General features: G+C 39.6%; 1 protein-coding gene, 1 long non-coding RNA gene, 1 other non-coding gene and 1 pseudogene across 5 annotated transcripts; 2 read left to right on the top strand and 2 right to left on the bottom strand.

Moving 5' to 3' along the window:
- Window positions 1-12,284: 12,284 nt before the first annotated feature.
- On the bottom strand, window positions 12,285-12,386 carry LOC122496608. Its single transcript, XR_006300876.1, has one exon. It is a non-coding gene; the product is annotated as a U6 spliceosomal RNA (small nuclear RNA).
- Window positions 12,387-16,791: 4,405 nt separating this feature from the next.
- On the top strand, window positions 16,792-41,161 carry LOC122473785. Its single transcript, XR_006294715.1, has 3 exons — window positions 16,792-16,906; window positions 18,177-18,255; window positions 40,589-41,161. It is a non-coding gene; the product is annotated as an uncharacterized LOC122473785 (long non-coding RNA).
- Window positions 41,162-89,201: 48,040 nt separating this feature from the next.
- LOC122473730 lies at window positions 89,202-91,328 on the bottom strand (annotated as a pseudogene).
- Window positions 91,329-110,062: 18,734 nt separating this feature from the next.
- Window positions 110,063-287,568, top strand: ANKRD55 (ankyrin repeat domain 55). Of its 3 annotated transcripts, none has more exons than XM_043590631.1 (12): window positions 110,063-110,168; window positions 192,298-192,388; window positions 220,074-220,196; window positions 230,405-230,535; window positions 234,672-234,781; window positions 244,311-244,371; window positions 256,129-256,257; window positions 268,143-268,327; window positions 272,465-272,632; window positions 275,942-276,603; window positions 285,042-285,134; window positions 287,079-287,568. In XM_043590631.1, the coding sequence occupies exons 2-12, from the start codon at window positions 192,331-192,333 to the stop codon at window positions 287,198-287,200; spliced, it is 1,842 nt and encodes a 613-aa protein (XP_043446566.1). In that variant the 5' UTR covers window positions 110,063-110,168; window positions 192,298-192,330; the 3' UTR covers window positions 287,201-287,568. The 3 variants fall into 3 exon arrangements, with proteins under 3 accessions (XP_043446566.1, XP_043446580.1, XP_043446573.1); XM_043590638.1 differs by lacking the exon at window positions 110,063-110,168 and adding an exon at window positions 191,549-191,988; XM_043590645.1 differs by lacking the exon at window positions 272,465-272,632.
- Window positions 287,569-288,358: the final 790 nt, after the last annotated feature.

The following is a 288,358-nucleotide window of genomic DNA, read 5'->3' as shown; positions in this document are numbered from 1 at the left end:
CAAAAGACAGGGCTGGGAGATTAGACTAGTTCTCATCAGAGTGAATGTGCCTCCCTGAAGACCAGGCACTATTTCCACGAGCTCTTTTTGCTTCTCTGCTTTGAAAATGGAGATGAGTCCAAAGGCTCAGAGGAAGGCGCAACTCTAAAAAGGAATGAGTCTGGATCCCTAAGTGACTGTGTGGAACTTCACTGCAATCTTGCATGAGACTGTGACAGAAATGAGAATAAACTTGTTGCATTAAGCCACTGGCATTTTACTCTTGTTAAGCATCTAGCCTACTCTGAGTAACACAACCATAAAAGGTAGTACAGAGACAGGATGTATAGTACTGTACCTGTAAGCTAAGGAAAGGTCAGACAGGCAAGGGAAATGGAAATTACATGTCTAATGATTCCCAGGTGTAAGCATTTCATGTTGCTCATTAATCATGTGGCAAATATGTTTAAATAAACATAGACAAGCTATTCCTGTTCAACAAATATCTCAAGGGAAAGGGATTTTGTTGAAGCTTGGATTAAAATGTTAATGCCTCCCTTTGGGCCCAGCACAGCAGTTGCAGCAGGAATCAGAAAGAAAGACTTCTCTGGAGAGGATGAAAAGGCACCTCAAGGGGAGAGTCAGGAGCAGCCAGGACAAGAGTTCCATTCAGAATTCTTGTTCCCCCAGGTTTTGGAGACGTGAGTTTTTTTCCCCCTAAAATGATGATCAATGCTAACACCAGACAAAGGAAATTAAGGCACCCTGATGCATAGGAGTTTCCCAAACAGTGTTCATCCAGTCCTGCTCCTGGTCCCATCCTACCTTTGGTTCTAAGTTGTTCTCATGGACAATGTGTTGAAGACTGGATCTTGCCTGTTGAGCCTGGCTGTGCAGCCCAAGACAAATCATCACCCCTGCAACTTGGAAGAAAGTCTTTAGTTTTGGCCCCAGTATGGAGCTTTGCTCAGTGGTACTGTCAACCAGTTTGTACTTCCCAAAGTAGAATGACTTCTCAGCTTCATACCTGTAGTTCTTGGAGATTAGTAGCATTCGTTAAATGAGTTCATATTCACTTAGAATAAAATCTATACCATGCTCTCCAGGATTCTGCATGACCTGGCCTCTGCCCTTCTTACTATAACATCTTGGGCTGCGTTGCCCCCTTATTCACCATAGGTACCCTGATTTTTTAGTTCCTGAAAGATGCAAGCTCTTTCTCAGGGCCATTTAGCATGCTGTTTCCTGTACCTAGAAATGCTCTCCTCCCAGCTCTTGCTATTCTTAGTTCCTTCCGTTCCTTAGATCTCAGCCTTGAAGACTCTTCCAGAGAGTCCTATTCCAACCCACCCACCTAAGCAGATCATCTCTTGCCTGCCTCAAACCCTCTCAAACCCTCTCAAATTCTAGCCATTGTGACAGAAATAGACCTGTTCAGCTGTCACCTGACAGCTTCAGCTGCACTTGGCTTCTTTCAGTTTCTGCTCCAGGATTTCAGAGACTCCAGGGTTTTTCTGATGCTGCACTAGGAGCTTTGCAGCTTAGCCTGGGAATGGGAGGAAGTTGAAAACCCAAAACCAATAGAAACTGATGGGCCAGTGCTTCTCTCTTCTGCCCCTTAGGTGGACAGTTTTGAGGAGCATTCTACACAATTCCTCAATGTCCGTATAGGATCATTGAACCACAGCAGTGACCAACTTGAGACTCTACCCTAGTTTCAGCTTTTCTTCTCTCCTTCTTTCCCTTTCCTTTTCCCTTTCCTTTTCCCTTTCCTTCTTTCCGCTTATGTTCCCTGGGGTCACTTCCCAAAATAAGCTACCTGCATACAATCCCTGGCCAAGTTTTCCATGGAGAAGTTAGGTGAAGAAAGCCCTCTCCTTCATTTAATATCTTAGGGTTTTAGTTTTTCTCATAGCACTTATTACAACTTACATTAATTTTATTTATTTATACAATTATTTTTTTCTTCTATGCAATCCTAATTCTATACAATTAGAATATAAACTCCGAAGGGCATGAACCTGGGCATTTTCAACTACTGTTGTTCCTCAGCAACTAGTGTGAATTGCTTGGCACAGACACACGATCACTAAATGTATATAAATGAACACATCTCTAAAATGCTACATTTTAAGAATGATGCTTGTATTCTAAGCATTGAGAGACAGTATAGCATACTGGTTGAGAGCATACAATCTGAAGTCAGACTTTCTTGGGTCACTTCCTGACTGTGCCATTTAAGTACCTCAGTGGCCTCAAGTCAGTTATCAAATCAGGCTGGACATCCCAGTTTGTAAAATTGGATTAATAATAGTACCTAAAACATGGGTTTGTTATGATGCTCAAATCAGTTACATATAAAGTACTCAGTACAGTGCCTGGCACATAATAACCACCAAATATACTTTATTCCTTTAATCTTCCCCTTTTTATAGTCATTGAATAAAATTCAGACTTGCACAGATGTAGTATCCATTCTATATCTTTCATATTTGTTAGTCCTCTGGCTTAATTTTCCAAGTATGCCTGAGTTGAATAATATCAGTCTAATGACCCCTAGCTGAGAATCAGAGGATTTAAGGGTGTGGTACTGTAAATATTACACGTCTTTGATTCCCCCCTAAGAAGTGCTTTGAGAACATACTTAGATTAATCAAAAGTAGACAAAGACCTGGGACACCTGGGTGGATCAGTCCGTGGGATATCTGACTGTTGATTTCGGCTCAGGTCATGGTCTCATGGTTCGCTGGTTCAGGCCCCATGTTGGGCTCTGTGCTGACAGTGTGGAGCCTGCTGAGGATTCTCTATCTGCCCCTCTCCTACTCACACTTTCTCTCTTCCAACATAAATAAGCAGCAGCAACAACAACAACAACAACAAAAAGACAAAGACCAGTGCTAATGTGCAATATGTTAGTTTCCTCTGTTTCTTGTCTTTTTAGGGCTTACTTCCATGTGATTATATTTTAAAGTTGTAGGCTAGAACCACAGCTGAAAAAGCTGATCATGATCATATTTCCCTAAATGTTTTGTGAAATTATAATAATTTTTAAATAATCATTTAAAGCAATGATTAAATGTTACGTTGAGAAATGCTGCTGGAATGAGGGTTGGAATAGATGACATTAGTGATATGAATATGTACTATGGGCTGTTTACTCTCCTATTCCCCTCCCTTTCTGGCCCATCAGGAGCAAGGCTCTTCTCTTCCAGGTAGAAAGAACTCATGTTCCATAATATTGGCATTGTGTGGGTCACTCTGATAAGACAGTTTGTGCCTACTTAGGGGCTGGAAAATGTCAGTGCCTTGGTTCTACAGCAAAACCTAGAAAGCATTCTGCTTGGTCACCAGCCTCCCTTCAGGTGGCTGTAAGAAAGAAGTCAGAGATGGTGGGTTTCAGTGCTGAAAACTTCAATCCAAGACAAAGAGACTGTGTGTCAGCATGTGGGAGGGTGGCATAGAGGTAGATGCCTGGATGTTGCCCTTGGGCTGTGGAAGGGAAGCAGTGCTGGACCTCTCCTGTCATGTTACTTCAGCTTCCCAACTTGCAAAGAAGAGCATGCCCCACTCCTCTGACTTCCCTTTTAACTTCCTTTTCTTACTGATCCCAGCCTGCAAGGAAGACAGGTGGCTAGGCCCTGGGTCAGGGTTGGGTAAGGCAAGTGGCCGAGCAGAATGGCTAGGAAATAAGATGATGGTAGAGAGAGAGGGATTATGACTCAGGAGTTTCCCTCTGAGGTGGTGCTACAGTGTGCTGTCATAACATAAGAGTAGTAGAATAGGGAGGCAAGAAGGTGTGGTGAAATGTTGAAGAGAGGAGATCTGGGCCCTGATTCTGCTGCTGGCTAGTTTCGTGATCTTCTCTTTGAGCCTATTTCCTGGAGAATGGACAAATGATTTTCTAACTTGGGCAGTTGGTGATTTTCCATCAGCAGATTTTTAGCCCTTCACTTTGTGTAGTCTGATTCTACCTACATCTCACATTTAGGTGGTCTTGACCTTACAAAAGTCAGCAGGAAGCTTAGGTGGTGGCTTTTGCAACAGGAATCTGATTTTAAATGCTATTATTTTTCAAGCACATTAAACTAGTTCTTGAAGTCTATTTTTTAGTTGTTGTTGTTGTTGTTTTTAATCTAGAAGACTATGCTTCAGAGTTGCATTTAGCCTATGACATGGTGTGCAGTGTGGATGGCTGAGCTCCATAAAAATGATAAGATATCCTGAAATTATATATGTGTGTACGAATGCATATGTGTGTGTATATGTGTATGTATACATATTCATGTATGTATGTGATTGGGTTTAAATAGAATATCACTTTTTCAAAAGTTCCTTTATGGCATTCCGTGTGATTTCAACACAATTTTGTTATATTCTATTTTATCTCCATTATTTTCTTGCCTCATTGCCATTCCTGTCCATCTTGCTGTGCAAAGCAGAATTTTAAGAACACCTCAAGGTGTTTTTAAATTAAGAGTAAACAGCTCTAGCCGACACCTCCAGCGTGGCACAGTGACACAAGCCAACACAAACAGGGAGTGGGAGGTGTGCTGACAGCTCTGAGCACTGAGACCTCAGGACTGGTTTGGTGAGGCAGACCCAGAATCAAGCAGTGACTTGTGGAGGAGCCAAAGAGGATGCAGTCATGTTGTCTCTTGTTCCAGCTCCCTGTACAAGGAAAGGAAATTCTAGAAGGGGCTGAGCCCTTCTTTTAGTCAAAGCAAGAGAAGATACATGCACAACTTGGGTGGGAAGGCAAGTCTACAGATGCTAACGCAGCACCTCCTATATAAGGTCTTAGTGTTGTGGCAGGACTTGTTCCACATATCTTCTTTTGTGTTTAGTGTCTGGAAGCAGTAACTAAAGCTCCAACATTATCCTGCGTATTAATTAGGATATAGGTTGGGTCATTGTAATGACAAGATTCCCAAATACAGTGTCTTCAATAAGAGAATACTGTTTCTCTCTTACACGGAAGCTCAGGTATCCTGTCCAGAGTTGGCTGGTAAATAATCATGTTGGTGACCCTTCTCATGTAAAGCACCTTGCTCCCCTAAATGTTCTTCAGTTATCCTATTTAAAAATGAAGCTACTCTATAGCCATACAATAAGTCTCAAACATCTAAGAGAGTTTGTAGAAAAACAAAGGAAGTAGAGAAGATCAAGCATGCATCTCAGTGGGTGTTCGCAGTGGCGCCTAGAGGTTACATGGAGCCTTTACCACATGGTTTATAATATTTCCTCTGCCACTTGCTAGCCTGTGGGCTTGGGCAGGTTACTTAACCTCTTTGTGCCTATTTTGTACAAAGATGATAATAGTACCTCCCTTGTCGGCTTGTTGTAGGCTTACATGTATGACTGAGTTAATACATGCAAAGTGCTTAGAATAGCATCTAGACAATAACTTAACCCAATAGCAGACACTGTTGATTCCTTACCCATATCCATTGGTACTCACCTTCACCATTTTGTAAACTCCAGATGCTTTTATACTGTAAGAATTTGTGACTCTCCTTCCAGGCTCCCTCTGGCCTCTGGGGGTATGCTCTACTGCATGCAGGACAAACTGTATGTGCTGAGAAGTTAAAAGATAGCAAGTAGCCTGCAACCAGGAGGTTGAACAGTCCTCAACATCTTTCTTATTCCTTGAGTGAGACAATGCTAAGGCATTTTCTACATCAACCTGCAGAGATCCCCAGGACAACTGAACCCTGACTGTTCACATTAGCAACCTGCTTTTTGGCATATTCGTATTGCTTCCTTGCTTTCCATGGTTCACTTCCATACCCTCCTGATCTTCCATCTTCCTGGCATCACCACCCAAATTAACTACCTGTATTCATCATTAGCCTTTGGGAAACCTCAGCTAAGGTAATTTTCACTTACTATACACTTTTGCCCAACCGCGATGATCTTAGGATGAACTGTGATCCTGGCAGCCCTAACCTTTCCCTTTTCATACACCTCTACCTTCTGGTGTCCCTCTTCTCACTTTAACAGTTACATCTGCACCAGGATGAGACAAATGCAGACACCTCTACCTCTCAACACCCCTTCTCCCCTTGTCCCACACTGACATATATAGAGTTCCATGAAAACCAGGCCACAAAGGAAATGGAATGTTGTGGCAGAGAATATTCAGTATCTTTGGAGGCTGGTTGCTCTGCCTTACTTCCTTCAGGCTTGTTCTGATTTCTCTTGGGGTCTGCACACATGGCATATTGCTTAGATCTGTGCCTGGGTTATGATTACACATTAAATCTGAGACATGGGGTGGACCCAGGTATACAACTCTACATCCTGTTGTGATGGATAAGCATTCTCTTTCCATTTCCTCCCTGGGGCAGAGAGAGGATGGAAGTGTTTTTCATGAAGACAGGAAATATCTTCACTACTGCTTTGTGAACTAGATAGAATGATCTTTAAAAAGCAGGTCCATTGGAGTGAGGAGAGACGATATGTGGGCTGGATTTTCGACTGAATGATTAAACAATAGTGATCTCTGTGGCCACACCCTGCTATTTTACACAAGGTGGTGGTGGGTGGGGGGACAACCTGGCAAGATAAAAATCAGTGTTTACCACTTTAAAATGTACTATCATTTCACTGTTACATTTATGCAAGACCAAGTTCCAAGGAGCCCAAAAATAATTCAGGTAATCCTCATTCTGCAGAATTCTAATATGTGTGAATTTCAGTCACTATGGTTTCCTTAGTTTAGTTAAAGGAAAGCAGTCCCCTCCAACAACACAGTTAAAATTTCAGTTATTATGGCGAATGAACTGTGACTACTGGCATAGAGGATGAACTTTGCTGCTGTCAGTACACAAATCATTTCTGAAATATGTGCATCATGATTAGTTATTTACCAGTCATGTTACTTCTTTCAGAACTCAGTTGACAATTGGTCACTGGGCATCTGTTATTCAGTTTACCCACAGACAGCAAAGTGTGTAGTTGTGTTGCCTCTTTGTCTTCAGTTATAACTCATGTGACAATTTACAGGATTATCAGTGGAATGAATTGTCCAACAAAAACGGAAGAGGAAAAAGAAACAAAAAATAATAACATAGAAAGTAAAATTCAAATTGAATGTAAATGGAGTTTAGGAAATACACCTGAGCCTAGGAAGGTTGACACTGGAGCCATTTTAGAGATTCAAGATAAGCAACAAAAGGAACTTAGTGACGATGAACTTATCACCGTAAACAAGGGAATTACAAAAAGATGAAGATGTCCCAGGGGAAATGATGCCAGCCCCCCTCCCTCAAAAATATGTGTATGTATATATATGTATACATATATATATACATATACACACACACACACACACACACACACACACACATATATATATATCACACTAAAGACACTTACATATCTCACTGCCTGGAAAGTGCAAAGGATAAAATGGTGAAGCTGATCCAAATTTAGTAAGGACACTAACAATTTACCAAGGCATGGAAAAGATACTTGCTCTGTATTATAAATTATATGAAAGAAGGCAGGTACTGCTCTAATTATTCTAGGTAAGTTTTTACAAAGAAATAAAACACTTCAATTCTCAATATTTCTAATCAGCTTTTCTTCATTTCCCTATACATTTATAACTGACAGTGAGAGTGTTTTTAATATTTTAACAAAAATTTCTAAAGGTCATGGACCAATTGTAATTTCCCCAGTGATTATTAAAATCATTTTGCAGTTTCAGCCTGCACATCATTTTTACAATGTTGTGCTACAGTGCAAGGACTGCCTGTACTTGAGGTTTTATCTTATTTATTAGGAACATGAAAACACATGGGCTTTGGATCCTGTGTGCCTGGGTTCACATCCTTACTCTAACACTGAACTCCTTGCTGTCCACTGCTTGTCAAGTACACCAACTTGAGATTCAGTGTTCATATGTAAAGAACAGAAATAATAATATTTACCACATGGAGTTCTTGAGGCCCTGGATGAGAAGGCCTCTGGAAACCCACTTGACATTCAGGAAGCATTAAAAAAATAAGCTCCATGAAAGTGGAGACCCTGTCTCTTTTCTTTGTTGTAGTATCCCTGGCATTTAGAGCAAAGCCTGACTTAAAGTAGTTGCTCAATAAATTATTTGTTGAATAAAAGAATGAAGAGTCACATTTAGCATTCAAAAAATGTTAGTGACTTGATTGTCTTCCTGTTTTGCTTACTTCTTGGATGCTGTACAGCTTCAGAGAGTTGAAGACATCATGGGATCCAGTTCTACTGAGAAGCCAGTTGGTTTATCATTGACCTGTAATATTGTCCATCTCTTACAGTCATGCCTTGTTGGTCCCTGCCCATTTGGTTGAGGCAGCAGGGCCACTCAGCAAGGTTAGCATTTTTCATATAAGTAGGGAACTCATAGAAATCTGGAGGAAACACATTAAAACTTCAAAAATGGGAGAAGAAAAGAATAATTGATTTGCAAATAAAAATATTTGGAAAAATTCAGCCTCACTAGTAACCAAGGAAATACAAATCAAACCAGAAAGTTGTTTTCTTTGTGATCACATTGTCACAGACTTCCGGAGTGATGGAGACAGACTAGTAAGAGTGAGGTGGCGCAGACCTTTTCTCAACTGCTTTTTGCTTGTGAGCTTTGCTATCATCCTTTTGGAAAGCAGTTAGAACACAAGCATCATCAGCCTTTGACTTAGTAATTTTACTTCTGGAAATTGATCTTGAGAATTCAATACAGATGAAGCTTTAGTGTGAAGATTTTCATCACAGTGTTATTTTTAGAAGTGGAGATGGGAAACTACATATATGTCTGAAAATAGGGATTGTTTAGGTGGAAGATGGAATAAGCACTTTCTATTAGGTAGTGCATGTCTATACAGAGTTTGTGCATAAAGAGTACATGTCTATAAATGTGGTAGAACATTGTATAAAATATATTTTTAATTACATCTAAAATCCAAGTACTGAAGCCTTAATGCCACTCTTGAAAGAAAATACTTAAAATGTGAATAATTACCATTTGTTATGGCTCCACCATATTCCAGGGGCTTTGAATATTTTATCTCTAATTGTCACAACAATCCTGCATGGTAGATATTATTATGCCAATTTTACAGAGGAGAAAATGAGGCTGAGAGACCCAGGTAGCTTTTCTGAAGCACCAGCTAATTATGTATATGCGCCTGACATTAAAACCTGCACTTTCCTGCCAAACAGGCTCTTTTCCTTGTTTGGTTGAAGTTTGTTCTTTTCTGTTTTGTTTTTTAATTATGAAAACAATTTTCTAAAATTTTCTAAGTTTTTGTGTTTATTTAGAAACATAGACCATAACCATAAACCTGGTGAAAAGAAAACAGTGCAACCATTATAAGTTGTTTACTCACTCTGAACCTCAGTTTCTATCAAGTAAATAAGCCCTATCCCCACTCACTTTGTAGGGTTCTATACTGAAATTCATGTGAGATAGCAGACAACATGTATCAAACCTTTTGAAGTTATAAAAGGAACAATGCTCAAGTCTTAGGTGTTCTTATTCTAACTTCTTAAATAAAAAATTGATTTACTTTAGTTATGTATTAACTATCGTTATTACTTTAAATAATACAAGAGCTAAAAACCTTCAATAGAATGAGTGCTTTCTCAGTCACAGATTTTAATGTCTATCTCAGTTAAGAAATGGGAGGGTCATTGTTTTTGCACAGTTGATGTGGAAAATGAAGCACATGTCCAGCATTCTTTGGGAAAGGAAGTAGAAAGCTTCCCTATCAGATGTTTTGGAAAGAAGGTAGCTATGGAATAGGCTGGGAGTGCCAGTCCGGAGCTTTCCAAAAGCATTTTCATTGATTCTTGTTGAATATTCATGGACTTGAAACTTTCTGCCTCTGATTGTCCATTCTCTGAGTCTGGCACACTGCAGCCAATGGTTTTCTGGTTGTTTTCCTGAGGGTTTCTTGGTGGTGTTTTTGCTGAACATTGCATTGTGTGAGTGAGTGAGTGAGTGAGTGAGAGGTGTGTGGGTATGTTAAAGCACAGCCAGATCCTGGGCATTTATAGAGCATTGCCTTCAGGGACTGTTTATTCTGGACTCTCTCCAGGATGCCAGACTCGTTCTAGATGATTCGTCCTGACAAAAGGACAAGGCTTGGCTCATCCTCAAAGATTATTCAGATTACGCACCTTGCCAGTTTATTTGTGTTTTGCCCCAGAGGGCATCCTGCAAGCCCCCGGAAAAACTTAAGAGATGTGAACATCTTGCTCTTTCTGCACCCAAAGAGAGCCTCCTGATCAGCTTCCAGGGAAGTAAGTAGAAATGTTTGGCTGGGGCAGCTACAGCTTGACTTTCCCACAAAGTTCAAAAGGTTATTTAGTCAGTGACTCCCTCCTGCCACCTGCTTGTGTGCAGCTACAATTTTAACTGCAGGATTGCCTGCCTCCCAGATCATTTAAGGAAGGTGACTTCAGAGTGCAGTGCCATGTGGGGAACTTGCTAAAAAGAAGTGATTTTTTTTTTCTTCTTCTTTAAGAGAGAGGGAGAGAATGTGGCATGGAGTCAAAACATCAATTAAATATACAATTGGCTCTATTTACATGATAAGCTTTGAGTCCAGCCTTAGACACTGAATAGTAGCTTTCTCCCCGCACAGGATGCGACCATAAAGTGGGGTGCTTCAGGCTGGCTGGAGACTGCTCAGGCCCTTCTCTCTCAGCTGTAATAACATTCACTGTGATGTACATCCCACCAACAGCATTCAGCCTTGGAGGAAGTTTAGTTTGGCTGATTTAAACTTAAAAAAAGGAAAAGAAAAGCTTTTTTTCCTTGTTTTTTCCTCAGGATTAGGCTGCAGTTTTGAATTTGTTGTTGTACTCCCTAGTACTTATTTATATGTGGAAAAATGCAGTCCCATGTGTTGATCACAACCTTTGGCAGACTCTGGTAAGATCACAGCTGAGGTGGGAGCTGATTGTAAATTGTTTCCATGAGTGTGTTAATTATTTTCTTATTGGACCCTTTTTTCTTTGTATAGCACTTGGGTGTATGGTCAAGTGATAGGTTTTAAAAATTTATATAGAGAAGACAATTTTCAGAGAAACTAGAAAAACAATATGTAACAATAAAGGAATGGATGTGTTGCAGAATAGCAAAAGTTTGCAAACTTTTTGTGACAGGGCCTGGTAGTGTAATTTTAGGCTTGTGGGCCATTTGAGCTCCATCACAACTACTCAACTTTATTATTGTAGTGCAAAAGACAACAGTGGTCTATGGATTAGACTGTGATTCAATAAAACTTTATTTACAAAGTCAGGCAGTTGTTTGCAGGCCCACCATAATTATGGTGTAATCTATCTGGTATGTTGCTTTCAGCTGAAAGTAAGGAAAAACCTAACTAAAGGTAGCCTGAAAATCTCATTAATCTCACGTTAGAAGATCATCTCGTGGGGCGCCTGGGTGGTTCAGTCGGTTGAGCATCTGACTACAGCTCAGGTCATGATCTCACTATTGGTGAGTTTGAGCCCCCTCATCGGACTCTCTGATGACATCTCAGAGCCTGGAGCCTGGAGCCTGCTTCCAATTCTGTGCCTCCTTCTCTCTGCCCCTCCCCCACTCATGCTCTGTCTCTCTTTCAAAAATAAATAAACATCAACAAAAAATTAAAAAAGATCCTCTTGCATAAAAAGAAATCTAATAGGAAAGTCCCAGGGCTGGTTAATTAAAGCAGTTTGATGATGTCATCAAAGGTCCAAGTTTTCTTCAGTCTTTCTGCTCTCCCACCTTTAGCTCATTGGCTTGTTCTAGGCTGACCTGCCTCATAGTTACAAGATGGCTGCCAGGGTTTTAATGTTACAGGTAGATGCAACAACATTCAGCAGAAAAATTAGACTCCTGCCCACCTCCCACCCCCCACATTTCTTTTTCTAAGAGCAATAAAATCTTTCCAAGAAGAGCCTTCTGTTTCATAGACTATGTCTTATTGACCAGAACTGGGACAGAACGTTTCAAGAAGGATTTGGACTAGGTCACTGTATTAGCTGTCTACAGCTCCTATGTGACATCAAACTTGGTGATATAAAACAATCAAAATTTCTTCTGTCACAGTTCTGGAGTCTAAAATCAGTATCACTGGGCTGAAATTAAGGTGTTGATAGGGTTGTGCTCCCTCTGGATGTTCTAAGGGAGAATCCACTCCTTGCTTCTTTCATCTTCAGGGTGCTGCTAGTGTTTCTTGTCATGTGGCCACCTCAGTCCAGTCTTCAAACCTCTCTGCTCCATTTTTGTATCACCTCCTTTGTGTGCCCATGTGAAGTCTCCTTTTGCCTCTCTCCCTCTTTTAAATGTGGAGCTCTTCATGAATTTGTGTGTCATTCTTGTGCAGGACCATGCAGTTTTCTCTATAGTATTCCATTTTTAGTATGTGTATTGTGGAAACTTCTCTCTTGTGATGACACTGATGATGGCAGTTAGGGCCACCCAGCTAATCCAGCAAGACCCTTAACTTAATCACATCTGGAAAGACCCATCTCCCAAATAAGGTGACATTTATAGGCCCAACCATTAGGATGTGATAGCTTTGGGGGCATTATTCACATTGCTCATTTCTGTTAGAGTAACAGAAAACTTTGACTGTCAAAGTAAAAAACTTTGACATTTTCTGAAAGAAAGCCATTAAATCAGTTACTGGCAAGAGAGAACTACTTTGACTGCTTTATATTAGTGAAGATTTACTTAAGCCAAATAAAGGAGGTATGGACCAAAAATCATTGGCTTCAGCCAGCAGGGAAAATCTGGAATAGGATGATTAGGTAGGCAAACAACAACTGCTGTAGCATTTGCATTTGGTGATTGTTGTGTTTAGCAAAAGCATATAGTAACTTAGGAAAATATTTTGTATAAAATAAGATAGGAAAAATTTTTTTATCTATAGTGTGGTCACAAGTGAAATATTCTTGTCTATAAAAAACATGAAGAGACAATAGAGACAATACACTAAAAAATTACTATTGGTTGAGGTGCCTGGCTGGCTTAGTTGGAAGAGGATGTGACTCTTGATCTCTGGGTGAGTTTGAAACCCACAGGTATAAAGATTACTAAAAATAGGGGCGCCTGGGTGGCACAGTCGGTTAAGCGTCCGACTTCAGCCAGGTCATGATCTCGCGGTCCGTGAGTTCGAGCCCCGCGTAGGGCTCTGGGCTGATGGCTCAGAGCCTGGAGCCTGTTTCCGATTCTGTGTCTCCCTCTCTCTCTGCCCCTCCCCCGTTCATGCTCTGTCTCTCTCCGTCCCAAAAATAAATAAAAACGTTGAAAAAAAAATTAAAAAAAAAGATTACTAAAAATAAATAAATAAGATTAAAAAAATTACTAGTGGTTGTGTGGAGGTAATGGGAATATGAGTGATTGAGTTTTTTTCCTCTCCTTTTCTGTATTTTCTAAAATTTTAATAAAAATTATATACATATTACTTAAATTAAAAAATATATTTTAAGAATAAATCAATAGCATGGGGCGCCTGGGTGGCGCAGTCGGTTGAGCGTCCGACTTCAGCCAGGTCATGATCTCGCGGTCCGGGAGTTCGAGCCCCGCATCGGGCTCTGGGCTGATGGCTCACAGCCTGGAGCCTGTTTCCGATTCTGTGTCTCCCTCTCTCTCTGCCCCTCCCCCGTTCATGCTCTGTCTCTCTCTGTCTCAAAGATAAATAAACGTTGGAAAAAAAAAAATTAAAAAAAAAAAAGAATAAATCAATAGCATTATATTGTTAGATTGTAATATTGGAGTTTAAAAAATTATTTCTGTTTATTTTGTATCCTTTCACTTAATTTCTCTCTCAGTTAAGTGTATCATGAAATTATACAGAAAAGCCACAGATTCTGCCCAAAATTTTTGCTTTCAAAGAGACCCAAACTCCTCACATAGTTGCTAGTTATCTTTCTGAAACACAGGTTGTGACATACATGATGCTTCTCATCAAAAACATTTAATGTTTCTCTCTTACTTTAGAAAATCTTACCTTCCTCCCGCCTTTCTTTCTTTCTTTCTTTCTTTCTTTCTTTCTTTCTTTCTTTCTTTCTTTCTTTCTTCCCTTTGTTCCTTCCTTCCTTCCTTCCTTCCTTCCATTCTTTTCTGGCTTTCAGAGTTCTCCACAACCTCATCCACATCCTTTTCAAAGTGTCCAGCACTGGACACCCACTACGTTCAGTCATGTACCTCTTGCACCCATCTTTGCCCATTCCACAACCTTTAATGCTCTTCCTAAAGCTGATCTCTAACTCAGGATTCTCCATTTCTCCAGCTGGAAGGGCAGCATCAGTTTCACTTGGGAACTTACTAGAAATGCAAATTCTCAGGCCCCACCCCATATTTACTGAATCAGAAACTCTGGGGATGAGCCTATTTATTGATGCATGTTGTAACAAGCCTTCTAGGTAATTTTGATATGGGCTGGAGTTTGAAAGCCCAAGGGGTAGCTCTCTTTGTCCTACGTTCTTCATTATTGCATTCTTATATCTGTGGTGATTATCATTGACAGAATTAACCACCATATTATTCTTCCTAGAGAATTAGTTTGTAAATCAATTATACAAGCGTGTGTGGCCTTCCAAATGAATAACATACCTATAGTCTTATGATTTTCTTGCTGAATCGGTCATTTTTTCTTTTCTTTTTTTTTTTTTTTTTTTTGAGGGGTGGAGGGTCATAGAGAGAGAGAGAGAGAGAGAGAGAGAGAAAGAGAGTGAGAGAGAGAGAGAGAGAGAGAGAGAGAGAGAGAGAGAGAGAGAGAATCTTAAGCAGGCTCCATGCCCAGTGGAGAACCCAAGGCAGGGCTTGAACCCACAAACCATGAGATCATGACCTGAACAAAAACCAAGAGTTGGACACCCAACCAACAGAGCCACCCAGGCACCCCTCTAAGTCATTTTTTTTTCATTAGGTAAACTGTTTTTCTCCTGTTTGTATGTATTTTACCCATACAAGTCAATGAACCTGGGCAATAATGAACATTCCTTCTTAATGATCCTCTGGATCACTTATTCTAAAGTCATCAAATTCCTGCTTTTTTTTTTTTTTTGAGAGAGAGAGAGAGAGAGAGAGAGAGAGAGAGAGAAAGAGAGAGAGAATGAGTGATGGAGGGGCAGAGAGAGAAGTCGAGAGAGAATCCCCAAGCAGCCTCCAACGTCTCCATGCAGAGCCTGATATAGGGCTTGATCCCACGAACTCAGGTCAGATCATGAAGATCAAGAGTTGGATGCTTAACTGACTGAGCCACCCAGGAGACCCTAAAGTCATCAAATGCCTGCTCTGAGTCTGGCATTGTCTATGATTCAAAGCCATTCCTTCAGCTGTGGTCCACTGAATAGGCCTGGTAGCACATGACCTCTCTCTGTTTCTTCTTTCTTCCTGAGCTAAACCAAAAACATACACAGAAGAATCATAGTCTGTGTATCTGGAGGCCTAAGAGAGATGTCCCGACCCTCCACTGCAATTTCAATTGTAATTTTATAATCTTGGGTAGATCATCTTTCCTCAGAGTCTCAAATTAATCTTTGGTAGAAGTAGAGATGTTAAGATTTTATTCTTTTGGATACATAGACTCTGATGCACTGGAATTTATGTGATTCTATAAAGCTCTTTGGTGAGGGAGGACTCAGGTCCTTTTTTTTTTTTTGTCCACTAGCATCTGACAAAAGGGTATTTTGCCCTCTACTCAGCACCCAACCCCGTGCCTAGCACATAGTAAGGGCTTAATAAACAATTGTTGGATAAATGGAAGAAATAGTGGAAAGAACAATGGAAGGATGGAAGGATAGAAGGAAGAAAGAAAGAGAGAGCAGAAGGGAGAAAGAAAAGGAGTAGTGAAAGAAGGAAGGAGAGGGAGGAAGGTGTAAGGATGGAGCAGGGGAGATGGCAAAGTGTAGATCAGACATAGCTCCTGATATGGAGAAGTGCTTACCAGAAACAGGAGAATTGGAACTGTAATACCTAACCTGTGCTAGGGTGAGAGAGAAACAGAGAGAGAGAGAGACAGAGACAGAGAGAGAGATGCTCTAACAGTAAATTAGCTATTCAGTTTGGTTCCCTCCCTAGAGGATATTTTCATCAGTTCCTCCCAGGTGCAAAGGGCAAGGCCTCTCTGAGAGTCTGAGCAAAAGGGCTTTGTGAACTGTAAAGCTGAATGCAAATGGTGATTCACTGACACCACAAGCAAGGGCAAGTCTCCTGAGCAGTCCCAGGAGAGACTCTTTTGCCTTCTTTTTGTCATTTAAGTTCTCAAAATCATCCCCAGTTTAGACTAAATCCACCTCAAATGTCTGTGATTAAAATTTCCACTCTGAAAATCTGAGCAATTTAGGAATTGTAGGAACTGGACCATCTGGAGATAATTTATAAATAACACTTGCATTTCAAATTGCCTCTGTCTTCCCAAAGAGTCCTCTGTCCTGTCAGTGGGACTTCCGCCAAGGCCCAAACTGCTAAATTGGGCCAGTAACACTGAAGTCGCTGGCGGGAGCTTCTTATCTCTGATTTGTCTAAGAATTTGGGACACTTCATTGAAACATTTGTTTTTCCTCATGTGAAATGTAGGCTAAAAGTTATTGGCTATCTTTAGGTTGGGAAAGGTTTTCAGGATTTTAATGCATGTGATTTACTCATTTGACTTTATCTACTGTTAAATAATTAAAACTCAAATCAAATACTAAATAGAATTCAAAATATCCTGGATATATAGGAAGATTTGGGAGCATTAAAAAATGACAAAGTCCTCTGTTTCTTTTTCACTAAATCCTGTTGACATGAGAGGGAGACATTAATACTATCTTTTTTCCTTCTTTTCTTTCAGGTTAGCACAGCCTTAGCCACGCAGTGTGTTTCTGAAGAGTCAGTCCAGCTGTGTTAAACTGTACAATGGTGCTTTATGGGGCCAAGGCAGATAGGACCGTGCAGAGTTGATCAGCCTGGGTAATGATCCCTTGTACCATATGTCTGTGGAGTTGTCATATTGGTATTCTCTCACTTCTGCTAGTAGGAGCAGTTGAAGTCTCATGCATGTTCATACCCTGGGATTGTGTTGTGTCTCAGATGTCATTATTTCTCAAGGAAAGGCAAAGTTTAAAAATGATCAAGTTCAAAGAGAGCTCTGCAACCTGTGATCTCTGGGATTCCACCCACTCCCACTCCTCACACCCAAAATACACACATATATCCCTTCCTTGTCCCTAGCTAGGGGCTCTGGATTCATACATATGCCTGCAGTTGGGCTTTGTGGACAGGAGGTCTTTGCATTGCTTCTCAAGCATCTACTAATGGCAAATGACAAAGTTGACGAGCTCGTATAGGAGAGGGTCATACTGAATGCATTGCGTGAGAAACAAGAAATTTATAAAGTAGGGCCCTTCTGGAGTTGGGGTGAAAACTTTTTCATTTGAGTAGTATACTGCATAACACACAGAGATGTGCTATTTCAAACCTAAAGGTTTGGTATACATGTTGAGAAAGAACATATACCCATTTCTGAGAACACTGTTTGGCCAGGTAGTTTCATGATGGTTCTCTTCTCTTTTTCTCTCTGGGTCCCACAGAGTCATTCTTTGTGTAGCCTTCACATCTTCCTTTTGTTCCGCTAACATTTTATAGCATTGGTTTTCAAACAGATAAAGAAAGTTCTTTTGGATATGTATCAACATTTCTAGAAGGAAATGTATGTGTACTTTGAAAAAAAGGGTGTTTAATATTATAGGAGAATTTCACAACTTGGGAACCAATGTAAGTCTACTGTTCCTGTAATATAAGCAAACAAAGTAGGTTTGATGAATTCTCTTAGCTGTAGGGAATCTGCACATATGAGCCTTCTAAGGGAGCACCTGATGGGGCCAGGGTCTCATCTTGCTAGGTGGGTCATGTCAAGAGTTTGTTGGGTGGTTGAGCATAGCATTTAAAAAATTTTTTTTAATCTTTATTTTTAAGAGAGAGAGAGACAGAGCATGAGTAGGGGAGGAACAGAGAGAGACGGAGACACAGAATCCAAAGCAGGCTCCAGGCTCTGAGCTGTCAGCACAGAGCCCCATGTGGGGCTTGAACTCAAGAACCACGAGATCATGAGTCAGATGCTTAACTGACTGAGCCACCCAGGTGCATTTTTCTTTATAAAAGAGGAAAAGTATTTTTTTTTAAGGTTCAAAACACTTCTGGGCAAAAATAATAACAGGAAATGCCTGTATCTCTTTTGTAGGATGAACTGAGACAGGAGTGCCCCTGCTGTGATAGAAGCAGCATATTCAGGGCACATGTTATAAGTCCAGAAGAGAAAGGTAAGTGTTGTGTGTGAAAACAGCTATGGCTTCAATGATACAGGCATTGCTTTCATTACATGAATGCAATTGCCCTAAAAAATGGAAACAGAAAGAGGATTGAGGACAGTGAATCCACAATGGGGCCTCAAAATGGGGGTCCTAGGACCTTCAGAACTGACAGCCATGAGGCTGCAGTATTTTTCCTCAAGAAACATTTATGATACATGTGGGGAGGGATGGGGGAACAGAGGCTGCTTCCTAATCTCCAGTGATGGTGCCCTGGGCTGGGGGTGGGAACAGAGGCCCCACCTGAGCAAGCAAACAACAGAGGTCCTTCTTAGAACTCTTAGTAGGGAGAAGCTCTCTGTAGGTGACTTCATGGTGTCAATTATGCAGGCCTTCTGAACCTACCCAGGCATGCTAGTCCCATAGTGTTCATGAGCAGAGGCTCTGGGGAACAAAAAGAGTGAGTTGGATAGGAGTGGTGACACAGGAGACAGAATCATAGCAAGGCAGGTCTAACAAGTGAGTTTTGACAGTGAAAGGAGGAGAAAACCCAGTGAGCAGTGCCAAATCCAACAAAAGTCTCCATGTCCTCATAGGTGAATATGGGAGGGGTGAGGACAACTGGACACAATTTTGGTGGAGAGCTGGAAGGACCTTGTGTTGATGAGAAGATATGACCTCCCTATCAGGCTATGGAGGGATAATAAGCAGGACCAAGGAATACCAAGAGGTAGAAAAGAAGGATAGGCACCGCATGACATTAGAGGTCATGCCTGGGCCATCCTGAGGCTTTGCAAGAGAGAAGGATTTTGGAGAACTGCAGTCCAGAGAGTTCCCTTGTGGGTTTTCAGCTCCTAGATTATGGTCTTGAAAGCTGATGACAGGAGCCTAGAGATGGGGCTAAGTACATGGAGGAGAAACCACAGGGAATCCTAAGACACTGGGGACATGTTGGGCAATGAAAGATGTGACTCACTGGTAAGGAGGTCTAACAAAAAGCATGATCTCCAAAAATTTAGGGTATTGCTAAGGTGGCACAGGGCAATTAGTCCTCAATTTTAAGGAAAACTGAGCCATAAATTAGAAACGCAAATAAATATTTTAGAAACCTCTTCCCACTTCTCTTCAGTATTGATATTTAATGCAAGGATTGCTCTGACCTCAACTAGACTGTCTACAGACCAAACCAGGCTGTCCCCAGAACTCTGATTCCTTACCAGCAGCCTGGATATGTTATCTAAAAGAGCAACCAGGAAAGAAGGACCTATGAAAATCTAGGCAGGAAGCACCTTCTTCAATTTTCTAAAATACAAGATAAAAAGTGACAACAGCCCAGGGAGATGATGTGACAGTGGAAGGAGTAGGAAGAAACAATAATCTCTGGCACAATTCTGGCCACAATGCTAACCAGAATTTTGAGAGAGTCTGGGACAAATGAAGAAGAGAAGCTGGATCACAAATAGTATTTTATTGGGAATCACAATAAATAGGATCTTCCTAAACTCTTACTAACCTAGCTTGGGACATTTGGAAAGTAATTTAATATCTCGAGACTTGATTTCTTCCTGCATGTGAGAGTTGAAACAGGTGGTCCTTCAGGTCCCCTCTAATCCTGGTATTCTATAAATCTGGGTTTCTGGGTAGTTTACAGACTAGAACACTCTCCCAGATTTTCCAGAGCGAATACTGTACCTCTGATAGGGCTTCAGCCAATTCTGTGATTTTTCCTATTATCCCAGAGAATATCTCCACCTAGAAAATGCTGGGGATGGATCCTTTATACTAGTAAAGAGATTACACCAATTAGTGCTAAGTTTCCCCGTAGCCCTGAGTTTACCATGCATTTTACTCTCAGTATGGTCCAAGCCATTCCTACCTCATTCATTTACCAAGAAATACATTCAGTTGGAATGTGGTACTGTTGCAAAGCCAGATGAGCCAACCAGTCATTAAGGAGACCTAAACCCATATACCAAGCCCAGTATCTCAAAGAAAGACCGTTGAGTTTTGCTTGGCTTTTCAGTCCAGCGATCAGGTAAAATGTGCTGGGTAGACTTTGTTATATGACCCTTATAATTATAGTGCTTTTACTTTGGAGCCCACGGGAAATGTCACAGGTGCTCCAGCCTGAGCTCTGGGCCACCTGGACCTCCCCTAAGTCATGCCTGGACTCCTGTTCCAAAGCAGAACTGTTTTTACTCTATTCCCAGCAGTGGACTCTGTACCAGGACTTTTGGGGTGCATGTTATCTCCACTGGGAACCCAGCATTTGTTCATTCATGCTCTCTTGGAATACTTACTGTGATGAAGGCACTTTGTGGGTACAATGAAAATTACTCTTTTGGTGTTCCTATAACATTTGTTTATTTGATCCTCTAACTCAGGAGTCAGCAAACCACAGTTCCTGCCCCACACCCAGCCCTCTGCTTGTTTATAATAGTTTTTTACATTTCGTGAGGTTGAAAAATAAAGTATAATGTTTGTTAAATGTGAACCTTTTACTCAATCCAGACTTTATTGTCTATAAATAAAGCTATAGTGGAGCAAGGTATGGTAGGCGGAATCTAAAATGACCCCCAGTGACAATCCCTCTTGTATAATCTCCTCCCCTTGATTGTGGGCAAAACCTGTGAATATAATGAGATTTCACTGCTGTGATTATGTTACATTATACAGTAGAAGGGATTATTGCAAGTGTAATTAAGGTTACTAATCAATTGACTTTGGCTAGTCAATGGGAAAGTTACTCAGGTGGGTCTAAGGTAATCATATGAGCCCTTTAAAAGTAAAGGGTTCTCCCTGGCTGGGAGGAGAAGAGGAAGTTAGAGAGATGTCCTTCCCCTGGGTTGGAAGAGAACAAACATTCATATTATGAATGGCCTATGAGAGACCTGAGAGAGACCTCTAAGAACTGAGAATGGCTCTCACTGACATGCAGCAAGGAGGCTGGTGTATCGATCCTACAACCCCAAAGAGCTGGATTCTTCCAAACCCTGAGTAAGTTTGGAAGCAAATTCTTACCCAGAGCCTGCAGATGAGAGCTCTTCTGGCCAACACCTTCTTGTCAGGCTTGTCAGACCCTAAGTAGAGAATTCTAGGCCAATTAGACTTCTGACCTATAGAACTAGAATTAGTAAATAAGTGTTGTTTTAAGACACTAAATTTGTGGTCATTTGCTATGCAGTGATAAAATGATAATAAAAGAACTATGCTTATTCATGTGCATATCATTTCTGACTGCGTTTGCACTATATTAGCAGAGTTTAGCTGCAACAGAGACCACATGGCCCACAAAACCTGAGATATTTACTAATCTGACACTGAAAAAGTATATCAACCTGTGTTATAATAAAAAAATGTAATCTCACATGAGATGTATTTGGTCAGTTTTTTGTCTGACCCAAGGCTTTCAAGAAATAGGGCTTACATTTGGAACCACTCAGCAAACATTCCTTTCATTCAACTAAATTAGGCCAAAAAACTAGTAGACACCAGGCTGTCCTGCAGACCCCCTCTCCATTCCAGTTCTTACAAGGTTGGGGAAGGAGACAGAGTGTCCATGTATTTAGAGAGAAAAAAAAATTAGACGAAGGTGTTCTATATTGGAGGTTGTCATTTTCTACATTATGAGTTTCTGTAATGGTTGAATTTATGTAATAAATTTTTATTAAATTAGAAATAATTATAACATTATTTTTAAAGGGCTACACTGTGCTTCACTTTGTTCTTTCTTGAGGCAGTGGCCTGGAGAAGATAATATATGAAAACTCTTGCTTTGTGACTAGAATTCATTCCACTGCTTCTTGATTTTTCTTCTCTTCATGATGTCCCTTTGACCTTAACAGTGGAATAAGTCAGGATAATCCAATTTTTCATTCACTAATATTGGTGATCTAGGAGAGTAATTTTCAACGATTTTAGAATTTGTATCTTCTAACACACACACACACACACACAAATGAAAAAATTTGTCATTGTATGTATTTAGCTTTGAATTGAGTTAAAACTCATGTGATTCTGAGGATGGGGAGAAGCTGAAGAGGATGTATTCGTGTCCTAGGGTTGCTGTTACAAATTACCACAAACTAGGAGGCTTGAAAACAGAAATTTATTCTTACAGTTTTGTAGGCCAGACACCTAAAATCAAGGCAGCACTGATTCTTCTATGGGAAGTCTCTCAGGGAAGGTTCTAAGGTTCTTCTAAGCAGTTTCTAAAGGAGAATCCATTCCATGCCTTTCTCCTAGATTCTGGTGGCTGCTGGCAACTCTGAATTCCCTTGGCTTTTAGCTGAGTAACTCCAGTTTCTGCCTCTGTCTTCACATGGCCTTCCCCTCTGTTTGTCTGTGTCTCAGATCTCTCTCTGCCTTTATCTTATGAGGACACCTGTCACTGGATTTAGGCCTACCCCAAATCCGGGATGATCTCATCTTGAGATCCTTAACTTAATTACATCTGCAAAGACCCATTTATTTGCCAAAAAGGTCACAGCTGTGGCTATGAGGGTTAGGACTTGGACATTTTTTTTTTTTGAAAGCCACAATTCAACCCACTCTAGAGGTATTTAACATGTTCTCAGAGCTTATAGGGAAGACTCTCAGTCTCATAAATAGCAATTGAAATCAACAAAGATGTCCTATATTGTAGTGAAAGTTATTTTTTCCCTCATAGAACTTTATGGATACTCAGAGTTTCCCTCTGTTATCCTGTGATTATAGGTTGGACAATTCCTCAGTGACGAGGCATATGAGAGATGGCAAGCCTTCACAGTATCTTATATGGGTACCCCTTTTTGTCTTTACCTTTTTACCCATCTGGACAAAACCAAAGAATCATGCAACATTAGAAGTGTCAAAAGTCAGAGTAGTTATCCTCAAGTGTTAGATCCAGGATAGAACCCTGTGGAGCCTTTCTGTAAGTGGAAAATTGTTGGTGTTCTCTAGCAGAAGAGGATGGTTCTCTTTGGGAATGAGTCCATGCCCCTTATTGTCCATTTGGCCTTGGGAAAATCTGATGCTGTGATCTGGTTTCTCTCTCTGTAAAGAAGGTATAACAATGCCTTGCTACCTTACCACGGTGTTGTGTGAATTTGCTGACACCCATAAAGCTCCCTGAAAATGAAGAGGCTTACATAAGTCCCTGGTATTATTCGCACAGCAAATGTTTTCCCCTGAGAATAAAGTCATAAATGGTACCATTGTGCAGCCGGTGGAACGTGTTCAAAAGTTTCCGTTCACAACTAGTAGATCAAGTTGTGGGTGGCTGTATGGACTTTCTGTGCTCATGCCAAGCTGCATCCAAAACAGTCTGCACAATGGGCTATCCTGGAATGAAAAGCTGTACTGTAAGAGATGGCCAGATCATGGCATCGCATCACATGGGACAGTCCTATGTAGCCAGTGACTTCATATGCACCTTTTCTTTCTTGCACCTCTTCCAGCAGAAAGAAGTAATAGCAGAGACAGTGGTAACATGGCTGTCTAACATGGCAGCAATTGAAATTCAATTCTCTTCTACCACATTGAAAAACTTTACAAGGCTAAGGATGTACGATTGTGAAGGATTATAATTATAACTTTCTTTCTTTCTTTCTTTCTTTCTTTCTTTCTTTCTTTCTTTCTTTCTTCTCTCTCTCTCTTAATTTTGGGGCCAGTAAAGTCATGTTACAAACCAGATTAAGTGTTCAGGTTAAGAACCTATTCTCTTTAAATACAGTTCATTTTAGTGGGCATATGTGGGAACAGTCTGGACAGAATGCCACTGGCTGACATAGGAGATAGGAGAGGATCTTCTTTCTACCATTATGAGCCCTGGAAATACTCTGAGACATGATACAGGAAAATGCCTTCCCTCTTTTAACAAGGTTTGGGATTCTCTGTGCTCAGATGTCACACCTTAGAAAATGACAGATACTTTAATTAAATGAGAGGAAGATTAGCTACTGAAGATATTATAATTATTTTTTAAAGGAAGTCATGTTTAATTAGAGATATTTTGGGATTATACTAATAGACTTACTTGTATCAAGGTTACTCCCCTGAATGGAGAATATTCTTACATGAAAAAGCAAAGGAGGAATCACAGAATAATGGAATTTTTGAGCTGTGAGTAACCTACCTTGATATTAAACTATTTGATAACTTTTCAAATGCCCTGGACAAACTGACATTTTTTCCCTTTCTTTTCAAAGGCAACCATGGGCAAAAAATCTTGATGTTAATGGAATTAGGTCAATAAAAGTAAAATCTTTTTATTTTAATGCAGAGGCTATGGAGGAGTGCTGTGCATGGGTACATGGGATTCCCTTAAGCCCCTGACTCCCATACTCCAGACACATTCTGTTTTCAGGTAATCTTTGATTCATTCATTCAGTGCCCGTTTGTTGAACACCCACCATGTATTCACCAGTGCTGGAAGTACAAAAAAATAATAGGCACGTTCACTGTCTTCATGGAGCCCCTAACCCAGTAAAGAACAAAGTGACAAGTATTGTGATGGAATAACTGAAATAACTGAAAGGAATTTCATCATTATGTCTTGCTTCAGGCCTTAATATTCAAGGTCTTGGCACCTTCTATTGACTTGACTTTTCTCCCTTGAATTCCTTTTGCCATACATATCATGAGAACCATGGCCCATATAGCGCCACATGGTTCTCTTCTAGTTTAAGGGAGCTTCAGTCACCTCCTGGAGGATGTGGAGCAGCACAGGTGCAGTGGTCAGGGGAAGGCTCTTGTTTCCAGGGAAACCACACAGCCAGCCTGGAGGACGTTGCATGAATATTTCTATGTGACTAGACCCATCTTAGACACTTGAACAGTTGCCAGAGTTTTTTCATCAGTGTACAGTCTGGAGACCCAGAGGCTGGGTAGTGCTGATCATTGTGACCAAGTTAAGAGGTTCTGAAGGAGCTATATGCCTGAACAAGGCCAAGCATGCTTATGAGCCTGAGAGACATAATAATTTCAGTACTGTGATATGCTGGCTTTTTGGTAGCTTCAAGGAAGCAGACACTAATATCTCTGATAAACTCCCTGGACCTCTGACCACAGACTGCTTTCCCCTTTCATGTCAGTCCAGTGACCAGGGGCCAGGCCATCTGGGGAAAAGAAGGGATGAGATGGAGAGATGATTCAAGGAGAAGGCAGTACATTCTCCACTCTGTTTCTAAGGCTTGGGGTATTTCTTCAGCAGTTTCACAGCAGACTCTATTAGTTACTTATTCTATATCCAGTCCTCCACTTCTTTCAAGGTTTCTTAAGGGAAGCAATATGCCTAGTTATTGCTTGGCTTTCCTACCCTGTCTCACTGCTGACAGAAGCTTATGACATAACCTGAGCCATTGAGATATAAGCTGAAGTCAGGTTGGGACTTTTGAAAAAAGTTTTGTTTTCTTGCTAAAAAGGGACCCATGTATGTGGCACCATTCTTCCTGTCCCCTCTTCATTCTTCCTTGGACATGGACATGATGTCAGGAGAGCAACAGCCATTTTGTAGCCAAGAGGCAGTAAAGATGAAGACAAAGCAAAGATTCTAGGCAAAGTGGAATAGGAAGATCCATGTATGAATGTATATATTTTTTAATTTTAATTCCAGTTGGTTAACAGAGAATTATATTAGTTTCAGACGTACAATATAGTGATTCAACAATTCCACATATCACCCTGTGTAATATGAGAAGTACATTCCTTAATATCCATTATCTATTTTACCCATTCCACAACCCACCTCCCCTCTGGTAACGATCAGTTTGTTCTCTATAGTTAAGAGTCTGTTTCTTGATTTGTCTCTCTCTCTCTTTTATTCCCTTTGCTCATTTGTTTTGTTTCTTAAATTCCACATGTGAGTGAAATCATATGGTATTTGTCTTTCTCTGACTGCCTTATTTCACTTAGCATTGTTCTAACTCCATCCACGTTGTTGCAAATGGCAAGATTTCATTTTTTTGTGTGTGGCTGAATAAGAATCCATTATGTATATATATCACATCTTCTTTATCCATTCATCTATAGATGGACACTTGGGCTGCTTTTTTGTCTTAGCTATTGTAGATAATGTTGTCATAAACATCAGAGTGCATGAAATAGTGATTTTGTATTCCTTGGGTAAATACCCATTAGTGAAATTGCTGGATCATTGGGTAGTTCTGTTTTTAACTTTTTAAGGAATCTCTATACTGTTTTCCACATTAGCTGCACCAGTTTGTATTCCCACCAACAGTGCATGAGGGTTTCTTTTTCTCCACATCCTCACCAATACCAGTTATTTCTTGTGTTCTTGACTTTGGCCATTCTGACAAGTATGAGGTGATATCTCATTGTAGTTTTGATTTGAATTCCCCTGACAATGAGTGATGTTGAGTATCTTTTTATTAGGTCTGTTGGCCATCTGCATTATTTGTTTTTTAGGTGTTGAGTTGTATCAGTTCTTTGTATATTTATCTCTTTTGGATACTAACCTTTTATTGGATATGTGCTTTGCAAATATCTTCTCCCATTCCATATATTGCCTTTTAGTTTTATTGATTGTTTACTTTGCTGTGCAGAGGCTTTTTATTTTGATGTAGTCCCAATAGTTTATTTTTAATTTTGTTTTTCTTGCCTTAGGACCCTATCTAGAAAAAAGTTGCTATCACCCATGTCAGAGAAGTTACTGCCTGTGTTGCCCGTTTTCTCCTCTAGGATTTTTATGGTTTCATGTCTCACATTTAGGTCTTTTTTTTTTAATTTTTTTAATGTTTATTTATTTTTGAGAGAGAGACAGAGTGTGAGCGGGGGAGGAGCAGAGAGGGAGGGACACACAGAATTGGAAGCAGGGTCCGGGCTCTGAGCTGTCAGCACATAGCCTGACACGGGGCTCGAACTCACAGACCACGAGATCATGACCTGAGCCGAAGTCGGACGCTCAACTGACTGAGCCACCCAGGCGCCCCTCACATTTAGGTCTTTAATCCATTTTGATTTTATTTTAGCCTGCGGTCTAAGAAAGTAGTCCAGTTTCATTCATTTGCATGTAGCTGTCCAGTTTTCACAATACCATTTGTTTAAGAGACTACCTTTTCCCCATTAGGTATTCTTTCCCACTTTGTCAAAGATTAATTGACCATATAGTTGTGGGTTCCTTTCTGGATTTTCTGTTCAATTCCAATGGTCTATGTGTCTGTTTTTGTGCCAGTACCATACTTTTTTGATTATGACAGCTTTGTATTTTTTTGTTGTTGTTTTTTGTTTTGTGTTTCTTAGAGAGAGAGGGCACACAAGCAAGTGGGCAAGTGGGGAAGATGGTGAGAGAGAGAATCTTAAGCCAACTCCATGCTTAGTTTGAAGCTTGACACAGGGCTCTATCCCAAAACCCTAGGATCACAATCTGAGCTGAAGCCAAGAGTCAGATGCTCAACTTAGTGAGCCATGCAGCCTCCCCTGATTATGACAGCTTTGTTATAGAACTTGAAGTGATGCTTCCAGCTTTGTTTTTCTTTTTCAAGGTTGCTTTGGCTAGTTGGGGTCTTTTATGGAACCATACAAATTTTAGGATTTTTTGTTCTAGCTCTGTGAAAAATGCTGTTGGTATTTCACAGGGATTGCATTAAATGCATGGATGGCTTTGGGTAGTATAGACATTTCAATATATGTTTCTCCAATCCATAAACGTGGAATGTCTTTCCATTTCCTTGTGTCATCTTCAGTTTCTTTCATCAGTGTTTTATAGTTTTCAGAGTATAGATCTTTTACCTCTTTGGTTAGGTTTATTCCTAGGTATCTTACTATTTTTTTGGTGTAATTGTAAATGGGATAAATTACTTAATTTCTCTTTCTGGTACTTCATTATTGGTGTATAGAAATGCAGATTCCTGTATGTTGGTTTTGTATCCTGTGACTTTACTGAATCCCTGTTATCAATTCTAGCAATTTTTTGGTGGAGTCTCTCTGATTTTCTATATATAGTATCATATCACCTGCAAATAGTGAAAGCTTTACTTCTTTCTTGCCGATTTGGATGTCTTTTATTTCTTTTTGTTTTCTGATTGCTGTGGCTAAGACTTAAAGGACTATGTTGAATAAAAGTGGAGAGAGTGGATATCCCTATCTTTTTCCTGACTTTTGGAGAAAAGCTTTCAGTTTTTCCCCATTGAGGATGATGTTAGCTGTGGGTTTTTCATATATGGACTTTATTATATTGGGTATGTTTCCCCTAAACCTATCCAGTTGAGGGTTTTTATCATGAATGGGTGTTATACTTTGTCAAATGCTTTTTCTGTATCTATTGAAATGATCATAGGGTTCTTATCCTTTGTTTTATTGATGTGATGTATCATGTTGATTGATTTGCAAATACTGAACCACACTTGCAACCCAGGAATAAATTCCACTTGATGATGATGAATGATTTTTTAAAATGTATTGTTGGATTTGGTTTGCTAGTGTTTTGCTGAGATTTTTGCATCTATGTTCATCAGAAATATTGGCCTGTAGTTCTCTTTTTTATAGTGTCTTTATCTGGTTTTGGTAACAGGGTAATTCTGGCCTCATAGAATGAGTTTGGAAATTTTTCTTCCTTTTTTGTTTTATGGAATGGCTTGAAAAGAATAGGTACTAACTTTTAAATGTTTGGTAGAATTCACCTGTGAAGCCATCGGCTCCTGGACTTTTGTTTTTTGGGATTTCTTTGATTGCTGATTCAATTTCATTGCTGGTTATCAGTCTGTTCAAATTTTGTTTCTTCTTGTTTCAGTTTTGGGAGTTTATATGTTTCTAGGAATTTATCCATTTCTTCCAGGTTGTCCAATTTGTTCACAAATAGTTTTTCATAATATTCTCGTATAATTCTTTGTATTTCTTTGCTGTTAGTTGTTATTTCTCCTTTCTCATTTGTTGTTTTACTTGAGGATACATTCATTTAATTATTCAACTAATATTTACTGAGTGTCCACTATGTGCTAAGAACTGTTTTAGTTTGTTAGAGATATAGAAGTGAGCAAAATATACAATTTTTTTTCTCCTTGAGGTTTGCATTTTAGTGGTGACAGGAGAGAAAGATAATATATACTGTATAATAAGTGAAAGATATAGTATGTCACATAGTGAAAAGTACTATAGAGAAAAGAACAGCAGACATACATGTGGTGCGGCCCCAAATGCTAATGTAAGGACTTTGATATTCCTCTGAGCAAATCATTGGAGGGTTGTGCATAGAGATATGATGTGATCTGACTTAAATTTTAACAAGATCACACTGGCTGTTAGGTTGAGGATAGATTAAAAGAAGAAAGATAAAGCTAAATCCCCTAATGGCATCTGTGAACAGCTAAGCCAACACTAGTAATCACTTGCTTCCAGAAATCTTATCTGTGGAAAATAACTCATTATTTTTTCACACTACTCCTAGTCACATATTCCATCACTTACAGCCATGCTCATTTCTAACTGATATAGCTAGTTACCATCATTTGTTGAATATCTACTGTGTGCCGAGTGTTGTGTTAGTCCTGGGGAGACAAATACGAACATACATGTAGTTGTTATTATCAAAAAGCCTTTCCAGGGACTTACAATCCAATTCTGGGGGAACCAACAGGCAAACCATTACACAGCAATACGGCAATTGCTTTAGCAAGGTTTGTGTGGAGAATGGGGTGAGCATAAGTTAGACGGGAGAGCACCTAGCCAAGTGAAGGAGGCAGGGAAGTCTTTATGAAAGCTCAGCAGGTGATTCTCAGGTGAACAATCCAGTGGAGGGCATTCCAGCCAGAGGAACTAACTGCATGTGCAATGTAAAACATGGAGTGTTCAGGACCTACAAATAGATGAGTATTCTTAGGAGAGCAGAGTTTGGGAGGTGGGGAGAAGATGGTAAGAAGTAATGGGAGGTTAGGCTGGAGGTGGATGGGAATGGTGATGGAGGATTTTGTATGAGTCAAAGAATAATATGATTTAACCTTTAGCCTACAGGGAGGCAGTGGAGCCATCACTCTGGCAGTAGGATTAACAAGTACTTGTAAGGGAGTGAGACTGGAGAAAAGACAGGAATCCAGGAAACAGGCAGTACAACCAGAGCCAAGGAAGACCTGGGATGGGGAGGAAGGGATGCAGAGCTGGTAGTTTGTATGGGGTGAGAGACAAGGAGACGATCCAGGATGACCGACACACTGCATATACCTCTGCATGAATAGCCAGATAGTATTTTTGGCATAGAGATCACACCAGAAGACAGTGAACAGTCTTTTTTTTTTTAATGGACTATATTAAAGTATGACTGGTTTTGACATAAGCTCCTGGAGATTGTGTCTGCTTAGTTAATACCAGGCAATTCCACTCAGCTAGCTTTGTGGAAGCTAGAGGGTAGCCCTAATACCTTGTCCAGGCTGTTTGCCTTCTTCCATGTGGCTGTGTGTTCAGTCCACCATTTGAATGTATTTTATATTCTCATCATCACTGCATGATGGGTAATAATACTAACAATGGCCATAGTTTGGAATTAACATATGAAAGACATGTTACATATACTCTTTTAAATTTTGTAATAGCAATGCAAAGAAAATATAATTAACTTGAGGCCTAGAGAGGTCAAATGACTGCCCTAAAGCCACATACCTGTGAGACAGAATGTGATTTGTACTCTGGACCACCTGACAAAGACTGCTGTTTCTGCTGTGTTGCAAGGTTACCTACCTTATTATAACCCATTGTCCACTTATGATTCAGGACTCTACATTTTGTCCACAATCGCAGAGAAGAAAAAAGAGTATGACATTTACAAAATACTTTGATATACATTAAAGACAAATTCTTCCAAACATGTTTTGCCTCATTTCCATGAAGGGATTTGAGTCTCTCAGGGTTCCAAAGTTTCCAAAGGACTAAAAAGTATATAGTGACAAAACAAATTTAAGGACCAAATTACTAACTGATAAACCGTAATTTATAATACAAGACAATCCAGTTAATAAAAATCACACAGTTCCTTCACAGAGAATGGATTCAGGAAGGAATGCTTCAATTCCTTAACCACAGGGAAGAATAGAGCATTCTAGAACCTAAATGTGAGCAAGGCATAGGAATGATTATTCCAAAATCTACCCATGAGCACTTAATTCAGTGGTGGTACACCATCACTTGGTAATTAATTTTCTAAACATCTACTGTATTTGGAGTGCTGCTTTTGGCGCCGTGAAGATGAGAAGGATGGAGACACAAGAAGAAACAAAGTCATGGGTCTCATTTCTCTAGGTCTTTCAAGAAAAGTAAAAGATATACTTTTTTTTTCTGAAAGATTAAAGCAACAAAAGGTATCCCAATGACATTACTCAGGACCACAGAGTTCAATAGCTGTACCTAAGGGATCACCTGATCTAAACTTTGAAGTTCACAGATAATGAGATTAATCCCAAAAAAGTTTGTCACTTGCCTGAGGTCACAAAGATACCTGGTGTGAAAACTTGCTCTCCCATGAATCTCTTTTTTGCTGTAACTTTATTCAAAAATTGATTTTCAAGTATATAGCACATTCACCTGAAAGGGGAAAATATTTCCCTTCTATTTAATTCTGGAAAACCATAAAAACAAAGCAAAGAAATGCCAGTCTCTCATTTGGAAGGGGCCTGATCATAGTGGGTTATTACTGTGTGCCAGTAATAACTGCACTCCAGCTTTTAAAATATAATAGCAAAATATAGGAAACAACCTCAATTTCTATCATTAGAGAACTGAATACATTAGAATCTATCCACACAATGGAATATGATACAACCACTAACAAATGAAGCAGATTTATGTGTAATTGATATAGATGTAATTTAAGTGAGAAAATCAAGATGTAGATCAATGTTATATATTCCTTTAACCAGTTTTTTTACATAGTCTCAAGTCATGAATTAAGATAAATTTTTTTTTCCAGTAATGGCTATAGTAGGTATTGTCATTTGCATTGCTCCAAAACTATTAAACATTTTTTCACATTTTTAAAAGTTTATTCATTTTGAGAGAGAGAGAGAGAGAGAGAGAGAGAGCAGGGGGAGGGGCAGAGAGAGATGGAGAGAATCCCAAGCAGGCCCTATGCTATCAGCTCAGAACCTGACTTGGAGCTCAATCCCATAAACCACAAGACCATGACTTAAGTTGAAATCAACATTTGGGTGCTTGACTGACTGAGCAACCCAGATGTGCCTTTTTTCACATTTTAATACTTTCCCATAATTTAAATCCGTTTTACATGTAGAATAATAAACGATACTACACTGCCATTTCCCATATTCCAAGTGTGAGGACATAATTTAGTTTCCATAAAAAAGATACATTTACAAAAGACTTTGATTTAGAACTTTTGTTTAAAAAGGCAGGACATGGGGAGTCTGGGTGGTTCAGTTGGTTAAGCATCTGACTCCTGATTTTGGCTCAGGTCATGATCTCATGATCAGGAGATTGAGCCCCATCTTGGGCTTTACACTGGGTGTGGAGTCTGCTTAAGATTCTCTCTCTCCCTTTGCCCCTCCCTCTCTCTTTCTCTCAAGAGAAAGAAAGAAAGAAAGAAAGAAAGAAAGAAAGAAAGAAAGAAAGAAAGAAAGAAAAGGAAGGAAAGAAAGAAAGAAAGAAAGAAAGAAAGAAAGAAAGAAAGAAAGAAAGAAAGAAAGAAAGAAGGAGAAAAAAATAAAAAGGCAGGACATGGAGCATCCATTTGGCCCCTCTTAGCAGAAGCAGTGTCTTAGAGGTGTCATGGCTTTCTGATTTTTGTTTTTGTTTTTGCTTTTGTTTTAATTGTGGCAGAGTCAAAAACTCTTTTGAGGTCAATTTCTTAGAGCTCAGCCTGGAATCTCTTTCATCAATCCTATTAGTGGTTCTAAGTGCTTCCTATATCCCTAAATAAATTCCTTTCTGACAAAGCTAGCTAGAGTGGATTCTGTTGACTGCAACTAAGCAGTGTTATCAGTATAAATGCTTTCACCTGTACTGTCATAGTATCCTTTACCATTATTTAATGACACCTTGGGCAGGTCTCATAGTTAAAATTAAATTTCCTGTCTAACCTTCCATTCATTTTCTTTTTACCTCTTATATCCAACTGTCTACCACATAAGGCCCACAGGCAGAGAGTGAGGCATGAGCCTTCCTTTCTTACAAATGCTCTCAGACTCTACCCATGGTTGCTTAAGTGTCTACTTCCCTCATTTTTTAAAAAAATTATTTAAAGAAATTTTTTTAATGTTTATTTTTGACAGAGAGAGAGACAGAGCATGAGTGGGGGAGGGTTGGAGAGAGAGAGGGAGAGACACAGAATCCGAAGGAGGCTCCACGCTCCGAGCTCCGAGCTGTCAGCACAGAGCCTAATGCGGGGCTCAAACTCACAGACTGCGAGATCATGACCTGAACTGAAGTCAGACACTCAACCGACTGAGCCACCCAGGTGCCCCGTACTTCCCTCATTTGTGAGAGAGAAGGGTTGGTAGAAATCCTGCATGAGTGAGGATGAAGGGAAGAGTATGGAGTTGTTGGGTGGTGTCCAGAAACAGCCTCCCAACATGAATACTGCATTCTTGGTAACTCTGATCTCTCATTCTCTTTCCTCCTCCATTGTTATAGAGTGGGAAGAGTGGAGTTAGGATGATGGTTGGGATAGAAGATTCAGTTTCAGCCTCTTGAAAAATCCCGAGAGGTCTCTAGAAATTCTCCTGACAACATACCCTTTGTTCTCAAGTCTGGGTCTTTTTGACCAGATATATCCTATCAGGGAAAATTTAACTCATTTTCCTAATAATTTCTGGATCTAATTTTTTATGGGACAAATAGCCAGTTTTTTTGTTTTTTTTTTTAATCATAGAAACTGACCACTTAAGTCATTCATTCTCTCAGTTAAGATAGGGGCATATGGTCCAGCCAGTCCGATCCATAAGCTTTGCTGTGAAGATGGAGTTGATGATCCTAAAAAGTAGAAATAAAGAACAAGAAACATTCTCATTATTGGTGGAAGCAGCTGGGGTGATGAGAGCCAATTTCCAGAGCCAGTAGAGACTTTCAGGCAGCCTGGCATGGTCAGTGGCCTATAGTTGATGTAGTGGCATTCTCACAGGATTAGTGGGAGGTGTGACATTGGCTGAGGGCCTAGTTACTGCTTTCTCCTTTGTTTTTGCATGTTGTGACTCTGTGTCTTCAGTCTTCCATTCAGTTTTTATTTTCCCAGTAACCTTTCTAATATAATGCTATACATTTAATGCTATACATTTCCCCCTAAGCCCTGCCTTAGCTACATTTATAAATTTTGATATATTGCTTTTTCATTTTCTTTAAATTCCAGATACTTTCCATTTGTCCTTATGACTTCCTCTTTCACTCATGGATTATTTAGTACATATTGTTCAATTGTCAAATATTTGGGGATCTTAAAGATATTTTTCTGTTATTGATTTCTTCTTTAATACTATTATGGACAGAGAGCATCTTGGATGATTTAAATCTTTTAACATTTTTGAGATACTGCTCTTGTTGGGCCAAGTGTCCTATAAATGTCAATTAGGTCAAGTTGGTTGATAGTGTTGTTTAGGTCATCTACATCCTTACCAATTCTCTATTTACTCTATTGGTTACTGAGAGAAAAATGCTTAAGACTTTAACTATAATTGTGGATGTGCCTTTTTCTCCTTTCAGTTTTGTTAATTTTTGCTTCCTGTAGTTTGAAGTTGTCTTGTTAAATGCATATACATTTAGGATTGTTACATCTTTTTTATGAACCAACCTCTTTATCAAAATGGAATGTCCATTCATCACTGGTAATAATTCTTTGTTCTTAAGTCTACTTTGATATTAATATAGGTACTTTGGCTCTCTTTTTATTAGTGTTTCTCTCCCTTCACTTTTAATTTATCTATTTAAATTTAAAGTGGGTTTCATATAGGTAACATATAGTTGAACCTTCCTTTGTTCTTTTAACCCAAACAGACGATCTGTTGTTTAATTGGTGTGTTTAAATCGTTCGCATACAATGTGATTATTGATATGATTGAATTAAAATCCACATTTTTTAATGCCTGCTTTTCGATTTATGATTACTCTTTATCATGACTTCGAATTTTTTAAACTATAGGCCTTTATTACCTACTTAGATAGATAGATAGATAGATAGATAGATAGATAGATAGATAGAGATAGGTAGATGGATAATAGAATATTTGTGCCCCCCCCCACTCATATTTTGAAGCTCAACTCCACAAAGTTATGGTATTTGGAGGTGAAGCCTTTGAGAGGTAATTAGGTTAGATGAGTCATGGGAGTGGGTCCTCCCTGGTGGAATTAGTATCCTTGTAAGAAGAGGAAGAGAGTCCGGAACTCAATCTCTTTCCATTTTGTAAGGACACGGTCAGAAGACGAAAATCTGCAAGCCAGGAAGAGGGCTCTCAATAGGAATTGAATCTATCAGCACCTTAATTTTAGACTTTCCAGCCTCCAGAACTGTGAGAAATAAATATCTGTTTTTAAACCATTCAGTATAGTATTTTGTTATGGCAGTCCAAGCTAAATAGATTAGATGGATTTTATTGCTGCTTTAAAGAAGTAACTGTTACCCTTATGCCCCCAATTTTCACTTCTCAGAACCTATGCTAGACAAAACATTAGCACAGTTACCCAGAAATTCATCATAACACTGTTCAAGGGCATTCATCATAGCATTCTTTGTAATAGTGAAAAATTTTTAAATAATCCACATTTCCATCTTTTAGAAATAATCAAATAAACTACTATATATCAATTCTGCAGAAGATTATGCTTCCATTAAAAAGAATGAAATCAATAAATGGGTACTGATAAGAAAAATACATTCAACTTAAGTAATAAAAACTAATTGGAGTACACTATACAGAGTATGGCACAATTTAAACAAACAGAAACTCTTACCAAACAAAATGTATCCTTTCTTATATTTGAACATACATGTGAATGTATATGGTTGGAAAAATTCTAAAAGGATACAGAGTGGATGAGTGATAAGGATACACAATTGGGGAACAATGTGAGATTGGGTGAGTAGGCACAGAGAAGTTTTTCTTTATCTGTATTTTAATTTTATCAGTGAGAATCTATTATGTAATTAAAAACTAATTCATTGTGATGAATGGTAACTAGGATCATAGGAAAGAAAGATACACATAAATCAGGGAATTTTTTTTCCCTTTAAGACTGATGTTTTATTCATTTCAATAAAATGGGGTAAGAGATTTGGGAGTGGGGAAGCAAAAGTTGTCTGCTGCCTTTTGTGATACAACAGCAACAACAAAAAGCACAGTGAGTGTCCAGGGAGTGCATGTGCCTGGGGTGTGTCCCAGTACGTTTAGTTATGCTCATTCATGCTGAGACATTACTTTTGCCCATAAAAGGAGGAATTACAACATCAAACCTGGATTATTCTCATTTCCAAACAGTCCCAAAATGTCAACACATGGCTGTCAATCTTTTGTTCTGTTCCTCTCTCACAAACACTCCCTGGAACCCATGCCAATAGTTGAAAACAGATGCAGGCAGGAACTGTTTTGACAACACTGGAAATGCCTGTGATTAGGAGGCAGGAGAGAGTAAAAGTAATTATTAATATGCTCCTAAAAGAACAGGGAGTGCACCTTTAGAAGAGATTGTTGCATGGGTCCCTACTTGTATATATTCTCATACCTAAACAAGGGCACATGTTCTTACCCAGGTTTCTCCTAAGGAACCTCTAGCTAAGTATTCCCTGCAGCATTTTCATCATGGTAAGGCAGATGTATGGAAAGTTCTTGGAGGATGGCAGAAAGGTTGGAGGATGGCAAAAGAAGGGAAAAAGTTTACCTTCCACCATAAAGTAACTTTCACCCAGTAAAGTGGATTTGGGTATCTTTTTAAAGCCAACTGACAAGGGCTCTCTGAATTTAGCAGCAAGCCATGGGATGCAGCACTTGACAATACAATTACTAGTTCTTAATTTATAAGACAGAAAACCTTTGTTTAGTTTAGCTCATTGCACATAAAGTAAGGTTGCCCTTAAGTAACTTTAATTATGGACTCTTCTCTTTACCAAGTGGTTGTGTTTTTCCTGTAAATATCCTCAGTTGTGTGTAGTTTGAACTCTAAATGGCTCCACCTCTGTGAAAAATGAACCAGGAAAAAACAACCCCACTGACCAGCACAGGGAAGCTGTCTGTGTCTCTAAAAGTTTCCCTGATAATTTGTATTCACAAGCTTCCACTTCATGAGTTTGCTGTTAACTGTATTTATATCTGTATGGTCTTAGAAACTCTTGATGAGAAATTATGTTAAAGATTGGTCTTGGGTCTGTGGTACACCAGGGTTACCTTATAGAAGTACAGACATACTTTGGAGATATTGTGGGTTTTGTTCCAAACCACCACAATAAAGCGAATATCATAATAAAGTAAGTCAAATGAATTTTTTTGTTTCCCAGTGCATATGTATGTTATATTTACACTAGACTATTTTTAATTAAGTGTGCAATAGCATTATGTCTTTAAAAAACAACGTACATATCTGGGGGTGCCTGGGTTGCTCAGTCAGTTAAGTGTCTGACAGTGTAGAGCCTGCTCAGGGCTCTCTCGCTCTCTCTCTCTCTCTCTCTGTCTATATCTCTGCCCGTCTCTTGCTTGCATGCTCTCTTTCTCTCTAAATAAACTAAAAGAATGTACATATATTTTTTAAAAAATTTTATGTTTATTTTTGAGGGAGAGAGACAGAGGATGACCAAGGGAGGGAAGAGAGAAAAGGAGATACAGAATCCAGAGTAGGTGCTAGGCTCTGAGCTATAAGAACAGAGCCTGATGTGGGGCTTGAACCCACAATCCACAAGATCATGTCCTGAGCCAGTTGGATGCTTAACTGACTGAGCCACCCAGGAGCTCTAAAAAATGTACATATCTTAATTTAAAAATGCTTTATTGCCAGGATGCCTGGGTGACTCAGTCAGTTAAGCATCTGACTCTTGATTTCAGCTCATATTCTATGATCTCATGGTTCATGGGACCAAACCCCACGTTGAGCTCTGCACTGACGGTGTGGAGCCTACTTAGGATTCTCTCTCTCTGTCTCTCTGCCCCTCCCCTGCCAAGATAAAAAATAAACATTAAAAAATAGTTTAAAAATTGCTTTATTGCTAAAAAATGCTAATCATCACCTGAGCTTTTAGAGAGTCATATTCTTTTTGCTGGTGGAAGGTCTTTGCTGATGGGAGGACTGATCAGGGAGATGGCTGCTGAAGTTGGGGGTGGCTGTGGCAATTTCTTAAAATAAGACAACAGTGAATTTTGCTGCATCAATGGATTCTTGTTTTCACAAATGATTTCTCTGTAGCATGTGATGCTGTTTGTTAGCATTTTACCCACAGTAGAACTTATTGCAAAATTGGAGTCAGTCCTCTAAAATGCTTCCACTGCTCCATCAACTGAGTTGATGTAATATTCTAAATCCTTTGTTGTCATTTCAACAATCTTCAAGGCATCTTCACCACGAGTAGATTCCAGCTCAGGAAACCACTTTCTTGCATTTATCCATAAGAAACAACTTTTCCATTCAAGTTTTATCATGAGATTGCAGCAATTGGGTCACATCTTGAGGTTCTGCTTCCAATTCTAGTTCTCTTGGTATTTCTTAGCATGTCTGCAATTACTTCTTCCACTGAAGTTCTGAACCCCTCAGAGTCATCCATGATGGCTGGAATCAACCTCTTCCCACAAATCGAAAATGTTCCTTAATGGCATCTGGAATGGTGAATCCTTTCCAGAGGTGTTTAATTTACACTGCCCAGATCCATCAGAAGAATCACTATTTATGGCAGCTATAGCCTATGAAATGTATTTCTTTAATAAGAAGACTTGAAAGTAGAAATTATCCCTTGATCTGAGAGTTACAGAATAATTGTTATGTGAACAGGCATGGAAACAATATTCGTCTGATTGTGCATCTCCATCAGGGCTCTCAGGTAACCAGGTGCGTTGAGCAATAATATTTTGAAAGGAATCTTTTGCCTAAATGTCCATCAACTGATGAACGGATAAAGAAATTCTGGTTTATATACACAATGGAGTACTACATGGCAATGAGAAAGAATGAAATATGGCCCTTTGTAGCAACATGGATGGAACTGGAGAGTGTTATGCTAAGTGAAATAAGCCATACAGAGAAAGACAGATACCATATGTTTTCACTCTTATGTGGATCCTGAGAAACTTAGCAGAAACCCATGGGGGAGGGGAAGGAAAAAAAAAAAGGTTAGAGTGGGAGAGAGCCAAAGCATAAGAGACTCTTAAAAACTGAGAACAAACTGAGGGTTGATGGGCAGGGGGGGGGGGGGAGGAGAGGGTGGGTGATGAGTATTGAGGAGGGCACCTTTTGGGATGAGCACTGGGTGTTGTATGGAAACCAATTTGACAATAAACTTCATATATTAAAAAGAAAAGGGGGGGGATCTTTTTTTTTCTGAGCAGCAGTTCTCCACAGTGGGCTTAAAATATTCAGTCGACCATGTTGTAAAGAGATATGTTATCATCCAGGCTTTGTTGTTCCACTTATAGAGCACAGACAGAGTAGTCTTAGCATAATTCTTAAGGGCATTAAGATTTTCAGAATGATAGATGAGCATTGGTTTTAACTTAAAGTCACCAGCTGCATTATCCCTTAAGAAAAAAGAGTCAGCCTGTGCTTTCAAGCCTTGAAGCCAGGCATTGTCCTCTCTTCTGTAGGCATGAAAGCTCTAGATGGTATCTTCTTCTAATAGAAGGCTGTTTCATCTACATTGGAAATATGTTGTTCAGTGTAGCCACTTTCATGATTTATCTTAGTTAGATCTTCCAGAGAACTTGCTGCAGCTTCTACATGAGCGTTTGCTGCTTCACCTTGCATGTTTATGTTGTGGAGATGGCTTCTTTATTTAAACCTCATGAACCAACCTCTACTAGGTTCAACTTTTTCTTCTGTAGCTTACTCATCTCTCTTAACCTTCATAGAATTGTGAAGAGTTGGGGCCTTGCTCTGGGTTAGGCTTTGGTTTAAGGGAACGTTGTGGCTGGTTTGATTTTCTATCCAGACCACTACAACTTTATTCATGTCAGCAATAGGGCTGTGTTGCTTTCTTCTCATTCATAGATCTACTGGAATAGTGCATTTAATTTTCTTCGTGAACTCTTAGCATTCACACTTTGGTTAACTGGAGCAAGAGGCCTAGCTTTCAGCCTCTCTTGGCTTTCATCATGCCTTCCTCACTAAGCATAATCATTTCTAGCTTTTGACTTAAAGTGAGAGACATATAACTCTTCATCTGACTTGAAGACTTAGAGGCCATTGTAGGGTTGTTAATTGGCCTAATTTCAGTATTGTTGTGTTACAGGAAACAGGGAGTTTCTGAGAAGAGGGAGAGAGAGATGCGGGAATGGCTGGTAAGTGGAGCAGTCAGAACATACTTAACATTTATTTATTAAGTTTGCCGACTTATATGGTCATAGTTTGTGGCACTGCACAAAATATTAGAATAGTAACATCAAAGGTCAGTGATCAAAGACACCACAGAAAATGTAATACTAATGAAAAAGTTTGAAAGATGAGAATTACCCAAATGTGATACAGATACACAAAGTAAGCAAATGCTCTTGAAAAAATGGTGCCAATAGACTTTTTCAATGCAAGATAGCCATAAGCCTTACATTTATAAAAAAGAAACAAAAAAAAAAAACCCAACAACACACAATTACCTGTAAAAGGTACTAAAATGAAGCCCAATAAAACAAAGTATGCCTGCAAAGTCCTGCTGAAGATGAGCTCACACTCTAAAATTACAAATTGTCAGGCAACAGTCCTCCAAGAGATAGAATTAGGCACAAAACATGCAACAGGATTAGAACCTAGGAACTAAAATAACTTAGTAATTTAATTAACAACTTATTAACATGAATCATTTTGTGATTAAGGATATACAAAGAAAAAAAACCCAGCTATAAGAAAAGAAATAACACTTAAAATAAGAAAGAGTGAGCATGATGGAGAAGATAAAACTAGATCCCTGCCTCACTCTGTATACAAGATAAATTCCAGATATATTAGGATTTAAGTGTGAAAAGCAAACTTTAAAACTTTTGGAAGAAAACATAGAATATTATGACATTGGAATAGGAGAAGTTTTCTTGTACAGGACACATAAATCAGAAACCATAGAGGAAAGTTGGATAAATTTGAGCTTTATTAAAATGAAAAACTTCTGGGGCGCCTGGGTGGCGCAGTCGGTTAAGCGTCCGACCTCAGCCAAGTCACGATCTCGCGGTCCGCGAGTTCGAGCCCCGCATCAGGCTCTGGGCTGATGGCTCAGAGCCTGGAGCCTGTTTCCGATTCTGTGTCTCCCTCTCTCTCTGCCCCTCCCTCGTTCATGCTCTGTCTCTCTCTGTCTCAAAAATAAATAAAAAACGTTGAAAAAAAATTTTTTTAATGAAAAACTTCTTTGGGAAAAAGGGTATCATAAAGAAGAAACAAATAGTCTGAGGAAGATATTTGCACCCTATATAAAAAGGAATCCCATAACTTAATAAGAAAATGATAGTCAATCCAGTTGAAAAAGATATTAACGGTTCACATAAGAGGCAATATAAATGGTTGATAAATGTATGAAAAGATTCTCCAGTTCACAAGTAATGAGGAAGTTGCAAATAACAACAAAAGTTGGCAAGGATGTGAGGAAACAGGAACACTTATGCATGTAGGGGCATATGTTGGAACCACCATTGTGGAGAGAAATTTGGCTGGATCTAATAAAAATGAAGATGTACATACCATCTCTCTCACCTGTCTACAGAAGGCAGGTAGTTGGTGAATACCAAGTGACCAACTGACTTAATCTGAGAAATAAATTTAAAAAAAAAAAGATATTTTCATTGATACAAGTGGAGACGATTGCATTTTGAATAACTTTTAAGTACCTGCTATGCCTGCCAACAAGCAAAGAAAGGCGACTAGTTAAAATTATGTATTTCAAAATAAATGGGCACAAGAAGAACTTCTTGGGAAGTGAAGGCACTGCTAATATAGCCATATGAATTTAACAACTGAAGGCAAAAAAATTTAGAAGCACAAGGAGAGGAGCCAAATAGCTTATGAGCTTGCTATGGAAAGGCAAAATTAGCCAGCTCCAAAACTGTCTTACTCAGCAATACAATTTATTCAAAAGTGCAATATTGAAGTCAGATTCTGCAGTGCAAACTAATCATATGGTTCTTGGGCTTTTAGCTATAAGATGAAACTTTAAAATACTTAAATACACTTGCACAGATTGAATTTCCTGATTAAAAAAACTTCTGTTTCTGTTGTAGTTTTTAAAATAATTGACTCCTAAGCATCTTATTTTTCTTGAATTGGCCCTTGTGCAAAAAGTTTGTTCATTGCTGCCCTAAGTGTAGCTGTGTGTAATAGAAACAAAAGTTTAAAAGGAGGGGATTCACCTAACTGAGCAATGTCGGAGACAGTGGGAGATATTTTTAAAAGCACTGGCCTTTTTCCCATTGGAAAGCATCCACCCAGTACTATCGTGCAGGCTGCCACTGATTTGTCTCTTTATAAGACCAATCATTATAGGCACATAGAAAATAAAAACTTGAAAAAAAGCTCAACATCACTCACCATCAGGGAAATACAAATCAAAACCACCATGAGATACCACCTCACACCTGTCAGAATGACTCACATGAACAACTCAGGAAACACCAGATGTTGGCGAGTATGCGGAGAAAGAGGATCTCTTTTGCAATGTTGGTGGGAATGCAAGCTGGTGCAGCCACTCTGGAAAACAGTATGGAGGCTCCTCAAAAAGTTAAAAATAGAACTATCCCACAACCCAGCAATTGCACTACTAGGTATTTATCCAAAGGATATAGGTGTGCTGTTTTGAAGGGACACACGCACCCCAATGTTTTAGTAGCACTATCAACAATAGCCAAAGTATGGAAATACCCCAAATGTCAATCTATGGATGAATAGATAAAGAAGATGTGGTACATATATACAATGGAGTATTACTCAGCAATCAAAAAGAATGAAATCTTGCCATTTGCAACTACATGGATGGAATGGAGGGTACTATGCTAAGGGAAATTATTCAAAGACAATTATCATATGACTTCACTCATATGAGGACTTCAAGACACAAAACAGATGAACACAAGGGAAGGGAAGCAAAAAGAATATAAAAACAGGGAGGGGGATGAAACGTAAGAGACTCTTAAGTACAGAGAAGAAACAGAGGGTTACTGGAGGGGTTGTGGGAGAGGGGATGGATTAAATGGGTAAGGGCATCAAAGAATCTACCCCTGAAATCATTGTTGCACAATATGCTAACTTAGATCCAAATTAAAAAAATAATAATAATTAATTAACTAATTAAAAAAAAAAATTGCTCCTGTGATTTTGAGAAATGACCAAAGGGAAACTATTTGTTCTGCCACTCCCAAACCTGTGCATTTATATACCTTTGAATGAATGTATGTTTGGTCGTGTGACTAACTAGAGATCCTTCAGTAGGTTTCACACTCAAGGAACAAACACACAGTCCCAAGGGTAAGAGCAAATACCTTCTCTACCCCAGACATTGATGACTTATTTGATCTCTACCCCAGACATTAAGGCCTTATTTGATCAGGTAAGCAGGTTTAAAGGGTTAAATAAGGAAATAATGAGTGAGGTGGGAGAGGTTGCCAAGATTTATGACTTAATTCATCTACCTGCACTGCTCCTTTGCAATGGAGTAGGGGGAGCAGTGTCATTTTTCACTCAGCCTGGTGATTGTTGAAAATGATTGCCCTATTCTAGTCTAAACTAAGTGGGTTGAAGTCTTAAAGTGACAGCAAGATGACAACTGCCCTTTCAGACTTGGGTTTTCAGTGTTTCCTTGGTTTTCAGAGAGGACAAGGGGGATAATTAGGAAAAGGAAGTCTTATTGTAATAATGTCAGGCTTAGGGAGAGGGAGGTAGATGTTTGTGGACCTTCAAAAAGAAAGTACTTATTAAGTCAAGCTCTTCAGGCTGATAGAAAACAGAGGCACATTTTCAGGATACTGAAGGAGCCCCAGTGCTCCAGAAGGCACCATTGATGATCGCTTCATCAGGGGTGGCTACTTTGGACCCTGGATTTGCACAGGTGGGCCTTAGCATAAAAGGGCACCTGGTGGGCATTCTAAGGGAGGAGAGTACTGTGTCCTCTTAAGCCTCCACCATCTGGTAATACTTTACAAATCCTTCATACCTTATCCACTCCTGCTGCCTCAGAGTGCCTTTCCGTCAGAAATACCACTTATTCTGAGTCCTGTGAACACATTCGCAGTGGATATTGACTGCTCCTTCGCCCCAGTAGCTCTAGGATTTGCCTCCAGGTCATTGTATCAGAGCGTGTAAGAACTGCATTGTTTGGTCAGAAGAGGAATTTTGCAAATAAGGAAGTAAGACCCAGATTGGTGAAGTGACTTGCTAAACTAGTCACTGGAAGAACCAGCTCCTAGACTAGCTGTAGTCTTGTGCTGGGTGCCTTATCCTTCAATGTCTAGGGATAGAGGGTGTCCTGGATCTGGGAGAAATCTTTCAGGAAAAGGGCATTTTCCTGTCTTCCCTGTCAGGTCTTCATATCCTCCACTGTCCCCACCCCCTTGCACTGCCCCAAGCCACTTCCAACTCATTGGAGAGTACTACTCACTTTAAACCCCACACAGCAAGAGACCTGGAAAATCCCTGGGCCATGAAGAAGTCCTGGAACAAAACCAAGTATCTGCAGACCTAGCACAGCAGGTGGTGAAGTTACATCTCTATGCAATTTAATTACAAAATTCTCTTTGTGACTGAAGCGTAGGGAGAGGTTATTTTTTTTTTTAAAGACCCAGTTTCCCCCTCTTGCTTGGTAACCCCCAGGCATTTCAGCTCATGAACACAACGGACCTCTAAGTGTAGGGCAGGAAAATGCACTTGTACTTCTCAAACATTTCCACTGGCAAGTCTGGGAATTTTTAGAAAGGCAACCTAGCACTGGGTTTGAGTAGAATTGCTTAGAGTTCTGGCTCTCATCATGTTTTTCTCAGTGTTTGTTTATAAAATTTGCAGATTTTATGTGCTTTCAGGTTTTGAAAAATGCATTAATAGCCTTTAGAGTCTTTTGGTAGCTTTTTTTGTGTTCCTTTAAGAGGCATATCTCCAAAAGATAGGGTTTCACTAATTAAAGCCAGAGAGCAGACTGGAGGGAGTGGCCGCAGGGCTCCATGCAAGGGGTGAGGAATTGGTTCTTTATTCCTAGGACCCTCCATCTCCCCTCCCTCTGCTGTCCAGATGAGGAAGCGTATGTGTGAGATTATGTACCTATTTGCATGATAAAGAGGTACACATTGCATGTGGGAAGGAATGAAATCATCAATAGATACCGTTAGTCATTTTAAGTAAAAAGCTAATACCTCTGTGTCCAATAACTGAGATATTGTGGTTAGAAGAAAGATACAATTTTTACAGGTAATTTAATTAGAAACATTTTTATAGGTTGCACTTGCTCAAGCTACTTTATTTCCCACTGCTTCCTAGTATTGGCCCTGGGGTTCTTTCCAGCAGAACCCTTCACTGTCCATCACTACAATGTGCTTGTTCCTCTCTCTGCCTTCCTTCCAGAGGCCCTTTTCCTCTGGTCCAGCCAAGCCCTGCCTTGGTTCCAGCCCACTTCCCAGCTCATTTCCCCCATTGGATGCCCTCTTAGGTAAGTCTGTCCATGTGTATGGTCTGAATCCCTCATTACAGTAAACAGCTACTGGCTGCTGTTTTATTCATCTGATGTCTTTTCCCCTCTTTGCCTCATGGTGCACCTCCTTCTCCTTTGGGAGAACTGTATATCACTCACTCTGTATGGTTTCTCTGGTGTACATTCTAAGAATCCTTCTTTCTAACGCTTGTTACACTTTTTCAGGGGCTTCTCAATAGAGTGGAAGCTATTCAAGAAGGGAGACTGCCTGTAGGGCTTAATCACTGGGCCCTCCCTGCCTACCTTGCTGCCTAGCTCACAGGAGGGGCCTAAGGAATGCTTAGAGAAGGAAATGAATAATCAGGAGCCAGAGCATCTTGATCCGCAGAAGAAGGAAAATGTCTTATTCAGATAAGGGAAAACTTCACTTTTGCTTAGACAAGTCAGTGCTCTTCTCATCCATACATGTCAGAATTTTTCTTCTCTATGTATGCTTCAGTTTCACTACAATGGTTAGGTCAGAATGAGGCCTTCAGGGCTGAAGCCCATTGTAGACCGATCGGACTTTCTAGCAGGAAGTCAAAGTACAGTCACTGGACAGAGATTCTTTGGGCAACAGGGAAATGTAAGGACATAAGGGTTGCTGGCAAGGGGAGAAAGTGTAGGTAGGGGGAGGAAGTGTACCTAGGGGGGCAATCTTGTAGTGCTCTGCAAGCGTAGTCTTGAGACATTTGGAAATGTCTACTCTGAACCTTCAAGCTCAATGAAACCACTCTCTGGCCTCCTTCTCAGTTGGGGCATTTTTTGTTTACATTTTTGCATAATTATACATTTCCAGGTTAGAGGCTGGAATACCAGGGGCTTCACCCCATTGTTTCACTGGGGGGTATTTGGAAGAGCTGTGAATAGCAGAATAGACTCTCTCTCTCTCTCTCTCTCTCTCTCTCTCTCTCTCTCTCTCTCTCCTAACCCTCTTCTACTTGATTTCTACACTAGAGTGACCAACTGGATCTTTATCTGAAAACTTCTATACCTTTTGGGATGAAGTCTTAATTTAGCATAAACCGAAGAAAAGCCAAGCCAAAAAAAGGAAAAGCAGAAAAATTACAGATCACATGCCCTTTTAGGGATTACTGACCCTGAGCTAAAATGTGGATCACCTCAGTATCCTCCAGACTCCTTATGGGTCCCTATTTCTTCTCCTTCCACTTCTACCCACCTTTCTTCAGGTCCTCAGAACTTTCATGATGGCTCTAATTTTTCTCTTAAGTGATGCAAAAAAAATAATATATTGCCTTTCAGGGATACTCAGAGTTTAGCAAAGGACAAATCTATAAGCCAAAGGAATGAATCTCAAGGTATTGGATTTAGGTGTTGGGGGGTGGGGGGATGGGATTTGTCTGGGGTAAAAAAACTTTTCTAGAGCTTCTGAAGTTATGCCATTTAGGTGCCTGCCAGTCAGCCTATTCTTAAGGCAACGCTTCCTTATGGGATATTGTTATATGTGATTTTTATTATTTCTAGCTTCTCATACATCTTTCCCAACCCTAGCACACTAAACTCAGCAGTTTGGTCAGAACAATCCTATTTCAACAAGAAAATTCAATATTCCCTGGAAGTTTCAGGCCTTTCCTTTAAATTTTACTGCACAGGACTTTTTTAGATAAGAGACTATTTGTTTTTCATGTTCAAGTTCCCAGTACATAGTACGAAGCCTGGCACATAGTAGATGATTAGTAAAATGAATGTAAGTGACTCTAACCACATTGGTATAACTAGCCTTTGTTCACTTTAGAACAGATACTGTATTTGCTGGGAATCTGGATAAGGAAACAGACTGGTGTTGATTCTTTACTAGTTTGTTTTCTCTTGAAAGCTTACATAAAAGTTGCTTAAAATAGAGGGGTTTATTTTTCTCTCTACCCAACAAGAAGCCCAGAAATAGGGCCTATTCTGATGAGGATATCAAGGAGCCAGACCTTTCCATTTTTCCGAGGCTCATTCCTCATTTGGTCAGAGTTGTCTTCTTCTCTTATGGTCACAATATGGCCGCCACGGTTCCAAGCACTACCTTCTCAGCAGCTGCATTTGGTCAGGGTCCCTCCTAATCTTTTTCTGTAATTAGGGAGGAAGTCTTCCCCAGAAACCTCAGTACACTTCCTCTATACCTGAATGCCCCAAAGTAGATCACATGGTTCCTTTACATCAGTCACAATATAGGGGAATGGAGTCACCTTCAAGGACTTCCACATTCTCAGTCGTTCTGACCCAGGGGAGCAGTTGCTTTTCTCTGACCTCCTTGGCTCCACTTCCTGAGCCCAGTGGACAAAGGGGGAATGCTTGTCTGGTAAACAACCAAGAGTGTCAGCCCAGACTCCATCATATCAATATTCCTCTCAGGCTTTTTTTCTGCAGATATAAATCCAAGTTGGCTCCTTCTTAAGGCAGATATCGAAGGAGGAGACTTTAAGAGTCACAAGACTGTATTATTATTTTTAATTAATAGAAGTTTTTAGAAGTTACAGGAAGAGTTGAACCATCCTGCCACAAAGCAATTTTAAAGGAAATTATCTTAAAATGTTTTCATAAGGTTAAAGATCCTACCCAAATTTACTTGTCTTAAGAGAGAAACATCACAAACTTTACCATGAACTATATTTAATCCATTTGCATGGGAATACTTGAAATTTTGACTGATATCAGATCTTTAATATTAGAGCTTATAGTTATTTACAGTATAATTTTTTTAACCCATTCTAAATTCAATCATTCTTGAAGTCAAAGGTAGATGCTGGAATCCTGGTTTACTTTGTTTTCCTATTTTCTTGTCATTTATGTGGCACACAGAGTCACTTATCAAATCCCACATTTTCTAGGTTAATCCAGTCAAATCCACCTTTAGGACAATGCTTCACTGTACCTATGCAGTCAGGTGTGTGTGTGTGTGTGTGTACACTCTATCTACTCTTAAAAATACGGAACTGGTTTCTAGATTCTAAGACAACAGACTTAGGATGGAATGAAGATCTCAGAGAGAGAGAGAGATTTCAGACCCTGTATCAGGGAACTTGACCTAAGAAAATGGTGCTAATGCAGATCAATAGTTTAGTGATGATGTGAGGAAATCTGGGTCACTACATAAAAAACAAAACAAAACAACAGGATCAATACTTTATACCTATATAAAAGAAGACTTTAGCTGGATCAAAGATCTAAATATGAAGGTAAAACCATACAGCTAGTAGAATAAACCATAAAAGAATATTTTTGTGGCTCAAAATGAAGAAGGGGATTCTAAAAAGACAAAAGTCTTTGACCATAATGGTCAGAGAGGATGGCAAATTGGAAGAAGGATTATCATCATCAACTAAATATTTACAACGACTTAATTGACAATGGGTTTATATGGATAGTATACAAAGATTCTTGCAAATCAGTAAGAAAAAGACAAAAAAAAATCATTGCAAAAAATGGGCAAGGTAAAAAAGGAAAGTCATGTAAGAAGAAATCCAAATGGCTAGTACATATGTGAAGACATGATAAAATGAATAATAATTGGGGAAATGCATTAAAATGCACTTAAAATGCATTAAAGCAGCCATGATATACTGCTTTATTCCTATAAAATCATAAGTTAGAAATTTGATAATGTGAAGTGTAGAGGAAAATACACGATGACACAAACTTTTGTGTATTGCTGGTGGGAATATAGCCCAGTTCAGACATTCCAGAGAAAAATGTGGCAGTGCCTAGTCAACTAATGTGTATGTATCTTACTTTTTGTTTTTTTCAAATGTTTATTTATTTTTGAGAGAGAGATAGAGAGCACAGGCAGGGGAGGGTCAGAGAGAGAGGGAGAGAGAGAGAAAATCCCAAGCAGGCTCTACACGGTCAGCACAGAACCCAGTGCGGGGCTTTAACTCATGAACTGTGAGATCATGACCTGAACCAAAGGCAGATGCTTGACCAAATGAGCCACCCAGGTGCTCCATCTTATGTTTTTTAGTAACACCATTCTTGAGAAATTCTCACGCAGGTCCTTAAGAGTATAGATACACATGTGTATCATTGCAGTTGCTGGGCCAGTGGAGAATTGAGTAGCAAATTAAAAGTCCATAACCAAGGCAGTTGATTATCGAAGGGTGGTGAATTTTGGAATACAATATGTAGTTAGAAGCAAAAAATTAGATACACAAAGAAATCTTAAAAACATGATGGGTGCAAAAAATAAGGAAAAGAACCGAGTTTTTCTAAGCACAATATAATTTAAGTAGAGTGAAAACACAGACATGCAAAAAATACTGGACAATTTATAAGGAAACACACAATTCCAAAGATAGGTATCAAACCCATTCAGGGTATAGCTTAATGTGGGAATGGGGAAGGGGGCAGTTATTAAGGACTACCCAGAAAGCAACAAGAAATGAAGCAAGAGCAGGACATGGCGTGAGTAATGAGGATAATATGTCATGATTCAGCCAGCCCTCAGTATCTGAGGTCCAATACAAATAAGTAAAATAAAAAGACACAGTAAAAATAACCAGGGAAAGATCTCAAATGCTCAGTTTAATTTTAAGTACTGCAGAAAAGGTATATGTTTGATGATTTAACACTCCCTCTCCTTCCTGGTTGTTTGCTTCTTAGTAGTAATTTGAAAAAAACATTCTAATATGGGAGACGGCACTTTCTGGCTCTCTTCTAGTGTGGTTTATTCCTTGCTTCTATGGTAAAAGTGCCCTTATTATAGCTGAACATATGGTTATCTGAAACAAAGATGACTTCAAATACCCCCTTGCAGTTAGGGGGCCATGAGACTAAGTTGTGGTCGGTGAGATGTTAGGAGAACATTATCTCTCATCAACTATACACGAGGATTTTTTAAATCTCCACATCCCATTTGCTAACATCCAGCATTACCTATCTGTCTGGCTTTCAAGTCCTAGGATGTATAGGACCTGACAGACCAGTTCTTTACTTTCAATCGTAGTAAACCTTGGTCAGCCTCATACAGAACACATCCACACTTCACAACATCAAAAGTACCATAAACAGAGCAAAACCAATAGGAATGTATTCTTAGTGTGGGTTCCCTCTACAGAGACAGGGCAGGGGGAGAAAAGAGCTGCAACAGACTTGTCCTAAGTGGCCATTGTGGAGGACAAGGTCTAAAAGCACCAAAGTTGTAATTCCAGTTTGTATGCTAATTCCCACTAGTCCCTAAGCAGGTCAGTTCATTCCATCAGTAAAGTGGACAGACTAATAATGGCCTCTCCTTGGAGCAATAAGAAGTAAAGTCTGTGAAACACTTTGAAAGAATCACTGTTGTTACAGTTCACAGAGAGGGAAACACTCAGAAACAGAGGCCTTGGGCTTAGCAGGGACAGAAAAGGTCAGCATGTCCCAGCCTGTGCACTGATCTAATTAATCACTGGGCAACCCTCCCACCGGCCAAATTCAGATGTCTGTCTCTCTGTATAATGTCTAGAATGTACAGATGAATATGAAAGAGTCAAAGTTTCTACTGAGAGATTAAAATGCCACTTTGAGTCTGTGCGTCTGTGTGCATGTGTGTGTACGTGCACATGTGCATATACGAATGCTGCTGTGGATTTGTAATATAGGTCAATATGCATCTCTTTTAGAAAATCTTCTGGATTTTTGCCTACACTTGAAATGCACTCAGGGCAGCAGGTAGCATTGTGTTTGGCCACAATAATAATAAGCACTAATAAAACATAACCATTTCAACTCTATGTATAACCCCCTGCCAGAGGCATCAGTGCCTTCAAGCTTATGTAAGAGTCCAGTGCTTTGTGGAAAATGTACATTCCTGTTTTTCTTATTATACTATTCCATAGCCTTGCCTTATTATTTTGTCTGGTCCAGAAACAATGAATTATTGGATACTTTTTCACTTCCACTTTTTAAAAAAAGTTGTAACTGTTAAATTCTGGGTTTCCTACGATTCTAGTGTCTGTTCTTTGCAGGATAGACCTCGAGGGTTTTCTTCTCCAGGTGGAAAGCATATCTCCCTTTTACCTGTGCACATGGAGAGACTTGCCAAAGCTGTTCTCTAGACAGAAAGAATTTAAGTCATGTGCAATCTATTCCAAGGAGCATATTCTGTAACTTGATAGAATGACTTTTCTTTATTCCACAGAAAATCTGAACCCAATGATATTCTGACTTTATTCAAAGCATTTGCAAAAGGGAGACATTTATTATGGTTGCTGTAGTTATGCACTATCGAGCAAAGTGCTTTAGCATTCATAGGCTGGTGGGTGTAATCCTGTCAGCTTCCAGAGGAAACTAAGGATAAAAATACCAATAATATGAAAGTGAATTGTAACATTAGTCCCCCAAGTAAGGTTAAATTTGCAAAGTATGCAAATGAGGATGGTTATCTCCTGGTTATGGCAGGAGTTACTGAATCTTAGTGGAAGAGACATAATTTTGTGAAAAACTAAATGTTCTAAATATGATTTTTTATATATTTAAAAAATACTTTTCTTATTGACAGAGCATCAAAACCAACTCATTCATTCAGCAAACATTTTTTAGAGAAGTACTTTTTGCCAAATGGGGAACTTCAGCATAGAAATAAAAACTTTATGAAAAGATTAAGTAGAAATTATAGATCTGTAAACTGCTATATCAGAAATAAAGAATTCATTCAATGTGTTTAACTACAAGACTGGACACAAAAGAAGGAATCAATGAATTTGAAGACAGATCAACAGAATGATCCAAACTGAACCACAAAGAGAAAAAAGAATGAAAAAAAAAAACCCACCACTAAATAGAATGTTCTAGATATCTGAGACACTACCAAATGGTGTCAAAGAAGGATAAGAAAGAGAGATATGGGGCAGCAGAAACCCTTTAGGTATAATGGCTAAAAATTGTCCAGAAAGACATTGACCCACAAATTAGTCTCTCAAAACCCTCTGGGAGATTCCTACTACCCCTGGAATAAAACCCAAGTTCATAGAGTAAACCTCTATGTGTATGACCTGGCTCTTTCCTACTCTCCCAACCTAATTTTTCTGCAGATTTTTTTCATCTAGGTTACTTCAGCTGATTTTTTAGTTCTTATTCCAAAATGTTTTTTCCTGGCTGGGACCTCTGGATATTCAGATTTTAGTTCAAACATCAAATTCTCCAGAAAGATATTGTCTCTAAATTGTACAACCCCATCTTCCATTCCCCCCCCCCCCGCCTATTGCTCCCTATTTGATTCTTTTATGGTTATTCTATAGCATTTATAATTATTTGGATTTGTTTTAATTTTTTCTGACTTCACTATTTTATTTCTTACACTAGAAGGTAAGCATTCTGAAAGTATGAAGTATGTATTTCTCATACAACAACATAATCACATTGTTTGGGGCACATAGAAGTTCAACATATATATACACATTATAGGGGCACCTGGGTGGCTCAGTCAGTTAAGCGTCGGACTTCGGCTCAGGTCATGATCTTGTGGTTTGTGGGTTCCAGCCCCGCATCAGGCTCTGTGCTGACAGCTCAGAGCCTGGAGCCTGTTTCAGATTCTGTGTCTCCTTCTCTCTCTGCCCCTCCCCCACTTGCACTCTGTCTCCCTCTATCTCAAAAATAAACATTAAAAATTTTGGGGGCGCCTGGGTGGCTCAGTCGGTTAAGCGGCCCACTTCGGCTCAGGTCACGATCTCGTGGTCCGTGAGTTCGAGCCCTGCGTCGGGCTCTGGGCTGATGGCTCAGAGCCTGGAGCCTGCTTCCGATTCTGTGTCTCCCTCTCTCTTTGCCCCTCCCCCGTTCATGCTCTGTCTCTCTCTGTCTCAAAAATAAATAAAAAAAGTTAAAAAAAATTTTTTTATTTAAAAATATATATGTACACATTATATATAAAATTGTGTGTGTGTGTGTGTGTGTGTGTGTGTGTGTGTGTGTGTGTAAAGCAACACAGAAGATTTCAGGAATTACAGGGCTCTGCTAAGATTCTGAGTAGCTCAGCTTACATTCACTGATGCAACTCACTCTTCCAGCTCATCTTCACTTCCTCCTTCTGCTTCTCACGTTAGTAGGGTAAAAGAGCACATATTTTCACAATATTTTTACCAAAGAAGACACATAAGTTTGCTTCATCCACACAGATGCCAATGAAAATCAAACAGAAAAGGGAATAGGAAACTGACGCTATGTGGTTAATTTATTTTAGACTTGCTGCCTAACTGATGACTAACTCAGGCTTCTGTTAGATTTGGAGCTGACTTTTCCAGAATTGACTTTTTCAGTCTTTCTTTATTGGTCACTTTCTCTACTCAGAACTGAGCTTTCACAAAAAAAAAAAAGGGGGGGGGGGGAAACAAACTATTTAATTAAAATAATATACATTTGAATAGGTCTCTTAATTTTTACAAGTATTTTATCTGTATTAACTTTTCCTGAAGCAACACTGTAACAAAACATAAATGGGCCAATTTTAAAATATTTCTATCAAAGTTAGAAAACTTAGGTTAGAGAGATTAGGTGACTTCCAAGATCAACAGGAAAATATCTAAGTTGCAAGTACCTAAAATTATCTCTTAACATTTTTTTTCTGCCAGTGTTTATCCTATTGACAAGATACATTTTCAATCTCTAAGTCTTGGGTTATCTACTATTAATGTTTTATTTTCATAGATAGGGCCTTTGAAAATCAGGCTATTAAAGTCTCTGATGGGGAAAGATAGAAATAGCAAGAAATAGTCTTACCACGAGGTCAGAACTAAGACCTTAACACACTCTCACAATTTGTATCTGTTCCTTGTTTCTTTTTTTTTTTTTTTTTTTTTTTGGGACAGAGAGAGACCGAGCATGAACGGGGGAGGGGCAGAGAGAGAGGGAGACACAGAATCGGAAACAGGCTCCAGGCTCTGAGCCATCAGCCCAGAGCCTGACGCGGGGCTCGAACTCACGGACCGTGAGATCGTGACCTGGCTGAAGTCGGACGCCTAACCGACTGCACCACCCAGGCGCCCCTCTGTTCCTTGTTTCTAATGTGGTTAACTTACAATCTTGTCCTGCTTTCTTCCAGAAACCAAAATGCCAGACAGTTATCCCTATTGTATCTTACGTTATGCTCATCAGATTATTAGTGTTTTTAACCAGCAGCCATACATTTGGCATATATAAGAGAAAATAATTCCCAAGTCCTCTATGAAAAGGCAGAGTTGAAGAAGGCATGTTGATGAAGTACTTGCTTCAGATGCCATCTTAGTGTCTCTGTTTAAATATGTCTTAATATTTCTGAAACCATCATTTTCATTATGAAACTACCACCCCCAACATGAAACTTAATTCTCCAATTTGCCCCACCTAGCAACTTTGTGTCTTCACTAAGCTTTCATTTTATAAAGGATGACAGGAAACCTCCTTGGTTGTGGCTTCAAAGAGTAATGATGTGGTAAAATAACATGGCATTGTCCCAGTTCATGCTCTAAATCCTAACTTTCTCTGGGGTGAGATTCAGCCAAGTGCCTTGTCTAATGAGAGAAGTGCTGGCAACATGAAAAGGAAATAGTAGGAACAGCCTCCAATTACAAACCAGCAGGAGAAATAATGTACATACATGTAATGTAAAGATACTCATTCAAAAATTACTTACTGATTCCCAATTCCATACCTATCCCTGAGCCAGATTCTAGAGACATAAATATTAATAAATAAAACAGTCTCTATTCAAGGAGTTCATAGTGAGGAAGACCTTTTCAAACTACCCAAACTCTCTAAGTAGACCTTTAATTACAGAGTACTTATGAAAGTCCTTTGAAACCTGTAAAAATGCTAGGCAAATATTAAGGCATTTAAAATTCTATAGTAAATGGAAAATAACCATGATACATTTTTAAAATTCTCTTTATTGGGCCGCCTGGGTGGCTTAGCCAGTTAAGTGTCCAACTTCGGCTCAGGTCATGATCTCACAGTTCCTGAGTTTGAGCTCTGCATCAGGCTCTGTGCTGACAGCTCAGAGCCTAAAGGCTGCTTCAGATTCTGTGTCTCCCTCTCTCTGCACCTCCCCTGTTCACTCTCTCTCTCTTTCTCTCTCAAAAATAAAAATAAACATTAAAAAAATTTTAATATCTTTATTAATCAAAACCTTATCTTGTCATCTTTTTTTCTTAATCATTTTTTCCCTTAATCCTTCAAAAAAATTTTTAGTTTTATTTATTTATTTTTAGAGCGAGAGAGAGCACAAGTGGGGGAGGGGAAGAGAGAGAGGAAGAGAGAGAATCCCAAGCAGGCTCTACACTGTCAGTGCAGTGTCCCATGTGGGGATCAAACTCATGAATCTTTGACCTGAGCCAAACTGACTGAGCCACCCAGGTACCCCTCCCTTAATCCTTTTAAAAGGGTTTTTTTAAGGGGTTCAGATTTCTAAGATTCTAATAGGTTCTACCCAGTGGAGGAATGCCCAGTTTACATGGTTAGAGTAGTACCAGAGACTAACATATAGTTTCTGGATCATAATACACACAGTTTTTATTGAATGCCTAAAGGAAGGCATAATTTGAGTCATAAACAGAAGGGATGGGATAAAGGAAGGCAGCATATGGCAGTGGAATTTTGTTGAGTGTAAATAGCAGCAGAGCTATTCCTGCTTTCTTTGGGCCGTAATCTCATGAGAATAAATGAAGCTCCATTATGATTATTCCAAATGTTTTATGTGTCAAGCAGAGACTTTATGGTACACAGTGGAAGCTTAGTAAACCTTCAGGACTGGTAAAAGACAACTTTTTCATTTGACCTGCTTTTAAGGGAAACACCTTAATTTTTTCTTTCTTATTGTTCAGTCTTAGATGCCTAATTCAATGTGGTTTCCATTCACTGTGCAAAGAGATATTTAACTAGTTCAATAAATAATTCTAGAGAAATAGCATCTCATTTTGGCAAAAGAAGAAGGGTGAGAATGACAGTGATCCCTAGGGATGATGATACTAAGAGGAGGCCTCAAGAAAGGCTGGATTTGCCAAGTGATGGCCCTATCTGAGGAAATTTAGCTACTAAGACAGAGATCTTTCTTTGGGCACAGTTGCTGGAGTCTCTACTAGAATAGTTGTAGTCATTACTGGGCATCAGTCCCCCAAATTATAGAGATACATGGAAAGATTACATGACTTCAGAAAACACCCACTAAAGCAGTGGAATCCTAGGAGGATTTCTAGCTGTACAAGTTTAGATCATCAAGGACAAAGAAAGGACAAAAATATTTTAAAGATCGGAAAAAGTTAAATGCTCTGAAAAAAGGGTTAAGCTATATTTTAAGATTTAAAAGTCCCCTGAAGCTAGTAGATTATAAAGAGAAGAGCGAGGTGACAGTGATAATCAAGGCAAACTTCAGCCTTGAATTGCAATATCTAGGTCCCAGGAATAGGCGTCACAGAAACTCCATTGCTTTTTGGTTTCGAATGTTGCAAGCAAGGGCCTAGAAAGACATTCCTAAGAAGTAGACGATAACTGGCTGTCCGATAAGAAGTGGGACTCAAGGCCCAGGCCAGTGTTCTAGTTGTGCAATCTATTTCTCTGTAGAAGTGAATTGGGGGTGAGAAGGTTAGAGACAACAGTTGGAAGAACTCTCTGTCTACAGAGAGGCAACCTGCCCAGACTCTCCCATTGGATTGCCAAGGTCCAATTATTACTTCCTTCTTCATGACTATGGGCAAATTTCATCAATCTCAGAGCCTTGCTATTCTCTTTGGTAAATTTGGGTAACAATTACAGTCTTGTCTCAGTCTTGTTGGGTGATTACATTCTATCAGTAACCGAGGACATGGTGAGTGCTCAGTAAACAGTAATTATTTAATATTGATTTACCTGCTGCCACAATTCAATAATATACTGGTAATCAACATGTCATTACTGTAGATTTGAGGAGAGTCAGTTTTAAAAGCAGGAGAATTCTTGCAATTCGAGAGTGGCCCAGTGACTGAAAAGCATCAAAGTCTTTCTAATATCATGGCTGTCAAAGATCCGCAGTGACCAGCCATAGACAAAAAGCAATTCACCTTCATAAATGAAGAACCACTTCTGTTTAGAGAACCTAGTATAAGGATTTACACTAGAGGTGAAGTTTCTCATCTACTGAGAGACTAGAAATGATGATTCACACCCATATATTTTATAGCAGCAATTTTCTTGGAAGAGTAAGTTGTAGATCCCTTTTGAGAAGAGCATTATGAAGCCGGGAATCCGGTGAGTCAAAGGTGATTCTAAGTGAATGGAGACGCCATAGGATTCTAAGACATGGTTATTCCAAAATAAACCAATATAACCAAACATACTGAGATTTCTTACAGGGATGCTTAAAGACATTCAACATAGAATACAAACTTTTTCTCTGTTAGGAACAGCAGCCTATTACATAAAGCTGGAAAACAATCTTTGGTAGTGTTTTTTTGTCTGAAGCTCTGGGTTCAAACTCTGTATAGTATTAGGGGCTGTCAGTATTTGAAACTATTATAGATTTTCCAGTTCTTTTTCTACGAATTCTCTCAATTTCCAAAGTGAGCTTTCCCATTCATGTCCCATATTGTTTGATCTCTGAGGCTTGGCTCATGTTTGTATTCTCCCCGCAGTCTTTCCCTTTAGCATCACAAGTCAACATCCAACCCATCTCTCCATGTCCAACTCACATATCTTTTTGTCCCCAGAGTGTAGCCTGATTCCCCAACTGGAAGCAATGTTGGCTATCCCTATGCTCACCAAGCTATCTGTATATATCCCTTTCATGGAATCCACTTTCTCCTTTGTATTATAATTATTTGACCAAATAATTTGACTAAATAGAGCCTCTCTCATAGATTATAAGCTCTCTGAAGTCAAGGTTCACTTCTGATATATCTTTAACTCAATTTAGTGAATGTTTATTAAATACATGTTGTGTACTAGGCACTTAGTTGGTGTTCTGCCTCCTTTACAAGACCCATTATTTGCTGGGATATGGTTACTAAGTGAATCAACAAGTGAGATAAGTGAGGTAAGTGATCTCAATCTGTTCCTTTGGTTCTTTTTCAGTCTGTCTTCCAAATGGTCCCTATAAAAAATAAATTCAAATCTAGAACACACACACGTGCACACACACACACACACACACACACACACACACACACAGAGGCACTATTATCCTATGCCTTATCCTAGATAAGAGAAGCTTTACCATAGTGCATCTGGCTACAGCCCGAAGATGATCAAGATCTGCTAAAACAGAAACTAAATTCTACCACATCAAAAATATATCTTTATGTCCTTTACACAGGGATTTTATTTGGTTATTTCCTCTCCAATTAAATTGCAACCTCCTTTTGGGTGGAAGCTGATTTGTACCTTTTTATCTGGAGTCTTATATATAGTAGAAACTCAATAATTTTGGGGGGGATGTATGGCAAATTCAAATTTGTATTATGCAGTAATTTAAAACTATAAGAGATGTACCATGTTCTATAAAGAAAGAATAACTGGATATAGGTAAAGATTGAGAGGCTTCATTCATTGTTGTCATAGATGTTTTAAAGTAATTGGACTTCGTGCATTGGCTGACTTTAGGTTAATTTTAAGAAAAAAATTAATTCAGATGTTTCAAGATTCCCGCAAAATATTGTTGGCTAATAATATCTTGTTTACCTTAAACACTGAAGGTTAGACAAGCCTCACCAAAAGAAAATCACATTTGCTTCTATAGTTGATGCCTCTCCATAAGATCTCAACTTTCCTTTTTTTTAAAAAAAAAATGATGCCATTAAAATACAAAGTAGCTGAAATGAATTATGAGTCTTTTTGGAGCAGGGGATGGGAAAAAAATCTTTCTTCTGGGATACATTTTTTTAAGTTCCTCTTTCTATTTGAAATGCTTCCTGACTTAACAGCTTGCAAGAATTTCACAATCCCATGAGTGCAGGGAAGACTAGTTCTGCAGAATAGTAGAAAAATATTTCTTGCAAATTAGAAAATTAATTGTTTCTTTTGCTAACCCTATTCAAGACTTGTTCAGTGGTTTACAAATGCCACTTCCTTGTGGTTATCTTTTCCAAGGTTACTGTGCATGGACATAGATAAAATATCCTGTATAAAATTATTGATGCTATCAAAAGATTCAAGAGTCCTTAATATCACCAGAGATATATCACCCCCAAGCTGTTTGCTAATGAGTACATTAAACCTATTACACCAAGTCAGACTTCTAAGAGTTGTCAAGTTACAATTTTCAAAAAGTTGGAAATGCATCTTATACAAATATACAAATAGCTAGCATGTGTCAAAGAATTATTAAACTTGTTAATGATACAACTAGAAGGATGACAAAGCTGACTCAAAGGGGAATATGGGAACTGATACCAGGAAAGAAAAATTGGGGTATAGGGGTGCCTGGGTGGCGCAGTCGGTTAAGCGTCCGACTTCAGCCAGGTCACGATCTCGCGGTCCGTGAGTTCGAGCCCCACGTCGGGCTCTGGGCTGATGGCTCAGAGCCTGGAGCCTGTTTCTGATTCTGTGTCTCCCTCTCTCTCTGCCCCTCCCCCGTTCATGCTCTGTCTCTCTCTGTCCCAAAAATAAATAAACGTTGAAAAAAAATTAAAAAAAAAAAAGAAAAAAAAAAGAAAAATTGGGGTATAAATTGCAAATTTAGACATCAAACTGGTTAATGGTGTACAGGCAATAAAGCCATAACTGTTCTTTTTTTCCAAATATAAATCATTTTTTCCAGATAGAAATCACTTGCAATATAGTGATTGATTGATTGACTTTAATTTCATTTTTTAGTTTTTTTAAATTTACATGCAAATTAGCATATAGTGCAGCAATGATTTCAGGAGTAGATTCCTTAGTGCCCCTTACCCATTTAGCCCATCCCCCCTCCCACAACCCCTCCAGTAACCCTCAGTTTGTTCTCCACATTTATGAGTTTCTTCTGTTTTGTCCCCCTCCCTGTTTTTATATTATTTTTGTTTCCCTTCTCTTATGTTCATTTTTTCTGTCTCTTAAATTCCTCTTATGAGTGAAGTCATATGATTTTTGTCTTTCTCTGACTAATTTCACTTAGCATAATACCCTCCAGTTCCATCCACGTAGTTGCAAATGGCAAGATTTCATTCTTTTTGATTGCTGAGTAATACTCCATTGTGTATATATACAACATCTTCTTTATCCATTCATCCATCGATGGACATTTGGGCTCTTTCCATACTTTGGCTATTGTCAGTAGTGCTGCTATAAACATGGGGGTGCATGTGTCCCTTCGAAAAAGCACACCTGTATCCTGTGGATAAATGCCTAGTAGTGCAGTTGCTGCATCATAGGGTAGTTCTAGTTTTAATTTTTTGAGGAACCTCCATACTGTTTTCCAAAGTGGCTGCACCAGCTTGCATTGTCACCAACGATGTAAAAGAGATCCTCTTTCTCCACATCCTCACCAACATCTGTTGTGTCAGTTGGCCATCTGGATGTCTTCTTTGGAGAAGTGTCTATTCATGTCTATTGCCCATTTCTTCACTGGATCATTTGTTTTTTGGGTGTTGAGTTTGATAAGTTCTTTATAGATTTTAGATACTAACCCTTTATCTGATATGTCCTTTGCAAATATCTTCTCCCATTCTGTCGGTTGCCTTTTAGTTTTGCTGATTGTTTGCTTCGCTGTGCAGAAGATTTTATTTTGATGAGGTCCCAGTAGTTCGTTTTTGCTTTTGTTTCCCTTGCCTCCAGAGACATGTTGAGTAAGAAGTTGCTGCGGCCAAGATCAAAGAGGTTTTTGCCTGCTTTCTCCTTGAGGATTTTAATGGCTTCCTGTCTTATGTTTAGGTCTTTCATCCATTTTCAGTTTATTTTTGTGCATGGTGTAAGAAAGTGATCCAGGTTCATTTTCCTGCATGTCACTGTCCAGTTTTCCCAGCACCACTTGCTCAAGAGACTGTCTTTATTCCATTGGATATTCTTTCCTGCTTTGTCAAAGATTAGTTGGCCATACAATTGTGGGTCCATTTCTGGGTTCTCTGTTCTGTTCCATTGATCTGAGTGTCTGTTCTTGTGCCAGTACCATACTGTCTTGATGATTACAGCTTTGTAGTATAGCTTGAAGTCTGGGATTGTGATGCCTCCTGCTTTGGTTTTCTTTTTCAAGATTGCTTTGGCTATTCGGTGTCTTTTCTGGTTCCATACAAATTTTAGGATTATTTGTTCTAGCTCTGTGAAGAATGCTGGTTTTATTTTGACAAGGATTGCATTGAATATGTAGATTGCTTTGGGTAGTATCAACATTTTAACAATATTTGTTCTTCCTATCCAGGAGCATGGAATCTTTTTCCATTTTTTTGTGTCCTCTTCCCTTTCTTTCATAAGCTTTCTACAGTTTTCAGTGTATATATTTTTCACCTCTTTGGTTAGATTTATTCCTAGGTATTTTATGGTTTTTGGTGCAACTGTAAATGGGATGGATTCCTTGATTTCTCTTTCTGTCGCTTCATTGTTGGTGTATAGGAATGCAACCGATTTCTGTGTGTTGATTTTGTATCCTGCAACTTTGCTGAATTCATGAATCAATTCTAGCAGTATTTTGGTGGAATCTTTTGGGTTTTCTATATAGAGTATCATGTCATCTGCGAAGAGTGAAAGTTTGACCTCCTCCTGGCTGATTTGGAGACCTTTTTTTTCTTTTTGTTGTCTGATTGTAGAACCTAAGACTTCCAATACTAGTTGAATAACAGTGGTGAGAGTGGACATCCCTTTCTTATTCCTGACCTTAGGGGGAGAGCTCTCTTTTTTTCCCCATTGAGGATGATATTAGCATTGGGTCGTTCATATATGGCTTTTATGATTTCGAGGTATACTCCTTCTATCCCTACTTTCTTGAGGGTTTTTATCAGGAAACGATGCTGTATTTTGTCAAATGCATTCTCTGCATCTATTGAGAGGATCATATGGTTCTTGTCCTTTCTTTTATTGATGTGATAAATCACATTAATTGTTTTGTGGATATTGAACCAGCCCTGCATCCCAGGTATAAATCCCACTTGGTCATGGTGAATAATTTTTTTAATGTATTGTTGGGTCAAGTTGGCTAATATCTTGTTGAGGATTTTTCCATCCATGTTCATCAGGGAAATTGGTCTATAGTTCTTTTTAGTGGGGTCTCTGTCTGGTTTTGGAATCAAGGTAATGTTGGCTTCATAGAAAGAGTTTGGAAGTTTTCCTTCCATTTCTATTTTTTGGAACACCTTCAAAAGAATAGATGTTAACTCTTCCTTAAATGTTTGGTAGAATTCCTCTGGAAAGCCATCTGGCTCTGGACTCTTGTTTTTTGTCACATTTTTTATTACTAATTCGGTTTCCTTCCTGGTTATGGGTCTGTTCAAATTTTCTATCTTCCTGTTTCAGTTTCGGTAGTGTCTATGTTTCTAGGAATTTGTCCATTTCTTCCAGATTTCCCATTTTATTGGCTTATAATTGCTCACAATATTCTCTTATTATTGTTTTTATTTCTGGTGGGTTGGTTGTGATCTCTCCTCTTTCATTCTTGATTCTATTTATTTGGGTTCTTTCCTTTTTCTTTTTGATCAAACTGGCTAGTGGTTTATCAATTTTCTTAATTCTTTCAAAGAACCAGCTTCTGGTTTCATTGATCTGTTCTACTGTTTTTTTGGTTTCGATAGCATTAATTTCTGCTTTAATCTTTATTATTTCCTGTCTTCTTCTGGTTTGGGATTTTATTTGCTGTTTTTTTCCAGCTCCTTAAGGCATAAGGTTAGGTTGTGTATCTGAGATCTTTCTTCCTTCTTTAGGAAGGCCTGGATTGCTAATACTTTCCTCTTATAACCACCTTTGCTGTGTCCCAGAAGTTTTGGGTTGTGGTGTTATCATTTTCATTGACTTCCATATACTTTTTAATTTCCTCTTTAACTGCTTGGTTAGCCCATTCATTCTTTAGTAGGATGTTCTTCAGTCTCCAAGTATTTGTTACCTTTCCAAATTTTTTCTTGTGGTTGATTTCAAGTTTCATAGCATTGTGGTCTGAAAATATGCACGGTATGATCTTGATCTTTTTGAACTTACTTAGAGCTGATTTGTATCCCAATATATGGTCTATTCTGGAGAATGCTCAATGTGCACTGGAGAAGAATGTATATTCTGGTGCTTTAGGATGAAATGTTCTGAATATATCTGTTAAGTCCATCTGGTCTAGTGTGTCATTCAAAGCCATTGTTTCCTTGTTGCTTTTTTATTAGATGATCTGTCCATTGTTGTGAGTGGGGTGTTGAAGTCTCCTACTATTATGGTATTACTGTCAATGAGTTTCCTTATGTTTGTGATTAACTGATTTATATATTTGGGTGCTACCACATTTGGCGCATAAATGTTTACAATTGTTAGGTCTTCTTGGTGGATAGACCCCTTGATTATGATATAATGCTCTTCTGCATCTCTTGATACAGTCTTTATTTTAAAGTCTAGATTGTCTGATATAAGTATGGCTACTCTGGCTTTCTTTTGTTGGCCATTAGCATGATAGATGGTTCTCCATTCCCTTATTTTCAACTGAAGGTGTTTTTAGGTCTAAAGTGGGTCTCTTGTAAACAGCATATAGATGGATCTTGTTTTCTTATCCATTCTGTTACCCTATGTCTTTTGATTGGAGCATTGAGTCCATTGATGTTTAGAGTGAGTACTGAAAGATATGAATTTATTGCCATTATGATGCTTGTAGAGTTGGAGTTTCTGGTGGTGTTCTCTGGTCCTTTCTAATCTTTGTTGCTTGAAAATATATATATATATTTTCATCTTTTCTCCCCTCAGAGAGTCCCCCTTAAAATTTTTTGCAGGGCTGGTTTAGTGGTCACAAACTCCTTTAGTTTTTGTTTATCTGGGAAACTTTTTATCTCTCCTTCTATTTTGAATGACAGCCTTGCTGAATAAAGAATTCTTGGCTGCATATTTTTCTGATTTAGCACATTGAATGTATCCTGCCACTCCTTTCTGGCCTGCCAAGTTTCTGTGGATAGGTCTGCTGCAAACCTGATCTGTCTTCCCTTTTAGGTTAGGGACTTTTTTTCCCTTGCTGCTTTCATGATTCTCTCCTTGCCTGAGTATTTTGTGAATTTGACTATGATATGCCTTGTTGATGGTTGGTTTTTGTTGAATCTAATGGGGATCCTCTGTGCTTCCTGGATTTGATATCTGTGTCTTTCTCCAGGTTAGGAAAACTTTCCACAATGATTTGCTCACATAACACTTCTACCCCTATTTCTCTCTCTTCATCTTCTGGGACCCCTATGATTCTGATGTTCCTTTTTAATGAGTCACTGATTTCTCTAATTCTTAAATCATGCTCTTTTGCTCTTAATCTCCCTCTTTTTTTCCTGCTTCATTAATCTCTTTAAGTTTCTCCTCTATATTGCTGATTCTCTGTGCTGCTGCATCCATCCTTGCTGCCATAGCATCCATCCATGATTGCAGCTCAGTTATAGCATTTTTAATTTCATTCTGACTATTTTTTACTTCTTTTATCTCTTCAGAAAGGGATTCTAATCTATTTTCAACTCCAGCTAATATTCTTATTATCGTGATTCTAAATTCTGGTTCAGACGTCTTGCTTGTATCTGTGTTGGTTAAATCCCTGGCTGTCATTTCTTCACGCTCTTTCTTTTGGGATGAATTCCTGCTGAATTCTGTGGTTCAGGTTGTGCAGATTGTTGTGTTAATCCTGCAATCAGTTTTCTAGGTGTGCAGGATGGTTTAGTGTTGGTCTGGCTATATTTCATGGACACAACAAGACACACAAAAAACTTCCATGCTGTGCCATCATCTTGGCTCCTCCTCCTCGATTTTTAATAAGATAACATCTAGCTTTACAGCATCTAGGCCCTAACTATTAAGACAGGCAATGTTACTTTCCCTTTGAGTGTCAGATGACCCTTTCTGCAAGTATTTAAAAAAGATACACATTAGTCTTCTTTCCATTATTTTTAAAGTTTGTATCATTTTTCTTAATGAATCTGAGAGAAAGATGCGGGAAAGCCCAGAATTTTCTAGCAAGAGTACCGTGTTCCTATTTTTATTAGTCTGGCTTTGTTAGCATTTTCATTTTTATGATAGAGACTCAAGATAAAGATAACAGAAACAGGAAAACTTTGTTGAGAATTCCCTTGCTTCACAGTAGGTGCTTTACATGTAGATATCAATACTTAAAGTCACCCTATGCAAGATTAAGCAAGAACTTGAACCCAGCCACCCTCACAGCCAGGTGCTCTCTGGGGATCTCCTGCCAGACACAGTGGACAGTGCTTATGTTACCAGAGTCTGGAAGTCTTGCCTCCTGCAGGTCCCTTCCTTCCCCAGGGCTTCTCCCATCCACTCACTCCTCCTTCCAGCACCCAGTCAGCCTGCTTCCTCTGACTTACCTGACTTGTCCTCACTGCATACTCTGGCCTTATTTTGCTGTTTCCCTCTGATGTTATGGTTGCATTATACTGCAGTGTAACCAGTATAAATCAATACTTATTGACTTGGTCATGTTTTGGAAACTTTCTTTGTACAAGCCCATTCATCTTTTTTTTTTTTCATCTCAATTCACACAGGGCCCTGACTTGATTGTCACAGATAATATTCATGAGACTTAATTTCTTGTAAATTGCTAGCCCTTTTCAGTCTATGTGAGGCAGAGCATGCTGGTCCCTTCCAACTAAAGATCAGATATGAACCTCTTTTCAAGGGGCTTAAAATAAATAGAATGAAGAGAAATGGAAAAGCCAGAGAGACACACTGACCCATCTTTGTTTTTTTTAAGCCTGTGCTAAAGAACATGCATTCAAGTCGCTGACAGGGAGAATGTTAAGCCCAGGATGTGCTGGAGAATGTTTAAGCCCAGGATGTGCTCATAGAACTGCAAGTAATCGACAGCCACTGGGGTGGGTAGCTTTTCGCATTCACCAGGAATGTCTCTGCTGTCTTTTACAACTGCCCAAGTCTTAGTCTCACGACTTAAATCTCAGTTCCTTAAAAAAAGCTCCTGTGGTTTTTCATCCCACAAACTCTTATAGTGCCCATCGCATGGATCAGCCCGCTGGTACTGTGCAAGTGTGATGTGTTGTCCAGATTCCCTATGTTGTAAGCATGAATCGTAGCTCCTGGTTGCACCTTAGACTTCTTTTTATACAGAAGCCATCGTAGCTGTATGTGAGCTCAATACAAACCACTTGAGGCTAGGGCTAGGAAAAGAAGGATGAGGTTTGGAAAAATGAATTGAAAATAATAAAGGGAAGGCAGAGAGGTAGCATGTGTGGAGGAGGTTAGGAGCAATGTGGAGCTTTGAGGAGATCATCTTTGAAGGAGAGAGCCAGCTGCAGTGGAGAGGATGGAAGTGTAGCTTGAAAGGGATCACATGAGCTTTGGGAGAAATGTTAGGCTTAACTTGATCATACACTGTCTGGGTCTGTGTTAATGAGCCCTTACTGGCGTTTAATGAAGAAGCAAAGAAATGAGTGAGTGAATAAATGAATAAGTAAAATGTTTTTTTTTAATCTAGCCTTCCCCCAAGCTCACTAGATTTCCACCCTGAGATATAACATTGTGTCTATCATCTCTTTTCTCCTCTCTCCCAACCCCTTCTCTGTCGGCTTTAATTCATTTCAGTCTTGCTTTAGACGTTATACTGTCTTTCCAAAATATCACGAAAGTCTTCATGACTTGCTTGTAAATGTCATAATAAACAAATTTCACCATATAAAATTGCATAAGTGTATGGTTTTAACTAACAGATTGATTGCTTATCTTTTGGTCTAATATATAATGTGTGTACAGAGTCCTTAGAAAATATGCTCTGAGTCTCTCAAGCTGTAACACTGGCTGCCCAGAGTTCAGGTGACCTAAAATGGCTATCTGATTAATTACATTGCCTTGAAGAAAAGACGGGGCAAAACATTGGTTCATTCCCTTTATTCCAAAGATTAGTTTAAAATTTAAAAATTAGATGAAATTAACTAAGTAAGAAAATATTCTTAATATTATGAGGAAAAGACTTTTAAAAAAAATCTGTAGTTTTTTTAAATACAAGAATGTGATCATCAATTTTTTATTTTTTTCCAGTTTTACTTTAGAACTCACATGTCTAACTTCTAGGACGAGACCTATACTTTCAGGAAAGATCCCCAAATCTTTTTAAACGGGAGTTAAACCACATAAAAATGTGCAAGTGTGAAAATGCCCATGTGATTGTCTGAAAGTACAGTTCAAAATTTGTGATTCATGGCGTGGTGATTTTTTAAAATGGCACAGATGAAGCACATTATTCAGTCAATTAAGGATGTAAAGAGGCCTGCTCCAGATCCTTTGAGCTCCTGTCTATAAAGTTTATGTTTTAATTGGTCAAAGTCAGCCTTGTGCACACTTCCAGGCAGCCTAGCTGGTGAATGGTCTTTGGGGAAACGTATCCCTAGACACCTGGAACAATGCAGACAATGTAGGACGCCCTCAATAAAAATCATTGGAAAACTGTGTAAATGTGATTCAAATACGGAAAAGTAGTAGAAATAAGATTTCCAGACACTGTATGCGAAGTTGGGCAGCCAATCCCACGCCCTTGCTATGCTGGTGCCCTCTGTGTGTATGCATGCGTACTCTGCCATGAATAGTTAGCAAACATTTCACATGTGCAAACCATTTCCTACTTCTCCAACTTTCACCCCCAGCCTGTTTCAGATCCTGTTTTCAGGGCTCCTCCCATTTCCAGCCATGCCCAGCATGCCAGGACAAGAATTGGCACCCCCTGCATACCAATTTCAGATCTGCCCCCTGCCAAGCCATTAGCACCCATCCCCTGACTCTCTCCATGGTCCTGTGATGGAAGCTGAAAGGAGCAAACAGTCCAGGAAAATTTTTAGAAAGGAGGGTTGTGGTAAAGTGAGGGTGTGGTGTAAATTGAGAGGAAGCAAACAGGGCAGGATAAAGTGGTCTCTGGAGGACAAAGTCACCTGGGCCGTTAAAATATAGCAAAATGTAAGTCTTTCTTTTTTTCAGCAATTCACAAAACATGTTTTGGGAGCAACTGTTCTTCCAGAGGTGAGAGGGGCAATTCACACTAGAAGAATCTTTGGTAGTAGGATGAGGTTGCATGTCTTTTTAAACAAATCAGGCTAACATGTGTTAGGAATGTAATCTTGCAGCTAGAAAACAATAGTCACAACAACACCCTCCCACCCCCCCCAACCCTCCCCCAAAAAACCCCAGCAGCATTGATAGATTTCCATCCAGCCATCCTTTTAGCCCCCTTGCGTGATAGAGTACGGGCTGCTTGGGAGAGAAAACTAGGGGAGTGGGTAAGGTTCTTCCCTTATTGCTGAGGACAGCATTGCATGGGAGGAGGCAGGACGTGAAGGCGCTTGCTTTATTTTCAAGCTCTGCACTGCTCATCTGGTCCAGCTTTTTGGCAGAGAGAAGGACACCAGCCGGGACCTTGCAGTCCCTCCACTCAGCACAAAGCTTCCTTAGATTAGTGCCCAAACTAATTTTTATGACATGTCATTCCAGTAAGGGCACTGCTGCATTTCACAGATGGGCTTCCCCTAGATAGCGACTGTTGATTGGCCGAGTTGGGATCTGGCTGGATTAGGGAAATTTAAACTGACAGCTGGTCTTTTTTGCATGGAGCATAAAGCCCTTGTTGTTGGAGGAAGCAATGGGGGCCAGTCAGACCCCCGGCCAAATAGGAGGGCTGCTCTTGGCCGTGACCAACACTTCCCAAGATAAGATGACTTTTTAAAAACAAGAATTGTGCAAATACAGTTACACTGTACAGCCCAAGTGATCTCAGGCCCTACCTAAAAGATCAGAGCAGACAAGGAAACAGCCCAGTGGAACATGATGTGGGAATGCAGAAACAATTTAAAGAAGCCCGCTTCTGTGTGGAAATCCCAGAAGTCCTAATAACAGGGAACCTGAATTCCCTGGAGCAAGCAATAGTATCTAAGTCTCTGCTGGAAGTTTAGTTTACATTATCAGTAGGTACAGAGCAGGGATTTAAAAGGTTTATTTGCCTGAGGAAAGAGCTGCAAGTATTTAGAAATAAAACTACTAATGAAAGCATGTATGTAAACATGTGCCAGGGATTGTGCTAAGTGCTTAATGTACATTAACTCATCCGATCCTCACAGCTACCCATGAGACGGATACCATTATTATCCTTGATTTACAGAGGAGGAAACTGAAGCTTGCAGAAATTAGGAGGCCTCTGGGCTAGTCTGAGAGCCTCGCCCACATTAATAACAGTGTTTTCTAAACTATAGGTCAAAATCCATTAAAGATTATAAAATCCATCTAGTGAGTAGCTACTAGGCTTTAAAAAACAGAATAGAGGGGCGCCTGGGTGGCGCAGTCGGTTAAGCGTCCGACTTCAGCCAGGTCACGATCTCACGGTCCATGAGTTTGAGCCCCGCGTCAGGCTCTGGGCTGATGGCTCGGAGCCTGGAGCCTGTTTCCGATTCTGTGTCTCCCTCTCTCTCTGCCCCTCCCCCGTTCATGCTCTGTCTCTCTCTGTCCCAAAAATAAAATAAAAAACGTTAAAAAAACAAAAACAAAAACAAAAAAAAACAGAATAGAAAAATATCAAAGTACACTACATATATTAGGAATAAGAATTGTTTCTTTATCCTTTCAATTCATTTCTGTATACTATATGTGTTGTTGATTGCAACATAAAATGTAGGCTCTTTTCGAACTTTGTATAAATGAAATGATGTCATATATGTTCTTTTGTGTCTTTGGTGTCTGGCTTCTTTTACTCAGACTATTTTTGAGAACTAATATAATGTATAATATAATACAACACAATATAATAAATACAATATGGCTATAATTTGCTCATCCTCAGTATCAAATTATGTACAGCATACATACTGTGTATTGCATGACCACACATAGTTTAAACCAGTTTCTTGTGGATGATATTTGGGTCATGTCTATGTTTTTTTGTTTGTTTGTTTGTTTGTTTTTAACTAATACAGAGAGTGCTGCTATGGACTTTCTACTGTGTGTCTTTTGGTAAACATATATACACACATCCCTGTTGGCTAGGGGATATAGCTAGGAATGTAATTACTGGATCACTGGGTATGTGGAAGTTCACCATTAGTAGACACCACCGAATAGCTTCTTCAAAATATTAGTACCAATTTAAATAACGTTTCTTACAGTCAATTATGGTCAAATAAGTTTGAAAAATACTGAGTTGTGACTTCTGTGGGGAATGCTTTTTGAGATACCAATACAGAAATGATTGTGTATTCATCTACCCCTGACTCTCTTTTCCTTCCTGCTTGCACCCTCCATCTATAACTCTGAGCAGGGCTGAGAAGGTAGAGGGCCGGGGGAGAGACTGCAGAGTCTAAAACAGCTTTAGGGCAGAACAGAAGGAATGTGCACCTGTTGGGTGAAATATCTGGCTTCCCAGTAGCAGGTTCTGTTCTCTACGTCTGGAAGGAACCTTCCTGACACTTCTGTGACCCTCCACCGCTATTCAACTCTTGGCCTCCCTAGGATACTAGGGAGATAAGCCTGGTCCCCTGGCCACTACCTAGCTTCCTGTCCTTGGAAACCTACCTGGTCTATCAGAGCATTCACTTTTCTGCAGCCCTGTCCTTCCAGAGGTAAGATGTGCGGTCATAGAGACAGCCACCTGAAGGCAGACCAATGAGTGAGTTTTTCATGATCAAAAAGGTAATGAAATAAAAGAGAGACTAAGCCCGCAGCTCCAGAGAGGACTGTCTTTAGAGAGAGGGGAGAAACAGGAAAAATAGAACGCAAACCATCCAGGGAGCAAAGGACTGGAGACTGCCTCTCTGCCTTTTTTATGCTGCCAATGATAAGCACGTGGAACATCATTCTCTGTCCAGAACAGTCTCCTGCTGGCAGAGGGCCACCCAAGACACATGTTCTGAAAGTCTTGCTCTCACTTCCATCCTGACAGAAACACCCAGGGTGGGCCCCCCTAACCTCGCTGAGTGCACACAATCAAGAACTGCCTGTAGGTGCTCTCCTTTTTGCCCTGTCCTCCCAGCCCGGTCTCCACAGGGAACCCACAGAGAGCTTGAGAAGGAAATGCAGGGCCATGGCGTGTGGGTGTGGAGCTTGTGGCCTGAGAGATGAGGGGGGATGCCTCTGTCAACCAGAGGGGCTCTGTCATCCCAGAGCCAGACCTTATTCTAATATCCACAGATCCCCCAAATGAAGTGGAAGGGGTGTGATTCTTGCAGTTCTCCCAGAAACCACAGCAATCCCCTTCTCCCCTACATTTCTGCATTTAGGAGCTGCCTCCACCCCAAGAGAAGAGTGATAGATACTGCAGGGTAAGACACATCACTTCTAGTAACATGAGGATATTTAGAAAGTTGACTCAAGATCAGTAGACCCTAGCCATGTGTGGCATTAAGCACTTGAAGCATGGCTAGTCCAAACTGAGATGTAAAATAACGCAGAGGATTTCAAGGAATTAGTTAAAAAATATAAAACATCTCATTAATAATTTTTATTCTGTTACATGTTGAAATGATACTATTTGGGATACATTGAACTAAAGAAAATATATTATTAAAATTAATTTCATCTATGTTTGTTTACTTTTTTAAAAAAATGTGCCTTTGGATCATTTAAAATTATATATGTGCCTCATATATACCTTTTGAATAACACTGCTCTAAAATCAGACCACTTGGTCTGTTGCTAATTGCTTGTCTTTGGGAAACATTCTCACTTCTTTGTGTCTCAGTTCCCTTTTCCAGAAAATAGGAATATTCATGCACCTCCCTGATATTGTTGTTAGGAATAAATGTGTTCATATACATAAAGTGTTGAAAGCAGTGCCTAGCATGAAATAAGTATTCCCTAAATGTTAGATATATTAGTCTTAACATCATCCCAGGTTCTCTGTGAGAGCAAAACTTGACAGCTTCATTAGGTCTTCTACCCTTGTCTCTAGGGGAAGCCCAGTGTAGCCACTTCAGTCAACACAGATGGAATCAATCATTTGCACTCCTGAGATGCCTACAAGATTAATGATTATATGTCTGGGAATGCCTGTCTTTTCATATAGATGCCATATATAGATAGGATTCATGCTGCACTTTATGGTAAACTACTTCCTGATCCTTTGATGAAACCAGATTGTGTCCTGCTCTCCCCAACCCAGAGGATGCTGGGAAGAATTTTCCGTACAGTGCCAATTGGGCCACAGATGAATAGCTGTTGTGGAAATATGCCCTTATTTCTGGTTTAAATGATTACTCCCAATGTTTTTAATTTATCAGAATACTAAGGTCTTAAAAAAAAGTCATGAATAATTTTGGAAATAGATATACACATTAAGAAAGAAATTGGAATCCATCTGGAATTTAGGAATATTTAATCTAAATCTTGAGCTTACATATCATAGTTCGTTATGGATTTTTTTTCCCCCTGAACTGAATATAAGACCCTTGCTTTGGGCTACAATGGTGCCTGTTGTTCTCAACTCATTGAAAAACAAGTTCTGATCTTTTCCTTTTAAAGTATTCTGTTTCCAAATGCTTGTCTTGCTTAAAAAAAAGAAAGAAAGAAAGAAAGAAAGAAAGAAAGAAAGAAAGAAAGAAAGAAAGAAAGAAAGAAAAAAAAGCATATCCTGGTGCCACGAATTAGAGGCTACATTTTTTTCCCCAGTTAATGGCACATTATTTACTTTCTAGATGTGTAAACGAGGAATGAGTCCCTTGAGGGAAAGATAGTATTGAAGAGCAAATAAATTCCATGGATGAGATCCACAGAATTTCAAAAAATGATTATAAACTCATGCTTTCAGCTAATAATAGTCAGGGTTTTGTTGAAGGGTAAGAACACTGAATTGAATTACACAACTGAAGAAAGAGAAATACATTTCCATAATTCACTTTGAATTATAGAGGTTTGATTTCTATGCTCTGTTGTTCTGGTTTAAAAAAAAATCTAAATTATAAGGAGAATGATTTTGTAGAGAAGGCAAAGTTCTTTTTTAAGAGATTCATAAAGCCAGGGTTTTGTTTTTCCCTCCCACTCTGGGCATCACAAATTGCTTCTGTGATCCCGTAAAATATCTCCAGAGACTTATTAGCAACAGGCATGGCTAATTAACACAGCCCGGGAATGTGGCGCCTTCCCTGGATTCCTAAACCCTTTAATCCGGAGCAGGACCCACACTTCTTTGCATGTCCCCAAGGCCATTAAATACTTATCAGAGATCCAATTACTTTAGATCCAGGTCAAAAGGCAAAGCCAGACAAGGAATACTGAATTGGACACTATTCTTAAAACTTTAAATTTTAGACTGTCTATGACCACTCAGAAAAGGGTGTCATTTACACAGAATTCTGAAGGAGACATAAAAAGAAAGACCTGAGGGAAATGAAGACAGACTTGGGGACTGACTTAATTGAGGCACAGGGATGATGAAACGACCTGTTGAAGTCCTATCCAATTCTATACCATGAGTGGTGTAGTGCTATTATCTTTACTGATCCTTTGGTGTCACATAAATTTAACCTCATTGTGCTAGACTCAGACGTTTTGTCTCTATAAATAAATGTAATAATGAGTTAGTACTTATGAGTTCTGGGTCATATAATGTTAAAATGATATGTGACATACAATATTAAACTGAAAATAGAAACTACAGAAGCAGTATTCTTGCTTGGATGGTTTTGAAAATCAGAATGTTGTTATTTCAGTAAAGCGTTTAAAGAAATAATTTGTGATATCTCCATTGCCAAAATAGAGAATTGCTGAATTTTGTAGCTGATGGAACAAGCAACTCCCAGGGACCAACATTATTTTTAGGTGATCCCTAGGGTGAAGTCCCTTATTCTGTACTTGATCATTTCTGTCTTATCCAATATAGAGGGCAAATTTATCAAACTTAAGCGGGCACAAAGCTGAGAGGGAGAATAACTATGCCAGTTAACAAAATCAAGGTTTGTTTTTTTTGACGGGAAGGGAATTACAAAACTACATTTAGAAAACGTTTAGAAAGCCACCTTCACAAATACCTATGAGGATAATCTGCTTGGCACTACTGATATGAAAAGGACCTGGGGGCTGTTGTGTTTTGGTTGAGGACAAGTATCCATGCAAAACACAATGCAGCTGAATTAATGTAACAATAAAACTCTAGTGAGGTGGCAAGACTCCCACATACTTTGTACTTATTTTCACCATATCTAGAGTGTGGTTTTCCCTTTTTGGCACCAAATTATATGAGACACAAGCTGAGGTATGATCAAGAAGAAGTGACCAGAATGATATTATATAAGGAACAGAAAGAAGCAGAAAAGAAAGTCCTTTTGCATTGGCATGAGAAGTGTCTTCAAATATCCCAAAAAGCATCAAGCTATTGAGACAATACTAGGACCTCAAGTGGAGCGCATCCTTTGCATTTCCTTTACTAGCCATGCTTGTCCACCCGGGGATTGTAAACTTCTGAATGGCAGAGGCCTCTTTTTTGACACCCATGAACCTCTCATCTGTTCTCACTGGGCTGCTTTAAAGCCTTCAGAGGCTTTTTATCATAGTAAACGTCTTGATACTTATACATCTCACAGTGACTATAATTTTTTTTTAATTTGAAAGTTTTTAAAATAAAATAAAGGTGCTTATGAAATTATGTGGCTCTGAAAAACTAGTTTTGCTTACAAATAGAATATTTGGGGCACCTGGGTGGCTTAGTCAGTTGAAACTCTGACTTCAGCTCAGGTCAGTCTGTGAGTTTGAGCCTTCTGTCTCCCTCTCTTTGTGCCCCTCCTCCACTTGCTCGCACTCTCTCTCTTTCTCTCTCTCCTCTCTCTTTAAAAAATAAACACACAAAAAAGACAAGGAGAATATTTGGGAATCTTTGAAAAGTGAGAAAAATCTACCCGTAAACTGCTTTTGAATGGAATGGTATTTTTAAATGTCTGCAGTTTTAGGTTGATATCATGTTGCTGGTTGACATTTAATTAATTGTGTATTCATTTTGTAATATATATGTATATAAATAATTGCTATATATATTATAATATAAATATACTAAGCCTAGTATTTTCGTAATCCTTTTCAAAAGTCAGAGGTCCCAGGGCACAGTAAGCCGGTGACAAGTGGATGAAAGATCACTGCCTGCCACAGTGTCTGTTACATTGTAAGCACTCAGTAAGTATTTGCCAAATCACTTAAAATACACTGATTTATCAAATAGAAAACAAAAATTTCTGGTTCATTTCTCTGCTAAGAGATTGAGAGAGGGCATTAAAAGGAGAGTGGGAATGGGAGGCAGGGCAGCAGCTGTCCTCAAATTTCTGGTGGATCTGCTCCCCAAGAAAAGATACATCCTAATTTGGTTGTTAATTGCAGGTGGGATTGTCCCCAGTACGGCACCAGGGCCATTTCATGTTAATAGCAGGAAGTGTAGTGTGATCAAACTCTTATTTAGTTCAGGAGTTGAGTCACTGCTCTTCTAAAAAGGGAGGATTCTAAATATACTGAAAGGGGGAGCTGGTCACTGGATATTGGGAAGGGTGTCTTTTTGCAGGTCTTTTTGAAAAAAAGGCAACAGATTAAGCAGGGGATCAAAATATAAGTGAAAGACTTGCCTACCAAGTTAAAAAGCAAAAAAGAACTGAACTAAAATAAAAATAGCTCCAACCCAGAGATCAAGAGGACTATTTTGTCCAAGGAAAGAATAGAAGTAGTCCGCTTACACTCTGCCAAGCCACTAGCTTCAAGTGCATCTTTGTGCGGAGAGTCGAGGGTCTGAAAGGCTTTATTATTAAGAAGTTAATGCTTGACAGCGGCCGACTCCACCACAGCAAAATTACCCGCCTTCGAAAGACGGCCTCCTATGAGTCTTGGGTTAATTACTCAAACCTCCAAATTATCCTTCAGGGAACAAAATGAAGCATGAAAAATCAAAAGCAGATCTGTAGCTGAGATTATGAAAAGGGAGTGGGTTCCTTTCCATTTTAAAAAATGTTTATTTCTATTGTAGGAACCACAAGAGGGGAAAGGGAAAAAAAAAAAAAAAAAAAAAAACCTGCCCGTGGACCAAGCAGGCAATAAATGGCTGGCAGCTGTACAGCCCAAAGGGAAAACAAAATCTGCTCATATAAATATTCACAAGGCAGTTTTCTTTAAATTTCCAAAACAAGTCACCCCAAATCAAATTGCTTGACAACAGAGGTGCTGAGATGGAGACACCCCAAGTCTTGTTGCTAAAGAATATTTTCACTAGGCACCATTTTGTAAAATAGCTGATATGCTAAATCAAGCCACCTACAATCTACTGAAGATAAAATAACTACTTAAAATTATTTCCCCTCATATCTGTTAACTCACCCTACTTCCCATATCAGGAAGTAAATTCATTTTTGAAATAATTTGTTTTTGTTGAGACTCACCACCACTAAAACCTTTCATTTGTTTCTCTGCTTTTTTTCCCCATCAGAAATGGCTGTCATATACTCCCAAAACCATCTAAGAGAATCGTTTCTCAAACAGAGGTATATCCCTACAGATGTTCTTGAAAGGGGGTGGCTGAGAGAATCTGGGTGATGTACTAAGGAAGTATATAAGGTTTGCCAGATGCTAAAACCAATATTGACCTATAATTTTCTCTAAACAAATTAGGGCCAACAGCTAATTAACTCACTGTATTTTTTTCTTTCTTTCTTAAGATTGTGGTAAAATATACATAACATAAAATTTATCTTCTTAACCATTTTGAAATGTACAGTTCAGTGGCATTAAGTACATTTGCATTGTTGCCCACCTGTCACCCCCAACCATGTCCAGAACTTTTTTCATCTTCCCACACTAAATCTCCATCCCCACTAAATAATAACTCCCCATTTTCTTTGCCCTTGAGTCCTTGGCAACCATCATTCTACTTCCTGTCTCTATGAATTTGGCTGCTCTATCATAGTCCTTTTTGAATGATGCTCTAATTCTTTTTTTTTTAATATGAAATTTATTGTCAAATTGGTTTCCATACAACAACCAGTGCTCATCCCAAAAGGTGCCCTCCTCAATATCCATCACCCACCCTCCCTTCCACTCCCCATCAGCCCTCAGTTTCTTCTCAGTTTTTAAGAGTCTCTTATGCTTTGGTTCTCTCCCACTCTAACCTCTTTTTTTTTTCCTTCCCCTCCCCCATGGGTTCCTGTTAAGTTTCTCTAATTCTTAAATCAAGGTGAACCTAGAACTCTCTTTAGTCTTTTCCCATTATCTTGTATGGGCATATCCATTGTCTCAGCTCCAGTTTTTAGGTGCAGTTCATTGACACATTTGAAATATTCCTTGCACCTCCCCCCCCCCCCCCACCCTGCCATTGCCTTCTAAATTCTTATATTGGCCCAACGAGAAGGACTTATCTGTCTGCAAGGCTGCACTGCCTCTAAATCACCTACATAGGAAGTGTGCTGTATGCCAATACAGAAATGGAGCTGTTTTCTCTCAAGTTTGTGGAGCAGCTACTAAACAGTTGTTCTGTCCTGGAAGCCCTGGTTATGTCAAGGTGCAATTTGATATGGGTGGATTAGAAATCCCAGTAGCCTTTTCTTACAGCCTAGGTTTCAGAAGATTCCTCTTGGACCGTGCAAAGCTGAGAACTAATAAGAGTGGCTCTACCATGTTCTTTATCTTGGAAATGGGCTATTGGATGGAGTGCTCTTTGCTAATGGACAGGCAGAGAGCATTTGGAATAGCAGCAGGGATGGAATAAATTTCACTTTTACTCACATTTTGCCATTGATTACTGAAGGTCATCCTGTTCTATGCTAAACTCTGACTTGATGAGACAGGATGCCATAGTCCCTATCATAGTCAAGATACAGTAGATGCAAACCAAGAGGTGAAAAGTGAAACATGGACACAATTTTCCTATTCTTTATGGGCTTTCATTACTTTTCACAGAATCTGTTTGAATACCCCTCTAAAGACCCTGTGCTTAATCTCTCCTATCCCTACATTTCTTTTCTTCATTTGTTCTTGATTGACATGAGAAGCGATAACCAGACTTAGTGTGGGGAGGTAAATTGCTTGGAGAGAAACTAAACAGAGAAGGGAGATGGAAAGGAAACAGAACGGTGCATGTTTCTTTTTCTTTTATAAATTTTATAAATAATATTCCAGCCATAGGGGAAGAAGAGGAATCTTAGATAAGTAAAATGAGCCATTATGGAGACAAACCTTGTAGACTAAGAAATAAGATTCATTTAGTTATGTAGAGCCTTGGATTAACCATCATGCATCCATGCTTAATCCCAATTTTGCTTTGAAAGCAATAGCCTAGAGTCTGCAAACCTGGTTTCTAGACTAGGGTTGGCCACTAACTCTCTTTATTACCTTGGTCAAGTCAAACATCCTCTTTGAGCCTCAGCTTTCTTATATATGAAATAGAAAAAAATAACATCTGCCTCTCTCTCTGCCTTGAATTAGTATTATGCTACTTTGCATATAAAAATTTACAACAGTGTACTTCCACTTATTCCTTCCCATTTTTTGTTATTCTTGTCATATATTTAACTTCTACATATTTTATAAACCCCACAATGCATTTTTAAAAAGTTTTTCTAAGACAGTTGTTTTTCAAGTAAATTAAGAAAAGAGAAAAAACATCATTTATATTTACTCATGTAATCATCATTTCTGGCATTTCCCATTCCTTCCTGTAAATCTGAATTTTCATCTGGTATCATTTCCCTTTGACCTAAAGACCTTCCTTTAGTATTTTTTATAGTGCAGATATGCTATGGCAAATTATCTCAAATTTCATTTATCCAAAAATACCTTCAATTTCACTGTTATGTTTAAATCATATATTCATGGATGTAAAAGGCATCAACCTGGGTTGACAGGTTTTGTTTTATTTTTTCTTTTTAGCACTCTAAAGATATTATTTTATTGTATTCTGAGTTGCATTGTTTGTAATGAGAAGTTAACTGTCATTTACATTTACATCCACGGGGCTAGAGGGAGGAAATGCTTTCTACATATTCTCTCTCCATGGTTTTCAGAAATTTGACTATAATATGCCTAGGTGTGTTTTTTTATGCATCATCCCATTAGAGATTTGTTGAGTTTCTCAGACTCCATTCTTCAATCTGTGGGTTGATAATTTTTAAAAATTTAAAAATTTTCAGCCATTATTTCTTCCAAAATTTTTTCTGCTCAATTCTTGCAGGGACTCTAATTGCTTGTAGGTCTCTTGGTATTATCCCAAAGATAATTGGCATTCTTTTTCTTTTCCTTAATTTTTTTCCTCTTTCATTTTTATTTTGAATAATTTCTTTTTTTTAAGTTTTTAAGTTTACTGATCCTTTTTTGAGCAGTTTTCCGTGTAGCGTTAATTTCACCTGGTGATTTTTAACACTCAGATTGCAGAATTTTTGGCTCTAGAATTCCACTTGGTTCTTTTTTAGAGTGTGTATTTTTATTCATTTTTTTCTACTCAATATAATCACATTTTCAGTTAATTATTTAATATATTTATAATAGTTGTTTTAAAGTCTTTGTCTGCTTATTCCAGTAACTGTCATCTGCAAATCTGTTTCTAATGACTGTTTTTCTTACATTTAGTTTTTGTTGTTGTTTTGTTTTGTTTTTGCTCTCTTGTATGTAATACAATTTTAATTTTTGGACATTGTATATAAATCTACTTATGTTTGCTCACTGCTTTAACTGTATCAAATTTACCTGTGTTTAACCCCACCACCCTCATCCCAAATCGCTATTTGATCATGTCAGTAGTTGAACTGGGTGAGGATTGGCTGAAGTTTAAGATATATTTAGCTTGCTTACCTTCGGATTAAACTCTGTCAGGACTCAAGAATGTGCAGAGTTGTACAGTTTCTCTCTGCTTATCAGTCACTCCCCCAATGCTATTTTTCTCAGCAAACTTTAATGGTGGATTATTATGATATAAGAAGAAGAATTGTTGGTCCATGTGTTCTGTCCCTGTGTGGGGTTCTTCTAGACTACAGTCCTAGCCAGAACACATTGTTTTACAAAGCTGGCCAATTTCCCTCCATCCTGAAAAGTCTCTCCATCCCAGTTTCTGTCTGTACTTAAACCATGTGCCCCTACACGTGGAAGCTGTCACAGCTCTCTACTCACCTATAAAAAGCTTATTTCTCTTGGAGTTAAGTTCATCAAGTCTTCATTATATTCACCCCTCTTCCTCTGCCTTGTAGAAAAATATAATTTTTATTTTGTCTGGGACTTTTTCATTGTTAGCTAAAGGAGGGAGAGTCTTTGGCATCCTTCTATATTATAACCAGTAGCAGAAGTCTCAAAGAAGTAGATTGTTATTAAAACAGATTTCTCTGGACTGATGTATCACTATGTAACCCAAGTGTCTGAGAGGCACTCATTTGGGAAGACCATCTTCTTTCAACAGGAAGCTATTATGTCTGTGTACAGATCAGAGTATTACTGCCAGTTTTCTACTGTCTTGTTTGCATCTCTGGCCAGAGTTACTCCTTATATCTTTCCATATTTTTCCATCATCTAGCCATTTTCTGATTTTAAAAGCAATATGATTTATGGTTAAATACATAGGTTTTTCTTAACTATAAAAAACCATTGGGAAATATATGGAGCTGTGTTCTCCTATCAGAAACATGTTTATTGCTATAGTGGAAAAACACATTCCATGCCTGATTCTTAGAGATACTGTACTTTGATCCAGGAGCCATGTTTAGGATATCTTAAAAAACCTTTCTAGGGGCGCCTGGGTGGCTCAGTCTGTTAAGCGTCCGACTTCAGCCAGGTCACGATCTCGCGGTCCCTGAGTTCGAGCCCCGCGTCAGGCTCTGGGCTGATGGCTCGGAGCCTGGAGCCTGTTTCCGATTCTGTGTCTCCCTCTCTCTCTGCCCCTCCCCCGTTCATGCTTTGTCTCTCTCTGTCCCAAAAATAAATAAACGTTGAAAAAAAAATTAAAAAAAAAAACCTTTCTAGGCCTCAGTCTCCTAGTTTCTTATATGAGGGTTTGTACTAAATGATCTTTAAATATCTTCCAGTCCTAAATTTCAGATATAGGTAGCTCTAGATCCTCTTAAAGGAAGATGATACCCACCTTAACTAGGTATGCATGCCATTGCTCTTTAAGTTGCCAGTTCTGATTCAGCTGGAGTTATGGCTAGAATTGGCCTGATCTGCTTAGACTGGTGAATTGTCCCATCCTTCTGTTACCTTTTTCCTCCCTCTAGCCCCGAGGATGTAAAATATAGCCTCTAGGTCCTGCCTGTAAAAAGCCTTGCCAGACCAGGGTCTAATCAGGAGGCATCCATTATTCTCTTCTAATTTTAACCTCTTTATACCAGAAAACATCAACCTTAATATTTTAGCATCCCTTAAAGACTTAATAGCATCATTTTTGTACAAATAAGCAGAATATTTTTTTTTTAACATTTGGTAGTAACAGTATACTATCCCTGAGAAGTGGTGCAAAAACTTAGGTGAATTCCTGGCTGCTAGATTCATAAGCGGTTCTTTAGGGAAGTCAGGAAATAAGAGTTCCACTCTTAATATTTCAAGGAACTTGTCACCGTGGCAACTGCTATGCTTTCCCACAGACTTCTCTTTCTCCCATGAATCCTCAGTTTTTCTGGGGCTTGAAACTCTTAATAATCAAATAACAAGAACTCTTCTGAGGTGGTTTTATAACCTTTAGAGTTTAACAAGCTCATATGTGCACCTTATCTCCTACACTGATGACAGCCTTGTGTGATAGGATACTAGAACTGACTATGGATCTGGTCCAAAGTGACATCAGTCATGGAATTCAACCAACTCAACAAAATCAAGGCTCTGATTTATGCTAAAGTGAGTATGAATAACTGAAACAGGCTTTCGATTAAAATTTGACTGTGACTTGATTCCTTGGAGAATGTGAGATTTTTAGAGATATTCTGAATTTAAAAAATCTTCCAAGGTCAAATATCCTTGGAAGATGATCATCTACTCTTGAAGAAACACAGTGGACACTAGCATATTTATCAATGACTCTTCAATAAAGATAATTATTTGCCATTTTGTTCAGCCTAATTGTTCCCCAAATTATTTGATTATAAACATGTTTTTTTCCTACTTTGGAAGCCCTGGAATCCTCTGAGGTTAAGTTAACCTGACGAACTCTGAGCAGGAAATCTGTGTGAAAGTGAAGACAAGTGTGTTCTTAAAAGGCTCCATCCCACACGTGAAGGTATTTTTCCTTCAAGCACAGGAGTAGACTTGGAATAGCAGAATAGCTCTGTTAGATGGATATATGGCCAAGAGAGGCTGTGGTCCCTAAGCTTGCTCCCATCTCTCTCTTCTACAGTTAATCTTGGTAACATAAGCTGGGGGCTGCTTTCTTCTCAGATGTATGAATTGATAGAGCCAAAATAAACCAAATTCCAAATGCAAATGAAAAAGCTCAGGAGTCTACTGTTGCTCTGTGCTTAAAGCTAGTTTTACACTTAATCGCTTCTCTAAGTAGCTATGCCTACCTGGGCTTCCCCAGGGAATAGGAAGCCATTTTGTTAACTGTTTTATGCTATAATTCAGGAGATATAATTTATGAGCTGTTCCAGAGGCCAAGAACAGAATCATCCCCAGCAGAAGATGCAGTGCTTTAAGAACAATGAAATCCCTTCCCTGTGGCAAAAGGATAAAACAGACATTAAGAGTCTTAGAATCTATTAACAAAATATACTAAGTGCAAATGTACTGAGGTGATAGCTAATGTTAACATTGATATAAGTTGCCTATTGAAGTTTTAATGTTTGACTGGTTGGATTCTTTCCCATGTCACTCTCTTCACTCTCTCACAGTTAACCTTGACTCTGTTGTTGACCTAACCTGAGCCTTGCATATTTTCTGCTACATCAGGAAAAGGTTAGGAATTTATAAAGCAAACCAAACAAAACTCTGAGATTCGTTACTGTAATGGTTACTTTCCTGTTGGGAATTTTGAATCTAAAACAAAATGAGGAGATCAAGCCTGTATATTGCAGGCAGCTTGTCAGTCTACAACACAGTTTATGCATAAGACACTGAAAGGAAAGATTTGCAGAAACGAGGCCAATTTGCGGTATTCAAGGCCCAATATGCTTCTAACACACACATTTCTGGACACATATTTTGAAATGCATTAAGCGTATATTGACAGTGTATTAAGTCACTTAGTACAAGCAATTTAAAGAGACGGGAAATGTATCCATGAACATGGAAATATGGAACATGGAGAATATATCCATAATATTATTAACACTATTCTAAAAAGTACCAGTGGAATTGTTGAATCATTATCTTATACACCTGAAACTAATATAACACTGTATGTTAATTATACCTGAGTTTTAAAAAGTACTAATGATCTTTTTGATCTTCAAAGGAAATTATTTAATGGAAATATCAATGAGAACACATCCCAAGGATTATTGTCAAAGTATAGAACTTATTATATTGACTATCAGAAAGAATCTGCTTAATCCCATGAATGCGGAATGGTTATTTTTATTTCAACAGACAGAAGTAGGTAAACTTTGCATCTTTGTAAACCTAGATTGATATTTGAATACCTAGTTTAGCTTAAGTCCTGAGCAAGCTGCTGCAAGATTTTCAGGGTGAAATTCATTGTTACATTAGAGATTTCCATCCCCTTGTTTGTGCTAGCCATTCTTAATATGTAACATGGCCAAAATACTACTGAATGATCAAATACTGGGTCTTAAATAAAAATAGTTGAGGTAAACAGTATATTTCTGCTAGAAAGTATTTTTTTCTTTTAGAAAATCACTTGCTTCTATCTAACTGATGTTTTTAATTCTACACTTAGACATACATTACCTTGGGTTGAGACATTAAACCCTATTGGACTGGCTGGCTCAATGGGTAGGGCTCTCAACTCTTGATCTCGGGATTTTGAGGTCAAGCCGCAAAGTGAGTGTAGAAATTACTTAAGTAAATAAATAAACTTTAAAAAGGGGGGGCACCTGGGTGGTTCAGTCAGTTAAGTGTCTGACTCTTGATTTTGGCTCAAGTCATGATCTCACAACGTATGAGTTTGAGGCCCATATGGGGCTCTGCACAGACAGTGTGGAGCCTGCTTGGGACTGACTCTCTCTCTCTCTCTCTCTCTCTCTCTCTCTCTCTCTCTCCCCTGCTTGTGTTCTCTCTCTCAAAATAAATAAACTTTAAAAAAAGGAGATTAAACCTTTTTAAAAAGTAAACAGAAGAGCTATTACAGTATAATAAAACAGACTAATGTATCATAGTCAACTCAGTTACTGGGAGAATGAATTTGCCAAATCTTTTTCTGAAATTAGACTTTGACAGGGAAGGTAGGTGTACTTCAGAACAGTAAATGCTGAGGAGCTCCCAGCAACAGGAGATGAGACCTCCTAACTCATAGTCTTTTTCCAACAGAGATTACTATAAATACTCGTTTCCTTCCCTTTAAAAAGTTGACTCTAAAAAATCTCTGGGGTTGTGTTTACATTTTTAGAACCCTTATATTCTCAAATCTTCACATATAGCAGTATTCTCACCTAAGAAACTCTTTAGTTTTCGTTAGCATCACTCAGTGCCTAAGGTGTTCTGTACTGCTAGACACTTTCATTCATTGAACAAACACCTAAGAATGATAAGATACTTCTGTAGTCTTCCTGCTTGGTGTGGGAAGACTGGGAAAGACAAACTCATTAGCAGTGTGTCGCTGTCTTTATGGATTCCATATCTAGTCCTCTCTGAAATCATTATACATGACCCTTTAAATATTTTATTTGTTTTGCTTTGAAAATTCATCCTTTTAAATTAATTACATTTTCCTAGGATCCATTGAGCTTTCTTGTTGACCATTAAATCAACAAAAAGCAAATAAATGTGATTCTAAGGAATGTATTTTGAGATTTTTTTAATTAACTTATTTATTTTTTAATTTACATCCAAGTTAGTTAGCATATAGTGCAACAGTAATTTCAGGAGTAGATTTCTTAATGCCCCTTACCCATTTAGCCCATCCCCCCTCCCAGGAACCCTCTGTTTGTTCTCTCTATATAAAAGTCTTTTATGTTTTGTGCCCCTCCCTGTTTTTATATTGTTTTTGCTTCTCTTCCCTTATGTTCTTCTGTTTTGTATCTTAAATTCCTCATATGAGTTAAGTGATATCATATTTGTCTTTCTCTGACTAATTTCACTTAGCATAATCCCAACAGATCCATCCACGTAGTTGCAAATGGCAAGATGTCATTCTTCTTGATTGCTGAGTGATACTCCATTGTACATATATACCACTTCTTTTTTATCCATTCATGCATCTATGGACATTTGGGCTCTTTCTATGCTTTGATGTTGTTGATAGCTCTGCTATAAACATTTGGGTGCATGTGCCCCTTCGAAACAGCACACCTGTATCCCTTGGATAAATGCTTAGTAGTGCAATTTGTGGGTCATAGGGTAGTTCTATTTTTAATTTTTTGAGGAACCTCCATACTATTTTCCAGAGTGGCTGCACCAGTTTGCATTCCCACCAGCAGTGCAAAAGAGATTCTCTTTCTCTGCATCCTCACCAACATCTGTTGTTGCTTGAGTTGTTAATGTTAGCCATTCTGACTGGTGTGAGGTGGTATCTCATTGTAGTTTTGATTTGTGTTTCCCTGATGATGAGTGATGTGGAGCATTTTTTCATGTGTCTGTTAGCATCTGAATGTCTTCTTTGGAGAAGTGTCTATTCATGTCTTTTGCCCATTTCTTCACTGGATTATTTCTTTTTTGGGTATTGAGTTTGATAAGTTCTTCATAGATTTTGGATACTAACCCTTTATCTGATATGTCCTTTGCAAATATCTTCTCCCATTCTGTCAGTTGCCTTTTGTTTGTTTCCTTTGCTGTGCAGAAGCTTTTTATTTTTATGAGGTCCTAATAGTTCATTTTTGCTTTTGTTTCCCTTGCCTCCGGAGACATGTTGAGTTAGGAAGTTGTTGTGGCTGAGGTCAAAGAGGTTTTTGCCTGCTTTCTCCTTGAGGATTTTGATGGCTTCCTGTCTTACGTTTAGGTCTTTCATCCATTTTCAGTTTATTTTTGTGCATGGTGTAAGAAAGTGATCCAGGTTCATTTTCCTGCATGTCGCTGTCCAGTTTTCCCAGTACCACTTGCTGAAGATACTGTCTTTATTCCTTTGGATATTCTTTCCTGCTTTGTCAAAGATTAGTTGGCCATACATTTGTGGGTCCGTTTCTGGGTTTTCTATTCTGTTCCATTGATCTGAGTGTCTGTTTTTGTGCCAGTACCATACTGTCGTAATGATTTCAGCTTTGTAATACATCTTGAAGTCCAGGATTACGATGCCTCCAACTTCGGTTTTCTTTTTCAAGATTGCTTTGACTATTTGGGGTCTTTTCTGGTTCCATACAAATTTTAGGATTTTTTTTCTAGCTCTGTGAAGATGTATTTGGAGATTTAATTGATATTTGAGATTAACTTATACAAACTGAATTTCACAATGAGTTGTCCTATGTGTATTGTCTGGGGAAAAGTTTTGGAAAGACCTTGCGCATTGACTGGACTTAGCCTCCTCTGGGAGGAAGCCACAGCCTTGGATTCTTCATGTGTGATGCCAGCTAGCCTGGATACAGGGAACACCCAGGAGTCCTCTTGCTAAGTTTCCTGGTTTAGAACTCATTTGACAAAGGTAATTCCTGTTTTTGTAAATAATTCACAACCATGCTGTATTTTTTATTTTTGCAAATATCAAAAATAACAAAATTGAGAAGGAAGAATAAATTTGAAGCCTGTTTGATTGATGAGAAAAGTAGAGTTTAGGTAATTTCAGAACCAGATCTACTGGGCCCAGAGCTAAAACAACTTGCCACAGATATAATGGAAACCAACATCAGCCGAACTCAGAACCACACAGCTTCCCTCCCAGGTTTCTGGTTCATGTCCAAGAAAGAGGCCTTTGTCCCTGTAAGTTATAGGCTGATGAATTCCAGTAAGAGCAAGACATCTTAAGGCTAAGTAAATCTAATTGGTGAAAAATGAAGTGCCTTAATCATTTTTGAAAAATAGATCTTGTGCTATTGTAATACCCCAAATAACCTGGGATCACCTGGTTAAGGGTGATTCTTAGAGATAGGTCTTAAGGTATTTTAAAAATTGTGTCATGAGTTGGAATTCCTTTGTCTTTATTTGTGAAATTAGGTTATATACCTAAATATTACACCCACACATATATTATACATATCTTATTCTTCCTTTCTTTGTGGAGACAAGGTACTTTTTTTTCAGTGTGAAAAAATCTTTATTTTAAGAAAAAAAACTAGTTAACAAAAAACTTTAACAAGTTTCACTTAGCAAAATATACCCAGAAAGAAATCACTGTACAAAGAGAGTTTTAAGTCAAGGCCTCACTAACTCCTAGGGTATTAGTAATATGACTCAATTTTCAAAACTAACTTATTTTAAAAGCTTAAACTTAACCTAAAAGATTTTAAATGAAAATAAACTAGAATGAAAAAAAATGAGAAATGTTCCTCTTTGAATTAGGGATCTGGCACCTTGAGTTTTCAAAAAAAAAAAAAGCACATCTCCCCAGTGTGTTCATGGTGATGTGGTGTAAAAAATCCATTTAATGTACTCAAAACTACTTTAACTCAGATAACATTATGCTGAAGTGCAGTACCAAAATGTTAATGGAAAAACACTGAAAACAGTTTTAGTTTACTCCGTATCACATGCTAGAAGAAAAGTTTGCCTGAGAAAACACTAAAGAGGTCATTTTTTTTCTTTAATTTACATCCAACTTAGCATATAGTGCAACAATTATTTCAGGAGTAGATTTCCTTAATGGGTAAGATGTCTGTTACTCATTTAGCCCATCACCCCTCCCACAACCCCTCCAGTAACCCTCTGTTTGTACTTCATATTTAAGAGTCTCTTACATTTTGTCCCCCTCCCTGTTTTTATATGATTTTTGCTTCCTGAAGAGGTCATTTTTTAATGTAAATTTCACAAACTCATTGGGGCGCCTGGGTGGCGCAGTCGGTTGAGCGTCCGACTTCAGCCAGGTCACGATCTCGCGGTCCGTGAGTTCGAGCCCCGCGTCAGGCTCTGTGCTGATGGCTCAGAGCCTGGAGCCTGCTTCCGATTCTGTGTCTCCCTCTCTCTCTGCCCCTCCCCCGTTCATGCTCTGTCTCTCTCTGTCCCAAAAATAAATAAACGTTGAAAAAAAAATTTAAAAAAAAAAAAAAATTTCACAAACTCATGGTGCAAAATGTGTCCCAGCTTTTCACTGTTTGTTGGCTGCCTGTGAAAATTTAATTGCAATAACTCAAACGCTCCTACAAAACTAGTCCTATCCACCCATGGTGTTCTGGCCTCAATAGCCAGCCGTATAATAGCCACTCACAGACAGGCTCTCAAGGCTAATATAAGTGGACTGGGCCGACACCCTATTTCTTGCATCATCTGGCTGCTCTATGCCCCATTGCTGGCCCCAGTAGTGGAATTCAGGAAAAGTTCTATGTGTCTGTGTTGCATGTTGGCACAGTCCTTGAACATAGCTGGTGTTCGGGAGTGGCAAACTCAACATTGACTTCTCCAATCAGTCTTCCATCAGGACCAATCTGAATATGGACTCTCTTAGGGTTGAGTGGAGAAAAAAAGTTATAAATGTCATTCTCTACGGCTCTGTATGGCATCCCTCTCATGTGGATTCAGTGCCCAGTAGTACTCTGGACAGTGAACTAGCAGCCTCCATATCTGTGGTTATACATGCCTGAGAGAGTAAGTAACTGAGGTTTTTCCCAAGAGAGAGATTGGTGAAGGAATAGCCATCGCTGAGGCTGCCGTACTCCTCATATCCCCCATAACCTGCACTGTAAGCACCCTACCCTTTCTTTCTAGGCCCACTTGCTTGACAGTCCAATATACCTCCTGGCTGTCCCAGGGTAGTCATAAAACCCTGACTTCTGTACAGACATGAACTTCAGAGGGAGATCTGAGTATGCCTAACTTCTTCCTGACTGCTCTTGAACACTTCATTTTATCTGTGCCCCATTCTCTCCTGCTTCCCTAGGGGCTTCTCAGCCAACTCCTGTGAGGCAAACTTCCCAAAAGCTTCCCCTGTAATCTTGCCCTCTGAGTCCACGAGCAATGTGATCCTATTTGGCACAATTTCCAACCCTGAGAAGAACTGAAGAATTTCTTTCTTGGTGCATCCAAATGGGAGTCCCTGAAGCCTCACAAAGCTATCACTGGTGGTGTTGACACTGTTTGGATTGCTGTGTTTCAGCACACAATCTATCTTGGTTCTGTGGGACTTGAAGACCTCAATGTACTGGTGTCCCATGCTTTCCCATGTCTTTTTTAGGGCCATTTTTACATCATCTTCTGATTCAAGTTCAACAAAAGCCTCACCACTCTTCCTGCCTTTTCTAGTGTAGATAAAATGAATGCCTGCATCCCCATCATGAATTGTGCAGTCAGAAAGGAAGTTCTGCACATCCTCAACCAAGCAGCAGCAGGAAGACCATGGAGCGTGACCATGAAGCCTTCACCTCTCTCAAGGCCCACCATCATGACACTTGAGAGAAACAGATATCAAGCAAGCTTGGGTGTAGTTTTGCAGCTTAAAGAACAAACCAGGGTGGAAAGTGGAGGGGCATGCCCACAGCTGGAGAGACTCCAGGTAGGTAACAGATTGTCTGCTGAGAGGAACAGGATTGATTTATATTTTCATCACAGAAGTATGGTTTACAGACAAAAGACCCCTAATTCTACCTGACACTTAAAAATGCAGAGGGCTCCGGGGAAAGAGCAGGTGCATCTACTTTTGTTATTATCCTTGGGCTCCTAGTCTCCATGCTCTTGCTCTTCCTCACATCCAGCACCTCTGTCCCTCTGAGTACCTTCTTCTCCAGGAAGACACAGTGTAGTCCAAGATATTTTTAATTGTCCTTTGGACTAGCCCCATTTGTGGGGGAAGTTTTCTCAGCATAAATAAACTTTTAAACCAGTGTTTTCATGCCATTTTTTTTCAACTTCCATCAGATTCTAGTGGAGAACTTGCAACATCCCCTTCCAACATCCTTCATCCTGTCTTCACAGCCTGAATTGTTCATCTCACAACTACGTTGAGTACCTAACATTTGCTTCCTAGAAATTTACGCTTTTCTTAATATATAAGGATGACAGACAGTTAGTCTGTCATCAAGATCTAAAATGTATTTTCTTCCAGACCCAATAGTAAACTTACCTGGTGTTTTTTTCAAGATGGCAGTTGAGGCCATGAAAGAGAGAAAAGACTGATCCGTACAACCACTGGACCTGACCCTTTGACTCATCATGGTCCAACGAATGAGTTTTCATGTAAAAAGCGCAACCCTTTTATGCAATGCCTTTAACTGTGGTTTGTCGGTAGAGATTAAAGTGTGGAACCACTAGCTGCATCACCAAATTTAGTCAAATCACTTGCAAGGGACATTCTTTCTGATTCAGCAGTACTGAATTTTATTTTGTTTTTCCCAATTAATCAAAATGTCTCAACCATGACTAGAAAAGGAGAGAGGGGGGGAAATCAACCACTGAACCTTTCCAATATCTAGACAAACCTCATCTTTTCATATTATAAACTATATATACATAGTTTGTAACATATAATAATAAATATATTGTTTGCAAATCTGTAACATACCATTCTCTGTGGCCTGTTTCTCCTGGAAGAAAAAAATCAGTTTTGGCAGGTCATTTTTTTTGTACTTAAAAGTAGCCTTAAGGGGCGCCTGGGTGGCTCTGTCGGTTAAGCCTCCGACTTCAGCTCAGGTCATGATCTCACTGTCAGTGAGTTCGAGCCCCGCGTCGGGCTCTGTGCTGACCGCTCAGAGCCTGGAGCCTGTTTCAGATTCTGTGTCTCCCTTTCTCTCTGCCCCTCCCCTGTTCATGCTCTGTCTCTCTCTGTCTCAAAAATAAATAAACGTTAAAATTAAAAAAAAGTAGCCCTAAGAACAGTAATAAAGTGTTAAATCATGTGTGTGTGTGTGTGGTGTGTGTGTGTGTGTGTGTGTGTGTGTGTGTGTAAGTAGTTGTGTGTATGCATTAACACCTGAGGACTTGGAGGAGGAGATAACGGAAAAGAAAGCATTTGTTTCAGAGGTGGTCAAAAAGGCCTTCTCTGCTTATCCTGTATTGAGGTTTGGTTCCTGGCACTTCCCTCAACTATGACAAATTCTGATGGCTCAGGTTTTGATTCCACTTCAGCACTTTTACATTTCTTGTGTTGCACATCTGTTTTCCCTGCCCATCTTCCTTCTATCTGGTTCTAATTCCTGTGTTGCAGCTTGACAGTCAGTATATCAGGAAGGATAAAAAGAGTTACACTTTTGAAGCTCTGCTAACGAGGCTTCTCAGAAGCCTGGCTGGTGGTGTGTTCTCTAGATATCATTCATAATACAGGATTGTCTTGCTGTGAATGGACACTTGAGAAGATGAGGCTTGCGTAGAATTAGCCAAAAGTTCATGGAGTTTCTATATAGCTTTTTTTTTAGGTAAAATTCATATACATAAAATTCACCATCTGAATTTTAACCATCTGTAAGTGTGTGATGCAGTGGCTTTTAGTACATTCATAATATTGTACAACCATCCCCACTATCTAGTTCCAGAATATTTTCATCACTCCATAAGGAAACTCCAAGGCTCTTAAGCTGTAACTCTCCGTTTCACCTTCCCCCAGCCCCCGGCAGTCTGCTTTCTGTCTCTACAGACTTGCCTATTCTATATATTTCATATAAATGGAGTATAAAATGTGTGGCCTTTTGTCTGGATTCTTTCACTTCCCATAATGTTTTCAAGGTGAATTTATGTTGTAACATTTAGTGGCTCTTCATTCCTTTTCATAGCTGAATAATACTACATTGTATGGATATCCCACATTTTATTTATCCATTCCTTAATTGATGGACATTTGAGCTGTTTAGACCTTTTGAGTACTGTGACTGGTGCTGCTGTGAACATTCATGTACAAGTTTCTCTTTGTACATCTGTTTTCATTTCTTTTGTATATATACCTAGAAGTAGAATTGTTGTGTCATATGGTAATTCTGTTTAACTCTCTGAGGAACCTCCAAACTGTTTTCAACAGCAGCTGCACTGGTTTACATTCCTATAAGCATTGTATGAGGGATCCATTTTCTCTACATCCTTGCCAGCACTTTGTTAATGTCCAATTTTCTCACTATAGCCATCCTAGTGGATGTAAAGTGGTATTTTTTCTGCTTTTGACTTGCATTTCTTTAGTGATTAACAATGTTAATTTTTTTTATGTGCTTATTTACCATGTGTTTATCTTCTTTAGAGAAATGTCTATTCAAGTCCTTTTTCCATTTTTAAATGGAGTTTTTGTTCTTCTGTTGTTGAGTTGTAAGAGCTCTTTATATATTCCAGATGCTAGACCCTTATCAGATATATGATTTGCAGACCTTTTATCCTTTTCTTTGCATTGTCTTTTCACTTTCTGGACAGTATCCTTTGATACTTCTGTGTGAGTTTTACCAAGCTGGCCCCATTTGAAATTTGAAAGAGTATCAATCAGTCAGTCAGTCTCTCTCATGCCTTTGCCCCCTTTCACTTTTCTTCACTCACTTCCAGGTTTTTTTTTTATTTCTTTTGTACTATACTCTCCAAGGACGAGAAAAAAAATGTTTTCTGATAAATGTATTCACACTGGGGTGTAAATGACTGATAAAGCCTAATGACTTACTCTCCCACCAAAGTTGTCATCATCTCAGTAGTTGAAAAGAAAGCAAAGGAATTCATGAAATGTCAGACATTGATGAGCATAGTGTGCTAGGATCATGAGACACATTTCTGTTGCTTCTGAAATCACAGTGAGTTAATACCTCCAGTTCTACTTAAAATAAGGATTCTAGTCCTAGGTCTGAGGTTTTTACAAGGCCAATAAAGCTCTCTGTGAAACTTTACTAAGCCTGTGGGGCTTCTGTGGGCAGTTCTGTGCCAAGCACATTAGTGATTAAGTCTCAGTGTGTTCTGTTCTTAAATAGTCTGTGGTTCAGATGCTTTTATAAAGTAGATCCTTTCCTTGAGACTTACATATAGGACTCCTAAGATCACCTCTGAGTTCTCATTCTTATATATCTTCAGAGCACCATGAACTGTACTGAACATGGTTGCATTTTCTTATTCCCAAATCATATTGTCTTGGGGTTGAAATGAATCTATTGCCTCTTAGCCTTCTATGCCTGTTTGAGCACCCATTGGGTCTTCTCCATCATTCTCTGGATGTGATTCTTCATTTTAGCATCACAGAGGCTGTTGACAGCTCTAATAATTATGCTTGAAGACAAAACCTAAATTACCCTAATCAGCCTGCTCTGGAGCTGGCAGGTATGTGGTGCTGTCACAGCGAGTTGGTGATATACAATCTGCCATGAACAGAGCTTTTTTTCAGCTGCTCTGGCAGGGCCACCTGCCGTCTGTGCCCTACTTCCTGCCAGGAAGCTCTGTGACCTTCAGTGACCAATGCCAAGTGATTAGAAAACTGGTAGCATTTGTGCCAGGACCTTGGTCTCTGTGGGTTTTGTTTGCTGCAACAGAAAATCAGGAAGCTCCAGAAAAGAACTGCAGAGAAGTGTTCTTATCCAAAGATGCAGGGTAAGGATTCTGCCTATACGAAGGTAATGAGAAGTATCTTACGGGGAATGTTTCCTTTCCCAGACCTGTGTGAGTAAGATTTGGCCAACAAATCTCTCAAAATAAGCAAGTACCTTTAAGCTGCCTACCCATTCAGCAATGAGAACAGAGACAGGAGAATCTAATAAGATAAATGTAAAAGCTAAAAACCAGACAAGCTAAACAATGAATAATTGGAAATTGAAATTTTAAAAAATACCGTTCCAAAAATATAAAAAAATAGGGAGAAGTCTGACAAAATATGTGCAAGAGCTGAGCAATAAAAACTAAATAAAAATAAAAACTGAGAGAAATTAAAGAAGACTGAAATATATGGAGAAATATATCATGTTCATGAATCGGATGATTCAGTATTGTAAAGATGTGAATTCTCTGTAAAATGATCTGTGGATTCAAAGCAATCCTAATCAAAATCCCAGTGGACTTCTTTGTCAAAATTAATGACTTAATTCTAAAATTCTTACGAGAGTGCAAAAGACCTGGGATAACGAAAGCAACTTGAAAAAGAAGAACAAAGCTGGAGCATTAATGCTACCCAATTTCAAAATTTAGAACTCTATGATATGAAGATATTTTGGTAATGGTTTAAAGATAGAGCAATAGAATAGATTCTAGAAATAGGCCCACTTATGTATGGATACCCAACTTTCAACAAAGATACAAAGACAGTTCACTGACGAAAGTGTAGGTTTTTTTCAACAAAAAAAGTGCTGGAATAATTGGATATCCAGATGCAAAAATAAGAATCTTGATCCACATTTTGCACATGATACAAAAGTTAACTCAAACGGATCATGGACTTAAAGGTTAAACCTACAAGAGTACAAAACTTCTAGAAGAAAACACAGGAAAAAAGGTTTATGATCTTGGGTTATGCAAAGATTTCTTGGATATGATACCAAAGATCTGATCAATAAAAGCAAACACTGCTAACTTAAACTTCATAAAAATGAAAACTTGTACCTTTTATGGTTATCATTAACAGAATGATCAGATTAGACACAAACTGGGAGAAAATATTTAAAATATGTTTCTTATAAAGGATTTGGATCAAAAACATGTAAAGAACTCTCACACTCAATAATAAGAAAATAAACAAAATGCACAAAAGATATGAATAGATGATGAAGCCCAGAACACTAAAAGAGAAGACCATTATCACAATCAGTGTCAAGAAGGAATACGCCCACACGCAGCCCTTTAGTACCATTGTCTAGAACAGCTGCAGCAGGAATAGCAACAAATAGCTCTGGTTTGGGGAGAGTTTCCACCCAATCCATTGTTTTATCTTAAGGTTCTCAACCTTTCCAAAGAAGATACAAAGATAGAAATAAGCACATGGGAAAATGTTCAGCACCATCAGTCATTAGGAAAGTGCAAATTAAAACCACAGTGAGATACCACTGCATACCTATAAGAATAGCTAAAATTAATAAGACTGACCATACCAAATGTTGATGAGAAGGTGGGAGAACTGAAATTTTCATACACTGTTGGTTAGAATGTAATTTGGTACAACCATTCTAGGAAACACTTTGGCAGTTTCTTAAAAAGCTAAAACATATTGAAAGATATTTTCACACCCACGTTCATAGCAGCACTAATCACAGTAGCCAAAAGCAGAAGCAACCCAAATGTTCATGGGCAGATGAACAGATTACCAAAGTGTGGTCTACACATCCAATGGAATATGACTCAAACTTAAAAGGGAAGAGAGTCCTGTCACATGCTACAACATGAAAGAAACTTGAGGACATCATGCTTAGTGAGATAAGCCAGTCAGAAAAAGACAAATACTCCCTGATTTCGTTTATATGAGGTATCTAAAATAGTCAAATTCATAGAAACAGAAAGTGGAATGGTGGTTACCAGGGGTTGGAGAGGGGGGAAGGGGAGTTATCTAAAGGATATAGAGTTTGAGATTTACAAGATGAGGTTCTGGAGATACGTTTCACAACATGTGAATATACTTAACACTGCTAATCTTTGCACTTAAAAATGGTTAATATCGTAAATTTTATGTTGTGTCTATAATAAGAAAAATGAAGAAAAAATTGTGTTTGTGCACCAGCACCAGTGTGTGCACTCTCTCTCTCTCTCACTCATTCTTACTCTCTCTCAGAAATAAATGAAAACATAAAAAAATAAAATAAAATTGGGAAATGTGAGTCCTCCAAACTTGTTCTTCTTTTCCAAGATTGTTACCTCTTCTGAGATTGCATTAAATCAACATATATCAGTATATCACCAAAGATGGAAATCCAGCAGTCTTTCACAGGAACTTCTATAAATATTGAACATGCCCTTTCACATTTGATCATTTTACTAATACAAGCCATTTTCTTTTTACTTTGTTCCTAAACTCTGGGTAATCCCGTTCATGAACTTAAAGAACATTCCTAAATAGACTTTTGTCATTTGTTAATGATGTTTGACATTATTTATCTTAGTTACTTTTGTTTTTCATTAAAAACCTAGCCCTTCACTTTTAGTCACTTTGGGTTTCCCTTGAAATCTGCCACAATAGGTCCAAAAAGAAGATGGTAATATATGGCTCTGAAGCCCACTATCAGCATTTATTCTTTGTTGCTGTGATGTCTTCATTTGAGACCCTTGAAGACACAGATACTGTGGAAAGACCTATAGCAAATCCAGCTCAAATACTGTTATGTTACTAAAGAACATCCTGAGAATGCCAAATTTATGTGGGCCAATTCTGGCATTGCACTGCCTTGCTTTGGCTTCCTAGAGAAGCCTCTTGATGGCTTTGGACCTTGAAAGTCTTTGGGCTGCAAAATGGAATGGTGAGAAAAAGAGACCTGGACACATGGAGACACTCTCTTAACAAAGCCTTGACTGTCCCTCCTCCATGAGGCCTCATTGTCCTTACTATCTGTTCTGTGGCAGCAGAGAACCCAGGACAAAGCAGTATGCCTGATCAGGAAGATGGAGGGGCAGAGAGGTAAGACCACAGGAAAGGACTGAAGGGAGCTTCAAGGACAGAAAGTAAGCCCCATGAAGCAAATCTTCTTCCCTGACTCTGCTATGTTGGATTCCAACCAAAACCAAGAAGCAACTGTGCAGAAGTGGGAGGGCTTATTGTTGGCTGGAGGTCACCCAAAATAGAAGATTCAAGAATGCTAATGTGCAAGGAGTGATGATGAAGTCCATAACATTTAAAAGGAGGGCCATTATCAGAGTCAGTGTCAAGAAAGAACACGCCCACACTCAGCCCATTAGTACCATTGTCTAGAACATCTGCACAAGAACAGTAACAACAAGCAGCTCTGACTTTGGGAGGGATTCCACCCAATCCATTGTTTCACCTAAAAGGTCTCCAGCCTTCCCACTCCAGAATCTTACCATCATGTACTCATTCTTACTCTCTGCCTTGAGGAGGGGAACTACAGCACAGGACGTGGCTGACAGCTTCACTTGGGGAAGACTTACTCAGGGCCCTCCAAAATATGTGGTCTTTTCTTTCCCTAAAGTGGTTTGCCTGAAAGCCTTCTGTAGTCCTACCACAGTACCATCTGCTATTCCTATATTGACCTAAGGGGGCAGGTTGTCTCTATTCTGGACCAGTTGGTTCTGAGCAAAACTCATAAGACAGTTTATTTTAGTGCCTGTCCTGCCTCCCACATACCTCCCCCTTTTTACGGCCTCAGTTTCCTCAGTGAAGAGGTTGGCCTAAGTTGGATGTTAAGTTCTTTGTACATCCTGTGTTCCTTTACATTCAGAAAGTGCTTGGCTTGGGATCAAGTGCCAACTATTGCGTCCTCCTACCAGAGCTTTCCTCACCTCAGCTGCTCAGAAAAGAGACCTTGAGGCCATCCTTTATTCTTCTCTCTCTCCGTCACACACCCCTTGTCTAATCCAGCTGCTGATGCTCTCAGCTCTATCTCAAGTCACTATCATCTCTTACCTGCGGTATTGCACCAGCCTCACCATTTGTCTTTCTATTCCTGCTCCCTTCCTTCGGTCAACTCTCAACTTTGCAGCCAGAGTGATCCCAAAAGGTGTGAGATCGTATCCCTCCTCCACTTAAAACCCACTGAAGCTCCCTATTTCACTCAGAGTAGAGGCCAAACACCTTCCAGAGCTTTTAAGATTCCTGCCTCAGGGCTTTGCACTTGCTGTTTTCTCTGCCTCTACACTTCATGACAAATGTCCACACAACTCACTCCATCAACTCTCTTGGGAATTTACTCAGCTGTCACCTTCTCCACTTGGGCCTATGCTTGGCAACCCTACTGAAAATGGCAATGCCCCCTATATTTCCTATCCCTTTTCCCTACTGTACCTCCTCCATAGTACTTTCATCACACCGTGTGTTGTGTTTGTTTTCTACCTACCTCGGTTAGAATGTTTCATCAATGAGAAGAGGGATTTTTGGTTGGTTGGTTGGTTGTTTTTTTGTTTTTTTTTTTTAATGCTTATTTGAGAGAGACAGAGAGGGAGAGAGAGAGAGAGAGCGAGAGAGCATGAGCAGTGGAAGGGCAGAGAGAGAGAGGGAGACATAGAATCGGAAGCAGGCTCTAGGCTCTGAGCTGTCAGCACAGAGCCAGATGTGGGGCTTGAACTCATGAACCACGAGATCAGGACCTGAGCCAAACTCCGGAGGCTTAACTGACTGAGCCACCCAGGCGCCCTGGTTGGTGTTTTTTTCTTGTTGTTGTTGCTGTATCTCTAATGCTTAGAACATAGTTTGACATTTGGAAGTCTCTGAGAACTATCTAACTAGATTAATGAAATGAAGAATGGCAAGTTCTTTCTTGCCTGGAAATACAGAGGTATTGAACAGTATATGCTTTCCTTCCCTCATTACTCAGTTCCCTTCCCTTCTTAGCTTACATTTGCTACTTATTTCTTAAACCTGATGTTTCTTGGAAGTGGCATGAGGAGGGACCACATTCCAGTGGCAGTCTGCAGGGCTAGTTCTTAGACTGGAAGTGTACCTCATATTACATAACACTGCATTTCTCTAGTGGCAAATCCACTCCAGTCTCTTTTCTGTGTCTTGAGCATATCATTGGCATTCTTAGCTCATGTTAGAACTTGCCTGTTTGGGAAGACAAAATTGAGATTTTGGATTCGGTATTTTGAAAGTCCATGACAAATACCCAAATAAATCCTTCCAAAACTGAGTTTCCAATCCTCCTTAGTTTTGGACATCAAATCTAAAACATCTTTTAAACTTCCAAGGGGGATTTATGTGCTAATGCCTGTGAGGAATGAAAAAAAAAAAAGTGGTCTGTTAAAAGAGTCTTCATAATGAAAGTCTATAAGTGGAAATTTGATGTTGAATAAGATGTAAAAAGTATTTCTCAGTTACTCCCTCAGTCACTTACCCATTCATTTATTCACTCAATATCCATGTGACATGGTCTCTTCATGGAGTAACTGTCAAACAAACACAGTTAGCAACCAAAACTAAACTTAAAAATGATCTTTACTGTTGATTAGAGAAGTGGACCCAGAAGATCCATGAATCACCCCCATCCACCACTTTCCCTCTCTTGCTCCTGGGGAAGGGACCACACACCTGGAAAATGAATTCTTCTTTCTCTCACATTGAGATTTCTTGGTAAACAAAATTCCCCACTTCATTATATGATATAATGACAAAGAGAGACAGTGAACCAATATTTGCAAGTAGCTCAGAACTCCTATGGAGATATGAAGAAAGTTATGCTCATTACCACCTAGGGCTATTTTTTTTAAAGTACTGCTATCTATACCCATCCTAGATAGTAAGATTTAATTGATCCATGGTAGGCCTGGTAATAAATAGTTTTTAGAAGCACCCCCAGGTAGTTCTAATGCATAGCTAAGGTTAAGGATGGATGGTCTAAATAAAAACTATAGCCTAGTTTATTTGTTAGGCCACCAAAGAGCAGTGATTTTTTTTTAATATTTATTTTTATTTTGGAGGGAGGAGGGCACCACAAGTGGGGGAGGGGTTGAGGGATGGAAACAGAGGATCTGAAGCAGGCGCTGCTCTGACAGCCCCAATGTAGGGCTCGAACTCCCAAACCATGAGATCATGACCTGAGCCGAAGTCAGACTCTCAACCGACTAAGCCACGCAGGCGCCCCCGAAGTGCACTGATTTTAAGGTGAGATTGAAGCAATAATAAACTAGATGAAGTGGGAAGTAGAAAGGTGTGAGGGAGCATTCTAGGCAAGGGGAATAGCCATGAAAAAACATGCTAGTATGAAAGTCCTAGTTTTAGAAAGCCAAGAGCAGCCTCAGCAGCCATTTTAAACTGTTCTTTAGGGTGGAGGAATTATGCCCAAAAGAAGAACACTTACTTCCTGATTTCCCACAAAGTCATATAGGAAATCACCTAAAGAAAACCCACCATCATATGGAGCTGACACTGCCATGGGACTGTTTGGGTATGTGAATAACAAAAGGAATAGGTCTTTTCACTTTCCTGAGTAAATACAGATTAAGTTTGCAATTTTTGCACACGTAACTGCTATACACGGGATTAACGCCTCGGGATCATACCTCAGGACCCCTCAAAAGGAGTGCTAATGAATATAATTCTACATTGACTTTATGGGTTTTCAGAGACAAAGCTAAGACCCTCTGGGGACAGGATACTGGAACTATCCCATTAAAAATGTGTTCATGCTGAATAGTTATCCTATTTGGTGAGGAAAAAAAGATAGAAAATGTCATTTTAACAAAGAAAATGCAGGATTTGATTTTCATATTACCAGAAGCTAAAGGAAAGAATGACCTTTTATTATACTTTTCCCCATCTGAGGAACAGGGGTCATATCTCAGTAATCATTTTAACTCTCACAGCCTCTGAACATTTTTTTGTTTATCTTCATTTTTTTGTCCTTGTCTTCCAATTGCTAATGGTTTGGGAGAATTAATGGACCAGGGGATAATCAGGTTTGTTTCTGAGCATAAAGACTTTATGGTCTTGCCAAAGGATTTTTTTTCTACACTATATATTTATTTCCCTCTTTTGCTGATGACAAAGAAGATGCTTGCAGGAAATACTTGTCTTCTCATTTGCCTTATGCTAGTCATGAGAGAAATAGAAATTAGAATGACCTTAAATCCTTGCACCATATTGCGTCTTTACTTCAACGACTCATGGTGTCAGGGGACAGGGGAGAGGGAGAGGAAAGTTGTTAAAATAATGTGAACGTGGGGTAGACTTTCCAATGTAAACATCTTTTGAATTTCTTCTTTACTCTGAGATGAATTATTTGAAACAAATCACTCTTAAAGCAATTTTTTTTTAGTTCTAGTAGGCCAAAGATAAGAGACTTATTTTCAACTTGAAGCAGAAATTTTGGATCATAAACAAACCTTAAAAGTGTTTAGTGCTCTTCAGAACATTTGACACCACCTCTTTGAATTTAATATATAGTCAGTACTATATATTGAATTATATATATATATTCAGTACTATATATTGAATATATATGATTTGAATATATATTCAATACTATAGTATATTCAATGTATATTGAATATATATAATATTATTGGATCTATATATTCAACTCATATAATCAATATATTTTAAAGAAGCTCACCTTTGTATATACTTATATACAAGCATTAACTTCTAATTAGTTGCCTTGAGGAAGAAATGGGATATTGATGGAGCCGTTTTCACTGGAAAATATTTGCAAGGTAACTTCACATTGGAAGTAGTAGAAAGAGAAAGTAATTTTCTTTTATTCTGTAAAAATTTGGGTACCTGTTATGAAACAGATACAGGGCTAGAGACTGAAAATATGGATAAGATATGATACCTGGCCTTGAAGAGCTTTTATCTGAACTGGCCCTTGGATCATGGCTAGGAGCTAGCCAGAATGAGGGAAGAAAGGGTGTTCCAGATGAGGGAAGCATCATTTTCAATGACACAAAAATGTGAAAAGCTCTAGAAAGATCCAAGAGTCAGGAGATGTTCAGAGTAATTGGAACATTTGATTCATGTAGGAAAGGATAGAAGTCAAGTCTAAGATAATGAATTGGGAAGTAGCAGAGTGTAGTGGTTGACAGCACAGAGTCTGGCCTGAGGTCAACCCCTGCCTCTTCATTGAGTAGCCACTTACTCTCTGCACCATGTTTTCCTCATCTGTAAAATAAAGAGGATAATAATAACTCATGGGTTCTGAGGATACTGCCTACATGATTTGCCAAATTAAGGCAACAATTTATCCTGAGATGACGAGGACTAATACTAAAATGAGTCAGTGTGAAGGAAAGGAAAGGCCAGTTGCAAGAGATGTTTCTCAGATGTATTTGAAAGACCTGTCAAATGATTGGATTGGGGTGAGTGAGGAATAGAAGAGGAAGGAAGAGGTCAAGAATGGCAATCATGCTTTTAACTTGAGAAACCCTAGATGGTAGGGTTTGTGATCAAGAACAGAATTGGGGTGCCTGGTGGCTCAGTCGGTTAAGCATCTGACTCAGATATGGCTCAGGCCATGATTTCACAGTTCATGGGTTTAGTCCCTGCATTGCGCTCTGCGTTGATAGTGTGGAGTCTGCTTGGGATCCTCTCCCCCTCTCTCTGCCCCTCCCCTATTAGCTCTCTCTCTCTCTCTTAAAAGTAAATAAAAACATTAAAAAAAACCTTTTTTTTAAAAATATCAGAATATAGGAGGTGAAGAAGATCTATTTTTGTCATATTGTGTTTAAGCTTCCCACATAACAACCAGGCAGAGGCCTCTGTTAGGAAATTAGTAAAAAGAGTACGGAATTTGGGAAATAATAAAAATAATAGATTTGACAGTTGTCAGTATAGAATGGTCACTGAAGTCAAAAAGGAATTTTAAAATGAGACTATGGAGAGCAGGTTTTCTCAACTTTGGTGTTATTAACATTTGGGATGGATAATTCTTCGTAATATTGGGGGTTGGGGGCTATCTTGTACGTTCTAGGGTATTGAGCAACACCCCTGGCCTCCACCCGCTAGATGCCAATGGCTCTTTCCCTCTTTGTCAACAAACAAGGATGTCTCCAGATATCACCAAAAGCTATTCCCCATTCCCAGGGTAGGGAAGGTGGTAGAGATTGGTCCCTTGTTGAGAACCTCAGGAGTAGAGTAATGATGATGGAGGAGGAAACTTTGGCAAATTATATACATGCTGAGCCCAAGTTTCTGAATACATTAATTGCAAAAAATTATAACACTGGCACAGATATCGTTGTAAGAAGCATTCTAAAGCAGTCAAGTGCTGAGCAAATGATACTTATTCTGATTAACCAAAGTTTAAAAATCCATGTGTGTTATAGGTGAGATTGTGGGATTTTTGATAGCCCTTCTTGTTAGAAGAGTGATTTTGATCACTACAAAGGATATTTATCCATCTTCACTAGAGTCAGCAATTATTCTTCACACACAAATGATTGATTTCAGATGGCAAAGCCAAGGTCCCAAATCCTAGACTGCTTTTACTCAAGGCTGCACTGACTGTTCAACTGGATGAAGTATTTCAATTCCCTCTTGTTTTCTCAGTTTCTCAATTTCTCTGCTCTTCCTCTATCCCCAAAAGGAGAAACTGATGCTAATGTCAGACAACATGTTTGTGGCTGTTCATGAATCTTGGTTGTCACAGTTGCTGAACATGGGATTTGTGATAATATATCTTGGTGTTACTAGGAAACATTTTTAAAGAGGCAAACAAAAACAAAGTGAGACCCTGGGTCCTGGTTTTCAACAGCAATAAATAATTCTCTGTATACTCTTTCACACTAGGCCCTTTTCCACATATAGTGGAGCTATATCTCAAAGGAAGTGCCTGAACACCAAATGACTCCTGTAAATCAAGGAACTAGCTGTAGAAAATGGCATAATCTCTGTCTAGAAACTATTCCTAATAGCCTCTTGTCTTGGGGAGTAATCATTCATGAAACTTCTCATTGTAAATGTTTCCCATCTTGGATGTACCTGAGAGTAGTTGGTCTTTCTGAAGTGTGTTTTTTTGTTTGTCTCTATTATTCTCTCCCCACTCCCCAACGAAATAATCTCAAGAAGCAAAGATTTACTGCCTGGAACTGAGAGTCACTGTTCACTCAGCCAACAAAATTTGGTCTCTAGCTAAAGTCAAAGACAACTGTCTGTGAGTGCCTCAACCTGCTGAACCTGCAAAGGCCCCACCTCCCACACCACTGGCCATCGCATGGAAAATTCCTGGGCACAGAAGGGTCAGCCCACGGACAAGAAATCAGCCAGCCATGCTCCTCTGGGCACAAGGACTTTGGCATCTGGCCAACCACTGTCATTAAAAGTGGGGGCTTTTGTGTTCGTTTTTCTTAAGTTCATGTTTCGGGCAGCTTTTTATTATGATGTGATTTTTTTTTCCCCAAGGCCAGGCCTCCACCCTCACATCTTTGGTGGAATGTGTTAATAATTTGCTCTAGGAAGATGAAAGCCTCTTTGATACAAGTAGAATAAACACACGGAACACTGCTCAAAGGTCTAATTTCCACAATAGGAGCCCAGTTTGGGGACTGAGAGTTGGATGGAGAGAATGGTCTCATTTCTGAGTCACTCCTGGTTTCTCCTGCAGTGTCCGTCCTTTGCCTCTGCAGCTCTTTCCTGACTTGTCCAGCTTAGGACAATGCCCACATGTACTCTGGGGCTCTCCAGACAGTTGGCAACCGACAAAGGCAATCACTAACTGTTGTGCGAAGTCCCTATACAAGACCTGAAACAGATTGTAAAGGCAGTTTCCTTCTGGATGGAGTAACTTTGTGTGAGCCAAGGATCTTTCTAAGTGCTAAATTAAGACTTGCTTCATGAAATCATAATATAATAGAGTAGAAAAAACCTCACTGAGTCTAACCTCTTCATTTTATAGATAAGGATGACTTGTCTAAAATCACACAGATATTCCACATCCCAGTGTAGATTGTCCTCAAGACCTGTGCTGTTATATTTCCATGATTCCCAAAGGCTGGAAAAGGTCAAAACAAACAGACAAAAATACTTTTCAGGATTTCTCCAACTGCCTCTTTCTGTGCCCATCCTCATTTTGAGGTGCTTCTCTCCACCGAACTCTAGGCACCACCTCAGGAGCCCGTGAGCTCTCTAGAGTCTCACTCAGTTGCTTGGTCTCAGTGGTCTGTCATGCTGGGATATCTTACCCACAGTTTTCCAAAGCCTTCAACCTACATTATCAAGGACCTGCTTTCTGAAGCCAAAGGAATTATCAACCAGGCATTCTAGCAGACAGTGGGTAAATGTATTACCTTTTTATGTCTCAGACATAAAAAAAATTCCTCTCCATTCATAGAAATTCATATGAATGTCCTGAAGCTGGCCTGGAGCATGGCTGTGATTAGTATTTCTTGGTGACCTTGGTATTTGAGGTCCTTTCAAGTTTTGTTTTGGTATTTATTCATTGGTAGGTTTGAGTACTTCAGAGGAGTTGGTTACAGGGCAGCTCATGGTCTGGTGGAGAGTCCCATTTAAGGTATCCAAAGGCCAAATTCAGGGAAATGCTCGCAACTATGTTTGACCTTATGAAGCTACGTAACCTCCCTGTGCTCTGCCTTCCCAACTATAAAATCTGCTAAAACCTGCTCTAAGTAGTTTCTCAGGATTGATGTGAATGTAATTAAACAATATATAGGAAAGTAGTTCTTTAAGTAAGTGGATGGAAAAGAATTTTATTATTTATGGTAGTATATTTTTCACCAATTAATCTTATGGATTTATAAACAATGGATAAATAATCCTACTTACACGTGGCTATTTCACTAATGACAGACTCCTACTGTAGCCTTCACTCCATGCAGCATGCATTCATGTGTTTTTCTACATTATTATGATGAATTTTCTATGTAAATGTTTGCAAGATTTTTTTTTGAGGCACCCAAATATCCACTTTTTAGCCACTTTGATCCAAAGATTATTCCATTGTTTTTTTCTAAAGCTTCAAACATGACAGTAATCCTCTTTTCATCCAAAATTTCTGGCTTTGATCTTCATTATCTTAATACTCAAAATACATAGTTTTTCGTTTTTTTGTTTTTGTTTTTGTTTTTGTTTTATCATCAAAGTCATAAGATGTGTTTTGGCCCAGACACCTCAAGAGATTGAGTTCACTTCTTCAGTTCTCTGTCAGAGAACTCTGACAGAACTTCTCTGTCAGATTTTTCCTTTGTAGAAATTTCCCTGAGTATCCTAAGGTCACATTCCTCAGACATGTCCTCCTCCTCAGCTGCTATCCTCCTTATCCCTCTCTCACTATGCTGTACACATAGTGCTTTCTAGAACACACAGTTCAAGGATTATTTGAGAAAAATCCCACTTAGTGGCCAATTGTTTAATTCCTTATGGCTTCATTTCATCTCAAAGATAGCATTTAATTTGCGTTTTTAAATTGATACCCTTTTCAAAGTTGAAATGTCCCTGAGAAAAATTAGCAGTACTTTTAATCCCCTGGGAATTAGTGGCATCTTGCCCCTTAATACTTGACAGCCATTACAGTTTGAAATTTCTGCCTGAAGCTTCTTACCGAAATCAGCTCCTTGGCCATTTATGTTCAACAAAATATTAATACTTCTTATTCTGTCCCCAAATCATACCCTTGCTTCATGTGTTTTGAGAGTAAACTTCCTTCCTTCCTCAGTTTACACCCATGGAGAAATGACCCAAAACATGCTGCTCTTCAAAGCCTCAGAAACTTAGTGTGCCAAGATGCCAAATAGGGCAGGAAGAACAAAAGTAAGTCATCAAAAGGGCACCAGAAAGAGTGTTAGGTAGCTTCTCTTAACCCAACTGTGGAGTTTCCTTTCAATTAGTAGGAGAAGCAATCATTTTTATGTGTGTTCCACCTCTACCTACAGCTGTCTCCTCCAAGCTGCTAAGCAAAATGTGCCTGATTTCTAAATCCAACTTGGTGAACCTCAAGGTACAAATTAGTTTGTGATTAGTGATCTCCCACAGAAACAGAGAAATCCCACTGATCTCCAAAGAGGTTGTGTGAATTCTTTCTTGCTTTGTAGCTTGCTTAAAAGAGACAAAGAATTCTGTAAAATGTTAACAAGGTCTAGCCTTGAGGATTTACAACTGTTTACCCAGCACTGTTGCTCCCACTGCTACTATGTCTTGTCACTTGCCCAAGTCCTGCCCTTGTCTCATCCTCCCCTGACCTGATTCAATATGAGAATGCCAATATGATGACCCTAATAATAGTTCCTTTGTGTTTATATCATTGATTTTCACCCAGATATCCTTCAGCACATAAACTCACAAAGCCAGGAGCACAGTGACATCTGCATCGTCCTGCTGTGCTTCTGGAACATGGAACATAGTCTTGTTAATTCATACAAGGCTGATGACAGAACACATTTTCCATGTGTGGCATTTCAGGAGTTAAGTGATTAGTCTGAGACCAGAGAAGGAATACACTGTGGCAGAATTCACCCTGTTTCACAATAGGCTCTGTCTGTGGAGTTATCTTCAGAAGTCACCCTCTGTTAAGCACCAGATAAATTGTGTTGATACTCATTATTAATTGGTAACTGGCTGGGACTTTCCACTACGAGAAAATGGCAAAACAATAAGCATTCTTTTGACCTGTACTTTTTTTCTGGATCAAATTAACTCTGGGGCCAACCCTTCAAGGCAGTCAGGTGCCTTCATTTGTTCAATACGAATTTATTTTTTTTAAGTTTATTTATTTATTTTTCCTTTTTTATGAATATAATTTATTATCAAATTGGCTTACTTACAACACCCGGTGCTCATTCCAACAAGTGCCCTCCTCAATGACCATCACCCATTTTCCCCTCTCCACCTCCCCATCCACCCTCAGTTTGTTCTCTGTATTTAAGTCTCTTGTGGTTTGCCTCCCTCCCTCTCTATTTATTTATTTTGAGAGAGAGAGAGAGAGAGAGAGAGACAGAGACAGAGAGAGACAGAGAGAAGACACAAGTGACAAAGGGGCAGAGAAAAAGGAAGAGAGAGAATCCCAAGAGAGAATCTCTGACAGCACAGAACCTGATGTGGGGCTCTATCGCACAACACCACAGAAGGCCCCAGGAGACTCACAGGCTTTTCACACAGAAATAGAGGCACAAAACCTTAGGGCCTCCACTGCCTGAACACTCTATCCTGCAGACTGGCTTAGTCTGCAGCTGGAAATTTAGTTTCTTCCTGGGATCGTATGAAAGTGGGAGCCAGCCTTCTTTGCCATCAGTGTTCCCTCTACCTATTCAAATAACTCCTAGGCCATGAAGGTCTTTTTAACCAGCTCTTCTTTGGCCACCATACCCTATGAGAAGCAAGATTCTAACATGTGGTCACTGCATCCTATAAACTTTCCACCATAAAACAGCAAATCTTGGCCTTATTGTCCTGAAAGAGTGATTCTTTGCTACCCTGTGGGAAGAACCAATAGGGCCTCCAAATCTTGATTTCTGAAAGAAAGATTAAAATTTTTTTTCTTGAAAATCTGTTCTCAAGACAATAGCCTTAAAAATAGGTCCTATTTTGAACACCAGGATCTGACTGTTTTCTGGGTTTTTACAATTGAAAAAGCCTACTTTTTAAAATCCAACCCTTCCCATTTCCCCATTCCTCCATTTTGACCCACATACAAAGATATCCCCAGTGTTTGAGCATGCCTATGGTCAAAGAGAGAAAGTAAAGAAGTCCACAAGCAAGAAAAGCCCAAAAGCACATTCATATTTTCCAAAGTTTTAAATGACATAAGGAAGGAAAGTTAACAATACTTCTTAAACTAATCCCGCCCCAGTGAATTTTTAGAGACATGGAAACTTTGTCCACATAGTCATCCAAAACGCCTAAGTGTTTGTTTTCTGTAACATGAAAGCTACATAGGAAATTATGCAAACCATTTGGAAAAAACATGTTCCTTCTGCAGAATGGGCTCTTTCCTTTCCAGATCTAACTTTTGCTTTTGGGCAACTTGTTTATGTTCCCAAATATCTTCAGTTATCAGGAGCACAATAGCCATAAAGACTTATTTTTAGAAAGAACACCACCACCCTATATTCTGAGACCCTTTTCACTCTGCTTTACCAAGAGATCTTATCTATTTTACATCTCATCTGTTCATGGACTACACAAGCACCTGATTCACAGCCCTTCAGCAATTACTGGCCTAGTGATGATCACAATCTATAGAAAATTTTAATAAATCATGAATGAGTTTCAGAAATATGTAGGCCTCTGTGTAAAATTCAATTTAGACTAACCAACTGCCATGGACTGAATTGTGTCCCCCACAAAATTCATATTTTGAAGCCCTAATTCCTAATGTGACTGTAATTGGAGCTAGAATGTTTAGGAGGTGATTAAGGTTAAATGAGGTCATGAAGGTCGGGTCCTAACCTGTTAGGATTGGTAGCTTTATAAGGTTCTCTTCCTCTCTTTCACATGCACCAAGGAAAGGCCTGGGAAAACATGGTGAGAAGGTGGCCATCTACAAGCCAGGAAGAAAACCCGCACCAGAAGCCAAACCCTGCTGGAACCTTGATTTTGAACCTTCCAGTCTCTGTGAGTAAATAAATTTCTGTTGCTTACGCCATCCAGCCTGTGGTATTTTGTGGCAGCCAAACGGACTAATACACCAGTCAGCATGCAGGGTAAGAAAGATTTACTCAGTATCATCTTCAAAATAGTCTTGAACACCAATTAGAGTTGCATGTGTATGTGTAGAGAAGATATTTTATTTTGTTCTGGAGTATGATCCAGGATTTGTGAGCATGTTTACTGAGAGCAAATTTTCAGTGATTTCTGCATGTTTAATTTGACTGATTGGCAGAACACAGTGGTTTCTTGAACAGAGCTGGGGAATACATACTAGCCTAGTATGAAGTGTTGCACACAGCTTTTGTGCAAATGATGTCTATGAAATTTAGATAGTTTGGATTAAAACATAAGAAATACTGTGGGTTACTCTTACATAGGATCTTGACAGTAGAGAGACTCATTTATTTTAAAAAGAAAGAGATAACAATTGGGACAATTAGAAAGGGAGTTTCCCCTTCCTTGTTTTTAGTTTTAAAAAAGCATGTATATGTTGTACATTTAGTGTAAATTAATACCTTTACTTTAACTGCTTTACTTCTAGTAAACCTCATAACAACCTGAGGAGGCAGATATTCTGCTGCCTGTGCCACTATCTAATCGCATGATCAGGCAAGTCCTTTCAGGTTCCACACCTGGAAAATGGGGACAATATTAATACCGTTATCTAGGGCTGTGAAGATTACACGAGATAGTATGTGTAAAGTCCATAGAACAATATCTGGTATGGAGTAAGAAGCTCAATCAATGATAGACTTGTTAGCATTACCATTACTATTATTTTTCTTATAATAGTGATTTTATAGATCTGAAAGCTAAGTTTCAGAGCTGTCAAGGATCCTGCCTGAGACATAGCTAGTAATAAGTGACAAAGCCAGATCCATCTGATGTCAAAGTCCCTGCTCTACATTGCCCACCCACCACATTACCCTATCTCCAGCCATCTAGACATGGGCACCATGCTCTTACAAACACAGAGCTGAATACTCAGTTGACTAGAATGCCTGTCTTATTCAGGAGAGGAGTCCTTGCTTATTGGAAAAGAGCTTGACCTTTCTTTTAAGGGGTCAGGAGCTTGGGTCACTGCCTCAGACCAGAAGTGCAGAGCTGCCTTAATCTTACTCTGTCTTGATTACATCCTCCTTTCTCCTTACCCCACCTCCTGGATGCTGATAAAGCAAAGAAATAGCAACAAATGGAAAGCCTAAATAAACATTTCTTTACAGATCATACAAGAGGGGATTTTTCTTTTCCATTAAATATTTGATAACAACATCTTAGACAAGCTTTTTGATGTTACTTTCCCATATTTTGGACTGGATGAAAGTGTATGACTCATAGAAATGACCATGGGAGGAAAACCAAATGAGTCACCTTGCCCAGCCCATCTGGATCTTCCCTCCGCTGTGCCCCTGGGAGCAACATCCCTGAGGACCAACCCAGCCTGCATTCCTTGTGCAGCAGTGGGGGCTGCATAGGACAGGGGTTCCTTCAGGAGACACTGGAATCTCAGAAAAAAAAGTGAGTCAGGGAAAGTGAAACATCAGAGCCTGAAGGAGTTATCCTGAAGCTTTTCCAAAAAACATTTACTGCTATCAGCTCAGAGGTTTCTTGTCCACATTTCATCACTTCTAACTCCCAGGTACACCCCCATGGCAGAACACTGTCTCCTCAGTGCTGTGCACACTTCAAAGAGTTGCCGTCCATGGTACCCTCCTCCTCTTTCAAGCAAGCTTGAGGCACTTAGATTTGTGTATCTTTCCAACAGATAAATCTCTGTTCCCTTCACTGTTTTTATTGCTCTGTTGGAATCTATCCAGTATGTATCCTTCTGGTACCAAAGTGCCCTGGTTAAGCCCACGCTCTGGCCTTGGTTTCTGGGAGTTGGAGGGAGAATTACTACATCCTTCAGCCCACTTTGCCTCAGGTCTTTTGAAACTTCCTCCTTTTAGTCATCTAGTCAGTGAACCACATTTAAAACCTAAGCTGCTGTCCATTTATGTGCAGCCTGAGTCTCTCTTGGTATGCTGTTTCTCTATATTCACTCTTCGGTGTTCTCATTTCAGACTTTGGTTCCTGGGGGCCTTGAACTTGAATGCCTACAGCCTTAATTATTTAGCTTATGGACTTTGGGCAAGTTGATCAATCTGTCTGAGCCTCAGTTTCCTCATCTGGGGCAAGAGGATGATAATTACTATTTCCTAGCATTGGGTGAAGATTTATAGCTGAGTGAGTTGGAATCATGCTGGTTGCCTTCACTGGGCCTCTTGCAGCCCACATCATCCAATAACCTCTTTTTGTCCAGTGACAATTCCCCTTGATGGTCATTCAAGGTGACTTTTTAAAAATTTTCCATTTATATTTTCTCTCAAAGGAGATTTTTTTTTTCTGTCTTCGCCAGAATTTGTAATTCTGCTATTTCTTTATTCTCTGATACCAGGGGCTGACTTAAGTCTAAAATTGCAGTAGTATCTTATTACCCTTATCCAAATCATTAATAAAAATTGAAAACAATGTCAGTTTTTCCACTGGTGCTTTTATAAATTCATTGAAAATTTTTCTTGGGGCAGCTGGGTGGCTCAGTCGGTTGAGCGCCTGACTTCGGCTCAAGTCATGATCTCGTGGTTTGTGGGTTCAAGCCCTGCATCAGGCTCTGTGCTGACAGCTCAGAGCCTGGAGCCTGCTTCGGATTCTGTGTCTCCTTCTCTCTCTGTCCCTCCCCTGCTCGTGCTCTCTCTCTCTCTCTCTCTCTCTCTCTTTCAAAAATAAATACACATTAAACAAAAAAAAAATTTTAATTACTTCTCCAAGGGTCACCTGAGTGTCTCAGTCGGTTAAGCATCTGACTTCTGCTCAGGTCATGATCTCACGGTTTGTGGGTTCGAGCCCTGCATTGGGCTCTTTGCTGACAGCTCAGAGCCTAGACCTTCCTTTGGATTCTGTGCCCCTCCCCCACTTGTGCTCTATCTCTCTCAAAAATAAATTAACACTTAAAAAAATTAAAAACCGAAACAAAACTTCTCTCACACAGAATTCATATAACTTCTAAATAAATCCAGACATGTGAACTGAAAAGCAATAGAAAGGCTGCCTTTACATGCATAAGCAAATTCACCAGGAACATTAAAATACCCTCAGGTGACTTTTAAAAATAACACTTTAATCTCTGCTCAGTTAAGAAAAAGGCAAACAAAAGAGATAAAGCTCTCAATATAATGTAGTGCTTTCATTTTGTGTTAATTGGCCTTACGTATGTTTATATATATTTTTTCACCTGTCCAGGTTGTTAAGAGGTAATTTCTTTGCAGATAATTTGTTTGATTTTAAGTTTGATAATCTATGTCCTTCTTTTTAGAATGACATACGGACTTCTAACACTCAACTCTTAGATATCTGTGCAGAGTTCTTCAAAGAAACAAAGCAGTTATAACTGTCATTTAAAATGCACCCCCCAAAAAAATAAATAAATAAAAATAAAAAATAAAAAAAAAATAAAATGCACCCAAAAGCCTCCCCTTCAATGTAGGTTAATATTCCAAATGTCAATTGTGGAACAATTTCAAGTTAAACTAAAAGAGATACAAAGGAGCTGTATTGGGATCTATCTTTTATTTAAGGTGTATTTTTTTTTATAGCTACATCAAATCTACCCTACCTCACTCCTCTCCCCCAAATAGCCAATAATCAACAGCCATGAATTAGGTTATATTTCTGTAAACTGTTCTGCTACCAAACTAAGGACCATTCTGTTGCTTGAGGCCTGCTTTTCTGTAAAGAGCTCTTAGTCCATAAAAAGGATTTTAAGATTATAAGCCCAGCAAGCATTAATCCTAGGCAGAAATAGGAAAGCAAAGTTTTCACATTCAACAGTGTTCCTGATAGATTATCATTCCTATTCAGAATGTGAATTATGACTAAACTAGTGATTAAGCTAAAAATAAAATATGTATCTCAATTCTTTCATAATTAGAGCATTACTTCTATGGAGAAAGGGAGTTTCAGAAAGAGTTGGCTAGTAGTTTTCACCATGATTAAAGCATAATCTAACAACTGCAGACCCAAATCAATCTATTCAAGTCACTTGTTGTTACTAGCATATTAGTGACAAGATATAAAATATAGAAAAGATTAAGTTATTATGGAGACCCGAGAATGCAAGTGTAAGCTCCTTCAGAGGCCAGGCAGGTCACAGTGAGTGAAGCAGGCTCAAGGGTTAACTGGAGAGCTGGCCTCTGGATAAGGGGATAGCTGCTACTTCATTCCAGCCATTTAATATCAAGTGGAAAAGCAGGTCCAAAAGATCTGTTAGATCTTCTGAGTTTTGGAGAGAACCCAAAAATAATAGTTTTTTTTTTAATGTGAACTCTGCTCATATTCAAATTTTTAAAGTAATTTGAATCTTATTTATTTTTAAGAGACAGAGAGTGAGGGAGAGGGGGAGCAGAGAGAGAGGGAGACACAGAATATGAAGCAGGCTCCAGGCTCTGAGCTGTCAGCACAGAGTCTGACGCTAGGCTCAAACTCACAGACTGTGAGATCATGACCTGAGCTGAAGTCACACATCTAACAAACTGAGCCACTCAGGTGCCCCTAAAGTAATTTGAATTTTTAAAGCATTCACTGCAAGCCCAAAGGAACCCCAACTGGGGGCAACATTAAGCTTCCTGATGCTAATGTGTGATCTTTAATTTAAATTATATGGCAGCCACTAGCTGGATGATTACCAAACTTATTTCCTCTTCTTTCTGAGCACACAGCTAAATTATATTTCTCAGTCTCCCTTACAGTTAGCCCAAAAGAATGTGGGTGGAAGCAATGGCCATCACTACCAGGCTCTACCCTCCACTCCCTCCCTCTCCTCTCTTCTCTGCCAGCCCAATGCAGAGAATCCAGAAGGGCCTCATGGTCCTGGAAGATGGCATAACCTCCACATGTGAGAAGCCCAAATGCCCTCTTGGAGGAGACCCTCCCTCACTGCTCCTCCACCTCCAAGAGACTTGCATTATACTGTGAAAGCAAGAAATAAACCTTTTTAAAAGCCCTTGAGATATTGGGGTTTTTACAACATTTAGCTGATCTTGATCATATAGTTTAAGAATTTCTCCATTGCACGTCAATAAGGGAGGTTCGTTAACCCAATTTGATCTTTAAGCCCTGAAACCTCAAAAATAATGAAACTATTTTTCATACTACATACTGAAGTAGTACATGAAGAAATAATGCTAATATTTTAAGTCCACTTTGTTTTTGTGAGATCACAAATGGGAGTATGTTTCCATAACTAAACTGTGTTCATGAAGAAGCTTTACTGCTAGAGATAATAAGCCTTCTTTCTGTATAAAATGATCTAAAGGGAAAGACAGGGGTGAGTTAGAGAGGACTACATTCCATAACCATATCCTCAAGTCCTTTTCTCCTTCAGGTTATCTTTCACAAATTTGGCTGACCTAAAATCCCATCACTTCTTGAATAGCCTGAATAGTTGTGTGTTGAGTAGAAATTAGAGTGCTTCCTCCCTCTTCCTCCTACTTTTAGTTTTTCTGTATCCACCTACATAACTCCTATTTTTAACATTCACCCCAGAGGGAAGTACTAATGCATTAGAATGTTTTAACTATTCCTATTTAAAATCATTTCTTCTTTTGAAAACTTGAATAATCTCTAAATCAGTAAGGAATGCACACATAGAAAATAGGGAAAATATGCAGAATGTAGTTTTATGACCCCTCTGCTTCATTCTCAGAATGAAGAATTCCATTCCCAGCAGTGAACAAGTTCATTGGAACATAGGAAAAAAAAAAATAACAAAGTGGCCTTTGTAATAATGATAGACATTTTCAAGTGAATTAGTAAACTGGGTAAGCACATACATATTTAAATAAAATATTTGCAGAATCAGAAAGTAAAGTAGTGATATAGTCTTGTGACTAGATTGGGCACCAAATGCGATATTAAGAGAACATTAATAGAACAGTAATAATCTTCTTATAATCACCGTAAGTCAGACCTTTGGTAGACTATCACTTGCAGCTGTAGTTCATAGTGCAGAAGAAAATGCAGTACTTGGTGAAAATTTAGAGAAGAACCACAAATCTGGTTAAGAGAATGATAACAAGATCTACCTGGAGAAAGTAAACTTAAGCCACAGTTTCTAAGTATATGAAGGGCTTTGCTTCCTTTCTTTGGAGAGAGGGAAAAACAAGAAAAGATGGACACAGAAGATACACAGATGGACAGCAGACACATGAAAAGATGCTTGCCATAACTAATCATCAGGGAAATGCAAATCAAAACCACAGTGAGGTATCACCTCACACCTGTCAGAAGTGACCCAAGGATGACAAAGATCCAGAGACAAAGCATGGGACCAAACAGAAATTGAATATCTTATACATAATTTTGGTACTATTAGATCGATAAGCCAAACTCTATAAGTTAGACACTTGTGGATTTCATTATTTCCTTGATTATTCTGCTTTTGGTTTTCATAGTCTTTAGAAGTCTTTTGCCAATTAGGGGTGCCTGGGTGGCTCAGTCAGTTAAGCATCCGACTTTGGCTCAGGTCATGATTTCACAGTTCATGAGTTCAAGCCCTGCATCGGGCTCTGTGCTGGCAGCCCAGAGCCTGAAGCCTGGAGCCTGTTTTAGATTCTGTGTCTCCCTCTCTCTGTCCCTCCCCCACTTTCACTCTCTCTCTCTGTTGCTCAAAAATAAATAAACATTAAAAAAAATATGTTAGAAGTCTTTTGCCAATTAAAAATAAGGTTCATCAGTTAACTGGCTTGTTTTGAGGTTAAGAGGTAGAGGATACTAGATGATGCAAGAGGTAAAAAGAACAAGAAAAAGAAGAGGATTTCGATTTTCCCCACACTTGAACTCAAGAAGGATAAGAGAAACAGTGGAATCATAAGTGGTTATAGCACAAGTGGCCAAGGTGGAAGAATCCCAGGGAGTGGGAGACACTCAAGTCAGGGACTGCTTGATGCAGAAATCCTTCCATGAAAGTCTTTCCCCTTGGAGTGGCACTCATATGTACCAACCTTGGAAGGAAGGCATCGAGTTCGTTTATTCATCAGAACTGAATAAAAGCTATGGAATGAAAATCTGTCTCCTTTCCCTATACAAACCCATCAAAGAAATGGTTTCTCCCAAGCAGTGACTTCCTTAAAAGTCAGGATCAAGAAGGAAGAGGTTCAAGAAGGAAGGAAGAGGTTGGCATTTAGGAAAAATGCGAACTGGGTGGCAGAGCCCTAAGCAGTACAAATTAACTTTAAAATCAGGTGCTATCAGCCCTCCAACATTGTCACTTTTCAAGATTTTTAACTTAGGTCTTTTGAATATCCATGCAAATTTTAGAGTTAGCTTGTCAGTTTTTACATGCCAAAAATGTCTGTTGGATTTTAGCTGAGATTATGCTACATCTGTAGCTCAGGAGTGGGCAAACTTTTTCTCTAAGGGGTCAGATAGTAAAACCTTGGTTTGCGAGCATAATTCATTCTGGAAACATGCTTGTAATCCAAAGCACTTGTATACCAAAGTGAATTTCAAGAACCAGTGGCTCAGTTGTGATCATTGACATTCGGCCTCATGTACAACTCATATTGCAAGACATCATTCATTTATCAAGTTAAAATTTATTAGAAATGTATGCTTGTCATGTGGAACACTTGCATAACGAGTTATTTGCAATCCAAGGTTTTACTGTATTTTAGATTGGTGGGGGTGGCACAAAGACCCATGCAATAGATAAATGAAAATAGGTATGGCCATGTTCCAATAAAATTTTACTTACAAAAGCAGGCAGCTTTGGCCCATGAACCATAGTTTGGCCCATGAGCCATAGTTTTTTGACCCTATAGTGGAGGAAAAACTTTTCCTTCTACTCTCCTGGATTCTGTATCTGTGGCACTGAAAAGTAAACTGACAAAAGATAGATTAATAACAGAAAAACAGCCAAGTTTATTAACATGAGTGGTGCATATACATATAGGAGAAACTCAGTGTTGAATAAATGGAAGGAGTGGTTAGAACGTGGAGTTTAGATAGCATTTTAACAAAGGAAGATAAATTTGTAGAGAAGTGACAATAAAGGAAAAGGGGTTTAGGCTTTTAGGGGTCACAAACTGTGGGATGGTAAATATATAGAGAAGCTAATGGATGATGAGGTCTAGTTAGTGCGTTTTGTTTGTTATAGACTGGCAGTGCCATCTCACCTCAAAGGATAAGGTAGGCCCCCCTTCCTGGTAAGGAAATAGGAGGAGGACAACTCAACAGTAGGAGTTTGTGTTTTGGTTTCATACAGATAGGGGGAGGGCAGAGAGCTTGTCCTGTGGCTTTTTCTTTTCTTTTCTTTTTTTATTTCTTTATTTTTGTATTACATAAAGATTTTGGAGTTTTTTTAATGTTTATTTATTTTTGAGAGAGAGAAAGGGAAGCCCAAGTGGGGCAGGGGCAGAGAGAAGAGGGGGACAGATGATCCCAAGCAGGCTCTGCCCTGACAACAAAGAGCCTGATGTAGGGCTCCAACCCATGAACCATGAGATCATGACCCATGTGGATGCTTTTTCTTAACTGCCTTCAGCTCAAAATAATCCTTATTCCAAAGTGGCATATTTTGGAGTGGCATGCTCTGAACCTCTTTATTCTCTGTTATAGATCAATTGACATTGAACAATGTTACGTTTTCCAGTCCATAAGCATAGTATATCTCTCCCAGTGAATTCTGCTATTTTAATTCAGCAATGTTTTGTTGCTTTCAGTGTACAAGTATTGTACATTCTTGTTAAATATATGCATACTTGATGAATTTTTTGTAAATGGATTCAAATTAACTTCATATCAGTGAAGTTTATTTCTGTAAAGTCTATTTTAGGGAATATGGGAATTTATAATTTATTCCTTATAGTCAAGAAGATTGCTACTGTTTTGCTTACTAAGTGATATTCAAATACAGAACTGGAATAAAACTAAAAATCAATATAAACTAATCTGCTCTTAAATTCACATTAAGTTTCCCTCTTTGATTTAATGCTTCCAAATAAAGGCTTTTTAGAAAAGCAACTCAGGAACAGAAAATATAGAATTAAGATTACAAAGAATCAGCTCTCCACAAATCACACTTAGTGAGGGTAAGAACTGCTACATGTTTTATTTTGAATGGCCACTTTAAAAAGAAAAAAAAAAAAAAGATTTACCATTGTAATTATATTCTGCTCAGAACAGCCTTAAGATGAGTTGGTAGGATATGTATATGCCTCTAGGTGGCCATGAAATTAGGCCTGGGATTAAGGTGTTGCCACAAAAAATTCCTAAAGTAAAAAGCCATAAACAATGAAGAGTACTTGTCTTATGTGCATATGTATGGTACAGTGGTAAAGATCATGGGGTTTGCAATCAGAGAGCCCTGGTTTCAGTCCTGGCTCTGCTACTTTCACCCTCTGAGACGTTGGTCAAGTCATTTAAACTTCCAAGTTCCAACTTCCTCATACATGAAATGAAAACAATATTACTACGTACTGCATGAAGTTGTGGTGAGTATTGAATGAGATAATAATGTATGAAAAATTCTTGCACAGTTCCAGGAATGTAGTAAATGATCAATATGAAATAGACACTATAATAATGTTCTTATTTATGAAGATGTTGAAATCAGTGTTGGTGATGATGATTGTATAAAGCTTATGTATATGACAAGTTTGTTCTGACTTCATCCACCAAAACCCTTAATACAAGCAAGAGAAATATCTGATAAACATCTTTAGATTTCAGTAGTCAGCTGGGGAGAGTTGGGGGTGTGGAGAGATGGAGAGATTGATGGTATAAAAACAAACAGTAATTCTTTCTTACTGGGAAGAATTACTGAGAAAGGAAGGCCTAGAAAAGAGCAATGAAGGCCAGTCCTGACACCCTTTTTGTTCCATAACAATAGGAAGAAACAGAATCTCTCTTAAGGGTCTTCACTTCTGGTCTTTTGGATCCCAAATCCTCTATTCTCTGTTTTATGTCAAGGCCAAAAATGAATACTAATGGTTTTTTATTAAAAAAAAAAAAAAAGAGCTCTGTGGGCTTCTCATGAATTAGCATTCCCCCAGAGAGAAGCGGTTCACCTTCAGATAAAACCAACAATAAGCCATTTGTTGCTAACCAGTGTCCAATATACAAAGACTAGAGGTTAAACCTGGAAGAGTTTAGAGAAGACAATGCATTTTCAGTTAAGTCTTTACAGGAAAAAGCACTGAACATGATCATGATTTATGCAGAGAAATTTAGCCACTTTTAGTATGAAAAATGGTCTGCCATGCAACATAAACAATCTTTTGCACAGCTACTTTTTAAATACATCCATTTATCTTTCATCATTTTTATTACTGCTGCGCCTTATTATAAACATTATGAGCAGGATCATTTACAAGGGATAAAAGAGTCAAGAAAGTAGCACTTACTCATGAGAGTGATGAAATGCTGATACAGTCGTGTGTGTGTGTGTGCGCGCGCAGATTTCCACATCTTTTTTGTCTGCCTTTGCATGTTCTAGGCTAAGGGATTTCCTTGTGTAGAATTTCTATCAGAAATGGCTTGCTACTTTATTCAGCACTCTCAGAGTCCTCTCCTGAATCCAGTAGTATGCCAAGCACAGCGCCCAGCCTTGTACACATTTATTTATATTTTCTTTCATTTAATCACACTTTTCTTGCTATCCTCATGGTCACTGTCTTAGGTCAAATCTTCAAACATCTTACCTGTTTTTAGGACCCTCCAACTGGTCTCCTTACCTTATTTCCTGGCTGTTCTAATTTATACTCCATACATTCAATTATGTTCTGTTGAGCATCTTTCTAGGACTCTGGGGAAAACATCCTTTTAAAATCATTTAATCTCACATCATACTCAGGTTCAAGTCAACAAAAATCTTGAGAATGGCCATGAAAGTCTAGCTCTTTCCACACCTCCATCCCCAACTCAAAACCTAAAAAAAAAAAAAATAGGTAACATTTTTGAAGTTTTGACCCAAGAGAGTAACCATGAGGATAGCGAGAAAAGGTTGATTATGAACAACATCTAAAGGGTAGCATCTGTAGGACCTGTGACTGAGTTGATTGGTCAGCGTTCAAGGGTGATGCCAAGTCACTCATTTGAGGAACTAGTTCAGTGGTAGTTGTGCAGCCACAGGCAACTGCTGATCTGCTTTCTTTCACAAAAGATGGGTTTTCACTTTGTAGATTTAATGTTTTCTTGATTGCCAATCATCCTAGAGCGTCCCTTCCTTGCTGATTTGCTCCCTGGTGTGTGCCCACACAAAATTTATTCTCCCCTCACCTACCCACTTCCCTACCGTATCAAAATCTGCAGCTTCCCCAAGTCCTCTTGTCACTATTTGATGGGCAATGATACTAGTGAATTCCCTGATAGATTGCAAAATGTTGCATTAACAAAATATTAAATGAGCAATATTCTCAAGGGGGTTGGATGAGGTAATCCTCAAAGCCCCATTCTCAAAAATTCTCTGATTTGCTGCATTTCTGCTTAGTTCATGGACTCACAAATGAACTGTCATTTCTAATGTGGATTTGCTAAAGACACAAAGATAGCCAGGACTAGTGAACACCCCAGTTACCATGATGGAGTTGTCCCCAAATCCATCTTTTGTTTCGCCTATGTGGAAAATAAACAACAAACAAATTAATAAGCAAATGCTAGCAGAGTAAGTTCCACATAGTTATCATTTCCTGATTCCCAGAGCTACCACATGGATTAAATTCAGTTGGTATCCCGAGGACTCCAGTGCTGCCTTACAAAAACAATTAGTCTGGTAAAGCAACATCCAGGCAGTCTGCTGAAGCCTGATTCCAGGAAATAGACACTTTGACAAAGTAACAAGCATGGATGCCCAAGGGAAAGAGAAACCCTGAAAGAGAGTTGTTTTAAGTAGCTGTTTAATGATTGAGCACCTTGAAATGCTTTCACTTGGTGGGGAGAAATTATACTACCTAGGGATGTGTGGGTGGCATTTAAAGTTGACAGACAGTAACGAGTTCTGGTTTAAAAAAAGAGGTATTTTATTGCTCTAGCAATTTTTACACCTCCTGAGACATCTCCATTGTATATTTACACCTGTATTAAGAAAAAAGAACAAAGCACAAAGCAAAGAAGGAAGAAAGAAAGGAAGGCAGGAAGGCAGGAAGGCAAGAAGGAAGAGTGTTTCTACCTCGTTTCCAAAGACTCTTGTAACATTTTAAAAGCTAATAGTAATTGATCTCTTAGAACTCCTCAGGCTTTGTGCTCGGGGCTTTACAAATATTAGCTTATTTAACCTTCACAATTATGTAATAAGCATTATTTCCCCCTTCTTTTTTAATGTTTGTTTGTTTGTTTGTTTGTTTTTGAGAAAGCGCAGGGAAGGGGCAGAAAGAGAGAGGGAGACAGAGGATCCGAAGCAGGCTGTGGGCTGACAGCACAGAGCCCAATTATTCGGGGCTTGAACCCACAAACCATGAAATCAGGACCTGAGCCAAAGTCAGACACTCAACTGATGGAGCCATGCAGGTGCCTCCATTTCCCCCTTCTTATAGCACTAAAACCAGAGAGATCCTATGCAAACAGGTACGAGTTAATTATTTTGCAAGAATGCAAAAAAATTGAAAGGAATCTTTCTCTATCCTTTTCACAAAGCTTCTCCAAGTTAAGTGAAGGAACATTATAGTGTATAAAAAGGCAAGGCTCCACTGAGTCCTCATTTCCACTGCTAATAGCTGCTTGAAGACTTTGAATAAGTCAATGACCTCTCTGGGCCTTCGTTCCTTCCTTATTGAAAGGATGGATAAACAGTCCCCAACCCAGCTGCACACTAGAATCACCTGAAGAACTTTGAAAAACTGCCAATGCCCCAACCCTGCCCCCACCCTAATTCCTGACTAACTGAATATCAGAATATCTGGAGTTGGGGTAAAGTATGTGGCTTTATTGCAGGAAACAGAGCATATATGTCCCTACCTCTTTGAGCAAACAACTTAGTAGGAGAGCCAAAAGGCAAACAACACTTATATGTATGTTAATATATTAATATACACTTATATTTCATGTATATATAACAGTTGTGGTAAGTGCTATCAAGGAAAAAGAGAAAGAGCAGTGTTAGAGTGAGTAATAAAGAGAACATGATCAAAAGTGAGGAGCAGGGGCTTGGGAAGACCTTACTGTGTGTCAGAGGGATAGGAAGTAGGAATTGGTCAGGCACAGGGCAGAGGCAAGAGCTTCCCAGGCTAAGGCAATATATATCTTTCTTGGTTAGATACGTATCAAACTTGATTGTCTGTTTCCATAATACATGCATACATATACACACACATACAGATATATTCCCATATGTACATATAAAGTAACTTTTTTGAAGGCCTCCAAGCCAGCAAAGAAAGGTGCAAAGGACAGGACAAAGTGATAAGGGGAGCTGCATGAGGTTGGCCTTGGGGAGGTCAGCAGCAGCCAGAAAGTGTTATTTGTTGTATTGAGGATCTTAGATTTTGTCTTAAGTAAAATAGCAATAGTAAGCCAGTGACGGTTTTGGGCATGAGAGTTACACATTCAGATTTGTCTTTTAAAATATCGCTTGTAATTAAGTGTGGACAAAGGTTTGGGCTAAAGAAAAAGGGCTAAAGAAAAAGAGGAGAATGTTAGAAGGTACTGTAATAACTGGAGTGAAGCTTTTGTTCCTTAATGAAGCCAAGTTTTAGTAGAATTCTAGGTACCTGTGGAGACTGAATAAAGAGTGGAAGAACAGGAGGCAAGAAGTTTGACAGAATGCAAGTGACATAATTCATTAAAAATCAGTAAATTGCTTTGTACTGAATTTAGAGTAGTGCCTTTGACTTTAATACATGCTAGTCTCTTCCGCCTGGGTTTATTCTGTTCCCGTGTAAGCACACTGACTTACCCTGCCCCCATTCCTATTCTCTCTCCCATTGTGTTTCTTCTTCCTTGTCATTGTTTATATTTCTATTCCAAGGCTTATGGTGCCATTCAACCCTGTAGCTCCCATTTTCCATCCTTGCAAGGGTTTCCACTGTGCACTAGAGCATGGTTGGAGGAAGACACTAATTGTGCAAGGTTTGGCCAAGCATTGATTATTTAGCTTTTTGTGCCCTGCTTGAGTGGCTGGTCCACTGGCTTCAGTCCATTTCCTAATGGAGAGGTGTCAGCTTCACAAAAACATCACCTCTATTGGCACTAATTACCACCTTTCAGAGCCATCATCACCCAAAGGCTTAGGAATGAAAGGTCAGCAGGAAAATGAACTTCCACTCACACCTTCTGGGGTGGTCCCTGGCTTCTGATCATGCAGAGAGCAAGGGCTTTTGGGCAACAAGCCTCTCTGCTTTTCTGCTCTTACACCAGATGTTTCTTGAGAAGCCAGCCTTATGACACCAATCTTCAGCTCATGCAATCACTGGACCCACAGCAGAGCTTTGCCTTGTTAAATTTCTGTCCCTGTCCTAGTTTCCCAATGATTCCCAGTGGAGAGACTGGGTTCAAACAACAAATGGTCCTGGAGAAGGTGGCAGTAGCATGCCCATGCCCCAGCAGGTGTATGTTCACAGTGCCCACATCCTTATCCAGGCAGTGAATTAGTTGTCACCGGAGACTTCCTGCATAAAAATAGCTCCGGGTCAAAGACAACTTTTCACATGAATTCTTTACCTTTGATCCTCCAGACATCTTTCTGAAGGGTACAGGGCAGGCATTGTTATTAGACCCATTTTACGAATAAAGGGATAGAGACCAGAGAGACTTATGACTCGCACAAGGTCCAGTAGTCATTTTATGGTGGAGCTGGATCCCCAAAGTGAACTATTATGAGGTGCAGGGGTATGTGGATCAAATGAGATCACATATACTAAAACATCTTGAAACCTGGAAAGCACTAGGTATTAGTTTCCTGAGGCTAAAGTAATAAATTACCACAAAATATATTCTTTCACAACTCTGGAGTCCAGAAGTCTGAAATCTAGCGGGACCTCTCCTCCCCTGGGAGGCTTTAGGGGAAATCTATTGTTTGCCTCTTCCAGATGCCAATGGTTGTCACCATTTCTTCACCTGAGGCCACTTTACTCCAATCTCTAACTGCATGGTTATGTTCTCTCTTTCGCCTCTCTGTGTTCTCTTCTGTCTCAAATCTTCCTCTGCCTTTCTCTTAGAAGAATACTTACTTGTTATTGAATTTAGAGTCTACCCTCTAATCCATGGTGATTTACTCATCTCAAGATCCATAATTTCATTCCATCTGCAAATACCCTTTTTCCAAACAAGGTTACATTCACAGTTCAGGGATTAGGCCATGAGTATATATACAGTATTTACGGTTGTTGCTGGTGATGACGGTGGTGGTGATGCTGCTGGGGATGCTGACAGAGGCCAAGAACTGTCCAGTAGTCCACATGACACCCCTTTTTCTATGTCTGACAATCAAGTTGAAGCCGCATAACCCGGTAGTTAAGAACATGGACTCTGGAGCCAACCTGCCCAAGGTTCAAATCCTAATTCTACACTCGATGATTATGTGACATTGAACCACTTCCTTAATCTCTCTGGGTCTTTGTTTCTTCCCTTGTAACACGAAGGTAACAAAGTCTTTCCTCACAAGGTTGTTACAAGAATCAAATGATTTAATTATGTGTAAAATGCTTAGACCAGTGTCTACATTACAGAAACGTTGACTGTAATTATTCCTTAAGTGGCACCACATCACCTGTTTATTATTGAAGTAATGATTTGGGTAAATAATGAACTTGTTCCCCTAGAGAAGCATTTTTTTAATCAGTCACTAATTCTAAGACTTTCTGGGTGTATTTTCTAAAAAGGAATATTCCAAATTATGTGTAGAAAAAAAACTAAATGCAATGAGAAGGATTTTTTTTTTAATCTTCCATTAGCGTCTCATTTGATTGTGAAGTTTCTGGTGTCTTTTGAGTTCATTTTTCAGTCTAAAAGTTCAGTTTGTCTTACAAGGATTTGGAAGAGTTCTGCAGGCTGACAAGTCCGTAAAATATTAGATAGAGACATTTAATAGAATGCAGGGGTTTTTAGGAAGGATTAAGTGTTTGAGCAAAATGTTACAAATTAGGATGATGTCAGATAGACTGACTTGTGGAGCTTCAGCCCAAACAAGTAATGTTAAGCTTCCTGGTCTAGAGCTGAGTACTCCTGTACTCTTTTTTTGGGTTTTATTTACAATAAACTCTATTGTTTTTCCTAGAATCTGTCCAATTTACCCTGCTTTAAACTCAGCCAGAGGCACACTGTCAGAAGAGAAGTTAAGAATGAGGTTTTTGCTCCTGAAATGAGGCTTACTAAGATAAACATTAATTTTGGCATCTCATTAGTATATCCAAAAGAAAATGATGGGGGAACCTAAGGGCTGTCGTAAAAATAAATGTTGACAGAAAATAGACCAACTAGAAGGAACCTTGGGTATCAATTTATACAATTCCTGTAACTTTATTTTTTTTAACTTTTTTATTGTGGAAGTAAAGTATACTCATCAAATATTTTGGAAGTTATAGAGAAGTGCCCCCCAAAACTAAATAAAACTGTTTATAGTAGTCTTAATATCCAGAGATAACTACTACTAATATTTTTATTTATTTTCTTCTAATATAAGATGCAGTTTTCTTTCCATGGCTGGAGTCATGCTGCTGAAATTAGAAATGAGTTTCCTCTTGGGGCACCTGGGTGGCTTCATCAGTTAAGGGTCTGACTCTTGGTTTTTCGCTCAGGTCATGATCTTGTGGTTTCATTGTTCGAGCCCCACATTGGGCTCTGCACTGTCAGTGCAGAGCCTGCTTGGGATTTTCTCTATCTCCCTCTTTATACCTACCCCCAACTCATGCTGTCTCTGTCTCTCTCAAAAAATGAATAAATAAAAACAAAAGAAATGCTTCTCCTCTCTAGAAAGACTGCGTTTTGATCCTTTTTTATTATAACAAGATGATAACTTATACTATAAAAGACAGAGCTGGACCAAAAGAGTCTCCCTCTCCTTTGAGTGCAATCTCATATTACACTACCAAGGAGTACCCAGTTGTCCACACTAATTCTGTCCTTTGCCCAAATGTGGGACTGTGCCACTGTTCTCCCAGGTCCACGTAGCCCCTCAAGTTGATGAAGCAGTGTTGTCTTCTACTGCCAGCTGAATAGCAGTACTAGAAAGTAGTCAAGGATACATCTCTTTTTTTAGGACAGCTGAAAACATTATTGATAATAATAGTTAAAATTAACTGAGATCTTTCTGTCTACATACTTTGAATCTAGTAACTCAATTTATCCTTGCAATAATCCAATTAGATGATTCACTTTCAATAAGTGCAAAGACAGGCTTTGACTTTTATAGTTGTCTTGCTTCTAATCACTTTAGAAGAACCCTTATAGAGATGCTGGCAGTGTGATGGTGATACCAAAGCTGCAGAACTTTCTAGTGATTAAGGGAAACTGGAGACGTTTCAAAACTGAAAATCTGAGAGTGAGTTAGAAATTCAGGATTTATTCAAGTGTGAGATGTTACCATACTTCAATAAATAGAATGAATTAATTACATTGGGAAGTGTTTAGTTTTGCCTTAAAATTAGTCATCCATTGGAGTGACATTGTAATAGTACGTAATACTTAGATTTATCTTCTTTCATATTTTGTGATTGAAAAAGGATAATCAAATAGAGAAGCATGCTGTCTTTGCCTCGGCTAACTCCCCCAAGGGAAGGCTGTAGCTCAGGTGAGAAGCCACCACCTACTAGGAAGAGTCAAGCAGTGGGAAGACAGTGGGACTTCAGATTCAAATTCCTGCTCCACCATTTGCTAGCTAAGCTACTTACTAGGTGCTCCTTAATCATCCTTTTTTAAAATTTCTTTTTTTAATTAAAAATAATTTTTTAAATTGCAATATAGTTAACATACAGTGTTATATTAGTTTCAGGTGTACAATATAGTGGTTCAACAATTCCATACATCACCCAGTGCTCATCACAGAAAGTGCACTCCTTAATCCCCATCACCTATTTCACCCATCGCCCCACCCACCTGCCCTCAGTTTGTTCTCTATAGTTAGGAGTCTATTTCTTGGTTTGTCTCTTTCTCTCTCTTTTTTTCCCCTTGTTCATTTGTTTCTTAAATTATACACATGAGTGAAATAATATTGTATTTGTCTTTCTCTGACTGACTTACTTTGCTTAGTATTATACTCTGTAGCTCCATCCACACATTGTTGCAAATAGCAAGATTACATTCTTTTTTATGGGTGAATAGTATTTCATTGTGTGTGTGTGTGTGTGTATATATGTGTATATATATATATACATATACATATATATATAATCATATAACATAATCTATATATATAATATATACTAATTATATATTATATAAACATATATACTATAATATATATACATACATATATACTAATAATATATGTATATATACATATATACAATGGAATATTATTTACACACATATACATATATACAATGGAATATTATTCACTCATAAATATACCCATATATATAAACATCTTTTTTATACATTCATCTATTGATGGACACTAGGGCTATATCTATAATCTGGCTATTGCAAATAATGCTGCTATAAACATAGGGGTGTATGTATCCCTTTGAACTAGTGTTTTTGCATTTGGGGAGTAAATACCCAATAGTGTAATTACTGGAACATTGAGTAGTTCTATTTTAACTTTTTGAGGGACCTCCATACCGTTCCACCATGGTTGTACCAGTTCGTATTCCCACCAGCAGTGGAAGAGGGTTCTTTTTCTCCACATCCTCATCAACAATTGTTTTTTCTTGCGTTTTTGATTTTAGCCATTCTGACAGGTGTGAGGTGATATCTCATTATGGTTTTTATTTACATTTCCCTGATGATAAGTGATGTTGAGCATCTTTTCATGTATCTGTTGGCCATCTGTGTATCTTCTTTGGAGAAATGTCTGTTCATGTTTCCTGCCCACTTTTTAAATTGGATTATTTGTTTTGGGGGTGTTGAGTTGTATCAGTTCTTTATATATCAGTTGAGTTGTATCAGTTCTTTATCCTTTTATTGGATAACCCTTTCTGATTTTGTAGGTTGCCTTTTAGTTTTGTAGATTATTTCCTTCACTGTGCAGAAACTTTTTATTTTGACGTGATCTCAATAGTTTATTTTTGCTTTTATTTCCCTTGCCTCAAGAGACATATCTAGAAAAAATGTTACTATGGCCCATGATCCTTGTTCATCTTTAATTTCCTAAAGAAATGGAATAAAATCCCCTTTGCAGTGTTTTTGTGAAGATTAAATAAGACACTGTATGTAAAATGCCTGGCAATAGAAGTTAATTAAGAAATAAATAACTTTTATTGTCTGTGCCTCCTCCTGACAGTGTATTATGTTCAAAACATAGAATACCCAAAGGGGAAGGAACATCCTCATACATTCTGGCCTTGGCAATGCAAAACCTATCATGGTGTATATGGTAATCAAGCAGGATGAATACAGAGGTTAAAGAGAAATAGTACATACCCCTCCCCCACACAATGCCCCTACTTATCCAGCCAAGGGCAGCAGCTGGGCCAGGAGGCTGGGAGCTGGCTGGCACCAACTGAGATCAGATGAAAGAAGAGCAGAAAAAGGAAGAAAATCTCTCCCAAATGTATGCTCATCAGCTTGTTTAAAGCCCCTGAACCTTCCCAGGCTCATCCTGAATCTTTAGTCTATGCTCCCTATGTCCCTTGGGGATGCAGTTGAAGATAAAATACTTAGAAATATGACTCAGCTACATTATAATATTACATATAAGAGGTCTGGTACAGAAAGGCTGCAAGATGGTTGAGAATAAAATAATTACAACCCCCACAGGATCCTGCCTTTGACATTTCTCCTTTGAAGAGTCCAAACAGCCTTGCCAATAATAGACTCATCCTTGCTCCAAACATTGCTAAGAAAAGGAAAAGGGAAAAAAGGAAGACATAGACTGTTCCAGGGCCCTAGTCAGTGAACACCAATTATTGGGCTCTGAGGAGTCCTAACAGCCTTGGATGGGTTCACAAACTTTAGGTTGCTTGTGGGACCAAAATTAATCTAAGAGCTAAGTGGTAGAAGCAAAGGAGCAGTGAAGTAGTTAGGCTTCCCCTGAGAACTGAGTTATGATTGTAGCAGGGTGAGGTGAAACTTGATTTTTTTTTACTTTTTTTTTAAGTTTATTTATTTTGAGAGAGAGAAAGAGAGAATGCATGCGAGTGGGGGGAGGGACAGAGAGAGAAGGAAAGAGAGAGAGAATCCCAACCAGGCTCCCTGCTGTTAGTGCAGATCCCACGGCGAGGCTTGAACCCACTAACCATGAGACCACATTCTGAGCTGAAACCAAGTCATTCGCTCAACCGACTGAGCCACGCAGATGCCCCAGTGAAGTCTGATTTTTTTAAAAGATATTGAAAAGCACTTGAACTTGTCTGAGAGTGGTGGGAGTAAATTAGCATGAGAACTTTAGGGATCTTCTGTGAGGGAAGGAACTAAAGCCCCAACCCCTCTTCCCTGTGATTCAAAGTTACTGAAATCTCTTGAGGTGAACTAAGGGGCAGTGGGTGACCACAACCACCACCCAAAACCAAAAAAGGCAAAGAAGCCTCTGAAACAAAACTACTTTGAGGGAAGAATGAGACAAGAGGGAGGGGCTGATCCTGCTATGTATGAGCCAGCTGGTTGAAAGGAGAACAGCAGAGGAACCTGTTCCCCACAGGGTAGACTGGAGCCTCAGGATGTGACCGAGTGAATCTAAGCCGGTTTCACTGCAGAGTCAGGCCAGGGTTGGTGTGGAAATCTCTTGACTAAGAGGAGCACCAAAGGGTGGAGGGTAAGGGATTATCCTCATTTCCTCTCGAAGAACTGTTGCAGCAGATCCCTGGAGAGGGCTCTGCATTGAATCTTGGGGAATGGGAAACAGAGCCACCAGCCTTCAAGCCAAGGCCAGGATGCACTCCTGGCCATGCAAAGAGAGACTGTCTGCAGATCCCCTGGGTTTCAGCTGCCTCCCTCTTCCAGTGTCTGGCAGCTGGAAAGGGTTAGTGTCTGCTAAAAAGAGAGAGAGAGAGAGAGAGAGAGAGAGAGAGAGAGATTGGTTTTCCTGCTGATCTGAACAGCAGTGGGCTTGGGAGTTGTATTTTCCAAGGCCAACAGAGTGATGGTCATTTCTGTCCCAAATTTCAAAGTAATTTAAACTTTAAACTCATTAAACATTAAACTCATTGAGCAAAGGAGGAGCCAGTGAGGGAGAGTGCTGTGGTTCAGAGCTTGAGCTCTCAGATCAGACCTACCTTAGATCAGAATGCTGTTCTTGTCACTCAGTCCTTGAGCCAATGGCTTCAACTTCCTCAGCTCGTTTCCTCATGTGTCCTTATTTTCCAATGGGGACAGTAAGATGCCTATCTCACAGGGTTGTTATGAAAATTAAATGAGATAACGCATGTAACATGCTTGGCACCTAGTAAGCCTCAATAAGTGTTCAATTAGACAAACAAAAACTAAATTGGTGCCAGGCCTGTTCCATGGGAAGAAAACTATGCTTGGCAAGTGTTTCGGGTGGATACAGCAAGTTGTGTTTGAGCAACAGCAGCGAGCAGTATACTTTGCTGACGCAGAGAGATCGTGCTGAGAAATAACGAGCAATTTGGGAAGAAAAAGGCAAGTGCGTTTGGGACAGGCCCAGAGTGTTCAGAAGAAGGGCTTAGATGACGAGTGGATTCAGACAAGGGTCAAGGCCTCCTGAATCTTAAACAACTACACCTTTTTGGGTGTAGTTTTTGATTCTCCCTAAAGATTTTCAGTTTTGTACAAGGACATTCTCTATTTTAGTCTCACTTCCTCTTGTTTCTCCCTTTCCCCTAAATTTCTCTTGAGGATTCTGTTCCCATCGTTTTGTCACATCATTTGATTTTAATTCTCATTTGAAAATAATTATGTGTGCTATTATTCATTTGGAATTTCAGTCAAATACGCTCTATGTAAGACACAAGAATGCACTCCTCTGAAACACACAGAGGTGAAGAACAAGGGGTGCCTCTCAGGATGGTGGTGGAAGAGTCATAAAACTTCGTACGTCAGGAATCTTCTTGACAGGCCTTCCTAGGCCTGAGTCCAAGATGAAGCTGAGAAAAATGAAAAGGGTTTTGGCTGACAAAGCAGATGACAGGCAGGGAGAGCCAGTGAAAGGGAATTGGCCAATGGCAAAAGGGGCATTGGCAAGGTTTTGTGAAACCCCTTGCTGGAAAACCATAAACCTCAGATTGTCCGTCTGGCGAATCAGTCCTCAGAGGCAAATCATTTTTGCCTGTGGAAGGTGCCTGCCAGGAAGCTGCACCTCAGGGGGCGCCTTTGGAGAAGGGATCGTGTCTGGATTGGTGCCCGACATTAAGTGGATGGGGATGAGAAGAAAGGGCTCACAATGAGATCTCTGAGGGCTGCGAAATGGAGAGCTGCTCCAGTGGCTGACACTCGTGAGTCACAACGATGGGAAAAGAAGTTGAGAAATGAGGGAAGAGGACAGGATGCTGGGGAGGGAGGAGGTGGGAAGCAGCTTTGTTTTTTCAGTCGGAGGCTGTCAGGGCCTGTCTTCTTCTGTGACGGGTCTCCACTGGGAATTACTCATTGACCCTTTCAAAACTCAAGTCTGCCTTCCTCCAGGTGAACGAACCACTTACATGGGTCTCCCAAATGAGCACTTCCACTGTGAAAATCTCTCAGAAATAAAATATGTGTTTGAGTGCATGATCTCAACATAGGCTGAGCTGACACTGGGGAGCAGGGCTTATCCTCACCAGGTAGCAAAGTAAGGCCTTCACGGCAGACCCTCTCCATTCCTCAGAGTGTCCTTTTCCCTTGTCTTAGTGTCATACCTTTGGCTTCCAGGTCATCCAGAAGCCTGCTTCCAGCATTCTTCTATGGCCTCCTACTCAATTCTTTCTTTCCTAAGAGTGCTGGTTTTCCTTCATCTCCCTAATTTCCTTGATATATATTCCCTCTACATTGAGAATTTGAGGGAGGGAGGGAAGGTCCATGCTAAAGTGTTAATAACCAGCACTAATATAGTTTTATAACCTCTCTTGGAGCACACTGTCTTTGCCTAGATCTCCTTAACCTGTTTTCATGTCCAGTGCACATACAATATTTTTTCCACACACTGGGATAAATGAAAGTGAGAGACAGTGGGCCACGGAGGGCTCAAAGGGATCAATAATGTTCAACTTCTATAACTCTTCTGTGCACATCAGTTGGGAAACTCTGTCTTAACCCATTGGTTTTTCAAATGTGCTTCAGTGAGTTGTAGCAGTGTGCAGATGTGTCTCAGGAGTGTGGGCCTGATCCGATGGGTCTTCTCCTTCAACTACAGCATCTGTGCCTTTATGTTTTGTTTATGAGACCTCTGAATAAAATCAATGGACAAGAAGAGTTTTGGCAGCTTAAAGGAGTTAGAAAATCACTATATTAAATACAACAAATAAAATGTTTAATGGTAGAAGCTTGGGCACCCATTACAGGGTAATAAGGGAGATATTTTGAAGACAGGGATTTTGTGGGGCCCTTTTGCCATATCATTCGGGCAATAGTTTACTCCACACAGACCTCCCTATAGGCAGGCCATGCACATCAAATGTGGATATCTTGACCATCTGGCTCTTGGGGTTTTGTTTCTTTAAAAACCCTGATGCTTGAAAAAGCTATCCTGGCACCAGCGGGTAGATTAATGCCAAAACCTACTAATGTCTTAGCTCAGTGAAACCAAAAATACGATCACTGTTCTTGCCCTTGGTACCTTTTGAATTGCGTTTTGATTTATTTCTGCGATTTTTCAGAGGCCATACAACATCTAGGAGATCAAAGCTGCTGAAGGAAAGCTGAGCAAAATGAAGTCTTGTAGGTTGGCTGAGCTATTTCATAAGACTGAGGCATTGATTTGTTTGCTATTATAATTATGTGATTTTGTTGTTTTTATTGTATGTATTTCCACCCTATCTTCTTCCAAAAAGGAGTCAAAATGGGAAAAACTCATTGAATTGTATTCTATAAAAGAGATTTAATCTCAAAAGTTTAGGTCACTTGGTGTTTGGTGAATACATAATTTCAAAACTAACAAGGTTTAATTTGAAATTATTTTAAGACTTTCATTGCCTGATTTTCGTTTTAAACCTTGTATTAAAATAAAGTATCAGTGATGTTGACTGTATAAGAGATATTTAGAAGAGTGTGTGTGTGCACACATGTGCCTATGTATGTTTTTTATTTATACTCCACGTTCTATAAGGGATTTGAGGCACTGTACAAAGGATTTGAGGCAGCAAAAACAATTGTTTACAACTTGGGTGAATGTCTTAAAATACTGATAAAGTTTTACCCTTCAGCCCGGACCAACCAATAACATTTTCCTGTTAATCAGTGGAATTTTGATAACACACTTGAAATATGCTTCTTCACCTTTAGATGTTTCTCTACTAGAATTTTTTAGATTGCTTTTCAGAAGCACCAGAGGAGAGTGGAGATACAGAATTGGTTGAAACAGACTCATTCTGTGACCCTTGCCTCGAATTCTCTTTCTTTCTTTTTTTTCTTTTAATATTTATTTTTAAGATAGCATCAGCGAGGGAGGAGCAGAGACGGAGCGGGGAGAGGGGGCAGTACCAAGGATCCAAATGGGGCTCTGTGCTGACAGCAGCAAGCCTGATGTGGGGCTGAAACTCACAGACCCTGAGATCATGACCTGAGCTGAAGTCAGAATGCTCAACTGGTGCCACCCAGGCATCCCTCAAATTCTCTTTCTAAATCTCTGAGTACAGTTGTCTGATTTATTCTGGATACTTCTGGGCCAGTGAAATTCTAATCTTTAAAATAAAAAAGTTCTAGGAAGAGGCCAATTAAGATATATTTCATATAAAATAAACCAATCTCCAGCAAAGAGAGCCTGTCCTTCCATGGAACTCAGCACCCTATTGAAGTAGGATTCATGCTCTCATAAACAAAGGAGAAAGTCAGTTAGTCAAGACTGCTTCCCTTGCTTCCAACTCTCATTTACCTTCCCTTGCCTTTTTACTGTTCTCATGTGTTATGTTGTCTGTGTGGCATTTTACTTTAAAATATTTCAATATGGGGGTGCCTCGGTGGCTCAGTTAAACGTCTGACTTTGGCTCTGGTCATGATCTTACAGTTGGGGGTTTGAGCCCCACGTCAAGCTCTGTGTTGACAGTGTGGAGCCTGGAGCCAGCTTCAGACTCTGTGTCTCCCTCTCTCTCCCTCCCCTGCTCTCTCTCTCTCAAAAATAAAAAATAAACATTAAAAAGATGTTTAGTATTTCAATATGAGCATTGTGTCATATTGTATTTACCAGTTAACTCTAACTTAACTGCAGTTAGCTAGCCTTTAAAATACCATATCTTGGGGACCTACCCTGTAGAAGTGGTTAACCAGCATATGAAGTACCCTAGCCAGAATCAACATCTTCCAAGATGGTTACTTGGCATTGTAAATACAATTAACCAAACCTGCCCGAGAAGGCTTACCAATTAGCATTAGGGATGTTTAAAATCGGTTTTTTATTTTTTTTATTTTTTTTATTTTTATTTTTTTTTTGAATTGGTTCTACTTTATTTTTTTTTTTCTGAAATTTATTGACAAATTGGTTTCCATACAACACCCAGTGCTCATCCCAAAAGGTGCCCTCCTCAATACCCATCACCCACCCTCTCCTCCCTCCCACCCCCCATCAACCCTCAGTTTGTTCTCAGTTTTTAACAGTCTCTTATGCTTTGGCTCTCTCCCATTCTAACCTCTTTTTTTTTTTTTTTCCTTCCCCTCCCCCATGGGTTCCTGTTAAGTTTCTCAGGATCCACATAAGAGTGAGACCATATGGTATCTGTCTTTCTCTGTATGGCTTATTTCACTTAGCATCACACTCTCCAGTTCCATCCACGTTGCTACAAAAGGCCATATTTCATTTTTTCTCATTGCCATGTAATATTCCATTGTGTATATAAACCACAATTTCTTTATCCATTCATCAGTTGATGGACATTTAGGCTCTTTCCATAATTTGGCTATTGTTGAGAGTGCTGCTATGAACATTGGTGTACAAGTGGCCCTATGCATCAGTGCTCCTGTATCCCTTGGATAAATTCCTAGCAGTGCTATTGCTGGGTCATAGGGTAGGTCTATTTTTAATTTTCTGAGGAACCTCCACACTGCTTTCCAGAGCGGCTGCACCAATTTGCATTCCCACCAACAGTGCAAGAGGGTTCCCGTTTCTCCACATCCTCTCCAGCATCTATAGTCTCCTGATTTGTTCATTTTGGCCACTCTGACTGGCGTGAGGTGATACCTGAGTGTGGTTTTGATTTGTATTTCCCTGATAAGGAGCGACGCTGAACATCTTTTCATGTGCCTGTTGGCCATCCGGATGTCTTCTTTAGAGAAGTGTCTATTCATGTTTTCTGCCCATTTCTTCACTGGGTTATTTGTTTTTCGGGTGTGGAGTTTGGTGAGCTCTTTATAGATTTTGGATACTAGCCCTTTGTCCGATATGTCATTTGCGAATATCTTTTCCCATTCCGTTGGTTGCCTTTTAGTTTTGTTGGTTGTTTCCTTTGCTGTGCAGAAGCTTTTTATCTTCATAAGGTCCCAGGAATTCACTTTTGCTTTTAATTCCCTTGCCTTTGGGGATGTGTCGAGTAAGAGATTGCTACGGCTGAGGTCAGAGAGGTCTTTTCCTGCTTTCTCCTCTAAGGTTTTGATGGTTTCCTGTCTCACATTTAGGTCCTTTATCCATTTTGAGTTTATTTTTGTGAATGGTGTGAGAAAGTGGTCTAGTTTCAACCTTCTGCATGTTGCTGTCCAGTTCTCCCAGCACCATTTGTTAAAGAGGCTGTCTTTTTTCCATTGGATGTTCTTTCCTGCTTTGTCAAAGATGAGTTGGCCATACGTTTGTGGGTCTAGTTCTGGGGTTTCTATTCTATTCCATTGGTCTATGTGTCTGTTTTGGTGCCAATACCATGCTGTCTTGATGATGACAGCTTTGTAGTAGAGGCTAAAGTCTGGGATTGTGATGCCTCCTGCTTTGGTCTTCTTCTTCAAAATTCCTTTGGCTATTCGGGGCCTTTTGTGGTTCCATATGAATTTTAGGATTGCTTGTTCTAGTTTCGAGAAGAATGCTGGTGCAATTTTGATTGGGATTGCATTGAATGTGTAGATAGCTTTGGGTAGTATTGACATTTTGACAATATTTATTTTTCCAATCCATGAGCAGGGAATGTCTTTCCATTTCTTTAAATCTTCTTCAATTTCCTTCAGAAGCTTTCTATAGTTTTCAGCATACAGATCCTTTACATCTTTGGTTAGATTTTTTCCTAGGTATTTTATGCTTCTTGGTGCAATTGTGAATGGGATCAGTTTCTTTATTTGTCTTTCTGTTGCTTCATTGTTAGTGTATAAGAATGCAACTGATTTCTGTACATTGATTTTGTATCCTGCAACTTTGCTGAATTCCTGTATCAGTTCTAGCAGACTTTTGGTGGAGTCTATCGGATTTTCCATGTATAATATCATGTCATCTGCAAAAAGCGAAAGCTTGACTTCATCTTTGCCAATTTGGATGCCTTTGATTTCCTTTTGTTGTCTGATTGCTGATGCTAGAACTTCCAGCACTATGTTAAACAGCAGCGGTGAGAGTGGGCATCCTTGTCGTGTTCCTGATCTCAGGGAAAAAGCTCTCAGTTTTTCCCCGTTGAGGATGATGTTAGCTGTGGGCTTTTCATAAATGGCTTTTATGATCTTTAAGTATGTTCCTTCTATCCCGACTTTCTCAAGGGTTTTTATTAAGAAAGGGTGCTGGATTTTGTCGAAGGCCTTTTCTGCATCGATTGACAGGATCATATGGTTCTTCTCTCTTTTTTTGTTAATGTGATGTATCACGTTGATTGATTTGCGAATGTTGAACCAGCCCTGCATCCCAGGAATGAATCCCACTTGATCATGGTGAATAATTCTTTTTATATGCCGTTGAATTCGATTTGCTAGTATCTTATTGAGAATTTTTGCATCCATATTCATCAGGGATATTGGCCTGTAGTTCTCTTTTTTTACTGGGTCTCTGTCTGGTTTAGGAATCAAAGTAATACTGGCTTCATAGAATGAGTCTGGAAGTTTTCCTTCCCTTTCTATTTCTTGGAATAGCTTGAGAAGGATAGGTATTATCTCTGCTTTAAACGTCTGGTAGAACTCCCCTGGGAAGCCATCTGGTCCTGGACTCTTATTTGTTGGGAGATTTTTGATAACCGATTCAATTTCTTCACTGGTTATGGGTCTGTTCAAGCTTTCTATTTCCTCCTGATTGAGTTTTGGAAGCGTGTGGGTGTTCAGGAATTCGTCCATTTCTTCCAGGTTGTCCAATTTGTTGGCATATAAGTTTTCATAGTATTCCCTGATAATTGTTTGTATCTCTGAGGGATTGGTTGTAATAATTCCATTTTCATTCATGATTTTATCTATTTGGGTCATCTCCCTTTTCTTTTTGAGAAGCCTGCCTAGAGGTTTGTCAATTTTGTTTATTTTTTCAAAAAACCAACTCTTGGTTTCGTTGATCTGCTCTACAGTTTTTTTAGTTTCTATATTGTTTATTTCTGCTCTGATCTTTATTATTTCTCTTCTTCTGCTGGGCTTAGGCTGCCTTTGCTGTTCTGCTTCTAGTTCCTTTAGGTGTGCTGTTAGATTTTGTATAAAATCGGTTTTTTAATTGGTGAAATGAGTAGTATTCAAAATAGGTGGTTGGCTAGTAGTGTCAGGAAGGAACCACCACCCTTCTGTGGATGAAGTAGCAGCATGTAGCAAGCCCAGCTTGCTGACTACAAATGGTTCAGACTTGAGATCTAGACCTCTTAATTGGCCCTCAATTCTTCTGCTCTGCCACAGAGTGCCCTGTGCCTGACACAGCACCAAGCTGGCCACACCTGCCATCAGAATATGTTTGCCTCAAATTCAGTTAAGCCTTTTTATTGGAAATACTGAACAGCAGATCCAGGTAAGAGAGGGCCCAAGGGTAAAGGGTGGGACTTCTCAGCTACAGAGAAGGTTTAAGACTATTTTTAAACCTAATGTCTAGGTGTTGTCAGAATATTGTCTAAAAGTTGTTTTCATTATAATACAACTCCTGGTAGTAAGGCTGTGGGGAAAGGAACACATAAGCGCCCCCATTCTCACTTCTAATGGTTGGAGGCTATTAACATTTACCAGAAAAACTTCATATTTGCCAAAAGGCCAGTTTGGCTTGGGTGGATTGCTGTGCCATGCATATTTCAAATCCATGCTTCAGAGTCCAGAAAGGACTCACTTATGGACATCGAGGGTTTATTTAGATAAAGATGTTAGGTTAAGGTTGTATTTTTTTTCTTGGTATTTTGGGACTCTGATAGCATTCTGTAAATACCCTGTTCTCAATTGTTATAACTGTGTGGGGGCCTTGTCTCTAAACACTTGTCTCTAAACACCATGTTACTGTGATTTCTGGGATATTTTCTGAACCCCTTTAAATTCTGGGAACCTGAGAATTTCCTTTTTGAGCAATAATTGTGCTCCTTTTCTGTGTATTTCCTTATAAGCCACTGGATCCTGAACAGGTTGCAAATCCAGAGCCACCGAGGAAAGGGTGGAAGCTGGGTAGAGTGTTCCCTCATTCTGTGCTGGCTGTGATAGGCAAGCACTGCCCAGGAATCAGGGAGAGACCCACTGAGGACCCTAGGCTTCATGCCTGAAGGATTTCTTTTGAGATTTCATGCCTATCAAGTTCATCTTCAAAGAACACAATGCACATCTGATTTTTTTTATTATTATTTGAATGAGAGTCAAACACTGACTAATTGTGTCTGGAATATGTCAGGCCAAAGCTTGCCTTGGTGGAAGAGGTTAGACAAGATGATTGGGACCACAAGGGTTTGAGAGGATTTGAGAGACCCCCTCTGGAAACCTCAGGGTAGAAAAAGGTAACGAAATTTGGCACTAGTAATGGATTTTCTTTTATTCCACTCTCTGAACTTTTTGGACCACTGGGGGCCTTGAGGTGGTGCCTATTGGCCTGGAGTGGATGAGCACGCTCCCAATGGCTGCAGAGCTATACAGCAGAGATCCCCTGGGGGGCAGCACTCAGGTGCAAAGCTCACTGAGACTCCTGGCTGCAGCACTGGGCAGGCAACCAGGGGCCACCCTCTCCTGCTTCTCACATAAAGATTACTGAACATGCAAAGATAAAGAACCTTTTCTAAGCAGTAATAAGGTCTTGAATACAAGAAAGCAGCGAGCCAGAGCAGATCAGCATGCAACAAGAACAGACTGGTATGTCCAAAGGAATACAAGCCAGGTTTCACCACATTTTTATTGAGAACAAACTGGATGTTTATACGAGAATCCTAAGGTATAATAATCCTAACTGGATAATTATGCTTAACTTTGGTCCTCATTCCATATATGGATTTAGTCACTTTCTGTGGTTTTATTATTTTAGTGAAATCTGGAGTTATATAACCACCTTGTCTTTATTACAGATAACAACCTGAAATGGTTGGCTTCTCCCTGCTTCTAGAAGTGACAGTTCTGGGGCCACTAGCTGAATATGGCTTGAAGCCATTTATTTCTGAGTCTCCATCACATCCCAAACTCACCATTTTTAATTCTATTCAGAGAATTGCTGTTATGATCCTATTATGATCAGTTACTTCAAATATTATGCGGATCTTAAATAAGGGGACAAATCTTTAGATTACCTTTGAGAGAGCTTCAAGCTGGGTTATCTCTGACACAAATTGATTCTCCTCCCTGCAATACCTGAAAACTATTCTAGAACCCAGCAATGTTTCTGCCCTCACTCGAGGTACCTATGCTTCAGATGTCAACTGGTGCCCCCATGGTGTCAGTTGCCCGGGTAAATGCTCTAGTTCCACATCTGTGAAAAGCCCAAACCTTGCCCTTGAGTTCTGCTGATTCAGAGAGGAGCTTACACTCTCATGGACTTTTCTACCTCTGACTTCTGGGACCATGTATGCTGTCTCTGAATCAGTCTCTGTCAACCCAGGTGTAATTGACATTATATATATATATATATATATAATCACTCTGTAAGCATTTTGTGAATAATACATTGTACTCAAGGCTTGGGACTTGTGGGTCCGAGTACATGAATGTGTCATGTCACATAACTCAAGCCTCGCAAGTTCCCAATGCCTCTCTCTCCTGTTCCCCAACCTTCTTTATTGTCCCTGAGAGATCCATGATCCTTTCCCTCTGTTAAGCAAACGAACCCATTTCCCTTAATTCCTACCTATACCCTTCTCTCAGTGACCTCATGGAACCAAGTGTCCTCTATGTAACAAGATCCATGCTCCTGAGAAGACAGTTAGAAATATGAATAACAACAACAGCAATTCAGTAGCATGCATTTAATATAATAGTTGATTGAAATCAAGTCTGAGTCTCTACCTTCATTAAAAGGCAGCACGATATTTTAGAAAAGGACCTGAATTTAGAGTCAGTCCACTGGGGTTTAGAGCCAGCAGCACCCCTCACTAGCCACGTGAAAAACCAGCAATCCATTTGGAGTCTCAGTTCATCATCTGAAAAGTGAAGATGTTACTAATATTTTGAATGTTTATATGGACCCAAGGAAATTATTTTTGCAATGCACCTGAAATTTGCAGCAGTGGTTCTCAGGACATTTTTAGCTTGAACCACAACTGAGGTGTGCTGCTGACATTTAGGAACACTGGCTTTCCTCCAGCCTAGGGAGATTCTGCATAACACAAAACAATGGAATCCCTAGGGGGAAACACTGTTTCTGAGCACAGTATAAGCGAAAGGTATGTTACTTCTGACCTTCTGCCTTTCATACAAAATGCTGATGGATTTATATATACATGATGTAGTTAGTTCTTTAAAAAGATTTTCCTCATTCTGGGTTATTTTACCCCAATATTTGTTGCAAGGTGATAGTTTCTCTGGCATGTGGTATTCTGCCAACATTTTAATTACAATCTTAAGTCCCCTATGAGTGTTTCCATTTAGGATGTCTTTGTTTAATCTTTCAGTGGAAACTATATTTTATCCTCCAGAAGACAAACAGGAGAACAAATGTTGAGATAACAGCGGGGGAATTTTGCAAATAGTGAAGGTACACAAAAGCAGGTGATAAGGGCCTTGGGCATCTGCCCAGGCCACAGAAGTTGTCCTCCCAAGGCCAGTGTTAACTGGTATAAATAACTGTTGAGCTAAAGGCAGTGAAGGTTTCAAATGTTTGCTGTCCTTCCCCCTCAGCTTGCAGTATGCATGGCATCCCTTGATAGGACCTAGGCCCCCAGCCGCCAGCCCTCCAAGAAGAACATGGTTCTGAGTATCTGGCTCTCCATCTGCTCATGAAGCTGTTGAGAGGCCCAGTATCTGTAGAGAAGACTCCAGATGTGCTGTTCTGGCCATGGGGAAGCACTGTGGTGACCCCTCCACACTCTCCCTGTATGCTCATTTGTAGACTTGGGGCTGCTGCCTGTACCATGGGGCAGACTGGAAGAGCGGGGTGGAGGTGGGGGATTGGTGTGTATTGTCCTTGGGTCAGGAGCTAGATGAATATTTGCATTCCTCCCACTGACTCTGCATCCTGGGGTTTAATGAGCTGCTTTGGAAGATGCTTGATGAAGTGATAGCTCCTCATGGATGTTTTATCATTTGTGTAAGCAGAAAACAAAACCCTGCTTTTATGAGCTTAAAAGGAATGTGCTTCAGATGAGGGTGAGAGGACCTAGCTGGCTGGGAAGATTCAGAACCTGGCAGCCAGTTGTAATTCCACTTTCAGTCAATAGGTTGAACCATAAGTTTTTGTTCTTAGGTCATGTCTGATTACTTTGACCACGTCACTTCTCCCTCTGAAGCTTTCAATGGCTTTGTATGCTGATAGGAATCTTTTAATTTCCTTAGACTTTCATCCAATCTATCCATAATCTTGAGTTCAACCTACTTTTCTAGTCTTTTCTCTTGTAACTCCCTTAACAAATCTTACACCTCAGGTCCCTTAAAAAAAAAAAAAAAAAAAAAAAAACCCAAAACTTGTTCTTCCCTGAAAACAGGTTCTCCAGCTGGTCCAACTGCTGTGTGACCCTGGTTAATCATGAACACCTCCAAGTCCTGGGAGCCTAGCTTGTAAAATCCAAGGGTGAGGCTTAGGCTATTGAATTTTTCACAGGCTGCCCAGGTGGATTTAACATACATCAAAGTTTGTGAACATCTGGGCCTAAAATCCCCTCCAAATCTGATTTTCCCACATATTACCCATGCACTGCAATTCTGTATCTCCACATGTTTTAAAATATCTTTTCCTGGAGGGGAGCCTGGGTGGCTCAGTCAGTTAGCTCAGTCTGATTTTGGCTCAGGTCATGATCTTGCGGTCTGTGGGTTTAAGCCCCGCATCAGGCTCTGCACTGACAGCTCAGAGCCTGGAGCCTGCTTCAGATTCTGTGTCTACCTCTCTCTCTGCCCCTCCCCTGCTCATGCTCTGTCTCTCTCAAAAATAAATAAATGTGAAAAAAATTTAAAAAGAATCTTTTCCTGGAATGTTTCACTTTCCTCCTAGTTAACCCTGTACACCTGTGCACAACACACACGCGCGCGCGCGCGCGCACACACACACACACACACACACCCCAAGGCCCTTCAAAATCAGCTCCAGTACTATCTCCTCCAGAAAGTCTTGCCTGAGGTCCAAGCTTGCCTTTCGAAGCTCCCTTTCTTCAAACACCTCTACCACAACAGTTACCACAACCAGTCTTAGTTCTAGGTGGTTTTTGTTTAATTCACCATATAGACTACAAAATTCCTGAGCATAACTATTCCTTCTTGTTCATCTTTTATATTCCACATTATTCATGGGAGTAGCCTCTGAGAGTTGGGAGAGTTGGGAGAGTTGAGTTAAATTGATGTGACATGAATTAACTGAGAGACATCTTGGTGAAGGTGACAAGTTAGAGGGTCTTGGGAAGATTACTGATAGGATAGAAGGCTCGTATCACTCTTACTATCATGGAACATTTCCTATCTGTCTCTATCCACAAGTGATTGTAGACTCAAAATAATACAAAAAGCTTCAGCTGTTTTTTGTCAAAATCAGATGATTTTATATCTGTAATCTTGCAGCCAGAGCAGTTGAACTGATATATTTAATGACTCACTCCAGACAGACAAAAGTCTGTTCTTGAGATATGAGGAGGGGGAACTATTAATCTTTTCTAAAATAAACAGAGTTGTAATGACTTTAATCTGAAGAATAGAGATCCTGAGCTGGAACACAACACCCAAGCACCCGCCAAATTCCCTGACTAGTACAGAGTGCCGCAATGATAATTGACTGTGGGACCATTTTCCCTGTGGTCTCTGAGGGACATTCACAGTATCACCAGCATTTAAAGGGGCCTTATCAACATAGCTCCTCTAGCTTCATGACAAAGAACAGTTTGTCATCATCTGTGGCCTTTAGAGCACTTGCTTTTCTAAGCTTGCTGCAAAGCTTTGGGGTGCCCAGTCAGTCAGTATTTTGCTTTTGATTGCCTACCCCTGTGTCCTATCCATGCCCCTCCCTTCCAATCAACTCCATCCACAGGAGTTCCTGCTTCTCCCTGAGGCATGGGGGAGAGAGATTCTCTTCTCTACTCTCCCAGGACTTACTTACTCCCTAATCTCTGATATTGGGCCATTGTGCCTCTCAACGTCAGGAAGCACTGCCTTTCTTTGATGCCAACCAGGCTCAGCAATCTTTCCCCTGGGTACCCTGCTTGACTTCCCAACAGCATGCCAGACTGCTGGATTCGCTTTGCTGCCTTGGTTTCCAAACTGATCCATCTCCGCTTCTCTTCTCTAGCTTTTTCACATGCTTCTTCCTTGCCTGTCACTTAACTATTGGCATCTTCAGACTTCTTTCTCAAGTCAGCCTCTCTTCTTCCTTTGCATTCCCTTCCCTGATGTCATTTATTGCCACAGGACCTTGATGCCAGGAGCTCTCAAGCCCACAGACTTCTCTCAAGCTATAATCACTTTTCTTAAATGTCCTGATAGACATCATTTGGATTTGTTATTGGTCTTTCACTCACCATTTCCAAATCTAATGGATTCTGTCTTGTGCCCAGCTCCTGTTCAAATAAACTTCAGGGCCCATTTTCCATTTTCTCTATTTTCTATAGTAGCCCCACAATCATCCCAGCCACCTTGTTTCTAATTCATGGAATGTGTATGACTTCTAACCTCTTTTCCATTCCTTTCTCTGTGGCATGTCACTATTTACAAAATTTTTAGAGTTCATCCTTATAGATTCTTCATCTGAATTGTTTCTGCTAGATCTCTTCTTTCTACATCCACAACCACAGTTTAGGCTTTCAATTTTGTCTCACAATAGCCTTGTTACTGGTGACCCTACTTCAAACACCATTCATACCTAGACACCAAGGCTCAGGGACCTTCCCTGGCTGTAGTACTTGGCATATGTTCTCACATGTCAGTGCTGGAAAGTGAAGCTCTTCTCCATTGCCGCCCCCTGAGATCAGACATCTGGCAGCTTGTACCTGGTTTCTCCCGGACTTTCACCCATGTACCCTTCCCTTTGCTGATTTTAATCTTTGTCCTCTCACTTTAATAAACCCTAGCTGTGAGCATAACACTTTCTGAGTTTTGTGTGTTCTAGCAGATCACAAAGCCTTAGGGTGATCTTGGGGACCCCTGGCACAATACATCATTCACAAACTTTGAAAGTTTAATTCTGAAGTTATCAATTGCTAGTGATGACTACACAACTGATTACAACCCACCAGTAAATCATAACACAAGGATTGTATTTTGCGAGAGGAGGGAATGTGTCTTTCTCATCATTTCACCTCCTGCTATGCTTTATACAGACTAGCTCACAGTAGGTGCTCAGGTAACACTGAATTGTAAATGTTAGGAGCAATATGTTCAGCAAATATTGGAAAGTATCTCCCTAGTTTGTGTGTCATTCACAAGTCCAAGAAGCACAATATAAAGCTAAACTGCATAACAAAGGGACTCAAAAATACAGTGGCTTAAATAAATCAAACCATTTGCTTTCCTCAAAAACAAGGCTTGAGATAAAAGTCCAGGTTGTGGTTTTTCCCCATATGATCATTCAGAAACTCAAGTTCCTTTTCTGTGTCACTTAGCTATCTCTTAAGGCAGAGATCAGCAACCTATAGCCCAAAGGTCAAATCTGTCCTACCAACTACTTTAGTAAACAAAGTCTTATTGGAATACAGCCACGCTTATTTCTTTACGTGTTATCTACAGCTGCTTTCGTGCCCCAAGCGCAGAGCTTAGTAGTTGCAACAGAGACTCTATGGCCTGCAGTCTAAAATATTTACTATCTGGCCCTTCACAGAAAAAAAAAATTTACTAAGCTGACAGGAAGAGGGAAGAGTATTGGAAGAATACACAGCTAATATTTTAAAGACAAGCATATCAGTGGTATGTGTCATTTGCACCCCCATTTCCTTGGACCACAGATAGTCATGTGACCTTGTGTAGCTGCAGGGGAGACTGTAGAATACCATCTTCAGCTCAGGAGTCAGGAAGCTTTTTCTGTAAAAAGCCAGGTAGGAAATATTTTCAGCTTTGAAGCCTGAATGATTTCTGTCACAATTACCTGTTGCTGCTTGTGTAGTGTAAAAGCAGCCATAGACAGTTTGCAAATAAGTGAGTGGCTATGTTCCAATAAAACTGTATTTACAAAATGAGTCAGTGTCTGGTTTGGCCCACAGGCCATCATCTGCCAATTCCTTCACTAGCTGGATGGCCATGTGTCTATGTTTATGTATTTATGCTTAATGATAGGTGTTTTTATTATTAAAAAGAAGGGGAAAAGAAAATGGATGGGAAGGGGGAAGGGTGTCAGTGTCTGACATAAATATTTTTTGTGCCCAGGCAAGTCTTGAAAATAGTCACCCTTGGTTTATTTGTTGGTATGTATTGCATGCTGATTCTTGTTGCAAAAGTCACATGTGTTGGAAAAATGGATCCCCTTACCCTTTTTCAAAAATAGTGTCCCATGGACCTGAGTTCAGCTCCATACTAAAGAAACCTGACAGTATGCTCTGTTCAGTGTTCCCAGTAGTTTTCAATTAGTTCACTCTACTGGTTAAAATCATAGGCATAACTGTGCTGGATATGCCTGATTGGCACTCTGCATGGATTCCACCTCTTTCTATGTGCCTTCCTATACTGGAGAGGCTGGAAAACTAAAAACTGTATTTCCCAGACTCTTGCATCTAGGCTTCTAGATGCAAACTAGTTTTCACCAACTGGATGCATGTGGACAAAATCTGAACAACAAGGGTGAGACAGAAGCTATCTCTCTGCTGCTGATACTGCCAGGAAGCAGGTTGTGGTGATGCGTCAGAATAGTTGAGGCAGCTGGATTCAGCATTCTGTGATTTTGTCACCAGCTTCTAAGTACTCAGAGGCAGTTGTGGCTGTCATGCTAGGACCCAGAATCCAAGATCAGGAAATTGCTACTGGCCCTGGAGCAGAGAGATCTCAGCAGATAGCCACATCAGTGCCAAAAATGTAGGCTGGGAATATACCAGATGGAAGCTCCAGGATTCAAGGAAAGAAGTCACCAGAAGCAAATGACCAGTTTGCAGGACCATAAATAGGTCTTCTTTCATAAGTATATTTTCTGGCCATAAGGCAGATTTTATTCTGATTTTATATGTAAGAATATGTACACAAAATCATTTATTTCTGACAAAGTTCTGACCATACGCCTCACCCTCAGTTTATTATTTTGTCTCACAACTGTATAGGTCTGGGGATGTCATATCACACCTTTGAGCCTCAGTTTCTTAATTTGTCAAATGACAGTATTTTAACTTCCTAAAGGCCTATCCTATTCTAAAATCCTGTGTGCTATTTGTGTTTTTAAATCTTGTGAACTACATCCTTTTTTCTTTTTCTTCCCTATAGCCCTCAGCCAGGCACAGATTTGTCTTAGTGCTATTGGTGACTGTTGTGGGCTGAATTATGTCCCTAACTCCCAAATTTATATGTAGAAGCCCTAGTATCCAATACCTTGGACTGTCACTGTATTTGGAGATAGGACCTTTGGAGATGTGAGTAAGGTAAAGTAAGGTCATATGGGTGGCCGCAATTCCCTATAGTAGGTTTCCTTAGAGGAGGAGAAGAGATAGGAAACACACAAATACATAGATTGGAAGGATAAGGATGTATGGACACATTGAGAAGATGGCCATCTGCAAGCCAAGAACAGAGGCCTCAGAAGAAACCAATTTTTTTAAATCTTTTAATGTTTATTTATTTTTTATAGAGACAGAGACAGAGCAAGATCAGGGGAGAGGCAGAGAGAGAGAGGGAGACACAGAATCCAAAGCAGGTCCAGGCTCTAAGCTGTCAGCACAGAGCCTGACGTGGGACTCAAACACACAAACCGTGAGATCATGACCTGAGCCAAAGTCAGACTCTTTACTGACTGAGCCACCCAGGTACCCCTTGGTCACAGAGGTCTAGCCTACAGAATCGTGAGAAAATAAATGAATAAATAAATGTCTGTTGTTTAAGCCACACTATGTATGATACTTTGTTATGGCAGCCTTAGCAAACCAATATAGTTATATTTCCAGAAAGTTTTTGAGAACAAGATAGGAAAGCACTGAGTAATTTCATAAGCCACCCACATTGTAACCCAACAGGCCTTGGCCTCTGCCTTTGCAGCCAGCAAGGCCACAGCTGGAACCACTTGGCTTCCACCTGCAGACTCAGCAGTGCCCTCACTCAAGGGTGCAGCTTATTTTTGGCCTAGGTGCCCTGGTCTGACTATCAACTCCATATGTTGAAACCCAACACACCTATTTGTTGAAACCTAATGCCCAATCTGATGTTATTAGGAGGTGGGGCCTTTGGAAGGTGATTAAGTCATGAGGGTGGCGCCTTCATGAATGAGATTAGTGCTCTTCTAAAAAGACCCCACAGATCCCCCTAATTCCCTTCCCCTTTATGAGGTTACAGTGAAAAAAATCACTGTCTTTAAACCAAGAACAAGAACCCAGATCTGCCAGAAACCTTGATCTTGGTCTTCCAAGCCTCCAGAACTGTGAGAAGCAAGCTTCTGTTGTTTATAAGCCACTCATTTTATGGGTTTTTTTTTTTAAGTTTATTTATTTATTTGAGAGAGAGAGTGAGTGAGCAGGGGAGGTTAAGAGAGAGGGGGATAAAGAGAATCCCAAGCAGGCCCTGTACTGTCAACACATAATCTATTGCAGGACTTGATCCCTTGAACCGTGAGATAATGACCTGAACTGAAATCAAGTGTTGGGCACTTAACTGACCAAGCTACCCAGACACCCCTGGTATTTTTGTTACAATAGCCTGAACAGACTAAGACACCAAGGAAATGTAAGTAACCTTATTAGTTTAGCATCGAGTAAACTTTGGTCCACCTGTCTCAGATATTGGGCTACCAAGAGACGTTAGTGGGTAGTGGATACTGACCTGCCCAAGGCTGCTCACATGGCCTGGTTCTGTTAGTACGCATTTATCTAAATCTTAACTTGATTCCATGCACACAAAGCATCCTTCTCATTTTAATTTTGTCTTCCATGTAAGTGTTTTTTAGGGGGTGGTGGGAAATGAACTTATCTTAGGGACTTTCCAATGTTGTGGTCCCTGAGATAGGGATGTCTTCTGATAAATCAGTGAGAGAACTTCTGATTATGACTTGGGTTCCCAGGAAGCTTCTTACAGGGAGAACTTTCTTTGGACCAAGCCAAGGAGAGCTTTCTTGTCCATATGATGACTGTATATTAATGTAAATTAATTTTTTTGACATCTTTGAATCTCCTGCAAAATAGTGTTTATTTTTATTGGCATGGATAACTTTTAAGAGCCTGATCACCAGGCACTGCCAATAATGAGATTCTGAGTCTTCAAGGAAACAGATGAACCCCCACATGAAGTGACCTAACTGAAGGCTGTACCATGAGGAAGTATCTAACTCCAGTGTGCCCTTCCTTAGACCTTACCACTAGCTCTGTTATATCTCTCAATTTCTGTGTAACTCATGTTTCTTTTTGAAATAAGATACAATCTTGGGGCATCTGGCTGGCTCAGTCAGTGGAGCATGTGACCCTTGATCATGAGTTAGAGGTTCACGTTGGGTGTAAAGATTACTGAAAAATATATATATATAATCTTGAAAGTGAGTTGTGCTGAATGGTTCTGATCTTCATTTTCAGTTGACCTTAAAAGAATTATATTTATTTACTCAATAAATATGGTCTACCCCAATTCTGTACTGCCAGATAAAAAGACAATATGAGAAATTTTCCTTGTAACATTGTGCCTTGCTAACTATTCATCTGACAGGAGAAGACTGAGCTTTTTATAACTCTAGCAATCCTGTCCTCTGGAGTAATGAGTTTCACACCTGAGTGTATGTATGAATCACTTGGAGATCTTTGTTAAAATTAAGATTCTGACAGAGTAGGTTTGAGTCAGGGCATAAGATTTTGCACTTTTCCAAGTCTTCAAGTGATACCAGTACTGTCGGTAGACCACATTTTGAGTTGCAAGCCTCTAAGAATAGCATAGGTAGACCAGGTGGCCACTTACACCCTGGGCTTGAAGAAGTAGAAATCAACACCACCAGTCCTCTGCAAAGTATTAATCCCACAACGTGTCATTCCACCACTGTGGTTTTATGCCTTTGTCTCAGGAAATTTTTCTCATCTCAGGAATCTTTTGTTAAAATGAAAATATCCTTTAATTAAATCATGCCTTAAGTCCCACTAATACCATGATCTGCTGGAATACCTTAGCAGTGATCCCTTAGAAGCCATTTGGAAAAAAAAGATGGCAGTTGGGCTATAAGGAAGGCTGCAGTATGACCCTTCCGAAAGGAATGCTGTTCAAAAGGAAGGAATATCAAATATGAATGTTTTCAATTGCAAGTAGCAGAAAGCCCAATTAAGAGTGACTTAAGCAATAAAAACATTTATTCATATCACCTAATACGAAGTTTACCAGTTCAAGATTCTATCGTATCATCGAGAACCCAGGTTTTTTTCTGTCCTCTATCCCCCAGACTCTCCATCTTTGGTTATTGGCATTTTATTCTTGTGCTTATTTCCTCATGGCCCCAAACTGGCTGCTGCAATTTCAGATATCATTTCCACTTTGAAAATTGAAGGAAAAGGAAGGAGATTCACAAGCCTCATCTGTGTCTTTTACTAAGAAAGTGACATTCTTAGCAGTAGCTTCAAGAAGACCTCTCCTTGCATCTTATTGTTGGAACTTGTTAACTTGGCTTCCCCTAAACCAATCACTAGCAAAGGGGAGTAGGGTTACCCTAGGTTTAGAGTAACCATGACTCACTCTTCTGAGGTTAAGCGAGAGGTCTACCCTTCCCAATAACAAGGCAAATCCACCTACTAGAAAAACCAGGGAGTGAAATGTGGGGCAAATGGCATTGAGTAGACTATTAATACCTTCCCTGGGAAGAAACAAGTTCATACTTGTAAGAGAGACGGCAGAATGCCAAAGACCAGTTCCACTTGTGCCTCAGTTTGAGTCAGGTACAGCCCTATTACCAATCTTCTGATAGCTTCCCATGACTTCTTCACTTTAGAAAGAAACACTGATTTGTTTGCCTTGAGTTCAGGAAGGCTGGGGGGAAGACTGTATGGTGGGTGCTTGGTCAATATTTACTGATTGATCCAAAAGGGAATGTTAGAAGAGTGATTTGAGGTGTTGAGAGAGATATGGAGAAAGATGTTCAGAAGTAATGGGTCTAATTCTTTGAATAAAGCAAAGGTTCTAATAAAAACATTATTTTATTTGTATCTCAAAACAATCCTATAAAGTAAGGATTGTTTTCCATATTTTACAGATCAGAATGAGAGAGACTAAGAATCTTGCCCAAATCCACATGGTTTGTCTTTGGAAGATTTGGGATTCTTGTGGGCTTTCTGATACCAAAGCTCTGAACTCTCTCACCACAACTTATACATTCAGGTGAGGGTCTCACTCAGAGTGGCTTTTATACTCTTGTTCAAGAGCTCTGCTTTGCTGAAAAAGTCTTTACACCTGTGCTACATGTACAAACACACATTGGCCATATATACAAACACTCATGGAGAAGAAACTGTGTTACTTTAACACAGTTACATGTGTAACATACATAGTTACATACATGGAACTATGAAGTTCCAGATCTACATTATTAAATGTACAGCTTTACCCTCTCAACCTCTGTCTCTGCTCCACCAATCGTTGTTATTGTTTTCCTGTTTCAGAATTATTACAGGTTTATTGAAGAAAACACAGAATTTTGGAACAGAAACAAAAATATTCACTCTCAGACTGCATTAAAATTTTCAGCATTTTGTTTGCCTTCCTTAGTTTTCTAGTAATTTTCCTACATTGGAACCCTATTCACTCCAGATATAAAAAGCTTTCCACTCTCTTATTGGGTATCTTGTCTGATGGAAATCCAACTCAGGCAATTAAAGAATTCTGGTGGAGGGTGTCTCATTTGGGCCAGCTTGTCTACTGATTTGTTTCTGCCTCCATTGATTAAATTTCTTTTGAGTTGCCTCCAGCAATTAGGCATTCAGACCCTCAAGGCAAAGATCAGCACTGTGAACTCCAAGAGAAACAGATGTCTAGGAAACATACCCTGCTCTTTTAACTCAGGGCCGCTTGGTTCTGCCTGATGAGGAACTTATGTGGCTTCTGTTAGTGTCTTTGGTCTTCCTTGGACTGCATATACCTGAGTCTGGCTGTGTGTCTCCTTTTCTGAGCTGCAAGTATTTGGATAGGAAGAGGCTGTCCTATTCCTTGGTACAGTTCTCATGAGCGTTTATCTCCTAAGCATCATCAAACTGAGATGCTAAATTTGCACAGCCTTTCCAGGAGAAATAAAAAGCAGATAATGCTTTTTTTTTTTTTACAGTGCTAATATGAGCTATAGCAAAAGGTAAAAAAGAAGGAATGTGCATGAGGGGGGTAGAGAGAGCGGAAGGAAACCAACTCTCACCCTGTGCTAGGAACAAGCCTGGGCTTTGGCATACATTATATAATTTCATCCTCACGAGCCTGGGAAGGAGGCATTATTTTTCACATTTTACAAGATAAGGATGTCGAGACTCAGAAAGGCTGTGAAATTTGGCCAAGGTCAGATTGTAAATGGAAAATATGGGATTTGAATAGTCTTTCTGAGTCCTGAGTCTCTTGCCATAACAATTTGATATTTTGTTCACATAGGACACTGTTTTGGAAGAGGCATGGAAAATGGAGACTCCATCCTGTTATTTATGCTGTAGATTTCAAATTGCCCCAGTGGGATAAAACCACTGCCCAAACATGTTGTAGAAAGCTAAGACATGGCATTTTAATCCTTTGGCTGCAAAAATTAGCACATAGGAATATAGTGTCCAGGAAGACACGGGCCTAAGATAAATGAAGATAGCCCTGGAGATACCTTTCATATACTAAAGTCTATCTAAATTAACTTCCCAGGCTCCAAAGCTCCAAACTCTAAGAGTCCCTTTACCTTAGCAGTTCAGAGGGGCAGTCTTTATTCTGGACAGACCTCTGGCTCAGCTTCAGGCTCCCTCCTCCCACATACAGGCCAAAAGCTGGAGATCTGCTGGGCTGAGAGTTACAAAGCTGGGAACAGAGGCAGGCCTTTCTCTTCCAGTTGCCTCTTGCATACTTGGGAGCACCTTTCTCTTTTCTTATGTTACCTCCCTTTCAATTCCATCTTCTGACTCTATGTGGGTATAACCTGGAAATCACCAATAGCTGAAGCTATTCAGTAGACCTGGCTCTAAAAATGAGTTATTGGAGAAAAGCATTAGTGCTAGGAACAATTTTTACAGTGTTTCACCTTTTCTACCCTGATTCTATCATCTAGATTCATTAATATAAGATTTGTACCTATATTACACACCCATACCCACACACATTACATGCAAAGGTTTGTCTCAATTACTCAGCCCTCACCATGTGTTAAGCACTCTCCTGAATTTATACACACACACACACACACACACACACACATACACATACACGTACACACACACACTCCCATTTAATATGAAGATATATATTTCTTTATATCTGTATCAACCGTGCTAGACCAAGTGAGTGCTCTGTTCTCTGAAGAAGCCCTTTGGCTGTAAAGTCTTACTTGATATAATTAGGTTGGAGGTAGTAAAGAGATCAGCTACAGAAATGATAGAAAACTCGTTATGACCTTGAAGTCAGCAGAGCAAAGCTCCTTGGGGAAGTAATAGGGAGCAGTGATAGAAGCAGCTCCTTCCTCTTTTTTTAAATACTGCCAAATTGTTGGGTTTTTTAATTTTTTTTTAATTTATTCTTTGTTTTTAGAGAGAGAGCATGAGTTGGGGAGAGGGGCAGAAGCAGAGAGAGAGAGAGCAAGAGAGAATATTAATAAGCAGGTTCCATGCTTAGTGTGGAGCCCGATGTGGGGCTCGATCCCACCCTCCTGGGATCATGACCTGAGCCAAAATCCAGAGTCAGATGCTCAACCAACTGAGCCACCCAGGTGCCCCTGAAGCAGCTCCTTCTAAACTGAAGAAAACTTGGTCACATTCCTACCCCACCCTGACCATCTGAATCACTGTGGACAAGCTCCTTCACCTCTTTGAGCTTTAGTGCTGTCACATTCTTTATGAGAACTGCAGTCTTTACTTGACATTGTGTTGGGAGAACTTATTAGAATAACCCGCTATAATCATTATAATGATGAATATTTCATGCCAGGTCACTAGGGGTAGCAGGTCGCTATTGTCCTGCACCTATTGTTCTTTTCCATTTCCCCTATAAAAGTCTGAAAAACATAAACAGTACAGATTTGCCTTTGGGCCCCATGGCAGGTATCCAGTTTTCTTTTCTGGGGAGCAAAGCCCTACCTGCATAGCTGTCTGTCAAAGTCTGGCATGGGATGATACTTGAGCGAGAGTGGATGGGAAGGTGGGATCTCCTAAGAATTCAAAACTCTTCAACTTTGATGCTACCAGAGGGCATTTTTTCCTATCCCAACCTCCTCCTTCCCATATTACTCCACTAAATGGCCTGAAAGGTGAGGTACGGTTCTGTGGACAAGAAACAAAGGGACTTGTAGTAGGTACTGAGCTTGAGGCACCATCTGCACTCTTCCAACCCAGCACCAGCAGTCTCCTTGGTGATGGGGACAGAGGGGTCCAACAGCATCCACATCCATGGTAAAGAAAGGAAAGAGTCTGCTGTCATGGACACAGAGGCCCATGTGGAGATGGCAGACCTTACCAGGCAGGGTGTGCCATGCTGCCCATCACTAATGCTGTTTTAGGGACTCCTAATTCACTATCTGCTGAGCAGCTCTAGGACATCTGGCCAGAAAATAACAGCAAGCTCCTCCATGGTTCATGCACACAAGCCATATGTAACTACCAGGGACCAGCACAAGCCAGTTTCCTTGGCTAGGGCAAGGTTTACACCAGACACCAGAGGACACGTGCAGAAATAGACAGCACTGCTGGCTGGAAGTCCATGCAGAATCGATGTGCCTTCTGTCCTCACATCGTGGGAAGTATGGAAAGCTCCAGGTTTCCAGGTGGGAGAGGCTAGGCTATGTTTCAAGGAGAGACAGTAACGTCTGGTGCCTACCTCCTGTGCTTTCCACACTGCAGTTAGGACACATTTCTGTTCTGTGAATTGAAAAAAGAGAGAATCTCAAGAGGAAGACAAAGAATAAATGCTTCAGATACATCCTTCAGATCACGCAGAAGCCCCTAAAAATAAATTCCAGTCTTAATCCACTTAAGGACATAAAAATTACAAGACCTAAATGCTACTCTGAGGACAAACATTTCCCAAGTCAAATAGTGAGTAGGGAATGCAAAATAGTAAGAGAACGAACAAAACTCAGCCTCAACATGTGGAAATTTTGCTCTAAATTAGAATGAAGTATGCTAGTTGTAGAGTTGTTTCATCAGTTCTTTTAAGAATTGAAAATAGGAACAATCAGGCAAACCAAACTAAGAATCATTTTTCCCAATAATTAGCCAAAATGCCTAAAAATGTTAACATCATGAAAGACAGCTGAAGAGTACACTAGATTAAAGGAACCAAAGGGACATGACAAATAAATGCAGTGCTTGATTCTGTACTCACTCCTAGATTTAAAAAAATAATAATAAGCTCCAATATTACTAGGGCAGTATTAGTACAGTATTAGGACAGGTGGAGAAATCTGAATATAGAATGAATAATAGATAATATTGTGTGGTGTTAAATTTCCTCCATGTGATATTTATAATGTAACTTTGTAGGAGAATGCCTTTGTTCTTAAGGGAAATGCATTGAAATATTAAGGGTAAAATGTCACAATGTGTGCAACTAATTCTCTAATGGTTCAGCAAAAAAAAATTAATGATGATGCTAAGACACACAGAGAGAAAGAATTAAGCAAATGTATAAAACATGAAGGTAAATAAGTGCTCATTGTTTTTGTTTGCAACTTTTCTTTGTTTCAAATATTTCCAAATAGAATAAGCAGGGAGAGGAAAGGGGAATTGTTACAGATTAAAACATACTTAAGAAACATAAACAAATGTAATGTCTGGCCTATATCTGAATCTTAATTAGAACAGACCAAATTTAAAAAAGGATATTTTAAAAATAATCTTGGCAAACTGAACGTGGATTAGGTAACAGATAATATTAAGGAACTGTTAATTCTCTAGGAGTTGATAATGGTATACTGTGGTAATGAGGGAAACAAAGCCTTTATCCGTTAACGAAAGTAAACCTATCATCTTTTACAAATGAGATGATATGTTCTCTGGGATTTTCTCTCACATAGTCCAGAAAAGAAAAAGAGAGAGAGAGAGAGAGAGAGAGAGAGAGAGAGAGAGAGAGAGGGAGAGAGATAAGTGAGATAAAACAACAATGACAGAATGTGGATAATGGTTGAGGCTGGGTAATATATATATGAACGTTCTTTTACACTATTGGCATCTCAGCTTTGTGTCCCCAAATCTTCATAATAAAAAGTTGTTTTAAAAAATGAAAATACATGCAAAGTGGTCCTATAAAATAAAATAATCATTTCTAAAAGATAGGGACAAATGCTTTATATAGATTTGTAAATTGTAGCTTTTATATCTTAGCTTTAAGAATTTGAGGGTTGGCATGCACATGCATGCGTGCACACACACACACACACACATGCTTTTTTTAAATACCCAAGACACTGTTGCCCACATCCCAGCCCCAGAGATGATGCTGTGATATGTAGACACTTCCCATTTGCCAAGTTAGCTTTCCAAGTTCAATATTTTCTTAAATTTACTTTATGTTAGAATCTCTCTCTCTCCCTCATTCCCAAATCTTCTATCTCACCCACTCCTAAAAACAAAATATAGGCTATGACTCCCCACAGGACTCCAGCAAAGGTATTTTTCCTTTCTGCTTAGTTAAGGCAGGATTGTAGCACAGGGAGTGAGTTAGACAGGCTCACAGTAAGTCTGTGGTTGGGCTAAGACTAGGACCTTGGACCTTAGACCTCTGCTCTAACCATTAGTCAACATGTCCTCTCTTGACCATCCATAATTAAGGTGGCTCTAGTCTCTATAGTAACCAATCTGCCTAAAATAGGAATTATGTGAGGAACAAAACATTTAAAGCCAGTTGGATCCATTCATACTCAAACAATGTCTATTTAAGGGCTGTTACCCAAGTTTGTTGGCTTTTTTGAATGTTCTCCCACCATGGGCTCAACCAAAGGAGGTGGAGGGGGGCTCTGTATGGTCCATTCCATACAGAATCTCACATGCTGTTATCCCCTTTCCTTCTTTAAACATTTCTTTATGTCCCCAAGTCATAAGCCCTTAAAACAAACTTTTTGTCAAGGCAGTTTTATGACCACAAGACTGAAACAAAAGTGGAAGTCTGAGAATCCTTTATGGGCAAAGAAAGCTTCCCAAAGAAGAAATGGGACTGAGTCCAAATCCCTCACAGAAACCTGGCAACTTCACACATTATTTTCCGTTTACAAGGTGGGGCTTTGAACACTTCTCCTACTGTGTCAGCTCCCCTGGGGGTCTTTGGGAAGGAAGCAGAATAGTGTTTGGAACCAGAGCTAACAGGGCACAAAACTGAAGAATCAAAAGAGTCCAGCCCCTTGCAGTGAGCACCTGCCTCATAGGGTTTGTGAGGATTCAATGGGAATGCCCTGAGAGTGTACTGGTGTGTGTTCCATATACTAATACTGTTTCATCATCATCATCATCATCACCATCATCATCATTACTACTACTTCTGTGTGTATGTTAGGTACATCTTTTGGCTTTCACACTATAAAGTATCTCTCCATCCTGTCCCTACTCATGCCTCATTTTGGAACAGGTTTTGACTTCTGAAACACTGCTAGGTACAGAAAGCACTATGACCTGTAGTAATTAAGTCACCCAAAGGTTTGTTATAGTTGTTAATGCTGTTATTTTCTTAGTTTTCCCAAGTGGAAAAAGACAAGCAATGACGTTTCTTTTTTTTACCTTTATTCTTCTTATTTATTCAAGAAGCATTTATCGAATGGGAGTTTGATGCCAGGCCTGGAGTCTAGCTGCTCACTTAGATACAAGTGCCTTCAAAAAGCTTACAGGGCAAAGTAAGGAATAGACTTTTACACAGTTGAATTACAGTACAGCTAGTCTTGCCAGACTTTGCAAACCAACATGAGGATGCTCCATTGACTTTGAAATTCTGATAAGTAACAAATAATTGTTATGGAATATTGTATTGAACCTACATATAATAAAAATTATTCATTATTTATCTGAAATTCAAATGTAACTGGGCATCCTGTCTTGTATCTGATAATCCCAGTATACACAACAGTTGTTGTCAATGAATACAATCAGAAAAGGCTATGGGAGCAAAAAGGCCTGTCCCCTTCATCAAAGAGGTGACATAAACGAGACTTTAAAATAAGGAAAAAATTTTTCAGGTACCAAAACCAGGGAGGACCTGAATGTACCAATGGCCTGAAGGATAAGTCAGGTCAAATGTATAGGAAAATATGAGAAGTTTATAAAAACTGGATCACAGGGGTCCATGTGGATAAGTGGCTTGAGGTCTGCTAGATAGGCCATGGGGGTCCTCAGAAAATTTTGTGGTGGGGAGTGACAGGGTCAAACTTGATTTTAGGGTGGGAAAGGATGAACCGTAGGAAAAGAAAACGGTTAAAATGAGCAATAAGACGGCTGTTATAGTCATTCAAGGAGAGTTCCCAGTAAGGACTGAAACTAAGCCAGTGCTTCTGCACATAAGAGAAGAAGGCAAATTGGAGAGATGATTAATCAGTGAAGCTTGTCAGAATCTGTTGATGGGCAAGGCAGTTGGCCGTGACAAGCATGCCTCTGTCTAGCTTGGGAGATGGGGAGAATAACAATGCTGTATTTGGCTACAGATTGATGTAAAAATGCAAGTTAATTCCAGTCTAGCAATTTAGTAGCATTTGGTTAACATTCAAAGTATCTAATGAGAACTATGCCCTTCAGAGGTAGTTAAAACATTTGAGAACACCAATCAGGAATCAATACCATCCAGAACTGATACCTAGCAGTTCCTACAGTTTGTCTTAATCTACCCCAGTGGGTTTGTTACTTAGCATAAGGGAGAGGATATCAGTTAGGAGTAAGAATCTGGCATGCTCAGTGTCAGATATCAAGCCCCACTATCTTTTAACTTCGTGAAGAGCATGACCCTATTACAAGGCTGGCCCATTCTGCCCTTGAAATATCTCTGTATTTGTTTTTCATGCTTATGAATAAATATTAATATATCTGCCAAAATTTTATCCAAGACTTGCTATCATTTTAACATACTGTACTCTCTGGTAGTGTGGCTGTCGATAAGGGATTATATACTTTTCCCTATACCTACCTCTTGTCACTAGATGATATAATAGCATTAATATATATCAAAAGAACATTAGATAATTTGCTGATGGCCAAACTGGCTTAAGTCCATTCAAAATAGATGCCATTGGAAATTGACTTTATGTAGAAGTGAGGAGTTTCCTTTAAAAATCATGGATCTACACTTGCACCCCACACTGCAGGTTTTAGACTCATCCAGAGCATACTGTTTACTTCACACCTTGTGTGAGGATGCCCCTTATCCAACTCTCATGGAGTCAGATTTAATTGATGAACTTCAGCTAAAGAAACATGATCACACATGATGACTTTCACAAAAGTCTGGAAAAACTTAAAAAATAAAATAAAATATACTCAGGCATCCCATCACAAATGTGGGCTCCAAATAGAAGATTTTATTGTAAACCTTCCAGACGTTCAGACTCCACTGTTATTTTTGAAAAAGCATTCCAATAACATATGCCCCTTCAATTGGGGCATGGTTTGATATAAAGCAGCAGGCATTATTTAAAAGAAAAAAAATAGGTCTCTAGAGACGTCAAAACAAATTAGCTGTTATGCTAAAATTATTTCCTGTTGGGTTTAATAAAGTTAACAAGATAAGTAAAATGAAAAACAGCATTAGGAAGCAGGGAATAATTTCCTGCCAAGGATGGAGCTCTTGCAGACGTTGATAACAATAGATAAGAGACTTCATTTGTCTATTTTTATTTACCACAATGCCCTCATTCCATTTCTATTTTTCAAAATTTCCTTTAAGATTTCTTTTGAGATGAAGTTATTTGTGATGCCATGGCTATTTTTAAACCTAGTTAGAAACCCATGGTTCAAGAATATTGCTGGTTTTTTCATGTTCTGTTTCTACAATGAATGTAGTACTTCCAAAAAACTGATAGACAATAATTGAGAAAAAGGTTGAAGTTGTTATTTAAATGGCCTTTGGGCATTATGTGTGCCTTTCCTTTAGCCAAGTCTCCTTGGTCCCAATTAGCATAAATAATTAAGATTTGACAGCAAGCTAAAGAGGGTGCCTTCCCCCAGTAATGATCTAAAAATAAGTTCCTCCAAAGACAGTTTTCTTACTGTTTCTAACCATTATTCCCTTTGACTTATGTGTAAAAGCCTTAAAATTTAGGAAGACACAAGGGTCTTGAAGTCATCAGACTGGTTTCTAGTCAACACTTGCACTATTATTTCATCACTTTATGTCTCTGGTCCTTAGCATTACTATCTGAGAAATTAACTGGTGGAATCCTTGCTAATGTTTAGCATTCACTGAGCATTTAATAAGTGCTAAGCCCTTGACTAAGAACATTACACACATCATTTAATTGTTGCTGACAGTAACTTTTAAAAGTATTACCTCTATTTTATACATGTGAAACTAAGGCACAAAAAAGTTAAATAACTTCCCAAAGGTCGCTCAGCAAGCAAGAGACTAAGCCAGTATTCACATCCAGTTCCACTCAAGTCCAAAGACCATATGCCTGTTCTTAGCCACAATGCCTCCAATTATGAGATACCTCCTCTAGATCCATTCCTGATCAAATGCCCAAGGTCCTATGATTCTTTTAGTAGGGAAGAGAAAATACCTTTAGCAACATTGGGTATGATGGTCAAGTTGACAGAAATACAGAACATGATGGCATAAAAAGGAAAATTTTGCATTCTATATTGATGTGAATTTGATATGTTGGCAGATATGTCCAACAGGCCTTTGGAAATTTAGACTAGGGCAAAGGACAAAAGTCAGAGCTGAAGATAAAGAACTAAATCCCCTGCAAGAAGGTACTATGCAAAAGAAGGAGAGTACCAAGGGAGAAAGTGTGCAAAGAAAAAGGGAGGACTGCTAAGAGCAGATCCTTGGGGTCAACCACATGTGTGTGAAAAAGAAAGAGGGGGAGCCAGAGAAGGAAATATAGAGAAAGAGTAGGGGAACCTCAAAAGTAGTATTTCTGAAGGCTAAGTCTGGAAGGGATGGCCCACCATACTGGGTGCCATCTTCCTGAAGTAAAGAAGGTTAAGAACAGGGGCATCTGGGTGGCTCAGTCAGTTAAGCATCCAACTGCTGATCACAGCTCAGGCCTTGATCTCAGGGTTATGAGTTCAAGCCCATTTTGGGCTCTGTGCTGGGCAAGAAGCCTACTTAAAAAAAAAAAAGAATAGATAAGAAGCCACTCAATTGGGCTGTTTAGTGATTCATTTGGTGGTGGAGAATCTAGAGTCAAGAAAGACATGATTACATTAATTCTGGGCCCATACTTCTTTTCTACCACACTCAGTGCATATGAGTAAAACCTTTTTTCAACTTTTTTTTCAAATAATTAACCCATTAGAGTTTGTGATAGGTATGGAGGAAGGGAGGACTTGTATTCATCTGACTTTGTGAAATGAATATTTCCATTTTCCTCATACACATGCTGCTCATCATAATTTGCTTCACTATCACCTTGATAAGGCCTTAAAGCCACAGGTAAGAAGCTGATTTAGGAAACATCTTGCTAAAATAATACAAGATGAGCTGGATCACTGGTCTTACAATCCCTGGATCTCCTTAAGCTAAAGAAGGTCTACTGACCTTCAGCTGCAACACTGAGCAACACTATGGGCTTAGTCATAACCTAGAGCTTCCCTCCTGCACCTTTGACCTTGCTCACTCATATCCTTATCCTGCCATACTTGCTCTTCCACTTCATGGGGACCACAAATCCTTCATCTTCTGTCTTTTCCCATCCATCAGCCTGCTCCAGTCTGAACTCTTTTTGCATAGGTTCCTAAGCTACCTTGCTCTGTAGTCCTTCCACTGCACTTGCCCACCAAAACCCAAGAGCTGACCAGAAACACAACAGTCTGCCTTGGCTGTTCTTTTTACCCTGACTGCTAATGCCACTGCAGTATCATGGTCTCCAATGTTGCTCTATCCATCAGTCCTTGAATTTGTCTGGCATAAACTCCTTCACCATCTCTAAGCCCAGTCTTCAAATGCCTTCCCTCTCCTTCCCTGACATCCTACCTGGCCTCCTGCTGGACAGAGAGAAATCAAGGTAATTAGGAAGGATCTCCTTTAACTTCCTGCCCCCTTCACTATGAATATATTCATATCCACACACATCCTTTTTCCCTTTTCCAAAGTTTGTAAGGCCAAGATCTCCCTCTTCTTGTTCAGAGTTTGACCTCTACCATGAACCACATACTGTTCTTTCCACCTCATTCTGCTATACCCTCAACTGCCTCCTCTCTCTGGGCTACTTCCCCTGAGCTTCTAACCATGGGATCACTTCTCCAGTCCTGAAAGACCCACCCCTGCAGCAGAGGCTCCTCTAGCTTCTGTCGAATCTCTTTCTTCCCCTTTTCACCTGAACTTCTAAAAAATGTAGCCGACCCCCTTCTTCATGGCCAGTTATTCAACCATTGAAATACGCCTTTTGTCCTCCTTCCACAACTGAAACAGGTCTCCCAGGCCACGAATGACCTCCTTCCTGCCAACCCAATGGATACTTGCCCCTCTCTGCCCCACCAAACCCTCTGCTTTGGCTACATGGATGATTACTCACTCCTCAAAACTCTTTTGTGATTCTACACTTTCATAATTCTCTTCCTAAATTTCAGTCAGCCGTTCATTCATTCCAGAAAGCATTTATTTGACACCTGCCATAGGAGGATTAATCCAGGGGATTTCAAGGATCTAGAAGTAAGGAAAACATGATAGCTACACTAATGGAGTGTACTGTCTGGTGAGAGAGACAATACAAACAGGCAAAAAAAGCAAACATGGAGTCAGTTCTCATGATTCATGGTCATCGTGTTCTATAAAATCACTGTAAACACTGAACTAGCAACTATTAAGCCATTGCTCCTAGGGGAAATGCAGGGTCAGATTCCTATAAGCCTCTGGTCACATGTTTGCCAGCTGATCAATACATAGTCTTGTTTTATGTGTGTTTCTTTTTAAAGATGCCTTATTCAATAATTCAATGTATGTTTCTTACTAATAATAAATTCTATACTGTATTTCTTTAGAATAAAACACAAATTGAGAAGACTTTAAGGCTTTCTTGAGTTTAAGGCTTTCTTAATTCTGGGTATTCCCTCCAGGCCATAGTCTCTGTTCATTAAAATCATTTCCTAAGCTGCTCTCTCATTGTGCTCCAGCACTGAGGACACTGATGCTTTTATTAATGTGCTGAATTTGTTTATTTCTCTCTCTCTCTCTCTCTCATTCACACACACAAACACACACACACACACACACACACACACACACAGACTTAACATCTTTCAACTCAGGTCAAATTATCAGAGTTTATGTCTCATCCTACAAATCATCTTGACACATTTATTTCTGCTTCTCTAACTATAATTTATAGGATGTTGTGATTAAATTTGAACCTGACACATCAGATTTCCCTGAGCATCAAGATGACATTGCATCAGCCAGAGATGGTGGTGAAGATTACTCTGGAGTCAGTGAAGTGCTGAAGTGTGGAAACAAGAGAGAGCTCCAGACTCAGACAGACCTAGAGTAGGTTATGACTGTCATTTGCCAACTGAGACTTCAGCTTAGGTACTTAACTCCTCTGAACCTCCGTTTGCTCATCCATAAAATAGGAGTAAAAGTATCTCAGGAGAAAACTGTGAAGGCTAAATATACATTACATGTAAATATCCTGGCCCATACTCAGGGCTCAATTTATGCCATTTTTTATTTCTTGAGATTTGTTCAGTTTTCAGAACCATCTTGATGTCCACTCACCTGGGGTGATTCCCCAGGCTCACTGGAGTACAATCTGGTGTTAAGAACATCCTGTGGCACTGCAGAGGAGGAAATACTCATGGCTTAACTATAGAGGAAGGCTTAGAAGAGGAGGCAAGGATCTTGGGAAAGGATGATACAGGTGTAGAGGTGCAACAAAACTGTCTTTAGCATCTTAGAAAGGACAAGAGGAGATGATGAAAAGCACAGTGATTGGGAAGAAGGGGCTGGGAAAAAAAGGAGTAGGCCTAGTAAGGCAATCAGCTAAAGTGGAGTAAATAAATGGACTGTCAACATGGGAATAACCATCCTTTGGCACCAGGAGAAGCCAAGTGCTCCTGAGATTCAACACCCAAGAAGATGAACACGGAGGGGGAAGGCCCAAGGAGACCTTATCAGGAGGCCCCTGTCTATGTGGTTTATTACCATGGCTGGGCTGCTGAATCCCAAGTGTGGAGAGAGATGAGGCAAAAGAGAGTATCTGGAGAAATAGGGACTCCAGCTATCAGGCCTGGCTGCAGGGGTTCTGAATCCAACTAATTTGAATACAAGGACCCAGATATAAGTCAAATGGACATCTCTTCCAGGAAAGCACTTGAACTTATAGTTATTTGGTACACAAATAGTGCTTGGTTCAAATGTAGATTTTAAGGGCCCCTTTCAATGATGTCAGCAGTCTACCCAAGGATTTAGAGCCCCTGGTTCAGCATAAGGTGCAACTCCAAGAAAACCCCACACATCTTTTATAGCCCTCTCTTCGTCAGTTTTCCAGAGGGGGAATTGGGATCACATCAGCTCTTCTAAGGGTGAAGACCATCTCCTCCCCTCTTCCTCTGTGCCCCAAAATGGTGGAATCTGACCCTCATAATTACATTCTGGCCTCACCCAGTTTCATCTCATTCATTCTCCACCCCCATTCTCCCTTTTGCCAAATTCCTCTTCCTGATGAGTCAGGGATTAAAAATGCTTGGCATCCTTGCTGAGTAAATAGTATTTGTCCACAGTGATACTGGTCAGTGGCGAACTGCCTTTGCTCTGTGATGAGGAGGTATAAGCACACAATTAGCAAGCTGGCTCTTTAGGACATGGCCAGGACAAGGAGCAGGATTGTGGTCTTCTATGAGCATCACACTCATTATGTCCTGGGCCTTGCTTGTACTCTGCTCTAACTGGGCTGACTGGTACAGAAGAGAAGAAAGAAGGAAGGAAGGAGGACAGGGTACAAGGGGAAACAAATATACTGGTTTCATAAATCTTCTACCATTTGATCATACCTACAATGCTGTTCTTATCATTCCCATTTTATAGGTCCAGAGAAATCAAATCATTTGTTAAATTTGCAAGTGTCAGAAAAGCTAGAATTTGAACTCTTGTATTCTTAGTGGGAGCCTATTGTCCTTTCTACCACATCAGGCCACTGATGGAAGTGAGCAGGCAATTGACTGAAATTGATTCTGCCTGCCTCGGGGCCTTTCGGAGATGGTCTGCCCTAGATATAATGGAAGTTGCAGTGAACATCAGACAGCATTTGCCTCTTACCCCCTGGCCTGGCGTCAGGCTGCCCCAGAGTGGATTGTTTGTGTTTGGGGGGCATCTGCTTTGTTTTAGGCAGCTGTGGAAGAGGCACTTCCCCTGGAGTGATGGACACAACAGCCCCCTGCTGCCCCAAGAGATCCCCCTGGGGTGGGGATGGGGTGGGAGGGGTAGCCATGGCAGGAATTGTTTACTTCCTTCCTATAGCAGGTTCTGACCATCTCAGGTGGTTATGTTAGCTCAGTGTTCTCTGCCAAATAGGTTTTTTGTATTTTTCTTCTTTTTACGTCTTCAGGCACCTCTTTGAATGTTCCTTAAGACTTAGGAGCTAATGGGTCCTTCACTCCTGAAGATTCCATTTGTATTCATGCCTAACAGTTAATGCACAAGGTGACCAAAGTTCAAAGAAGGAAGTTACTCAGGGTCGCACAGCCAATGAATGACAGAACCAGGGCCAGAACCAAGAAAACTGACTATGATTTAGTGACTCATTCAACAGAAATTCCTTCAGTGCTGATTATCCACTAGTATTAGGCACTGAGCTGGGTGCTGGGTACTCAGGGTTTTAGCACATGCTGTGCTACTGTCACTGGTGCTTCCCTGCTCCTCCCTTTGAGATGTTTTCCATTCCCAGCCCCAGTCTAACCCCAAGACTCCCAGGGCCACTCACCACGGCATTCCTAAAGACTTAGAAGAGGTGCCTTTGTGTGCAGACTTTTCCTCCAAGTCCCTGGAATGCGCGTTACAGGACTTGCTGATTTATAGCCATGTTGCCTTTCAAAGAATTCCCTGGCCTGCGTTAAGTCAACAGATATGAGAAAAGGCTTGTTAAAAGTTCTGTCACGGGAGCCAGTTGCTCCTTGTATTAGCAGGATGCTTTCTTTAACCCTGGGCCCCTCGGGCCTGCAACAGCACACCCTGGTCCTACAATAAACTGCTCACAATCTAAGTGGAAGACTTGGAATCTCCTTGAAATATAAATGTACTCAATGCCATATCCAACCTTGCCACTGTTTCCAAAAGCCCCATGCCTCTCTTCTCTCATTTGCTGCTTTTTGATATTCGACTATCTTAAAGTTTGTCTGTTCACATTGACCTATTTTCTATTTTTACACTCTTGTAAATTTGCTTGTCAACTGAGACTCGTGGCCACATCCTGTCTGTGTGCATGCTGACCTTTTGGAAAAGGAATTCATTCATTCATTTGCTCGTTCATTCATGTGCCCACCCATCCAGTCAATAATTCTGACCCCCTTCTGGAAGCTGGGCACACACCAATAGACAAAGATCCTGCTCTAGTGGCTGCTGCTGGGGTGCACCACCCAGATTCCCCCATTCAGGATCACTCTGCCCATTCCCCAGCTGCCAGGAGTGTTGCTGGCTGCTGACCCATGACTGACTCCTCCTGGGATCTGCCCTTGGCCACAAGGAGCTGTGTTACCCAAGGTAATGCCTCTTCCCTGGTGCACCCTGTGTCCAATGACTGGCTGCTGTGGGGATACAAAGGCCCAGCCCCTTTTGTCTCAATTCAGGACAGGCCGAGGCACTACCCCATCTTCAGAGCTCCCCTTGGGATCAGCTGAGACCTGTGTTCAGCTGCACTACACACTCTGCCCAGTCCTGTTTCCTCAGTCCCTTATGGCTGCTGTTCCTAGGAGCATTACCCACCCCCATAAGCATCCTATGCACAAATCTCCACCTCAGAGTTTTTCCCAGGGAACTTTTCCCACAACACCTGCCATTGTGAAGTTTATACACTGGATAAGGGAGATAGAAAATAAACATGATAGTAACACAGTATGTGAAAAGTGACATTGCTATGGGAGAAAATAGAGTGGGGTCAGGGGATCAGGAATATGGAATAGAGAGATAATTAATTTTCATCTTTTAATGTTTATTTATTTACCTTGAGAGAGAGAGAGAGAGAGAGAGAACACAAGCAGGGAAGGGGTAAAGAGGGAGAGAGAGAATCCAAAGCAGGCTCCACACTGAGCACAGAGCCCAATGTGGGGCTTGAACCCACAAACTATGAGATCACGACCTGAGCCAAAACCAACAGTCGGACACTTAACCAACTGAGCAACCCACGTGCCTCTAATTTTCATTTTTAATATGGTGATCAGAATAGGCCTCTCTGAGAATGTGATATTTGAGCAAAGACTTAAAATTAACAACCTGAATTATCAAAAGCTTCTGAATCCAAAATTGTTACTGTTATCAGACAGGATTTTCCAGAGAAACAGAACTAATAGAATGTGTGTGTGTGTGTGTGTGTGTGTGTGTGTGTGTGTGTGTGTGTGTGTGCTCATGTGCCTGCATGCACAAATACCCTTTGAGGAGATTTGTTTCAAGGAAATGGCTCAATTTGGATTTGTTTTCTGCTTCCTCATGATTAAATTAAAGTGAGATTATGCATTTGGGGCAGGAATATCACAGATGTGATGATGTATTTTCATGGCATCCCATAATATGACACATGATCTTGGTTTATCCTATTAGTGGTGAAGTAAACTTTGAGCTCTTGAGTAGCATGGTGTCTACAAAGGTTCTCTACTATAAGATTACTCTTTTTTTCCTTTGCAATTAATAAGGGTTTTGTGGGAAATATTTTAAGGCTATGTAAATGCTCCATTCTTCACCCAACTTTTACCCACTAGTTTTAGAATCTTTTTGATAATTTTTGCCTAAAATAATGATCACTATGGGTCTCAAACTGTGCTTTTCTAATTCCATAGTTTCTTGAACATTATTAGTTGGTATTGTACTACAGGGAAGATTATTCTTTTCCCCTTACATGTTCATTTACATATTAATATTAGGAAAAACTAATGGATGCCCATTTTAGTTAATGGGACTTAATCTGATGCTATGATTTCATTTATATCAAATCATCCCAAATTGGACCATTTGGCACCCCTTCTGTCTTCTGTGTCCCTTGGACATGTCTCCATTACTCTTTGATTATTTTCTGGAATTATGAGATGTTCTAAACATGTCATATTTTTCCTGTTCCAGCCTTGGCATCAAAGCTGTTCCCTTTTAGTGGAGGCTGGTGTTTAGAAACCAGGATCTGGGCTCTAGGTAGACTCTTCATTATTGGGGTTTTCCTACCCCCAAGCTCTCAGGGATAGAGCTAGGAAATACATGTATTTATGTATGTGGTATACATGTGTATGCATATGCATACATATGGAGATATAGAGGTGTTTGTATACATACATAGAATGTACATCACTATTTCTTTCTGCATCTAATTCTACATATTAAGAACTCTAAGTTTGCACTGAACTTCCAATTCTAACTCTATGCAACGTGACTCATTCCAGCTTTCTCCCTTTCTATATTTATTACTCCCTTCTCTAGTGAGAAACTTCGTTTTCATCACTTTATTACATTCACTTATTTTCTAAAATCCTCTTTATCCCCTACTTTTAATCTATCTCCCAAACCCAGTGAGCTGCCACCCCTGTTAGGCCATCGTCATTAAGTTGCCAGGACCCTATCAGGCCAATACTGTCATTTAGACATTTGATTACAATGATAAAAATACAGACTATGAACTAATAGCCTGGACATCAGTCTTTTGTAGAAAATGCTACAAAATTATGGCACAACAGACGTTTTGAATGTGTTTCTTCAGGCAATTTTGATGATTGGCGAAGGTGAAAGTTAGTCCATGCCTGTGAAAGAGTGTTTTCTCTAAGAAAAGCTGACTACTTTGTGGGTTTAAATCTATAAGTTGTACAATACATGTATAACATGAGCCATTGTTCTATGGCTCCTTGTGTGCCACAAAAGAGAAAGGTGACCCTTGTTGTCTTCCAGATTGAAACCATAAAATGTATGTTATAGACTTTCTAAGGAGGCTTACATTTTCCCCAAGGCCCAAAGTTAGAAAGGGAAAAAGCATACATGGGGTCATGGGTCTTAGTATTGCAATTCAACAGTTAAAAATTATTTAAGAATATGTTACTTAATTTCTTGCTAGTCCTCGAAAGGAATTTTTTATGGAATTGTTGACTGTAGTTTCAGGAATGGTTCACACTGGAAGATCTTCTAGGATAATCAGATATCGTTCCTTTTTCTCTTTACTAGATGCTTTCTGGTCTGTGCGTGATAGATGATAGTGCTAAATGATTTACTCTTAAACCTCCCCTGGAATCATTGTTGTGCTTACATGTTTAACAAAGTCAGCTTTCTAGGAGAAAGAGCCCTGATTTGCAGCATTTGCTCATTTCTGTAAATACTCTCACCATGACCAATGTTAAGCTACCAACACACACCACTCAACTAGGTGGTAGAGGGATGTACACAATTGGCTCTCCTGAGGTTGCATAAGCACCTCCATCATGGATGCCTGTGCAACCTACAAACCAGTTAGACCTACCCATCCACTTAAGCATTGTCTTCAAACTGCCACTGACTTACAAGGAAAAGTTATTAGAAGGGAAGTCCTGTGCTCTGAAGAGATAGGGTGAGGGATGTAGAATAGAGTCCTTGCTTCTGTGTGTTTACATGCTTGACTCTGAGAACAATGACCACCCTGCATCTACTAAGCAGCAGGAGGGTTATTGCTGCAAGAAAATGTAAAATAAGCAAATTGCTTTGAAGTCAGAATTAATCTTTATGGTAAAGCATCTGAGATCAGCTGCCTCCTATGTTTTCATGGTCCTGCTCTTCCTGAAGAGAAGTGTGGACTCACAGGGACTTCCTGCTGAGTTCCTATTAGCAGGATTTGTCCGTCTTGAGGTTAAAGGTGCCAAGCAGTAGACAGACTCAGCCTGGGGCTCTCTCTCTTTCTCAGACATAGAGTACCTCTGACCCCCACTGGCTGCTGGCATGTGTTGCATCTTGGGGATGGCCAAGGCTCTTCCAAACAGTGCCCTGTCCCTAACTGCACATGACTCTTCAGGGGTGGCCTGACTGATTTATTTTCTCCCGTGTTGTCAGTATTTCCTACATGGTGACATCTATCTCTCATTGGTTTTCTTTAAATTGTTCAAACTCTTCATCTATTTCTCCTCTGGAGTGGTAGAAATGTCTACTCTCATTATTCTGTATATGGATTTTATTTCATTTGATCAGAAAATGAGCCAAGAGAAGGTTTGAGGTTGTCACATTTGCGGTTGGTTTTGGTTTCTCTTGCTCTGGCCCTTTGGGTGAAAAACACCAGGTGTTGCTTCTTTGTTTATGAGAAGCCCTTCAGCTGGGTTGGCACCTGGGCCCATGTTCTCCTATGGTGGTGCCTGTGGTAGAGCAAAAGCTCTGGCCACAGCAACAAAACAGGCATAGGCCAGGCTGTAAATCTCTGTAGGGAGCCAGGGCAAGGGCTGTTAATGAAAGCTTGGGCCAGTGGGCCACAAAGCCCATTCTGTAATCAGAAAGCCCTGCCTATTGAACGTATTTGAGTGTCTGATTCCGTCCATTCGTTTTGGTATTTCTCTGGCATCTGTCACCATGATACCTTGGTAATCTGGTGCATGAGTTAAAATAAGCCCAGGGAAAAGCAGCGTGTTACTGGGTAAGGAACATGCTTTCCAGTGGGTTTGCTCAAGCCAATTTAGCAATCTCTACTAATTACTGAGCCTGCACTGAAAACAAAACATTTGTACATTACAGGTATTCCCTGTAGGAGATATTTTTTAGCACTGTGTATTAAATTAATTTCAACTTTTGAACTGAGACCCGAATCCAGTTGTTAATCCTCTTTTTAGAAGGAGATTTGTATTGCTATTTCTAGCTTACTCTTCTCCCACCATTTTATTTTCATAACCCAAGTTGTGATGGCCCTGATGAACAGGAAAATTCTTGGCTCTCTCTGTGTTACTTTCAATACAAAATTCAGGGTTCCTTGTCCTAAAGAATTGCTGTTTGCTCTTGTTTCTCATGGCCAGCAGAGGGCCCCAGGGTAAGGCTCACACCCAATGTGAGATTAGGCTTCTCTAAGTGGTGAAAGATCCCCTAACTCTCCAGAGAAGTGACATTTCACCCGAGGGTTTCCCAGCACACATACAAAAGGCTTGAGAAATAGAGCTAAATCTCCTAGGACCACAGGTAAAATAATCTTTATTTGGGACTGAGAAGAGCTTTGCAACTGCATCTACCCCTGGCAAGGAGAGAGAAAGCAGGTTAGCCCTTCTTTTGAGAATCATAAAAACGAAAGGAGAAAGCAGCAGAATCCTGGACCTGGGCCATTACTCATCATCATCATCATCATCATCATCAAACAACACAGAGTTGGGGTGTGGAGCAGAGATATTTGGGAGATCAGAGACTGGCTCAAGTTCATTATAGTTGATAAACTTTATAAATGTCCTATTCTTTATGGGTATTATTTTGTCACCTGTCACATTTCTCTGTTCCGTTTCTTCCTATCCTGTAGATAATCCCCAAACTGTATAAAAAGTAATCTTGGGGTGCCTGGATGGCTTAGTTGGTTAAGCATCCCACTCTTGATTTTGGTTCAGGTCATGATCTCACGGTCATGGGATCAAGCCCACGTCAAGCTCCATGCTGCATATGGAGTCTGCCTAAGATTCTCTTGGGGCACCTGGACGGCTCAGTCAGTTAAGCATCTGACTTTGGCTCAGGTCATGATCTTGTGGTTTGTGGGTTCAAGCCCCGCATTGAGCTCTGTGCTGATAAGCCCGGAGCCTGCTTCAGATTCTGTGTCTTCCTCTCTCTCTGCCTCTCCCCTGCTCCCCCTCTGTTTCTCTCTGTCTTTCAAAAATAAATGTTAAAAAAATTATGAAAAAAAGAGATTCTCTCTCTCCCTCTGCCTCTGCTCATTCCCTGCATGCATGTGCACACATTGACTGTCTTTCTCTTTCTCTCTCAAAAAAGTAATCTCTTTGACTTAATAAAATGTATGTTATAGTCATACATACTACTCTCTGAATTTTGAGTGGCCAATGTCTAATGATAAGAAAACTTTGTAAAGATTCCTGGCATGTTTCAATGGAATCTTCAACCAGTGTCTATGTGGCTTTGCTAAAAATTAACTTGAGGGTAAGTTTTATTGCTTAATACTAGGGAAAACTGACGAATAAAAAGCTGTGGCATATTTATCATGTTCAGGGAGTTCACAAGGCAATGCAAGGGTTACAAATAAACACAAAATATGGTCCTTGAATAGAGGAGGCTGACTGACCTACTATGAAGAGGCGACATGATCCAAAAATGCAATAAGGAATATCAAGTAATCTATTTAATGGTAATAGTGGTAATAATAATAAAATACTATGTATTGAATGCTTACACTTTTCCAAACACTGCGCTAAATGCTTTGTATACATTTTCTCATTAAATCCCCAAAACATCTTTATGAGGTAGATATTATTATTATTTTCATTTTGAGAATAAAGAAACTGAGGCACACAAAGTTTAAATAACTTGCCTGGATTTGATTGCAGGCTGTGTGACAACCAAGACTATGTCCTCTAGTATCCAGTGATCTGTACTGTCTCATGAGAACATTCAGGGTTCTAAGGTAGGAGATCAGTGTGGGCTAGAGGAAACCTTCTTGGAAGAAGGGTCGAGGGATGAGTGTGGTTCAGGGGATAATGTGGAGAAGAAGAGGGAGTGAGAGAATTCACACAGGCAGAGAACTGAAGATGCTCAAGGCAGGGTGGGCTACCAGGAATGAACTTGCTGCCTGCTGTGGATGCTTTGTGCATGTACATGAATGAGTGGAAAATGGTCACTTGGGAAAAGCAGATGGAAGGCAGGTCACGGAAGGACCTCCTTGAATAATACCTTTAGAAACTAGTGTTGGAAAAGGTAGAATTGGAATCAAGACAGACAATAAGTAAAGCACTTCAGTGATTCTCCATGTGAGGTGACAAAGGTAATACTGGAGCTGTGGGCAGGAAATGACAACTGGAGATAAGATGTCCCCAGTGGGATCTGTCTAAATTCTGGCCCCGGGTATTTTATATTCTAACCCCTATCAGGGAGTGACAACCACTAGTATATTGTGCAACTTTGGCACATTCACCTTAAATCCAAAAACTATCTCTGTCAGGTACTTTATTAAGTCCTTTTCATAAACCTGTCACTGTCATACCAAGTGGGCTTAGGAATTATCATCATCACCACCGATATCATTGTCATCAACATCATCACCGTCTGTTACCAATGGGAAAACTGAGGCTCAGAGAGCACATGACTTACTAAGGACATCCCAAATAACTCAAACCCAGATCACCCCACTCCAAGACATTCACAAACACTCTGCGAATGTTGACTGAGTAGTCACTATACACCTGTGTATCTGATGTTGGGTGTCTAAAGACAAGGAACTCTACCCACCACTTTAGGGAGCTCACAGCATTTAAGTGATAAAACAACACAGTCGATAACGATAGGTGAAAAATCTGTTCTAAGCTTTTTCTAAGATTTTTCTAAGAAAAATCTGTTGGAAGTGGGATGAATGTGCATATAAAAATGAGAGCACTTTTTCAAGTAAAAAGGTTGATTCACATGCAGTTTATTTCATCTCTTGCTTCATGCCCAAGAGTAGCTGACAAGAGCCAGCTGTCCTTCCTAGAGAGTGGGACCAAAAAGTGATGAGTCTGATTTTTACAGTTTGCCAAGAAAGTCATTCTCACTTCAGTTGCTTGTGTAGAAGTAGAGGAGGCAAGTGTTGACTGATACCAACCTGCCACCTGCTGGAACCGAACAGAATTACCTGAAGCTCCAGGGGAGGGGCTGGTGTGGGATCTAACAAGACTGTGTTCTCTTCTTTGTACCTTAGAGTGTGAGTTGACAACCTGCAGTTAGTTGCTCCCAGCCACCCTTTTTTAATGGGTTAAACTTGGAGAAATGGGACCCTGAGGAGGCTTTCAGGAAAGGAAGTCATAAAGGATCTGCAAGCTGTGGAGTGAGACCTAAGCACGTATCTAACTTGGCCACTCACTTGCTAGGTCACTTTAAAGATATTAGTCAGCCTCTCTAAACCTGTTTCATTGTCTGTAAAGTGAGATTACTGGCAATCAAATATATGTTGAATGAATGAAAAGAATGCATGAATACACTTTTGGTGGTTGCCATACACATACACACACACACACACACACACACACACATACATATGGCACCTATTGTAGCATATGACATCAAGATCAAAATAGGGGTGCATGGGTGGCTCAGTCAGTTAAGCATCCAACTCTTGGTTTCAGCCCCCGTCATGATCTCATGGTTCATGGGATTGAGCCCCACATTGGGCTCTGTGCTGACAGTGAGAAGCCTGCTTGGGATTTTCTCTCCCTCTATCTTTGCCTTTCCCCTGCTCTCTCTGTCTCTGTCTCTGTCTCTATCTCTCTCTCTCTCAAAAATAAATAAATAAAAACAGGGACACTTGGGTAGCTCAGTCGTTAAGCATCCAACTTCAGCTCAGGTCGTGATCTCATAGCACATGGGTTTGGGCCCCATGTAAGACTCTGTGCTAACAGCTATATATATATATTTTTTTTTTAATTTTATTTATAGATGAATTTATAATAAATTTATTTTATTTATTTCTTATTTATAAATAAATAAAAATGTTTTTTGATAAAGACAAAAATAAATGGTAGCTGTGAGGAGTTATCAATAGAACAGAAGCATAACCAAACCCAAGTTAGTATGCCTGACATGCAGCTAAGCCAATCACTGAGGCATGTATGCAGCAAGGAAAGGGTTTATCTGAGAGGTAGCTGAATGAGGAGATGGAAGGGCAGGCCTCAAATCCACCTCCCCTAAGATTAGAACAAGTTTTATAGTCATAGGGTTTGGGATTATATACAAAGGGTGTGGAAATTTAAGACTATTCATGAGGAAAGATAGAGCATCTGCACTGAGCAAACATATGTAACATACATCCCATGTTCACTTTGGGTTGGAGACTTAACATTAAAATGGGGCAAAATTTGGCCCCTGACATCAGGAGGTGATCTGTTAGGAGAAGACTATGTACATGTTAAAAAAAAAAAAAGTTGTTATAAACTGGATGGAGTCTGGGACTCCTTATCTTTGGGAAGGAATGCAGAGCCTAGCTTATTCATAGGCTAGAATCATATCAGTGACCTTCATGTGTGTCAGTCCAGGTCTCTTTGGAGACAGCTAGTGGATTTGTTAGTGGGCTCCAAAAAGAAACAATAACTGATTAAGGAGAAACAAGTCTCTGAAAAACCATCTTTAAATTTTCTGTTTGTCTCAATCTTTAACCCTATGGCGCATGGTTTCAGAAGTTATATGGGAATACAAGCCTAACAGAAATTTTTGGAGGAATAACCCATCTGTTTTGCATTTAATCCTTTATAACAATCTTATAAGCCAAATACTATTATTTCTTCATGTTGCAGATAAAGAAAATAAGGCTCAGCAAATTCAAGTGTAGTAGATACCAGTGGTTATCTACCTAATAACCTTCTTCCTTGTGAGCAGAATTCACTTTTATTCAAATGCTCGTCTCTCCCCAGGTGGCTCTGGCTTATATACAGATCGAGGAGTTGGTCACAGGAATTCCACTTTCCTTACTGGAGATTGGCTTAGGCAGGAACAAGAGACCTAGTTATGTTCAATAAATCATGAGATGAGGTTTCTTCCTTCAGGTATTGTGTCTAGATATGACTCAGGGAACCAAAAGGCTAAAGACAATACCAGTACATAAGATGGCAGAGTGGCAATATGGAAATAACCTAGATTCTTGGTGATGTTATCAAGCTATTGAATCTACCAATCCTAAAGAAGTTCTACCTCAGACTCTAAGATATATTTGAGATAATGAATTCTTCTTAAGCCTTTGAGGCTTAGTTTCTATTACTTGGAATCAAAAGCTCTTTAACAGATGGATTAAGTAACTTGGTAAAATTCATACATCCAGCAAATAGCAGATCTACCTCTTAATTTCCTCACCCCCAGCTGAGGTCCTCTGGACACACATAGGAGTTCAGGGGCAGCCTCAGGACTCTGGTGCCTCTGACTAGAAGGGGAGGTGACAGAGAAAACTGGACTGGATCATCCCTGGGATGACTCTTGTAGCCATTCCTGTTCCTTATACCAGTGCTCTTCCAGATCTGAGAAACCCACCTCCTTAGGAATATCCCATCTAGTCTTTTCCTCTCTGCTTCACCCTTCCTACATTGCTTTTAAAACTTTCTTGCCATGAGGCACTTGGGTGGCTCAGTAGGTTAAGCGTCTGACTTCGGCTTAGGTCATGATCTCACCATTCCCCAGTTTGCGCCCTGTGTCAGGCTCTGTGCTAACAGCTCAGAGCCTGGAGCCTGCTTCAGTTTCTGTGCTCCCCTCTCTCTGCCTCTCACCCACTCACACTCTGTCTCTCTATCTCTTTTAAAAATAAATAAACATTGGGGTGCCTGGGTGGCTCAGTCGGTTAAGCGTCCGACTTCAGCTCAGGTCACAATCTCGCGGTCCGTGAGTTTGAGCCCCGTGTCGGGCTCTGTGCTGACCGCTCAAAGCCTGGAGCCTGTTCCGGATTCTGTGTCTCCCTCTCTCTCTGCCCCTCCCCCGTTCATGCTCTTTCTCTCTGTGTCTCAAAAATAAATAAACGTTAAAAAAATATATAAATAAATAAATAAACATTAAAAAAAAACTTTGTTGCCATAAATTCTTAAGAGTTGGCTACTCTAAATTACTTTCATCACAAAGTTCTAGGACAATTATGGTTACAAATGCTTTTACTTTTGACCAGTGTTAAACACTGCGGATATGCCCAACTAAAAACATGACAAACTTATTTTTAAAAACAATTTTCAGAGGAAAGTTACAGAACCATATGTGGTTTCATCTTTTTTCCTTTGAAAATGAGTATGAAGCAGTATGAGTTTTGATTCATTAAGTTATCAGGGTTAATCTTTTAAATATAATTTTCACCATGTTTTCAAAGGTTAGGTAGTCATTTATGCATTGTCTAAGCCTCATTTTCCAGCGCGGTTCATCCTTCATGAATAATGATTGATCTTTTCTTATTTCTCCTTACATCCCACCCTGACCTCCAATCTTAGATGAGTTGATGCTCTCTGAGAAACATAGTACAAGTTTTGTTTCGTTTTCCCACAAAAATAGTTCTGCCTGACCCAGACACCATGGAATATTGACATCATACTAATACTGTCTTTGAAAACAACCTAAACATTGCACAAAATACTTAAAGCAATTGTTTGAAGGCACAAAAACAGACCATACTTGAAGAAAAGCCCATGACATGAGTTCCACATTCTTCCCAGATATTTTTCTAAAGACATTTACAAGTTGCAGAACAAGGATATACAACAGTAGTCTTATTGGGCTAAAGAGGCAGAAGTCAGAGTTTGGAGTAGCTTGAAGCTTGCTACTTGGGGAGCAAAGTCCTAGAGGAGGAAGGCCAGCAGAGAAGGAGACTGAAATTCTGCATACACATTTCCCTAAAGCTGGGTAGCTAAAGTGCTGATCAGAGAATTCAATACTATTGGGGAGGTAGAAGTCATAATTAAAGCCTTACTAAGATGGAGAAAGCTTGGTACAAATCCCAGGCTTCGAATTGAAACCTTAGCGCCATGCCTTAAGAATAAGAGCCATACCATAGGAATAAGGACCAATCCATAGGAATAGGAAAAAAACAAACTAGACTAGCCCCCCAAAAAGCATAAAATCAAGTTTTCTCAAGATCTTGACTACAAACCTACAGAAGAAAACTTAACCTTGGAAGAAGATAACATCATTTCAAGTCTTTATAATTTTTCATTGATGACATCTGGCATTTAACCAAAAATTTTGGTGTTGGTGAAAATATAATAAAAACTAAAAGGATCAAAGTACTGAAATCCAAGTGAAAAATATGGGTAATAGGAAAAGATTTATAGGTGATTCAAATACTGACATTAACCCACAGGTAGTTTAAAATAATCATGATAAATATATTCAAGAAAATGTAGGAAGTGGTAGCCAGCATAGAAGATAAGTTGGAGAATTTCAACAAAGAAATAAATCTATTTTTAAAAAGAAGCAAACGATTAGAGAGTAAAATTTTAAAAGCACCAAAAACTTCAGTTATGCAGAAGAGATCTAATGAAAGATACACAGTACTTCTACACTTAAAACCACAGATAGGGGGACATCTGGGTGGCTCAGTCGGTTGACCATCCAACTTCAGCTCAGGTCATGATCTCATTGTGTGTAGGTTTGAGCCCCGTGTCAGGCTCTGTGCTGACAGCTCAGAGCCTGGAGCCTGCTTCAGATTCTGTGTCTCCATCTCTCTCTGCCCCTCCCCTGCTGGTGCTCTGTCTCTCTCTTTCTCAAAGATAAATGTTAAAAAGAAATTAAAAATATATATATACTGAGAAAAGTAAAAGAATACCTAAATAAATGAAAGACTATACTATGAACATGGGATTCAAGGATGTAACATTAAGATATGAGTTCTCTCCATGTTCATCTCTAGACTCAGTGCAATCCCAATGAAACTCTTAGCATCATTTTTAATTGGTGGAAATTGACAAGCTATTTGTAATATGTACACAGAAATACAAAGGATCTAGAATAATCAAGGCAATCTTTAGGGAGAAAAATAAAACCAGATATCAAAGCTAGCATAATTAAAAGTGTGATATTAATATAAGAATAGACAGTAGATGATGGAATAGACTAGTAGAATAGAGTTTAACAGATCCACACCCATATGATGAATCAATTCATTCATGACAATGACACTACAGCAATTCAGTGGAAGAAGGATGGACAGTCTTTTCAATAAATAGTGCTGGCTCAAATGGGAAAAAAAATACCTCAAACAATACACAAAAATTAATGCAAGATGGATCATATACCCAAAGGTGCAAAGTAAAACAACAAAACATGTAGAAGAAAACACAGGAAATATCTTCAGGACCTCAGGGGAGGTCACACGTTTTTAAACAGGACAAAGGCAATACTGATAATTTGGATTTAGTTAATTCAGATATTTAAATTCAGAAATTTAATTTTAATTTAATTCAGATAGTAAATTCAGAAATTCCATTTAATAAATGACACTATTAAGACAATGGAAAAGCAAACCTTAGACTGGCATGCACAGACATACAGACACACACACACACACACATCTAGAAAGGATTTATATCGAGAATATCTTTTTAAAAATTCTCTAAGTCTATAAGAAAACAATAGCGCAATTTTTAAAATTGGACAAGAATCCTGTGCAGGCACTTTGCAAAAGAGGTTATCAAAATGGTCAAATAGCAAATGAAAAGTGCTTGGCATCATTACTCATGGGAAAAATGCAAATTAAAACCACATCTTGATAACATATGTTGCTCATAGTCCAGAAACACCGCTGTTTCTCCTTGAAAAGACAATTGCAAAACCACAGTTCTGAATACCATAAAGTGAATTAAAGTAGGTGTCAATAATTATAAACAGCCTAGTTTAATTCAGAGTGAGGTTTCTGCTAAAAGTAAGTTGCAGTGAAATGAATTTTAATTCCCCATTGTAATTACATAAGAAACTCTTGTCACCCTAGTACAAAAAGCACAAAAGCTGTAACCGAAACTTCACTCTTGGAATTAAATGTGACTGTTTGCAATTATTGAAATCTATCCAAATTCATTTCTTGATATTTAAAACTGTGGTTTTAAAATTGCTTTCTGAGGAAGAAATGTCAGAGAAATGTGGCTGCACTATCTTTTAAAATCCCTCTCTAAGGGGGGACCTGAGTGGCTCAGTTGGTTTAGCGTCCAACTTTGGCTCAGGTCATGATCTCATGGTTCATGGGTTCAAACCCTGCATTGGACTCAATGCTGACAGCTGGGGGCCTGGAGCCTGCTTCAGATTCTGTGTCACCACTCTCTGCCCCTCCCCCACTCATGCTATGTCTCTCTCTGCGTCTTAAAAATAAATAAATGTTAAAAAAATTTTTTTAAGTCACTCTCTGAGATGTGGGAGTTTAGTGTCAATAGATGTGATAGCAGTGCAGGAATGTATCTATTCAGAGAGCTGTGAGCAAACCAATTTATTATGGAGCAATGAGAAAAACCAGTACATGGCAATGCACAGCACGATGAAAATACATATACAGTTTACACTCTCTGGGAATGAAGCATGGGCTTGGGTGAGCTGGGAAGATATGAGAAGCAGTTTGAGCTGCACATCCACTTGGTTTCCCATCCCTCTGGCCCCTCAGTACCCACTGCTTTTCCTCTCCATGTCACTGGTTCTCAAAATGGTGATGTTTATGATGTGTTAATATAAAAGCTTATATACCACTGTATTACAACATTTAGAAACTTTTTTGTACTATGTTGCTATGTAATTGGCTTCCTTTGCAATTCCATGCTTTTTATTTTATGCACTTATCCTGATAAGGAGTCCATAGGTTTTATCAGACTGCCAAAGAAGTCCCTGACACACACAAAAAGATTAAGCTCCCACCCTAGCCCATTATTAACTTATTATTTACCATGTGTTATTCCATAATGTGTTTCTAAACATGTCTTCAGATGTCCAGACACCTCATCTAGGCTAGAAGCCTTGCTGAATGGCTTGCATATGGTCAGTGCTCAAAGTGTTTTTGTTGGTTTATTGATAATATGAGTCAGTGCTTAGGATTGAAGTTAGACTACCTCTGTTAGAAAACCTAGCTCAGGGACCTTGGGCAAGTGACTTAACCTCTTAATTTTCTTATCTGTAAGTAGAGCTATTAATACTGCCTATCTCATAGGGCTCCTGTGAGAATTAAATGAAAAAAAATATACATAAAGAGCCTGGCAGAGCATCGGCCCCATAATAAACTCTTAATGCACATCATCTCTTAATTATGAGCATATTATTATCCATGAAAGTTTTGAGTGAAATACTGTTGCCAGATAGCAACTAGGGATCCTGGGAGTTAAAGGGAATTGAAAAGATGGGGCAAGAGACAAGAATTCAGGTTAGCTCCTTCAGAGTGAATTCAGACTTAGCCACCCAATGGGGCAATCAAGGCTAATAGAGCTGACTCACAGCTAGTAGTAGACATATCTCTGTGTTGAAAAGTGTGATAAATTATTTCTACCCCTCACTTTGCCCAGTTCTCAAAGTTGCAGGTCCTGGGCTAGGAGATCATCCCCAGAAGGCAATAGTAAAGATACTAAACCAATGTTAATTTCCGCTCAGCATGGAACAGTGGAGAAAGTGCTGGCCTAGGTCAACACACATCTGTGGCCTTGGTTTTCTCCTTTGTAAAATCAGGGTGCTGGACTGGATGTCCTCCTGATGTCAGAATGTCTGAAGGAATCTGCTTATTTGAGAGGGTGATTATGTTGTAACCAAAGAGCTGGGTCTTAGAATAGCTCACCATTGGCACCTGACTCACAGACACTAGCCTTGAAGAGTAAGTGTAACTGACCAATGGGCAGGAAAGGTTCTCAACACAAAGGACTTGCTCTGGAAAGTGGTCTTGAGGGGTCATAATGTAAGACTCATGAGCCAGCAGAAGGGACAAGATGTATACTTAGTTTATACCTATCTGTGCAGAGAAAATTGGACTAAAACACACTTCTCCTTTCTGATTACTGGGGGCACAGTAGGTCTGAGAATAGGCAGCTGATTTATGAAGCATGTTGGGATAGTGAATAAGGGCACCAAATATTAGTCCAGGCATTCAATGAGTATGTTATACATACTTCTTCATCAGTAGTCAATAGTGATCTCCTCTAATACATCATTCTAACTCAACTATTTGGTTTGTCTCTCCGAAAAATTTAAGAATTCTGATTGGGATCTCTATTTGTGCATGGTAAGCATAGAATTTAATACACAGGAGTATGTTCCATGCAAACAGAATTACACGAATAGTATTTCAACAGGCTGATTTCGTCTTGTGGAGTCTATCATTGCCAGAAGGGGATTCAGAGATCATCATCTTTTTCCATCAATTATTTATTGCCTGATAATGAAAATCACTTCTCTCATATTTCAGTCTATCAAGCAAATAGCTAAAGCCTCTCCCTGTATGTTCTTTGTATCTTAAATTATAACAAAGAGAATATTAAAATAAAATGACAACTATATTCCTCTGCCCATAGAATTTCAGTTTGTTTGTTTAGCTGGATGAAGGAAAGCTTAAGCTTGTTATTGGAGATACAGAGATTAATTTAGGTTTTTGTTTCTTTAAACCTTATCATGCCTAAAGTCTCACACTGCAAATTAATATCTCTTTTCCTCCTCTATTTCACAATTTGGATTGCAATAGAATTTCTTTCCCTGAGGGAAAGAAAGGGAAATGTCAGAATATATGCTTTGGAAGCTTAATTCCTGCAAATAGATGAAATGTTCCATCAAGCAAAAGTTGCCTAAAGGCTGGTATGTTGCTGCATGTATAACTTCTTCAGTACATCTCTTATTAACACATAGGATAAATTGGTCCAAAGAAGGACTCAGGCATTGTTTTACCCAGAAACATGCACCCTAGGTCTATATAATACCAAAAAGATGGTTACTTTAGGGACTCAAAGCCTACCATACCAGTTTAGTGTAATTTAGAGCTAACAAGATATATGACAGTTTGGTTAAAATTTTAATTTTCTGCTTTGTAAGCTTAATATAAATCTGTTTGCTCCAACACCACTTTCAGTGGAAAGAAAATAGAGATGTTTTAAATTGTGTCTTACAAAAAGATTGGGAAATCAAACAAGGGATTGCTGGATGTCACTCAGCATTTCAAAACCCTTATCTGGCACAAGCTCATATGAAAACATCCTTTTGGATGATGTGTAAAGGAAACCCTCAAACCCTTGATGTCATTAAATTGTTGATGCTGTATTCATGCAATGGGAGTGTCGCCTCAACCGGCTGAGCAATAATCCAAACTTCCTTATTTTTCTTCCTACAAATGAAAGAAAATTATTTTCTCTGATGATTATTGGTTTAGTTATCAACTCTCTGGGTTTGGTTGTAAGATGAAGGTAGGTAAGATAATTTTTTGTTCTAATATGTTTTATGATTCTCTTAACATTGGGAATTTTTTTCAACACATATGACAAGAGGACTTGAGGGGTTAAGATTCTCTTGAGAGGAAAAAGAGATTAGAGGCAGAACTAGAAAGAGACACTATATATTATAGATGATACCAGAGAAAAACCAGACTGACTTCAAGCAGGAGAGGATTTCATCTGAGCCCCATTTAAAGGGTCAGGTCTGAGTCCTGTGACCAATTTCATCTTCCTGCCTTCATCTTCCTTCAGAGAGAAAAATCCTTTCAAAGCCCTTGGGTTATTCACTCTTGTGCCTAAGGGCCTGAGTTACAGGCTCAATCAAGTAACCTCCACTCATACTCTGCCGTAGTCAGACTCAACCGGGATTACTGATACATTAGCATAAAAATAAGAAGGCAAGGGTCCTGAGTGATTTGCTGGGAAATAATTCACTGCAGTTAAACAAGTATTAGTGAAGCATCTACAATGATCTACAATGTGTAGAACAGAATGAGAACTTGAGCCCAGGTCTTGTGGTAACAAAGTTCACCATTTTTTTCCACCATACCACATTGCCTAGGCTCAACTGCCAAGGGTCTGCCTCTACCCCCCCAAATAATACTGGATGCCCAAGTGGTAGAAGCCCTGAGATGTGTGGAAAATACTATTTGAGACTGTATGTTTTTCAAAGCAGGCATTACCAATCAGTTCCACCAGCCAAACGTGCAGTGAATCCTAACATTTCCATCAGAACAGGTGTCCATCAGAGTATCTGCACAATAGTGCCCATACTGAGCTGAACTGAAATTGTAATGGATCAGGGAAAGATTGGGTGGTCAGGAAAGAAAGAGAAAATGTAGACTTTTTTCTCCCCCAAAAGCATGCTGGGAAAGAAAAGGCAAACCTGTCTGAAGAAACATCACAGTTTTGTCTTATATTATTTTGGTTTGTTTTTTAAGGATTGAAAGATGTGAGCATGCATGTAGGCTAAGGAAAAGGATCTTGAAGGAATAGGATGAAGTTGCAAGAGAGATAAAATAATTGATGGCATTAATAGTAAACGTATATAAGAATTCCTCTGTATAAGGCATTGCTTTTAAGAGCTTGACATATTTAAATCAATTTGATGCACTGAAAAACCTTATGGGAAGTCATTAATATGATTCTGACTTTACAGATGAGGGAAATAAGGCATAGCTTAAACAGCATCAAGTTGCAAGACTGGGGTTTGAACCTAGCTAGTCAGGCTTAGTCATTGCTCTTAATGGTTGTGCAAATCTGCCTCTCTGGGAAGATTTTGTGTAGAATGAGATGCGCTAATGGTGGCCTAGCATTCTCAAGGAGAAAAGACACTTCTTTCTTTGCAGCAGAAGAGATTGGGGCTAGGGGAAGGAACAGAAAAATTTAGAAGAAAAGGAGAAGAGAGTTGAGGGCGTTCACATTAGATGACTGTACTCATTCTTAGATCTAGTTGTCAGCATAAGTACACAGAGGGACATTACCTCCCTATCTGCTGTGTCAGGTGCCATTTCCAAATTAATCTACCAACTACAGTTATTTTGACAAATGTGTGAAAGCTTATGACTGGGACACAGACCTCTCTTATAGCACTTCTATGTATTCTCTTTCTCCCTGTTCCAGTGTTCACATTATCATTGAAAAAATTTTGGAGAGGCATTATTATCTTGGAATCTGTCCTGAGATTATTCAGGTTGGACTCTGATTCTTCCTGTGAAAGGAATCAAGGGCTTTTGGAGTAATGGACTCCAAAGATTTTGAAATTATGCTCAGTAGTCTCCTTGGAGAGTCAAAAAATAAGGCATGATCAATCATGGTATATGGCAGAATATGTAATACCTCTGCAGCCTCCAGTTTCAAGAGACCCACTCTTGAGAAGAACCCTATTATAGAATTTATTGAAAAGGAAGCTGCTATACAATGTCTAGTGCTAAATGATGTGTTTCAAACCACAAGTGCTGGAATAATTCAGATAAGGTAGCTAAGGTAGTATTCACAAGGTCTTTAGTCACTAAGTACTTTATTTTTTTTTTTAACATTTATTTTTTTTCTTTTTTTTTTTTAATTTTTTTTCAACATTTATTTATTTTTTGGGACAGAGAGAGACAGACCATGAATGGGGGAGGGGCAGACAGAGAGGGAGACACAGAATCAGAAACAGGCTCCAGGCTCCAAGCCATCAGCCCAGAGCCCGACGCGGGGCTCGAACTCACGGACCGCGAGATCGTGACCTGGCTGAAGTCGGACGCTTAACCGACTGCGCCACCCAGGCGCCCCTAACATTTATTTTTGAGACAGAGAGAGAGCATTAACATGGGAGGATCAGAGAAAGAGGGAGACACAGAATCTGAAACAGGCTCCAGACTCTGAGCTGTCAGCACAGAGCCCGACGCGGGGCTCAAACCCACGGACCGCGAGATCATGACCCGAGCCAAAGTCGGATGCTTAACCGACTGAGCCACCCAGGCGCCCCGTGGCACTAAGTACTTTATAAAAACTGGTATGCTGGTAAAACAGCTCTCAGAAACACAAGGAAGAGCCCTTACCAGTAGCATTTGCTGTTTTCCATAGGGTAAATATTCTCACCATTGCTAATTTCAAGCTACCAAGCACCTCACAAAATTCCTCAATATTTAACAGTCAGCTTCAGAGGACCAGTAGGTGCTGGCTTCAGCACACCACTGTTTTGTTATCCTTTTTCATCCTTACAGCTGCCTTTTAAGGTGAAGACCACCATTATCTCCAGTGTGCTAATTAGGAGAAAAAGAATTTGCCCAAATGCACAGAAGTAGAATGGGGGCAGAGCTTGAGGGAAGCTCAGGGTATATGACCCTAATAACATCCACCTATAGGCCTGTACTCCTTCTTTAACCTAAAAACAGCCACAGATATTCAAGGTGGTAATGCTGTCAATAACCATTCCCCACCTCTGGCTCACTTCTGTTACAAATACATTTTCTGTGGCCCCTTGGGGACTTAGTTAATATTTCTAGATCTTTACTATTCCATAGAGAACCTTGGGTGTAAAAGCCCAGTAAGTGTATATGTTACTTAGTATTTGAAAAATATTCTGGCTCCTTGCTACATAAACAATGGACCAACTATCAGCATCATATGAGAATGTGGTAGAAATCTAGAATCTTTCTTACCCAGAACTACTAAATCAGAATCTTCCCCGTAAGATGATCCCAAGGTGATATGTATGTCCATTAAAATTTAAGAAGCATTGCTTTAGGGGCACCTGGGTGGCCCAGTCGGTTAAGTGTCCGACTTCGGCTCAGGGCATGATCTCACGGTTTGTGAGTTCGAGCCCCACATCGGGCTCTTAGCTCAGAGCCTGGAGCCTGCTTCAGATTCTGTGTCTCCCTCTCTGTCTCTGCCCCTCCCCTGCTCATGCTCTGTCTCTCTCTGTCTCTCAATATAAATAAACGTTAAAAAAATTTTTTTTAAAGAAGAAGCATTGCTTTAGCCTACAACAATCATATTGGGGCTTTCATGTGTCACGTTGTATGTTGTTTTTGCAGTTGGCAGTGACTGGCACTGATACAATATAGTCTATCATATCCCATCCTCTTTGTAGGTGATAGTGGTACAGTCTGTGGTCACAAAACACAGCAGCTTTACAGAGTGAGACTTGGCCTCATTAGCAACTATTCTGAGCAAAGAACCACAGGCTTCTCTCCCATTAACCTGCTTCATAACCTCAAATTTTGTTTTTCTAATTCTACAAGAAACTTTGGAGAGCCAAGTCCAACTAGATTCCTCACAAGGATTTCCTCTCAGAAAAAATAATGCAAAGAAAAGTAAGTTCTAAACCCTTGAGAGTCTGTCAGGAAGTGGTGGGGAGGAGTGAGCTTGCCGGAGCCAGACCTCTCTGACATGCTAACTTAATTCAAACCACAGGACTTCATTTGAACTTGGCCAATCATTCCTGAGTTGAAAATAGAAGGAAAGGATCTGTGGCCAAAGTTAGAACTTTTAAAAAGAGTTTTGAGGTGTTCAGTAAATTTACCATCCACACAGACATTTAAAAAGCATCGTGGATTGAGTTTCTATTATGTTTTGTTTTCTGTGTTTTCCCAAACCATCAGGTTACTGAGGAAATGGCCACAACCCAGATGCATTTAAAGGTAAATCCCCACAGTTTCCAGTTGATATGGAAGTCTAGAAATGAAACAAATACAATTCAGAGAAAGAAAATTTCAAAAAATGTCTATTTGGGATTTTAAAATAAAGGCAAAAATTATTCTAATCTGTGGACATCTATTGTAATATTAGTGCTCATGGTGAGAGGCAGGGTAAAAAACCCTTAGCATTTTTCATCTGGCCAAAGTAGGGTAGCAAACCTGCCTATTAGAGAGCCGAAGAGCAGCATTATTCATCAGCATAGGATAGAAGGAAGAACATTCTGTCTGCCCAGATATGGGGAGGGTTACTGTGTTCTTACAGAAGGTGGTCATTCAGAGATATTTCTTCAGGCTTCTAGTGATCCAAGGACTCTGAGGTGCCGGGAGGCCACAAAAGGTAGTCTCCTAAATCATCCCTAAACTGAAAGCTTCTTATGAATGGGGACCACATACCTAGTTTGGTCAGCACCATGCCCCCAGCACCAACACTATTGCCTGGAACATAATTAGTATTCATTAAATACGTATCATGTGATGGATGGATGGATGAATGAATAAAGCCATTGCTCCAGATTAAAGTCAGCATGTTAGAAATGCCTGATAAATACTCACCAAGTTGCTATCATGATATGCATGAAGGTAAAAGTTTACAGTAGCCTGGAAAACTAAGATAAAAGGAAAACATAGGGCAAAGTCAGAAATGGAGATGTCTGTACTAAGTAGGAATGGGACTGTGCAGACTGGGAAGGGGACAGGAGGAGCACCCACTGTTGGAAGTCTCCATTGTCTAATTCACCATTTTACCAAAGGTTAGATTTGTCCATTTGGGCATTTAACATTTAACATTTAACAAAAATCAGTATCTGTTACTGGCAGCTCTGAGTGTAGCACTCTTTTGGCACTGCGGGAGACAAAAGACCTATCCTTCAGCTCAAACCTTCTGGGAACTTAGAATTGAGTTGTGAATGTAAGTCTAACATGATCATATAACAAATTTTTAAAAACACATTGCAAAATATCAGTAATTTATGATTAAGTTCCAGATAAGGTAATGAATGTTAAATGGTCAGACATCTTTGTGAAAGGAGATCTATTTCAAGCTCTAAGAGTCCCTGGTACACACTAATCACTAAATGTTTATGCAAGTGAATGAGTGTTAAAACGTACAAGTTATAAGATCAAAGCAACATGAAAACTGTTTTAAGAATAATGTGTATAGGGGTGTCTGGGTGGCTCAGTCGGTTAGGTGTCCAACTTTGGCTCAGGTCATGATCTTACAGTCTGTGGGTTCGAGCCCCACATTGGGCTCTGTGCTGACAGCTCTAAACCTGGAGCCTGCTTTGGATTCTGTGTCTCCCTCTCTTTCTGCCCCTTCCCCACTCATTCTCTGTCTCAAAAATAAATAAACATTAAAAAAATTGTTTTTAAGAATAATGTGTATATATATATACAAAGTATATACCATATTTTATACGGAGAAAGTTCATATTGCTGCCTCATGAAATGAGTGGATACAATATAATGCACCCAAGAGTGTTAAGTTGTTTGAGTGTGGAGACCTTGCTCATGCCTGCCTCATCAGAACCTACAGAGATGACCAGAGTGCGCTAATCCTTCCATAGGAATTGATGAATCAATGAGCAAATGAATGAAAAGGAAGTTAATCTAAATTCGAGGTAGGTCATTTAGGCAAGCTTGAGCCAGCTTTCCTTAGCTAGTATGAGTCACTTTCTTCACCAGTCCACTGAGCCTTCTCACTTTGGCTTTCATGGCTAATGCAAAAAAAAAAAAAAAAAAAAAAAAAAAAAACCAACAAAAACAAAAAAAAAACCCTCACAGCATTGGGAAATTTGAGAGACTTATCTATAGAGCACATTTTGCATAATGATTTATAAGAAGTAGTTCCTGCCTGTGTTTTAAATAAAAAGAACACAGGGCATCTTGGGGAGAGGGACTGACATAGGAAAGGTAAATGAGTAGCAATATTGTCACAGGGAATTGAGACCAGACAATGTGTTTAATGGAAAATGAATGATGAGGCAGTGAGAAAATATAAGAAGGAAGAGATAAGAAAGAACCTTTTCTATTGGGGCACTTGGGTGGCTCAGTCAGTTAAGCATCCAACTCTTGATTTTAGCTCAGGTCATGATCTCACAGTTCGTGGGATTGAGCCTTGTGTAACGGCCCCTTGCCTGCTTGGGATTCTCACTCCCTCTCTCTGCCTCTCACCCATCCCCATGCTCTCTCTCAAAAACAAACAAACAAACAAACAAATTTTTAAAAACAAAGTAGTTTTTCTATGAAAGAATACATATCATAAATTATATGTCCTTATCAAAACAAGTTGTGGTCATATATTAAGAAAAATGGCTTCTATTTTCATTTCCACATTCACACAAAGTTAAAAAGAAAACAGTTATTACCATTTTCAACAGCCTTGATGACAGCATTTGCTATATGGCTGGTTAACTTGAGTGTAGAGCTTTGTTAGTTTGCTTTGAATTATATCAAATTTATAATGACAAATATAAAATAATAGACATTAATTATAATATGACTAAAAATACAAAGGTAGATGGAGTTAGAAACCTACTACTTTAATTGCAATCCCCTGAGGTAACTAGTATTAATGGTTTGTTGTGTATCTTTCTACATCTTCCTTGATGTTCCCTAAAATATATATATATATACATATATATATATATGTATATATATATTTACATACACAGTGGGTAGTTATTGTATTTATAAAAATGTGAACAAATGAAATGTATAAGCTTTTTCTTCATTTAACAATAGATTAGAGACCTCCTACCAGATGAATATATAGAGAGATTTTCTCACGTTTTTAAATGTAGAGTATGAATTTACTACCATTTGTTCAACTATTCCTCAGTGGTGTACATTCTGGTATTTTCAGGGTTTTTTCAACCACATATAATACTGCACTGAATGCCCTTGTGATTGCAGACTGTTTTAATTTCATTGTCATGGGTGTCTGAGCCTTGAATTCTCACCTTTCAAACGCCACTTGCTTCCCCTCATCCTCCCTGTCATTTGGAGCATGAAGCCGAAGAGAGACTGCAGATGAGCTATGAAAGCCGATAACCACTCCATACAGCACATGGCCAGCAGCTTCCTGCTACACTATTTACGTCCTATTCCATTGAGATGGCACTCTCCGCTCACATGACCCAAATGCAGCTCTCACTCCACCAAGAACACAGCTGAATCCAACTGCATTGGCAGCTCTGCACATGCTCCGTCTGGCCCTGTGAATCCTCACTCACCCATTGAGATTTCTTTTGGTTTAAAGCAACATTCCAGCTGCTGAAGCTCCGTTGACCTCCAGTGTTTTCCTGGCTCAGATCCAAGGCAGGTGGCCCCCTGCAAATTGTATTTTTTTTAGAGTTTGAGCTTTTTCGTTTTTTTTTGTTGGGGGTTGAAAGGTGTATAATAATTACCCACAAGCATAGCTGATGAATGAAGCCACAAGAAGTAACTCTTTTCCTGGCAGGTATCACAGGAATAACATTTGCCTATTGCCATAATTTGCCTCGACAACAACCTGCAGCTCTAATGCACGTTTAATTCTCAAACAGGAGTTTTGGCAAGTGATGCTGTATCTGACTGATGTGTTGACTGTAACATGTGAGATGGTGGGGTTTTTTTTTCTCTCTCTAGAAACCTGGATGCTTTTTGCCATTCTGATGGTAAATGATGAGACAAACAACCATGGATTTCAGCACTCCATCTGTGTTTGACCAGCAAAAAGGTAAAAATGCTGCTTTAATACCTCCTTTGGTTCTTCATATCTTTAGTTCAGTGGTAGAGATTCTGCAATTCTGAGGGGGAAAAGAGTTGTGTGTGTGTGTGTGTGTGTGTGTGTGTAATATGAAAGAGGATTTCACATAGAAAACAAATCTGTTTTACATGTTCACTTCTTATTTGATAAGCATTTGGAAAAGAAAAATAAGCTTATGGTCTGTTTGTCTTGTTAAAGTATTCCTATGTACAAATTTTAAAAATTGGGTTTCAAACACAACCAGCTATTTCAGATATGATCATCTTTATTCTCATTAGTTTATTTTCAAATCTTTAAAAACTATATTATAGTAACTAATATAAAAAGAACAAATCACATGTCTCTTTTCATTCTATTAACTCAATATCTCATTGCCACAGTTCCATAGATACTTCTTGATTTCCTTTTAGGAATAGATGTTACCTAGATTTATACTATAGTTGATAGAATATCTCATCTGTGGTTGTGGTGTGATTTAACACTATGTTATTTGTAATGACAGGATATATCTTTCCTACTCATAATTTGCCAAGTGGAGGTCATTTTCCACATGAAAAGATTGCTATGGAATCAGCCCCATCCTCATAAAAAGCATGTATTCAGCAGTACAGTTTATGTGTATACATTTTGCATATGAACTGTGTACATATACATAATACCTTTGTGCAATTATGCATCTTTTCTATATATGCATAGGAAATTTCCACTCTGTAAATGTAATAAATATTTTTTAGAATATTTAAAAAAAAACTGACATCTAAACCATTTTTTGTAGCCTGTGAATATTCTTCAGGACCCTAAAGTTCTTTGGTCATTTGCTCCTAGTTTTGGCTCCAACATGAAAAAGATGATTTGTAAAAGCTCATTAAGAAAATCCATTGCTTCTTTCTTTTTCCCTTGTCCTGTTCTAGGCCGTAGTGTGTTTATTACCCTTCAAGCTGTATCTGTTTCATGGGTGAATTATTTTAGCTCAGTGCTTTCTCAAATATTAGATTTACTTTTAGATCTCTGAGTGACTATATGTACAGATGTATATATGAAGAGAGATAGTTCTCCACTTCTTAACTCATTTTGAATTGCATGTGTGTGTCCCTTCAGAATATGCTGGTTCACATGGTGTTTGATGATGAACACCATAGGGAAAATGATTGTTAAAGCTGTGCCTACCACCATCCCCTCCCCTTGGTACATTTTGTATCACTGAAGACAATCAGCAAAAATGAAAGTCTGCCTAAATCCAAAGACCTCATACTAGCTAAAAAATGACATCGTTGAGCTATGCAATCCAAAGAGGAACACAACGAGTTTTTTTTTTTTGAGACTAATCTGAGGAAGCTGGAATTGACTGTGAAGAGGTGGCCCTTCATAACGAATTCATCTGTTCCAGTGTTGTGTTCCCTTACAGGCTTGAGCCCAAAACGTAGTTTACTAGTTAACATATTAATTTGTCATATTTATTTTCTTACAGCACCTTTCATGTGAGCAATTCACAGCATTTCGTCCACCCCACACCTGACTCCCTCATGAAAGTTCACCTTCTCCCTGCCATCTCTATCTCTATTTCTCAATCCTTTCTAGAGGTGCTGAAGTATGGTTGAAATAGCGTAGGTTGGAACAGCAGATCTACTTCTTAGCTGTGTGACCTTAGAAAGCTACCTAACCTCTCTGGGCCTTACTTTCCTCAGCAGTAAAATGGAGGAAATAATGTTTGCCTCGCAAGGCTGTTGTGAGAATATAAAATAATACATAAAAAGCACCAATCACATTGCCTAATGTGCCATAAGTACTTTAAAATTGTGGCTGCCTTTGTTATTCCTGTTTTAATTGCTACCTTGGACTATGAGTTCCTCAAATGTGAAAGGCTCTTCCCTTCTCTACCTCCAGCTTGAATTTAGCAGTCCTCAGAATAAACAAGAGCTTAGTTAATACTAGTTGACTAGAAAACATTAATTTTTTTTCAGTATTCCAGGGTACTATTTAGAGCAATCCCCTAAAATAAAAATTAATTAGATGATACCTGAGTAGTTCTATTATCACATTAACCCTTCCATCCTCTTAAAAGCATGAAAGACCATAATGGTTTAGACCATTACATAGCTTTTAAATGCCATTATGGTATATTGTTGGGCAAACCACAGCAGAGTGATTTTCTCCCCAAATGTGGGCTTTATTCAAGGGCTTTCCATGAATTCTGAATATTTGGGGAATCAAAATTCTAGTAGCCCTGGATTTCTGTGGAAATGTTGAGAAAAGAAATGATCTGGAAGGATCTCAGAAGTCATGTAATCTATTGGTTCTCACACTCAGCCACACATAAGAATCACATGGACAGGTTTGGAAAATGCTGATGCCTAGTTCTCCAGTATAATTAGTGTTGGGGGGAGGCCTGGAAGCTCCCCAGGAAGATCTCACGTACAACAAGGATTGAGAATCATTCATCCAACCCATTGGCCTAACATCTCAGATGGGAAGAGGGAAGCACAGAGAGGTGAAAAGGTGGGGCCTGTTTGTACTAATAACACCCAGCTAGTGAGTCATAGAAGGGCCTGAGACTCAGGTATTCTCTATCCGGACATCAGAACATTGAGAAACTTCTTTTCATGGGTGGTCTGTGGCCCCAATAGCTGCTATGGAATGGTTGCAGGGCCCGGACAGCTCTGGTTTATGGTTTCACAGGGAATGGTTAGCATTGTGCACTTGAAAAAAATATGACACAGAATGACCTTCAGGGGTCAAATGATGTGGATGTGTTAAGTCTGAATCCCTTCAGTGGCATTTTTCTAGATTTCTCTTTAGTAGAGGTAACAAGGCATCCTTATGCTGGGGGCTCAGGGACATATATATGGCCCTTACTCATGTTATGTCTCAGTTTTATTCCCATTTGCATGAACCTGGGCAAATCAATCTCCTAGTCTGTGAAATGTGCAGGGTTGCTGGGAGGCTTAAACACCCAGTTATCTGGCTATGGGAACGAGAGTCGTTTCTGGCTTGCTTTCTGAAATTGTGACGCAGGAAGCCTGGGTCTTCAGAGCTCTCCACTCTTCCTTTGTGCTTTTGCTTTCACCATAGCAACACTGTTTCTGGTCCCACGTGTTCCTCCTGGCTGTCTTCCCTGTCAGAGCCCACATGCAGGAAAGGACCTGTAGTAAAATCATTTACTACGGAACACAAAGCTTCCTACTGCAGTGGAGATGTTATATAACAGAAGATATTTGCATTTTAAGCTTTGTCTCTAATTGTGGAAAGAAAAGGTTTGCTATGCCCAAAGGAGGAACCTAAGGCCTCAGAGAGGATGGGAGCTGGATGAGTGGTCCCAAGGGTCTCTCCACACCCTGCCCTGCCCAGGGTCTAGACGAAATTGTGTTTCATGAGCATTGTGTTTGTGGGCACCTGAGGGGGCATGGCCCACCCTGCAGGCTCTTTACTGATAGAGTTGCTGAGAGAACAAGAGGAGGGGCAAACTCTCCAGTGCAGATTGAATCACTGCAGTAGTGTCCTAGGGCTGCATGACAAAGCACCACAAGCTAGGTGGCTTAAAACAACAGAAATGTATTGTCTCACAGTTATGGAGGCCAGTGTATGAGATCAAAATGTCAGCACCTGCTCCTTCTGGACTCTCCAGGGAAGAATCCTCCCTTGCCTCTTCCAGCTTCTTGCTGCTTGTGGCCTCCACTCCAGTCTACACCCCTGTCTTCACATCACCTTGTTCTCTGTGTGTGTCTGTCTCAGAAATGCCTCTGCCTCTCTCTCATAGTTACAATGCATGGATTACCCACATAATCTAGGATAAATCTCTACTCTCAACGTCTTTTAACTTGATCACATCTTTTGACATACGAGGTGATATCCACCCTTTTGTCATACACGGTAAAATTCACAGGTTTCAGGGATTTACGATATGGATGTATCTTCAGGGCCACCATTCAGCCTGTTATGTGGCATGAACAGATATCAAATCTCAAGTCCCTTGTCAGAAAGTATTATGACTGGGGTTTTGGGAAAACCCATTCTTATTGAAACTAGAGAGAAATTTGGCGTTTGGAAGGGAAGATAGAAAGGGCATCTACTTGGAGCAGACTCTGTGCAGGCATTTTACATGGATTACATTTGATGAGAACAAATGTCAATTGAGCACTTAGCAAAGCCAGGCTCTGTGCCATGGACTGTACATAGACTAGCTCGTTTAATCCTCACATCTATCCCACTCTCATGTTCCCGCCTTTTACCAATGAGGGAATTTTAAAAGGTTATGACTGACCCAAGGTTACCACATATAAAATGGCAATGCTGAGATTCAAGCTGCTTGACTTCAAAACCCATGTTCTATCTACAACTGTAATCTACCTTCATCAACCACAAATTTTAATGAAGAAGTAAGAGATTAATGAAAATTCAAATTAATGAGGCACCTAGGTGGCTCAGTCAGTTAAGCATCTGGCTCTTAACTTCGGCTCAAGCCATGATCTTGCAGTTTGTGGGCTCCACAAACTGCAGACCCCACATCGGGGTCTGCGCTGACAGTGTAGATCCTACTTAGGATTCTTTCTCTCTCCCACTCTCTCTGCCCCTCCCTGGCTCACGTGCTCTATCTCCCTCTCTCAAAATAAATAAATAAACTTTAAAAAATTAAAATTAATGAAGCGTGTATTTTCACAATCAAGCTGTTCTTCCATTGTGTTGTGGATTTTTAAAGCTCCCACACACAGATGTGAGGGTTTTAATTTCCAACATTTCATCCAAAATGGAAGCAGTAAACAAAAAGAATTTAGAGTGTAACAAATTTGCACTTTGCTGAAAAAGCAGAAGTGAAAATTCTGCATGACAACCAGATGCCTCCAAAGGAAGAATAAGCACATTTTTAAAGAGGTTTGGGAAGAGAGCAGAGAGAGGCAGGCAAAGGAGACAAGACAGAGAGGGAATGATTTCAGCCCAATTGATGATTTTAGGGTAAAAAACCTAAATGCATACCTAGAATGAAACCCAGGAACACTGAGGGGGAATTCTGTGATTAATTTTCAGATTAATTGTCCAGATAAAGTAAGATTAGCTGGAACTCACCAGTCCACAGGCTTAGAAGCAGACTGTTGTTGCCTCTGGGAAATGTTTAGCCTTCTCCCTCATTTGGTGAAGAAAGAGGAGCAGAGGGAAACAGAGATGAAAGACTTTTTTCTGGTCTTGTGGCCCACTCAAGACCAAGTTTTCTAGAAGCCTGTCCCTCACCCTTCTCCGCTTCACTGCTGTCAATTTGGCACAGGAACCTCCCTCCCATCAACCAACTCCTGGGAAAGGTTGTGACAAACCCATCCACTCCTGGCTCCTCTTGTGAACCTAGCTAGAGGAAAGCCTTGACTAATCTTACCCAAACAATTACCATTCACAGCCTTTGAGAGCCATGAAAATGCAAGTGATTCAGTGGGTTGGGGATTAGGAGAGTGGTGTCCTCAGTATTGTCCATCAGAGGACAGCCCTACTGTCCTAGGGAATGGGGCCTTTTTCCCTAGTATGCATCCCAAGAGGGAGCATCCAGGAGTGGTAGCCACAGGGAATGAAGGTACACTGGTCCCTTAGGTCTCCTGCATCAACCCTTACGTTATGTCCACAGCTTAGCCAGATCAACTTCAGGAGGCAAACCCTCTTTTCAGCCCCTTGTCCAAAAGTCAGCTGGGTCACTACAGTGAGCTTTTCCTACCATCTCTATCCATTAACTCCACATTTCCTTAACAACTATTAAGCAATTGTGTTGGGTAATGATATTCATGTATTTTCTCTTTGATGCAATTATTTGGATGCAAGGATATTTTAATGGAATCTGAAAGAAAATTTACTAAGCATGTAGCTATTTTTATTACCAAACAAGTATGAAACAAACATCTTACCCATCCCCAAATTTGAGACAAGGTGAGAAGAAGAGGGTCTAGAGGCACTTACATACAAGATTGGTGTAAAAGATGTGTAGAGATATATACCATCTTGCAGAAAGACCCCATCCTACCAGAAGTCATGTTTAGCACTTGTAACTAAGAGGAAGGAAGCCTGTCAGTCAGTGCAAAATGTTTGCTGATTCTGAGAATCCACTTATATCAAGAATGATCTACATCTCAGCTTTTCTGATTTATCTCTGAAAATCATGGTGGTTTTAACTAACACTAACTTTGAACTAATACATAGATTTGTGTGCTTAATAAGGGTCTTTAGTTTGTTTTCTCTTTGTAAAATTTAAAAAATGTAATTTGTGCATTGATAATCTTGTTTTATTGGCTCTATTGGGGAGGAATAAAAGGGAAGATTCCTTTCACACAGGAAGTATTTCTATCTCTAAATGTTCCTCAGAGTTTTAAAATACACATGTAAAATATTTAATAGCATGCTAATCCTTTTTAAACTTTTTGTTTGAAAATAATTTCAAACTTAAATCTTGTAAAAATGGCATAAAAGAACACTTGACTATCTTTTACTCAGATTCATCTGACATTAATATTTTGCCCCTTTTGCCTTTTTGTTGGCTTTCTTCTGTCTGTGTCTCTATGTCCCACATCGCTCTCTCTGCCTCTATGTATATGTTTATATATGCATGTGTGTGTGTGTATATGTACTTTTATCTAATCTGTCTGCATTCCAATTTTGTCTAGTGAGCTAGTAACATCTTTCATAGCATTTCTTCCAGTACTTGGTCCAGTCTAGGATGACGTATTATATTTAGTTGTCATGTGTCTTTATTCACTTTTCTTCTGGAACATTTCTGCACAGTTTTTTTGTCTTTTATGGCATCGACATTTTGAAATTATAGCCTCTCTCTGTCTCTTTTAATACTGAGTTCCTCCTTTTGGGTTTGTCTGTTGCTCCCTCATGACTAGATTTAGATATATACATTCCCAGACAGAGTACCACATGGGTGATGTCTTCATCTCAGGTTATCACAATATCATTTAAATCTTTTCAAATTCATTTCAAGTCTTTCAAATCATTTCAAATCTTTTCAAATTTGAGATGAATGGTGTTGCCTTATTAGTTATCAACCAGTCCTTACAATGTTTTTTAACATACTGTTTTCTTTCTTATTGTGAAATCAATACCACCTTTTTCAAAATAGTCAAACAATACAAAAAGGATTTGAGCATAAAAAATGTATTCTAGCAATACGCATGTTGTATAACTAGCAAATGGCTCTGTTCTTCAGTCTATGAGCCCAGCCTGTCTCCAGCTTCTCAGCCACCAAGATGGACTCATCATAACTCACCCCCCATGCCAGGGCTGGGGAGTAGATTACAAAGGGAAATAGAGGAGATCAGGCCAAGAATATTAACCAGTATCATTAACTGGTCACAAGAAGAGCAGTAACTGGTTTATTAAGCAGCTCCCACATGCCAGGCACTGTGTGAAACTCTTCACTCCTATTATGTCACTTGATCCTCAACACAGCCTATGAGATATGTTCCATCTCTAGACTGTCTGAGGTTACATGACTTGCCCAAGGCCACATAGGGCAAGGACAAAACTGTCATTTTAACTCCAGCTTCTGACACCCAAGCCCCCTCACACTCCTTTTTACCAAAAGTTATACTTTGCAGGTTCTGATAGCCCACCCACCTACCCCTTCATGACTCCTAGCACGAGAAGGAAAAGAAAGGCAATGGCACCTCAAGCAGGACTGGTGGGAGCTGACAGCCACTGAGGTGGTTCCCCAGGCTGAACTTCCAGTTGCAGTGAACTGTGCCCAGTGGGCTCTACTCACTGTGACAGCCTGACCTCTTCCAAGGTAGCGATGGATTCAGTCTCCATGGCAGACTTCCTTTGGAGGAGAGAAGAGCACCAGCATCCTAGAAGGAGGGGTCAGTGGCGAAAAGGTTGGGGTTACACTGGAATGTGACCTGTGAAGCTGATGTGATAGAAGCTGAGCATTTGCAAAGTCAGGGCTTGGGTTCCATCACAGAAGCTTCAGAAGCCAGATTCTTTATCATATTCCTATTCAGCACATTTGTTCTGTGCAGCAACCTGATGTTTCTCCAAAAGACAGTTCAGGGAGGCCAGCTCTATAAACAAGGTCACACATAAACAGCATTTGATAAAAAGAAAAAAGAATTATCTTAACATTGATATCCTATGCTGTGATAATAACCTTGACACCATTTCTTTGTTCTCTAACTCACCACAGTAAATCAAAACACAGTCTGCGGTTTTATTTTTTAAAGTTTATTATTTATTTTGAGAGAGAGTGCAAGCAGGGGAGGGGGAGCAAGAGAGGTAGAGATAGAGAGACTCCCAAGCAGGCTCAATACCGTCAGCGCAGAGCTCAGATCTCAGGAACCATGAGATCATGTCCTGAGCCGAAATCAAGAATCGGATGCTTAACTGACTGAGCTACCCAGGTACCCCAAGTCTGCTGTTAAAAAAAAATCTTATTTTTAAGAACTGTGAGAGGGACAACTGAAATTCATCTGAATTGATGCTTTTATCCTTCTGATTACTTAGTGCCATCCAAAAATGGTGTTCTAGAGTTTTGGCCATAACTTGGCTGACTCAGCATGACCACTGAATATAGAGAGGAGCAGAGATAGGCTCACAGGCATCTGGTTTCAGGCAGTCAGAGCAGAAACTAATTTCAGGATGGATCCTGGAAGTGTTATGACTGAGAATAGTAGTACTTTTTGGAATTGGAAGGAACGTCAGTGAGTGTTGAATCCAACTCCCTTACTTTTTATATGTGAAAACTGAGACATCGAGGTATTGATGGGGATACAGTATAATGTTGTAATGGCCACTGGAGCCAAACTGAATGGTTCAAGGTCAGTGCCACCACTTAGTGTGTGACCCAGCTAACATCTCTACAGCTCGCTTTCCTTGTAAAGCCTTGTAAACTAAGATGAGGCTACTACAAAGGATTGCTTATATATATTGACTTGATACATACAAAGCACCTGCAACCATGCCTGGCTCATAGTAATCATTCAGTGAGTGCTAGTGTTGGTTATAGGACTGTTTTAAAGATGATTGCAACAAGGATTGTTATAAAGATTTAATGAAGTAATACATACAAAGCAGTTGGAACTACTAATGGCCCAGAGTAATCACTCAATGAGTGCTAATGGTTCTTACAAATGACTCACATAAGGTTACAGGGACAACTGGTCTTCCCAGGTCAAGAGAACCTCTTACCCTTCAAGTTGACTCCTCCTTGGTAATGAATATGTGGCAGAGCACCACTGTTTTTGGTGGAAATTGAAAGGGACAAGATTTTCTTGGGCAGGAAAACCAAGAAGGAAATGAATTCTCCAGGAAAGCTCACACAGCTTGGAATACTTCTACTTTCCCTGTCCTCTGTTTCTGATGTTCTGTCCTCTAAGACTTGCCTTCCAGATAAAACTCTTCTCTTTGCTCAAAAGCCACTCTGTCAGATTCACTCTCTATGCTGGTGCCAGGCAGGTTTCTGGGCTCTCTACCCGGTTCTAGAAAATCTATCTGGGTTTGAGTCAGAGTCTCATTTGTTTAATAGTTTCATAATGTTTTACTCTTTGATAGAGCAAAACTCCCTCAGTACTCTTCTTTTTTTTCAGTTTTATTGGATAATCTTACTCATTTTTGTTGACTTTTTTAAAAAAAATGTTTATTTGTTGAGAGAGTGAGAGAGAGTGGGGGAGCAGAGATAGAGAAAGAGGGATAGAGAGAATCCCAAGCAGGCTCCGTGTTGTCAGCACACAGCCAGACGCAGGGCTGGATTCATGAACCATGCGATCATGACATGAGCCAAAATCAAGAGTCAGACACTTAACCGACTGAGCCACCCTTTTTGTTTGTTTGTTTTTGCTTTTGGAAGATATTACATTCATACATGTTTAAGGTATAAAACAATATCCAATGAAAAATCTCCCACCCCTGCCAAACTCTCTAGCCATCCAATTCCCCTTGCTGGAAGCAAATCAATTTAAGCAGTGTCTTAAGTATTTTTCCAGAGAGATTCTAGGTATAGATAAGCAAATAGTTAAATATATTCTCTTTTTCTTCTTTAAAGCATAAACTTATCCATTTGTTTTTACAAATGAAAAGTAGTAGTATTTCCCTGAACCCCATCCCCTAAAAACCTATTGAAACTTAAAAAAAAAATTTTTTAAGGGGTGCCGGGTGGCTCAATTGGTTGAGTGCCCGACTTGGGCTCAGGTCATGTTCTCATGGTTCATGGGTTCAAGCCCTGCGATGGGCTCTGTGCTGACAGCTCAGAGCCTGGAGCCTGCTTCAGATTCTGTGTCTCCCTCTCTCTCTGCCCCTCCCCTGCTTGTGTGCTCTCTCTCTCTCTCTGTCTCTCAAAAACAAATAAATGTAAAAAAAAAATTTTTTTTAATTTTTTTAAGTTTATTTATTTATTTTGAGAGAGATAAAGACGGTACAAATGGAGGAGGGGCTGATAGAGAGAGGGAGAGAGACAGAATCCCAAGCAGGTTGCCATACTGCCAGCACAGAGCCTGATGCAGTGCTCGAACCCACAAAGCCCTAATATCATGACCTGAACCAAAACTAAGAGTCAGACACTTAACTGACTGAGACACCCAGTGCCACAAAAAACTATTGAAACTTTTACTGAAATGACTTTAAATTTACAAATGAATCTGTGTAATAATTAAAATTTATTATGCTATTTAGTTGTCCTGTCTGGGAATATGGCATGTATCTCTATCAATTCAATTCTTCTGTTACATCATTCAGCAAAATTCTGTAAGTTTTCCTCAATTGGATTCTGAATATTTACTCCTGGGAATTTTTTTGTTTTCAGTGTAAGGAGGAGTCATTTCCTGCTTATATTATTTTATTATAAATTTTTATTTGTAAATTATTTGTAAATTATTACCAATTATTTTATTATAAATTTATTACAAATTTATATTTATTTTTAAACCTCACTAACTTAATCAAATCTTATTACTTCTGTTGTTTTGTCACTAATTTTCTTGTGCCATCCTTGTGCAGAGGTTGAAACTAGATGGACTGTTTTCAAATCCTGCTCTGCCACTTAACAGCTTTGCAACTGTGGGGAAATTATTATACTCTTCTCTATGCTTCTATTTCTTCATCTGTAAATTGGGATAAATATACTATCTACTTCATAGAATTGTTGAAGCAAATAAATACCTGAATTCAAATGAAACTCTTAGAACAGTAAGGGTGGCTGTGTGGTTCAGTCGGTTAAGCTCTGACTTCAGCTCAGGTCATGATTGATGTCACAGTTCATGGGTTCAAGCACCACGTGGCACTCTGTGCTGACAGCTCAGAGCCTGGAGCCTGCTTCAGATTCCGTGTCTCTCTCTCTCTCCCTGGCCTTTCTCCGCTCGTGCTCTCTCTCTCTCTCTCTCTCTCAAAATTAAATAAACATTAAAAATTAAAAAAAAAAGAAAGTCTTAGAACAGTATATGGAACATTAGTCATCTGTAAAAGTTAGCTGTTATTAAAAATATGATAATTTTGCTCTCCCTTTGTGATTATTGTATCTTTTTTTGTTGTTTCATACTTACTGCATTAGGTAAAATTTGTCTTCTTTCTTTCTCTATTGTTTTGCTATTATATATGATGTTTGGAGTTGATTAGAAATAAATGTACTTAATTTAGAATGTAAACTTTTACTCTTAGATATTAAGCATTTTTTAAGTAACAGATATATCAAATTTTATTAAATGCCTGTATATTCTTTACTTGCATTATCATGTATTTCCCCTTTGTTCTAATGGTGTGATATATTTTACTAATTGATAACAAAAATCAAAACATCTTTATAAATGATAAACTGTTTGATTATGATGTATTATTCTTTAAATATCCAATTGAATTTGATTTGGTAGAATTTAAAACCTAGAATTTTGTACTCACAAATTAAATTATTCTGTAGGTGCTTCTCTGTGTGTGTGTGTGTGTGTGTGTGTGTGTCTGTGTGTGTCTGTGTGTCTGTGTGTTTTAGCAGTTTATGCTGGCCTTAAAAAATAAATCAGGGGGGTGCCTGACTGGTCCAGTTGATAGAGCATCCAACTCTTGATCTTGGGTTTGTAAATTCGAGCCCCACATTGAGTGTAGAGACTACTTAAAAAATAAATGTTGCTAAAAAAGAAAAGCGATTAGAAAACTTTCAATCACTTTTCTGTGCATCAGTATGAGAATTATTTGTTCCTTTGTCATATTTATCTTAATATATTAAAAGAATTCAGTCAACCTCACTTTAGAATCTTTATACTATTACCGCTAACTTTAATTGTCTCCCTGGTGTACAAACAGCTCTTCATAGATAACATTTCCAATTTTCAGCAAATGTGTAAATTGTACTTTTGCTACAAATGAGTATAAACTGCAGAATGGTGGCATCTGTCAGGCACAATGCTGAGGCACACAGCTTGTGCAGCAGAGTGGAGAGCCAGGCGCAGGCTCTGTTAGAAAGAATGGAATGTGGAATGACCATCCAGCACCAGAGAAAGGTCACAAGTTCACTGGAATATGTGAGAGCTCTGCCTCCTGAGTGAAAGGGCAGTTATATATAATAGTCCACATGGGTCACAGGGTGGAATCTGAGGCCTGATAGCCTGCAGCCTTTTCTGAGTTTCACCAGCTACCTAGGTGCCTTTGGGTAAGTCACTTTCCTGCCCTAAGCCTCAGTTTCCCCATCTGTAAATGGGAATAATTTGTAGTACCTAGTTCATAAGGTGAAAATTAAATGAGTTGATTTACAGAAAGGGTTTAGTGCAGTGCCTTGTGAATAAGCATAATGTTACTGTTAACCATCATTATGATTGTTCTTCACAGGGTGACAGAGACATGAAGAGCACAGTAACAGTGGATAGTATCATAGTGACTGGAGACATTGTTGTGCTGTAGAAGTGGTCGTATAATAGTTTTCACTAACTCTAGGGTTGTTCTGAGCTTTTCAGTTCCTCCGAATAAGCTACCAAAAATTCTAGAATTCAAAACTCTGCTAGAAACATAAAAAAGCTAAGAACCTTGACTGCAGACTGACCACAGGACTCTTTGGAATGTGCCTGAGGTGCACTTTGGCTATCTCCCCAAGTTCATGTGTGCACCACTGCAGAGAGGGCAGTTCTAGGGTTCTGCTTTCCAAGCCACAGTTTCAGTGAACGGAAGGTAGGAAGAGCCTCCTGTAGGGAGTTAATAATGATTTAGTATATGATAAGGTTGCCATTACAAATTACGAAGGAAACAGAAAATTATCCAATAATTGACTCTTTGGGAAAACATTGTAGTATACAAAAATAAAGTTTAGAAATTCTATATTAATTATAGTTAAGTGTTAACTGTTAACATACTTATAAGTCTAAGGTCCCACAACTTCTGACCTCTCTAATCATAAAAGCAATGAAATAAATTTTTAAAATGCAATATCCATGAATTTTGAAGATGTATTTTTCAAGAACCAACAAAGCACCTGGGAACTTAAGTGGCAAACAGGGAAAATAACTGAAGCCTAGGTAACAGGTGAAAAGCTAGTGTACTTACTGTATATAAAAGTATTGCAAATTAATTAGATAAAGATAAATGCCTTGAAATAATAAGATATAAGGACACCATTAAATGATAAGATGGCCATAAAAATATGAAAAAACTTCCTCTCAGGAAGAATAAATAATGGCCATTGAAAATTATATATTATTTTCCATCTTTCACATCAACATTCATTTTTTTAAAATAATAATGTACACTATCATTAAGAAAGATGAAGTGGGGCGCCTGGGTGGCTCAGTTGGTTAAGCGTCTGACTTCAGTGCATATAATAACTGAAGTCTCAGGTGCCTGGGTGGCTCAGTCGGTTGAGTGTCCGACTTCTGCTCAGGTCACGATCTCGCGGTCCGTGAGTTCGAGCCCCGCGTCGGGCTCTGGGCTGATGGCTCAGAGCCTGGAGCCTGCTTCCGATTCTGTGTCTCCCTCTCTCTCTGCCCCTCCCTCATTCATGCTCTGTCTCTCTCTGTCTCAAAAAATAAATAAACGTTAAAAGAAAATTTTTTAAAAAGAAAGATGAAGTGGTGTGCTGTCAAAACCTGCTTGGGGAGGCCAATTTAACAAAGAGTCAATGAATTGACTCCCATGTTCACTTCTAGGAATATGTCCACAGCAAATAATCAAAGACGTGGAAAAAGATATATATGCAAGAATATTATGGCATTGTTTGGAATAGCTACAGAATCTTCGATTCTCCAAAAAGAAAAAATTTAAATGTCCTATGATAATAAAAGGATCAAATCAATTATGGCTAAGTTCAGTCAATGGGATTTATGCCACATTTTATAAATAACATTTTAAAATCTTACCTTAGGACATGGGAAAACATTTATGATCAAATATTAAATGAAAAGGGGCAAAAATAAAAATTACGTGTATAGCGTAATCTCATTTAATAATGAATAAATAGATATGTGTAAGTGCAGGACTATGCTCAGAACTGTTAGTCATTGATTTTGTTACAATATTAAAATACCTCTGTGCCCTCTGATCAATAGGGACCATCCATCCTTCTGTACCAATCATTCCCTAGGAACACAAACACCTTACCCACAATTTAGCAGCTAAAAAGTTATAGATCCCACTCCAGCTGTTAGGCCTGCTTCCATTCTGATGGAGGCTCTGATAAACCAGTTGTTAGATACTCTTAATACAGACCTCTTAAAATAGACCCTTGACCTGGTGCCTTATTGCGGAAGGGGAATTGGGGTGGGGAAGGGGAGACAGAGATTCACTTAATAAATAAGTAACAAAATGCCCTTATTGTTAGCCAAACTCACACTGTCTTAGAAGATCTTTTAGTCATTTTTTTTCAGGTTCTATCATTGTATTCCAACCGTGGAAAGATCACAGTGTGAGAGATTAGAGAGTTGTATGGCTAGCTTGGCCAGCTAGTCCTGTCCCACCAGCAGCCACAGGCATGAAGTCACTGTCCTTATCCCTGAGGCTTAGTACCTCAGGGTGCTATAGCACCTTCTAGGACTTTGTCCCTCCTGGGTTTTTTTTTTGCCTCCTGGCCTCACAACTTTTTGGATGTGTTATCCCCTTTGCTTGCTCCTCAGGAGTCTGCCCTCTCATTTATATAGCCTGTGAGTTGGGTTACCACTCATTTTCAGTCATACCCATTTTGAGTGCAGAATGGGGAGCAAGAGACAGTTGAGATTTTGAAGGAGAAGATGGAAAGGGCAGAGGCTCTCACAATTTCTCATTCTGAAGCAACCAGATCCTTCAGGCTCACAGGCTTCTGCTCTTGCTAGCATTTCTCCATACCCCCTCATTACATCATACAGGCAGGTAGAGGAACAGAGGTTCCAGGAAGGAAGAGGTGGGAAGGAAGCCCATTGCGTCACATAAGTTAACTACATACAACACATCAACATCTTAATGGTGATTATCTTTGAGGATGTATTTTTTCTTCTTTTCATCTGTATTTTGTAGTTTTTATAAAGCAAGAGAATATTATAAATAAAATAACACAAAATGATAGATCAATTGAATCAAAATATCTGGGGATAGCATTTGAACATCAGTTTTTTTTTTAAGCTCCCAAGGTGACTCTAATGTTTAGCCAGTGTTGAGATCCAAGGATATAGTCAACCTCTAATTTCACAAAATAGGCAGCTGAACCCAAATAGGTTCACATTAACACACTTGGATAATATGCTCATTGTTCAAAAAGAGGATTCTTTATGAGATTCAGATTTAAGTGAGAATTCACATCTCTTAGTTACTGAGAAGTCATTTCTGTTGCCACTGTTTTAGATCTCATAATATTAAATGTATAAAGTTCTGATAATACAGTATAAACCAGCCTTACTTTAACCATACATCTATATTTGATAGTTGACAGAAGGTGTTCATTTAACTCCACTTAAAATCCTAGTGATAAGCCTTACAAAATTATTTAAAGGAGAAGACTCCTTCTTTCACTACTTTTCATAACTCTTTTCCCAAGGATTATGAAAAATGAGACTTCAGTTCTTTTCTTTTTTTTCTATAAATTTTTTTTTTAAATTTTTTTTTTTCAACGTTTATTTATTTTTGGGACAGAGAGAGACAGAGCATGAACGGGGGAGGGGCAGAGAGAGAGGGAGGCACAGAATCGGAAACAGGCTCCAGGCTCCGAGCCATCAGCCCAGAGCCCGACGCGGGGCTCGAACTCACGGACCGCGAGATCGTGACCTGGCTGAAGTCGGACGCTTAACCGACTGCGCCACCCAGGCGCCCCTCTATAAATTTTTTTTAACGTTTATTTATTTTTGAGACAGAGTGAGACAGAGCATGAACGGGGGAGGGGCAGAGAGAGAGCGAGACACAGAATCGGAAGCAGGCTCCAGGCTCTGAGCCATCAGCCCAGAGTCCGACGTGGGGCTCGAACTCATGGACCGCGAGATCGTGACCTGAGCAGAAGTCGGACGCTCAACCGACTGAGCCACCCAGGTGCCCGAGACTTCAGTTATTATATGCACTCTGTTCAACTTGCCAAATGGAAAAGAATATGCTGATGCAATCATATAAACACATAATTATCAAGTATCTACAATACATCCAACACTACTCTAGCTTCTACTATCTAATGTTAGAGATTTTTTTCCCCTGTAATAAAGGCAAAACTATACTACCAAAATTCTAGTACAGACATATAAAGAGTGATTATTCACTAGGTTTGGCTTCATGCTCTGCCTTTTATTACACAACAACAAAACCATGGCAGGAACAGACATCCTTAAAAACACATGGAGACAGCCATTCAGGAACTTATTGTCAATTTGTGACTGTGGACAGAAAGCAAGTGTAGAAATTTTCAGGGTCAGTTCAAATTTAAAGAAAATTTAAATAAGTAAGAGATCATGTCCAATCTGAATTAACTATTGATAAAGAGGGAGAAAGAGAAGTCAAGACAACAAGGACATCCATGGAAGACCAGCTGACAGAATGTGTCTGCAACAAGGCTTCAGGAACAATGCAAAGCAAAGGGACTACAGAGTGACAGACTTGTTCAATCTCTAACGCTGGAACAGACAAACTAAATTTGTTTTCTTAAACTGTTTTCAGGAAATCAAGGCACTAGGAGCATTTTTTAAGTGGCTACAGTAGAGGGCCACTTGAAAAATGTCTTTTGGAGGACCCAAGGAAGACCTCCTTCTCCAAACCCCTTCCAGCCCAATAGTCATTATTCATCAACAGTAGGTGATTTGTTATTTGGTTCTCCACAGAAGTGAGAAAGACATGTAGAACCTCAATCATGAAAGGAACCTTAGCGGCCAACATTCTATTCAGCACAGGTATCTAATTAACATCATCCCAAGCTTTGTTGGTCAGAACCCACTTAAACTGGGGTAGTGATGAGAAGCACACTAGCTCGCAAGATAAGCTCTTCTAGTTTTGAATAGCTCTAGTTATTTGAAGTCTCAATTAGGTCAATTTCTACTCACTAGAAACCACCCACCACTAGTTCTCCCTGTGCATCTACAGAAAACAAATCTAAATCCTCTTCCAGTTTTCCAGTATTTGAAAATGGTGCTCATGTCTTCCCTCAGCTAACAAACTCTGACTTTTCACCAATTCCTCACCTCCCAGAGTCCCCAGGTAAAATGACAAATACTTGATGTATACACCTCCCATTTTTGGAAAGTGAAAAAGATAGGTTGAGGGATGTATTTGATCTACAAAAGAGTTAGGGGTATTGAAGGAAGGGTGGTTGAATAACAACACTTGGCTTCCTTTGCAATTTCCAAAGGCCAACTAAGCTAGCACAGTCCTTCATAAAATTCATTTAAAATTTATACCTGCCTAATTGCCAGAGAACTTACTGACACAGTATTTTAACATCAAGATATCCACAAGACTCCAATGGCTGAGAAACCCCATTGAAAATGCGTGCTAAATCACTCAATCAATCCATTCATTGAATGGATACTCAAAGCCCTATGCTTTGAAAATTCAGTTCTTCTTAAGAATTAGTATTATTAAAATGAAAGTTCATTCTATGAAAATACATTCTAGAGAGGCATCACTATTGAAGTTCAACACAGACATGCTTCTTAAAATAGTAAATTCCATTTTCCAGTGCCCCCAGACCCCACCTCACCACCACCCCAGGTTCAATAGAGATGCCAACTGTGGAATGACATTCACAGGTCAGAAGAAGCACCCCGAGGAACACAGTGCAGCTGAGATTCAAAGAAACACAACATGTGCTACATCACAAATCTAGTTATTAAGAAAGGTCTGATGGTGGCCAGATATTTACCCTAGAGATAATATTGTTGCAAGACTTCCTCCCCACAGAATGAAATCTCCTTTTCTACTCCCAGGGCATGAAAGTTGCTTTGAGTACTTGTTCTCTCAGCTGGCATATGCAGAAAATTTGGAGCCATTTTTCTCTTTAAAATGTTAGAAAGAAACTTTTTCCTCCTTTCATATGACTGGTACTTTATAAAACACTCTTAAAGCTTCAGCCAATACACCCTGAGGAACTGGAGGAAAAAACAGGAGAAATACCAAAATGTTTCAGCTCACAAGATCTCTGTAGCCTGCCCAGCAATGCAAAGGGTGTCATTAAGGACATAGAAGACAGAGAGTACTATCTACACTAAAGAAGTAATATTAATAATAATTGACATGGTTTCAGTGCTTACTCTGTGCAGGCATTGCTATAAGCACCTTACATGGATTAACTTATTTAGCTCTCCAGACAGCCTTACCAGGTAATTACTATTCTCACGCATTTGACAAATGAAGAATATGAATAGAGAGGTTTAGCACTGCACCCAAGGTCACACAGCCAGCAGGTAAGTGGCAGTGCTAGGGTTCAAACTCTGGAGGTTGGGTCTATGACCTTATGGTTTTTCTATGTTGCCTCCAAGTAAGTATGCAGTGTGTCACATGACATATATAATGAGTCGGATGAAACTACTTTTGTTTCAATTCCATGTATCAATGATTTTAAAATTGTTTCTGTACTTTCAAAGACTTCCAGACTGACTTTTAATTCTGTCCAGCAGGACTGACACCATTCTAGTTCAGGGACCAGGTCAAGGCCCACAGAGACTCTTCATCACCAGTGGGTGGCAACATTGTCACATGGAGCCATCAGGATACAGTGTAGACCTGGCATCCTTCCTAAAATTACAAAGGCCTCACCACCTTATGGATAAGTCATTCCAGGCAACTCCCAAAATGCAATTTCTCTACTATCCCTAAAACACCCAGGATAATCCTGCAGGAGGAGAGAGGGATCTGAATTAGGAGAATGCCCAAGAAACTATTCATTTAAGTGATTTTTCATCTTGCCATAGCACTGGTATATTTCTCTTGTCAATTGCACATTTGTATTCCCACTAGGGTGTGTCTTTCTTAAACACAGAGACTCTACAACCTTTGTCCCAGCAATTTCACTAGCCTAAAGGTAGATGTTGAGTAAATGGATGAGTGATTAAACTTCAATTCCTCACAGGCAATCAATTCCACTGCAAGGAACAGTTTAAGAAAGATCTACAAAATCCTCTGTTGGATCTAGACTTCATGGTGATTCTAGAGTGGGTGATCCACCCAAGCATAATCAGGATAAGAATGAACTGAAGAAAGTCTCTCAAGACCATTCTTTAGACTCTTGAAACTGCAATACCTAATCTATTTTCACATTGACCCGACTCTTTCACAAAACGGTCACAGCTTAAGCAGAACAAGTGTCAAGCTGACCTCTAGGTAAATTTCAATAAAATAAGCCAGTAACTGATGCAGGCAATGGCTTTCCCAAGAAACTCCTCCATAATAACTCAAGGACAGAATGAGAAAAGGGGCCTACATTTGTGTAAATCTGAGAAATTCTGAGGAAGGTCCTCTAATCCCATACATTTCTACTGGCCTGTCATATGTCTGAGATTCAAAGAAACACAACAAGTGCCACTATTAAAGAGGTAGGCACTTAAGGTTAGGTAGACAATTTGTGATACCTCCAGAAAACTTTCAGGGTTTTTAACCATGAAAAATGAGGGAAATAGATGATTATAAGGATGCCTATCCTTCCAGTTTTTAGGTGAAAATTGATACAATTTTAAAATATGTATCTGGTTTTATTTATTTATTTATTTATTTATTTATTTATTTTGAGAGAGAGAGATTGAGCACAGGCAGGGAAGGGACCGAGAGAGAGGAGAGAGCAAGAATCCCAAGCATTCTCCGCACTGCCAGTGCGGAGTCCCATATGGGGCTCAAACTCACAAACTATGAGATCATGACCTGAGCCGAATTCAGACGCTTAACCAACTGCACCCGGGTGCCCCTGTACCTGTTTTTTTAATCTAGGGTATTTGTAAAGGGCAGAATTAGAAAAAGACATATATATTTTTTTCTTTTTCAGTACTTTGTCGAATATCCAGGACTTGTTTTCTCAGTTATAGACATAACTAGGCTCTGTTTACCCGTTTAGTAATATCATGTTATTAAAGTATTTTTTTAATGTTTGTTTATATTTGAGAGAGAGAGAACACATGAGCAAGTGAGTGGGGAGAGGCAGAGATACAGAATCCAAAGCAGGCTCAGAGCTGCAAGCTGTAAGCACAGAGCCCAACACGGAGCTCGAACTCATGGGCAGTGAGATACTGACCTAAGCCAAAGTCAGATGCTTAATTGACTGAGCCACCCAGGTGCCCCAGTAGTAGCACGTGTAAAGCTTATAAGGCATACCCCTCAGCAGTTAAGGAAAAGACTTGACTTACTTCAGTAATTTTTAAAAACATGAACTCATCTAGAGAATTTGGAAAATATAGAAATTTCTAAAGAACATCCAAGAGATGATCTCTGTTGTCTTTTTGATGCATATTCTTCCAATCTTCCATATTTCATGTTTATACATATACAACAATATCATTTTTATAAAACATAATCTACATCTATTCACACGCTTCTTTCTTCCTATCTGTCTCTTTTCCATTTTATCTACTTTCAGTCTCTCCCCCTCTGTGTGAATTCTGGAATTTCTCTTTATGCACCTATACATAAGTCTGTCTGTTTTACTTTCACACAATTAGAGATGCAAGACCCATTCAAACCATGTGCTGGATGTAGTTAGATGATACTAGGTAGACAAATAGGTAGATGATAGATACATCAATAGACAGGTAAGCCAAGAAGGTAGGAAAGAAGAAATAGTTCATGTATTGCTGCATATAAATGGTTTTGTGACCTTCAGTAGAAAAAAAATTCCTTCTCTTTTAGTTCATTAAGGACCATCATTCATCCTTCTCCTTATACTTACTATTTTATTTCTACATCACCCTTTCTCATTTTCACAGGAATTCTTTGTATAGTCTTAAGTTTACAGCTAATTATTTTCATTGACCACAACTTAAATTGACTATTTCTACACATCCTCTGCAGAAACCCCTTCACTTCCTGTTTCTTAATGGCTCAGTGGTTGAATATGACAACTCAAGGCTAGAAGGAACTCTGAAATAGGTTTTCTTCTGCCTCATACATCTTCCTGTTCCCTTGTGCTATGCCTCATGCTGCTGAATTCCTTCTACAGTACACTTCTTTGGTGGCTATCTAGCCAGCATTGGCCATCTTCAGTGTCAGGAAACTCACTACCTCTTGAGGTGGCCCATAATATTTTTACAGTGCTTTAACATTTAAAATACCCTTTTCTCTGTCATTGTCACTCACTGCTATTTCTAACTGCTGGGGTTCCATGAAACAATTTAACCATAAAATTCTTTGCTTAAAAACTTGTTTGATGGGAATGCAAGCTGGTGCAGCCACTCTGGAAAACAGTATGGAGGTTCCTCAAAAAATTAAAAATAGAACTACCCTACGACCTAGCAATTGCACTATGAGGTATTTATCCAAGGGATACAGGTGTGCTGTTTCGAAGGGGCAAATGCACCCCAATGTTTATAGCAGCACTATCAACCATAGCCAAAGTATGGAAAGAGCCCAAATGTCCATCGATGGATGAATGGATAAAGAAGATGTGAGATATATATCTATATATATATCTATAGATATATAGATATATATCTATATATCTATATCTATAGATATATAGATATATAGATATAGATATAGATATATAGATATAGATATATACAATGGAGTGTTAGTCGGCAATCAAAAAGAATGAAATCTTGCCATTTGCAACTACGTGGATGGAACTGGAGGGTATTATGCTAAGTGAAATTAGTCAGAGAAAGAGAAATATCATATGACTTCACTCAAATGAGGACTTTAAGAGACAAAACAGATGAACATAAGGGAAGGGAAACAAAAATAATATAAGAACAGGGAGGGGGACAAATCATAAGAGACTCATAAATATGGAGAACAAACAGAGGGTTACTGGAGGGGTTGTGGGAGGGGGGAAGGGCTAAATGGATAAGGGGCATTAAGGAATCTACTCCTGAAATCATTGCTGCACTATATGCTAACTAATTTGGATGTAAATTAAAAAAAAAAAAACTTGTTTGAAAAACAACTCTATTTACAACAGCATCAAAAAATAAAATAAAATATTTAGGAATACACTTAACCAAGGATGCTAAAGACTTACACACTGAAAACTACAAAACATTGCTGAAAGGAACTAAAGAAGACACTAATAAATGGGAAGACATCCTGCATTTCATGGATTAGAAGATAATATTGTTGAGATGTCAGTGCTACCCAAAGAAATCCACAGATTCAATGTAATCTTGATCAAAATTCCAATTATTCTAGATAGAAAAATAAATATTAGATAAGGAAAGAAGAGAAAGAAGAATTTATTGTTTACATAGATCTGCATATAAATGGTTTTGTGACCTTCAGTCAAAAATTTTTTTCTATTTTTGTAGAAACAGAAAAATCAATCCTAAAAAGCCATGTGGAATCTCAAGGAGTCCCAAACAGCCAAAATAATCTTACAAAAGAAAAATAAAGTTGGAGGTTTCAACACTTCCAGATTTCAAAATATACTACAAAGCTACAGTAATCAAAACTCTGTAGTGCTAACATAAAGTCAGGCATATAGATCCATGTAACAGAACTGTGAGCCTAAAAATAATCCCAGACATATAAATCAACTCATTTTCAACAAGGGTGCCATGACCATTCAATGGGGAAGACTAGTGCTGGAACAATTGGATAGTCATATGTAAAAAAAGAAAAATCAGACCCTTACCTTAACACCATATACAAAAATTAACTCATAATCGATGAAAGATACAAACATAAGACCTAAAACTATAAAAATCTTAGAAGAAGTTATAGGGGAAAAGCTCTGTGACATTAAATTTGACAGTGATTTCTTGGATATGATGACAAATGTATAGACAACAGAAGAAAAAGTAGACAAGTTGAACTACATCAGAGTTAAAAGGTTTTGCGCATCAAGGGATATGATCGGCAGAATGAAAAGGGAATCCACAGAATGAGAGAAAATATATGTAAATCATAAATTGATAAGGGGTTAATATCCAGAATGTAAAAAGAATTTTTATAACTTAACGCCAAAACACAAACAACCTGATTAAAAAATGGACAAAGGACTTAAGGAGATATTTCTCCAAGGAAGATATACAGATAGCCAATAAGTACATGAAAAGATATTCAAAATGACTAATAATTGGGATATGCAAATCAAAATCATGAGCTATCACCTCACAACCATTAGACTATGTACTATTAAAACAAACACATCAAACGATAACAGGAAATAACAAGTGTCAGTAAGATCATAGGAATATTAGAAACCTTCTGTGGTGTTGGCAGGAATATAAAATGGTGCAGCCACTGTGGGAAACATTATGATGGTTCTTAAAAATTGTTTAATAAAATTATCATATGATCCAGCAACTCCACTTTTAAGTTTATACCCAAAAGAATTGAAATCAGGGTTTCAAAGAGATATTTGAATAAGCATATTCATGATAACATTATTTGCAATAGCCAAAAGGTACAAACAGCCCAAATATCCATCAGTGGATAAATTAATAAACTACATGTGGTCTAAACATAGAATATCATTCAACCTTGAAAAAGAAGGAAATTATGACACATGCTACAACATGGATCAACCTTGGGACATTATGCTAAGTAAAATAAGTGAGTCACAAAAGCACAAACACTGTCAATTCCACTTGTATGAGATTCCTAGAGTAGTCACATTCATAGAAAGTGAATGGTAAAAGTGGAATGGTAGTTTACAGGGGCTGGTATGAGAGATGAGTCAGGAGTTACTATTTTAATGGGTACAGAGTTTGAATTCTGGAAGATGAAAAGAGTTCTGGAAATGATTGATGGTGATGGTTGCACAACACTGTGAATGTACATAATGCCCCTGAACTACACACTTAAAAAGGGTTGAAATGGAGGGTACCTGGGTGGCTCCGTCAGTTGAGCATCTGATATTGACTCAGTCATGATTTCACTGTTCTGAATTCGAGTCCCACATCAGGTGAGCTCCGCTTCTCTCCTTCTCTCTCTCCCTCTCTCGCTCTCTCTCTCTCTCAAAAGAAACAAACAAAAAACATTGAAATGGTAAATTTTTTGTTACATATTTTCACCACAATTTTTTAATTAAAAAAAATCTTCAAATATCTGAAAGCTGCTATCATGACCCAATGGAATAATCTCTGGTGTAAAGACATCTATTTCTTCAATTGTTCCTCAAGTGACATGAATGAAATCCATACATACCCCATTCTGGTCACTCTGAATGTTCTGCAACCACCAATAGCCCATTTAATCCACACACAGGCCATAGACCTCAACATAACACTGACCAGTTAAGAACAGAAAAGCCTATCACCTCCTTCAATCTGTTTGCTAAACGATTAATAATACAGCCAAAGCTCCTACTAGTTCATCACACTGTTCATTCCTACAAAGCAAACTACGAAGCTAAACCCCTAAGTTCTTAACTGATGTGCCACTGCTAAAACCTTTTTAGCTCTTAGAACTCTTTCAGTGATTAAAAGGAAAAAGCAAATACACAAACTATGCAAACTGACAAACAAAAAAAGAATTTATTGGCACATTTAAATTTAATGGTGGGGACTTGAAGTGTGGCTTGATTCAGGAGTTCAAATGATGTCACCAGGTCTCAATTATTTCCTTCTTTTTGTAGAACTCTGCTTTGCTCCTTGTGTTTTCTTTATTCTTAGATAGTCTCTATACCCATAAGATGCCTCCCAGTCTCTCCCAAGTTCATGGTGGTGGAATAAAGCAACAGTATTGCTCCCAGCAATTCTCATCAAAGCATATTGCCATTCATGGCCTCTGATTGGGTCACGTTCCTGAACCAATCTCTGTGGCCAGATAATGCTGGTGCTGAGTGACTTATTTCCAGGTCATGTGTTCTGCCCCTGACCAGGGATGTTGTCAACTCCACTGAATCAGCCCATGGTCCAAAAGTGGAGAAGAGCTGATCCCTAGAGAATGCTCAGGTTAAGGTCACCTGTATGCTGAGGGGGTTTTGAGCAACAATAACTATAAAGTCAGCTACCCTTCAATAAGTCCAACTGAGTGTTTTAAAACTAGGATACATTGCCCTGTATTTATTCCTATTAAATACAATCTTATTAGAATCCTCTTGGAAAGTTATTTTGGGGATTCTAATTCTATCAAGCAGTGAATTCCTTGTTTGTCTCAACTGTATATGCTCAACAGTGTGATGAATGTGCCTTACAGATTTGATTGCACTCAATATTGAACATATTATAATCATGTGTATATATGTATTATAAACATGTTATATAAGATGTAAACATGCTGTTAACACAGAGCTTCACAGCCCAACACCAAGATCTTCTTTCTGAGGTGACATTACCAGCATCTTTGGATGTGGTCATATAACCAGATACCAGGCCCATCATTGTCCTTAAGTGTGAGCCCTATTTTGGGGCCCAAAGACATCATTATCAACCTTTAAAAAATTCCTAGACTCCTAGGAGGGCTTCCAGCAGAGTAAATGTTCTGTGCAAAGTATGAATTCTTGATCTAGCCATCATCAAAAAGAGGCCTTCTTCTCTATTTGCTCCAGATTTCTCATATTTCCTAAACACAAACACACACATGCACAAAACAAAAGTAGTAGTAGCAAAGTATATATAATGTCTACTACATGCTATTCTCTGTTCTAAAAGCACATAGGATTAAGTATTAATTCACTTATTCCTGACAACAACTTTATGACATAGGTGGTTGTCGTTGTCATCATCATCATCATCTCCATTTTAGAAACAAGGAAACAGGCCCAGAGCAGGTAATTTCCCAAATTCACAGAGCTAGTTAGTAAAAACCAGGACTTGAACCCAAGGTGTGTGGCTGCAGAGTTCTTATGGCAGAGGGGACATTTGACCCTGACATCTCTCATCTCCTATTTCCAGCCCCCAGGCAAATGCGCAGGTGAGCCTGCTTTAAAAACACCACCACCTACAACAAATTCACTGTGGATAAATTAGGGAACCACTCACTTTACAAAGCAGCTTGTTGTCGTAAGTGAACCATTTGCAATAACAAGCTCCATCTGGGACAGGTCAACTGGTTAAAAAATCACTAATCACTTCCCAGAAGTACTGGGGCAGAGAAACCCAGCCAATAGGTTAGGATCACTGCCAACTAAAGATATATTAGAACTGTAAAGTATTTCTGGTGCAATGTCCACATTCATAGAAAAAACACAATTTAAAAAACTTTTCTTACATATATTTTCCCTGAATAATGGCTATGTATGGGGGGAAATTGTAAAAGTAGAAGGACTCTGCATAGCACCTCACTAAAGCTCCCAGCCCTTACGGTGCTCCCCTAGGGTCACTTGACCCACAGTTCTGTTGTCACTTTTGGCAGTACTATTAGTTGGTTCAATTGGCTTAGTCTTGCACAAAGGTATAGTACAGGTGGCTACCAAATTAAAAGCAATTGCATACAGGTCTCTTCTTTCTGGAAACAGCATGTCATGTAACCCCAGCTGGTTCAAATGAAGTTTGCAGCAGAGATGAGGCAGGGTGGCGAGAATGGTGTTTGTTACCAAAGGGAGCCCAGTAAGAGCTGGTTCTGGGGAGGAGGAACATCCTGGTGGGAGAGCAGCAGCTACTATTAGACACTACACCAGGAAAGGCAGAAAGAAATTCCCTACCTCTTTCCCTTCTCCCTACCAGTCTCTTGCCAGTGTCTCCTATGGGCAAGCCAAAGAGGGAGGGTACCTGGGTGAAGTAGTCAGCAAGCATCAGCCCTCAGGGAACACAGCTGAGGGGAATAGAGTGGAGAGGATGTCAGAAGAACAGAAAATAATGCAATATCTCTATCAGAGGTAGGTAAACTGATTCACTGAATTTAACAAATTTATCATGTTTCAGATCAGAGGGGAGCCTAGAACCAACATGAGGGTCCCATTTTCCTTTCTAGTCTCACTGATTTTGAGAAGCCTGAAGGCCTAGAAAGAGTCACAAAATCTCAGAGGACATCTAATCCCTCAGACTCCTTCCCAATATATGGTAATGTTACAACATGACCCACAGGGGTCCACCTTTCTTCAGAAGCATTGAGGTTGCTTATAAGAGGATGACTCAGCCTCCTGCTCAGATTCATTAAAGAAGTTTTCATGAATCACTTGTATGTGCGATGTTGTGGGTGTTGTTATTCTTTCAGTGAATTTTCTGCACACACTAAGTGTATCTCTTTTTGATTCATGAAGGTGACTCATCTGAGGAAGTTGACCTGACCATGGTTTATCAGGCAGCTTCTAATGGAGATGTCAATGCTCTGACCTCAGTAATTCGTGAAGACCCTTCCATCCTAGAATGCTGTGACAGTGAAGGTGAGCTATTTATTCATTTTTGAAGCCTGCAGAATGTTCTTCTCTATTCTTTTAGAGATGGTCTTCAGAGGTGAGCACTGTTAAAATTACATCTAACAGGCCATTTGGTACTGGAGGGACAAGGAGTGGCTTGTCTTTAAATGATAGTCTTGGACACAAATCTTTCAACTTTTTTTACACCACTTCATGTAATGAATCTAGTTGATTTAGATTTATTTGCAACTTATTTGTATGAATGACTAAAGTAAATACACCAAGTAGTTAAAAAAGGAATATAGAAAGAGGGCTATTTTTGGTAGCAGTGGATGTTGGGAAAGTATGACTATTAAAGCCAGAAGCAAAGACCTGCTTCTCAGAAGATGGAGTAGATGTACTTGTTTCTCTATTCCTCCTGCTAAATATAACTAAAAATCCTGGATGTTGTATATAATATAAACATAAGAACACTCCCGAAGGTGGAGAGAAAATGACAGACCAGCTGGGACCATGTGACCCAAGGAATAACACTGTGGTAAGTTTCTTGGGTTTTCTTTTTTGCCTCTTATATCCCAACTTGGAGTTGAAGAATCCAACAGCTCAGAAGGGCCAACAGTCACAGACCAAAAAAAAAAAACAAAAAACAAAGCCCCAAAAAACGCCTGCCCTCTAGCCAAAGAACCAGGAAAGGGACCACATAGCAACACAGAAAACTTGTAGACAGTAATGAGTCTACTCCAACCAAACATCACACAAAAAACAGACAAATGAGAACCTGTGGATTTAGGCTCATTATTCCAGCAAAGACCTAGTAGAGATCTTGGACCTCCACCCCAACTAGTGAGCCTCCCTCCCCCTAGTTGCCAGTACTCCCACCCAGTAATGAAGAATCTTCTCCCTCAAATATCAATGGAAGCTAAATAGGGAACTTGGACCTGGCAATAATGAGGTCACAAGTACATACCTTCTCCCCCTTTGGAGCATTGTCAGGGAAAGCCAGCTAAAATAGAGTATTTAAGTAAGATTAAGCAACTCAACACAATATCCCAAATGTCCAGATTTCAATAAAAAACAATTTGTTATATCAAGAAACAGAAAGATCTCAAACTGAATGAAAAAAGATAACCAATAGATACAAAACTGAGATAATAGATGTTAGAATTACCTGACAGATTTTGAAGAGGTCATGAAAAAAAAAAAAACTTCAATGAACAATTACAAACATGCTTGAAACAAATGAAGAAATAGGAAGCTTAAACAAAGAAATAGATGATATAAAGAAGAACTAAATGGAAAATTTTTAAACTGAAAAATACAATAATCACAATTAAAAACTCCGTAAATAAACTCAGCAGCAGAGTGAGGAAGCAGAGGGAAAGGATCAACAAACTTAAAAATAGAATGATAGAAATGAGCCAATCTGAACAACTGAAAGAAAATAGACCAAAAAAAAAAAAAAAAAAAAAAGAGCATCAGGGACTTGTGGGACTATAACAAAAGTGTTTGGGTTTTGTTTTTTTTTTTTAATGTTTATTTATTTTTGAGAGAGAGTGCAAGTGGGGAAGGAGCAGAGAGAGAGGGAGACAGAGGATCCAAAGTGGGCTCTGTGCTGACAGCAGAGAACCCAGTGCAGGGCTCCAACTCATAAACCGTGAGATCATGACCTGAGCCAAAGACAGATGCTCAACCGACTGCCACCCAGGCACCCCATAATAAAAAGTTCTATCATTGTTTTTTCTTTCTTAGTACTTGTGTCATTAGTGATTTTTAACCAGTGTACCTGTCCCATGAAGAGCTTGAGAATCCCTTATCATGACAGCAAAATGTTTTGTAAAGTGAGTAGTTGTCCCTAACTTATCAATAGTAGTTTTTTTGTTTATTTGTTTGCTTGTTTCTTTTTAAAGGAGATTTACTTGTACATCTGCTTCATGGCTAATAATGGGAAATGAGGAGAGACAAATGTTTGATACTACTTGTGTGATAAGTGCAAGAGCCAGACTGGGTTCAATCCTAGCTTGTCCTGCCTATGAGTGGAAGTGAAAATATATCTTAGAATTTGTGTGACACAGGCAAAGCAATGCTGAAGGAAATGTATGACACTAAATACATTCATTAGGAAAGAGGAAAAATATCAGTCAATAATGTAAGTTCTTACCCCAAGAACTTAAAAAAAGAACAAAATAAACCCAAAGGAAAGAACTAATAAAGAAAGAATAGAAATAAGGATAATTGAAAATAGACAACAGTAAAGAAAATCACTGAAGCAAGGAACTGATTCTTTGAAAAGATCAATAAAATTGACAAAATTCTAGCAATAAAAAACAGACAAAAAATGAAAGAAGTCACAAATGACCACTGTCAGGAGTGAAACCAAAGATATCACTATAGACCCTGCAGACATCTAACCAATAAAAAGGAATTACAAAAAACAAACAAACAAACAAAACCTCTACACCCATATATTTAACTATTTAGATTAAATGGGTAGATTCCTCCATAAAGATAAGCTGCCACAACTTATCCAATAGGAAATAGACTATTTGAGTGCCTCTACAAATATTAAGGAAAGTACATTCATTATTTTTAAATTCCCAGAAAAAGAAATGTTTGGGCCTAGATAGTTTCCCTGGAAACTCCTACAAAGTTTTAAATAATAGTTAACACCAATTGTAAATAATCTCTCCCAGAAAATATGGGAAGGAAACTCTTTTCAGTTATATTTATAAAGCTAGTATTACCCTGATATTAAAACCAGATGATATAAAAGATGATGTAAAAAATTAACCTAAAGACCAATCCTCCTCATGAATGTCGATAAAGAAAGCCTTAGTAAAATATTAGCAAATATAATTCAGTAATATATAACAAGATTTATATACCATGACCAAGTGGGATTTGTTGTAGGGATGTGTGGTTCAATATTTCAAAATCAATCAATGTAATCCACCATATTAACCAGCTAAAAAAGAAAAATCACGCAATTATACCCATGAATGCAGAAAAGTATTTGACAAAATTTTACATACATTCATGATTAAAAACTCTCAGAAAAATAGGAATAGAGGGGAAATTCCTCAATTTGATAGAGTACCTATAAAACAAAAACAAAAAAACCAAAAACCTAGAGCTAACATTTTACCTAATGGTAAAAAAGTCTGAATGCTTTACACCTAAGATCAGGAACAAAGCAAAAATGTCCACTCTTACTTATATTCAGCATAGTGGTGAAAGTTCTAGCCAGTACAAAAAGGCAAGAAAAGATAATAAAGGCATATCTATTTAGAATGAAAAACTAATAATGTCTCTTTTTGCACAGCTTGATTTTACACATAGAAAATACTAAGGAGGCTACCAAGAAAAACTTCTACAACTGAGTTCAGGATACAGGTCACAAGATATAAAATCAATCCAGAAAAACAAATTATATTCCTGTATACCAGAAATGAACACATGGAATCCACAATTAAAATTAAAATGCTATTTAAAATCACTCAACAAAGAATAGTTAGGTGTGAATATAACAAAATACATGTAAGACTTGTATACTGGAAATTATAAAATGCCAATGAAAGAAATCAAAGGAGATCTAAATAAATGGAGAGATATGCCATGCTCATGGATTAAAAGACTGAAGATAGCAAATATGCAGTGCTTTTCAAATTCATGTGCAGATTTAATGCAATTTCTGTCAAACCCCAGCAAGATTTTTTGTAGATATATACAAAATTATCTAAAATTTATATAAAAAGGCAAAGGAAGTAGTATAGTTAAATCAATTTTGAAAAAGAATAAAGCAAGCAGGAGAGCTTGGGAAGATGGAGGAGTATGAGGAAACTGAGCTCACCCCATCCCACATTTACAACTAGATATCATCCATATCCAAGTCAATAAACTGGAGAATGATCCAAAGACTGGCAGAACAAATTTAAAAACTAAATATAGAGAAGAAACTGCACCTGAAAGTTTAGGAAGATCAGAAAGGGGGAAGGAAGCTACCTGCAGGAGGGAGGGAGTTGTGCACTGCAGGGAGAGGGCAGAGAAACAGGCCCTTGCACCAAGGTGATCACATGAGGAAGACTGATACCCATAATGTTTTTTCTTCAAAAACTAGAAGGGCTGAATTCTGTGAGTTTTTAAAAACAGTGGGACTTGGAGCCTGGAGCTTTAAAAGTCAGCTGACTCAGCTCTGGGTGAGCTGGGAGAGTGAATGATAGCTGGGTCTCTGCCCTTAAAGAGATAGTGGACTACATGGAGAGACAACAAAAAAACTGGAATTTACATAACACCAGGACACATGGGAGACAGATGTGTTCATACTGATTTCTGAGCACACTGGGGGACTTCTCTGAAAATGAGGGACTTGCAGGCACCATTTTCCTCCCCTGCCCCCCAGCATAAACACAGAGCCACCTGGGGTAGGTGGGGCTGCACAGACATTTATAGCTTTGGCCCAGGCTTAAGGCAAATTTTGTTAAAAGTACACACATGCCCCACCCAGCCACCAGGTGAACAACTGCTATCTAGAGCCCCGCCCAGCGACAGCACAGCACCCAGCCACACGCCCCCTGCCATGTAGTGCAGAGCTTGCAACCACCACAGCAGTTGAGGTGATCCAGCATAGGCCTAGTGGCCCAACACAAATTTTATTAATACTGCCACCCTGCTCCCAAGTTCCCCAGGGGTCATGCACCCTCAGAGCTGCTCTGCCTGGGTCCACTAACATCACAGAGAGCTAGCACAGTCCACAGCAGGCAGAGTCAGTGCAGACAACTGTACTGAAAAGAAAAGTGACTCAGATGCAATAGCAAGGCATAAGCAGCACACATAGGATACTCTCCTGAAGTGCCAGGTCTTGATGAACAGGGCACACTACACTGCAGGGCACTCCAGGACCTCCTTTTCATAAAGTTACTACTTTCAATAACAAAAGACATAGCTGACATTCTTAAGACACAGAAACAGACACAGAGAGCTAGACAAAATGAGGAGACAGAGAAATTCATCCCAACTGAAAGAACAGAACAGGGCCAGAGCCAGAGATCTAAATGAAACATTTTTAAGTAACAATGCCTGATAGAGAATTTAAAGCAATAATCATAAGAATACTCAGTGACTCCATTAAAGATAGTAACATTTGTATTACAGGAGCCCCAGAAGAAGAAGAGAGAAAAGGGGGCAGAAATTTTCTTTGAAGAAATAATAGCTGAAAACTTTCCTTATCAGTGAAGAAAGGAGATATTTATATCTAGGAAGCATAGAGAATTCCCATCAAAATCAACAAACTAAGATGTATGATAACATTTACAAAATATAGTGATAAAGAAAAAATCTTAAAAGCAGCAAGACAGAAGAAGTCAGTAACCTACATGGAAAAGCCCAAAAGGCTCATGGGAGATTTCTCAACAGAAACTTTGCAAGACAGAAGGGAATGGCATAATATGTTCAAAGTGCTGAATGGGAAAAATCTGCAGCCAACAATACTCTATCCAGCAAGGCTATCATTGAGAACAGAAGAAGAGATAAAGCATTTCCGAGACAAACAAAACCTTTCATGATCACTAAACCAGCCCTGCAAGAAATATTAAAGGTGACTCTAAATGAAAAAGAGACCAAAAGTGACAGTATAAAGGCAGGAAACACAAAAGCAGTAAGTGAATATTTCTGTAAGAAAAAAAAAAGTCAAAAAACTCACAAAAACAAAGGATGTAAAATATAGTAACATATATCTAAAAGGGGGAGGAGAGGGGAAAAGAATGGATTTAAACTTAAATGACCATCAAATTAATATAGACTCCTATATGATATGCATAAGAGGTTATAAACAAACCTATATATCAAACCATATATCAAAAGCCACTAATAAACATACAAAGTATAAAGAGAAACAAATCCAAATATATCACTAAAGAAAATCAGCAAAACATGAGAGAAAGACAAGAAAAGATCAGAGAAAATCTTCAGAAACAACTACAAAACAAGAAATAAAAAGGCAATAAATACATATCTATCAGTAATTACTTTGAATGTAAATGGACTAAACACTGCAATCAAAAGACATAGGGCAATAGAATGGATAAAAAACCACACAAGACCCATCTATATGTTGCCTACAAGAGACGCTTTTCCGACCTAAAGACACCTGCAGAGTGAAAAATGAGGGGATGGAGAAACATCTATCATGCAAATAGATGTGAAAAGAAAGCCAAAGTAGCAGTACATATATCAGACAAACTAGACCTTAAAACAACGATTGCGGGCATCTGAGTGTCTCAGTCAGTTAAGCGTCCAACTTCTGCTCAGGACATGATCTCACAACTCATGGGTTCGAACCCCAGATTGGGCTCTGTGCTGACAGCTCAGGGCCTAGAGCCTGCTTCGGATTCTGTGTCTCCTTCTCTCTCTGCTGCTCCCCCACTCACACACTGTCTCTCTCTGCCTCTCAAAAATAAATATTAAATAAATAAATAAATAACTGTAACAACAGATAAAGGACACTATATAATAATAAAAGGGACAAGCCAACAAGAAGATGAAACAATTATAAGTATTTACACACCCAACATAGGAGCAACCAAATACGTAAGACAGTTACTAACAAACAGAAAGGAACTAATTGATAATAATACAATAATACTAGGGTATGTTAACCCCACTTACATCAATGGACACATCATCTAAACAGAAAATAGGAAATAATGGCTTTGAATGACACACTGGACCAGATGGATTTAACAGATATATTTAGAACATTACATTCTAAAACAGCAGAATACCCATTCTTTTTAAGTGTACATGTAACATTCTCCAGAAAAGATCACATATTAGGCCAAAAAACAAGTCTTAACAAATTCAAGAAAATCAAAGTCATACCATATGTCTTTTCTGACCCCAATGCTATGAAACTAGAAATCAACCACTAGAAAAAATCTGGAAGGACCAGAAATACATGGCAGTTAAATAACATGCTATTTTTTTTAATAACATGCTATTAAACAATGAATGGGTCAACCAGGAAATATAAGAAGGAATTAAACAGTACATGGAAACAAATGAAAATTAAAACACAGTGGTCCAAAGCCTTTGGGATGCAGCAAAAATGGTTGCTATAAGTAGCAACACAGGTCTACCTCAAGAAGCAAGAAAAATCTCAAGTAAACAACCTCGCCCTACATCAAAGGGAGCTAGAAAAAGAATAATAAACAAAACCTAAAGCCACTAGAAGGAAGGAGAGGATAATAATAAAGATCAGAGAAGAAATAAATGATATAGAAACTAAAAAAAAAAAAAAAAATAGAACAAATCAGTAAAACCAGGAACTGATTCTTTGAAAAATAAATAAATAAATAAATTGATAAACCTCTAACTAGACTTACCAAGAAAGAATGTGAAAATAGTCAAGTAAAATAATAAATGAGAGAGGAGAAATAACAACAAACACCTCAGAAATACAAACAATTGTAAGAGAATATTATGAAAAACTATATGCCAACAATTTGAACAACACAGAAGAAATAGATAAATTCCTAGAAACATATAAACTACCAAAACTATAACATAAAGAAACAGAAAATTTGACCAAACCAATAACAAGCAAAGAAATGGAATCAGTAATCAAAAAACTCCCAACAAACAAATATCTAGGACCAGAGGGCTTCACAGGCAAATTTTACCAAACATTTAAAGAAAAGTTAATACCTATTCTTCTCAAACTGTTCCCAAAAATAGTAAAGGAAAGAAAACTTCTAAATTAATTCTATGAAGCCAGCATTATACTGATACCAAAACTGGATAAAGACACCATTAAAAAAAAGAGAACTACAGGCCAGTATCCCTTATGAACATAGATGCAAAAATCTTTAATAAAATACTAGCAAACCTAATTCAATAATACGTTAAAAAAAATCATCCACAATCAAGTAGATTTATTCCTGGGTTGCAAGGATGGTTCAATATTCACAAATTAATCAACATGACACATCACATCCATAAGAGAAAGAATAAGAACCATATGATCATTTCAGTAAGATTCAGGAAAAGCATTTGACAAAGTACAATACCCATTCATGATAAAAACCCTCAACAAAGTAGGTTTAGAGGGAACATACCTCAACATAATGAAGCCATCTGTGAAAAACCCACAGCTAACATTGTCCTCAATGGGGGAAAACTGAGACCTTTTCCCCTAAGGTTAGGAATAAGACAAGGATGTCCATTCTCACCACTTCTATTCAACATACTACTGGAAGTCCCAGCTACAATGATCAGAAGAGTAAAAGAAGTAAGGTATCCAAATCAGTAAGGAAGAAGTAAAACTTTTATTATTTGCAGATGATGCAATACTATATATAGAGAGAAAACCCAATAGACTCCACCAAAAAACTTCTAGAACTGATACATGATTCAGTAAAGTCACAGGATACAAAATCAATGTGCAGAAGTCTATTGAATTTCTCTACGACAATAATGAACAGCAGAAAGAGAAATTAAGATAGCAATCCTACTTACAATTGCATCAAAAACCATAAAATACCTAGGAATAAACCTAACCAAAGAGGTGAAAGACCTATACTCTGAAAATTATAAAACACTGATGAAAGAAATTAAAGATGACACAAAGAATTGGAAAGACATTCCATGCTCATGGACTAGAAGAACAAACATTGTTAAATGTCCATACTATTAACATTTAAATTGCATAACTATTAACTATTCAATTGACACATTTAATGCAATCCCTATCAAAACACCAACAGCATTTTTCAGAGAACTAGAACAAACAACTGTAAAATTTGTATGGAACCACAAAAGACCCTATATAACCAAAGCAATCTTGAAAAAGAAAGCATAGTTGGGGGCATCACACAATTCTGGAGATGGAGATTAAAGAGTGCACTCCTCATGATGAGCACCAGGTCGTATACAGAAGTGTTGAATCACTATATCGTACACCTGAAACTAATATACTGTATGTTAACTAACTGGAATTAAAAATGTTAAAAAAAAAAAAAAAGAATAAACTGGGAGGAATCAGTCTTCCAAAATTCAAGACCTATTATGTGGCTACAGAAATCAAGACTATGTGGTAACGGCTGAGGGACAGACATAGATTAATGGAAAAGAACAAAGAATTCAGAAATAGACTCACACAAATATACTCAACTGATCTCTGACAAAGGTGCAAATGTAATTCAGTGAAAGAAAGCCTTTTCAACAAACGGTGCTAGAGCAATTCAACACCCTCGAAAACAAAGAAAGAAAGAGGGAGGGAGGGAGGGAGGGAGAGATGGAAGGAGGGAAGGAAGGAGAGAAGAGAGAGAGGAAGAAATAAAGAAGGAACTGTTGCCACTATTCAAGACATAGTGCTTCATTGCTGCTTTTACCCAACGAGTATTAGAAAGGAGAGATTTGTAGAGAAACTGGGTTGCCAGCTGTAATCTTGCAATGAGAACAGCAGCCCCACAATTTGTCCATTTCGAGTACCTTGCAGCGCACTCTAAGAATATGTTATCAATGAAAAGCATGTAAACAAGTCTCAGCTTGGCAAAGAATTGTGTCGGAGGTTTGATTTCTTCACCTGAAGAGTGTGAAGCACCTGGATTCTGCCTCACCAGGCTGGCTTGTTCCAACAGGTCTACGAGTTAATCAGAATGTGTAATTTCATCTGTTTTTCTTCAGAAAGAAAACCCACAAAGAACCAGATGCCTTGGCCTATATTACTACCCAAAACAGAGAAGTGTTTCAATAAAGGTGGACCCTTTTCTTAAGAATGTGTGTAACCCAAGGCTAGGCAACCATCACTGCCCTTTATCATCTACCATCTCTAATAAAAATATGCTGCACCTGTCCGCCTGGCTAGAGTTGCCTTCCAGACACTTCCAGATTCTACATTGTTCAAACCAGGTTAGGAAAAACCTGTCATGTCCTAAATGGTGTTGATTCTCATGGTAGTAATGAGGATTTTTTAATCATTGGCACAAATTGTTTTAATCAATGAATTACTGCAAAATTACAGAAGATTTAATACAGCCAGAAAGAAAATACATAGTTTACATAAATGTAGCAACAATCATCTTCATTTCTCTTCAGTCTCATATAGTTCAACGGCTGAATTTGTGTTGTGGCCAGTTCCTTTATTTGCAAAGAGCATAATAAGTGAACAGGCAAATAAAGCCTGCTAATAAATTTCAGAAGTCAAATATTTTTATAAAGACTGTTGAAATGTCTCATTCCAGGATGTACACCCTTGATGCATGCAGTTTCTGGACGTCAAGTGGACACAGTGAAGCTGTTGTTGAAGATGGGGGCCAATATTAACATGCAGGATGCTTATGGCCGCACAAGTCTATGCCTGGCAACCTATCTGGTACTGATTATGTCTGTGGTGTCTGTCAAGGAGTGGGGAGGGCTTAGTGTGTTGTCATGGTGTCCCCTTGCAGAAAAGTATTCTTGGACTTATGCTAATGGAAATAAAACTTGAAGCTTTGCTCCAATCATCTCTGACACTTATAGCACTACTAAGAGCTATTTTTGTGGATCTAAGACATTTTGGATCTTCCTAACAATATTCTAAGATAGAGATGATTTTGCCTTTAGAAAAATATTATTGAGGTACCTGGATGGCCCAGTCAGTTGGGCATCTGACTCTTGATTTCAGCTCAGGTCAAGATCTCACAGTTCGTGGGATCAAGCCCCACATCTGGCTTCACGCTGACAGTGCAGAGTCTGCTTGGGATTCTCTCTCCCCTCTCTCTCTGCCCCTTCCCCCATTCTTTCTCCCCCCATCTCTCTCAAAATAAGTAAACATTTTTTTAAAAGAAAAATATTATTTTCCATTTTAACATCAGAATTTGCCTTGCAGCATTTCTGGACTTACTTGGTACTCTTTTTAAGAACCCACTCCATTAATACCCTGAGTGGGTGGTAGCATTTGAAGCTGCAGGTCACATTGTGGGGTAGGATCAGCTAAGTGGAAGCTAGAGGATGAGAAATATGGGGAATGCTGGGAAATGTCGGGGGTAGGAGTAGGGGAGAAATACCAGACTATTCAGGGGCAATATCAAGCATAGGACTCAACCCACAATCAGTACTCAATTTAAAAATTGTTGGGGCACCTGGGTGGCTCAGTCGGTTAAGCGTCTGACTCTTGATTTCAGCTCAGGTCATGTTCTCATGGTTTGTGAGTTAAAGCCCTGTGTCAGACTCTGTGCTGACAGCATTGAGGCTGCTTGGGATCCTCTCTCTCCCTCTCTCTGTGCCCCTCCCCCTACCTCCTCTCTGTCTCTCTAAATAAACAAACAAACAAACAAACAAACAAATAAATAAAAATTGTATAGAGCCAGTCCTCATCAAGAGATTTCAGTTTAGCATTTCCCAACATTGGGTAAGCTTGGTAAGCCTTACTGAAAACGTTCAAGCCCCTCTCTTTTCAAATCCTCCCTGAATTCCTTCTAGGAAACCCCAGAGCTACTTTGAGTCTATGTCAAGCAAGTTCTTCTTAGTGCCACATGTGGGTCATCATTCTCCTTCACCTCTAATGAGGCTCCCAGAAATCTTCACCATAACTACTGTTGCAGCCAAAGCAGATTCTTGGATTTGCTCTTGCTGCCCACTGACAGTGGTGGATTCATCCTGGGCAAGCCCCACAGTGTCCTGAAACTGCCTTGCTGAAATAGGACTCTTCCCTTTCCCAAATACCACACCTTCCTGCCACAATCTAACATAGATTGCATGAGGCATTGCCCAATTATCACAGAGATTTTTTTTTTTTAGCAACTACTTTTCCTTTTTCTATTTGCACGCCCTCTTTCTCTAGGACTTAGATTTAAACTGGAAAGAATTTTTTTGAAGTGTTGGAATACTTGTTTCAAATGTACTTTCCAGGAATACACACTAGCCCTCCTGAGTCACACACTGGGAGCAGACAGGGTAGTGGATGGGAAGGAGATGTCTATGCAGACAAACCTCCTGGGCAATTTTTATACCCACCCAAGTTTGAAAAACATTGGTCTATGACTAGTAGGTGAAGTGTCATATCTCTGAGAGACACAGGAATGCCCTCCCAGGCCCCTTCCCTTTTGCACATGTCTTAATAATTGCTCCTGCTATGGATTTTTACAGCAAGTATCCTGTAGATCACAGTGAATAGTGAGCCTAGAGAGGTGCCACCTTTGCAGACAAGTGTTTCTAGGAATGCATTCAAAGGAACTACATGAAGGAAGTATGCTTGCATGACAGCATGTGGCATCACCCTCTTATTGATGCCCCCACTTCTTTGTGGCAACCCAAGCAAGGACCCCTCCCTATTCCTTATGAGGTTCCCTGAGAAGGGGGTGGGTGGTCCTGGGGATTGCACTGTGGAGCCCACCAACCCCTTCTGGCAATGTTTGAATTCAAGTATTGAAGAGAAACTTGGCAAAGGGCGTACTCAGCAACTTAGTGTCCATCACAGCTCCAAACTCAGTATACACATACACTTACCATGGATGTGTAACCTTAGACACATCATCTCACCATTTGGTGTCTCCTTCCTCATTTGTAAAATATAGTGGAAATAATATCCTACACTTATCACAATTGAAGGAGAAACACATGTGGAATCATCCAGCACATAGTAAATAAAAAAATGTACTTGTTGATTCTGAATAGTGACCACTGGTTTCAAGTGTATTCAGTGATTTTTCTGATTTCTTTTCTGAAGAAAAAAGAAAACCACATACACATAGTTCCAGGAAATGTTGCAAGATGATAAAAATGTTTCAAACCCTCCCCCATCAGGAGATTTGTTTTTCAATAAGTGTAAAACTTAGGCAACTCTAAAATTTGTTCAGCATGCCTTTCTTTCGGGTTTCTTTGTCATATTTTTTCCTTTTAATCAGAGATCTTGATGACTTGGACATTAGAAACTAAAACCAGATTTAATACATTAGTAAATTATAACTTAAGACTGAAAAACATTTGCTTCTACTTAAGACTTATATATTATTGGTCAATTCAAAACCATATTCAATATTATAACCTACAAATGTGCTTTTATTAAAAGATTTTTTCCAGACTTTCCAGAACCAAAAAGTTCTTTTCTTATTATCTTTCTTCTCCATTCATTTAGTAACATTTTGATTTTCATTGCTTTCAGTATTTTTTTATTTTTTATTTTTTAATGTGTATTCATTTTTGAGAGAAAGAGACGGAGTGTGATTGAGGGAGGGGCAAACAGAGAAGGGAGACACAGAATCCAAAGCAGGCTTCAGGCTCAGAGCTGTCAGCACAGAGCCCAACACAGGGCTTGAATTCACAAACGGTGAGATCATGACCTGAGCTGAAGCTGGACACTTAACTGACTGAGCCACCCAGGAGCCCCCCATTGCTTCCAGTATTGTGAGAGGAAATCTTCAGTCATTTTTCTCTTCTGATGGGGTAGTCTTGAAGTTTAGCTATAAAGGAATGAAGGCAGGACAGAGAGTTATCATATATATTATTCTTTGTAATAATTGTTTCATCTACTTATATATCTAATTATAACTGAAGGAGTAACCCCAATGGTTCTGGATGAATGTAGGAAGCATTCTGCTTGGCCAAACTTGGTTATCAGTAGGGCTGGGTCAGTTACTTAAAGGAGCAGAGAACAGAAAGGGAGGGAGGACTAGCCTGTGATTACATCTGCCCTTTGAAATGAGAGATAGTGGGGAAATGACCCAGCTGTAAGTGCTAACCAAGAAGGGGACAAGCATGAGATGTAGCAATGCCACTCTCAATCTGGAGAATTAGTGGACAGCAGGGAGTTCACACAAAGTTTCTTAGGGAATTCATAGTGGGTGAAGCCCAGCAACAGGGAACCCTTAGAGGGTCCTGGTGATACCCCCATATTCAGCATCAGACATATCAGTCAACAAGATGGCAGGGTCCCAGCCATTGGATTATGGCTTAGACTAGGATTCTAGACATTGGGAGGGAGACTGACTAGAATAAGAAAAATATTATCCTTGTGGTTACTAGAAAGAGAACTTGGAAAAGAGGACCAAAGCCTGTTTATCAGATATAGATAAACTGAGGCACAGAGTGGAGGCTGGGACTCAAGAATGATATAGGAGTACAGTTTTTGGAATTGGACCATGGCACCCACGTCAGGACACTGACAAGCATGATTTGAAGCTAAGCCTACAGAATGCGAGGTTAGAACTACCACATGCCATATTGATCCCTAGGAACTGCGTATAAAAGTGGAATATCAGCAAGTAAGAAATGGGGAATGGGAGACAGAAGAGAGAGTCTAGGAATCCATCTATACCCGACAGGGTAAAGGTCCTCCAGAATACTCAGGAACCCATATGTCAAGGTCTGCAGCTTTCCGCTGAAGTTGAGGTTGTGATCCTTAACCACTTCAAATCAAACAAAACAGATTTATAGCCACACCAAAGAAAAAAGAGAAAGAAAACTGGAGAGAGTTTGTTGGTCTGTTATACCAGGCTGTTATATAATGACATAGTTGCTCTTATATTTCAGGGTTGGCTAGAAGGTTGTGTGAGTCTGCTCAGGAATGGTGCCAAGCACAATATCCCGGATAAAAATGGCCGTCTGCCACTGCATGCTGCCACTGCTGAGCCCGATGTGAGGTAAGTAGCCAGGTTCACACAATCCTCACATTTGGAGAGACTTAACTTGGATTAGAAGGTCACCTAATTAACCCTCTGAGGTGAATAAAGAAAAAGCCCATCCATTTTTTTTTACATTGCAGCAGATAGGACCTCATCTCAGTGAATCAAAATATCCTGGAAGAATCTTAAACTCTAATCTCATTCCTCTCCTGTTTAATAAATTAAAAAGAGAAACCCTTTCTCCTACACTCTGATTTAAGAAATGCTATTTTTCATCATCTGAATTCACATATTCATCCATTCAATTAGTCATTTATTGATTCAGTCACTGTCGAGTGCTTATCATGGACCAAGTGCTCCTCTAGGCCCCAGTGGTTGCCAGTAAGCACAACAGCGTCTCTGACCTCACAGAGGTTACATTCTACTGAAGGAGCTAAGCAGCACTCTAGTAAACAAATAAATAGAGAAATTTTAAAATAAATAGGATAATTTCAAATAGTGGGGAGGGGAGTGGAAGAGCACTGACTGGGCAGAAAGATTAATGTCTCAAGTCAGAGTCACGCCAACATTTATGGGTTGGAAGGAGGCAAGGGACTCAGTAAAGGAGAGAGACAGGGGAACCAGTGGGTTAGAAGGAAAACCAGGCCTGTGAGCTTCTGGGAGCTGTGTGAAGAAATATACACAAATAAGTTGGATGATCAAGAAGGTCACATTTTTGTAAGACAATTGAGCAACAAAGGAAAAAGTTTTGTCCAGACCAAGTGTAGCTTCCCCAATCCTCTGTGTCTAAAAGTCCTTGGTGTCCAATCTTTTGAAAGCCTCTTGGAGCAGCCAATAATAGCATTTCCCAGTGTGGTATCAGCAACATTCTGGGCACTTCCTTAACCTCTGTAGCACAGAACATGCCTCTGACAGGAATTTAGCATTCCCCAGAGCTAGGCACAGGCCAGCACCACAGGGGGTGCCTCATCATCTGGGAGCCTCATCCTCTAGACCCTGAATTCAGAACTAACATGAGGGGCTCTGTGGGGGTTCATGAGACCAAGGCCTCTTCCAGGTTGAGAGGTAACAGGATTTCTTCATTTCATTCTGTTTTACACCAAAAGGGTTTGGGAAATTCCAGAACTATTCCCAACCGAGCATTGCCTCTTATTATCATTGGATTATATCCAGGAATAATAGAAAACTAGGATTTACTCAAAGCCCAACAAAACAAGGAAGTTTAGAGAAGAAACAGCAAGCTCAGAGCTAACAATCAATAGACATTATAAAGAGATGACTCCCTTTTGATGAATTGGGATAAAGAAAGAATGACTTTTCTAGACAACCCACAAAAATATTTAGTCACAAAATCATACTGTTATCACAAGAATAATGTTCCAAATATATGTTTAAAATGTACCTTTAAGACTATTCTACCTTGATTTACTCTACTTGGTTTACCAGCCTCATTGAGTGGTCATTTCAAAATCTGCCTGATTCTAGAAGGTAAATACCGGCTTTTGTTATGGTGATTATAACTTTTGTAACAAATAAAACCCAAAGCTTCAGTTTTTTAACACAATAAAAGCTTTGTCCCAGTTAGGTGTTCCTGGATTGGAGGGTGGCTCCCCTCCATATGGTAACTCAGAGACCTAAGTTTCTTCCATCTTGTGGCTTCTCTTTGTTCAGTCTGGGGATGGGGAGAGGGTAGTATGAAGAAGTCTCCCCACCTTATTTCTTTAAAATCTCAGCTTTTGATTCAATTCACTTCTGCTCACATTCTTTTAATAAGGACTAGTCATTTACCACACTGGTCATGTACCACCCTGTGTTTGAGGAGTACTTGGGAATATAGAATCCACCTCCCAACCATGACTCCAACCTAAGAAAAGGGTTCGTGAATTTTGCTGAAAAGCTGTCTCTGTCATCAGGCCATTGCACCTGAGGGGTGAACTAAGACTTCTCAGTCAAAAGCATGCTTGATGTTAATTTGGCCAATTGATCAGGCTCATCATTTCAAATCACTACAGTAATAAATTAAAAACCAATCCAACTGTATTTCCTCTTTTGTGGACATAGTAGTCTATTTCATATTATGCCCAGCAGTGTCCCTAGACTCTGTAGGATCTACATTACATCACTATAACTGAGATAACACAGAGTTGTGGTTTCCCCTTTTCTTGAAATTATACCTAGTGACCCAGCCACCACCTTTAGAAAAGCTAAAGCCAGAAAAATAAACATCCTTCTGTGTGCTGATGATATGGTTTTATTGTCCTAAATGGACATTTAGCTGATTCTGGAAGATAAAATTCTCCTTTATTTATGATAATACTAGTTGTGGCAACTATGAAAACCCAAAGATTAAGATTAACTATTCCAAAACCAAAATCATCATTTCTGGTAAATGTTCTCCAAAAATGAATCGTGTGAAACCTTAACAACCCATATAGCAAAGCAACTGGCTTTGTTACCTAGAGAACATTTAGAAACTAGCTTGCCTTAAAAAACTCCCTATGGCATTACATTGCTTAAAATTAGATATTTTATCATTGGTTTATGAGAAATTTTATGACCATGGCAGTGTTTGATAGCATCTGCATTCAGTGTTTCAAGCAGAAAGTAGCCAAGCGATGTCCTATGGCACAAAAGTTGGCCTTCTATCATCCATTTGTTTATGTATCAGCATGAAGTCATAATTGCTTTCTGAAAAAAATAAATATATATATATATAGTCTGGCTTGTGGGTACTTCCTAATCCTACAACCATAATGCAGGAGCGACCTTCCATTAGGCCATGCAAACCTGTTCGCTTAATTTTCCTAAGTGGACACAACTGTAAGCCCATTTGGCTAACCACTGAAGCCTATAGGTCTGCATTTACAATGATGAGGAAAAGAAAGACAAATAGCACTGATTATTTACCGTGTTCTGAGCAAAGTTCTGAGTGCTTTCCATGTACTATCTCATCTAATCTTGACCACACCTTTATGTGATAGTAATATTTCTCTCCCCATTTTATGGATAAGAAAGCTGAGGCACTAAGAAGATAATTAATTGCCTAGTGCATGTGTGAGGCTAAGTAACCTGCCCGTGTGCCTACTCTGTTCCTAGGATCCACTACTGTGGACCCTGTAGGATGTACTTTAATGGCCACAGTCTGTCATTAAGCCCTACCCTAAGAAGCTTTACAAAACTCCTTATTGTTTCATTGTCAGGAAATACTTTGTTACAGCATCTAAAAAATGAGAAACCACACACAAATTCTACTAAAGGAAGAATTGCTGTGTTTCTCCTGATAAATTATTTATTTTTACTCTGTGGACCCTGTGACCTATGATTTCTCTCTGTATGTTTAAAAAACCCAAACCCCAGTTTGTGTCCCACCTCTGGCACACGTGTAGGACCATAACTGCATCTTATTTACCCTGCCCTTATTTTCTCTTGGACCAGTTTCTTCACTTGTAATCTTGTTTTACTATATGTATCTAAAAACCACCTAATATCCCTTTTGGATTGAGGTAAAGGATGGTTAGGACTGCCAGCTCTGGAGTCAGACTGACCAGGTTTGAATCTGGTCCATCTCTTAGTAACCACATTAACTTGGACAAAGTTAACTTGTCAAGACTCAGCTACCTTTCTTTCCTAGAAAGTAGGAATAATACAGTATTTATTTCATGGTAAATCGGCAGAAATAAATGAGAAAATATGTAAAAAAACACTGACCACTGTCCATTGTCAGTGTTCGGTAAGTATTGATGATGGTGATGATGGGGTTATAATCACAATAGGAGATAGACAGAAATAAAGAAATACCATAGATCAGTGCTAAAGAATGAATCCCTGCTGCTGCCACCCCACCAGCTCTCACTCCAGCCTTCTTCACCTTAGCACACACAGGTCCACAAAACATATGTTCACATACAGGTGTGTTGGGGAGGAAGAATTTTTTCCATCCTTCAAGATCCTTCTAACTGGACTAAGAATCAAACTGACATGAGACAGATTAACAGAAAAAAAAGTCAAATTTAGTAGCCTATGTACAGGGAATCCACACAGACATGGAAATTCCAAAGACAGGCAACTGACTAAGGGAATATAGAAGAGCTAAGGAGAGGTGTTGGGGTCTGAGGATACAAAGGGGAGAATTCCATTAGGAGGAAGTTAAGAGGAAATGTTTGGAAAACAAAGATTGCCCTATTAGGCAGGTAAGTTTGTTAAGTGAAAGGGAATCTCTATTAATAGCTCTCTTTCTGGTACAGGCAAGCAATTGAGGGGGAGCTAAAGAGTGTTCTCTGAATCTACTGGCTTTTGTTTTTTAATTTTTTTTTTTTAATGTTTATGTTTGAGAGAGACAGAGCATGAACAGGGGAGGGGCAGAGAGAGAGAGACAGGATCTGAAGCAGGCTCAGATGTGGGGCTCAAACCCACAAATATTGAGAAAATGACCTGAGCTGAAGTCAGATGCTTAACCAAATGAGCCACCCAGGCACCCCTGAATCAACTGGGTTTTGATTGCTTTTAACTCAAAGTAATGTCCGTGCCAAAGTGGCCCATCTTAGGGTGGCCTGCCCTTGGCCCCTATAAGAGCATTTCTAGACTTTAGAATCCAATGAGCATCAAATTCAACCATTCAGCTTCCCTGAAACTCCCTTCCTTACCTTTGTTAGTGTACATTCATCTCTATTTGTCCCCTAATCCTAAACATATATATGGGCCACATTATGTCCTTGTACTCAGGTATTCATACTCACTTTAAAATCTACTAATACTTAGATTTCCAAATCTAAGCATGCTCCTTCCACTCAGTGCTCAACTAGAGGTTATTTAGAATGAAGCCTCAAATTGTAGCTGCTTGTAAACAAGCCAAGGGGACACCTCAATTAGCCCTCCAGCAAGGTTCTGTGATGCAAACAACTCATGAACAAACCAGCCAGTTCCAATGTACAGCCTTAGCTAAGCTGCAGCTCAGTGGGGATTTAAGCTGATGCAAGAATAAGGGATTTATAATCATGAATACGATAGCAAGTTGGATGGACAAAAGCAAAGAAACACAGGTTTCATCTCACGAGTCCCTCTCCTGCTTTGAACCCTGAGCTCCTCAGCAGGTCCAAGTTTTCTCCCTTTCAGCTCCCTAGGGCTTTTCTTGCTTCTAGGACATTCAGAGGGCGCCAGTGTGAAAGAGGGGGCATGATCATTAAGAGGAAGCTCCAAAGAGAAAGGAGTTGTGTTTGTACAACGCTACACATGCAAGCATTGGAAGGCAAACAGAGATTTCCTCTGAAAGCAGCCACAGGGCTCTCTGGAGGTCTTTTTCATGGTCTCCATGGTTACTGGCAGATTCTTTTTTTTTTTCCCTGCCAGAGTGCCAGCAGCTCTGCCTCTTTTCATGACTTTTGATGACAGATAGAGGGAGGAAGGAAATTATTTCTTTGGGGTCCTGTTCTCGCATTACCAGGTGATGCATTCTAACCTGTGGGGGGATGATATACTTCAGGATACTCTCACATCAGCAGCTTCAGGAACAGGAGGGCAGACAGGTGGCTTAGGGACCCTTTTCCCCAACCATCACTGTGCTGGACTGATACAGGGCTGTGAGTCCAAGGGGTCAGCAAAATAAAGCCCACAGAAACAAGGTACCCCCCAGTATACATCTAGCTGATCTCTCCCTGATCTTTGAGATCAGGGGATCCCAAAATATAAAGAGCAAGAGCTTTTAAAAACTTTATTAAATTATACAGAATATTCATTGGCATGTAAATGTCATTCTAAGTGTTTCATATGCACTGAGTCATTTAAAATCACAACAGATCTTTAAGAAGAAGGTGTTAATATCATTTATATTTCACAGATAAGAAAATATGGGTACTGAGAGTTTTACAGCCTGTGTAGGGTTACTGGCTGGTTGGTAATGGAGCAGGGATTCTAATGGAGGCAATCTGGCCCCAGCACCTGTTGTCTTACCACTCATCATGCTGCCTATCTGAGAATGTTCCTGCTGGGCCTCTGTGCCTGGTATCCTGCTACCTGGGATAAGGTGGGCTTTGTGTGGCTTCTTAGAGAGCTGAGAACAGGACAGAGCTGGTGCTAATAAGAGACTGGGCTGGGGATCTTGGGAGGAATACTTCTAAGCTACCTTAGCACAGAACGAGGGCTCTGAGAAAACAAAACTAAGGGGTCTTCAAATCCTATGGTAATTAAGACAGATGTGAGACAAGCACCTGGCAGATTCCCCTGTACCGTGGAACAGCATGGAAGCCCCAGGCTTGAAACCAAACACATGCTCTCTAGTCCAGTCTGAATTACCACCAAGGCAATGTATGATGGCCCTGAAAGCAAGATCGTTTGCTCTCACAAAGGGAGAGAGAGAGAGAGAGAGAGAATACTTATCTATAAATTTGTTTCCATCTTTGGAGATTATTGAATCTGAGACACTTAGGAATCAAATGGAATCAAGCAATATAGGTTGGCATGTTTCAATCAGGGTCACAATAAGGAGGTCACAGAATATTAAAAGGTAACTGAACAAAGTTTAATGGAAGACTATTTAAAATTAACTAGCAAGAGATGGTGACATAATTCCCCACCTCCACTTTCCCCAAAAAAGCAAGAAAGTATTCCACCACTAGGCCAAAAGGATCAAGGAATGGAGCTGTTACTGGAACCTCTTCAGGGTTCTGGCTGTAGAAGAGGACCTACTAGGCAGGAGCTGTGGCCTTTGGTAAGGGGGAAAAGTCATTGACGGAAAGGGAAGTGGCTTCTCTCCTTTCTCCTGCCAGTTCTCCTGGCCAAACCCAGAAAGCAGTCAGAGGGCAAAGGAAGTTGGATGATAAAGTTATTGCAGGTCAACCTCAGAGCAGGACATTGCAGGGCAGCAAATGGATTTGAGGGGCAAATAGAAAAATATCCAGAGACAGGATTCATCCCATGACCTTTGGAATACCCCCACCACCAGGATGTGACAGGAGGTCATGCTCTCCCCTCCCTCATTCCCATCAAGTCAAAGCCTGACTTCCTTCAGTGTGATCACTGCTCTGGAGCAGTCCCAGAAGATCCTGTCTGGCTATGTATGATCTCAGTCTCCTTAGCGTTGGCCGAGGATAACCAGATTGGACCACAGCTGACCTCTTGCCTTTCTTTCCCACTCTCTCCCCACAACTCAGACCAAATGAACCCTAGAGACTAAGCAATGGCCAGTAAAGAGAAAAGTCACCAGTTGCCCTCCAGCCTTCTAAAGCAATTACAAGGGGAAAATCCAGTAGTGAAATATAGTTACAAAGATAAAAAGTGTTATCCAAAAATGCAATTATTATAGCCTCTTCCCACTAGGTGGAGAAATTTTAGAATTCAGAAAGCTTGCATTCAGTGCCACTGTTCTTTTAAAGTCTGTGTACTAGGAGCTTTATACCTACTATGTTATTCAGTCTTTACACCACCACTGTTATTATCCCGATGATAAACGTGAGGATACAGAAGCTCAGAGAGGTCATGCAGCAGGGAGGGCAGAATTAAATCACAGCATTATCCTGGCTCCCCAAAAGAGGTAAGACTAGATTTAAACCTTAGGCTTCCTGGCTATTTCATCTCCACAGCAAATAACCAGAAATGCATCCCTATTTAAGCTCTCTCTGTGTTACATTTACCACTAATGCAACATGATCAGTCCCACTTTCTTTTATTGGATTGTAGGTAGCAATTTAAGACTCAAGACTAAATGTCATCTAAAATAAAAGACAATGAAAATCTGACTGGGGAAAAGGCTAAACCATTTGATTTTTTTCAAGTAATTCTTCCAAAAATAGTTTCTGAATTTCCTTCAGAAATTGTCTGAATTATCTGAATGGTCTCCCCATAGACAATCCTTTATCATCTTCATGACTGTATTAGTTTGCTAGGGCTGCTGTAACAAAATACCCACGTAATGGATGGCTTAAGCAACAGAAATTTATTTTTTCGAATTTCTGAAGGGTAGAAGTTCACAAGCAAGGTAGCAGCAGGTGGTTTCTTCTGAGGCTTCTGTCCTTGGTTGGCAGATGGCCAGCCACTTGCTGCCTTTTTACATGGTCTCTCCTCTGCAATCCATGCTGCTGGTGGGCCCTAATCTCTTCTTCTGAGAACATCAGTCAGATTGGATTAGGGCCTGGCCTAATGGCTTCATTTTAACTTAATTACCTCTTTAAAGGCTCAATCTCCAAATATAGTCACGTTCTGAGGAACTGGAGGTTAGAACCGAATGAATTTGCGGGCAGGAGGAACACAGTCAGTTCACAGCAATGAATATCAATTGGTTAATTTATTCAGTACCTGTCTCAGTGGTTTTCATACCTGTTTGCCAGAATTTCCCGAGCAACCCTTTTAAACTGTGAAAGCTGAGATTCTCTCCAGACCTACGAAGTCAGAAATACTGAATACAGAATCCAGGTATTTGTGGTTTTAAAAAATTTCCCCTGGGGATTCTGAGATTTGAGCCAGGGTTTAAAACTTCTAGCGTTAAGTGTTCTAGAAATAACACTTGCTGTGTTCCAGTCATGCTATAAGTGCTGTATGCATTAACTCATTTAACCTCACACTGAGCTGTAAGGTAGGCACTTTTTTTACCCCCATTTTATAGATGAGGAAGCTTAGGCACAGAGAGGTTGTTACTTGCCTTCAGTCATAAAGCTGGCAAGTAGCTGGGCTGGGATGTGAACCCAGGTGGTCTGGCTCCAGATTCTGGGTCCCTACCAACTACAATCAACTGCTTCTCTCCCACAATGTAGACCTCAGTCAACCAAGTGTGGGACCCAAGTGAGATAAAAACTTGAGCTTGAGAATCACTGATAGTTTTTTCACACTGATTACTGTCATTTCATGCCTAGACATTTGCATGTTTTCGAAAAAATAAGCAAAGTCGTAAATGCTGTCTCCTAGCATAATCTATATACACTTACAAGGTGTAACACATGTACCAAGTGGTGAAGCAATTTGAAACCACTGCATATGTTCATGTAAAAGAATGAAGAATAAGTGCTAGAGGAATTTAGTTCTTTTTTTTTTTTTTAACATTTACTCATTTTTGAGAGAGAGAGACTGAGTGTGAGTGGGGGAGTGGCAGAGAGAGAGGGAAACACAGAATCTGAAGCAGGCTCCAGGCTCCGAGCTGTCAGCTGTCAGCACAGGGCCCGACGCGGGGCTCAAACCCACAAACTGTGAGATCATGACCTGAGCCGAAGGCAGACTGAGCCACCCAGGCACCCCTAGAGGAATTTAGTTCTTAAAGTGCACACATAAGAACACAGGTCTGGTGAAGAAGATGAGCCTACAGATTCACTTTCTCCATTCCCTTTGTCCCTGTCCCCATCTCCAGAGCACCAAGATGGAGAGGAGGTGGGACGAGAAGAGACAGAGGAATCCCCTCAGGTGCCTTATTACCAATCACACTGTCTTCTTTTCTATGGATCTTTCCCCCTCGATAAACAGAAAGGGCTCATCTTCACTTGGAGGCCTTCGGTGGACTGTACTTATAATGTTATGTTCTCATACACATTCTGTTCTTTTGAGCCTCTTCTTCCATTTTTCTTCACAGGCTCCTAACAGTGTTGGTGCAACAGTCAAATCTCAGCGAGATTAATCACCAGGACAATGAGGTGAGCCTTCTTTAAACATCTCAAGGAACAGTTGGCCATTGTGCATTTTAGGACAGCAGGAAGGGCTTTTCTGAACCAGTGCTTCCTATCATAAAGGTCAAGGAGGGGATGGAGCACATTTTGGGGATCCTACCCTGAGGGGGTAGCCTGTGTCTTTACTATTAACCCTCAGGCAGAAATTTTTCCCCACCATGGGTATGGGTATCTTCTACTAGGGAAGAATTTCTTGCATTAAGTACTTAAGCTTTTATCATACCACTGAAATTTTGTAATTTCCCTCTGGACATTGAGAAATAAATATTGCTCTTTCCTGTCTTTTTGAGTCCCAGAAACTTCAATGGCAAGCTGTGGCTGCCAGTTTTCTCTCTTTGAGTGAAAGATGACAGATAGATGATAATTCCAGTTTCTGGAGGCCACATTATTAATGCCGGTGATCACAATTGCTGTTTCCTTTATGTTGCAGAGACAGTATAAGGCTTCCAAGAAGACAGTATAGCACTCTCAAGCAAAATTCCTGCTGGAGTGTTGTCGGATACCAGGCAGAGCTGCCCCAGAGTAGCTTAGGATCTTATTCTAACTGCTTAAATCTTTGAAAAAGCAGGACTGATTTTTCATTACCCAGCCTGTTTTCTTTAACAAGCTTCTTTAAACTGATTTAAATACCTGGTTTCCATTTTATTTTTCTTTAATATAATATGTGCTTGGTTTGGCTGTGCTTTACTAAGAATGTCTGATAACTTTAAGAAAGTCTGATAGCATTGAAAGTGCATATGCCTCCAAATACCAAATTACACTGTTTTCAAGGAAGCCAGGTGGCCAGCAACAACAGTGTGGGAGGAAGTGCCCTAACAGAGGCTGGGCCCCTTGTCTTTCTTGAACTTTCTGATTACAGGCTTCTTCCCTGCTGGGTTGGCATTAATGACCACACCAGAAAGCCCCTGCTTCACAGCCTAGTTCTGAGTTTGGACACCACCCTGACTCAGTGGTCACACGCCACTTTTACCCTCCGTGTCTTTAGGGGTTTAAAGCAAAATCCTAAGAGAGGATTTCATTGTTTTAAACTTCTGCTTTAAAAATGAGAACCAGAGATGAGAAAGCACACTTTGATCACTCTGCCTATGGTATGAAAGCAGGGAACTTGAGTGGTGCAGTTTATGTCGGCTGATCTAGAGCTTGGGAAAGTTGATGACCACTTCCCCCACCTCCAGCTCTTACCCTCACTCACCAAAACTAGGGCGTCTTATAAAGGAGGGAAAATCAGTCATTCATACCCTAAAGTTTAACTCCTCTTCATACCCTAAAGTTTAACTCCTCTTATAGACCTCCCCCTCTGTCCAGCCTTCAGCTGAAAGAACATCCTGAAAGAACAGCTGAAAGCAAAGTGTTATTTCTGTACTCTTCCCCACCCTGGGAGGCCTCTGCCTGGTGGGGACAGTTAAAGTAGACCCAGCTCCTTCTAACAGTGGTAATTGTTATACTTTCTGAATAATGTGTACTAAATATTAAAATGCCTCCAGTTCCTTCTCACACACAGTGACCTCTCAGAGGAGATTTCTCCCAATGTTACACCAGCTTTGTGACTCAGTGGCTTTTGTGTGCAGGGAAAAGGGACCTCATAAAGGACACTTACATCCAGTGTTGCAGCTTTCTCTTTGGACCATGTCACAGCATGTCTGAAACCTATGTAAGCCAACTGCTAATGCTTGCCTGTGTTTTGTTGCCAGTATGGTCAATCCATATAAATTTATAAGGGCTAGAAGCTCTTTAGCACTGGGAAGTAAGGACAGCTGTGAAATGGAAGGAACATTACCTTGGTAGATTTCCTGCATTTGGTTTCTCAGTGTTCTGAACAAGTAGTGTTCCCTCCTTTTTAAGAGTAGTAGCCTACTCTTCCTCTCCCTAAATCACTTTGCCAGTGAGCTCCAAGCATAATCAGTCTCCATTAGGTTTGAGGGGATAACAAAGTGTAAGTGCACACATAACATATATCTGCTAAATAACAGGAAGGAAAAAAGATGGAAGGCAAAAAAAAAAAAAATAATGAGGGAAAAGGTAAGTTAATGCTACTACTGAAGTATTATGGTTTTCTAATACAAGAGGAAAGAGCAAGGCATACCTCTACAGAATCCAAATGAAATTATATTCCAAGAATAACTATAGGATTAACAAGCTTATCACAATAAATTATTAAAGATTGAAGAATCAATTAGTAGAAATTTAACTTCATTAAGAGATGATTTAGATTATAAACTGAAACTAAAGAACTGAGAGAGGAAGAAAGAAAACCTCTCTCCTATAACTGTTCAAGTAAAACAAAATATGATAGTACTTTATATCAGGGAAGTGATTATCGCCTTAGCGGCTGTCCTGATCTGAGCTCAATGACTTAAAACAGTTTTTTATATTCTTAGTTTTTACTTGCATAAGTAATATATGAACACATTTGCTTTTGAAAAATTTAAATATTACAAGTAACAATAGGAAGTCCTTGATTACTTCCACCCTACCATCTTAGCCTCCAGGTAATCTTTCCCAATGTCTTCTGTATATTCACAAATGTGGACTGTAACATAAAAAGTATCACACTCTGTATATTGTTCTACAACTTTATTTTCTTTCTTTCTTTTTTTTAATGTTTATTTATTTTTGAGAGAGAGACAGAGTGTGAGTGGGGTAGGAGCAGAGGGAGAGGGAGACACAGAATCAGAAACAGGCTCCAGGCTCTGAGCTGTCAGCACAGAGCCTGATGCAGGGCTTGAACTGAAGAACCATGAGATCATGACCTGAGCTGAAGTCCTACCGACAGGGCCACCCAGGTGCCCCTACAACTTTATTTTCTTCATGTAACAATATCTTAGAGCTCTATCCATGTTGATACATATAGGTGTGTCTCTTTCCTTTTAATGGCTTCATGATGTTCCACACTAGGAAAATACTTCTTTTATTTTACTATTTCCCTATGAATGTATATTTAGGCTGTCTCCAATTTTTCGCCATAAGAAACACTCTTCCAGAGTATTCTTGTACAAGCCTCCTTGAGTATTTTACACAATCATTTCTCTGGGAGAATAATTGTTGGTCACTAGGGTGTACATTTTTATTTTTAATACACATGACTGGTGCTTCTCCAAGATGGCTGTGTCAACGTATCATTCCACCTGCAGTTTAATAGCGTGCTTGTCACGTTTTCTTGTTGTCTTAATTTTCATTTCTCTGATAACTAATGAGATTGAGTACTGTTTCATAGGTATAATGGTCATTTTTATAACTTCTTTTGTGACTTGCCTGTTTAGATCTTTTGTCCATTCATCTGTTGGGTTACTTTGTCATTTTTTATATGGATTCATAGTTTATTTTCTATTCTGAACAGTAATCCTTTGCTGTTGGACTGCAAATAGTTTTTCATAGTCTGTTGCTCATTTTAGAACTGTTTGTTCTAAACAGTTTTCTTTTCTAGTACAGAAATTTTAAAATATGACATAATCAAAGTGATCATTCTTGTTCATTACTGCTTTTGCTTTTGATGTCTTTTTAAAGAAGGCCCTCCCTAACCCCACAAGACATAACTACATTATGCTAACTTTGCGTTTAATTGTTCTGTGCTAATGATCTATTTGTTTTTCATGTTTCATTAACCACAGAGCTTAATTGTAAAGTGACTTATTTAGAAGCTATCCACACTGCAGAGTTTCACACTGTAGGAAAGGTGAAATGGGCCAGATTGTCCTTTGTGCCTTTGTCTTTTTGTACCTCAGAGGAATCTTTGCATAGAGGGAGGCTGTCTAATGTAGTTACCGGGAGCTAACAAGTTGCTAAACTCCTGGAATCTAACCTCTCTTGCTCTCATTTTAGCTTTGACAAGAGCACCCCATTAAAAGGGGCTGTGAACTAATGGCATCTGGGTGAGAACCGACATGCATTTATCCAGAGAAGGACTGTTTTGCATTGTATTTAGGATACAATGTTGTTGATCCTACATTGCATGCAAATTTGGGTCTAAGTAGATTTTTGTGAGGGGTCTGACAATCCAAACTTCCATTATAACCATACTCTGAAAAAATAAATCCAAGTTGCAAAAACAGATGTGAACCTTTGGATATAATTCTTAGTCCTAAATTCACTTACAGCTTTCCTAAGGCATAATCATAAGCAGAAACTGTGCATTATAATGGCAAAATAAAACAAAAACAAAAACAAAAACAAAACAGTGCCTGACTCTAGAAATCACTTTACTTTACAGTTAGCAAAAGGTAAAATAATAAATTTTTTAAATGCTCTAGAATTTTTATTCTGAAAATGACCTGCTTATAAAAATAAGAGTAGAGTCACTGCTATTTACAAACCCTCACTTGCCCCTTCCCCATAAGAGTCTAAAGGCAGGCCATGTCTTTTTTATTTTTGGATCCCTAGATCTAGCTCAGTAACTTATACATAGTAGAGCCCCACCCCAAATATATATTTATGTATAGATGTATGTATATATTAGAGAATTATTCACTTTAAGGGAAAGTCATATTTTATTTTATTGGCCCTTTCTCTTTGTTTTGTTGACCCAACTTGGTTACCAATTTTATTTACCACACTTAACTCTCCAGGTGACTTTTAATTATTTCCAAAATCTACTCTCAGAAAAATAAGATTTTATTTCATTTAGGATCTTCAAAAAATGTACTCTAGACTCTAGGCCAGGAGTCCTTGTTCATGTGTGCCGGTGTGCTGGTGAAGCCTATGGATCCCTCCTCAGAAAAATGTTTGAAATTATATAAAATAAAATATAGAGGATTACAAAAGAGACCAATTATATTGAAAAAGTTGCCAAAATATTATAAAGATTAAATTTGTAACGGTAATATGTAAGCTTGCTTGTTAATGCATTTATTAAGATTTAGTGGTAGGACCAATAACTACTGTACTAGGGATACATACAAAACATATTTTGAGATATCTGCACTACTAATGCAATACAAAAGTATCTGTGATTTGTATTTTTGGCCAAGCCACAGGTATTGTGTTAACAGTACTGTGGCTTGTTGCCTATATTCATATTTAAATAAGATGGTGAATTTCAATTTGAAGTTAATGCCAGTAAAGATGTAATTTATTTCTCTGATCTAAGCCTGATTCCTATCCATGGATAGAACCCCTGTTATGGTGGTAATTCCAAAAAAAAAAAAAACCTCCCAAAAACATTTTGATCAACAAGTGGAATAATTATAGGCCTCCCAAGGTGATCTGCTTAGAATGGGAAAATGATCATTTTATTCGCTCAAAAATATTTAAGTACCTACCTTGTGTCATATAGGCTTGATTCCTGCTCTAATAGGTCACAATTTAGTGCAGAATGTAGATGCTCTGTTTATTTGAAAAAATAAATATAACAACTTAGGTCTCTGTTCTCAAGGCTTTGTTTTGTTTTGCTTTTGAAAAATGTTTTTAGGGGCGCCTGGGTGGCGCAGTCGGTTAAGCGTCTGACTTCAGCCAGGTCACCATCTCACGGTCCGGGAGTTTGAGCCCCGCATCGGGCTCTGGGCTGATGGCTCAGAGCCTGGAGCCTGTTTCCGATTCTGTGTCTCCCTCTCTCTCTGCCCCTCCCCCGTTCATGCTCTGTCTCTCTCTGTCCCAAAAATAAATAAACGTTGAAAAAATTTAAAAAAAAAAAGAAAAATGTTTTTAATGTTTAATTTTGGAGACAGAGAGACAGAGTGCAAGCAGGGGAGGGGCAGAGAGGAAGACACAGAATCTGAAGCAGGCTCCAGGCTCTGAGCTGTCAGCACAGAGCCCGATATGGGGCTCGAACCCACAAAGCACAGGATCATGACCTTGGCTGAAGTCGGAAGCCCAACCGACTGAGCCACCCAGGCACCCCTAAAGGCTTTGTTTTATAAGTTTGCTCTTGTTGGAATTTGCTCTTTATTTCCATGACTTAAATTAATCTGTTGCTTCTCTTGTGTTAATGCCTCATTTAAATTATAAAAACTTCCATCCTGAAGGTTTTTGTATTTTTGTTGGAAACATTTTGTCATTATTAAAGGGAAAAAGTGACTGTTTTTGAAGAATATCACTAGTAGCCATTCCTACTGTCCTGAAACCCAACATGTAATTATTTTTAGTTATCAGTTATAATCTGTGGCTATTATGATGTGCACTACTTATCCAGATTAGAAAATTCTAGAGGCACCTTGGTGGCTCAGTGGGTTAATTGTCTGACTTTGGCTTAGGTAACCATCTCACAGTTTTGAGTTTGAGCCCAGCATTGGGCTCTGTGCTGACAGCTTGGAGCCTGAATCCTGCCTCAGATTCTGTGTCTCCTTCTCTCTCTGCACCTTCCCCCCAACTCATGCTCTCTCTCTCAAAATAAATAAACCTTTAAAAAATTAAAAAAAAAAAGAAAACTCTAAAACAAAGACAATGAAATAATTTACTAATCTTTGTGAACTATAATTATAAAATGTTTTCAAAATAAAAATTGAAGAAAATGACTTTCATTCCTGTACTTACAACCATCTATTTTTTTTTAATCTTTTAAAGTACACAAAAGTTATTGTTGTCTCCTATAGACAAAAAGTAGGAATGATTGATGCATTTATTCCTATTTTTTTGTCTACAGGAAACAACTTTTGTGAGGAGTAGTCATATGTGATTGGGAAATTAATAGTACGTGAATTTTAAATTTTTTTTTTTTTTCAACGTTTATTTATTTTTGGGACAGAGAGAGACAGAGCATGAACGGGGGAGGGGCAGAGAGAGAGGGAGGCACAGAATCGGAAACAGGCTCCAGGCTCTGAGCCATCAGCCCAGAGCCCGACGCGGGACTCGAACTCACTGACCGCGAGATCGTGACCTGGCTGAAGTCGGACGCTCAACCGACTGCGCCACCCAGGCGCCCCAGTACGTGAATTTTAAAATGTCACCCCGAGCCAAGCTGGACTTCTGTGAAATTCTAGATCCTTTGGAAGATCTAGATCCCCTGAAGGATCTAGAATTGTTTGGCTGACTCCTCAGCACTTGCTATAATTTTACCCCCCCAGGGCACCAAGATGAGGGATATGGCAAGCACCGGGTCACATCACACATTTCTCTCTCTGTGCCTTTCAATGTCTGCTAGAGTCAGTCTAAAGGTGCAATCCTGAGCACTTAATCAGATTTCTGGTTTCAGAAAACACAGAAGTTATGGTGGTTTTGGAAAAAAAAAAAAAAAGTTCTGAGACACTGTTAGGACTTGTAAGCCCTTAAATAAAATTTCAGTGATAACAGGCTCAAGGCACAGAATTACTCATCTTCATAACAGCACTGCTCCAAAGCAACCCTGCTACCATCCAACAGTTAGGACATTCATTCAATCCTATCAGCAGTCTCAGAATGGATTCTAAGCCAACTAAAACTTAACATTTCCCTTCAAAGCATTCTGGAGAGCTGTGCTCATGACTGAATATGAGTTACTTTTCAGCCATTGAGCCAAGACTTTCTGTTTTCCAAGAAAGTGGGGTTCTCCTGTCGCCAGGGCCATCTGGGCATTTGTTGCAACATGTCTACAAGTGACTCCTAGCTTTTCAGCTCCTAGATGCTTCCAAGGCCCCATTGACTCTTCAGTGAAATTCCAGAAAGCAGCTGGTAGAAAAGGTCTCCATAGTTTGGACACAGATGGCTGGCTTGCATTCAACAGACCCTGGTGTTTTATGCTTTCCATGAGTCCAAGGGAGCCTTGATAACCAGTAATCCACTAATTCTTCCTGTGGATATTTCTTGAACACTTACTGTGTGCTTGGTGCTATGGGCATACCACATCAAATAAGCCACGGCCTCTGCCTTTAAGTGCATTACAGCTGAACCATGACCTGTCACCACTCAGTGCAGACACCAACCTCTGAGACTGAAGTCAACCCCTTAAATGGCCACCAGTCTTAACATAACACAACTCTGATGCCTGCTGGCTCAACAGAAGCTGGAGGAAAGAGAAGGAGGCAGTTGTAAGAAAAAAGTATACTTTCCTAAACGAAGTATGTTGTGCAATACCGGTGGCTGCACTGAAGCTGATTTTGAAAGTTTTGGTTTTCTTATTACTATGAGAGGATTTACTTTTATTTCTCATTAGCCCAGTTGATAAAAAATAGCAACAGAAAAGTTCCCTTGACTTAACCGAATGTTATATACTGTGATATAAACAGTGTGTGTGTGTGTGTGTGTGTGTGTGTGTGTGTAATTGTTATTTCAAGAAGGAATGGAATGATTAAAGTCTTGATTTAGAGTCATTCAGATGATCACCAAATTCTAGGGTGGGGGAAGGGGGTGGGAGAAAATACATAGTTCAATACCTTACAAAAATAAATACTTGCCAGCTGTGTATTTAGTAAGAGCCTAGGGGCAATACCAAATGAAACAAATAATATAGGATGGCAACATGTACTCTAATGAAAACCACCATTCCAGAAAATTAGAAGACCCTGAATGGTGTTAAAATCACAAAGAAAAGAATCTCCAACATTTGACCTCATTTCCAAAATGAAAGCCTACCTGCATGATGTGTGTAAAGAATGTTATTCTGCAGTGTTGGAGAGACCTGGATTTGAATCCCAACTATGGCATGTGCCCATGGCCTTAGGCAAATTACTTAACCGGTGTTTTGGGTTCCTCAAATGTAAAATGGGCCTAAAAATACCTACCTCTTAGGATTATATATGTATATAAATATTCAATGAGGTAATATATATATACATTTCTTGACAGGAAGTAGGTATATACAAAATGGTAATGCTCCTCCCCACCCCATTCCCTCTACCAAAACATGCAGAAGTTGGGCTTTTAAGGGTTTTTTGGCAGGGGGGTGGTGTTGTTTTAAGGAAATAACTCTTGAAGCTTAGCAGTTCTGTTTAGGAGATAATGATTAGCAGTGCATGATCACAATTTAATTCATAACCACATTTCACACAGAGTTCTCATATACACACAGTGATTGCCATCTACCTTTTGGAGAACTCATTAAAAATTCTACCAGGTTTCAGTCGAAGAGTTAGTAACAATGACCATATCAGAAAAGTTCATTTTCTGTAAAGGAGAAGTGTTTTGCCTTTTTAAAAATGTATATAATTTTTAAAAGCAAAGCTAGATATTACAAAAGCAAAAAATTCAATCAAGGACCGTTAAGATATCCATTTTAAGTAACTACTGACTACTTACGATCTACACTGTTCCTGACACTGTTCTAAGCTCCAGGTATTGAGACATTGGATAAGGACCTACCCTAATGAAGTTTACACTCGAGTGACTTAAAATTTCCTTTCATGTCTTTTAACGCTGGATACTGATAGCCCTTCATGATGAAGCCAATGACTCTGAAGCAAAAAGGAATCAGCACTGGGAAGGAGAAATCCATGCATAATAAGAATAATCTGATTCCCTTGAGTCCAGATTTCTAGTTCCAGTGGGTCAATTTTATAATGAAGAGGGCTTTTTGAAATGAATTGAGTTATTCTAAATCCCAAGCAAATATTCAGCTGTCAGAATAATAACAAGAAGTTCCACTGCTTTAGTATCAGCATTCTTTTCCATATGGAACCAATTTCTTAAAATATCCTCAAGAATATACCGGGAGACTCACTTGTATGTCACCTATAGCTTGAAAGCAAACTGTAATATAATGATTTAGAATTTTCTACCTGGTCAAGTAGATTAACATTCTTTTTTTTTTTTAATTTTTTTTAACTTTTATTCATTTTTGAGAGACAGAGCATGAGCAGAGAAGGGGCAGAGAGAGGGAGGCACAGAATCTGAAGCAGGCTCCAGCCTCTGAGCGGTCAGAACAGAGCCCGACACGGGGCTCGAATTCATGAACTGTGAGATCATGACCTGAGCCAATGTCAGACGCTCAACCAACTGAGCCACCCAGGTGCCCCAAGGGGATTAACATTCTAATCCCAGCTCCCCACAAACCTCAAACCCTAGATTCAGTTCCGTGTTCATTCACAGACTTGAGAACTTCTCTAGAGCTGGGCTTCCTCTTCTATAAAATGAGAAGGACAGTGGTACCTGTTAACATTGGTCAACTGCTATAGCAATTAACTCAAAAATTCAGTGGCCTAATACAGTAAAATCTTACTTCTTTTTTTTTTTTAAGTTTACTTATTTATTTTGAGAGGGAGAGAGAGAGAGAATGAGTGGACGGGCAGAGAGAGAGGGGAACAGAGGATACGAAGCATGCTCTGTGCTGACAGCAGAGAGGCCCTACCTGGGGCTCATGTGAGATCATGACCTGAGCCGAAGATGGGCGCTTAACCAACTGAGCCACTCAGTTGCCACAAAAGCTTATTTATTTAGAATCATAGTCCAATACTGGTCAACAAGGTAGGCTTATTCCCCCTCAACAGTCAGGGTCCTGGGCTTCATAATTAAATGTGGTTCTAGCATCTTCTTTAGCCTTGTCCTCTGCATTTGTTGAATGAGGAAAGAGAGAAGGTATGGAAGACCACGTGGGTTTTGTTTTCTATGCAGACCACCCCTTTTGTCCACATTGCAATGATCAGGACTCAGTCTTATGGCCATGTCCATCTGCTGGAAGGCTGGGGAATGTACCCAGTGTGGTGGCTTGGAGGGAGAGGAAATAGAGTTTGGTGAACACATAGCAGGTTTCCCCATAGTACTTAGTTCAGAATGTTGTTTGGAGAATTAAGTGAAATAATATACATAAGAATTCATAAAGGTCTTTGGATCAATAAATATTAGACATATCTTTATTTATCTGCAGAGATGACTATAAAAAGAACTTTAAAGATGTCCATACCCTTTATCTCCTTTACCAGTCATCTTAATCTAGAGTCATTTTAGATATATTTTGTGTAATTGAGAGGTGTGGGGAAGGAGAAGAGGCCATCTTTTCACAGTACACTCCCAAATAATACTGGTTCCTCTTGGTTACCATTTCCAAGCATAAGCTCATTTCATTATTAAATGATGACTAAAGTGTGTGACCTTAAACTCTAAAAGAAGTTGGGATTCACCATATAGGTTCATCCAAGCTACCACAGAGTGGTTTCTTCTAAACAATGTAGGTCAGATCATGTCGACATTGGTTTAAAACCCTTCAGTGTCTTTGCAGTGACTTTAGAATAAACTGTGAATGCTTTATTCAGAGTTGGTATCCCCAACCCATATTCCCAGGATCAGCCTTGCCTCCCTCTTCAGACTCATCTCACATGGATATCTCTCCCACTCCATTCCTTCTTTTATTCAACAGCTATTTATCTAGTCTCTGTTGTAGCCACTGGAGATATTGCAGTAAAATTCTTGTGGTGGGATATGGCAGGTTAGCGTGACCCCAGTTACAAGTGGTTGCCTCTGTGGCTTGGTGCTTGCTGTTCTGTTTTCCCCAGCCTAGCTCATAGAGGCTCATGTAGAATAGTCACTAACTCCACAATTACTCTCTCACAGTACCCCATTTGCAGTCTTGATAGCATTGCACAATCTGGAAAATCCTTTTGCTCATTTGCATTTGTTGTCTGTCTTCCTCTACCACAATGCAATTCCCATGAGGGCAAGGATCTTCTTTATCTAATTCACTACAGTATCTTCAACACTTATTTTCCTGGCAAAAAAGCAGAAACTCACTAAATATCTGTTGATTGAATGGCTTAAGGAATGAATGAACTGACAGGCAGCAACCAACTTATGTGGTGATGGCCCTTGGCCTGAGGAGACAATGTGAGTTCCATTTTCCTTCCTGATAGCCTCTGCTCACCTCTCCCCTTTCTGACTGTGGTTTTATAGGGAATGACACCACTTCACTGGGCAGCTTTCCACAACCGGCCTCAACACACCCAAATGCTGCTGAAGAAAGGAGCAGACCCTACTCTTGTGGATAAAGACTTTAAAACAGCTTTGCACTGGGCAGTCCAGGTGAGAAATTGGCCAGCAAACTTGTCTAAAGTTTAGATGGTGTGAAGCAATGTTAACAGTTCTCTGAGTATGTCAGAACTGAAAGATGGAATTATCAAAGGTGCAGCCACTGCAGTGATATGGAGGTTATTAGTGTGCTAGAGCAAGTAAGATTCTTTGCACTCCTCTCATCCCTCATATCCAGAGGGGCAACGGCAAACCTGTCCATTTGGAAGATGTGAGTGCATCACTTGTGGAGAAGAAACCACGCCAAGATACAGAGGAGGAAGACAGCCTGCTTTGGATGTTATATACAGACATACACACACACACACACACACACACGCACATGCACACACACATGCACACATACATGTAAACAGACACATAACACTTCTCTCCCTTGCTCTCTTGCTCTCTCCATCCACATGCTTGCTTAGTAGCTCACAGCGCACCAGGAAAAACCTTCAAAGATATACTAGGAAAATCTCTTCAAAGTCTTTGAACCATAACTCTCTTCTTCCTTCCAAATCCTCCAAAGCAGAGTTATTCCAGATGACCCTGAATTCTGTCCTGAGCAATGAAAATCATGCCTTATAATGCTACCTCATGATCACAAAAGGCCGTCTATATCAGTACACATGACTGAAGAAATCAGAATAGGCCCAAGAAATCTATAGCCCAATGAGGGGGAAAGTGAGACTAAGGTGAAAGAATGATCATGGCTAACATTTAGTGACATGCTTTCTATTTGCAAGAGGAATGATCAACTAAGAGTCATTTCCTCCATCCTTCAGAGGAGAGCAGTAGTATGCATCATTTCAACAAACTTGCTAGCCTTTTCCGTCTTATGATACCCAAGCATAGACACCTCCACTGTTTATCTTCATCAGCTCAATAAGGCACTCTTGCCACACTGCTGCCAGGATCCTTGTAAGAGGAGTTTCTGCCTGCCTTGATGGCGGTTACATTCAGTTGTTTCACATGCCAAGCATACCAGAGATGGGCACCTGGCACTTTCAGGCCTGAGGGAAGAGGCAAACAGAAGTGATTTAGAAACTGTTCTGGTTTTGTCCCTCCAACTCTGGCTTCAGTTACTCTGTACCAGCACCAGCCCTGGGCAAAACTGTGAAGTGAGCAAAACTTATTTTGTCATCCCCACCTGCCTATAGCATCCACCTACATACTTTCAGTATCTAATCTCCCACCCTGACCCCTGGGGTGCTGTCCTCTGGTTGGGCAACCATGTGTGCTGATGCTCAGCTGATGTGAAAGTGGTATCCAAATCAAGCATTTCCTGTATTCATCCTCATCACACTTGAGTTTTAATCCCACAGATTTCTGATGGGGTTCACATCTCTGCTCCCACTTCCTCCACCCCACCCCCAATTTAGAGTTGCTGCTCTAGTCCTGCACGTGCAATGGAATCATCAGCAATGCTTGTAAAATTATAGGTCCCCAGACCCCCTCTCCACATCTTCTAATTTGGACTCTTCACGGGTGGGAACCCTTGTTCTCACCCTCTAAGAGGCAGTTTGGCAAAATGAAAAGTCAGAAAATCTGTTTGTATTGACAGACATGGTTTTGATCTGAGGAAAATCACCAATACCTTCTTGGTTTAACTATCAGTGTATCTTCGGGGTATGAATGAGATTGTGCATATGACAGCACTGTGTAATGTGCTAGGTGATTGGAATAGATAACCATTTTTATTATGGTTCCTGATTTCTTCCACAACAGCTTAGTTATCATACCCACATCATCATATTCTTTCTCCTTACTAGATGATATAGCTTTTAACCTGCTACATTGATTGCCGTCCTGTCTGCACTTTAAAATCATCTGAAGAGCTTTTAAGCAATATTGGATACCCCAGCCCCACATCCTTAGATTTTCAGTCAGTTTTTCTGGAGTAGAGCCCAGGCATCCATATTTTTTAAAGCTTTGCTTCATCCCAGCAGACTGCAATATGCACGTAGGGTTGAAAACTGATGAGGGAGCATAAGGCAAGCTGACACCTCACAAACCCCCTCTCCTCCCCCCACCCCCACAGGTGGAATATGTGTGATATTCCTCAGGCACTGCTGGCTGACCAAGAACAAAGGAAAGGACTGAGAACAAATGGTTGAACTGATAGAGATCAAAGGACCTGAGTCTCCATCAGTTTGCAAATATTTTAGTAAATTACAAGAAGAAAGGCAATCTTATCAGTAGCCTAATCTCCAGGAACTCCCTATTATTACTGATAATGATTTGCTAGAGGGAAAAACAACCTTAGCCTGACAATAGCTAAGGCTTCAGTAATCTGTGAGTCTTCTTTAGCACATGGAAATCCCTTTAAGAAACTTCCTCTTGACTTTATCTCCCCCAACTCCAGAGCATATAACCAGTCACTCTTCACAACCCCAGTGCAGCTCTTTGTGCCCACAGGTCCTGTCCCTGTGCTTTAATAACTTTTTTGCACCAAAGACATCTCAGGAATTCTGGTCGGCTCCAGACCTCCATCACTCCAAAACCCCATCAAAAACACTACAATAAATGAATTCATATTAATGGGTACTAAAACCTTATCTACTCCTACATAAGATATTTGCCTTTTTGACCATGATTTTGTATAAGCATAACGTGTCACTCATTTATTGACTCCACTGCTTAATATATATTTCTTGAGCATATACCGTGTATCTGGCATTGGGTGTAAAAAGATTAACAAGGCAGGTTCCTTCTAAAAGCCTTACAATTGTATGAAATATGCTATGTGTGAGTGTGAGCGTATGTTAGCATACTTTTTTCTGAGGAAGGCATCCATGACTTTCTTCACTTCCTCAGTGAGGATCAGTGACTACCCCCCAAAAGGTTAAGAATCACAGTTGTGGGAAAACCGTGCACCCTCTGTCTCCTTGTGGTTAGCAGTGGAATTCAGAAGTGGTGCGTCCTGGCCTTTACTCTGCAAAGAAGGCTAAGGGTAATTCCAAATGTCAGCTGAAACCACGATGACACTTGCTTGCTTTAGACTTCTTGTTAATTTATAGTACAGGACCAGCATTGTGCTCCATTTACAGTTTTTCCACATGAATGAGTCTATTTCCCTTTGTCATTTATTCCTTTCCCTGAACTTCCTGCTCTTCTCTTGGACCACATGAGACCACATTTAAAGCTATAGCACTCTGAAATAATAAAGCCTCTGTATTCGACCCAGATTAACCAAGGCAGGAAAGATTGGAAACATTAGGTCCATGAAGTGATCTGGAATTGGGCTTCTGCCCCATCTCTAAGGTCTCTTGGTAACTGGTGGTGCCCTCCTGTGGGCCCACTGCCCTCATTTGCCCCTCCTGTCTTCCCAGGAGACCCTGCTGCTTGCCTCTGTCTTGGTTAGCACTGAGCAGAGCCCTGACCCCATTCAGTCTCTCTTGATGGCATCTCAGTCCCTTCAGGGCATGTGAGGACACCAATTTATCAGGAGTCCACACGGGTGTCTCTCCTCTACAAGGCAGAAATTCAGTTCCCAGTCTTTTTTCTCACTCTGTTCCTCAGAAAGCCTGTCGCTTCAGCTAACATTCCCATCAGAAGATTCTCACCAGTGTCAGTATTTGTATTTCTAATTTCAGCCCTTTTTTTCTCCATTCTGTACTCACATTGCCACCAAGTGCTCTTTCTACAAATCCCAAAGGAATGTATGAATACAACTGTTATCCCACCAAAACAGTTATGGTCCCTGTTGGTCCTTGGTTTAAAAACCTTCAGTGAGTTCCATCTGACATCTCTTTTGAACTCTAGACTCATATTTCTAGCTCTCCTGGGCCTCTCTACATCATTTCCCAGACACTTCAAACTGGTCATGTCCAAACTTAACCCGTGATCTCTCCTTCCTGCCACACTCCCATCTTCCTGGTAGCCCAAGCCAAAAGGCCTCTGCATGGTCCATGAACCCTCCTTTCTTATCTTCCTTCACTGTCCCTTCATTATCAAGACTCCTCAATTCTACCTCCTCTGTTCCCACATCTCTGTTACCTACTTTCTATCCCCACTGTATAGGTCATGGTTATACCAGGAAACAGCCCATTTGCATGGGATAAATTGGGTAGAGAGTCATGAAGAGGCTATTTCCATACCACAGTACATTGCTATTAGGGCATCTGGGCCTAAGAGGGCATGGAAGGGAGCGGTTACTAAGACAGAAAAAGCTAGAGCTGTAGGAGAGGTCCCAGGACAGTACAGGTAGCCTTTGATGGAATGAACAAACTGTGGCCTGGCAGGGAGAGAACTGAATGATAAACACCTCAGTCTCTGTCCTCCTACACCCATCTCCTGTCAGTGCCACTCATTGGCCAAACCCAACAGGAAAACAAAGGAGTCCATGTGATGCAATTCATACAGGCTAAAAAGTAAAGAGCAGGATGGAAAAAGTTTGGAGGGTAAGCCTGGAAAAGCAACTAGAGACAATTTTGTACACCTGCCATCACTTCCTTAGCTCAGGTTTGTACCATCTTTCACCTGAACAGTTTCGGTATTTGTATTCCTACGTTCAGCCCTTTTCTTCTCCATTCTGTTCTCACATTGCCACCAAGTGCTCTTTCAACAAATCCCAAAGGAATGTATGAATACAACTGTTATCCCACCAAAACAGTTATGGTCACTGTTGGTCTTTGGCTTAAAAACCTTCAAAGAGTTCCATTTTTTGGTGCAGAACAAACTCCCTGTGCTAACACATACTGTTGTGAACAACCACTCCCCACCCCCTACCCACTCCCAGAGATTCATTCTGTCTCCACCTTAATCACGTTCTTCTCTTTTGGTGAAATCCTTCTTGCACTCCCCACATCATCCCTTCCACTTGAAGAATTTCTACATATTCTTTCTTATTCCTGAAGGCCTAACTAAATGCCACCTTCTTTATTAAGCTCCCTTCCGGAATTGTTCCCTCCAAGTTGCACATCTAGTGCTTTCTTAAACATCTAGGACTGGTGGCGTAGGCAATGGGATGCCTGATTCTTTCCTTCTAGACTGTGTGCTTAAAGGTACTGTGCCTTATTCAGGTAGATGTGTCTCAAGACCCAGAACAGATCTTTGTGAATCTTAGGTCCTCCAAGAGGTTTCACTGAATTCTGTCCAATAAACTTACCCATCTCAAATCAATGAGATTAATGGCTTATTGGGTTCTTTCTTTAGAACACCATTTGTTACCTTAACTGAGTCTTGCAGGAGTGTAAAAGTCTTAACACCAGGGAGGTTTTTCTAATCGTAGGATTTCTAGCATAGATATGATGGCTGGTCAGTGAAGGTGGCAAGTATCTACTGTCCCTCAAATCTTGCCACTAGCTCCCTCCTCTGCTTACTAGAAAATGTGTTTATTTGGAATCTTCCTCAGAATTACTTTTCTTTCAGTGCATTTTTCAAGGGAGGGTAGAAAGAAAAGAATTATGATAATAAAAAACAACTATTTCATGTTTCTTCATTCAGTATGTAGTTATGTGGTTAAGGAAATTAAATACACACACACACACACACACACACACACACACACACACACACAAACACACCCTAATAGCTCTTTAATATAACCTTTAAGCCTCTAGTGCTTGAGACTGGTTTGGTTCAGTTGGTCCAATATGGAATCCTCCTCCTTCCTGTAGTGAAGACCTGTGGTCAGCCTTCTGGATTTATTCAAAGTCTTATAAATATACTTTTACCCTAAGTATATTCAGAATAACAATGGATAAGCGTCATATACCAGTGGGGTCTAATTCCTAAGGTGAGAGAATCTCAGCGCTGCAAGGGACCAAACTAAATCATGTAATCCCACTATTCAATTCATGAGTAAAGAAACTAGTGCACAAGGAGGTTGTCATTTGACCAGATACACCCAGTGCCCACGTAGGCACCCAGGCCATATGACTCCCGGGAAGACTACAAAGCCACTAAGCCCAAAGTAAGCAAAGAAAATATTTGCAAAATCCATCATTCTGGGAGCAAAGGCCAACCTGCTTAGGAAACTGAAGTCTTGAAGGGCAACCTAAGTTTAAGTGGCCACATGTGTCAGCTCCCCAGTGCTTGGTTATAGTGAGGAAGGGATGCAGTAAAAGGAGAAAATAACAGGGACTCACCTAGGAGTGAACACAAGTGAAATAGTAAAAGAAAGAAGACAATGAGGAGAAGACAGAGAAGCTAAAAAGGATGGGTATTCTGTTTGGCTTTGCTTGTAGCTTGTAAGGCTTGTTTTACTCATTTATTTATTTGTTGCTCAGTAAATATTTATTGAGTATTACTCTCTGCTAGGCTTCATTTCAGCAGAAAGATCCCTAGTCATAACATTTAGAAAGGACAGGGTAGAGATATCCTGGAGACCTTCATTTATCAGACAAAAGTGGGATTTAACCCCTTTCTACACACTAACAGAGCAAGAAAGGAGTTTTGTTTTTTGTTTTTTGTTTGTTTCTTTGCTTCCTATACTATAGTAGTTTGTTTTCTTATAGTTTTTTGGTGTGTGTGTTTTGTGTTTTGTGTTTGTTTGTTTGTTTGTTTGTTTTCCGAAGTATCAGAAAACCTATGAAATGAAGTAGTTCAGCAGCGAGGGTCACCATGCCTCATGCCCCATCCCTCCAATTTCTGTCTTGTACTAGCTCTCCAGGAGAGTCAGCCCCAGGCTTTGGGGTATAAGGGCCTCTGGAGTCAGGCCAAGCAGTAAAGCCTGGGTCCAAAGGGGCTAATCATGAAGATAGTTCCAGACTTTGAGCTAGGCTGTTAGGCACCTTTTTTTTTTTTTTTTTTTTTTTTTTTTAAATCTGGTTAGCCCTAGACTCTCAACTCTCAAATGTTCACCTCATGTAGATGAGTAGATCTTTCCTTGGAGTTTCATTCTCAGCCTGACATATCTGGCTGTAGCTTAACTGATGGGCTAGTTCTTTCACCTTTAAGAGGGCTGTATGATCTACAACCCTAGCGATGATTTATCTAATCACCATCATGGGATAAGTGATGCAAATATGCCACTGCTTCCAAAAGAAGGAAGGTGGTTGGAGTGCCCTCCAAGAAGAAGCCACCATAGAGCTTATTCCCCAGACATGTGGTAATAAAAACTAGTCCAAAATCTTCCACAAAGACTCTTTGGAAGGTCACCTAGAATAAAAAGGGTCTACAGTAAGAATATTGTAATGTTTTTTAGCAATCTGCCTATAGAAAAATTCTTTTTTTAATGTTTATTTATTTTTGAGAGAGAGAGAGAGAGACAGACAGACAGACAGATATCTCTGGATATAGCATCAGACTCCAAAGGTTAAGTGTTCAGTCCCACAAAGCTGCCCCTCAGATGCCAATCTCAAGCCCCAGGCTGTTACCTGTGCCTCTGATCTACCAGCGAAAGACTGGAAGTTCCACTGACCTCCTCAGATTTGATTAATTTTCTAGAGCAGCTCACAGAACTCAGGGAAACACTAACATTTACCATTTTATTAAAGGATGTGGTAAAGCATAGGAGTCAGTAGCCAGTTGAGGGATACATAGGGTAAGGTCCAAAAGAAAGGAACTTCTAGCCTCATGGACCTTGAGGCCTGGCTTGGTAGCACATGGAAGCCTTCTGGTTCCCCAAGCATGGAAGCTCTGAAAAAGAACTAAAAAAGTTTTTGAGGCATTATTACATTGTCATGATTTAACTAAGTCGTGGGCCGTCAGCTGATTCTACTTCTAGCCCCTCTCCCCTCTCTGGAGGTTTTAGGGTGGGGATAATGGCAGTTCCAACCCTCTAATCACATGGTTGGTCCTCTTGGCTATCAGCCCCACCCTTGGGTGGGGTCGAAAAGTCACCTTCATTAATAACAAGACACTCATTTCACCTTTATGGTTCTGAAGCATTTTCAGGAATCTGAGAAATATATTTTGGTTATCTAATGACTATATATACATTTCTTATAAATAATTATATCACACAAAGCCTCTTATGAACCCTCCCTCACGAGGTGTAAAGTGAAAATGACTAGCACTTGGTAGTTCCCAGCAGTTTTCAGAGCACATGAAGGCAACTGTATGGATTATCCATGGACAGAAACAAAACAAATACAACAGAAAACAAATAAATCCACAATCCACATCTGGCCACTCAATGCAGAATTCCAGAGCTCCGTAAGAAAAGGATCTGTACAGTTTGTTACTTCCCCTGTTTAATGAAAGGAATCCCACTGTCCATTCTTCCTGAGGGCTCTTCTAAGCACCACCCCATTCCTTCTATCCTGGTGCTCCTTGGTCATTGTAACCCTCTCTGGCCTCCCAGGTCTGGAGCCTACCATTGGCTGACATGGCCAGCTTGCCAAGAAGGAAATGCTGTCACCAGGAAACCACTGAGCCTGAGGCCCCAGCTCATAGACTAGTGCTCTCTTGAGCCCCTCAAATTCCTGTGGGGGTGCACCATGGCAACCCTCTGAGCAAAGGCTTTTAAAGCACCTCATGTTTCATTTTGTAAAAGGTCTCATTTGGCCAGGCACACATCATTGCTTCTGACATTGCAGTCTAAGCAGGCATTTTTACTTCTGTTTCCCCAGTATGAACATGCAGGATCAAATAAACAGACCATTCCTTTTCTCAGGGACAGAATGGTATAGTGGTGAAGTGCAAGGGCTCTGCAGACAGGCTGTCTATCCTGGTCATGTCCCTTCTCGACTGTCACCCTGGCCAAGTTACTTGATTCCCACATGCCTCCATATTCTGCTCTACAGTATGGGGATCATAGGAGTACCTACTTCACAGGGTTCTGACCAGGATTAAATGAGCTGGCATGTGACAATGCTTAGAACAGTGCCAGGCACACAAAGTCTACACAAAGTAAAGGTAGCTATCGCCCTTATTCCTGGGAGCACCTTCTTCTTAAAGAAAAGGAAATACAGTGACAATGTTGTAGAAGTGAGATCTAGGTATAGAGGCAAAGGCCTTGCCTGGAAAATTCAGGATAGAAGATATTTTGGAGGAAAAGGATAAGGTTGCAGTTCTCATCTAGAGAAGCTGTGTGACACTTTAGTCCTCAGGGACACTGCTGACTGGGCCTGCCTGGTCAGGGTCCAGAATAGGCTGGTGCAGAGTCCTGGGAAGCAACACAATTTCAGTGTGACTTCCAAAAATGACTGCTCTGAGGGTCAGGCGAGGAGGGAGGAAGACACAGGGTGAGGAGATGGGTATTGTTTTTTCTATCTGTGCTTGACACTCCCCCTTTCACACAAAGAGAGAATTGTGACAGGGCACTTTGCCCTTTGAATCACCTTGGCAACCTGAATTCTTTTGCTGTTCCAGGAAATTATAAACAAAATAAATATATTGAACTGACGCTCTTTGCTTCTGTTTTCTCCCTCAAATGGTACTTTTTTAAAAGGTGTGCATGTTGGGGGTGGGGTGCTCTTGATTGTTTTAAATGTATTTTAGACTCCTTCAAAATATGTTTAAGTAACATCAGGTGAAGGAATCTTAGAAAAGTTGATAAAGCAGGCACAGAAGCTTGGATGTGTTCAGTGTAAATAACTTCTGGTAACAGGCATGCCATAGAACTTCATCAATTGATCCAAATAATGTAAAAGTTGTAGACAAAGGAAGGATGGAAGGAGCAAGAGGATATAAGAGGGAAGATGAGAGGAAGAGAAGGAAGAAGCTTGAGGGTAGGAACCACTTTATGGGCCTGTGACCAGTACAGCCAAAGCAGGTCCCATGCTCAAAAGGGATCCCTGTGCTTGGGGTATAATGCTCTGTGGCCGCCATCTGAAAATTTTCATTAATTTTATCTTTGAATTTTTGTTTTGTAAGTGAAGTCAGAAAGGACAATGGTACCATGGCTCGCACAGTACTGCTTCCCCACCTCTCTAGTACAAACTCTCAGCCTCCTGGCAAGGGACCTGGACACAGACCTGAGGAGGGTCAGGATCAAGCATGTGCCAGGTTATAAGAGGAAGGCCCAGGCACCTGTGAGGGTTTGCTCTAGTAGTAAGACTCTCCAGCCCAAAGGAGCACAATAATAAATAGCAAATAAAAATCACTGTGCCATGTCAAAAAGGCCCCAAGAAGAAAGGACTGAGATTCTTTCCTGCCATATCAACAGGGGACTCCACATTTTCATTTTGCCCTGAGCCTCACACATTATGTATCTGGCCCTGGTTGCAGCATTTAACACCCACTCAGCTCTCTTCCTGCACCTCAGAGTTGAGAGTTGTGAGGGCCCCTGGCCCTCGTCCTGCAAGAGGTTGTAGAACTCATGTCAGCTGCCCTCTCTCATACAGTGGAAGCACATTTCCAGGGTTCACAGTGTAATTGCCCATTGTGAGCCAGCAACAAGCTGAGTAATGGGAAATCCGGAGAGCCGAGAATGCAGAGACAAGGGAGGGAAAGGAAGAGGAAAGGTGAAATGAATGAGTGCTGTTCCATGGAATTGTGAAAACTGACTCCAGCCGTGGGGTCAAATAAACAGGATAACACAGCGCGAAGAAGACCAACAGGAAATTTTACACGGAAAAATGTATCAGGAGGTAGCTGTTGAACAGCATTTGAAGTATATCAAAATTGAAGCTTTTTAAAAATCCAACTCTATTTCTTGCCCAGGTCTCTGACCCTAGCTTGTGGTCCAGCTCTGGGCTTCCAGAACTATACCTTGCTCCTCTATTTCCTTAACCTGCTCTTAATCCTCCTAGGGACCTCCATTCTACCCATAAGTCCTAGTGCATGGAGTTACAGGGTCTTTCTGTGGACTCAATCAGAAAATTAAAATGCTAATGAATTATTTGGATTGTTTTATAATCTTTCCAGAGATATCAGGAGAATCTGAAGGATTAGAGTTTCTATTGTATGATATAAAATGAGAATCTCTTTCATTGGCCAATGAAAATTTATTGTCATTTGAAATTGTAAATGCTCATGCAGGTTTTTTTTTTTCAGGTCAATGAAAGGTATTCAACACCAGTAATATGCACAGATTTTACTTACCTATTTGTGCAAGCTGAGGAGATATAGGACACTATCAAGGAAGAATTGGTAACTTTTAAGACTTGGACGGGCTACTTAAAAAAGTGTAGAATAGCCTCCTTTCAAAGATAGGATGAAAAGTTTATTATAGATCTACACAGAGATGGACCCAATTTAGATGGTTGCCTGAAGTTCTTTCTTTCTCATATTTGTTGATTTCTTATTGACTAACTACTTAATTATGATCCATTTACTTTCACCAAGGATTTTTGGAGATTAAATTTCATGCAGTTTGTAGCAATCTGATCATTACTGGATCATCTTGGTCATCATTTTGCCACCAGTGAGTACTCATCCTGGTCATTTTGTTAACATTAAAATTCACTCTGGGGTACCTGGGTGGTTCAGTCAGTTAAGGTCCAGTCTCAGCCCAGGTCATGATCTCAGGGTTCATGGGTTTGAGCCCCTCATTGGGCTCTGTGCTGACAACGTGGAGCCTGCTTCGGATTCTCTGCCTCCCTCTCTGCCTCTCTTTTTCTCACTCTCTCAAAAATAAATAAACATTAAAAAAATCATTGTTTAAAAATTTTTTTCACTCTTCTGGTTTCTCAGAGGCCAACCTCTGCCCTAGTTGGGGAAAAAAAAAAAACAACAAATAGATTTGATGAACCAGTTGTTGTCTAGGTAGCCGCCCCCCGCCCCCAGCATGTCAGTCACACCTGTATTTAATTTAAGTCCTTGTTAGTTGGCTAATGATGGAAGACAATTTAGCTCTTATGGGAAACAAAAATCCTTCCAGTGACAAGAGGCAAGTGGGAGTTTGTTGGAGGGTTTGTTAAAATGTGTTTACTCCCCTTTTTAGTTTTCCTTTCCTATTCTTTTTCTTTTTGCATTTTTTCTTTGTATTTTATCTTAACATTCATAGACCGGGAAGAGCACTGGATGATACATAATGAGCTTCCTTTGACTCTCTCCTCCAGAGTGGAAATAGAATTCTGTGTTCCATCATCCTGAGCCACCACCAGGGTCCATCCATAATCAACTACGATGACGAGAGTGGGAAGACATGTGTGCACATCGCCGCAGCAGCAGGCTTCAGCGACATTATTAACGAACTGGCGAGAGTGCCTGAGTGCAACCTGCAGGCTCTGGATGTGGACGACAGGTATTGGTAGCAACTCAAAGTGTTGGGAACTAACAGCCATCTTCTCTTTATCTTAAAATAAAGAACATGGTTAAGGGGTTATCCTATATGACTATATCCTTGACTGCCGGTAATATTCACACATGTGCTTGTGACAATAAAAACTGCTCTATTTTAGTCAGGGCAGGAAAAATCATTGTTATGGAAAGAAATGCTGTGACTGTACAGTATTGTCAGACTTTCCACTTTTTGCTAAATGTTCTCAGAAGGCTTTCTGTATGTCAGCTTCCTGCTATATATGCACTTTTTATTTCTTAACAGTAAGTCTTATTTTTTTCATCATTCCTGGATTATGTCATAAAGTCTATAAGTTCTTGTTATCCAGACAAGAGCATAAGAGACGTTTTGTATTCAGAACTAGATGTGACATTTTTCAGGTTTTTCTTTTTTTTTTCCCAACCATTAAAAATACATTGGCAAGGAAAAAGAAGCTGGATCCAGAAAGGGGAAGAGACTTATCCCAGAGGTAGTTAGCAATGAAAGAAGACTTGTACCCTCCTCTTCTAAACGAAGAACTTTTCATCCATAATCAACTATTAGAGCTTTTCAATTACACTGCTTATCTAATCTTTGTTTTGGTTAGGCATTGATTCAATGGAAATACAAGAATAATATAACAACAAACAAGACTATTGAAAATAAGTAAAAGGCTTACATGCTATGTATGGGTTTTTTGCCCTCTTCTGTTGAAGTGCAAAATTGGCCACCTACTTATCTTAACTTCAGGTAAATACCAAGAAGCACCTCCTACTCTGCTATACCTGAAATTCTTATAACACCTGGGAAAAATTCTTGAGTTGCACATGAGTCTCAGGACTTGGAGATGGTTAACATGATGACTTTAATTAAAATTGAAGTGTAGATCATTGAAAGTAGACCTTTTCCCAAGGTCAGATATTGATTTTGAGCAGGTAAGACAGTAACAGGACTGAAGTTACATGAAGAGAAAAGGTTAATGAGCCAAAAAAAAAAAAAAGAAGAAAGCAACACATTTAAGAAAGGAGGGCTGGAGAAAAGTTTACCGACTTTAAAATACTTTCACAACCAGTTCCAAATAGGATATTTCCCAGTTTGCATTATCATACACTTAGCAAAGGAAATCCAGTTCCCCAAGCCTCAGGGAAGAAAGTAAAACCAAGGTAGGAAAAAAAAGTACAAAAGATAAGATCGTACAAGAGTTCAAAGTGAAGTAAAATCTCCAGGAGAATCTAGTTCCTGCTCCAAAGCTCAACTCACTTGTTGCCAATTGAGGCAAATTGAGGCCAAATTGTTGCCAATTGAGGCCAATAGAGGCCAAATCCTGCCCTCCGTTTTGTTTTGTTTTCTGCAACCTGCAGCTGTACCTTCACACTGAAACTGTGAGCTTGTCTTAGTAGAATTTTTCAGAAGTTTCATAGGTATAAATGCTTTAACCATTTGTAGGAATTGTGACTTCCTTATGCTTCTTCTCCTAGTGGAGAGAAAGTGTTTGAAGCAAAGGGAAGAAAAATAAGGCAGTGGTTTAAAAAAAAGAGAGAGAGGGAAAATATGCAGGCACTAGTCCTCCTAGATATTAAAGTACTTTCTAGATCTGTGATATTTATTTATTTTTTAAAAGTTTACTTATTTATTTTAAGAGAGAGAGAGAAAGAGAAAGAGAGAGCAGGGGAAGAGGAGAGAGAGAGAGAGGTGAGAGATAGAGAATCCCAAGCAGGCTCTGTGCTGTCAGCATGGAGCCTGTTTTGGGGCTTGATCTCAGGAACTGTGAGATTATGACTGAAGCCAAAATCAAGAGTGGGAATCTTAACCATCTGAGCCCCCAGGTGCCCCAGATGTATGATATTTAAAACATGGTGTAATTAGCCTAAGATCCCTGGCACAGAACACATAACTCAGAAGTAGCTCATGTAGCATAAATGTCTCAAGTTTCATCAACCTTTGAGGTCATACTTTACTTTAATAACCAACCCATTTATCTTCAGGAAAGACAGTCTTTTATCAAGTTCTCTCTACATGCTTCTGGGAATTCTCTCGGGAATGTTTACATGTCCTATAAATCATTCCTTACTGACATCTCAACCAATACTGCATGCTTATATCAATCATTTCCTGCTCTTCAGACACTACCTCATCAACCACCTCTAATGAATTTTTTCTGAGTCATGGGCCCTGGCCCTCCACCTTCACATTTTGATAGTTTCAGCTGTCACAGTGTAAAGGTGTGTTTGTGTGCTGTGTTTGTCGGAAATTTAGAGATAAGAAAGGAATTACAGGTTAGATAACCTTAAATTGGATACTACAGATTGCCCACAAAGGCTCTGTGTGTATTAGTTAGGAGTTTTCTATATACTCAGTTTCTCTGCAAAATAATTTATGTTTTCCCCTTGTTCTTCCGGATCTCTTTTTCCATGTTGGCAGTCAGAAGAATTAAAACACTCGGTCTTCACAATTGTTGTAAACAAGTATTTCACACTGCTCCAAAGTGAGTTGTCATGTGTCCGTGAACCTGATGAGATTGATGCGCAACCCTTCATCTATTGAATTTATTGGCAATATATCCTCTAAACAGGATGGCATAATCTGGCTGGAGCCTCATCCTGTTTCATAATAGATATTGTGTGGAGACCTCTCTCAAGTAGAATAGAATCAGTCACATCTGCCACTTATTCAAATAAGCAGGGTGATTGATCACTGTATTGAAAAGAAACACAGTCCTATGACGTGTTCTCAAATTGCGGGAAGTAGTATAACTTGAGGAGGAGGATGCTTGATTGACAGAAGACACAATCCACGCATGGGGATCCTGACCACACTGAGGACAAGACTACTCTCCCAAGTGCTAAGGCCCATGCACCTTAACAGATAGCTCCAACTGAGCCCTTCTCTGTCTAGCCCCTTGGCTGCCTCCATGTCTGAGAGACTGCTTGGCCACCCTTCTGCCCAGGGTTCAGGCCCCACCAGAAAGCCAAGAAGTTTTCCATGCCTTCCTTCCCTGCCTCAGGATTGAGCCTTTCCCAGGGCAGTTTAAAAATGACAATATTTTCTGCTAGCCTCCTGCTTTTTTTTTTTTTTACCTAAGAGAATACTGCTTTTACAATTAAATAAAGGCTTCACTATTGAGGAATACGTATCTATCTTCTGGCTGATGAAGGACTTTCTAAGTATAAAATGCTGAAAGAAACAAAAGCAAAGAGATAATTAAATGTGGTTATTTTTAATTTTTTATGGAAAATCACTATAAAAATTAAAAGTCAAGTAACAAATTAGAGAAAATGTTTGCAAAGGTATTGATATCTTTAATATATAAGGAGCCTACATAAATTAGTAAGAAAAACTAACAATATAACAGAAAAAAAAAATGGCCAAAAGGCATTAAGAGTCATTTCAGTCAGAAGACTCAAATAACAAATAAAAATGTATTTCAAAACTTCCACCTCACTATTAAAGAAATGCAAAAGAAAATAACACTGTGGTATCATTTTGCCTACCAAATTGGCAAAGATTTTTAAAGGTGATGATAACACTCAGTTTAGGGAAGGAATAGGGACACAGCTGGTAGGGGGAGAAATTGAGTCAATGTTCTTAGAAGACAGTTTGCACTATGTATAAAGAGCCTTAAAATTGCCCATAGCTTGGGGTCGCCTGTGTGGCTCAGTAGGTTAAGCAGCTGGCTTTGGCTCAGGTCATGATCTCACAATTTGTGAGATCAGACTCTGTGCTGACAGCTTGGAGCCTGTTTGGGATTTTGTGTCTCCCTCTCTCTCTGCTCTTCCCCTGCTTGTGCGCTCTCTCTCTCTCTCTCTCTCTCTCTCTCTCTCTCTCTCAAAAATAAATAAATAAACTTAAAAAAAAATTGCCCATAGCTTTTGACGCACTACTTCCTCTTCTAGGACATCGTCAAGAAGGCCAGAGAAGGGTACAAGGCTCCAGAATGCTTATAGCTGGAGGACAGTTTGCATCATCCTGAAGCCCCATCTGATACTTAACTTACCATTTCCACACTGCAAATAGCCACACATTTTTCGTGCCACACCCAGACTTTAAACAACTGTTGCCAGCTGAGCACCCTGTGCCATTTCTGTGCTATGACCCTTGTGCCATTCCCATGTGGTCCCCCAGGACACCGCTGCACTGGGCTGCAGCTGCAGGGAAGGCAGACTGTGTGCAGTCACTGCTGGAGCTGGGCATGGACAGCAACCTGCGAGACACCAAGGAGAGCACACCCCTGGCCTACGCCCTGTACTGTGGCCACACAGCCTGTGTCCAACTCCTCTGCCAAGAGAGTAGGTGAGTGCACTGGAGAGGAGAGGCACTCATTGTTTTCTTCCTCTCAAACATTTATGAAATTGGATGAAACTTTTTCGCTTGCCGATGCCCAAATCCAGCTCTAACTTAATATTGTGCTTGCCACCGTCTAATATATCGTGACATGTTCTCTACTCTATGGAGTAAAATTATAGTAGTGAGCCCAAAGCCATCACCCTAACATCCACTGGACTTTCATTTCTTCTTTCCTTTTTCTCCCTTTCTTCTTCCCTGTATGCCATGTTCTCTTAATCTTCTTTTTTTCCATAATCAACAATTCTCAAACTTTTTGTTCTCAGCACCCTTTTCCACTTTCAAAAATTGGGAACCCCGAGGGGTTTTCTTTATGGGAGTTACACCTTTCTGTATTTGTAGCTCTAAAAACTAAAACTAATTTTTAATAAAATATGTAGTTATTCATTTAAAGCAATAATAACCTCATTACATTTACATGTTGACATAAATACCATATTTGTAGCTAAAAATAACCTTGTTGTCCAAAACCAAAAAAAAAAAATTGTAATGAGAAGAACAGCAGAGCTTTGCAATGTTTTGCAAATCTCTTTGATATCTTAATAGAAGCATAGTAGAATACAGCTATATTCCCACATCTGTTCCTGTATTCAGTCTCTTGCAATATGTTATTTTGATCTAAGTCTCTGAAAAAAATCTGGCTTTGCATAAATATGCAGTTGGAGAAGGGAATATTTCAGTAGCATTTTCAGATATTGTGGATACTTTTCCCTTGCTATTACATCCAAACTTGACAAATGTTAGTTACAACGTGAACTATTGGCATATCGATGAACTTTTTATACTCTGTTGTGTTAAAATCCATTAGTCTGTCTTGCACTTTAAATGGGTCTTATACCCATACAGGATTTTATAGTATCTTGCTTTGGTCATTTGGAAAATATTGGTTCACTTAATTAGGAATATCATCCAGATGACACATTGCATTATACAATATTAAAAAATCACATTTGTTAATATCACCACTGATCTTATTGGAAGAGCCTTTATGTATCAGGAAGCTGTCAAGCTTACAGTATGCACACAAGTTTTTCAAAGTTCTAATTTTTGCTTGAAAACTGGACTTTTGTCATTGGCAGTAATTGCTGTCAGTTGTTTACCTTGAAATTACAGGCTTATTTTATTCATTTTTGAGAAGCTTTCTGAAAATACCCAATTGCAAATAACCATAGTTTGTCTGTAGGTCATAAAAATGGTGTTCTGTGAAAAAACAGTATCTAGGTTAGCTGGCAACTCAAACAATTATACAAGTGCTTTACCTCAAGACAACCGTCATATTTTGTTATATAGTTGAATTGCTTATGGGTACTTCCTGTTTTGTCAGAAAGTGTATACTGAAAGGTCATTTTTAAAAATTTTTTAATGTTTATTTTATTTTTGAGAGAGAGAGAGAGAGAGAGAGAGTGAGTGGGGGAGGGACAGAGAGAGAGGGAGACACAGAATCTGAAGCAGGCTCCAGGCTGTGAGCTGTCAGCACAGAGTCCAACCTGGGGCTTGAACTCACGAACCGTGAGATCATGACCTGATCTGAAGCCAGGACTTAACCTACTGATCCATCCAGACACCCCGCAAAGGTCAATATTTAATAAAATTAATAACTTTTACCAGACATTAATAAGTTAAATGACAATTTTTTTTTTTAATTTTTTTTCAACGTTTATTTATTTTTGGGACAGAGAGAGACAGCATGAACAGGGGAGGGGCAGAGAGAGAGGGAGACACAGAATCGGAAACAGGCTCCAGCCTCCGAGCCATCAGCCCAGAGCCCGATGCGGGGCTCGAACTCACAGACCGCGAGATCGTGACCTGGCTGAAGTCGGACGCTTAACCGACTGCGCCACCCAGGCACCCCAACAATTTTTTAACATAAGTCCATTGATGATACTGTCTTGATTTGTATCAAGGAGCCCATACTTTGACCCACTATCTCTATTGTACAAAAGCACATGAATATTGTACAAAAGCAACGGAAGACTGTTGGGGACCCCACCCACAGGGTTTAGGGGACCACACTTTGAGACCCCACTGGCCTAAATCACAATCTATAACCGAAGGAGGAAAGATTATAGAAGATACTAAAGTAGCATTAATTTGCACAGGGCTATATTCTATTGAGGTCAACTTGGAAGAATGTTAGAGATCCCCTGGGGTAATATTAGGGGTCTAGAAGGGGTATTCAATTGTTCACAAAGCCTATTGGAAGGTGAAAGAATGAAGATAAAAATACATCATGGAAATAAAGATTCGATTACACACTGTGTGACCTGTAAAGAAAAACACTAATTATATACAGTCAAGTGGTGATGTTTTTCAAATTACAAATTACAGTATCTCACTCTGAAGAGTAATGTTGCAATCTGGCTTTTAGGGCACACACATGGGTCAGATTTCATCATTAACTTGTACTACAGAAAGCACTAAGTCAATTGTGGCCTCAAAAGAGAGTAACAGAATTTTCCAAGCAAGAAAAACAGAATCGTGCCTCAGGGAAACTGTCCACATAAGAGGAGCCTGTCGGACAACTGCTGACCTTTTTTTCTTTAGAATTTGCCTGCCCATTGGGCATTGCTCACTTTTCTTCTGCTGCCACACCCGATCTCTGGGACAAACACTTCCTCCTGGGCAGCTAAAGCCCAGACTAAAGCTTCTTCCCTCGGTTTCCTTTTTTAAAAAGTATTTTCCAATAGGAAATTTAGTAAAAACTGAAAGGGAAACAAAGAACATTCAAATAGCATAAAATGGGCAGGCTTCCTGAGGTAGATAATGTCCGAGCTATGCCTAGATCTTATGAGATCTCTTTCAGAGAAAACCTGAAACCACATTTCCCCTGCCTCTACAAGCTCCCCTTGCCTCTACCACTTGAAGCCTGAACTCACCCTTAGCCTTCATCTCTGTGACTTAAAACTTATACCCCTACTGACTGTGCTTGAGAAGTGAGAACAGTAATGCTTTAAGCTATTTTCAACTTAGTTTATCCCTTGGTGAAAATAGATGATCTAGAGGTAGATTTTGAAAGGACAGTTCCTGAGGGACTAAGAGGAATCTAAGAAATAGTCTAACTATGGCAAGGAGTGGAGTAACAAAGGGTTTTGCGAGTTCTTGCACCTGACCTTTGACTTGAAAGTGCTTTGGGGTGTCTTTGGATTACCTAAGACAACCTTCTCAAGCAGATGAAATAGAGGGAGGCAGTGTTTGGTTGGGGGATTGTGACCACTTCCTAGCTTCTTACAGAGTCCTTGTTATTTTACATTCCCATAGAACAGAGCCTACTCGACCCTTTCCTTCCCAGAGCAGTAGACCCCAGAAGAAGGAGGGACGATTCAGCATGCTCAACCAAATCTTCTGCAAAAACAAAAAAGAAGAGCAGAGAGCCTATCAGAAGGATCACAGCAGGGATCGACACAGGGGGGAGCACACCTCGGAAGTCGATGACATCATCACCACCTTTGACGGCATGGTGGATACCAACTGCCAAGAAGGGCCAGGTGATCAGGTGGCTATGATTGACCTTAAGAAGCGGACCTCAGAGAATTCAAAATATCTCTTGCCAGAAAAGAAGCCTCTGGGCCCCAAGGGGCTTCCACCAATCAGAACGCAGAGTCTCCCACCCATCACTGTGGGCAGTCACTTCCTGACAACTTCCCAGGGGGCCACTTCCCATACTGGTCTGAGCTCTGGTAGTCATCATATGGCCCAGCGATCTCAGAAAAGCCGCAGTGAGCAGGACTTACTGCATAACAGAACTGGTTGCCAAGCGTTGCTAGATAACCCCTGGAGAGGCGATTCTAACCAGGTGTTCTGTAAGACTGGGACTGTGTCTTCTTCTGATAAACTGCTGGACAGATTGCTCACCAGTGGCTCTGGTCACCAGGAGGTCTTTGGACTGCCACATCTTCCTCATCTACATAATCCTTCATCAGGTATTACCCTTGCTTCCCTCTTCCTCATTCCTGGCAGGCTGTCTCCAAGAAATGTTTCCTATAGTTCTGGGCTAGGAACTGGGGTGACAGTAGCCTAGAAGGCAGGGCCAGAACAAAATGGATGATTAGGGCCAACATTTTTCCTTGAGTCTACTGGACTCAAGATCTCTAGGCTATTGAAACATTCTTCTTTTCTACCCTGAGGGCAATCATCAAGTTAAAGTATGTGCCTTCTTATATTCCCAGCAGAAATGTGTAGTGATTGGAAGATTAAAGCAGAAATATTACTATTTCCAGTAGCTAAGATTCTTAACCAGGGATAGTGGCAATATCAATTATGAGGGGTTGATTTGTTTGTGTGATGGCTTGCTTTTAAATCAGGTGTTCAATCCCTACTTCAGACCTACAGAAGCAAAATTTTGGTGAGGGAGGAGAGGAAATGGCAATACCTTCTAGGTAACATTCACACATTAATGGTTCAAATTTCCACACATACCAAAGGCTTACATTGTAATTCTCCCTGCTGTCTCTTACCCAAGCCAACAATGCCACTCATCCAAAGCTACTAATATTATTTGTTGTTTATTCTTCCAGAGATATTTTATACACGTGTATACACACATACACACACACACACACACACACACACACACACAAAATAGGTATAAGTAAGTATATATCCCCCTTTAAATAAGTATATCACACTAAAGAATTTGTTTTTATACACATATAAGCAATATATATATATGTATATATATTTTTAATGGTCCACAGGTGATTCTGATGCACACTAGAGAAAGGGAAACATTGTTTTAAAGCAGAGGCTGCAAAACAGCTTCCAAAATTAGTTCATTGCCACAGAATCTTGTTTTGTTTTCAAGTGAATTAATTGCCAATATTTAAAAATTGGGGCGCCTGGGTGGCGCAGTCGGTTAAGCGTCCGACTTCAGCCAGGTCACGATCTCGCGGTCCGTGGGTTCGAGCCCCGCGTCAGGCTCTGGGCTGATGGCTCAGAGTCTGGAGCCTGTTTCCGATTCTGTGTCTCCCTCTCTCTCTGCCCCTCCCCTGTTCATGCTCTGTCTCTCTCTGTCCCAAAAATAAAATAAATGTTGAAAAAAAAAAGAGATTAAAAATCATCAAGTATTACATAAAAAATAGAAAATTCTAGCCTTTTCTGAAAAATTAAAAAGCCTGGCAACACTGAACCCAAATTCCACTTGGTAATAATAGGCCAGATATGAATACCCACTGTCCCCTTGAACACCAGCTAGACATCACTGTCCCCAGTTCAACCCAGTCCACAACAGTCTCTAGTATCTCTCCAAGGAGTGTCAGTTTTTCTTCATTAATGTGTCTCTGTTGTTTTTCTCATAGTAGGGTTAAGAGAAAAAAATGATGTATCTTGAACCTGCATTTCTGTCAAACATAGAAGAATGAAAGACTGAGAGGGCTATGTGTATTGTAAGAAGTGGAGGAGGGATGAGGCACCTGGGTGGCTCAGTCAGTTGAACATCTGACTCTTGGTTTCGGCTCAGGTCATGATCTCACAGTTTGTGGGTTTGAACTCTGTGTCGGGCTCTAAGCTGACAGCTTGGGATTCTCTCTCTCCCTCTCTCTCTCTGCCTCTCGCCCACTCACACTCACTCTTCACTTTCCTTCTCTCTCTGAAAATAAAGAAATGAAATCTTTTAAAAAAAGAAATGGAGGAATATATATATTTGGAAATAAGAAATATTCCTTCCTAAAAAAAAAAAAAAAAGAAAGAAATATTCCTTCCTGTTTAATATGCAGCATGAGCCTGGCTCTCTTCCCTCATTTATGTGTGCCTGGTCTGGTGTCTGAAACAGGTAGAGGTAGAGTATGACTCCCTTCATACATATTTACATGTATGTGTGAGAAACAGACATCATGGTGTCTGAGAAAAACTCCACGCAACATTTCACTTCCTCCACAAAGCACTAAAGTATGTGGTTAGTGCCATAGGTAATGTTTTTGCTTTTGTTCTACAGAAGGATCAGGAAGGAAAGATATTAGTCTTCTTTTGATACTTTAGTGGTCTCCAGGGCCTCATCCCATCCTCCTTTCTGGAGTTGCTCCTGTCCTGGCTAATATCTCCTCTTTTGAAAATCTTTTGAAATTTGTGAAAATCTCATTCTTTTTCTGTTCCCAAGAGAGCCTGTCTTTTTCTATCAGTTAGGAATGGGCTCAGCCGCCTGTAAAAGAAACCAAAGTAACAATGGCTTAAACAACATAGAAATGTATTGCTCTCATAGGAAAGAAGTCTGAAGTAGGTAGTTCCCAGGTGTTTGGTAGCTCCATGATCACCAAAAACCTAGGCTCCTTCCTCCTGGGTGCTCCACAGCTTACCATATGACTTCCATTCTTCAGGTTATTTCACGGTCCATTAAGGCTAACAGAGAAGGAGGAAAGAAAGAGAGAAGGGAAACATGGATTTTCCCAGCTGAATCAGCTCCCGTTAAGACATCATTGCCCTTAAGTACACACATCTGTTTACATCTCATTGGCCAGAACTTTAATCACATGGTCACGCCTATTGGCACGGGAGAGTGGGAATTGCAGTCTTTTGTCTCAGCATGTGGCTGTCCCTCAAAAGTTGGATTTTTGTTTCTAAGAGAGAAGAGAGATTTGATAGTGGATAAAGAACTAGTAGATTATGGCATTTGTACTATCTAAAACTTTCTGTATTATTGGAAATAAAATGAAATTCAATAAACTCGGTTTGAAAATTAGCTTCATTTGCCAGTGAAGTGACTTGAAAAGTCCTGGAGTGGCAGAATAGTAGAAAAGAAGCACAATTCTCCAAGAGAATCTTAAATAATTAGCTGTGGCTACATCAAATCATTTATTTTTTAACCAATGTTTTTAAGTTTATTTATTTTTGAGAGAGAGGGAGACAGAGTGAAATCAGGGGAGGGGCAGAGAGAGAGAGGGAGACACAGAATCTGAAGCAGGCACCAGGCTCTGAGCTGTCAGCATAGAGCCCAACGCAGGGGTCAAACTCACAAACCGGGAGATCATGACCTGAGCCGAAGTCAGATGCTTCACTGACTGAGCCACCCAGGTGCCCCTTCAACCAATGTTTTTAAGCACTGATAATAGCTAGGAGCCATTCTAGGCAACTGAGTTGTGGTAAGATAAATCTCCCAAGAATCTTCAGCCTATAAATGAGTTTTAAAAGATATGGATTTGCTAAAATGATTATGCAACTGACTTCAAGGTACTTTTCTTATCATGTTTAGTTACAAGATCATAGGGTTTTGAAATGGAAAGGACCTTATTCATTAAATGGTTAGAGGGTCTGCCATTCTAATTTGTCAAGAGGCGGACTACTACAAGGGCTAAGACATCTGGGTTCAAATTCTGGTTCTGTCACTTAGGTGCTGTTACTTAATCTCTCTGGGCTTTTGTTTCTTCACCTGAAAAATATGGGAGGAAATACCTAACCATACCTAACTATAGCGTTGTGAGTTGCTGTTAAATTAAAAGAGGTGATACAGGTAAAATACTTAGCACAGTGATTTGAACAAAGTATTTGGTTTTTTAAAACTATGTGTCAGGCCCTATACTAAGCACTATGGTTTAGTTATAAGCTAGGAATCACCTTGTTTTAAAGATGATGAAACTTAAGTAAATGTGCTAGTCAACTGCCTGATTGCTCTCACATCTAGTTTTTCCCTCCAGCCCTATTCTGTCTCTCAGGGAATGACACTTCCCAAGCTCCCTTACAGCTGCTCCCAGGTACTTTTGGCCAAGTATCAGGAGGCACTGGCAGATGAAGAAGAGCAGAAGAAGGAGGGAAAACAGTGTAGTTGTCCACAATGGCCCTGTGCTTTTTCTGGAAGCTCCCACAGTTGTTCCATCTCCTTCATGCTCCCTCTACACAGCTGCTCACTCTGTAGCTCTGGCCCCCACTAGCTTTAACACCATCCTTTCCCCTTATCTCTCCAGCCTAGAGATGGTTGCTTTTTTTTTTTTTTTTTTTTGCAGTGGCTGATCTCTGGATTGTCCTCTACCCTCTCTTCTGTTTGGCTTCTTAGTTTTTCTAACACCAATAGAAACAAGTTTCTGTATGAAATTCCCTCTGTTCCAAAAACCAAGAGAGGTCTCTTTTTTCCTGGGTGAGCCCCAACTGATAAAACAAGACATATCTCTCTGAGCCACAGTTTCTTACTCACCCAGAGGCTAGGACCATTATACCTCATCAGGCTCTTTTCAGTTATAATTCACATGGCCTAGAAGAGTTAAAACAGTTTGCTCCAAGTTTTACAACTAATTGATGACATATTCTGTACTTGAACCCAGATCTCCAAAATAGGAAGGTATCACCATGGCAATGTATTTCTCTGAAAGTCCAGTTTGGTAGTAAGCTTACCAAACACTCACAGTGTACTTGTCTGAGAAATGACGTTGTCCTCCCCAAAACAAAAAAGATTTTCCTGCCTTACGGATTTTATTTTTGCGGACATTTTTAACTCAGTTTGAAATGTTTTGGCAACTACCTAGGCTCTGGACTATGATTAGGAGGCTCACTTGGGTGGTTTTAGTGTTAGTCTAGGCAGGTTGAAACAGTAGATTTCTACACTGAGCTGCCATATTTGATATGAAAGCCTATTGCTTCTCAGCCTTTTGGTTAAGATCATGTGTGATATGAAAGCCTAATACAGTAAAGTAGTTGGATAATCTAAGTCATACCATTGCACCACTGATTTGAACTTGGATAGGAGCTTTAGCATAGGATTTTCTCTTTTCCTGACCTGGATTTAGTAGAAATAATAAGGGCTAGCTAGCACTGCCACTGTTTGAATTCCTGGCAGCCATTAACCTGTGCTTGCATCAGCAACCCTGAACATTGAGCTGTAATGATTATTGCTTAACATTCATTGAGACCTGTCAGTGGGCTAGATGGAGAGAGATGGGGGGTGAGGCACTTAGCCTAATGAGGAAATTTGGAGCACATCAGCTTAATTCATTGCAAACAGCTTTCAGAGAAAATGGAACAGAAAGCTCTGAGGTGTTTGCTACCAGCCTGGTTATTTACAAGCCATCACACAGAAAGCAAGAAAGCTCTCACTTCCCTTCTCCCTTAAGAGAGAACTTCCTTCTCCCTAATTTTCCAACATATCCTAGCAACAATGCAGCCTCCTCCCTGTGTATGGCTGATCTAGTGATCCCTCAGTTGAAACCCATCACAGGTGCTACATCTTTTCCAGGACAAAAGCCAGATTCTTGAGCTGGTAAACAAAATCCTTCCAGCATGGCAGGGCCTCACTTTCTGTTGTCAGCTTCTGTGACTCACATCTCTAATCCTTTCCCCCATCCCCCTGAACAGTTCCTTGAATATCTCTCAGTTCCCTGACAACCCATACCTTTCACTCTATGATGTCAGTGCCCATGTTATTTTTAGCTTCTGTCCACTGTCGGCTTAACAGACTTGTACAGACTTTTAAGAACCACCTCAAAACTTCTCTGAAAGTCACCCTGACCTCTATAGGAAGTGTGGCTCTTTCTTACTGTGAATCATAGAAGAATAGTTCTACCTTGTTGAGCCTCCTGGGGGGCAGATGGCAAACTGAACTGCGTACTTCCCCTTCAATAATACTGCAGAAGAGGAGTCTTTAATCCCTATTCTGGAAATGAGGAAATTGAGGCATAGAGAGGTTAGCCCACCGCTCAGTAGGTCACAGAGCTAGGTAGGAAGTGACAGAGCAGACATTCAAGTGAGCTCTGTGGGAGTTAAGACACCTCCACCTGTCTGGACCCCTCTTTTCTGTGTGATGCCCTCACGGCACTGCTCATGGGCTCCAAAAGTATCCGTTAACCTGTTTTTCTTCCAACGTACACTGTTATCACCTCCTGAGCATCTTGCCTTCTCCTCTTTGTACTCTAGGCTCAGGAATATGGTGAGCACACAACAGAGGAGTGCTGAATTTATTTACTTGTTGAACAAAGGGATTTAGTTGAAAACCTTTTCTGCCTTTGAAGTCTAGGACAGTAGTCCTCAACCCTGTCCCCACAGGCTGGAGGTCCCTTTCAGTGCCTGCAGCACAGATGGACTGCACACAGCTCTACCTCCTCCTTCAAAACTGAGCCAAATGCCAGTGCAGAATGAAGTTGAGCTCTGCTTTCACTTCCCAAATCACTGCCATAACCTGTTTCTGCCCACTTCTCTCATCCTGCCAAAATTGCTTTGGCTGCTAGGGAGGCAGGATAGGTTCTAGGTCAGACAGACCTAAATTGGAGCCCAGCCTCTGTCACTTTCCATTATATGACCTTGAGCACTTTTGAGAACTCCTCCAAGCCACAGTATCCTCAGGGATGATAATAGTATCTATCTCACAAGGGAAAGTGATTGTTAGGATTAAATGAGATTATGCATATAGGATTGAGCCCAGTCCCCGACAATAGCCCAATAAACATTATCCATAATTACCATTATCTCATTTCTTGGTTTTGCAAATTTCTGGTCAATTCATGGATAAATAAGGTATGAGTTGATAAGGGTGCTTACTTACTGTAATTACTCACTATTATTCTACTGAGGAATGTTTTCTTTTTAAATAATAGTTTGTGAAGTTATTTGACCTTTAGGATACAAAGGAATGAAAATATAATATCCACCAGAGAAACTGGAAGTTTTGCTCAGTCTTCATCAAATGGCAGTGCTCAGATTACTGCTCCTATAATATGCCTTTGGACTCACCTAAGCAGACGGACAGTGGATCTTGGCTAATGCTTTTTCTGTTTCCCCTTATCTAAGGACGACTTGGTCCAAACAGAAGAATTAAACCTATGAGCAGTACTGTAGTTGTTCTGATTCTTTCAAGACTACGAGGCAACAAATTAAATGAATACATTCCCTACTCTCCCAGAGATCGTGTTAAACACGCTACAGAATAAAAATGTAATAATTGCTAATGCTTATTGAGTGTTAACCTTGTAAGCTACATGTTTTACATTTGTTCTCCTACTTAATTTTTAGGACAAGTGAAAAAAACAGACACAATTATTTTCACCATTTTGTACATAAGGAAATTTTAGAGAGGGAGAATCTCTTGTCCAAGTTGGCAAAAAGTCTAATCCTGTCCCATTTGATCAACTATGTATAAGGACCTGAATAACTTGGGTATTTTTTCTATTTTCAGATATTTAGCTCTATCTCCTGTAATCAGTAGTCTGTTGATAAATGTTGAACAGCTGGCTCTCTGGGAGAAAAATCAGTGCTTGCTGATTTTCATGGTATAAATACTTCCACTATGGCCAATGTTGAGCCACCACTGTGATGTCAACCAGCTCACTAAATTCCTAAAATTTTAACCATCGGTTCCCAAGAGCCAGTATACATGGTTCCAGCACAGCACTACTTATGGCCTAAATTAGAGAATAGCAATCTCCCAGGTGACTTCACCCAGATCCATCTTCTAGGTCAGTGACGCTCAATCCTACCACACAATAGAATCCTTTGGGAACCAGTAAAAATCTGATGCCCTATCCCAGTCCCAGAGATTCTTTTTTAATTGATCTGGGATTTGGCTAGGGCAGCAAAACTCCTCAGACAATTCTTATGTGCAGCCAGCATTGAGAAACCCTGGTCTGGAAGAATATCCCTTACTTATCTGTATCATTTAGCACGGATTTGACTGATGGGTTGTACTTTATGCCCTATTTTTTTTTCAAGCTTTTAAGTTTTATAGAGTGGGTGGCCAACTGTGCTTGTTTATGAAGTTATATTTAAACTGATTTATTCAAGAAATGATTTCTGATGTTCTTTTCTTTCATTTTTAAATTTTTTTTAATGTTTTTATTTATTTTTGAGACAGAGAGAGACAGAGCATGAGTGGGGAAGGGGCAGAGAGAGAGGGAGACACAGAATCTGAAGCAGGCTCCAGGCTCTGAGCTGTCAGCACAGAGCCCGACGCAGGGCTCGAACTCACAGACTGTAAGATAGTGACCTGAACTGAAGTCGGACGCTTAACCAACTGAGCCACCCAGGCGCCCCTCTTTTCTTTCATTTAACTAGTGATTGGCATATAATAAAAACCAGTAAGGTGTAGCTACTATTATTTTTGTTGTTATTAGCATCTGTTTTTTAATTTTTTTAAATGTTTATTTATTTTTGAGAGATAGACAAAGCACAAGCAGGGGAGGGGCAGAGAGACAGGGCACAGAATCTGAAGCAGGTTCCAGGCTCTGAGCTGTCAGCGCAGAGCCCAATGTGGGGCTCGAACTCACGAACCTTGAGATCATGACCTCATCCGAAGTCAGACGCTTAACCGACTAAGCTACCCAGGTGCCCCTGTTGTTATTAGTATCTTAAGTTTAGTGATCACTAACAATTTTATGATTATCTTATCCATTGGATTTTACAATTTGCACTTGGTTGCATCTCAAATTATTGATACAATTATGTTTGTCCCCAGGACAAAATTTTCAGCATCTGTCCCCAAACAGACCCCAAATCAGGGGTCATCCTTTCACCCGGAACAACCTAGCTCCCTTACCAGACCAAAAATGTAAGTATTATGAATCTTCTTCAGCTACCTTTGCAAGTGTTAACATGTCTAAACACAACTAACTGTTATTTCAGTTTACTTTCATTTTTCAAGGGAACATCAGGTGCCAAAACTTGTAAATTACAGGAAAATAGAATAGAGACAGTTCCTTAAAGCTTCATCCAACTTGGTAATGCTTATTTAAAAAAAAAAAAAAGAATACTTCCCTCCCTTGAGGAATTTTTATGTTTGGATTATAAAAACAACAACAGAAGTTTATTTTGCTATGTACTATTTAATGTGTTTAAGAAGGTGCTTTAAAAATTCTTAAGATTGGTCTCTTGACATTGGTTTCCCTATTACAATGAACAGATGGAAATATGTATCATCTTTGTACTCAGAGGCTACACATCCCTAAACAGAAAGGAATAATCAAGTAGATGTTGTTCACCTATATTACTCCTGACATTGTTGATCTATTTTATAATATTTTGTACAAAAATTTCTCACAATATAAAATACTAAAAATATTCTATTCAGCCAGTGATCTTCAAGTTTGAGTGTACTTAAGTATTACCTGGGGTACTTGTTATAGAGTAGATTTCTGATCCCCACACCCAGAAATTCTGAATTTGTATATTTTCATATCTATACTATGAGGCAGGTTCTATTATTATTCCCATTGTACAGATGAGAAAACTTGAGTTCAGAAAGGTTGCATGATTTTCCCAACATTATTTAGGTAGTAAGTAGCAGAGCCAGGAGCAAAACTATAGGACTATGAGTCAGCTGCCTCATGAAAACAAGCAATACTTACTGGATTCTAATTTCCTTCCTTCCTTTTCTTTCTATCCCAGCCCACTCATTTATAACATGTATGCAGACACGCAATGTCTTATCTTCCCCATCCTTTGCCATAACCTCTTAATTGCAGAGGTTGAAAGATTTAGGAACTGCCCTGTTCAAACAAGTTTCTTAACCTTCAATTTCCTTCCTTGGCCTGTAAGAGTAGTGCCAGCCTGATAAGGTTGTTGGGAGCGTTACACAAGATAACATATGGAAAATACTGGCAACTATTTGCAAAGAATTAATATCCAATACATCTTTTCCTGCCCCAGGCTGTAGTTTGGATGGTACCAATTGAGAGCTCTAGGATTCCTTAGGTAAAATCAGTAATCCACGGGGTCTTAGTATTACCCTGTCTTTATGCAGATAAGGAAAGGGAGAGGTGGAGATACATGTCCAAATTCACAGAGTTAGTAGCAGAAACCAAAATGCATTCCTCAGCTTTTTCTGATTTATGTAAAGTGAGAGTTTTGGATGGTGTGAATTCAATCACTGGATGAAATTCAAGCCTGACCTTGTCTTTAAACAGAAATGTACTCACAAAGACATCTAATTAAGTAGCCGGTCAGCCTCGAATCCTGGTGAGGCTTGGAGAAGCCAGAGAGGGGATTTTCTTTGGCAGAGCCCAGGAGCTTTGGTCTTCACAATTAAATTTAAGGAGGGAAGAGAAGATAAAGACTTTGATCAAGTTTAGCTCTGCGAAAAAGAAATGGAAAGCTACACAGTGCTTTTCCTAAAAGAAACCGAGAACCTTTTGAGGCTTGCATAGAAGTGCAGTACAAATGTCTTGGGGCTCATTTAGAGCATTGTGCTGACTTGGCCATCAACAGCTGCCCCACCCCAGGAAAAGAGAGCTCTGCCAGGAACGTACAGCCCAATCATGTTTTGATCAAACTTGGCTCTGTCCTGTATTGTACATATTTGACATCCCTGATGGCACGTGGTGAGCCTGAATAGATACAGATATACAGCTTTCTCCTGCAGCCAGGCTCTTACCAGACAAGCTTCTTAGAAATGCCTCCACTCCTTAAGACATAACATTGTTTCCCCCCACCATTTCTCCTGAGACTCTCACAGAAGTAAACCCTGAAAGTCTCTCCTTCTATTCTTTCTCCTCAGTTCTATCTGGAGAATCTCTGAGGACAAACCGAGTGCTACCTGCTATTCCAAGCCAACGGGGACACAGCACAGCAGGCAAAGAAAGTGAAAACTCTGTCAATCCCACCAATGATGAGAATTAGCTGTGGCTCACTGACTGTAAAAATAGGGATTATATATATTTTCAACTGTCAAGGGATGAGATTACTCTAGTTTGTGAGAACAAAGACTGATTCAGTAAATTGCATTCTAGAAGCCATTCACAGTTTTACAACTCCTTCCTAATGACATTTCCCAAACAAGCGCTTGGAATCTTTGATTATATATATTTTTTAAGTCTGTGAGTTGCTCTGACCTCTACATGCCAAAACTAAAAGTCATGATATGTTATCAGCAGGGAAACAGCTGTGTTTGGCTTGCACTGTGGTATCAGCAGAGATTTTTTTTTTCTGAACGATTTTATGTTCTAAAAATGTATGCTTTGCTGAATAAAAAAAAAAAACAACAAAAAGCATATTCCATAGTTTTCTTCACATTCATTGTAATTCTACCCTTGGTTGATGAAACTTAATTAAAATTAAAGTAGCAAATTCCTTTAATCACAGTTTAGTCACAGTTTTTGGCTTTTAAATGTACAAGCTTCTGTAAAATATTTTCTAACATCTGATCCTGGTAACAGCCCAAATCATTTGCCAATGTTTATGTATCTTCTTTGTTATTTGATTATTTCCACCTATTGTCACTTTCAGATGTGATTAATAGTGAGAAGATCATGTGAGTTGGAAGGGTCTACATCCTGGCCTAACAGAATGAAATCGGCACTTCTCATACATTCCTCAAATACTCTATGTATTTAATCATTCTTTTTTATGTTTCAAAATAATGGTCTCTGCCCACTCAAAATGTTTCCAAAGTTATGACTTAGTAAAGTTTGAAAGGCTACTACTAACTGTAGATCTTACTTAAAATGTTTATGTGTTGTTGAGACTGATTTAAATGTCAAGGCCCAGCCATATAAGATTATAGTCATTCCATGTTATTTCTAAGCCCACATGTTATCTGTAAATATCTCAAGTACACTGCTTACCATTTGATATTAGCATTATTTGTTTAGAGAGGTCAGACTATGCCATTAACTAAATAGAAGCTCCTCTGAAGCCAAAACATAGTTCTTTGGCTTTGTGCTTATAGAAGTGTGTACAGTGCCTGGCACATAGTAGGCACTCAGTTTTGTTTTTTTTTCCATAAAAGAAGGAAGGGAAGGAAGTCAGAATGTAGAGGGGGAGGTGGCAAGATCGAGA

This window comes from Prionailurus bengalensis, chromosome A1 (genome assembly GCF_016509475.1).
Source record: "Prionailurus bengalensis isolate Pbe53 chromosome A1, Fcat_Pben_1.1_paternal_pri, whole genome shotgun sequence".
In the NCBI taxonomy this organism is placed as follows: Eukaryota; Metazoa; Chordata; class Mammalia; order Carnivora; family Felidae; genus Prionailurus; species Prionailurus bengalensis.
This window is presented reverse-complemented; position numbering and strand designations above follow the sequence as displayed.

Excerpts from the sequence above, each read along its gene's own strand:
- ANKRD55 (XM_043590631.1), top strand. The coding sequence starts at position 192,331 with ATGATGAGACAAACAACCATGGATTTCAGCACTCCATCTGTGTTTGAC. Across the intron at positions 192,389-220,073 it reads TGTGTTTGACCAGCAAAAAG|GTGACTCATCTGAGGAAGTT; the intron begins GTAAAAATGCTG and ends TGATTCATGAAG. Across the intron at positions 220,197-230,404 it reads AGAATGCTGTGACAGTGAAG|GATGTACACCCTTGATGCAT; the intron begins GTGAGCTATTTA and ends GTCTCATTCCAG.